This window comes from Balaenoptera musculus, chromosome 6, assembly GCF_009873245.2.
Source record: "Balaenoptera musculus isolate JJ_BM4_2016_0621 chromosome 6, mBalMus1.pri.v3, whole genome shotgun sequence".
In the NCBI taxonomy this organism is placed as follows: domain Eukaryota; kingdom Metazoa; phylum Chordata; class Mammalia; order Artiodactyla; family Balaenopteridae; genus Balaenoptera; species Balaenoptera musculus.
The window spans coordinates 69,942,080-70,230,437 of NC_045790.1; the positions used below are offsets into that span (position 1 = coordinate 69,942,080).

Consider the following 288,358-nt stretch of genomic DNA (forward strand, 5'->3'; position numbering starts at 1 on the left):
TTTGCTCAAATGCTATGTCACTTCAATGAAAATGGAGTTACTTTTCTCACAGTTAGTAAGCAACAATAGAAAGAAGTATAAGTAATCTTAATTCCACACCAGTCTCTCTGCTGTTTCATTTTTCCTACATGATCATTCCAGGAATAGTTATTAATGCCAAATTACTATTCATTTCTATATATGAAAATCATAACAAACACCAAACTTCCAATGTTTATTGAATGTTTATTCTGCTCCAAAAATATCTACCATATTATGATTATACTAATTATTATTGCTGTAAGGCACATCTTTTTCTTATCAAATGCCAGTTATGTAAATTCCATTTATTTAATAATCCCTTCTTCCCCACTAATTTCCAATGTTTCCTCAATTGTACATAAAGTTCTCATTAAACATGGGTTTAGACCTGAGTTTTTAAAAGTTTATTCCCCAGTATTATCAGTACATTGATGAAGAAATTGACAGAAATCATCGAATACTGTTTCCAAGTTCATACAGATTATAAGTAGACCAAGAATGATTAAAAAACACAGTTGGAGCTTAAATTATCCTTAAGTGTCACCATTCAAACATGCATGCACAAAAAAGATACTGTCAGGATAGAGTTGCTACTATCTGGTTGGACATAAGTGAGAGGGCCAGTGTACAATGAAAGTGCAGAATTGTTGTGGAGCAAATTGCTGATGGAAAAACACCTTCATTCCTTTTAAGTCAGAGTGGGTAGTTACAGCTCCTCCATCAACAAAGACTGGGGTTGGGAAGGGTTATAGACTTAGTACAGATCGTTTCTATTTTGTTCATTATAGTGAAGAGAGTAATGAGACAAGTATAGTCAGCTTTGGTCTTAGTCGAGAATACAGACATAGAATTTCTTGTGAAAAAGTTAAATATTTAATGAAAAAGGGACAGAGCATAGGCCATGGGTTAAAGGCTGATAGAGTCTTAAAATCAGCTTTATTTGCTAGGTATGTTTCACAGACCCCCTGTGCTCAGAAAGCTGATTGTCAATGTACAATATGTGCAGCGTATCACATACTGAGCTAATGGTACTGACAGGACGGGAAGTAATTGGCCTCTTATAAATTATAGGACAAACTTATGATTTGTCGTTCCAGAAGGAGAGGCCTGTGAGGATCATGCCAGGTGCACGTCATAGATCAGTGTCAATATTCACGATTTCACCTATGAGTAAACCTGTTTCACTTTTCTGTACATCCAATAAATTGTATATCTAGACAGAAGATTTATCCACCATTAGGTAATGATGGCTGGTACAGAAGTAATTTTTCTCTATATTTTCTTTAGGGAAGCTTGCTACCTTTCCAGTAACAAAGATCAAGAAAAAATGTTGGAAGCATACATTTACCACGTTCGGTATTGCTTTACTCAAATCTCATCACATTTTAGATTAGTAGAAAAAATGAACAATATTATGAGATGGAAAAGCAAATGAAACTTATTCCTGTTTTTCTTTGTCACCTTTAAGGGATTTATGCCCCACTAGTTTGGGATATTTTTCTTTCTATATTTGGAACCATCTGCTGTCACTTTCTCATTTCAGGTTGCTACTTCATCTAATATTTTGAGAGGCAATTAACTCGTTCATCTACTTCTTTCAGCCTTATTTCATCATCCATAGTGTAGAAGAACTATCTTCTAGATTGGTTCAAAGAATTTGGGGGGGCCTAAGATATATTTTCTATTCCCCATGTTTCCATTTTTAAGTCCATATTTACTGTCCAGTGAACCTTATCTCCTTCAACTAGTTATTGTATCTCGAAACAAGTAAGATCTTACTTTACTGTTGTGTATAGCTAAAATGGTACCCATATACAATAATTAAGTGGATGACATTGTTGTCATCATTCACTAGTTCTTCATTTTAAAGCTCCCTAAATAATTTGAGAGAAGGCATGAATTTTGTAAATGCTGCTCAAGGGTGATTCATTATTGTAGGTACACCCATGCATGGGAGCATTTATAATAGGTTATGTAGTGTGAAGTTTGATCATATTTTTTGTTTAAGTCTGATCATTATTTTTTAAATCAATCAAGTGACTTTCTTTTAATGTGAATGCTCTCTCAGGAGTTTGCCCCACAAAAAAAATTCCTATAGCAATTCATTCAAGAGTAAGAAAAAAGGAAAATACTATATTCCTAGAGGGTATAACCAAAATTTTCTTCAGGTCTCCGACATGGACTTGTGTAGATAGAAATCGTCATTGTTGTTGACAATGTTGTGATTTGTAGAGTTTGTCCTGCCTGACTCCTATAGACTGAATGTTTGTGTCCCCCCAAAATTCATATGTTGAAACCTAATCCCCAGTGTGATGATATTTGGAGGGAGAGTTTGGGAGGTGAATAGATCTTGAGGTTGGAGCCTTCATGAATGGAAATAGTGCCCTCATAAAAGAGTCTCCAGTGACTTGTCCCTTCTGCTGTGTGAGGACACAGTGAAAAGACGGCCATCTATGAAGCAGGAAGCAGGCTCACACTGTATGCAGAATCTGCCAGCACCTTGGTCATAAGATTGTTTTCACCCATGAAGAACCAAATTTTGCCGTTTGTGGGGGCAATACTGCTTCCTTTGAGAATGCATGATTTACTCTTTTCACTGAAAGCTGTTATTATTTACAAGTAGAAAATCTTGCATAAATTATGATAGTACAGAGAAGTGATAGGACTGAGGTGTATTCAGAAGAAGGGAGAGAAGGATCAATTGTTTACTGAGCAACCACCAATTTGCCAAACACCATGCTAGGTATTTTGCATATATTATTTAATTAAATCTCCCAAAAAGCCTGCTAAGTAAGCTGCACTATTCAGCTCAAATGATCCATTTTCTCCTATAATTCCTGGCTCTGTTAATACTGACTAAATATGATTTTCCTTTTTAAGATCTCAATATCATCTTGAGCAGTGATTTTCCACATGCTAGTGTACCTTAGGGACAATGCAGGACCTAGAACAAACCCTTCTTCCTTTAAACTACTGACAATTCATGTTTATCTGAAGTGTATCTATGGGGTTTAAGTTATATTTTTTTGTGAAAAAGATGAATTCTCCTTCTTTAGCAAATTTTAAAAGCTGCTGTTATGGTATAATTCTTCTTCACTTGATTTTACAGATGAAAATCTGAATCTCTGAGAGGTTAGATCTCTTGCCTCTGGCTACATATTAATTTAGTTGCACAATGGAAATAGATTCCAACTTCTTATCTAGGAGACAAATTAATTATCTAAAGAAAGAGAGCTTATATTTGCTTTAAGGCATTTTGTTAACTCTATTTAGATCTTATGTTAATTGTTTATTAAATAGATAATGTCTTTGCACTTTGATTACAAAAAATCATTTAACTTATCTTCTATAGTCTTTTAAAAACTAATATTTAGTTCTTACTCCAAACTGAAATATATTACTTGATTCAGTTTGGTGAGGAAAAGTCATCCAGCTAATGACAGTGTTTTGAGTAGCACATAATGTAAATGAACCATCATTTTGATCTCTTTACAACACAGTAGTATTTTTTCAAAATATCATTGCTAAAATTAAGTGATGTTGAGTGAAATTACTTTTATTACATTTCATATAATATATGTCCATTTTGTCATGTATATTTTAGGTATAGGGTCTTAGATTATCATTTTATATTTGCTAGAATCTGGCTTCTATGTGAACTGGTTTCTTTTTGGAAGATCATGTGGAATGAAAGTGTGAATCAGTGAGATTTACATTTTTATTTTGAGACGTCCATAATTAATAATGTGAGGTATACTTTTCTTTTTTTTTAAACTTCATCGTTTTTTTTTTTTTTAATTTATTTATTTTATTTTTATTTTTTTATTTTTGGCTGCGTTGGGTCTTTGTTGCTGCAGGCGGGCTTTCTCTAGTTGCGGCGAGCAGGGGCTACTCTTCATTGCGGTGGCTTCTCTTGTTGCGGAGCACGGGCTCCAGAGCGCAGGCTCAGTAGTTGTGGTGCACGGGCTTAGTTGCTCCGCGGCATGTGGGACCTTCCCGGACCAGGGCTCGAACCTGTGTCCCCTGCACCGGCAGGCGGATTCTTAACCACTGCGCCACCAGGGAAGCCCGAGGTGTACTTTTAAAATAGCATTTCAAATGCAGTGATATACTGTTTTTTGATGACATGAGCTTAATAGCACAAAGAGTAAGAATTAATGAGTTGAATGAATTGTTGGTTTATGAGAAGGGCGAATAAAAATGGATTTCTTCATTCATTTTTGTGTTCCCCTTTACTTCTCTATCTGCCTAAATCCCCCACCTTACAACTCACAAATATAAGTTATCACTCCCTCCTCTGGGTGCTGGGAAGAGCATTTTACTTATTCTCTTTTATGGCACATATATCTTTCTCCCTTGTTCTATAGTTGTCTCTGTACTTGTTTTATCTCCCTTACTAGATTATCAGCCCTCAAAAAATAGAGCCTGCAACTGCTTCATTTTTCTGTTTCCTCTTTCTTTCATGACTATGGCATGTGGCCCAAGATTTGATGAATTAATGGATGTTTGCAGGCTCAGAGAGGTGGTTTCCTTCATTTTTTTGGCCTTCTGTTGCTTTCATAATAGAGAATGGCACCTTCTACTTCCCTCATTTTTCTCCATGTAGTTAGGTTGAGAGAATGAAAGGATTCCATTTTAACCCAATATTCTGCCAATGCTGCTAATTAATTCTAATTGTAGTGGCAGCTTTTAGGATGTTGACTCTTCTTTATTAAGATTATAACCAGCAACTCAATGCACACAGGTAACCATGTAGCTGTCAGATGGCAGCAACTTCCAATCAATATCCATCTGGATTGGATTCAACCTGGTGACCTAGAGGTGAGTATTAATCCCTTGAGTTATCACTTCCTCAAGAAAAGAACGTTTGTTTTCTTCCTAACTCAGGCATTTATGATTGCTTTTAAAACCCCCTTCATGTAAACATGTTTGAGAAGTGAAATTTCATATACAAATGTTTACTTTGATTCCGTAAGTTTATTGATGTGTTTAGAGGCATATAATGTATATTTTTTTTTACAGAGCGTATCTTAGTAGGGAGGAAGAAAAATTATGCATTGTATTATGTGCTGATCTAAATGCAAATATTTTAAGGTGGAATTAAAAGATGTGTCAGTGTCAAAGTACTTTAAAGTGCTAAAGAAATAGAATCAAATATTTTCACAATGAAATACAGTCTCTCTGGGGGTCTCTTTCAGTAATTGTTTTAAATCAGGAAAATATGAGTAGAATACATGGGGTGATGTTGAGCAAAAATGGATAATCTTGGTAACTATTCTGTTTGACTCTTTTGTTGAAAACAGGATGGAACACAAAGTTACAGTTTTAACTGTTAATGAGATTACACTTTATTATAAAAATGCAACTATTTTCTAACTTTGCACAGCACATATAAAGAAAGAAGATTCCTAATATTTGTTGCATACACTCATAAATGTCTTTAAGGGATTTTCCTAAAGCATGCTTTGTCTGTGCAGCAACATATATACCTACCTGGCTACAGGAAATTCAAAGTATAAAAAAGTCTCAGATCCCTCCATTGGAACAACATATGTAATGCTAGCATCCACCTGCCTCTACTAGGACTTGTAAGTTTCATCACTCTAACCAGAGTCTAAATTCCAGCCACAAAAGAGACTGGCAGGATTATGGAGCAGGAAAACCTGGTGTTGAGAAGTCTGAGGCAGATTAATGAGTTCTGAGACAGATATACTCCCTATGGAGACCCAAAACTTTGGGGGTAAATTCACTAGTTTCACAGATACAAACTCAGTGGATCTAGGAAATAGGGATAATGTCTTGATATTAAAAAATAAGAATTTTTTAAAAACAAACGTACTGTTAAGAAGAAATTAGTACTGTATTTACGGTAGATCTTAGCTGTCTTCAAATAACAAGACTTGATTTCATTCACATCCTTCTCAAACCACTGGTTTCCCTTGAAGCTATGGTGCCTTTTTTGGGGATTGCAGTAAATACATCAGATCAATGAGGAAAAAACATTAAGTATCAAGAGTTTAAAGATATTTCTGCATATTAAGTTATTTGATACATTTACTGTAATCACAGTCAGGGCACTACTTGTTGTTCCTATTGTTGTTTGCTTATTTGTTTTTAATATAAAGCTTGATAAAATGACATATTTCATGTAGAAGAATCCACAGAAAATCTTGAGAAAGAACCATGTAAATGAGTAGTTGCCCTTATTAGATATTTAACACAATTTAAAGATATGAGTTAAAAGAATATGATACTGGTATAGAGATAGTAAGATAGATTAAAAGAATAGAAGATAGAGTTAAGAAACCCATAGAGATGACATTTCAAATCAATGAGGAAAAATGAATTATTCAATACATATTATTAATACAAATGTCCCTATAGCCACTAAAGAAAAAAAAAAAAAGCAATTGACTATTGTGGGTAAGATAATTCAGTTCTCTACCTCCCTCTTTATCTTAAAGATTAGGTTAACTCCAAAAATGAAATCATAAAAATGCAAGAGGAGAATATGAATGGATGTGTTCTTAATCCTGAGTCCAGGATGGGATAACGATGGCATGAAATTCAGAATCTAGACTTAAAAAAATTTAACTACATGTAAATTTAAACCTCAGTTGAATAATGAAGAAAGACAAAATTCAAAGAAAAAGCTGGGAAAGATATTCACAAAGTAAAAGACTAGAAAGCAAATATTTTCTATATCAAGAGCTCTAAGCCATCAATAAGAAAAGACCCCAGAGAGTTGGGTAAAAACATCATGAGGAGATTCAGAAAAGAAAAAAAAACAGTCATACAATAGTATGTGTAGTCCCATATAAAATTAGTTAAATCAAATGCTTTCCCACCAATTATTTCAAGGGAAGCAAAATTTTATGTGAAAGTTTCCTAAGTTTAAAATATTGACTCAATTTTTAAAACTTGTGCTGCTCAAACAAATTTGGCCTCTGGGCCGTGAGTCTGAGAGCGTTATTAGGCATGATTGAGAATGGACTATCTCCGTTTTCAGATATCGAAGAAAGTCTGCTACACAGCATTGAACAACCTCTGCAGAACTGGGGAAGGAACACTTCATGAGACTAACAGTTACCTTCTACCAGTTACTTTCTTCAGGCTGATGTTAAGCAGCACTGTATGTATATGTGTGGAATTATTCCACAATTAATGGTAATACAGAATTTTCTGGGAAGCTTGAGATTAGAACCTTTAACATACTGATCAGAGAGGAATATTGGGTAAATACTAAAGGTAATTAATAAATAATCTAAAGTTAATCATTATAAGACCATTAAATAAATCCTGGTATAGTCATACAGCAGCTAAAGAGACATTGATTACCTTTTAACTTATACTGCAACATGTATATTTAAAACATTTTGGGGTAACCACTAAAAAGAGGCAAACAAGTGTGTAACTTGCAAACCAATAGAAGGTAAATGAAAGAGAATTTACAAAAAAATAATAATCCACAAAAAGCAGAAAAAAGAAAAGAATTTGTCAGTTGAAAACAGAATATTTTAAAACTACATCCAAATATATCAGTTATTTTAATAATATTAACAACTAAACTGGAAATGGACAGTGTACAAATATATTTGGATTTTAAGCATATTTTATTTTCAGACTAGTCATAAATTATACAAAAATATGAGAGTAATTGTGTTGGAATAGAAAGAACTGGAATTACTTGAATTAAAGACCAGCTATGCCATTTTCCCTCAAACTATGTGTCCTTAGGCATATTTCCTTACCTTTCAGAGTCTGCTCTTCCCCACATGTATATACCAGATAATATATACTTCACAGGAGTTTTGTGATGATTGTTTACATTGAATGCAGTGTAGCTAGCACAGTGCCCCATCCATACAGGATATTTTAAAAATTATGACTGAAATTTACTCTTGGTGTGTAAAAACCCAAATTAATGGCTTGACTAATAGGGCTGTCCAATTTTTAGATAATGTCCTTAGTTCTTTTTTGGGGCATAGCATGCATTTTCAAATATTGACTTTATTTTTATAATAGGAGAAAAGGTTAAGACTACTTGGGTGAATATGAGATGTATTATCTTTAACAATTAAACTCACAAGATTCTTTGCTATTGATGTCATTTCTTAAAAATAATTAAGGTGATAAAACACCCATTTGGATGTACTAGTAATAAGTTGGGAGGGTTAGATATATAGTTGGGCTGGGGTTAGGGGGTTTTATCTCGTTTCAGGTATATTATAGTACCTAGCATATTTTGATACTGAATGAATATTAATAATGAGAGCAGTAATAATTTCAATTTAGCTTTCTATGTAGAATACAGATGTAGCAGAAATTTCTGCTGAACTTTTTCTCCTAATGCAAATTGTGAGTATTACAATTTATTTCTGCTATTGACTAAACCTACGTTCTCTAGCAAATTATTTAATACATTTGTACCTATGATTCCATCTATAAAATGGGGGTAATAATACAGACCTAGTTAAATATTTAGTTCTTCAGAATGCTGAGATGCTTTAAGTTCAGGCTTTTATTAAACGTACTTATAAGATTTTGTACAATATGACCTACCAATTATACATAGCATTACACTGGACATAGAGGATAAAACATAAAATGAATTCAAAATATCTGAATAGTAGCAGGTTAGCAACAGAGGTGTAAGTTACTTAATATAATAGAGGGATTATTCAAAGCTGCTAGATGTGATCATCTAAATGATCAATTTAAATGTGAAAAAATTATCTCAAGACTATTAGTCTCTCCTTGTTATAGTTTAAGGTTAGCTAAGATAAAAATGAAATGCTTTGTTTTAAAGTTTGTGTGCTTTATATGTATATATAGATAGATAGGTATTTCTAATTTTTCTTTTTTTTTGGAGCAAATAATTTTTATTATCATTTTTTTCTTTTACAAATACACTGAAGAATCATGCAGTGCTGCCAGCATTGGATGCAATCCTGGGCCACAAGTCTGCACATTCCTTTGCAACTGGTCCTGTGATGGCAGAACCTTTCATCTCGCCTTTATTGTTTACTATGACCCCTGCGTTATCTTCAAAATAAAGAAACACACCACCTTTTCTCCGGTATGACTTTCGTTGTCGAATTACCACTGCTGGATGTACCTTCTTTCTGAGCTCTGGTTTGCCTTTCTTGACTGTGGCCATCACCATGTCACCCACACCAGCAGCAGGAAGTCTATTCAGTCGTCCATTGATCCCCTTCACAGAGATGATATACAGATTTTTGGCTCCTGTGTTGTCAGCACAGTTGATCACGGCTCCAACCGGAAGACCCAAGGAAATCCGGAATTTCGCACCAGAGGACCCACCATGTCCTTGCTTCGACATCTTGAACACCGGATGATATTTCTAATTTTAATGCATCAGATTACTTATTAGAATTAATGTCTTAATTTTTTATGATGCATTGAATTTCATATTTATGTTTCACTTAAAAATACTTTATGCAAAATAAAGTGTCTGCCATGGATTAAAAAGCACAGTATAATTAATAAAAATAATAGAGGTTTTTGTTTTTAAAATGAAAATGAAGTAAAATAAAAATTGAATTAATTAGTATCTAATATACATCAGACACTGTTAGGCACTTTAGATATATTATTGATTATCCTTAGAAGAAATGCTATGAAGTAGGAATTAATAATTTAAATAACTAAAGTAATTTGCCCAAATCACATAAACAGTGATGAAATCCACATTTTTCAGTCTTTGTGAATCCAGTCTAGGCTTCTTTTTATAATTCTCTTCAAATAATTAATACCCTTTTACTTCTGTTATTTTATCTAATATATATAGTTACTGATCTAGTTTCTCTCTCTCCGTTTCTCTGTCTTTTTGATAGACATTCTTTTTCTCACAACACAACTTTCACAATATTCCCAGCCTCCTGCAGCCTTTCCACTGATAATTCTTCATAGGCTCTTTTTTTTTTTTTCCTTTGCATGTGTGGTAGATACAGCTAGTTGTGTCCCAACATCCATTCTCCTCTTTTTCTTTAATAATAGAACCTCAAATTTTAGCTGAACACATGGTCACCAAAGACTTCCTTTTCCCATCTTCCTTTGCAGTATTTGTGCTTATGATTACATTCTGACTTACGAATGAAGGCAGAAGAATCATGTGGCATTTTTCTTAAACTTACCAAAAGAGAAAGCATATGTTCTCTTTGCCGTCATCTGTTTTGCCATCATGTGTGCTGTGAAATAGATGCTGCATCTTGGACCAATACAGCAGAGGCCACAAATCATGGAGTAACAGGATAGAAGGAACCTGGGTTCCTGACAAGGAGAGTGCCGTATCACCACTGGCAGGGCCAGCTACATAATTTGTGAGGTCCTGTACAGAATGAAAATGTGGGTTCCATGTTAAAAAAGCAAGAAAAACGTCACTAAAAGTACTAAACTATGTTTTCTCTTTTCTTCCTCAGTCTGCCTTTAGACGTTCCATAATGTTTTTATTTGCTATTCAGTATCACTCCAAGTAAAGAAAAAAAAGTTAAAATAGTAATGTGAATTTTAACATTCATCTTTGTGTTGTTTATAATGCTAGTTTTAAATGAAAATATAAGAGAATTTCACTTGTGTGCATAATTGATGAAATTACACAATTTGTATTGCATATTTTGTATATGCTTACACCAGAAGAGTAGAAATGCTGGACAAAACTAACGCAACTCTTTTTTATTTCGTTTTTTGATAAGCACACATTCTATCAATGCCACTTACCTTTGGCTTACTGATGAGTAAGGAAGGATTGAAAGAAAAAGGAAGTGTGGTTGCTCTACCTTTCCCTTTTCTTCCTTTTCATCCTTATCAGTGTTAAGTGATGGGCAAATATAGGAAGGTATCATGAGTAAGAAAGGATACAGTGGGGTTCCTTGGTAGTTTGTGTTTCTTAGAATGCCACTGCCTTTTTCCCTGCACGTGAAGCAAGTTCTAGTTTGACAAAAAGCACGGGCTCTCATGGGCTGTCAGTGTCTCCCTTAGTCTTAGAGAAGTACACTTGTATTGTGTGGGACCTTGAGTCCCACTAAACTCAAATACGTTGTGGATTCACTTGGATTCTATACTCACTGGGCGTTGCAAAGGTTATATGTGAATGAGACAGAAAGGAAAGACAGCGTTTATCTTCTCTGCTCATATACATGCTACATTTTCCCACTGGACTTCACTTACCAAACATTAGTTAAAAGATAAAATTATTCAGAGTTTCAACATGGCTCCTGAAAAGCATTAAACCTAGGGGGGCCTGAGTGACTGCACAGGTTGCAGGTTCTACCCAGACTCTTCCCTGCTTTCATAGACTCTTACGTTTCAGACTTTTGTCTTTTGTCAGACCCAACTAAAAGTCTTTAGTTAGACAAAGTGCCTACCTTAGAATCTGACATACAATAAAAACTCAATAATAGTTGTAGTTAGTAGTAGTAGTAGTATTAATAATTCTTATTATACAACACTTTTCCTTATGAATATCCTTTGTCTGTAGCTACTCTAGTATCATCAATTAATTATTTCAACTATATACCCAGCTTACATGTCAAAGTTACATATTTATAAAAGTTTATAAATATACTTACTTCTTGAAAATGAGTAGGTTGACTCTGGTGAAATCCAATCCAAGATGATGGCATTCCTTTGTTTGTGATAATTAGCCTAAAACCTTAAGGTAAACATGAAATCACTTGTTCTGAATCCTTGTGACAGGAAAAGCAAATTAGCAACTTTTAACATTTTTACAGTTTTGTGTTTATCAATCTGAACAAATTACCCCAATCAGACCAGGATTAGGAAAGAGGCGTACATATATTTACCAATGACATTAAATTTGGTAGAAAAGTGGTAGTGAATAGCCCATCAGTGTTTTGGTTAAGTATTAGATTAGAGCCTTTATGGATATGCTTAGTTAGAATACTGGCTACAAGACAGGACACTAAGTTTGCCAGAGGCCCTGCTAAGAGGCAGGTGGGGTAAAAGGAGTCACAAGGTCTTAGTCACCCTAAGATATTCAATAAAAATAAAAATAATGAATGTACAACTATAGAATTCAGTCACTGGTACTGAATGCACTAGCAGAAATTCAAAAAGGATAGAAGAGAGTTAGTCCAAACTGTAGAGGTCAATTTCTTAGACTTTATAAAAAATGGTAACAAATTATACCCTCTTCTATTTGTCTGAGTTCTTAAGCAGGAACAGGTCTTATTATTATTGTCCCCCAGTGCTTAGCACTGTGACTTGCACCCAGTTGACCCCCCTTAGATGTTTGTTTTATTCTTTCCACAGCAAAATGCGAGACAAGCTCAGACAAAAACCGAAATGAATTGAGAACATACTAACACCCTCAAATAGCTGTCAAGGATTTAGAGGCCATGTCTTAAATGGTTTGGACATCTGGTGAAGTAACATAAAAATAGAAACCCCAGTAGAATTTTTTCAAAACTGAAGTAGAAAGAAAGAGATCTAGAAGCAACCCTTGAAATCCCTGTAGGAACATAATAAAGAAAAGACTTTAAGTGGAAGCCTTGAACAGAAAGCTTCGTGTACTACAGGGGTTTAAAAAGGTGGAAGGAGTTTGTGTCTCTGAGAATACGATGAAGGTCTTTATTCCATGTAGACATAAGGAATGTTGATGTTACACGATTCACTAGAATACTCACTTGTAAATATGCAGTCAGATCCTGACCGTTTAGAAACAATTTCCTGTCTCCGTGTCAGTATATTTTCATCTGTCTATGGACAGAACTGTTTGCTGAGGTAAAACCTGTAATTTTCAAATCTTTAGACATTTCAGAAATTAAGAATTCATTGGAAAAATACCCACTTAGAATATAAATAATAGACAAGAACGGCTTGTAGAAAGCTCAATACTGTTCAGATCCTTGACAAGCTCGTAGAAGCATACTAAAGCCATCATTAAGCAGTTTTTCATGGGAAGGATGCAAGCAATGGCTAATCTCAAACACTTCTTTTTTTAAATAAATTTATTTATTTATTATTTATTTTTGGCTGTGTTGGGTCTTTGCTGAGGCGAGCAGGGGCTACACTTCATTGTGGTGCGCGGGCTTCTCACTGCGGTGGCTCTTGTTGCAGAGCACGAGCTCTAGGTGCTCGGGCTTCAGTAGTTGTGGCACGTGGGCTCAGTAGTTGTGGCACTCAGGCTCAGTAGTTGTGGCTCACGGGCTCTAGAGTGCAGGCTCAGTAGTTGTGACATACAGGTTTAGTTGCTCTGCGGCATGTGGGATCTTCCCAGACCAGGGCTCGTACATGTGTCCCCTGCATTGGCAGGTGGATTCTTAACCACTGCGCCACCAGGGAAGTCCCTCTAATACTTCTTGAACACTGTCAATATATATGGAAAGAAGTGTCCAGAGAGTCTGTCTTTGTCCCATGTCATCATTCTTAGATACCAAGAAGTCCAAGGAATAGGTATTATGTAGATATAAATTAATTCACAAAAATTATAGTGATATCTGAGCAGAGTTCTCTAACTGATGACTTTGCCTTGAGACAGGAACATAATAGTAAGACTTATTAAGTCTTAGTCCTAATCAACCTCTTTACATAACTTTGGTAGTTTGTAACGATCATAAGTTTGGTAGTTCCTCAAGGTTCTGAAAGACATAGTTGCTATATTTTAAGGTACCAAAGTCATATAGGGTTTAACTGCCATCTCCAGACCACTTAAAATCATCAAAAAAATGATGTGACTTCATGATTAGAATTAGCAAAGTTATTTTGCTTGCTTTCCTTATCTCTGCGCAGATAAATGCAAGTCATAAAAAACAAACAAGGACTTCTCTGGTGGTGCGGTGGTAAGAATCCGCCTGCCAATGCAGGGGACACGGGTTTGAGTCCTGGTCTGGGAAGATCCCACATGCTGTGGAGCAACTAAGCCCGTGAGCCACAAATACTGAACCTGTGCTCTAGAGCCCGTGAGCCACAACTACTGAGTCCACGTGCCGCAACTACTGAAGCCCGTGCGCCCAGAGCCCATGCTCTGCAACAACAGAAGCCACCACAATGAGAAGCCCGCGCTCCTCAACGAAGAGTAGCCCCTGCTCGCTGCAACTAGAGAAAAGCCTGCGAGCAGCAGTGAAGACCCAACGCAGCCTAAATAAATAAAATAAATTTTAAAATATGAATAAAACAAAAAAACTGAATTGCCAACAAATTAAATAAAGGTAGAGAAAGTCTGAAACTTACTGACTCATCCAGAAAACACCTACTAATTCTTCTGTGTTTCTGTTTTAGAGCTGTTTTCTGTTTTGTCACATTTTTGGTATCTTTGAACTTCAAATACCTCCCAGGCAGTGAGATGGGAAATCTTGTGCAGATAATATTTGAACGTGGACCATTGAACTGAAAAGAGACAAGTTTTACTGTTTTTTCCCATGATGACATCTTGTTTCAGTGACATTTATGGTCTGTATACATGAAGTTTTCTTTTCTAGTTTTACTGAGGTATATCTATCTATTTACACATATATATGTATATATCTATGCATTTGGTTTTTTGGATTTTTTTTTTTTTTTTTTTTGGTGAGAACATTTCATTTCTACTCTCTTAGCAAACTTACATTATATAATACAGTGTTATGAACTATAGTCACCATGTTATATTAGATCCTTCAACCTTCCAACCTTATTCATCTCATAGCTGAAAATTTGTACCCTTTTACCATCGTCTCCTATTTCCCCCATGCCCCCCACACCCCTGCCCAGTCCCTGGTGACCACTTTTCTACTCTTTATTTCTATAAATTTGATTTTTTTTTTTTTTCAGATTCAACATATAAGTGATACCATGAGTCTCTGACTTTCTCTGTCTGGCATATTTCATTCACATCAGGTTTTGAGCAATGCACCTTCTGAGGATAAGGGCTTACTGTACTTTATCAGCCATCTAACCAGCCAGGAACATGTACACAGGGAAGCAGAAATGGCTTTAGCGCTTGTGATCCAGCTTCTCAAGGTGGAGAAGGCCTAGAAGAGATTTTTTAAATTTGACATTTATTTATTCATCATCTTAAATTCTGTAAATATTTGTGGGAAATGTGAGGGAAAAGTGATCAGCAACAGAAGACAGAGCATGCACCATTTTCATAAAACAGCTTCTTTTAAGGCCTTGGATATTGGCACTAGAAAGTAATGTATTATCTAATCTTTAGAATAGTACTTTCATTTTTGTTCACAATGATCATGTCCAAGAAAAAAAAAGCCCGTTTACCTTAGTTTTTGGACATTCCTCAAATAATCATTCAACTATTTGAATCTCTAGTTTGGGAAATAAATTAAGGAAAAATGTTTGCCCTTTAATTTTATATTCAACACATACTTATTGGATATTTATTATGTGCAAGGATTTCTGCTGGGTACTCTGGAAAAAAACAGACTGATTAAAGCTTGTTCTCTTAAGGAGTTTGTGATCAACTGGAAGAAGACGGGGCATAAAAATCCAATGTACAAATATTAAAGCTCATAAAAACATGTATGATTAGGGACAGTGCAATTTCAGAGGAAGACAGAACCCTTGGAAATTTTCATTTTACAACTTTAAATTCTTCACTCAAAAGAGAGGTACGGGTTTTTTTTTTTTTTTTTAGAAGTACGGTTTTTATTCAACTGGATGGGTAGATGAGCATGTGTTATGTTCCCAGCGAGGTGAATGGTGAGAGCGAAGATAAGAATTTTGGAAGGGGAAAGATACTTATTGCAACACAATAACCATGTGCACTGATTCAATCAAAAGCCTCTTGTACGAGAAAAGAAATTGTCCTCATTCTAAATATTATGCCTTCGTTGTGTGAAAACCACTGCACTAGAAAATGTTAGCATTACAAATGCGTGCAAGAGTCAGTCCCTGCCCTCAAACAGCATCTTTTATGGCATAACTTTCAGATGGAAATCTTAGGATTTTCTGAGGCTGTAACCAAATTAAAAACAAAAAGAATTATAGAAGGACAGATGGCAAGCTGTATGGAGAAATATGAGTTCAGTCATCCAGAACTTTCTTAAAAAAGTTATGCTGGTTTAGGCTCACCGTCTCAAAGCAAGCAGAGTATAGCAAAGATGCAGCCCTAAGAAACTGCACTATGTTTTTCTTAGAAAAAATTTCCCCCAATTTCTGTATGGAAGGCAGTATGTCACTGTCTCTATTGTCCTGTATCATTAAAGCTCAGACTTTCTATCAAGAATTGGCTGGTGAGGAAATTAGAAACAGAGGTAGAATTAAAGTCATCTCCCTCAGAGATCATTCAGTTGGCATTTACTGAGGATTGCAGGGTAAGTACGAAGTACCTTGTGACAGCATAGCAAAAAACAGCAAAAATGTGTTCCCCTGGGAGAAAAAAAATGACATTTTTTTAAAACAACAAACATATAGTGATTTTCAGTTTCTCCAAATACTTTCCCCTCTGGTAACTGTCCCAATACTATTCTATAAAATTACTTTCACTGTTGAAATTACTAAGATGTGAATAAACAGAAATAAATAGGCATTTAATTTTTTACTAATTCCTTTAGAATAATTATGAATTTATTTATGAAAAGTTCAGCTGTTTTTTTATTATAGAAATTCATCCCTTCAAATATATTGAAATGATTATCTAGAACTGTTCTGTTTTTCACTTAACCTTGATATTTGCTGAATTCAGAAGTAGGTGAGGATTTATTTGCCACAGTTATACAAAATCTGTTCAGTTTCCTCAGCTTCTTAGATGCAAAAAGAGAATAGAAGTTCAAAGCTGCTTAATCAGACTGATTCCCTGACACTCCAACTAGAATCCCTCCTCACACCTGGCAGGAAACACTGCTGTTGCCCTCTTGGACATGAATTAAGACCTGTGAATTCTTGAAATGATTTATTCATTCACCCTCTTCCTTCAATCACTGAAATAAGTGAGAAATTGTACATGAAACCTGGTTAAACTTTTAGATTATACTAATTCTCTCTAGGTTGCCAGTAAATCATTTCCCCTTTCACTAATTAGTGGTAGCAAGAAAAGTATTATGGATGTCAGGAGCCCCAGATAGCATGTCTTTAATAACCAGGGATCCTATCCTAAACCAAGGTCAAAAAGAATTCTAAGCAAAGCCTAAGGAAATGGTGCTGATGGTAGGACTGATGAGATTTGGATCAACCCCATTCTCTTAATGAGCGTATAAGTCAACCACATTTCCTAGTCCTCCCACATCTAGCAGGGGCAATGTGACTAGTTCTCACCAATAGATCAAGAGCAGAAGTGAAGTGTTACTTCTGGGTCTAAAGAGGATCTACCCAAAACATACTGTGTATGACTAACGAGCTAAGATTTTTTTTTTTTTTTTACATTTTTAAAGGGTTGAAAAAAATTATATATGTATATACAAGTGTATATACAGGTGCATTACCTTTGGATAATACCTTAGCAGTGTCTGAACTTTAAAACCTCCCACATGGGCTTCCCTGGTGGCGCAGTGGTTGAGAATCTGCCTGACAATGCAGGGGACACGGGTTCGAGCCCTGGTCTGGGAAGATCCCACGTGCCGCGGAGCAACTAGGCCCGTGAGCCACAACTACTGAGCCTGCGCGTCTGGAGCCTGTGCTCCGCAACAGGAGAGGCCACGACAGTGAGAGGCCCTCGCACCGCGATGAAGAGTGGACCCCGCTCGCCGCAACTAGAGAAAGCCTTCGCACAGAAACGAAGACCCAACACAGCCAAAAATAAATAAATTAATTAATTAATTTAAAAAGCCTTTAAAAAAACTTCAAATGTGGGAATTCTTTAAAAAGAAAAAACAAAAAAACCCAAAAAAAACCGATCACACCTTTTGACCCAGCAATGGTGGATCAAGGTGTTGTATTTTTTAGGTTTACTTGCATGTGTGCTCAAAGACACAAAAATGAGTTTATTGCAGCATAGCAAAGGTCTGGAAATAGAGTCAAGTTTAATAAAATGAACAACTGTAGTTCATGTTTTAGAAAATGGAAGTCACCTTAGGCATTTAGAGATATTGTTCCAACATTCAATGAGTATTATGGTTCTTAGAAATATTTATAAAAGAAATGTAATATCAGAAATCTCTAGTCTTTAAGAATCAAGGGTACCAACAGTTAAGCAATATAAGACAAAGATTTTACACATAAAACTTTGTTTTCGTTTCATTTTGTCTATTAGAGGTGGTGGCATAGTCGTATGCTTAGAGTCTCAAGCTTAAAGAGAATGAAGCAACTTAAGAATGAAAGATTTAGTATGATTAGATATTATTTATCTTAATTTTTTAAAAAGCCTTTACATTATAAAAATAATGTATTCTTATTTTTGTAAATATTAAATACATACCACAATATTAAGAAGAAAACAGAAACAACCACTACTCACATGCTTATAATTTGATGATTTTCCTAGCAGTCATCTTTTTCTATTTTATACACACATGTATTTCCAACTTTACATTGCATTGTCATAAACTTTTTTCAATATCACTAAAAGTTTTACAAAAGAATGATTTTTAAAAGCTGCTTATCATTCCATATGTACTTCAATACCAAGAGGTACTATATTTAGACATTTGTGTCAGACACATGAATTGCTGCTGTCTATGATGGCAAAATGAGCACCTCTGAGTGTAAAGTCATGTCCCCATCTCTGAAAGTTTGGTTACAAACATGTGGTAAATTCATAAAAGTTTGGCTCATAAAGTATGAATAATATTCCTTAAAAGAACTACCAGATTTTCATAAAGGTAGAATTTTCTACTTATAGTCCCACTGAAAAAAAGATCACTGCCCTCAGAGTAGACATTATAGTTGGTAGTGTTGCTTAAGATAATGAGAGGTGGAGAGATGGATGTGGGTTGAAATTTGGTTTAAGCCTGATAGTTTAGGATGGGAAAAGATATTTGGACAGATTTGAGTCATAATCAGACTTCAGTCACTACTTGTGTGATCCAGGACAAGGAAATTAACATCACTCACTCTTACTTTGTTTACCCAAACAAAGATACTAGTAATAATTGCCTAAAAATGTGGTCTGAGAAATAAGTAACAAATATAACATCATTAAGTTTCTGGACCATGCTTTGTATTTAGTAAACAACAACTTTTGTTATTATTATAGGTAAGTAAGCATAAAAATTTATGAGGAGGGCTTTCCTGGTGGCGCAGTGGTTGAGAATCTGCCTGCCAATGCAGGGGACACGGGTTCGAGCCCGGGTCTGGGAAGATCCCACATGCCACGGAGCAACTAGGCCCGTGAGCCACAACTACTGAGCCTGCGCGTCTGGAGCCCGTGCTCTGCAACAAGAGAGGCCGCGATAGTGAGAGGCCCACGCACCGCGATGAAGAGTGGCCCCCACCTGCCGCAACTAGAGAAAGCCCTCGCACAGAAACGAAGACCCAACACAGCCATAAATAAAAATAAATAAATAAATAAATAAATAAATAAATAATTTTAAAAAAATTTATGAGGAGTGAATTTATTACAATGTCATGTATCTATTAACTACATTTTTTTTATTAATACAGTTTATTCATTTATGTACCTGTTACCAAAATTTGCAATTTTAGATTAGGCATATACTATCGTGATCATGGTTCTTCTTACTACTCAGATGTTAGTGGAATATAGCTTCCCACTGAAAAATACCAAGTAAGAACAAATGTGAAATTCCTGGGATAAAGTCAGATTCAATTAATGTGAAATCTGAAAGTGAACATGATCTCTATTAGAAAATTTCACACCTACAGTAGCCCTGCAAGATTCACAAGGGAGTTTATTTTATTTCCGTCACAACATTGAGTGGTAAATGAAAGTTGTGGTAGATGGAGCTACTTTTTCACATTTTACAGATGAGGCAATCAGGTGTCAGTAGATGAGTGATTTACACATGGTCATAAAATGACATTAATAAAATCTAAAGTTCTGGAGTTTCCTTCCACAACACCACACTATATACTATGTGTGCCTCCATTTTTTTTCAGTAATCATGGAATTGAGCTGGATGTCAGTTGGAATGTTCAAAAAATCCAGGTAAGCCTTCTTTTTAATGTATATGTCTAATACAAGTAATATATGAATATGGCAAACAAAACTAAAAAGAGCAGACAGAATTGAAATAAAAGATCTCAACTCACCTATAACTAATGTTCCCTATATCTACTTCCTAAAGGCAACTGAATAGTTTCTTATGTATCTGTTTAAATACTTCTAATTCATATGGCAGACTATATATGTATATAAACACATAATTATTTCTATAATATATGGCATACTATACATTCAACTCTGCTCCTTTGGTTTATTTTAGTTAATATATGTTTTATTAAAAGAAAATGTAGCACATTATGTTTTCATATTGTATAGTATTTTATGTATGAGTCTAACAGTTTATTTACCCAGTCTACTGTGGATGGATATTTAGGTTATTTCCAGGTTTTTTTTCACCAAGTTCTTTTTACTGTGTGCTATCGAATAAAGGAAATTTTATAGAGAAACACTTCTTAATGAAGTATAAAATTATCTATGTATGTAATTTTGGGTATGTGTAAGAGAAAGGGAAAAAAGGAAAGCTAGAATTTTGTAGAAAACACAGGGTTTTAGCCAATATAGTTTTGTTCGTAAACCTATATTTTGATCTTTCAGTACTTGGGCAATACAATAAGCAGAGAAAATTTCCACTACACCGACGCCTGTAATTCTCACAGGTATTTCACTCCATCAATTGTTAGAGGAGGAATTATTTCTAGAGTTGAGAAGAGAAACCTAAAGGCAAGGCTGTTGGCTGTTATAGCAACATCTATGATATCAAAAATAAACCTGGAAATGGAAACTGTGTCAGGAAAAGGAAAGGTCAGGGTGGACATCCTCCCAGAGTTGCTGCTCAGCAATGTTAATATGTACAGATTTGGATGGTTTAGATGGATGCATCTGAAAAAAAATAGTGTTAATATAGAAAACACTGAGACGGGAGTAAAGTGGCAATGCTTGGATCACTGAATGAAGCAAAATAAAGTGTTGTTCAGTGAGAGGAGAAAGGTCTCCTCTAATGCATCCAAGAGCTCCTATTTTTACAGTTCCTTGTGTGGAAGCGAAAGCATTAGAGGACTAAAAACCTTGCCGAGGTTACCTGCAATTTGACGACACCAGGCTGTTTGTGGAGCTGCACTGTGATGGGTTTTTACCTTCCGTGTGAGGTTCACGATGGTTTGTTTAAAAGAATTGTTTTAGCATTAGTTTGTCAGTTCAGGTAACCCAAGGGTCTTCTAGTCAAGGCCAAAAGTCCTAGAAACTCACCACCCCTTTCTGGGCCATCAAATACCCACCCAACAACATTCATGTGCTGAAAAACAGCAAAATTTCCCTTTCCATGTCTTTTTCTTTTTTAAAACGCCATGGCTCTGATTTATGAATATTAGGCATATTTTCTTGCCAGATATCACTCAGGGACTAGGGCTATCACATATCAGCGTTAAAAAAATATTCTAAGCTTTAATGATTCAGATGTTATCAAGAATAACTTGACAAGGAACAGAAAATTCAAAATAAAGCTGTTTTGTATCTTGGCCTGTCACTTTGTACTGTGAACCACTATAACTCATGAGTTTTTTCAAAGAAAAACTATTGTTGATTATTAAATTCTCATTGGGCAACTTTAGGGTGAGTTGTTTTATAAGTTGGAAAATTTTTGTTGTTTTAAATTCCAATGTTTGTTTAAACCAGAAACATTCCCCATTTTGATTTACTTATGTCTACTTAAAAATAGTCTTTCTGTGAATGAAACTTTAAAAATAATAAATAAAATATTTCTCTTATTTTATGTTCATCCTATTAGAAACCTTGCTATGACTGTACTGCCTTTGAAATTCCAAGAGCTGCCTAGTCCGTATTTTAGGACTGGCCATGATCCATTCCCACTCAGCATGTATTATAAAAAGGAAAAGAATATGTCAGAACTGTTTAAAAATACAGAACCCAACAGATTCAGGTGTGATATACCTGTTGCCAAAAACTTTTCTTTAAAATGAAAAAAAAAAAAGTTAAGCCTATTTTAAAATAAAAATCTGTTAAGCAAGGATTTACTACTGTAGGAATTATTTTTCTTATTACTGCTGGTTGTGGTGATGACAAATAGATGGTGTTCTCATGAAGTCAAGATTAAAGCTGTGGTCAAAGTTGAGAAAGAACGAAACCATCTATATATTTCTCCATTTTGGAAACACTAGGAAAAGACAAAAGGGCCCATCCTGAAGGCAGAAGACATGGGTGGGGGAGAAGGGGGGGGCTTTTTGGCAAATGGATTGGTCCAACTTGGCTGATTGCCCAGAGAGGGTAATGGACTTGCGGATAGCATCTGATACTCTTTAGCCCCTTGAGGGACCAGGCTAGGCCTCCTGTCAAAGCACTCCCCTGGAAAGGGCTTGAAACTCTCAAAATTAGTTCTCCTCTGCCTTGCTTCAGGGCCTTGTGCTTCTCCCTGTTTCCTGGGCTCTTCATTGATGATTCTTCCCTGTCTGCGGTGCAGTCTCACCTCCCAAGTGGGTCATTTGTATGGATTGACTGTCCTACTAACTTTTGAACTGTGCCCTTATTTCTTTGCTATTTTTACCCACTCTTGGCAAATAGACAACTGTGGTAGACCACCTAAAAATGGCATTTCTTTCCCAATCCTTGGAATCTCTTACCCTTATACATTGTCCTAGAAGGTATCATTCACCCAGGGGAAGTTAACACTTAACACTTTTTTTCCACTCACTTTTTTCTAGTGTAGCACTTTGAAGGTGGTCAGAAATTGACTTTCAAGACCACGCTTTATTCTGTTAACACATACAGGTTAAAGGCAATTATGTTTTTTCTTTTATCTTTTTAGAAAAATTGTTGGCATGACAATGTGCTACATTAATGTAATTATTTCAACTTACAGTTTATCAAATCAGCAAAAGCAATCTTTAAATCAGTGTCATTTTTAAGCCTTAAAATAAGAAGTTCTCTGAATTTGGACAGCTTATTTCTGGCAGTTTGCAGATGGACAGCCTCATGGCATTGCTGAATGTATGCATTAGAACATAACTAGCTACATACAAAGATAGGTTCAGCTCTTTCTAAATGGGTTAATCAGTTCTCGCTGAATTCAGAAAATATAAGGGAAACTCAGTGCTCAATGTTTTTAGATTAGTTGGCTAAGACTTTAGATAAGCTGGATATAAATAAATATGTACCCCAATGGGAACTACTGCTGTCATGTTCAGCCTTTCTATCAAGTTATCAAAGCATAATAATTACCTAGTCACATTCCAAGAGACTTCTTTGTTCTGGTTTTGATTTGTTTTTATTTACAACAAAGAATGTGTAATAGATGTCTCAGACTTAAAATGCGCCAAACAGAACTCTTGATTACTTCTTACCTCACCCTTCCATGTGGCAATCCACCATTTCCCAGTCTTCTCAATCTCGGCAAAAGACATCACCATCGACCCAGATTTCCAACAGAAGTCCTGGGAGGTATTCTTGATGACTTTCTTTCCTTCAACCCCCAATCCAATCAATTAGAAGTACTACTGACTCTACTTCTTCTAAATATATCAAATCCTTTCAGTTCTCAATCTTCACTGCCACTTTTTAGTATAAACCACCATCATCTCTCTTCTGCCTCACTACAGAAACCTCCTAACTGGTCTACTGCTTTCACCTATGCCCCTCTGCCAAATTTCCTAAATGTAAGTGAGAGCTTCACATGCCTCTTATTTTTTCTTTTAAATGTCATTATTGAAAAATGTCACACATATTCAAAAGTAGAGAGAATAGTACAATGAATCTGGATTTAATAATTAATCCATTATCATCAATTATCACTTGTCTTAACTATATTTTCATTTGATCTGTAGTGTCCCTCACTCTGAATTTTTGTGATTGCATGTCCTCTATAATGGCATCTTTGAACATTTTCCTTTGACTCATATGTTTTCTGAAACCTGGTAGTTAGATTAGGTACTAAAAGGATTTCTGGTTCATATTGTGGCGAGAATAGTTCATGGGTGATATTTGTATTTCCTAGTACAACACATCAAAAGTCACACTCTGATTGTCACTGTTTTTGAGATGTTAAAAGTGATCAGTAGGTTAAGGTTTTGTCAGCCTGGTACATTCATAATAATGGTCTCCACCTATAATTCATTAGTAGTTTTAGCTATTGCTGATGATTGTAAACTAAATCCATTATTTATTAAGGGTTGCAAAATGGTTATATGCTAATTTTACACTATTTTTTCATTTATTTGCTGGGATACATCTATAAAGAATAACTTTCTCTCATTATCTAAGCTGTTAATGTGGAGGTGAATTTGTACAGGAAATACAGGATAACTGGGAAATCTTTTCCCTTATTTACGGATTTTTAGAAGAATGGCTTTGTTTTCTAGCATCCTACAGGTGACTGATACATTTTTTTTTTCTTACTGGGTATTATTATGAAATCATAGATCTTAACATATTTATTTTATTTTAATTATTTATTATTGCTGTTGTTCAAATTGTCTTTTGGCCAGTTGAACCACTTCAGATTGAATCCAGAGTTTTGATGACATGACCTAAATGCTTCCACCCTTTCTGGTATGATATGGTCTTCTATGTTTTCCTTATACATTTCTTGCCCCACACCTGGAAGCATCCAATTTTTCAAAAACTTTGGTTCCTTTAGGAGAAATGATATTTAAAGACCTTAATTTAAGCACTAGTGATGCTCATGGCTACTGTGTTGATCATTGTTTCTAGACTTTCTCATTGGACAGATTTTAGAAAAAGTTGAAGATAAAATACACCATGAACTCATATTCAAATTTCCAACTCCAATATTAATTTGACTTTATTAGTCTTATGTTTGCATATCTTTTCTCTTATAGTGAATGTCTTGGATCCTAACAACAGTAGCACAAGTATTTTTGCTCATCCTAATATGTGTGTTTAAATGATTTGTTTGTCAAATATAGGGAGACACACACAAATAGTTACAGAATAACAATATAATTACTAAAAATGGTTTAAGAACTTTGAGTGTTTTTCTCCTTAGGCTATATCCCACTGGAGACATATAATACAAATTACTGTGTTTTAAAATCACTTGATATAATTGCTTCTCAGACTTTTGGCTAAGATCAGGCTTAAAATTACTTGATATAATGCCCATTTGTGCAGTTTAGCCCCCAATATGCAGTTCTTTTCATTTGTTTTATTTTGCTTTCAATTCTTAAGGATTTCTTTCTGCTTACATTTGTTATGTTCTATTACTATAAAAACATTTACACAATTCCAAAATCAAAACTACAGAATAGAGAGAAGTCTCACTTCCATTCTAATCCATTTCACCCTAGTCTCCTCCTCCCCTTCTATGTAACCGATTTTTTAAAACTAGTTTTGGTTTATCTTCCTTTTTCATTATAGGCATATTTGTGTACATGCCTGTGTATTCATGTTTTCCCCCTTCTTGAAGACGAATGATAGCGTACTGTATATACTTGTCTCCACCTTACTTTTTTTTACTTCATGGTGTATGCTAGATACATAGCCATTAGAGAGATGTTTCTTATTCCTGTTTAGAGGTACATTTTGTGGATATACCATAATTTATTCAACCAGTCATCTATTTGTGGACATTTGGACTACTTCCAGTCTTTTACTTTATAAATATTGCCTTCCTCTCACTTAAAACCCTTTAATGACTTCCTGTTGCTTTTAGATAAAAATCCAAACTACTTTCCATAGCCTACAAGGCCCTGCATATTGGGTATCTATCTTAATTCTCCAACCTCAATTCATGCCATTCTCCCCCTGCCTAGTTATATTCCAACTTCACAGGACTTCTACTCCCACCTAAGAATGCCTTCTTGGTGTGTATCTTCATGGCTGACATGTTGTTTTCTCTTTCATATTAGGGAAGTTCAAATGCTACTGGCCCAGAAATATCTCCCTGAACAGTCCTACCTATGATGACACTATAGTTACTCACCAGCTAATCACTTTGTTTTTTTTCTTCACAACATGTAACACAATCTATAATGGTATGTGATATATCATCTTACGTTATTATTAAACGACATCATAGTGGGTTACATTATTTGTTCACTTGTTGCCTGTTCACCCCACCTTCAGTGGTCTTCTGACCACTGAATCTTTCACATCTTGTATAGTGTCTGACACATAGTATGGTCTCAAAAAAGCATCTGTTGAACGAATAATTGAGGGAATCAATAGCAAACAAAATATGCTACTGTGAAAAAATATCTAAAAGGCTTAGCAGCATAAAAATCCAGCTAAGTACTAACTTGACTCTTTCAGTACATTACCATAACATACCCCAAACTGTATGTCTTTTGCAAATGCCAAATGTCATGAGATTAATGTGCTTTTGACTTCACTTGAGCATTATCTCTCCAGGACGTAGTATCTAATTTTTTATTACTTTATTACTCTAGGAATCAAGGCAGTAACATTTATCTGTGATGTGTAACTGCATTAAACTGTGAGGGCTTTACACTAATTTTGAGATTCTAATTAAAGGTTTTTCCATAATCAGACTTGTGTCCACAAGTGAGAGAAGGTATGAGACATATGGCTGTCCTAACAAGAGAGGTACTATTATTTCCATTTTAGAGATGAGAAGACTGGGCCTCAGAAATATCAAGTGGACTGACAAACAGCACATATTAAGTATCTTTGCTGGAACTCAATATCAGGTTTCCTTAACTCCAATCTCATTCTTTGTGTCTGGATACACTGAATATGGAGACATAACAAAGTAGAGTTTTCATGACTTCTAACCATTTATAAATGTATAGTTTAATAAGAAATGCTAAAAACTTTTATAAAAACTTATATTTGTATAGAAAAAAAATCTGTCTATTTTGGTGTATTTTTATTTACTTCCATCTCCTAAGCTAGGAATTTCCTCAGACTCCATGATTCAAACCTGTGATTTAACCACGTGATAAATTTTTGACAGTCTCTACAGTGTTAAAAGTATTCACAAACACTTATAAGTTTTTGACCTAGTTAAAGTCTCATAACTAAGTTAACTAGTTTTGAAATGCTCTCTTTTTTCTGTTACAAAACAGCCTATTCAGCATTACGCCATTCTTACACTCACTACATCTGTCAGTTTTCTTCCACAGTTTCATGTCAGACTGCCCATTTCACTCTGCAGCCTCTATTAGACTGCCCCCTGCATTGCATAGAAATGGCCTAAAATTCTAAACTGACAGAACCTTTAAATGGCCAGGTATGTATGTTTTTCCTCATTGTAGCCACAGCAAAAATATCTGAAGCATAAAACTTATTTTAACAGAAAACTATGAAATTTATATCAAATTGTTTTTGTCACAATGCTCTGGAATTCTTTGTAAGAACAAATATGTATCTACCATTATTTATTAGTTTCATAACAGCATTTGTTCTTTGCCTGGTTAGGACTTTGGGTAGAAGCAAAATGTTGAAAACTATGGTCCTTATTTTACATTATTTCCCAAACTTCTCTAATTTTCAGAACCACCTGGAACATATAATAAACAAACAGATGCCCAAACTTCATGCTTCGTGCTTGGAGGAGCTGGTTGAACAGGGTTGGACTGCCGCCTAGTAATCTGCATTTTTTAAAAAAGAGCATCTGATTGTGATCCTAGGCCTAATCTGGGATTATCACAGGTCTAAATGCTCTACAATTTACATTCAGAATTACTTGAAGGCAAGAAATATATCTTTGTCAACAAAGAATGTTCTAAAACTTAAATGTGCATATGAATCATCTAGGTGCTAAAATATAGATTTGGTAGATCTTGGTCAGGGCCTGAGATTCTGCATTTCAGAAGAGCTCCCAGATGATGCCAGTGTTGGTGGTTCTTGGAGCACACATCAGGTAGCTCTCAAACCCATGTGATTTTTAGACTCACCTGAGGATTAAAAAAAATACCTATACCTGAGCCTCACCCCAGCTCAATGAAATCAGAATCTCCAAAAAGGAAAGGTAAGGAAATACATGTATTTTAAAAAATCCACAGGTAATTCTAACGTGTAGCCAGGGTTCAAAACCACTGTCTTAGTGGGAAGCAGTAGCATAGCACAGGGAGATCAGCTCGGTGCTTTGTGACCACCTAGAGGGGTGGGAGAGGGAGGGTGGGAGGGAGGTGCAAGAGGGAGGGGATATGGGGATATATGTATACGTATAGCTGATTCACTTTGTGATACAGCAGAAACTAACACAACATTGTAAAGCAATTATACTCCAATAAAGATGTTAAAAAAACCCCCACTATCTTTAATGAAAACGCAAGTGAAAAAGAAAATCAAAATTTCTTTTTGTAATTGTTAAACTCACAGAACTCATGCTACCTTAAACCCTAATGGTGAGCAAAGAAAACATAAGCTGCCTAAATAGATATTCTCTATATCAAGGAAGAATGTCTGCTGGTTCTTCTCTACCTGAAATTCAGATTCCAGTACTAAGGTATCTGTCTTACTATTATTATTTTTAATAACAAACTACAAACATTAAACTATGGTTATTACCACAGTTCCTCTTTTACAAGTTGTTGTTAGGTGAGTAATGGGGTGGACATCTAGGAGGAAGAGACTCAATATTTATTGTCTGTGACTACAATATTCAGGGTGCAGGTGAATTACAAAGACTAGAGTTGCTATTCCATGGTCCTGGTACTTGACTCATTTATTTTTCTCAAATTTAGGTGTTAGAAGTTGTCAAAGTTTTCCTTACCTTATTGCATCTTTTCCCTTCATACCCCTCCCCATCTACATATGAAGTAATAGACGATTATATTGTGGATATTTTTGAAAGCACCAAAAGAGAGGGAGAGAGAGTGTGAGAACAATCAAGGCATCATAAAAGGTTATTTAGAATGAAAACAAAATGGTGCTATCATTTCTCCTAGTCACCAGAACATATCATTCTCTTGAAATTTTAGTGACACAGATAAAGTTGAACATGTCACTATATATTCTATTTTTCATAAGATCATTCATAAAACAATTAGCTGATATCTCTGCAGCTGCTACTATTTGCCATTTGTATCCAAAAAATTGCAATTTTTCCTTTAATTTATTTCTGTTCAAAAATAAGTCTATAAAAATCAATTCTGAATTCTGTTTCTTGCTATGAGAGTAACTGGTCCTGGACATGCCCTCCTATCACAAACAACTAGAAAACTACATAAAATATAGGAAAGATCTGTTTTCAGATACTGGCAACAGGTGGTCTAGGGCTGTTATCCTTGAAAAGAGGAAATGAACAAGACGGGTGCTATGATTTCCCTGGCTTTCTGCCTGGAGGCATATTCTAGATCATGACCCAAGATGGGACTCTCACGTAGAGCACATCGGTCTTGCTGAAATGAGATGACGGAAGTCAGAGCTTAGGGAAGCTAAGGTGGCTGGAATTTGTGGGACAGAGTATGAAAAGAGAAGAGAGATACACAGGGAGTAGCTTCAGCAATCAGCATAGGAGTCAAGTTGATTCTACTGCTGAATATTAATCTGCACAGGCATAGAATAAAATTCCATCAGGCTGGTAAACAATCACCAAATATGCATAAGCTGAACAGTAACCAAAGCCTACACAGGAGTGAGGGATGTATTAATATAAGTTACAACAAGGCAGGTGGGAGACATCTTGCTGAATACTCAGGGCCTTCAAGATAGATTCCTGAAGAGTAATACTTTAGCAGTAGGATGACAGAAGCCCTAGAGTAAAGCTACACCAGGGCAACCACCACAAAGTAAAAAGTAGGCCTCAAAAATATTAGGTCGATCCAAATTACTTAACTGTCTGCCAAATAAATGTCAATATTCTTAGAAAGAAAGCAACACATGCCAGACATGCAATAATATAATATTACAATGTCTGCAATCCAATGAAGTAATAAGGATGCAAAGAGGCAAGAAGAATGTGCCCCATTATCAGCAGAAAAATCAAACAATCAAAACAGACTTATAAATGATGGGGATGATAAAATTAGCAGCAACAATTTTAAACTACCTATTATAAACATGTTCAAGGATTAAATACTATAAATATAATATGGAGAGAAGTGGAAGTTACAAAAAAGAATAAAATGGAAATTCTGGGCTTCCCTGGTGGCGCAGTGGTTGAGAGTCTGCCTGCCAATACAGGGGATACAGGCTCGAGCCCTGGACCGGGAAGATCCCACATGCCACGGAGCAACTAGGCCCGTGAGCCACAATTACTGAGCCTGCGCGTCTGGAGCCTGTGCTCCGCAACAGGAGAGGCCGCGATAGTGAGAGGCCCGCGCACCGCGATGAAGAGTGGCTCCCGCTTGCCGCAACTGGAGAAAGCTCTCGTACAGAAACGAAGACCCAACACAGCCAAAAATTAAAAAAATAAATAAATAAAGAATTATTCTGACTAAAAAAAAAAAAAAAAAGGAAATTCTGAGGCTGAAAATAGAATATCTCTTTTTTTTTTTTTTCAGATTTTTGGCCATTAAATAACGGCTGTAGTTCACATACTTTTTTTCAGTCTCCTCCTTGACCTACCCCTCCTTGGAGACTAATTACATGTACATTAGGCTATTTGAAATTATCCCACAGCTCACGGATACCCTGTTTATTCTTTTTTCCATAATTTTTCTTCTGCTTTTCATTTTGGATAGTTTCCAATGCTATGTAAATTCACTTTTTTCCCCCTGCAGTGTGTAATCTGCTGTTCTTCTCTTCCAGTGTACTTTACATTTCGGACCTTGTAGTTTTAATCTCCTGACATTTTATTTGAGTTTTTCAAAAAAATATTTCTCATGTATCTATCTGACATTTCAGTCTGTCCCTGAGTACTGCTCAGTACTTGTATTGTTTTAATTAAATTAGTTAATACTTCCAAAACACTTAGATCAACAACTTCTACCTGAGTATTTGCTCTTATCACTCTCAGTTTAAAAAATAAGACTTGGCCCAAGGGACTAGAACAGCGATGCATGTGAAAGTCACAGGATAGGAAATTAAAGAGGAAACTAAAAAGGAAGAACAGCGCTAGAGAGAATATAATGTGAGCTTAATAATGATACTATTGCAATAAAAGTAACTTTCAAAGAAATTCCTAAAATTATTTTAAAATGAATGTAACAAATCTGCTTCTATCTGCTTTTTCTTCCTGAAGATTTGTACCAATGTTTTTGAATAATAGAGAGCACTCAATATTTCTCCTCACAATCGCTTCTTCTAGGAGAATTTATGTCCTCAAGTGTGGCATTCTCTATAGGTTCTCCTCTCTGAGCCACTTACCTGGAAATACAACAAACCTGATGTTATCATTGGGTTTCACTGGACAGTTATGAGGTCAGCAGTTTATGATATGGTGAAGAAATACCTACACAATCAAAATCTTTCTCTCTCTCTCTTTCTACAGAGTGGTATATATGGGTAATACTTAAGAAGATTTAGCAATGAAATCATCTCCCACAAAGGAATTTCTTCCAGGTATGAGTGCGCTGCACAAAAGAGAACTATAAAGTCAACTGCAAAGAGAGATAATTCTCTTGTGTAGAGGGACACGGCATTTAAGTTATCTGTAAGCATCCATCAAGGAAGTGAGATTCTGTAGACTGAACGGTGAAACTGATGCTCACTGGGGCCAGTCCATACGTTTTGAAAATCAGCTTTATGATCTGTGCAAGGCAGATTAAAAACAGTCATCTTATAATTGAATCCAATAAATTCTATTCCAGAAATTCAAAGAGGGAATAATCTGAAATGCAGCCAATGAGGAATTATGTATAATAGCAAAATTTTCAAACAAATCTCTAATAAAGGGAGAATGGCTAGGTAAATTATGGATGTTTGATCATAACATTTTTCTAAAATGTCATGTTCCAAGTAATTTGTATGTAATATGATTTCTGTATTATTACTTCATTTATATGGAATTAATTTTTTAAAAAGAAAATAAATGAATTAAAATGATTAAAGCAGATCCTCCTGGAAAAAAGTATGATGGAGAATTTTCAGAATCAAACAATAAAGACAGATAAAAGTTCATAAAAATCATTTGCTTAAGATGACAAAGTATTCAAAAGCAATGAGTTAGCTGAAAGTGTTTTAATTTTTTTTCATCTCATTGATGATTTTGTGAACCATGGAATCATTTTATAACAACTTCAGCACTTGCATGGCATATTTGACTTTTAGAATTTTTTCTTTTACGTTTATTTTCACCTTCAGTCTTTTCTGTTCTGTTTGATTCTAAATTCATGATTACAAATAACTATTCAATTTCCTACTTTCAGTGAAATATTTAAAAGTATATTTTCCAAAAATTAAGTTTCTAAATGCTATTTACTATCTCAGTAAGTTTTATATACATCAGAATAATTTTAACTACAATTTTGCATTGTATCTGCTTTGATTCTTTTTAGAAAATTCTTTTTTGCTTCAATATTTCTTTTTCTTTTCTTTCTGTCTTCTTTCCTTCTACAGAAAGTATGCAAGTACACTGATGATATTCTTATTTTATAGATAAGGAAACAGAGCCAGAAAAGTTATGTAACTTGCCCAAGGTCACACATCACTAACTGGTGGAGCCAGGAATTGAATTCAGACAGTCTGGTTCTAGAATTCATGTTCATTGCTACTGTGCTTTATGATAGTTATTGCAGTTTTTATGTCCTATGTTTCATCACTTTCTGTAGAAAGTTTCTTCAGTTTATTAAAGTATTGATTTTTTTAAAGTTCTGCCATAATTGTTACAAAATAAGATATTAACATTCAACAGCCATCTAGAGGATAAGTAGACAGCCTGGCAGAAATAAAACTGGTGAATTTGGAGGTGGACTGTAGCAGCACTACAACACCTACATAAGCATTAGTTCTATTTTTTTTTTTTTTGGCTTTCTATTTTGTAACAAATGCAGGTGTCGTTGGTGATTGATGTACTCAGCCAAGGAAGAAAAATCTAGATTTTTGGAATCATAGTCAATTTCAAGGAAAGGCATTTTTCCCTCTTTGTTTTTAGTTGAGGTATACCTGACATACAACATTATATTAGCTTCAGGTGTATAACATGTACAACAAAGATTCAATATTTGTATATATTGTTAAATAATCACTACAATAAGTCTAGTCAACATCTGTCACCATACATATAGTTTTTTTCTTGTGATGAGCACTTTTAAGGTCTACTCTCTCAGCAACTTTCAAATATACAACACAGCATTATTACCTATAGTCACCATGCTGTATGTTACATGTTCATGACTTACTTATTTTATAACTAGAAATTTGTACCTTTTTACCCCCTTCACCCATTTGTCCCACCCTCCAACCCACCAACATTTTAAATTTTATCTTGAGATTTTTAAAATTTTCCTTTCTCTTAGGAGCAGTTACTTGTCTAACTTTAAAGCTAACGAGTTTTCTATTCTTTTTATTTTAAGACCCCTATTGTATTACAATTATTATCAATGCTACTACTAAATGAGTGTACTGTCTAATTAACATAACATATTCTCTGTTATGGGGTACATCCAATTTCCTTAAACCCTTGATTTATAGAAGCTGCTTTATATGGGGTTATTTTTTTTTCTTTAAAATGAAAAACTAATCCTGGGTGGCAAGAAGAATCATTTATTTTGTAGAATTTTGAGCATTATCATCCAGTGGCAATAATAATGTATCCTCATTACTTATTGTGTTTGAACTCATAGAATAGATCTTAACACTGCTGCTCTTGAAATTTATGTCAGTTTCCTCTACATTATGTGCTTTATTGTATAGATTTCAGAACACCAAATATACATGTAAGGTTTTCCTCATCTCTATAGTTATTCGTGAAAATGGTCTTTCTTTAATAAAGGTAGTGGTGTACAGAGTGTCTATCAGGCTTTTCATATTGATTTATAAGCATTATTCCATTAATCCTCCAGACTGACCAATAGAGTAGGTGAAATGAACTAGCTCCTTGGGGCAAGTGAGACAGAACCATGTTAAAGGTAGCTGCTTCAGGTTTTGTCAGTGGGTGGCAAGAACCAGTAGAGAGATTTAAGTGCCTTAAAATATTCCGGAAATGACAATATTAGAGTACTTGGAAAATAAAAATTGAAGGTAAGGTGAAGTAATAATAGAGTAATGCTCTTATGACTTGTACCATCCTCTGTCCATTAAATTATTATCTACATGGAGCCTCTCCTACTCTACCCATTTCAGTGAAGATCAAGGCATGGCTGTCATAAAAAACAATTATGCAGAACTTTGGAACAAAGGTCATGGGTCATACCCATTTTTTACTTGATATAATTAAAAATGTACTTTGACATTGGTTATTTTCTGCTTTTATCACTAAGGATCAAACTCAATTATTTAAACTCACGTTTTAGAATTTGGAAGCAAGAGTGGGCATACAGAATATGTGCTAGGGTGTGATGCCCAAAATAACAAATTTGATGCTAATTCTTTTTTATCTGAGTTATACATAATAATGCTAACCTACTTATGGTTAATAAGTATCACTGTATGACTTATTAGAGAATAAATTTAGGTAAAATCAATGTTACTAAGAAATAGAGAATATCTGTGACAGAAGATAAACACAACTTGTACTTATCTCTTACTGGTTGAGATCAATCTTTTACCATATTTATTATTTCAAGATATGTTAATTCAAGATATGCTGTCATATTCTTAATTACTTCCTGACTATTTTGCTAAAGCAACTGGAATATTAATTTGGGGTCAGAGTTACAGAATAGTATTTGAATACTCTATCAGACTCTATATCTTTTCTGCAATAATATATGGAGATTTCTCTTAGAGAGAGTAAGTTAACATTTGTAAAAACAGGGGCTGGCTTTTTTAAAAAGTTACTAAAACCTAACATTCAATCATGAAACTTTATCAAGTCTGTATTACAAGTTATAATTAATCAAAAAATTTTTACTGCCAGCTAGAAGTTGTTGCTAAAGTTTCAGTAGCAAGGGTTTTCATTTATTAAAGGATTTTCATATTTGTTTCTCTGGAATATTTATCTATTTTTAAATGTCCATCTAATAGCAGTTCTACATCCCTCAGCTTCCCCCTTTCACATAAAGTGAATTCCTGTGTGGTTAATAATTATTAAGAGTACAAGGACTTAGGAAGGCCACGGTTGCTTAAAGTTGGAGCTATTCCTGGCTAGCAGAGCTGTACTAACTGAATACGTCCTCCTTCCAGATCTCCAACTGTGTCTTCACAGTTTCTAACCATGCCTTTCTATTCCACCCTTCCTCAATATTTTTTATCTTTCCACTCCCACGCCCTTTCTCATTGGCATCTTATCTATTCCCACAACTCCGACTGCCATCTGTTGATATCTTCCTAATCTGTATCTTCAATATAGACTTCTATTCTGATTTTCAGACTTGTAAATTTAATGCTCACAAGCACCTCAAATTCAATGTTCTGTTCCCAACCTACCACTTACTACTGCAACTCCCTCTTCCGATTCTACCTTTCTTGTTCTTTTGCAAGTAAGTACCATTTACCCACACGGCCTCCCAATACCCATTCTAATATCCATTATAAGACCACTTAATTTCTCTCACTAACAATGTTTAATTAGTCATTGGTTTGATTGCTTATATATCCTAAAAATATTTGTTACTACATTTCACATCTTTGGGTCAGCCTCTTATTATTTCTTGCATGGACTAATATGGACTTTCTCAACCTCGACACTATTGACATTTTGGCCTGAATAATTCTTTGTTGTGGCAGGCTGTCCATGCACTGCAGTATGTTTGGAAGTATCTCCGGCCTCTACCCAATAGATGCTAGCAGCATCCCCCATGGCCAGTTATGTAAACGAAAAATGTCTCTAGATGTTGATAATTGTCCCCAGTGGGGCAAAATCACCCCCCACTGAGAATGACTGGACTAATACAACTGCATCCTAACTTGTTACCATGTTGTTAGCTTTCTCCAATCCATCTTCCACCAAAGTGAATTATCCAAAATTAACTTATGACCCAAACTCCCCTGTTTAAAACCCTTTAGTGACTCCACATTGCCTAAAGAAAAGTAAAAACGTTTTCAAGCCATTTATTGGCTCACTAATCTGTTTCCTTTTGGCCTGTAAGTATTTCTGAAACAGACAAGAGTTAACCCCCAAATCTTTGTATTTAATATTTTCATCATGTAGACAGGTACATTCTAACATTCTCTTTGCTAATATTTAATCACAACTTTTAGGTAGCTTTAAGTAAATTTGGAAAGATATTTAATTATCCCAACTCTTCCTGTCCTTGATTTCTTGTATTATATTTCTATATAGTTGGACCAAACAGAAAACCTTGGTACAGTTAGAAGGCAGCACATTCATTTAAATTGTTGTTAATGAAGAAGCTTACCCAGAAAAAGGAAATCAAAACATAGGCTGCAAGCTGTTAATTGTAATTCCTATTCTTCTTCCCAAATAAATTGAAAAAAAGTAGAGAAACAAAAACAGCTGCCCTACAGAAAGAACAGCATATATTTCAATGCACAATTCAGAAGCACCTGCATTAGTCAGAAATGCCATGGCAATAACCTGACCTATTGTTAGAAATCTAGCAAGTACATTTTTCATTGCTCCCCAGTGGGACTTTATGCCAACCAGTATTGATTGTGAGAGTTCCAAACTTCTATTAGACTTTTCTCGTCTCTTAGATGATAATTATTTTAGCTCAACAATAAGACAATTTGGAACGTGAAAATAAATTGATGTAGGCTGGGTTCAATGGCGCAATACTTGGGCAAACCTTATTTGAGTTATGTTCTTTCTCATTTGATGTCAGAGCATAAAATCTCAATACAGGTGTTTATGTAAGACTTTACATTATTGTACATGTTATTACATATGATTTCTACTTGCTTTTGGAAATCACTGTTTTAGTGTTTTTAGAAGTATCATGTTCAGTGTACCATTAGGACTTAATATGACTCAATACAATTGAATAATATCAAGAGTTCATATGAATGTAGTAGACATACTGTGATGTGAAGCGGGATTCAAGGTAGATGGAAAAGAAGGAGCAAACACTGGCAAAGGTTGTATGGGGAGGAATGAAACTGGGATGTAACTTGGTCTTGATAGTAGGTAGAGTTTTATTTCTTTGAGATAGAGACTAGCATAGACAGTTTTAACTTGTTTCCTCTAATGCAGCATCTGTAAAAAGCTACAGCAAACTAACAGTTCCTCAGTACCTGGAAACTTCACTAAAACTTTGATAAATATAGTGTAGTAGTTTAAAAGTGGACCCTGGAGTCAGACTGTTTAGACTCAAGTTCCAGCTGTACAACTTGCTAGAATGTGGTGTTGGGTAACTCAGTGCCTGAGCTTTCTCATCTGAAAAATGGGCTGGATAATAATGCCACTTATCCCATGAAGCTGTGATATTAAATTTATAACCCAGGTAAAGTACTTAGAAAAATGCCTGCCATCCAGTAGCCATCCAATGAATGTTGCCTATTATAATCCAGCACATAATAAATCTCATAAATCTAAAAGACAAGGACAAAACAGGTAGCATCTTAATAGTCAATCTCACATGGTTGAGGCAAACACTACCTAATACAAGCTGCAATGACTTTCTTCAAAGAAATGTTGTCTTCCCATCTGTTTCATCTTTTTTTAGACCTCTGTTTCATCTTCATGTGAAAAGTTCTAGTACTCAGTTCCTTCCCAGTTTACCTTATGGTTATGGTGTCTTTAATACTTGGCCTAGTTTAGAGCTTTAAATAAGAGGAAATAAAAGCAGTTACATCTTTTAATTCTGAAGGTCTTCTGTGATGGCTTTCACATATGACTAACATGTAACATGTCCTAATTTTTCCAGAAAAGTTTGGCCAAAGGAAGGTGGATTTGTCTGCTATGTTTACTTACTTTCAGCACATAATTTCTCTTTTTGCTATTTCTATTTTGTTTTGTTCTAAATCATCTCTTTCTCCCTTGTTTCCTATCACAAAATAACACGTTATTCTTTTTCACTAATTTGACATTTTGCCATGCTTTTTAGGTAAATGTTATTCATAGAATTTGGAAGCTCTTGCTTGATGTCCTAAAGACTTCAGGAGAAAGGTACTATGGAAAATATTACTGTTGTTATTATTAACAATAGCAATAATAGCAGACTACAGCTGTGAAAGAATTGGGAGAAAATGAATCCAAGTGTTTTTGCAGATATTTTAAGGTTCACACAGCAAAAGCTTAGAAATATGTCTCCTCCTGTATTTAGGGCCAAACCAAACCTGTCTCTCAATCTATGTTAATTGTGTCTGAAAATCCAATCCCCAAGGCCTTGGTCTTTTCATTCTCTCATTTAGAATTCATTCTCTTGCACTGGATAGTAATCACTGGCCAATATCCTGACCACCCAGCTGCATTCCAGCGATGGTACCTAGCTTTTGCATTCCCATCTTCTGCTGAGGTGAGCACTCTTTCCTGCTGCTTAGTGATCGTTAAATCATCTGCAAAGATGCAAATGTTCTTCTCCTTAGTGCAGAAGGAGCTAGCAGTGTAAGTCTTCCTTTTTTTGCAGGATGCAAGTAAACCACATATGAATAGGAAATGAATTAAACTTCTCTGGATCCTTATTTCTCTAGATTGAATTTTAAGGTCCAGATCATATGGCCAGGGAAGGCATCTCTGCTGCTTTCCACAAATTCTTCTACATAATGCTCTGAACAAGTGCTAAATGGCTAAGGGCAGAGATTTCATCTTCCTTAAATAAAATGAATGAGGGATTGAAAAGCCAAATATAAGTCACTTCAAGAATCACTTAATTGTAGAGTCTGACAACCTGTAGAATTGACAACCTCCCTTCACTCCACCATCTGTAACTTATACACAAGCATTAGGTAGAATCATTAATGTTCATTCAGCATGACCTACTGGCAACAGGCATAGTTGTAAGGCTGTGCTAAAAGTGTGCCTTTAAAGGCCTCACGTCTTCATTTAATTTATAATTCTTTTTCATCTTTGAAACTTCTTCAAAGAAAAATTTAGTTCTCAGCTAGCCATAAGATTGGGAATTTAAATGAATGGTTAAGCTCATACAAAGCAAAGTATAAGTGTCTACAAATAAAACTTAGGTATCCACATTTTGAAATTGGTCAGTGAAGCCACTTCTCGTGAAATAACATTTTTGCACACAGTAGATATTGTCATTTTCGATGTATTTATTGATGAGAAATTTTGAGTAGGAAGAACTTTCAATTCTACTCTTCAAAGAAAATCACCAAGGGACGAAGCTACTTCTTAGAGCTAAAGATGTCTCTGTCTTATGACTCTGGAACCTTGAATTTAATATATTAATATTAATTATGGATATCAAAGATGATAGTATAAGAGTGAGAAAGTGAAATATCCATTTATCTAAAGAGTAAAAGTTACATTAAGTGATAATTATTTACTGTTATTTTCCAAGAAATTGTTCAGCTATTTCAACCTATGTAAATCATAGTTTTGATGGGAAAATAATATTTTTTTAGCATCTACCTAAGGTGGGATGAGGTTCCTGGCTCTTTAGAGCTGCATTGTCCAGTATGGTACAAGTTGTCATTTATGGCTGTTGAGCACTTGAAATGTAGCTGGTCCACATTGAGATGTGCTGATAGTATAAAATAGATACTGGATTTCAAAGATTTAGTAAAAAAAAAAATGTAAAATATATCATTAATAATTTTTATATTTTAAATGTTAAAATAATACATTGGATATAATGGATTAAATAAAATGTATTATCAAAATTAATTTCATCTTTTCCTCTTTACATTTTTAGGGAAAATTGAACAGTTTAAAAACAAAAATTTCAAACTACATCTCTCACATTCCACTTCTACTGGATTGTGCTGCTTCAGAGAATTAAGCATCATTAGCAGAGGGGGTGCCAGGAGTATGGAATGAAGAGGACAACATGTGGTCTCTTCCCAAATCTGTCCCCTTTTTCTGGTATCTGAGCAGGACGCAGAGAGAAATATGGATCGGAGCAGAAAGTCAAGCTTTCACAAGGAACTTTGAGGACATACTCATCCCTGCTTGGGAACCACTATAAAGACAAAATAGGAGTGAGGAGGACTTTTTCATTTCACTTTAGAGCACCTGAGATGGCTTCTTTCGGGTGCAGCAGCTGGGGGAGCCCACTGGACGTGGTAATCTATCCAGACGCCTGGAGGAAGATGGCCAATGCCAGTTAGACACAACAAAGTCCAGTGTACAAGCGTCAGAGAAGCAGCAGCACCTGGGGGAAGCTGACTTTCTGTATATACCCAAGAGCCTACTGAAGAACATCAGACTTTGTGGAGGGCTCCATGAGTGATTTGGGAGGACGTTATCAAGAGCCAGATTCTTACTACTATTGCATGTCTCCATTTGTACCTGTGAACTAGTGAAGACTGGGAAAAACACCATTCCCCAGATATATTCTTAGTGACAAAAGTTAAGAGAAATATTCAGCTTTGAATTTTAATCACCACCTATTTATAACTGGTTTTTAAACAATTTTGTTCAATTATTATTGTTTTTCAGAGCTACTAGCTTCTACTTTAAAATTAACCTTTCATTTTAGAATACATGTCAAATTTTTTTAATGATTGAAGGTTTATTTGTGTATAAGTGCTTGGGAAAACCTGTTTCTCTCCATGGATTCATTCTGCTTCATTTCGTTTCCCAGTGCTGGGGCTGGTTTGCAGACTTGCGTTTTTCTTTGTGTTAGAACCAATTTTTATAATAAATTCCCACTCTAGAATACTCCTGGTGGTTCTGTTTCTGTAACTGAACCTGACTGTTGCAAGTAGTTCAATTAAAGCCACTCCATGCAGCTCCTCCAAATGCTGCCTTTCTGAATGGGAGGGAGACAGTAGCTGGAGGTGTTGACTGTCTCTGTGGGTACAATGGGGAAGAGTCATTGAATGGGGATATGGCCATATTTTTGCTAGTCCTCTAAATCTAGAGTTAGGTGATTGATTTTGTTTCTGCAAGAGCACTTACAACCTTCAGCTGTGGCTAAGAATTTGGAAGCCACCAAAGGAGACGATGTTCTCAAGAACAGAAGTAAAGTTTCCACTTAACTTACAAAGAATAAGCCAACAGAATAAATTTACTGAAAAATACAGGTTGTCTACTGTATTTTGCTTGTTTTCGTGTTGTTTATTTAATCACGTTTATTTGAAAATTGACTCCTATATGACAATCCATTCTGTCGAGTTTATTGTTAAAAGAGCAGGAGTGATTAATGACTCCAGTGAAATTATGGATTCCTATTGTTACTAGGCTAATACAGTAAGCCCCAACTAAATCTTATAATGTATGATACATATATATATGGCATTCTTTGGGATATAGATGATTGTGTAAACGCTTATGCTATGAAGTTTGTCTTCTGGACTAAATCAACATCAGCTCACAAAATAAATAAAAAGGTAAATACTTTGAATTTAGTTATGGCCTTTCTCCAAAGGGAAAAAAAAGAATAACACTAAATATTGCTTCTCCATAAAACAACAAGAAATGTTGGCTAATTTGCATAAATTGAGTAGTATTGATACAATCTGACTTAGGGCAAAATTACTACTCTTTTTTAATACATATAACTTTATTACTCTGATTTGTTATCATCTATTGACAAGGAATGACTATTCCACAATCTTCTAAACTTTTAAATAGGTACTTTGTAATAGATATATTTATGTTCTATGTATATGTATATTATTTATATATCATCAATGATAATAACAAATACGAAGTATAAATTCCTTACTGGGTACCTGATATTGGGCTAAGTTTGAACCCGAAGAGATGAGTAATATTATTACCCTGATTTGACAAATGAAGAAACTGAAATACAAAGAAGTTAAATAATTTATCCACAATGACATGGCTAATACAAGAAGGGGCCAGAATTTGAATGCAAACAGGTTAGCTCTTAACTTCTATCCTGTATTGGTAATATATGTAGAACTATTTGAAGATTGGTGGCTCTGGTTGACATTGGTTGTTTTGGATGACCTGTTTCCTGTTCCCAGGAAAATTTGTTCATTTGGTAAGAGTTCTTTGGCAAATGACTCTTCCATTGTATACAGTCAAGGTGGGGCTGTCAATCCAGGTTATTTTCCACCTTCTCTACAACTAAATTATGGTCAAATGCTCTTTTTTTCCGAAAATACAGTTCTTAAGCAGAATGACACAAGGCAGAGAAGTGATTGGATCTGAGCTATGTCCATGGTAATTCCTTGTAGAAAACCCTCCATTACTTCTCAGGACACATACTCCTGAGGGTGTCCCTGGTTCCTCTTTCCTGAGGCCTAATTTTTCAGCTTCTCTTTTAATATTGTTTGCTCTTTCATGTTTTTATTTTATCCTTTTGTTTGTTTTTGCTGTATTTAGTTATAGTTGCTTTCAGCTAATGAAGAATTCTAACAGAGAGATATGAATCCATAACTTTGGATACTCCAGAATAGTTATGTTCTAAACATTCTGCCCTGCTGTGTCCCTAAGCACTTGAAATCTTGATATTCCTATTTTGACAGCTGGATATCCAATTGTATTTCCAGTTATCATGTTGTACTTAAAGAACCAGGGCAATCATTGTACTTGGTTAGACTGACCTCTTTTTGGTTGTTGTTTTGGAAAATGTGGTCACTTTGAGTAGATTGTCCTTGAATCATGAGTAGCCACATTAATTGTATTATATTAATTTATTGGGCTTCATGAGCTTTTGTTTTGGTAAGTTTCCTTTATTGATTCCAGCTCCAAATTCTATTCCTGTAACCTGTTGTGCCTTTCACATCTAAGGGCTCAAAAGCAATAGATTTTTTGGCATTACTTAAAAAATTGAGATACAGTTCACATACCTTTGCATAAAGTTTACCCTTTTAAAGTGTACGATTCAGTGTTTGTTCATTTTTTTTAGTGTATGCATAAGGTTATGCAACCATCATTATTATCTAATTCCAGAATATTTTCCTCACTCCAAAAAGAAACACTGCTCCCATTAGCAGTCACTTCTCAGGCTCCTTTCCCCCTAGCCTCTGGAAATCATTCTTTCACATTCAACTCATCTACACTGTTTAAATATCAAAAAGTATTCCTTTTATAAGATAACTTTTTTTTATTCACTCAATCTATATTAAGTGTTTAGTATTCTCTATTTTTATCCACTGACTTTAAAATAAAAACAAGACAAAATGTACTTGTGTCCTCCTAGCTATCGAGAGAAAATAGCTATAAGACATTTAACCCATATGTTTTTCAGACGTCCTTAATTCTCTATTTTTAGTATTAATTTATTTCTAAGTCTGAGAAATTGAAGTCTTATGCTTACATTTTATCCATATCTGGGCAAGTTAAAAAAGGCAATAGATTGAAAGGATATGCAAGGTCAGATTCCATAATCTTCCACAGAATCATTTGTCCTTTTCCATCCTCCAATCACACTTCCTTATCATAAAATGGATAAGAAAAACCTCATCTTTAATTAAGCAATTAGAAGGAATTTGAAATTCCTTTGAATATATGCTATTTCTCATGGCCTTCCTAATATCATATCTGGAAAAAAGAAAAGTTTTCTTACTATGTGCTTTGTACTAAAGAAGCAGTTAAGAACCACTACATAATGATGTCTATTTACCCAAGAACAGATATTAAATAATAATTAATGTTCTCATCTGTCTTATTCTAGAAAAGATCTTAAGTAGATATATTTTTCAGTTTAGTAATTTTGACTCCAGTGTCCATTGTTCTTAGGCAGTATATCAACTCCTGCTTCTCAAAAGACCTCCAGAGGTCTTGAGAAGTAGAAATCCGACTGGTTAAGAACTCAGGCTCTAGAGTCAGCCTGCCTGGAGTCAAATCCCACCTTTATTCTTACTAGCCATGTGAACATAAGTAAGTCACTTAACCTCTTTGTGTCTGTTTCCTTATGTATAAAATGGGAGTAACACAACCTACCTCAAACATTTTTTTTATCAGTGGATGAGATAATAAAAATAAAGTTCTTAAAAGAGTGAGTGATACATTCCTATGAATCATTTAAAGCTAGCAATTCATATGAACTGGAGCTATCCTTCTTCAGCTCACCAACCCAGTGACTGAGACAGCAACAGTTTAATTAAAATACATCCAAGCAGACGCCCAATGAAAGATTAATGAAAGATTATATCATTGAAATTATAATCATAACAGCTCTAAATTGTTGAACTATTCAGTGCCAACACGTTGATATGTCCTTTTCTTGTTTGTTTTTCTGTTCAATATCTCAGCAACCTGTGAATTAGGTAGTCTTTTCATTTTATACAGGAATAAATCACATTGCAGACTGGCTAAGTAACCTGCTCATGACTTGCACATTCTTTATATTGTTTTTCCAAAAATTTGTCTGTTAAAGTGATACCCAGTGACTTCATGAGAACTCCAAGAGTTCAAATAAATAAATTTTCTGGAGCTTCTTCAATGTTACTTTTAAGGTAATCTATTATTAATATTTGGCCTTGTCATATCTTCTTTTCAGGGACGTTTAATTGAGAAAGCACTGAAGAAACACAAGTAGCAGACATACAAAGAACAGAGAAAAATCATGGGCAGATTTCACTTGAGTAAGCAGAGCTGATGTTTTCAGGAATTTGTTATGGGACCAGTGATAAGGTTAAGATCTGAATGAAAGGTCTCTCCTTCAAAATGTTAACGCTATGTCCATTTCCACAGATGGAGAAGAAAGGCTCCATGAAGGAGAACCAAAACATGTCCTGGGAGTTGCTTCTGCAAACATGAAGGTAGTCTTTGAAGCTCCCATGGGAGAACCTCATCTATTCAGCTTACTTAGGACCATCTGTGGAATCTGACAGCCAGGGGAACAATCTCTTGCAGTCCATATATGTGTGCCAGGGAAATAAACTTCCCAGGATAAGCATCACATATCATCCTAAAGTGGCAATTTTAATAAATATAAACAATCAAGAACACTATTTTGATATATAAAATATATTAAAGTTTTTAAGGTGCACTTTATATTGAACCATATTAGGGAGTCCCAGCAGGAAACAGAAGTCACATTCTAAAGTAATTAAACAATGAACAAAGGGACTATTTGTCAAGATGTAAACAGAACAACAGAGGATACTGAAGCACACATGAACTAGCAACAGTGGGAGGGAAACCATTACCAAATTCAGAGGAATGATTATTTCTCACTCACCTTTAAGACTCTAGTATCTAGCACAGTAACTGTCATATAACCGTCATCATGATCATCATCATTATAGCTATGTTTCATGAAGGCTTCTCATGTGCTGGCCACTGAACTAAACTCTATACACTATTTCATATGTTCTCAGCCATCTTGTGATTTGGAAACTATTGACTATATATTACATAATGAATAGTGAAATTCAGAAGTCAAAAAATGGGTAGAAGATCACACAGGTGATAGGTGTGAAGTAGAATTAAAATCATGCCTGACTGGCTCAAAATACAGTGCTATCCAAGTTATAGTAAGTGAAGGTCCAAGTTAGACATCAAATAAAAGATTTCTACTATGTTTACTATTAAATTTCTACCACTTCAAAAACCAGTCAACCAGTAGTTTTCCATCTAAACGCCAAGGAATAGTCAATGATATAAAACTATGTAATTTATTACTCTTTTGCCAGAAATCTTTTCATGTTTTGTCTCCCAAACAGATCACAAAGTCCTCAAAGGAAGATTCCTTGTGTTAATACAGCTTCATATCTCTCAGAGACTCTGGTGCCTTGCAAATGCCAGTTCTTGCTTATTTATATATGTATTTTCTTCTATGCTTATTTCCGTAGTTCTCCGCCTGGCTACAAGCCTGGCTCTCACAGGGTTTTTATGATAATTAGGTTCTAGAGCAACAGTTTCCGCATCCTGAAGGTATAATGCCACTTATGTTTAGTTTTCAAATCAAAATTAGTTTTGTTTTCCCACTGCCTCTACTTCTTTTGAAAAATTTAAAGATATCCAACATGGGCTTTGCAAAACTACAATCAGAAATTATTTTTATAAAGGGCAAATACTGGACCTGTCTGACTCATAACTCTTTTATAATGGCTGTCATAATCATGGATTCCTAGGAAATGTTTCTGACCTTGGTAGCTAACAGTGAGAGAAGGAATCCTTACTGCCTTGTTGACCAGTCTGACTGACCTTGAAATCAATGAGGTGGAGTTGTTCGGGACAGTCTTGCAAACTGCTTAGCAAAGCACTGAAGCTCTTCTGTGACTTGGACCCAATTTAATGCAAACTTGAATTTTGAATTTTCCAGCCTCTTCTATCACTCTCTCCACCCATGCATCATAGACTCCAGCTGCAGAAAATGTTTAAGGAATATGCTGTGCCCTTATGAGTCTCCCTCCCCATTTTAGATTGCTGATTGCCTCTTCCTGGAATGCTTCGCTTCAATATGGACTCAAATAAACAAGGATGCAGCTACATTTTGCAGTAGAGCCCACTGGTTAATAGTACACGTTCTAGAGACAACCCCATTTTTCTAGTTATAGCTTGTCAACTAGCTATCTGACCTTGAGCTTGGCACATAACCACTCTGAGAATTAGTTTCTACATCTGTGACACGAGAAAAATACCATCCACCTCAACACAGCTGTTGTGAACATTAAAATGAGATTATGAAAGTAAAATGATCAGCAGAATTCCTGATAACACAGTAAATGCTCAACAAGTAGTAGCTACAATAATTTTTATCCAGATCAAATATTTTCTATCTATGAAGCCTTATTCTTCCCCAGCTGAGATTACTCACTTTCTTCTTTGCTCCCTTAGCACATTTCAGCCACCACCATCATGGCACTTTCTTCACTAATAATTTACATGCCTGTATTCCATAATCAGAACATAGGTCTTTAGTTTCTTTATAGCTTTAGCATAGCTGCTTCCTGTGTGCTTATTAGGTACTAGAATGAAATGAATGAATGAATGAATGATGAATGGATGCTAAGATACAAAATACTCCTATATAAAGATGTTGATTATTCTAAAGTAACCAAGTTACTTCAAAGTGAGTAACTTGGGTAATGAGAGACTCTATCTTAGGATATACTTGATAGGACCTAGTCAATAGGAAGGCTTGGCAATATGATCTTTATGACTCATTTAATCAATCACTCATTTTTTTCTGAAATTGAGAAGTGGAGAGCCCTTATCATTATATTTTAATAATCATGAGAAAACAAACCAGTCCCTGGGATCAATACTCAATACCATTAAAGTGGTATACATTTTGCAATTCTTTTATTTTATTATTTTATTTATTTATTATTATTATTTTTTTGGCTGAGTTGGGTCTTCATTGCTGCGTGCGGTTTTTCTCTAGTTGCAGCGAGCGGGGGGCTACTCTTCGTTGCAGTGTGCAGGCTTTCATTGCTGTGGCTTCTCTTGTAGCAGAGCACGGGCTCTAGGCGCGTGGGCTTCAGTAGTTGCGGCACATGGGCCCTACGGCACACAGGCATCAGTAGTTGTGGCACATGGGCTCAGTAGTTGCGGCTCCCGGGCTCTAGAGCGCAGGCTCAGTAGTTGTGGTGCACGGGCTTAGCTGCTCCGCGGCATGTGGGATCTTCCTGGACCAGGGATCGAACCCATGTCCCTGCATTGGCAGGTGGATTCTTAAGCACTGCACCACCAGGGAAGTCCCTGCAATTCTTAATTAATTGGTGGCAAACACGTTGCAGTCTCTATGGCTAGCTTCATCTGCATACAGCAGCATAATGGCTTTTTCCCTTACAGTAAAGATTTTTTATGAGTCATAAGTCTTCTCCAGAGGGTGTGGTTCTCATTTGATAATCACACCCTTGGGAGATTAAAAACACTTATCTTTGGATCATGACTTGCAATGCCCCAGGGGTGTGATTATCTCAGGAAACTCGCACTCTCTGTCATGCCTAATTGCTTAATTATTATAGCGGCGAGTTCATACCACCGTACAGGAGCTAAAGTTGTGTCAGCATTTCCACTCTGAATTCTTTTTCCAGGAGTCTATAACTCAGACATTAAAAAAAAGAAATCTATGTTCTGTAGAAGCACTGCACTAACGGTCTTATTCAGAGAACCATATTTCTTCAACAGATTATTTTTATCTCAAAAATTGGGTCCCTGTCCCCCTAGTGAGTTGACAAAAGAAATGTGCTAATTAAATGTCTTTAAATCATATTATTTTTCTGGGCAGCTGGGAAAATAATACACATTCTAATGACATAAATATGATTTCATCTATCTAAACAGCAAGAATGGCTCATGCAATTTCCAGTTTCCTTGGAAATATACTTATATTTTTTAGAACCATTCATAAAAGAGTTTTCCCTTTGTAAGTAGAACAAGCTAACCCATAGTTGGAAAATGTCATATATAACTAAGTTCCAAGCCTCAGCTAAATATTTTCTTAGGTCATATACTGTTAACTTTCCAAAGAGAATTGAGTAAAGGGCAGATAGGTAAAAAATGGGAAACAAGGAGATGAAGGTAAAACACTGCATAGTTGCTTATAATAAGTCCTCTCAGTCTTATCAGTGTCTCAAAGGTGACAAATTTCTCAAAGCCTGGAAGAGGCTGACTCACATAGATCAAATTCATGAGAGATCAAAGATTATAAGCTACTCTGTTAATGCCTTAATGTACAAGATATATATCAGTTAAATCTAGTGGCTGTAATTCACCTGAAGTAACACCTTTCCAGTAACAGCATTCCTGAAATGCTAATAAAAAATTTCCCTGTAAGTGCAGAATTGGATAAAATAGGAGAGTGTTGAGTGGTGTTTCAGATAGGATGTGGTGAGGGCTAAACATTCTTGTTCCCTGCATTAGAGGATACACTTCCTCTGTTACTGACAGGTACTAAAACTCTGGATGCAGGATCTTTTCTTGAGGCAGTGTTCTAGAATTTGACCTTCAGTTTTCTATGTTCTAGGCCAGTATGCCTCAAAGTATACATTTGGAAAACTTATGTCTTGAACTGTACCTCCCCCACAAAATAGAATCTCTCCATTAAATGTAACAGAGTTGATGAACACCTGACTCTCCAGGGGAAACTATCTTTGCCAGAGCATTATTTCTAATATAAGTCCTGTCTTAAACTAATTGTTCTTTAAAAAACAAAACAAAACAAAAAACCCCCAGTAAATAATGTTCCGTGGAATTTAGAATGAAATATAAATGTCATATTTTCTTTAAAAAATCAAAACAACATCTCCAGATAATGAAAGCGTGTGCCCATTTCCACCTGCACAAAATAAGTGGTTCACCTTATTTGTAATCAGGATATCTCACACTGATAGAAAAGAGATCAATAAATGCAAGTGCATTTCCTGGGTTTTCTTAAAATTTTGAATGTTGAATAATATCTTGCTTAGAATATAAGCAATGTGCTGCAAATGTTTTGTTGTGTTTCTGATAATCAAGAATGTGGGCACTAAGTAATCAATCAGGAAAATAGAAGGAAAAATAGATAAAAATCAAAACAGAAACTAAAAACGTTTATCTTTTTCATTATCTCACATACAAATTTTACTGTAACTCCCACGTGGAAAGTTTATAATCGTTTTACAGACACGTGTGTTAGAATATCTATTACGTAGTTACCAGTAATGAGGTTACAATAGATGAAAATATCTGGTGTTTTGTGAATAGGGAGATCAAGATGGCTGATTAAAAGAAGAAAGAGTAACAGTTGCTAAATAGAATGATATTCAATATAGGAGCAAAAATGCATATTCTATTCTGTTAATGTTTTACTTTACATGTTATTAAAATGAAAAAGAAAAGATAGATACATAGATATTTGAAGATGATTTGGAGATAGACAAACGAGAAAAATGAGGTCCTGAGAGGGAAAATACATTGCAGTATACATTACACAACTAAGTAGTCTGTGAGGCTATTAACAGACCCTTATCTTATACTACTCACAAAAATTAACTCAAAATGAATTAAAGACTTAAACATAAGACCTGAAACGATAAAACTCCTAGAAGAAAACACAGGAAAAATGCTCCTTGGCATTGGTCTTGGCAACAATTTTTTGGATATGACACCAAAAGCAAATGCAACAAAAGCAAAAATCTACAAATAGGACTATACCAAACTAAGATGCTTCTGATCAGCAAAAGAAATAAGAAAAACATAAAAAGGCAACCTATGGAATAGAAGAAAATATTTGCAAATCATGTATCTGATAAGGGGTTAATATCCAAAATATATGAAATCTCATATAACTCAATAGCAACAACAACAACAAAATATCTGATTAAAAAATGAGCAGAGGAACTTTTTTTTCCCCCAAAAAGACATACGGTGGCCAACAGGTAAATAAAAGGTGCTAAACATCACTAATCATCAGGGAAATGCAAATCAAAATCACCGGATATCACCTCACACCTGTTAGAATGGTTATCATCAAAAAGACAATATTACAAGTGTTGGTGAGGATGTGGAGAAAAGGAAACTCTTGTACACTCTTGGTGGGAATGTAAATCATTGTAGCCACCATGGAAAAAAGTATGGATGTTCCTAAAAATTAAAAACAGAACTACCACATGACCCAGCAATCCTATTTCTGGGTATATATCCAATAGAAATGAAATCAGGATCTTGAAGAGATATCTGCACTCCATGTTCACTGCAGCATTATTCACAATAGCCAAGAGGTGGAAACAAACTAAGTGTTCATCAATGAATGAATGAAGAAGATGTAAGTATGTCATGTCATAAATATATAAATATTATTCAGTCATGAAGAAAGAAATGAAATCCTGCCATTTGCAACAATGTGGATGGACCTTGAGGGTATTATGTTAAGTAGAAACAGAGTTGAATGGTGGGGTAGGAGAAATGGGGAGATGTTAGTGAAAGTGTACAAACTTCTAGTTATAAGAAGCAGAAGCTCTGGGTATCTAATGTACAGCATAGTGATTATAGTTAATAATACTGTATTATAAACTTGAAAGTTACTAAGACAGTAGATATTAAATGTTTTCACCACAAAAACTGTAATTATGTAATATGAATGAGGTGTTAGCCAATGGTATGGTAGTAATCATTCCGAAATGTAAGTATCAAGTCAACAAGTTGTATACCTTAAAAATACACAATGTTATATATATATATATCAATTATAGCCCAATAAAACTGGAAAAATAAATTTCCCGATGAATTTTATAATCAGCTTAGGACTTTCTAGAAGAAAAATGCCTGTTCGAATTTTTACTGAAACTTCATTGAATCTATAGATAAATGCAAATAGAATCGACATCTTAATATTATTGAGGGCTTCCCTGGTGGCGCAGTGGTTGAGAATCTGCCTGCCAATGCAGGGGACACGGGTTCGAGCCCTGGTCTGGGAAGATCCCACATGCCACGGAGCAACTGGTCCCGTGAGCCACAATTACTGAGCCTGTGCGTCTGGAGCCTGTGCTCCGCAACAAGAGAGGCCGCGATGGTGAGAGGCCCGCGCACCGCGATGAAGAGTGGTCCCCACTTGCCGCAACTAGAGAAAGCCCTCGCACAGAAACGAAGACTCAACACAGTCATAAATAAATAAATAAATAAATAAAAGAACGTGAATTTCTTTAAAAAATATATATATATTATTGAATCTTCCGATTCACCATTGAAGATGCTCCTCAGTTTTCTTCTTTTTAGAGGTTTTAACTGCTAATTCATCTCCTTATTTGTTATATGTCTGTTCTGATTTATTATTTCATCTTGAGTCAGTTTAGGTAATTTGTGTGTTCCTAGGAAATTGTTCATTTCACCTATGTCATCTAATTTATTGGTGTATAATTATTCATAGCATTCTCTTATACACATTTTATTTCTCTAAAGTCTGTATTAATGTCATCACTTTAATTTCTGATTGTAGTAATTTGACCCTTCTGTTTTCACTTGGTTGGTCTATGTAATAGTTTATGAATTTTGTTGATTGTTTCAAAGAGCCAAACGTTGGTTTTGTTGATTCTCTCTACAGAGATAAAATTGAGAAACACTTAGCTAGACTGAGAAAAGAGGAGAGAGAGGAGATGCAAATAAATAAAATCAGAAGAACAAATAAAATCAGAAAAGAGAGAAATAAAATCAGAACTGATGCTACAGAAACTATTTGTCTGTCTTTCTGCCAGCATTGTTTTGATTACTGTAGTTTTATAATATATTTTGAAATCAGAAAATATTATGCCTCCAGCTTTGTTCTTTCTCAGGATTGATTTGGCCAACCATGGCCTTTTGTGGTTCCATAAAAATTGTAGAATTTTTTTCCTATTTCTGTAAAAAAATGCAATTATGTTGTTGATGGGGATTGCATTAAATTTATAGATCACTTTGGGTACTATGGATATTGTAATAATATTAAGTCTTCGAATCCATGGATAGGGGATATCTTTCTATGTGTTTGTGTCTTCTTTCATTTCTTTTACAATGTTTTGCACTTTTCAGTGTAGAAGTCTTTCACCTAACTAGTTAAGTTTATTCATAAGTACTTTTTTCTTTTTGGTGCTATTGTAAATGGGATTGATGACCTATTTGTTCTTCAGATGGTTCATTGTTAGTGTATAGAAACACAACAGACTTTTACATGTTGATTTTGAATCCTGCACCTTGTTGCTATAATTTTTATTACATTCCAGAGTTCCAAAAAAGTTGATCTTGTCAATTTGTACCTTCTTAATAGTTGCTTCAGTGAGGAAATGCTTCTTGGAGAACTCTACTCCACCATTTCCATGACATCATCCTTCCTAAACCATAAATTTTGGTGTCATACTTTAATTTTTATCCAATTCAAAATATTTTAAAATTTTCCTTATATTTTTTGACCCATGGTTTATTTAGAATTGTGTTACTTACATTTCAAATACTTACTATTTTTCCAGATATTTTTCTATGACTGGTTCTTAGTTTAATACTGTTTTCAGTCAAAGAAAATATTCTATATGAGCCATTTTAAAAACATTTATTGAGACTTGTTTTATGGCCCTGCATATGGTTTATCTCAATGACTGTTTCCTATGCACTTGTGTATTCTTCTGTTGTTGGGCATTGTGTTCAATAAATGCCAATTAGGTCAAGTAGGTTGAATGGATTTTTAGGCTTATTTACTTCCAGTTTTTCTGTTTGTTCCATTAATTATTAGATGAGTGTTGAATGCTCCAAGTATAATTGTGGATTTGTCTAATTCATTTTCATTATGTTTTTGCTTCATGTATTCTGAAGCTCTCTAATCAGATGCATACAACTTTAGGATTTCCATGTTTTCTTTATAAATTGATTCTTTTATCATTATGAATTGTCCTTCTTTCTCTCTGGTAATTATATTTGTTATCTTTATAATGTCAACTACCACTGTATATTAAATTCAGCTTTTTATGATTAGTGTTTGCTTGGTATGGCCTTTTCCATACTTTTACTTTAATATAATCTATACTATCATCTGTATCCTTATATTTAAAGGTTATTTCTCACCAACATATTTGGATCTTTTAAATAGGATGTTAAATAGTTTATTTTTAATGTAATTATTGAAATGTTTGAGTTTAAGCCTACTGTCTTGGTAGTTGTTTTCTATTTTTCCCATCTGCTCCTTCTTTCCTTTTTAACTGCCTATCTTTGGCTTAGTTGAGTAATTTCTAGGTTGCTATTTTATTTCTATCATTGACCATGGCACAGGCAGCAAGATACTCAAAGACAATTTTGACTCTTTCTAAGATTGTTTTTAAACTTGTTCAGGGAAGTTGTAGAGTAACCTTTATTTTATGATAAAATACCATTTTTCAATATTTTAAATAGTTGGATACATTTTTTTCCAATTTTCTACTTATTTATGGCAGGATTGTAAGGTTAGTCCCTTTCAGCCTATCAAGGTTTGTGTTAGTTTTCTAGGGCTGTTATAACAAAATACCACATACCAAGTGGTTTAAATAACAGAAATTTATTGTCTCACAGTTCTGGAGGCTAGAAGACTGAACTCAAGGTATTGACTGGGCCATGCTGCCTTAGAAGGCACTAGAGAAGAATCTGTTCCAGGCCTCTCTCCTAGTCTCTGGTAGTTTCTTGTTTGGGCAGCCTAACTCCAATCATCATATGGCATTCTCTCTCGGCACATTGCTGTATCCAAATTTTCTCTTATTATAAGGGCATCAGTCATATTGGATTAGGGGCCCATCCTACTCAAGTATGACCTTATATTAACTAGTTACATATGCAAAAACCCTATTGGCAAATAAGGTCACATTCTGGGTTACTGGGGTTTAGTACTACAACATATGAACATTGGGGGATGCAACCACAAGGATAGAAGCAGAATCCCCCACATGAGTTATTTATGACGTCAATCAGAAGTTCTGTCATTCATAAGTTAAGAAACATTATATAGACTGCTATTGCATATAACTTCGATTTTGGATTAGCCACTATATAAAAGTTACTGTCACACAGAAAATACTGGGGTGCAATTACTAGGTCTGACAAGGTACGTCCTTAAACATGCAACTGTTTCTAATTACTGTTGAGTGGTTGTAAATTCTTGTTATAGGTTATTTTGATTTTGCATTTTGCTTCATTTCCTTATTGCACTTTTATTATCATATATTCTATTATGATAAAGATGGTCAAGAAACTTATTTAATCTAAGTTTTACACAGGATTTACACAGTGTCCAGGATTAGCTAAATAAATTTGTGGTATTTTTTTTTCCATTTTTGTACATAAATTATTCTTGGTAAGCAGTTCCAAACTTTATATATTTAAAAAATATCAATTAAAATTTCTACTTGAAAAATAATTAGTATAAGTGTGAAGCTCTGTAGACTCTAAAACATTTTCTGCCTTTGAAAGAAACATCTTATCTCTCTGTCATAAGTTTTAAATTTTTTTCTTGATGTGAAGATTTTCTAGAAATAGAAATACATCATTATATACTATTTGACTGCATTTATTTATAAAATGTCTTTATTGATTTTCTTATAATTTTTAATATTTTCTAGTTATGAGTAATATAAAGTGATCAGACTTATAATGACCTTTAATAATAAAGCACTATTACAGATGAGCATTCTTCCATTTTTTATTTTCATCTCTCTGATTGAGTTGAGATGTTTAACAAAGATATGTTAAATTTTTTTCTTGTATGCTTTTATAATTTCATTCATTTTTATAGTATAATTTGAGTATACTCTGTTAGATTCATGGGTCCACCTTTTAAAATGATTATCCATTTTATCCTAATATGATTTTAGCCTTTATTCCTAAAAATTATTTCTTACTAAATTTTGTCTTATATTAGCATTACTTCAATTGATTTCTGGTATGTACTTTTTAATCTTCTCATTTAAAAATGTTCTGTGCCATTTTCCATTAGGTGTGTCTCTTGTAAGCAGTGTACAGTGACATCTTGTTTAGTTCTTCTTTAAGCCTATGGTGTCATGGGTTTTCATAATTGATGAGTTTAATATGTTTATATTAATTTTGATAAACAATATAATTATCCTTGTTTTATGTCATATTTGGATTTTTAAATATTATCCATTTTTTCCTTCCTTTTTCTTCTTGCTTTCTATTGAATTAAATTTTTTTTATGTTTCTTTTATTTTCAAATTCTGATTACTTGTTTATGTATGTGTTTTAAAATATTTTTTATTAGTAACGCATATTTTGTTTGTTCAGGATCTCAGTCTTCCTTTCTCCCCGTACAAGGTTATTAGCATGCTTTCAACGTATAATGAACAATTCTACCTCTACCTCCATGAATCTCCATGAAGGTTATTTTCATCTAGAGTTATTATTCCATCTTTAAAAAATAGTTAACATTTTTTAGAGTTAACATTTTTTTCAGTATTTAATCTGTTTCTGTGCTGATAAAGGTCACTTTCAACCCGCTCCTTCTGAATTCATGTTTCTTTTTGTTAAGGTATATCCTTTAGTGTTTTTAAATAGGATGTATAAAAGTTAAATTATTATTCTTCGTATGTCTCAAAATGTGTTTAATTTATTTTTCAAATTTGAATGTACTTTAGGTGACCAGAAATTTCTAGGTTGATTGTACCTTTATCAGCATTTTAAAGATATAAAAGAAAATTTATTTTTAAAAAAGGATATAAAATAAGAGGGATATCTATGGTGGAACAGATAGAAAAAAATTGCAAAATGATAGATAAAATTGTAATGTTTCAGTAATTTCATAAAATGTAAATGGGTTAAATACTTCAATTAAAAGACTAAATGTGTTAGATTGCATAAATACACACATATACACACACAGTGATATATTGCTTACAAGAGATACATAATATGTTTGTCTATTCAGAAATGGAGTTTTGTAAAATAGAGTATCTAATCTACAAACCTAGAAGTGGCAATTCTAGCCAGTACAAGTCATGAAAGAGAAATAAAAGACAAAACAATTAGACAAAATAGGTAAAATTTGTATAGAAAAATAATCTAAAAGAATGTACAAAATATTAGAATCCATAAGTGAATTAATAAAGGTCATAGGATATGAGTTAAAAATTAAGAAAAAGTCAGTTCGAATTCCAATGAACTTCTAACAGAGATTTTTTTTTTTTTTTTTTTTTTGGCTGCACTGGGTCTTCATTGCTGTGCGCGAGCTTTCTCTTGTTGCGGCGAGTGGGAGTTACTCTTCATTGCAGTGCGCGGCCTTCTCATTGCAGTGGCTTCTCTTTGTTGTGGAGCACGGGCTCTAGGCGCGTGGGCTTCAGTAGTTGTGGCACGTGGGCTCAGTAGTTGTGGCATGTGGACTCTAGAGCGCAGGCTCAGTAGTTGTGGCGCATGGGCTTAGTTGCTCCGAGGCATGTGGGATCTTACCGGACCAGGGCTTGAACCCATGTCCCCTGCATTGGCAGGCAGATTCTTAACTACTGCACCACCAGGAAAGTCCCACAAATAAAGATTTAAAACATTACTTTTTATGATAGCAAACAAAAATTAGGAATTAATCTTTCAAAAGACCTTCAAAGTCTCTACACAGAAAACTATAAAACATTACTGAGAGGAATTTAAGACCTAAATAAATGGAATGTTAATATACCATGTCCATAGATTTGAAAAATCAGTCTTGTATAATTTTTAATTTCCCTTAAATTGATTTATTGATTCAATGCAATTCTAGTTTAAATTCCAGCAATTGTGTGTGTGTGTGTGTGTAAATTTATAGGCCGATTTTTAAATTTATATGGAAATGCAAAGGACCAGGAATAGCCTGGGAAATCTTGAAGAACAAAGTTAGAGAGAGAGAGAGAGAGAGAAAGAGAGAATATACTGGGCCTCGATTTATTACAAAAAGATCATTGCAATGATTAATGAAAACAAGGAAAGGGCAGGTTTAAAGAAATAGTGTTAGGTGAGTTGAATATCCATATGGAACAAAGGGCATAAAAGTCAATTCTAGATTGATATAGACTAACTATGAAAGATATCATAGTACATTTTTAGAAGATAAAATAGGAGAGTATCTTTATGATCTTGGGGAAGAGGGTAAAGATTTCTTGAATAGGACACAAAAATATTGAGCATAAAATAAGAGATTCATAAGTTGTACTCTATTAATTAAAAATAAGAAATTTTTTGCCCACCAAATGGCAAGAATAAAATCATGAAAGTTTGTATCTATATACCACTAAGTAGTTGCATGTAAAAGGTATATGGAACTTCTATGAATCAATAAGAGACAGATAAGTAACTCAAAAACAATTTAAAGATTTGAACAAAAATATCCCAGAGAGAATGACCATTGGCCAATAAGCACATGAAAAGATGCACAACATCATTCATGATCATGGAAGTGCAAATTAAAACATATTGTGATAGCATTACATGAAAATATGCTCAACATCACTAATTATCAGAGAAATGCAGATCAAAACTACAATGAGGGGCTTCCCTGGTGGCGCAGTGGTTGAGAGTCTGCCTGCTAATGCAGGGGACACAGGTTCGAGCCCTGGTCTGGGAGGATCCCACATGCCACAGAGCAACTAGGCCCGTGACCCACAACTACTGAGCCTGCACGTCTGGAGCCTGTGCCCTGCAACAAGAGAGGCCGCGACAGTGAAAGGCCCATGCACCACGATGAAGAGTGGCCCCCGCTTGCCACAATGAGAGAAAGCCCTCGCACAGAAACAAAGACCCAACACAGCCAAAAATAAATAAATAAATAAATAAACAAATAAATAAATAAATAAAAGATTACTATTAAAAAAAACAAACAAAACTACAATGAGGTATCACCTCACACTGGTTAGAATGGCCATCATGAAAAAGTCTACAAACAATAAATGCTAGAGAGGGTGTGGAGAAAAGGGAACCCTCCTACACTGTTGGTGGGAATGTAAATTGGTACAACAATTATGGAGAACAGTAAGGAGGTTCCTTAAAAAACTAAAAATAGAACTATCATATGATCCAGCAATCCCACTCCTGGGCACATACCAGGACAAAACTATAATTCAAAAAGATACATGCGGCCCAATGTTCATAGCAGCACTACGTATTTCCAATAGCCAAGACATGGAAGCAACCTAAATGTCCATTGACAGATGAATGGATAAAGAACATGTGGTACTTATATACAATGGAATATTATGCAGCCATAAAGAAGAATGAAATAATGCCATCTGCAGTAACAAGGATAGACACAGAGATTGTCATACTGAGTGAAGTAAGTCAGACAGAGAAAGACAAATATCATATGATATCTCTTACATGTGTAATCTAAAAAAATGATACAAATGAACTTACAAAACAGAAACAGAGTCACAGATATAGAAAAGAAACTTATGGTTACCAGAGGGAAAAAGCAGGGGAGGGATAAATTGGGAGATTGGGATTGACATATACACACCACTGTATATAAAATAGATAACTAATAAGGACCTACTGTATAGCATGAGGAACTCTACTCAAACTCTGTAATGGCCTATATGGGAAGAGAATCTTAAAAAGAGTGTATATATGTCTATGTATAACTGATTCATTTTGCTGTACAGCAGAAACTAACACAACATTGTAAATCAACTATACTCTAATAGAAATTAAAGAAAAAAGACCATATTGTGATAGCATTAACACCCATAAACTAGACTAAAAAATGAAAATGTTGATTAATAAAATGTATTTAATAGACATTATCACTCAAGCAGATAGCATACACTTTTAATATGTAAATGGTGGTTTATAAAATGTAATAGTATTTCTATATTCTTATCATTTTCCAATGAAATAGAAATAAATAACTACCCTGACTAAAATATTAACTACTTAGAAAGTTAAGAAACACAGCAGGAAAAGCCTTGTATCTAAGATAACAATAATAACAGCAATAATAAATACTTTATGCCTACTAATTCACTTACACTAACCATAACGCCAGAGGTAGATATAATTATTCCCTGGAAACTGAGGCAACAGGTATATTTAGTCACCTGCCCAACGTTTCCTCCTTGTTCTCCAGAATCTGATGGCTGCTCTGGAGTTAACACAGCAGATCAGTTCACCTTGATCTCAGGGCTCTACACTGTCATTCAGATAGGTTCATTCTGATGATGCTAATGGCATCATCAAATGCTGCAGTGTGTAGTCATCTTTTGTATTTACATTGCCTCTATTCTGTTGTCTATTAGTTCTAACCTATTATTTGGCATTTTCTCAAATATTCTATTCCAAGGCTTTTTCCTTTTCTTCTTTATGGAACTGATAAGGTTTTATTGTTGCTGTTTTCCTTGGAGGGGTAGGTATATTTTCTGAAATTCTGGAAGACTTTTGGTGGAAGGTTAGAGATATGAATATGCTCACTCTTTCATCCTGCGTCCTGAGGTGGAAACCCCTAAAAGGACTTTAAGCAGAGATGCATAGGGTACTAATGACCAACAAGACTACTTATGATTTTTTTTTCTTGAAGCCGGAGTCAAAGCAGCCATTTTTAACTATGTAACTGGGAAAATGGTTGTGTGTATAACTTACAGATTTTCTTTTCAATTATAGACTAAGACAAAAAATTCCACATTTTTTTTTTGTGTGTGACTCTCCAGTGTCCACCTCATCAAAGCAGGTTTAAAAACAACTTATCAGACACTTATGTTTATACTTGATAAATGAGATATCCTTTATGAGACCTCAGGTGTGAAAACACCTACATAGGACAAAATAGCCAATAACTAGTTTTTAAGAAAGGCCACTTCAAAGGCTGAAAAACAGCTTATTTCAACTTCTGACTTTTTTTTTTTTTTTTTAGTGTAACATCTATTCCTTTAATCTTATAGATTCATCTTCTTTAGTTCATGGTTCATTCCTCATTTAATTAATAGAATTTTGGTGTCCTCCATACATTCTTGGGATTCTTTAAAATAATAGGCTCATGGCAAAATTAAAGTACCATGGTATGTACTGATCGCTGATATAATATTTAATATAATGTAAAGAAGAGAAACTAAAATTTGGGGGATTAGGTAATAAGGGTTTTGAAGAGAACTAATGTTGATTGAGTGCCTGCTATTAATACTAATTTTTAACCTTTTTCGAGAAATTACGAGTTAGGTACTGTGCTAAGCATGTAACATTTATTAGCTCATTTGCTTTTCTCAATAATCCAAAAGTGAGTTTCCTCAATTCAGAGGTGATGATACCAAGGCTGACAAAATGAGGAGTTGAAGGGCCCAAAAAAGATTTAGTCATTAATCATATGAGAATGAGAGGGCAAATTTTTCACACAGATAGAAATGGCAAAATCAGGCAAAATATCATGTCTCTCCATTTTTTGCTTTTCTCCACAACTTGTTTTTCTTACAATGCCAAAGTCAGAATACTAATTATGTAAGCTTATTCCCCTGGTCTTATCATTTTGATAATAATTCTGGAAAACTGCAAACTGCAGATCAAATATGCAACTTTGTTAAGATACTAGCTAATGTAAAATTGGAATAAGTGATTCCTGATATCAGGGGACTGCCATTTGACCACATATGTTCATGATCCAGTTTTAGAAACTTGGCCAATTCAAATTAAAACTTTCCAGTTTGCTAATCACCCTCCAGAAATGACTGCCCAAGAGATGCGAGAACATATGTTGGTAACTGATTCAGCCTTATCTTGCTTCAGCTGCATTTTATTATAAACAAAATAATTTATATGTGAATTACAATGATCCCACCTACTACTTTCAGAACAGTTTCCCTTCCACTAAATATAAGGAACTTAATCACTTACTTTATCAAAATTACATGTCACTGGAACAGAGCTAATCTCACTTTGTAAACTTACTTGTCAGATAGTTCTCAGGTTTAATGTGTATTGTGCAATCAAATAAACTAATTTAAAATTTAAAATGCACTTTTTGCTTATTTTTAATTTTCTTTATGTTTTAATAATATTGTATTTCCTTATGGCTGATGTCCCACAGGCAGTATAGAAATTACTTGTTTTATGAATATGTAACACAAGAATACCTCTTCTTCAATAATATAGCCTCTTTTTAATACAAGAAGTAAGGAATTAAATTTGTAGAAAACTTTCTTTTGAAATATGTAGACGTTTTAGACAGATGTTTTATACTGATTTTAAGCATCTTAATATTTGAAGGAAGCTTAAGAGAATACTGTTTCTTTTGAGATATGAATCATGATATATTCTCCCATTTTTGAATAGACTTTGCCAAGTATCTAAAAGGTCAGACGAGCAGTCCAAAGTCATACAAGAAGGGTGAGTCACAGAAGGGAGATAAGAATGCAGGTTTTTCTGTTTTCTGGTATATATTTTTGTTATTTAAAAAAAATCTGATAAAGTGTAGTCCTAGTTATCTGCAACTAATATGTTTATTTAAGATTAAATCAAAGGGAGGTGGTAACTCTGGCCATTTCCATATCGTTCTTACCCAGTGGTATATAGTATACCACTATATATATATAATATATATACAACTTTGAGGATGAATTGCTGAACATTGGACGATTGATATAAAGGAATATCAGATTTTCAAATACTGAACATTTGGCAAAACTGAAAAAGACATCATTTCTGCATGCCAGATGAAACTTACTGGCTTCTCATATATATCAAAATATTGTTCTAGGAACAAAAATTATCTTAACCAAAAATTAGAACTATAACTCCATGTGTCTTTAAAGCACATGTAAAGTTTTTATATAACATTCTTCAATAAATTCTATTTTAAATTCTCTATTCTAGGCATTTTCACAGCCATTTGGTCCTTACAACATCTCTTTGAATAGATAGGAAAATATTACCATCATTTTAAAATTTGATTTTATTTATTTAATTTTATTTCACCATTTCCATTTTAATAGTTAAAAGAAAAATCAAGGATAATTATTTTAAATTATTTCCCCAAAGTCACATGCACTGGAAGTGATAGATTTGGAACATCTCCCAGGTCTTAATTCACATTATGGCTATAATCCACCATCTTCTTATGCTAATACTCTTGTTATACAATGTCCTACTTGCAAGTCAGCTGCCCTTGCCTAAAATTTGCTACCTCTGGCAGTGAAATAGATGGAAATTAACTTGCTTCCAAAAGTAGTGAAGCTGGAACTTACTATCAGTGAGTTTTCAAAACTATTGTCACTCCAAATAGTGAACCACTTGACTTCAAGCAGACATAATTTCCAAATAATAGTTGGGAATGGTTTAAACTCAAGCTGTTAATGTTTTAAAAAGAATAAATAAGAATATAATAAGTAATTAGATAAATACATAATAAATTGTGATACGGTAAACTTAATATTATTTAAGAAACAATTGGTAAATACTATTTTAAATTCATAATCTTGGTGAAGAAAATGGTGGTTTTAAAGGCTGTTTGAAAACCTGTGAAGAGTTCCGACTTATGCGGTGTTGCTTGAGATAGCATAGTTATTTGATATAATTTTAGAAGACAGTTATTTCTCTAGGATGTAGTCTTCTCATATTTTATCATGGTAAAAATGTCAATTTGTGTTTAAATAAGAATTTTGAAATTTCATTCATATATAGTGTCACTCCAAAATTCTAAGTAGTTCTTCTAATTGTTTTAAACTTTTGCTTTAGTTTTTTGGAAGTTAAGAGATTATGGAGAGGGTAGAGCAATTTTATTTTAAAAATAAATCATCACTCTGGCATCCAAGTGATTTATACACTGGCTTACATTTTTTCACTGCAATGTTAATAAAGACTCAGTGTTTTTTATTTTTCAGGAAGCTTTATTAAATTAAATTAAAATAATTTAAAATTTATTTAAATTGAAGGAAATGAAAAGTATTACTGTAATCTCACTCAGTGCCTTAGAATCCACTCTTCAAAATGTAAACTGAATGTCTGGATATATAAATGTTTTCATCCTACTTGTTTATTTTCAAAAAGTAAAGAATGATTGTGTGTAATTTTTAAAATGCCATTGAATGAGTGAAGGTAGTCTTTTCATTCACAAAAGGTTAGTTTTTCACAACTTTGGACACTGTATGAACTCTCTTAATTTAATACTAGACTCTGGAAATCTATTATGACTCTATTTTGCCATTTCTGTCCAAAACAGCACAGGTGGCCATTCAACAAGAGGCTGTCACTATCTGTTAGTGACATACAATTCTTATTCCCTATTTTCCAATCCATGTTATTATGAACTGAATTCCCCCAACCCTCAAATTCATATGTTGAAGCCCAAAACCCAATGTGACTATAATCCAAGATAAGGTCTTTTCACAGATGTAGAGAACAAATGTATGGACACCAAGGGGGGAAAAACCACAGTGGGGTGGGGATGGTGGTGTGCTGAATTGGGCGATTGGGATTGACATGTATACACTGATGTGTATGAAATTGATGACTGATTAAAAAAAAAAGATAAGGTCTTTAAGGTTAAATGAGGTCATAAGGTTAAATGAGGTCATATGGAGCTTTAATCCAATAGGACTGGTGTCCCTACAAGAAAAGAAGAGACATGAGTGAACTCACCATCTCTTTCTTTAAACACAGAGGAAAGGCCATGTGAGGACACAGCAAGATGCAAATTGGGAAGAGAGACCTCACCAGAAACCAGTCCTGAAGATGCCTTGATCTTGCACCTGTACTCTCTAGAAATATGAGAAGATATACTTCCGTTGTTTAAGCCACCACCTCTGTGATATTTTGTAATGGCAGCCTGAGCAGACTGTACACATTTATACCCACTTTTTCCTAACTTTTGTAACTTGTACACCAAGTCTTTTATTTTTCTCTTTATGCTATCCTTCTCAGAAGTGCTACTTCTTGCTGCATGGTAATGTCTTTATCATTCTACCTCCCACTGAGAAATAATATCCAAACTAATAAAATTAGAAATGACTCTAATTTCTAGGAAGTATATTGGAAAATAAAGAATAGAATAACTATCCATCAAAAAAATAGACTTATGCAATCTCTATCAAAATACCATGGTATTTTTTTTTGCAGAAATAGAAATATTTATCCCAAAATTCAATGGAATCTCAAGGCACCTCAAATAACTACCAAATCTTGAAAAAAGAAGAACAAAGTTGAAATGCTCACACTTCCTGATTTCAAAACTTATTACAAAGCTATAGTAACCAAACCAGTATGGCACTGGAGTAAAGATACACATACAGATCAATGGAATAGAATAGAGAGCCCAGAAATACATTCTCCTTTATAAGGTCAAATGATCTTTGATAAAAGTGCCAAGACTATTCAATGGGAAATGAAAGTCTTTTCAAGAAATAGTGTTAGGGAAACTGAATATTCCCATACAAAAGAATAAAGTTGGATACTTACCTTACATCATATACAAAAATTAACTCAAAATGGTTCAAAGGCCTAAATTTAAGAGCTAAAATTATAAACTTTTAGAAGAAAACATAGGGGAAAAACTTCATGACGTTGGACATTGAAATGGCTTCTTTGATATGACACCAAAAGCATAGGTAACAAAAGTTAAAATAGATAAATTAGATTACATCAATGTAAAAATTTTTGTGCCTCAAAGGATGCAATCAGTGGAGTGAAAAGGTAACCTACAGAATGAAAGAAAATATTTGCATATCACTTATCTGATAAGGAGTCAATATCTGGAATACAGAAAGAAATCCTACAACTCAACAACAAAACAATCCAATTAAAAAATGGGCAAAGGACTTGATTAGATATTTCTGCAAAGAGGAGATACACATGGCCTACCAGTGCATAAAGAGATGCTCAACATTAGGAAAATGCAAATCAAAACCACAAAGAGATACCACCTCACACCCATTAGGATGTCTACTATTAAAAACCAAATATAACAAGTGTTGTGGAGAAAAGGGAACCCTTGTGCACTGTTGGTGGGAATGAAAAATGGTGCAGCTGCTATGAAAAGTACATGGAGTTTCTTCAAAAAATTAAAAATATAACTACCATATGATCCAGCAATTCCACCTATTATGGACTAAGTTGTGTTTCTCCAAATTCATATGTTGAATTCCTAACCTCCAGGACCTTAGAATGTGATTATATTTGCATATAGGGTCTTTCAAGTGGCAATTAAATTAAAATCAGTTTGACCCTAATCTAGTATGACTGGTGTTTTTAACAAAGAGGAAATTAGGACACCTATCTACTCAGAGGAAAGATCATGTGAAGACACAGGGAGAAGATGGCCATCTACAAGCCAAGGAGAACAGCCTCAGAAAAAAGCAATCACTATGCTTTGAATTTTTGTGTCACTCCAATATCCACCTGTTAGAATCCTAATGCCTAGTGTGATGGTGTTAGGAGCTGGGGCCTTTGGGAGATAAATGGGTTGACAGTAGAATCCTCATGAATGGGATTAATGATCTGATAAAAGAGACCTCACAGAGCTCCCCAGTTTCTTTCATCATGTAAGAACATGATGAAAAGTCTGCAACTTGGAAGAGGGCCCTCGCGTGATCATGCTGGTACCCTGAGCTCAGACTTCCCACCTCCAGAACTGTGAAAAATATATTTTTGTTGTTTTTAGGCTACCAGGTCTATGGTATTTTGTTATAGCAGCCTGAAGGGACTAAGACACCAACCCTATAGCAATGTCCACAATAGCCAAAAAGTGGAAGCAACCCATGTGTCCCTTGACAGATGAATGGATAAGTAAAAATGGAATATTATTCATCCTTTAAAAACTCAGGAAATTCTGACACATAATACAACATGGATGAACCCTGAGAAGACTATGCTATTTGAAATAACCTAGTCACAAAAAGACAAATACTGTACGATTCCACTTATGTGAGGTACCTAAAGTGATCAAATAAAAGACAGAAAGTAGACAGGTGGTTGACAGGGGCTGGATGAAGGCAGGAATGGTGAGTTGCTCAATGGGAAAAGAATTTCAGTTTTGCAAGTTGAGAAGGGTTCTGGAGATTGATTGTACAACAATGTGAAAATACTTAACACTACAGAACTATATACTTAAAAATGGTTAAGATGATAAATTTTATGTTATGTGTGTTTTACCACAATTTAAAAAATAGGTTTCTGTAATGTGATGATCCTGTTTAGATGTTAGTGGTTACTATTGTTTTGAACATCAATATGAGTTTTTTTTAGCTGTAGTATTATTATAGATATATAGAAATTGGAGTTGCCAGATAAAGCATAAGATGCCCAGTTAAATTTGAATTCAAATTAAAAAAAGTGAATACTCATTATTATAAGTGTGTCCCAAATATTGCACAGCACATCCTTATATTAAAAATAATATTTGTTGTTTCTCTGAAATTTAAATTTAATTGGGCACTCTGTATTTTTATTTGCTAAATTTGGCAACTCTAATAAAAATATGCATTTTCATGATACTTTGCCAAAGAAGAGTGCATGCTATTCTGTATAAAATAAATGTAGTATCTTATATTTGAGTACGTGGAATCGTAAAGTGAGAAACTATCTGAGATATCAAATTACCAGGACCAGTGACATTTTGAGAGCTATAGGTGGCCCTGGTAAAGGTGTTCCTTCCATAAATAGCAATACTAACCTCTAGTTTTTACTCTAGTTTCTCACTCTCTTGTGGCATTTGAAATATTTCTACATTTAAACCTATTTGACCTCTTTTTGAAATATAATTTTTTTTTATTAGGGGTAAAATCTTAAAAGTATTTGTTGAGATGTAAAGTAATTGATTTACACTCATGCACACACATTTATTTCTGTGACCAAATAAATCTATTAAATGTTGACTCAAATCAGTTAAATTTTGGAAAATTCTGCATTAATTGATTCTTAATCATTATCATCTTAATTCAGACATATGCTGAATAGTCATATACGAATAAGGGACAGCAGAAAGTACATGTAATTTGTAATCAGAAAGTCTTTGTTTGTATCCTGGCTTTGCTATTTTTTGGTTTGGTGATCTTGGACCAGTCATATAGTCTCTTTTGTAACATTGATATAATAATAATACTTACTTCTCAGGATGATTGTGAAAATTTAAAATGAGTGTAAAATTATATATCAACCTACCTTTTGATACAAAAACATGTAGGAAGCTATTAGGACATGAGGAATTTGAGAGGAGTAAATGAGAATGGCCTTGACCAGAGTCCAAAGTGCTGCCATTGGCTAGTGGGAAGAAGTAGAGACTGGGTACTCAGGAAGCAAAGAAGAGAAATAGACACTGAAAGGTATAAATGCATTAAAGTAGCAATGAAAGCAAATCACGGACCTTCTATGTATTTCTTGATCTTTCTCACTTTGGACAAAACAAGTAAACAGAGAAACAGAATCAACTGTTTAGAGTGAAAGAGTTAAGTAGAAGAGAGATTTGGGGTTATATCCCTCTTCTAATTTTATAGATTACTATACTGAATATACTCTGGAACAAAAGGGAGAAAAAGGAAATACTATATATTGAACAACTAATAGAAGCCAGATATTTTATTAAATTTTTAACACACACTTATTCAATACTTGTTATCTCTTTTTTACAGATGAGAAAATTTAGATGTAATGCAGTTAAGGAGCCAAACCTAAGATCACACAGCTCATTAAGTAGCACAACATAGATCCAAACACAGACTATCTAAATATCTAAATTCAAAGGTTTAATGTATGACACATATAGCCTTCCTAAATGTTCTTTCTTCCTGCTTTACCCATAGAATTAGTAGGTGTACACATTGTATATGAGTCAAAGCATCACAAATCTCATTTGTACCTAGTCTTGGGAGACACAGTATATCAAACACACACACACACACACACAAATATTGGGTTGGCCAAAAAGTTCATTTGGATTTTTCCATAATATGTACAACCCCGAATGAACTTTTTGGCCAATTCAATATACCAAAATGTATATGTTTACATAATATGCACATATGCATAAAGATATATATCCTCATATATGTATATATGTGACAAAAATAATTAAAATGCTTGCAAAAATGAATGATTTTATGGTTGACAAGGGCTGAAATACTGGCATGGTAGAAATATTAAGTTTGTTTACTATACACATCAAATTCAGAAGAATTGTACTCATATGGCAAGGAGATAGAATTTATGAATCCCATCTTCACACTTACCAACTTGCATTAGTACATTAGAGGACAAGCAACCTTAAATAAACAAATACTTTTTGAAAAAACAGCTTTAAACACTGTGTTTTTGGATGCTATATTATATTGAATACCTTTTCAAAATAATGAAGTTAATACAACTGTATAGATGCATTCAATGAGAAAAAGTATGGGTTATTTATTTAATAAGCAGTGCTGAAACAGCAATGTATCAACCTGGAAAAAATTTAAAACAGATCTCTGTCTCACACTATTTACAAAAATTAACACTAGTTGAATATAAACGCCAAATCTTTTCTTACAATACTGCAAGAAAATCTAGATAGTTAACGTATAATATTAGAAACCTAGAGTATCTAGACACTCAGAGTTTTGCTAAATAAAATTTAAGCCATTTGTAGGGCAAAAACAAAATAACATGCAAGATCAATAGACACATGATATATCTGAAAAAAATGGCAATGCAAATAGCAGGCAACGAGTTTGAGCAATACACAAAGAGTTTTTACAAATTGACAAGAAAAAAGACAAAACATACAATATAAAAATGGACAGAAGATATGAATACACAATGTACCAAAAGCAAATCCAAATGACTAATACACTTGGGAAAAAGGAAATTCACTAATTACCAGGGAAATAGAAATCAATATAACAACGATTTAACCCGAGAACATTTTAAAATGTTCTAAAACCTAATGCTGGTATGGATATGTGGTATAAGGTACTGTCTTAGATTGCTCATTGAACTGTAATGTGATTTACCTTTTTAGCCTTCTGTTCCAGAAGTCTCTATATTGATATGTAATATGAAAATCTGATAATATCTACTAAAATTTTTAAAAAGCTATTCCTTTCCTAGAAAGCTATTCTGTAGAGGCAAAAAAACAAGCAAACGAACAAACAAAAAACAATTTGTAAGAGCTTATACATAAAGATATATATGGCAGAATTGCTCAGGGTAATGAAAAACAAAAGTAAAAGCAGTATGAAAAACCCAACTCTGAATATGTGTGTATGAGTATGTATATTAATATATATGATCTATAAAGATTATTAAAATGTGGAGAAAAATACACATGGACATACACTAAGTTGTTAATCAGGATTGTCTAAAGGGAAGGGGTTGGGATGGGCTCCCGCAATTAGGAAAAAGAAAGTGATGGATGAGAGAAACGTGTCCATGCTAAAACATTACAAGAAATAATTCCACTTACAAGGAAGAAAAAAAAAGCATAAATTAAAATATGTCCCTTGTTATAGCAGCAGAAATTAAAAGATGACTGTTGTTTTGTTTTGTTTTGTTTTAACCTATTTTGGATCAAGTAGAAAGATTATATATCAGTATTTAGAGAATTCCTATTTATGACAAGAAAACTAAAAATCAAATTAATAAAACCACATCATAAACGAAGTTTTTAAAAAAATACAGCTGCATGTAGAAGCAATAAACTAGATTTTTAAGCTTATTCAAAATAAGCCCAACTATATTGAATAAAATAAATGAAATAATGATTTTGGAAATTAAGTAAGCCATTCATATTTTCTCATAGTGGAGCTTTTACATTATTTGAAATGGGATGAAAGCCAGGAAACTTGTTTCTAGCCAATAATTAGCTAATTGAAAGTGAACAATCCAGGAATCTGTTCATTTAAATTAGGCTGTGGTAAGTCTTAAAAAAAAACTAGAAATTTTGAGTAAACTGTTGAGTAAAATTTTAAGTTAAACTGTCTTTTTTTTTGGTAGTTTGCTTGACTTCACTTTAAACTGCTAGAAGCTGATCCTTTTTATGTTCATATTTAAGGAAGTGCTGAAGGTCATATCACTCAAAGCCAACCCCATCAGGCATCCTACCAAGATAATCTATGAACAGGTCAGAGGTGGAAATGAAACAGAGAAGAGGCAGATTTTACCAGTCCAGTTCAAGGAATTTCTCACTCTCCTCATAGAGGACCTCTTTTCAATGGAAAGGGAAAGGGCTGCACTGTGAAGACAATGGAATTCCCTCCATTTTATGTAGATTTATTTTTTCATGAGATAAAAGTAACAAAGCGTTTGTATCCTTTATACAGAATATAATGTTTTATTGAAAGTAAATTATTTGGGGTTTACTAGTGCTCAGCTGAACTGTGTCCCCTCCAAATTTCTGTGTTGAAGTCTTAACCCCCAACATGACTGTATTTGGAGACAGGGCATGTGAGGAGGTGATAAAGGTTAAATATCATAAGAGTGAGACCCGATCCAATAGAGATGGGGGACTTGTAAGAAGAGGAAGAGATACTGAAACAGGAGGGAAGGGGCACAACCTTTAAAAGAATAACATAGCCCGAGGACATGACATAAACTGATTAGAACCAAATAGGTCCAAGATGGTGGTTGAGTCAATTTCCATTAGACCTTGAGCCTCAGTATACGCTCATTGTAACACATCAGCTAAATGACACACCCACAGGCGCCATGACAGTTCCAAGGCTGACCATAAAGGTCAAAAAGTGGGCGGTAGCCCAATTCCTGGAAATCCCCACCCCTTCCCCAAAATAGCTGGAATACTCCTCCCACTCATTAGCCTATGAAATTACCCACCCCCAAAAAAACTGACAACCCCATAACCTGGGGCCGCTCTCGCCTTCTGAGATGGCCCACACTCTGTCTGTGGAGTGTGTTTCTCTCTAATAAATGCACTTCTTACCTATCACTTTGTCTTTCACTGAATTCTTTCTGTGATGAGACATCAAGAACCGGAGCTTCATTAAGTTCTGAGACCAGGTATGCGACCTCAGTTAAAAGACCGTGGGTTCAAGTCCCAATCTGCGTTGCACAGTTTCAATACCAGAGCTCTCTCTCTCTACCTTGTAAGGACATGGAGAGAAGGTGGCCGCATGCAAGCCAGGAAGAGAGCTCTCACTGGAAACTGAATGCTGCCAGAACATTGATCTTGGACTTTCCAGCTACCAGAACTGTGAGAAAATAAATTTTGTTTAAGCTATCCAGTCTATGGTAATGACAGCGTGAGCAGACTAAGACAACTAGTAAAACAATGTGTCAGTTTTCTATTTCATTTGTGGTTGCTTTGATTCTTTTGATATCTGAAAAAGTGATGAATATTCATTTGAATCAATAGTTTCATTATAGCAACTGTTTTTCTAATTTAATGAGTAGATTTAATATCAAATTCACCATGTTTGAAAGCTACTATGATTTTATTACTTTTTTAATTATTATTTTAAAATAAATTTATTTTATTTATTTATTTTTGGCTGCATTGGGTCTTCATTGCTGCGTGCGGGCTTTCTCTAGTTGCAGCGAGCGGGGGCTACTCTTCGTTGTGGTGCGCGGGCTTCTCATTGCGGTGGCCTCTCTTGTTGCCGAGCGCGGGCTCTAGGCACACGGGCTTCAGTAGTTGTGGCACATGGGCTCAGTAGTTGTGGCTTGCGCGCTGTAGAGCGCAGGCTCAGTAGTTGTGGCGCATGGGCTTAGTTGCTCCATGGAATGTGGGATCTTCCCGGACCATGGCTTGAACCCGTGTCCCCTGCATTGGCAGGTGGATTCTTAGCCACTGTGCCACCAGGGAAGCCCTACTATGATTTTATATTGCAATTTCTTTTTAAATTTTTAGTGAATATTTGGAAAATAAGAATTTTGCATTTTCTATTTTTTATACTTAAAAATCACATTTATATAATTTTTCCAGTGTGGCATTTGAGATGATGATAGTTAAAGCTGAGTTGACACAAAATTTAGCCTCTCCTTTATGTTTAAGGACAGATGCTTAAAAGTTAGTCTCTAGACGTCAGTATTTCAAACTCCGAAGTATAAGGACTTTGTTGAACATCAGCTCCAAGATTTTTCTTATATAAACCAAAGCACTGATTCAAGGGGATTTAAATGACTTACACTCAGTTATAAATTTTGTCAGTGGTGAGAAAGAGGAAAATTTGCCGGCATAGTGGCTGTGGAAGAATAAATGAGAATTGGAACAGAAACCACATGTTGCAAAGTGTATCCTGAATCACAAAATAAAGGGGGCCAGAGAAAATTATGTTTATCACACACCATCTAAACTCTCATTCTTTTAGCGCTGGTTTATTTAGACCCTTCTAGTTTAGATAGAACCACAGGTAAACTGATAAAAACAATAATTCCACATGGATTTGTAAAGCCTAAAGATAAAGACCTCCAATAGTTCCAGCAACTCCCTAGGTTACACAATCTGACCAGTCTCTCTCAAGGTCACCCTAGGAATCCAGCATCTAAAACTCTACTAACTTCACCCTCCTCCCTTTGAGGTATTGTAAGCAGATAGGGTAGTGGGTCCCCAGAGAAAGAGACCAGGCATGGGCTTTCTTGACATAAGAGAAGCCATTTTTGGCTCAAGGCATTTTGTGATCTAAGCTTGGCCACAGTGCTTGCCCTTGAATGGGTCTCAGTAATTAATGATCTTAAGAGAAGTGAGGGAAGGCAGGAACAAAGGAAAAGCAGTTAAGAAACAATAGTTCAGTGATAAAACATTCTTAGTTCCTCCTCAAGGGATATACATAACAATCTGATACACATCTTTGAGTTCTGCAGGAACTCAAAGACCCCCAACCAGGTGGAAGATGGAATGATGATGATGACCATTTCTGACTTCAGTCAACTGAAGTTTGGACTCTGTCCACCTTTGCCCCAATTCTACGCTGAATTTTTCTCTGCTCAAGCCCGTTCATGAACATGCATACAATGCCCAAGCCCCTTTATAAGTATGCATGTACATTTAGCTTAAAAATTCCAAAATTTTGCAGTTCGGGGAGATGCTGCTTTGGGAAAGATCCCTGGTGTTCTCCTTACTTGCTGCAAGTAATAAATTCTTCCTTTTCCTGCTCTTTGGCTTGGTTGCGTCTTTTGGCTCGACACCCACCAAGAGATGGACCCAGTTTTCAGGTAACATTTTGTAGAGACAAACTTATTTAATATAATAAATCATACCTGACATAATTATATATCATTATATTATAATATAATGCATGAAACATGGTACATTGTACATATTCATGTAATAGTTTGACAGGTCCATTTAAATGGTTATTCTTTTTCTATTTTTCTTTTTATATTCAGTTAAAATTAGAAGTTCTAAAATCAGAGAGCAAAGTAAGTAATACATTTTTAGAAGTTAAAATGTTACATGGTAAAAGTATCTTTTTCATGAAAATAAATACTTTTCGTCATATAACTATCATGTCAGATTAAAAAATGCTTGGCAAGCTATAATGAAAAACACATCTTTACCACGCAGAAATTAAACGATCTTACTAAACTAACTTCATCTCCCTGAGCCTTTGTTTTCTCATTTGTAAGTTTGGGATAGAGAAGAAAAGAGCAGAAAATTGTAATCAGGTGAGGCTACTGGTCTTAGTGACTGAGATGGTAAAACAGTACCTGATCCCTTCTACTCTCTCTTCAATTGTCTGGTGTGAAGTAAAATTCATATTTTATGACAAGGCAAGAAAAATTTAAACATAAAAATTCTTCTCTGCCCTTTGGCCTCCTCTCTCCCCCCACTGTGCATTGTGTATCTGTATTATGCATCGCCCAAGCCTCCCCCAGCAGCAGGAATACCTGCACAACCGTAAAGTGCAACATTCTCCTAGCATCAAGACAGCTTCTTAAAAGATAGCATTCCTTCTTGATCTTGTAAGGGGTCACATGACCTACCACGATGACACTTAGATCTGGATTACGTAAACTGTCAATAATACATCATTTGATGTACAGCCCTCTGTCTCAAAAAACTTACATAACTGTGCTTTGAATTCTAAGGGGTGGAACAATTCTTAGAGCTTTCTGAGATACTCTTCCCGGGTTATAATCCTCAAATTTGGCTCAAATAAACATTTCCATTTCTTTCTTAGATCAACTGATTAATTTTTCATTAACACTAGTTTGTCAATGTTTCCGTATTCTGTTTCTGCACCTCCCCTTTTCTCCCCACGAATCATTCCCCAAGGCTAGAAAACAAAACAAAACAAAAAAAATCAAGTTACTTCCTAGGCCTCTAGGCAAATTCTCATCACTCTTTCAATATAGTTCAGGCTAGGCATACTTACTTTCCTATGACAGGTTCTGCTCTACCTGATAAAGAATTATCATCAGCCTTTCCTTGTTATGCAAACAAATTAAAGGTATAAAAACAGAGAACATAAAAAGACAGTTCAACTTTAAAAAATATTATCTTCCCTGGATTTTTAATATACACCTTCTCACCAAATGTTCTTGTTTATTATTAGGAAGATTACGAAACACTGCAACTATATATTTTCACAATAAACTTGCTATCCATTTTCATTCAAATGAGACGTTTTTACCACTCAATGTAATATTGACTTTTGGAAGCCCACCAAAAGTGATAAACCAGGGTTAGCACAAATTATGTTGTTCCCTTACCTGAGAATCAAATGAGTCCTCTGCATTGTAGTTGACAGAATGAATATCCTTACATTGCCATGTTTTACTCAGAAATCAGGTGCGTTACTATCACACATGACAAAATATCCTTTGCTACTCTTCAATCTTCAGTCTGAAATGATAAATTATAAAAACATTCTTTTTAGGGTTTTAAAAAATCACAGCTAGTATGAATTACTTTTGCATTTTCTTTAACAAACTTTGATAGAAAAGACTTAAAAAATGTCTTTGTAACTTATCTATTGTAATAGATGGGAAAACATACCCAATTAAGTAAAAATTAAAAGCATAAGCACTGAGTTGACAAAGATAAAGCCAGATAATATTTAATTATGTGATAAATTGATTATGTAGGCAATATTGGAAATTATGAGAAAAAAATTCTCAAAATATTTTTCCCCTTTTGGTGACAGAATTTTTAAGCTGTGAATTAATGACACTGTGTTTTTATCTTTCCACTTCTCATTGCCTTATTTTAAATTTCCATAAATCATGTCTAATTTTCTCTAGCCAAAAATGAATGAAATGACAAAAGCTTTTAATGATTTATAAAGCAGTAAAAGAGCCAACCTAAAATTGTATTCAGTCAGCAAAGGCAGAAACTCTGATTTATTTTTTTGATTGATACTCACATTTTTATAATAATTATAAAATAAAACATATGTCTAGTTCAAATGGATTATTTGGCTTCAAGTATTTTATAGAGGCTCTGAGTTTGTGCAGACATGTAGGACTATAGTTCAGATTCGTGTTGGGAAAAATCTTATAATGCCAAATGTTTTGATTGGAATGAGTAGCTGAGTTTAAATAAATGTAGTTTATTTATATTTATATGCTATCACAAATGAAGAGTCCTTTAGAATTCATTTATTCCTTGTTCTCAAATGAAACTCCATAGATATCTGCATAATCATTACTTTTGAATCTTAACAATAGGCTATGTCATATTTGGCTCCAGGCCTACTGGAAGGCAATCAAGAAGTTCTACTGATTTTAAGGAAAACTGTATGAAAGTTTCAGATGTCAATCTCTTAATCCAAATTTTTGTGTCAATGGCTTCCTAATTCTAACTAAACTAAGTTCCAAATTCTCTGCCTGCATTGAAAAATTTCCACTTTGGGGACTGTTATGAACTGAACTGTGTCCTTTTAAATTCATATGTTGAAGCCCTAAGCCCAAAGTGACTGTATTTATAGAGAGGACCTTAAAGGAGGTAATTAAGGTTAAATGATGTCCTAACATTTGGGGCCTAATCCTATAAGACTGGTATCCTTATATGAAAAGAGAGGGACACCAGAGCTGCTCTCTCTCTTCACATGCACACAGAGGAAAGATCATGTAAGGACACAGGAAGAAGGTAGCCATTAACAAGCCAGGGAAAGAGGCTTCACCAGAAACCAAATGTGGTGGCAAACTCTATCTTGCATTTCTAGCCTTCAGAACTGTGAAAAAATAAATTTTTGTTGTTTAAGCCACCCAGTCTGTGGTATTTCGCTATGGCAGTCCAAGATGACTAATACAGAGACCTAGTCTCCCTGTCAGTCTTGTTGCCGCCTTCTATTGTAACTACGTTCATATTAGTATCTTTCACTTATAGTCTTGCTTCTTCTTACTTATCTCCCACATTATTTTTTATTATATAAGTTTCAGGTGTACAGCATCATAATTATACCTCTGTATACACTAGAAAGTGACCACCACCTCCAGTCTAGTTGCCATCCATCAACATATAGTTGATCCTTATTATCCACTTCACCCATTCCCCAAGCCACTTCCCCTCTGGTAAACACTAATTTGTTCTCTGTATCTAAGAGTTTGTTTTTGTTTGCTTTATTTATTTATTTTGCTTTTTAAGATTCCACATATGAGTGAACTCATACAATATTTGTCTTTCTTGACTTATTTCACTAAGCATAATACCTTCAAGTTCCATCCATGTTGTCACAGATGGCAGGATTTCATCTTTTTTATGGCTGAGTAGTATTCCATTGTATAAAGACCACAAGTTTATCCATTGATCCGTTGAGGACACTTAGGTTGCTTCCATATCTTGGTTATTATAAATGAAGCTGCACTGAACATAGAGGAGCATATATCTCTTTGAATTAGTGTTTTTGTGTTTTTCAGATAAATATCTAGAAGTGGAATAGTTGGGGCATATGGTAGTTCTATTCTTTTTTGACAAACTCCATACTGTTTTTCACACTGGCTGCACTATTACAGTCCTAATAACAGTGTATGAGGGTTCCTTTTTCTCCACAAGCTCTCCAACATTTGCTATTTCTTTTCTTCTCAATAGTAGTCATTCATTCTAACAGGTGTGAGGTGATATCTCATTGTGGTTCTGATTTGCATTTTCCTAATAATTTGTGCCATTGAACATCTTTTCACGTACCTGTTGACCATCTGTGTGTCTTCTTTGGAAAATGTCTGTTCAGATCCTTTGCCCATTTTTAAAACCAGTTTGTTTGTTTTTTTCTTGTGAGTTGTATAAGTTCTTTATATATTTTGAATATTGACACCTTATCAAACATATGATTTGCAAATTTCTTCTCCCATTCAGTAGGTTACCTTTTCATTTTGATAATGGTTTCCTTCTCTGTGCAGAAACTTTTTGGTTTGATATAGTCCCATTTGCTTTTGTTTCCTTTGCCTTTGGAGTCAGAGCCACAAAAAAGTCATCAGGTCTGATGTCAACTAAGTTACTGCCTATGATTTCATCTAGGAATTTTGTGGTATCAGGTCTTACATTCAAATCTCTAATCCATTTTGAGTTAATTGTTGTGTATGGTGTAAGATAGGAGTCTAGTTTCTTTTTTTTATCCCTCATGTGGCTATCTAGTTTTCCCAGCACCATTTATTGAAGAGACTATCTTTTATTCATTGTATATTCTTTGCTCATTTGTTTTAATTTAATTGTCCATGTACATGTGAGGTTATTTCTAGGATCTCTAGTCTTTTCCATTGATCTGTGTGCCTGTTTTTGTTCCAGTACCATACTATGTTGATTACTGTAGCTTGGTAGTACAGCATGAAATCAGGGAGCATGATACCTCCAGCTTTGTTCTTTCTCAAGAATGTTTTGGCTATTCAGGATATTTTGTGATTCCACACAAATTTTAGAATCATTTGTTCTAGCTCTGTGAAATATGCCATTGGAATTTTGATAGGATTGCACTGATTCTGTAGATTGCCTTGGGTAGTATGGACATTTTAACAATATTAATTTTTCCAATCCATAAACATGGAATAGGTCTCCATTTATTTGTGTCTTCTTCAGTTTCTTTCATCAATGTCTTATAATTTTCAGTGCACAGGTCTTTCACCTCCTTGATTAAGTTCATTCCTAGGCATATTATTCTTTATAATGCAATTATAAATGGGAATGTTTTCTTAATTCTGGTGGTTTGTTATTAGTGTATAGATATGTCACAGATTTCTGTATATTGATTTTGTATCCAGGAACTTTACTGAATTCATTTATTAGTACTAACAGTTTTGTGGTGGAGTCTTTATGTTTCTTTATATATAGTATCATGCCATCTGTAAATAGTGACAGTTTTACTTCTTTTCCAATTTGGATGCCTTTTGTTTCTTTTCTTGCCTAATTTCTGTTGGTAGGACTTCCAATACTATGTTGAATAAAAGTGGCAATAGTGGTCATCCTTGTCTTGTTCCTGATCTTAGAGTAAAAAATTCCAGCTTTTCACTGTTGAGTATGATGTTAGCTGTGGTTTGTTATTATGTTGAGGTATGTTTCCTCTATACCCACTTTGTTGAGAGTTTTTATCATAAATGGATGTTGAATTTTGTCAAATGCTTTTTCTGCATCTATTAAAATATCATATGATTTTTGTACTTCATTGTGTTAATGTAACATATTGATTGATATGCAGATGTTGACCCATCGTTGCACCCCTGCAATAAATCCCATTTGATTGTCGTGTATAATCCTTTCAGTGTTTTGTTAAATTTGGTTTGCTAATATTTTGTTGAGGATTTTGCATCTATATTCATCAAGGATATTGGTCTGTAATTTGTGTGTGTGTGTGTGTGTGTGGTGTCCTTGTCTACTTTTGTTTTAATCAGGGTAATGTTGGTTTCATAAAATGTGTTTGGAAGGTTTCCTTCTTCAATTTTTTGGAAGAGTTTGAGAAAGATAGGTATTAGCTCTTTTCTGAATGTTTTGGAGAATTCACCAATGAAGCCATTTTATCATTTTAATTATAATATGTCTTAGGGTGTGTCTCTTTGGGTTCATTTTATTTGGAACTTTCTGGTCTTCCTGTACCTAGATGTCTATTTTCTTCCCCAGATTAGGGAAATTTTCAGCTACTATTTCTTCAAACAATTTTTCTGGCCCTTTCTCTCCTTCTTCTCCTTTGGGGACCCCTATAGTGCAAGTCTCATTCTGTGGATGTTGTCCCAAAAGTCCCTTAAGGATCTTCCCCTTTTTAAATTCTTTTTTCATTTTTCTGTTCTGTTTGGGTGAGTTCCATTGTTTTGTCTTCTAGATCACTGATTCATTCTTCTACCTCATCCAGTCTGCTGTTGAACCCCTCCAGCATTTTATTTTTCAGTTCAGTTATAACTTCTGTTTGGTACTTTCTCACATTTTCTGTCTCTTTATTGAAAATCTCACTGTGTTCATCCATTCCTCTCCTGAATTTGGTGAGCATCTTTATGACTGTTACTGCAAACTCTATGTCAGGTAGATTGCTTATCTCCATTTTGTTTAGTTCTTTTTCTGAAGTTTTGTCTTGTTCTTTCAGTTGGAACATATTCCTTTGTCTCCTCATTTTGCCTAATTCTCTGCTTTTGTTTCCATGTATTAAGTATATCACCTATCTCTCCCAGTCTTGAAAAAGTGGCCTTATTTAGGGGACAAACTGTGGGGCTCAGGAGTACAATCTGCCTGGCTACCAGAGCCAGGCACTCAAGAGGTGTCCCCTGTGTGAGTTGCTTGTGCCCTTCTGTTGTGGTGGAGCTGCAGCTGCTGTGAGGCACCTGTGGGGAGGGTTGGGCCCTGGGCTGGCTATAGGACCTGGTGGGGGCTGCCATGGGGTACTGTTGGGCAGGGCTATCACTGGGCCAGCTGGGAGGCCCAGCTAAAGTACAGCAGTGGGGGGTCTCTCAGGAGGGTATGCCCACTGGTGCCAAAAGCAGAGAATTCCAAAATAGTCCCCTCCTATGCCAGTATGAGTAAGGTAGCCTGAGATTGCATAAATAGCACCTGCCAGTGACTCAGTCCCCAAGGAGTGTCTCAATTGTTTTCTGCCTCTCTGGCAGATGCCTCAAGATTAGTAGGCTCCTTTCACCTATCGTCCATGCATTTTTCAATCAGATGTTTCTGTGCTGGTTTTTGGGTTGTGAGAGTCTGCTCATGAGCCCTTTAAGAGTGGGTTTTCTCTTCCCTGCAGTTCTATAGTTTTCCTGGGCATATTCCCCATTGGTTTTTCAAAGTCAGTTGTCTTGGGAGCTCATCTCTCCTGTGCAGGATCTAGGGACTGGGGTGCCTGATGTGGAGTTCAAATCCCTTGCTCCTTAGGGAAAAGATCCATACCTTTGTGATCCCTCCTGACTGTGGATGGCCACAGCAGGGGTGTGGGTTTTTCCTTGGCAAGCCCATATCCTACCCATCTCAGTGCTATTCTTTTATCCTTTGTTTTGGAGGTTCTGTTCATTCAGTCTTCAGGTCCTTTTTGGAGGGAATTCCATATGTTGTTGTAGACTTGTTGTGTCTGTGGGAGGAGGTGCATTCAGGATCTTCCTACACCACCATCTTAAATCCTCCTTCCCCTTATTTCCCACATTTAACTGCTAGCATTGTCCCTAAACTTTAAAGCCTATGTCAAATCCCCCTCGAAAATATTTTTTTTTCCTATTTCCCATATATTCCTCTCACCTGAAAGCATATAATCTCTCCTGCTTGGAGCTCCATTAATACTTCCCATATGTCCAGTATAGATATAATATATTGACTAACATTTTATCTATTTGGACATCTGTCTCATCTTCCCTATTAGATTAATTAAACAATATATAAATTTGTTAACTCTTTTTGCAGGTCTACTATGTGCCAATTTATGATTACCTGTTAGGTGTTTTTCTTTTCAATGACTGTCTACAGAGCATTGAATACAGAAAGTATTAAGTAATATTGAGTTCTATTTACTTGAGTTGGTTTTGTATCAGGCTAGATAACTAGTATAATCCATGTGCAATTATCAGAAAATATCAAGATATGTAACTAAACAAAGGTAAGCAACACAAACTAATTTACTTCTCACTACACTGTATGACTTCCTTTATGTTGAAATCCTTTATGTGGAACTCATGTGAGCTCACTATTGAATTTGTGGGGATAAGAATCAATTCTCTCATTTAGAAAGAAGAAGCTATGTAAAATTTTGCCCCAGATTCTTTACTTAAAATAGTTCCCAGTAGAGAACATTTTCTTTCTAATTTTTCTTCTCACTCCAGCTGCCTAAAAATCCTTTTTTTTCTCTTGCTATCATTTTATGAATTATTCTGTGTCTGGCCTTAATACAAGATTTCATGGAATAATAGGATATATCTGGATATATATCTGTCTCTTATAGATGTACCTATATTCTAATGGAGATTACGGAATGCAAAGTAAACATTAGTAGGCTGAAAATTACGAGCCTGAAGATAGCTTTTATAATATTTATCTTGAAGATTTAAGTTGACACACCATTTTAGGTTAATTACTAGTTTATTTTTTTACCTTTTAAAGCATATGTGAACAATTTCACAACGTATTATAGAGTTATTTTTTGCCTAGATGAGGTTAGCATCTTTAATAGAAAATATTTTTTGACACATTCTACATTTCAGAATGTATACCAAATCAATTTGCCTGCCTCCTATGTAAGTAGTATACTTCTCCAGCCAGTTGGTTTTAGGTTTGGTCATGTGACTTACTTTCCCACTAAAATATGAGCAAAAGGAACAGTGTACCAGTTCTGAGCAGAAGCTTTAATAGTCATTGTGTATGTCTGTCAATTTCTTATTCTCGCCCTTGCCATGAAAGAGTAGCATATACTGAGAGGTTGCTCCTTTAGCCTTGAACCCAGCGTGGAGAAACATGAGGAGCAGATCCACAGTCCCAAATCAGCAAACCTAAGTCTAACACAGTTTAAGTAGAACCAAAGACATGAGAACAATTTTGTAAGAGAGACAGAAGTTTGCTCTTGTAAGCCACTGAGATTTGGGTTTATTGACTAAGAATTTAGATATTATAATGCCCATTATTATATATCTACCAAAGACAATCTTTATTATTTAAAACCTGACAAATAATTGACTGGAGCTCAAGAGACATCCAGGTCTAGCTTATATTCATGTATTTATCTCTGGTTAGAATATTTAAAAATTTAACAAATTATATATTTTAGGCTCATATTCTTTAAATTTTGTACCAGAGACTTCTACTTCTTGGTAAGATAGAGTAGGTATACTTTTAAAATTCTTATCGCAAAGTTCAACTAAAAGTCAGGACATACTACATAAAACAAACATAAGAAGACTCTGAAACATGGAGAGAAGGTGTTAAGTTTTTCAGGGACCTCAGAAACTAAGGAAAAACAGTGGTTAGTACCCTGGGTTTTCTTTTCGTCTCATATATCCCAGACTTGAACCTGAAGAAACAGGCAACAAAGAACACTGACAAAAAATTTACAACAAAAGCTTGCTCTCCTTCATTAAAGGAGCAGCTTAGCAAGACAGAACTTTTAGACAGTAACTGCTTTACTTCAGCTGAACATCACAGAAAAAACTGTGGCCTCATTCCAATGACACCAGGAAAGGCTGACTGAGGAACCTCAACTTCCACACCTGCAAGGTTGCCATGAGGCAACTCAACACCTCCACTGGGATGATGTCAGAATGCCAAATAGAGAATTTCATCTCTGCTAGATGGCATCAAAGTGACCGCCTTGCTCCCTCTCCACTAAAGTAGTGTCAAAAGGAGGCCTAGAGAAGAGTTGGAATGTTTACCATGGCCATTCTCACCATGATGCCACTGGAGCCCAAAGAGGGTCTGAAATTCCCACCCCACCCAGTAGTAATGAAGAACCTTCCCTGCCCTTGAATATCACTTCAAGTACAACAGTACAGACTGGCTGAAAGTAAAATGATGGAAGAAAGATATTCAATGCAAACATTTATCAAAAGAAAGCAAGAATGGCCACATTAATATCAGATAATGTAAACTTCAGAGCAAAGAAAATTACCAGAGACAGAGAGGAACATTATATAATGATGAAAGGGTCAATCCACTCCACCCAGAAAACACAGCCATCATAATTGTGTATGTACCAAACTGTTAATAAGTTGCAAAATATATAAAACAAAAGCTGAGAGAACTGAAAGAAAAAATGAACAAATTCACTATTATAATTGGAAACTTCAACAACCCTTTTAAAATTTCAACTAGAAAGAAAATCAGCAATTATTTAGAAGAGCTAAACAACACTATCAATCAACAGGATCTTATTGACATTTATAGAACATAAAAAGTCCCAATAACAGTAGAAAACACATTCTTTTCACATGCTCATGGAACATATACCAAGACAGACCATATCTTGGGCCATATAATGAACCTCAACAAACTTTAAAACTTGAAATTATACAGAGTGTGCACTCTGACCACAATGGAATCAAACTAGAAATCAATAATAGAAAAATAAAAAGAAAATCTTCAAACACTTGAAAATTAAATCACATACTTTTAAGTAATCCATGAATAAAAAAAGAAGCCTTAGAAGAAATGAAAAATACATTAAACTTAATGAAATATCAAACATTTCATACCATGTTTGGTGAACATATCAAATTTTGTGGATCATAGCTAAAGCAGAGCTGAGAGGAAAATTTTATAGCACTAAATGCATTCATTAGGAAAGAACAAAAGTCTTAATACAACAATCTAAGCATCTACCTCAAAACAGAGAAAAAGAAGAGCAAAATAAACCTGATGAAAACAGAAAAAGGAAATGATAAAAAGAAGTCAATTAAATTAAAAACAGGAACACAGTAGAGAAAATCAATGAAACTATGAGCTGGTTCTTTGTAAAGTCTAATAAAATGGACAAATCTCTAGCAACAATGACAAAGAAAAAATAGAGATGACACACATTAAATATCAGAAATTATATGGGATATTATTACAGATGCTGTGGACTTCAAAAGGACAATAAGGACATGCATCAAAGAATTCTACTTACGTGATGCACATCATTCTACTTACTTACACAAAACAGACCAATTCCTCAAAGAACACAAATAACCACAACCCACCTGATATGAATTAGATAAATTGAATATCCCTATGACTACTAAGGAAATTTAATTTGTAATTTTAAAACTTTTAGAAAAGAAATGTCAGGGTCCAGATGATTTCACCGGAAAATCCTACAAACATTAAAGAAGAATTAACAACAATTCTATAATCTCTTTGTAGAAAACAGAAGAGAAGGGAACACTCCTCTATTCATTTAGGAAGCTTGGTTCCCTGATACCAAAACGAGATAAAGAAAGTACCTTCCCTCCATTGCCCCAACCCAGAAAGAAAGAAAGAAAGAAAGAAAAAGATCAATAGCTCTCCTAAATATAGACACAAAAATCTTTAAAATATTAGCACATAGAAATAAGCAAAATATAAAAGTATTATACACCATGACCAAGTGTCCTGGGATACCAGTCTAGTTCAATATTTTAAAATCAATCAATATAATCCACCATATTAACAGGCTAAAGAAGAATAATTGCATCATCATATTCAATCCAGAAAAAAAAGTTGACAAAGTTTAATACTCATTCATGATAAAAGCTCTCAGAAAAGTAGGAATAGAGGGGAAATCCCTCAATTGATCTAAAAAAAGAACACAGCTATCATTATCCTTAATAGTAAAAGAGTGATTACTTTCTTCCTAAGATTGGGAACTAGGTAAAGATGTCTATTCTCACCACTCTCATTCAACATAGTGCTGGAAGTTCTAACAAGTACTATAAGGCATGAAAATGGAAATAAAAGGCATAAAAACAGAGAAGAAAGAAATAAATCTGACCTTACTTGCAGATGACATAGTTTTCTACATAAAATCGTAAGGACTCTAACAATTACTCCATATTGAATCCTTTATTGTCATCTTATTGGTCTTATTCCAATAGGTTTCATGAGAACATGATATGAGAGTGCTAACAAAAGACATGGCTCTGAAGAGTTTTCAGTTATCTTCATCTGTTTTGTTCCTAGCATATTCAACTTTATTTAGATAGGATATTTAATGTTATAATGATTTGAAGTTAAAAGAATAGATTATTTAGATCCCTCTACTGTTGTTGTTTAAGATAGTTCCAGGGTCAAGCCTTAAGATGAGTTCCTGGGCCTTAAAAAAAAAGGGGTGTGTGGTAGACTAGAGAGAGACTCATGGGGGGGGAAGACAAAGATAGATGAAGCCAAGATAATTTTAAAGACACATTCCAAAGCCAACTTCCTAAGAATTGAAAGGCCATCCAACGAGAGGTGTATGGGAAGGTTAGACTGTCTTTGTGAATTTGAGCATCCTTTGGAATCCAAGCCTGTTTATGATTAGCTGTAAGGCTTACCTGATAATTGATTATTTCTGCATGCCTTTCTAGATGTGGTTGAGAACAATAAAAGGTTATAAAATACAACTTTAAGAAATATTGAAATGGGGATTAAATTTTGCTGCTTCCCATCCTCCAAAGAAATCTTTCATCCCATAGCTTTAAACTCTGACAATCTAACTTAGCTTCCTTTCTTTTGACTGAAGTCATGACATTCTCTTGAGTTGTATGCCTGGAAGTAAGACTGGTATTTTTCCTTTCCGCTAAACATTATTCTGGGCCAAAGGTATACTGTGCAAATAAAACTGTTCTGCCCAAGTCTGGAATATCCATTTTTCTCTTCTTGTACAATTGCTTCCAGACAGCAACTTAGATTCTTGGTGTGATCTGAACATATTTAGAAATCACATTTATAAATCCTCATTGTAATTTGTATGCCTATTGATTGGGTGTAAGTCCAAGCTGGGGAACAAAATTATTTAGTATGCTACATCATTTATCTAAGGCAAATAAGAAAAATATATGTTTGTTTTAGATAATGTTCAATGGAATAGGAAAATCATGACTTGTTAAGTGGTGTCCCCTTGGAGTCTTAAAGAATTCTTTTCATTAAAGAGCTACTTTGGATTATACATACACATATATATGTACATTTATACAAGGTGAGAAAGTGAGATAAAGAGAGAGCAAGCCAACAAACAACTTAAATGTAAAATGATATCATTAAAAGGATTCTGATGAAATCCTGGTGAAGGGTATATGGAAATTCCCTTGTATTATATTTGCAACTTTTCTTTAGGTTTAAATTTTAAGTTTAAAATTATTTACAAATTTTAAGAAGTGATATTTTGGAAATGAAACTTCATGAAAACTCTTCCAAAGTAAGATTTATTCGGGGGCAAAGGTGATAGTTGGTGTCTCCACTGGTGTATAGATATATAAATAGAATAATGCTTATGATATTAATGCTTATTAACATTTAAAGATAGCTCCATGAAGATTAAAATTTCCAACATTTTAAATGGTAGGGACAGTCTTCCATATAAATTACAGAAAACAGTAGAATTACTTAGCAGAGTAGAAATGTCATGCTTTAAGGGTAATATACATATAACAAAGGTAGCATATCATTGGCATTTTATCCTTCCTACCCATCCAAGAACAGCAACTACATAAATCACTTTGACGTAACATCGAATTTTTTTCTCTTCTTGCAATGACTTTCTCATGACCATGTACGTAATACTATTTTTGGAGGGATAAAATGGATACCCCAATAAAAATGGGGTTATAAACTGCATAATATATAACTGACAGGCATATAAAGAAAGAAACCAGGTAATTGTAATATACATTCTGAAAATGGGGAAGCTCATTTCCTAAGCCAATTCAGGAAAATTAAAAGTGAAAATAATGATTAATTCTGTTGGACTTGTCCATTTAAAAATCCAAATAAAATCCAAATAAGGAAAACACAATTAAGGGTTAGGCTTCTTTAGTAGATTCGGTTTTGAAGGAAAATTTATGAACTAGAAAATGAATGAAATTTGATAATGTTTCTCCAACTTGAACATAGGCCACCAATTTCATTTTTGGATCCTGGAGAGAAATGAAGGAAATGTTTCCTATTTATTTTAGTTTGCTTACTTTTTATCACAACTGCCTACTCTATTCAGAAAATTAAGACCATTAAACTCTGAGAAGTTCAAAATATAGAATTAAATGAATTATCAGAATTAAATAAATGCTTTCCACAGAACAGTTACTTCATTATGTAAAGGTTTAGCCTCTGAATGGAACAGATAGAAATGTAAACTGAAATCTGTAAGTACTAATCATTTTAATAATGTTTCAGTCTCTTACATATCAATTGAGTTTTGGGGATATTGGTCTAATTTTTAACAATTTTCTTCTTTTTCTAAAATTTATCTCATCAGCAATTACATCTATCCCTTTTTATCTTTATCAGAAGCCATTTCCATGTTAAACAGATTAAATTTTTTTCATTCCAGACTATAACATGTAGTTTTGTACCTAGCTTAAAAAAAATCCTAACCTAAAACAAACTGGACCACCACTCCAGCCTTGATTTTTGTTTAGAGCTTTAAACAAAAACTTTGCATTTGTTACCCTCGAAGTCTGTAATTAGTAGTTGAACCACACAAAGAATCAACATGATGTCATGTCTAGACAACATGTAAATTAATATGAAAGCAATTGATTTACAAACTCTATACTAATACAAATTAATCTGAATTAAGTTTAATCCTCAGTTATTAACTGATTAAGTGTCGCTGTTGGTAGCTACAGAATGGTGATTTCCATCTGTGAATTTTAGGGACACAACTGAATCATTGACTTTGTATGGAGAAATAGTGAAAGGAAGCATAGACCATACACAATGATGCTCCATCACTGTTCCCTGCACAGAAGAGCTAGAGAAGTAAAACTGAAATACACAATTTAAAAACATACAGGAAGCTTTTCTCAAGTGTCATAATTAACTTTTGGCAAAGGGGATGTTTCAGGCGTGTTGACTCTGGCTGTGACTGGCACACCATCCCTCTTAGAAAGTGCATTCATCTGTTCTGAGGGAGAATTTGCTCTTGCTTTGAGCAAACATGAAATCAAAATTGCCAATATGTTCCTTCTTTTTTAGTAGAATTATTACAATTTACTGTGGACAGGAAAACACATCATTATTAAGTACTGACCTCTGTGAAAGACCCTTGGACTTCGGGGTTACAATACTCCCAAGTCTTCAGAGCAAATCAACAGGTGCATACTCTTAACCCAGAGTAGGTTATTATTCTACCACCTCACACATAGTCAGGGGTGCTAGAAATGTCAGATTTATCTCATTTACTAAGATATATATTTACTTCTTTTTAAATATTATGGGTCCTCCTCAAGTGTTTTTTTTTTTTTAAAGTATTGTTTTTGTTTTGTTTTGCTTTTTTTTTGAGGAATATTTATTCAAGTAAAATTAGCTTTTACTCATTTTAGAGTGCTAAAATCTCAGCATGAATATCATCGTAATATAAGAAAATATATGAAAAATGTTGGTTTTGCTTCCATTAGCTAGTTTCCGTGATTGCATAACATTTTTTCGGATAACTAGAAATCAAGAACAATCCTATCAAATTAAGAAAAATGTTTTACGCTTTTTAATTTGGTGGTCATGTTCATTTAGTTTGTCAGAAAACTCTATAACTTATGTTGGAACAAAATTCAGGAGTGTTCTGTGACTATAATATACATAAGTTTGATAATTAAAAAGCAACTATGTTATTTCAAAACGAGGGTCATTGTATTTATATAGACTCTTTTACAGACATCCTACTCATTGTCATAATAACTGAGGCTGTCATGACCATGGTCTGCGCCTCACAGGAAGCCCTAAACAATTCTGACAGGCTGCAGCTCATTAAGGGACAGTCATTTTGTTGAAATGTCTATCAGCTCGCAGGGATGCACTAAGATGAATAGGCCCAAAACAATAGGCCCATTTGTTAGAGCAGTAGCTTCTCTAATACATGATGAGACAATCAAGCCAAGCTGCCTTCGGCACAAAGACATAATTAATCAAATGGACAAATGGTTCAAAAATTGCTCTAGTATATTCTGTAGTGGACAGAGGTTTCCATGGAAACATTGGCGTTTGCATCACAGTTAATGACCATTCTGTACAATGAAGTCTCCCCCTTCACAGACACTTCTTCACTCCCTCTCCACTACGCCTGCTCTCCCCACTTCTTCAGCCATTAAAAAAATACAACCTGGAGAAAAACAAACAAAATAGGGAGAAGGAGGAAGCTTAAAAGAGAACCCTGAGTGTCTGATTTCCCTATCAGAAAAATCTAATAGTTCTATATCTCTATGAAACTAATTGCAAATTTTTTATTGTGTTCTCAATACTTAAAAAAATACATATGTAGAAAAACAACCTAAAATTGTGACTTTTCACACTATTAAATAATTACAGTGACTTCACTGAAGTATTTACAGATACAAATTAGGTTACTGTGATGATTTAAAATGTATTAAAAAATTAAATTGTAACATTTCTAAAATGTTAAATGAAAATTTAGTAAAGCCTTGTGTAAAGGGAGACTTTAATTTATCTTCGGTCTCTGGAAAAGGATACATAAATATTTCTTCAGTATGACTGCTTTTTACCTTGAGTTGTAAAGCATCACTGATTAATATTTAATCAAGTTAAGGGTTATCCCTACTTTGGCACCTAATAAAACATGCTCCCTATAGGTAACTGCATCTATTCTTTGAAGGTAGTTTCTTGTTTCTTGTGCTTTTGAGTTTGAATCATTGCTCTCCACCCTCCCTCCAAAATGTAGCTTATCAGAGCGTTCTTTCCAGTCACAAGAAAGACAATTGTTCAGAGGTGACCTGACAAATGAAATATGCTCCATCTTGGTAGCTTAAGAACCACAAAAATGGTTAAGTTTTATCCCTATTTGGTGGTCTTCTGTAGTACTTGAAACAAGAGTTTGATCTTTGGTAAAGATACGGCAGGGTAGTTTATTGTAATATTTATTGGGGTTTTTTGTTTCCCTCTAATTGTATTTTTGTCTTTTCACTTTCTCTAAAAATCTTCTTTTATGTCTTTGTATGGGTAGCTGGATTGCCTTGTAGTGTCCCTTGAAGACATGTTTCCTTACTGGTTTTTAAATCTTTACTTTTAAAAGCCTGTGTCAGTGGAATCTTTTGCAGGTGGGAAGCATGAGGAGGAGAGAATCCTGAGGCTTTGGAGTGAGGGTAGGCTGGGGGGACAAATGCAGCAAGGGAGCTGCTAGCATTTTTCAAAATTGGAAAGGAGGGAGACTCCTGCTAGTCCTGAAAAAATGAAGGGCCCAGACCACTACCCTGGGTGTGAGAGAGTTTTATGTGTCAGCTTCACTGAACTAAGCAATGTCTAGTGAGCTGTTAGGACATTATTTGTGAGTGTGCCTGTGAGGGAGTTTCTGGAACAGATTAGCATTTGAATTGGTAGACTGAGTAAAGAAGCTCACCCTCACCAATGCAGGTGGGCATCATCCAATCTGTTGAGTGCCTGAACACAACAAAAAGGCAGAGGAAGAGCAAGTTTGCCCTCTTTGCTTAAGCTGGGAAATCTATCTTCTCCTGCCCTCAGACATTAGCACTTCTGGTTCTCAATCCTTTGGACTTGGACTGAATTACAACCACTGGCTTTCCAGCTTGCAGATAGAAGGTCATAGACCTTTTCATTTCACTCTTTTCTTGCTTGCATTTATTTAAAAAAAATGAGAAGTCTGCTGTAACTCTCTCCTTGTTCCTCTGTATGGAAAGTGTTCTCCAATTCCTGGATTCCATCAATATTTTCTCTTTATCTTTGGTTTTCTGCAGTTTGGCTATGATTTGTCTGTGTAGTGTTTTGAGTTATTACCCTGCTGCTGTTATGTAAACTTCCTGGTTCTGTGGTTTGTTATCCATCATTAATTTCAAAAGCTCTCAGCTATTATTTCTGCAAATATTCCATCTGCTCTGTTCTCTTGTTCTTTTTTTTCTGATACTCCGATTATATGCATGTTGCAGCTTTTGATCTTGCTCCACAGTTCTTAGATATTCTGTTCTATTCTATTCTGTTCTGTTCTGTTCTATCCTGTGCTTTTCATTTTCTTCCTTATTTTCCTCTTTGCATTTCAATTTGAGAAGTTGCTATTTACTTATGTTCAATCTCACTGATTTTTTCCTCAGCCATGTCAATCTACTGACATGCCCATCAAAGGCAGTCTTCATTTCAAATACTGCGTTTTTTATTTCTAGCATTTCCTTTTTATTTCTTTCTTTCTTTTTTTTTTTTTAAGATTTTTAATTAATTAATTAATTTACTTATGGCTGTGTTGGGTCTTCGTTTCTGTGCGAGGGCTTTCTCTAGTTGTGGCAAGTGCGGGCCACTCTTCATCGCGGTGCGCGGACCTCTCACTATCGCGGCCTCTCTTGTTGTGGAGCACAGGCTCCAGACACGCAGGCTCAGTAATTGTGGTTCACGGGCCTAGTTGCTCCGCGGCATGTGGGATCTTCCCAGACCAGGGCTCGAACCCGTGTCGCCTGCATTGGCAGGCAGATTCTCAAGCACTGCGCCACCAGGGAAGCCCTCCTTTTTATTTTTTTAAATTAAGTTTCCATTTTCCAGCTGGCATTCCATCTGGTCTTGCGTGTTGTCTACTTTTTCCTTGAAAGTCTTTATCATATTAGTCATTGTTACTTAAAATTTCCTGTAAGATAATTCCAACATCTTTTTTATATTTGCGTCTGGTTTGATGTTTGCCTTGTCTCTTTAGATGGTATTTATTTTTGCCTTTTGGCATGCCAGATAAATTTTGTTGAGATCAGACATATTGCATAGGGTAATAGCTACTGAGGTAAATAGGCCATCAGTATGAGATTTATGTTAATTTGGGTAAGAGTTGGGGTAACTTTAATGTTTATTTTAGTTATAGACACTAGAGGCTTTGACTTACTCTGGTGATCTTGTTTTTTCTCCCTTCTTGGCTTTCAGTTTCTTTGTGTACTCTTCTTTAGAGATTGTTTGTGCCTTAAAGTTTTTAAGCTTTAATCCACTGTCATTATTTCTGGATGTTTGTTAGTGTTGTGACAGGTGATGGTGGAAAAGAGGGTGTGTTTAACCTCCATATTAAGCCTCAGTCTTTTAATGGTCCTGTGTCTCAGGAGTTTGGCCTATGAAGTATTTCTGCTCCTCCTCCAGGAGTACAGCTTTCGTCTCTCCTGGCCCCCAATTCCCTCTCCAATCTCAGTGTTTCCAGCATATTTCCTTGAAGCCATTTTCAATGTAAACTGTGGCTTTTTTCCCCCCTTAAGTGAGATGGGAAGTCAGGATCAAGCTAGAGTTAAGGTGGATTTCCTTTCTCCAAGCTGAGATAGGTTCTCAGTATTGCCCTCTGGTGATGTCCTTTATCCTGGAGATTAGGTCTTTATTTAGAGAGAAGCGTCTGGGAGGGCTTCACAGTGGCTACTTTTTTCTTCTCCCTGTCACAGAGTCACTTGAGGAGCTTTCTTGGCTCTTCCAACAAAAACCTGTTGGTATTCCTGGAGGAAAAGCTGTGACAGTTGGGGGTCCCCTCTGCAGCCTCTGGCAATTCCTAATTCTTTTTTTTTTTAATTAATTAACTTTTAACTTTTATTTTATTTATTTTTTATACAGCAGGTTCTTATTAGTTATCTATTTTATACATATTAGAGTATATATGTTAATCCCAATCTCCCAATTCACCCTACCACCACCCCCACCACTTTCCCCCCTTGGTGTCCATATGTTTGATCTCTACATCTGTGTCTCTGTTTCTGCTTTGCAAACTGGTTCATCTGTACTATTTTTCTAGATTCTATATATATGTGTTAATATACTATATTTGTTTTTCTCTTTTTGACTTACTTCACTCTGTATGACAGTCTCTAGGTCCATCCATGCCTCTACAAATGACCCAATTTCATTCTTTTTTATGGCTAAGTAATATTCCATTGTATATATGTACCACATCTTCTTTATCCATTCATCTGTTGATGGGCATTTAGGGTGCTACCATGAACTAGCTACTGTAAATAGTGCTGCAATGAACATTGGGGTTCATGTATCTTTTTGAATTATGGTTTTCTCTGGGTATATGCCCAGCAGTGGGATTGCTGGGCCACATGGTAATTCTATTTTTAGTTTTTTAAGGAATCTCCATACTGTTCTCCATAGTGGCTGTATCAGTTTACATTCCCAACAACAGGGCAAGAGGGTTCCCTTTTCTCCACACCCTCTCCAGCATTTGTTGTTTGCAGATTTTCTCATGATGCCCATTCTAACCAGTGTGAGGTGATACCTCGTAGTTTTGATTTCCCTTTCTCTATGAATTAGTGATGTTGAGCAGCTTTTCATGTGCCTCTTGGCCATCTGTATGCCTTCTTTGGTGAAACGTCTATTTAGGTCTTCTGCCCATTTTTGGATTGGGTTGTTCATTTTTTTAATATTGAGCTGCATGAGCTGTTTATATATTTTGAAGATTAATCCTTTGTCCACTGATTCGTTTGCAAATATTTTCTCCATTATGAGGGCTGTCTTTTCATCTTGTTTATAGTTTCCTTTGCTGTGCAAAAGCTTTTAAGTTTCATTAGGTCCCATTTGTTTATTTTTGTTTTTATTTCCATTACTCTAGGAGGTGGGTCAGAAAAGATCTTGCTGTGATTTATATCAAAGAATGTTCTTCCTATGTTTTCCTCTGACAGTTTTATAGTGTCTGGTCTTACATTTAGGTCTTTAATCCATTTTGAGTTTATTTTTGTGTATGGTGTTAGGGAGTGTTCTAATTTCATTCTTTTACATGTAGCTGTCCAGTTTTCCCAGCACCACTTATTGAAGAGACTGTCTTTTCTCCATTGTATATCCTTGGCAATTCCTAATTCTTACTAGATAAGGGATCTTTGACTGACAGTTTCTGCTTCAGGTAAGCAAACATCAGGTACTTTAACTCTTTGGGCTTTAGAAATGCAGTATGTCCTGTGAACTTAGTCCTCTGATGGGTCTGAGAAAGTCACTGATTTTCCATTTCTCTAGCATTTTTTCTTATTGTAAGGGTAAGAGTAATGATCTTCAACCAGCTTACATGTTGGGCTGAAACCTGAAGTCTTCAGATTTATGGATATTTATTTTATTTTTGGGTTAAAATCCAATACTACTATTATTTATTTTTTTGCTCAAATTATTTCAGCCTTGGTTATTGAGAGCTCTTTTTCAATGTGGATTCTGTGTCCTCTTGACATGCACCTCCATTTTCCTCCAACAGTGAGAAATCTGCAATTTATTTATTTGTTCAAGCCTAGTATTCATATAAAGCAGTTTGATAATATGTCCCACAAGTGTGTAAAACAAGTTTCCCAACTAGACTACAATGTTTCTTTACAATCTGTTGTGTCTTAAGCCTTAAATTATTCAGTCAAAACACTGTTTTCCAGAGTTACTTAGGTTGGCTTTTTTTTCCTCACTCACTTCAGTTGTTCATTTCACTCATCTGTAGGTTCCTTAGTCATAGTCTGCATTCCACCTTGGGTGATTTCTGTAGACCTATCTTCAAGTATTCAGATTCTTTCCTTGGCTGTGCCCAGTTTGCTATTAAGCCTGTTGAAGATATTCTTTTCATCTCTGTCACTGTGTCTTGGATTTTTGTTGTTTCTATTTAACTTTTTCTTATAATTTCCATCTCTCTGCTGAATTTGACCACCTATCTTGCATGTTGTCCACTTTTCCCCTTACAGCCTTTTACATATTAATCATATGTATTTTAAATTCCCTCTCAGATACTTCCAACACCTGTGTCATATAAGTGTTCTAATGATTGCTCTGTTTCTTAGGAATGTGCTTTGTTATCCTTGCCTTTTTCTTTGCATCCTAATTTCTTCCTGGAAGATAAATATCTTGTGTAGGTCAGAAGAGATTAAGGTAAATAGTTTTTATGCTTGGAAATAGGCATGATTTTCTTTCTGCTAGGACTTCGGGGGGAAGAAATTTATTTCACCTATTAAAACCTGGTTTTCAGGCTTGTTGTTGCTATGGTTACTCTCAGGGTACCATAGGTCTCATATTCTTCTAATGATATTTATGTTTAGGGTAGGGGCTTGCAGAGGGTTTTTTAGTTCAATGCCTATTCCATGCTAATATTTTGGTCTTCTCTCTACATTGGGCCTCAGTGAAGATCTGCTTTTTGGAAACTGTTACTTGATGTTTCTTTTCCTGGGGTGTGTGCTTTGGGCAGGGCATGGTTGTTCTTGATTAAGTCTTGTTTTAGGCACTGTGTCCCTGGTTCTCAGTCCTGTAACGTGCTTTATAGTTCTGAGTCCAGTACATCTTTATGTCCTTCTTCTAGGGTTTGAAGTTTGTTTTTTTCCTGTTTCCTTCCCCTAGCTGCAATGGGTTATCACTAGAGCCCTAAGAGCTCCAGTGGCTGCTCACCTTCTCCCCTCCCCTGCCTGCCCCAGGCACAGGGTAAGGTTTCTGGTTTTGTAGGGAAGATAGAGAAGAAATACCTCAGTTGAGCTTTGTGATGCTCCCATAGCAGCTGCTGTTTTCCTCCTTCAGTTCTGCACCACAAGGGAGGTTTTCTCTGAAATCTGTCAAAATTTTCTGAGTCCTCAGTTGGCAGACTCCTCCAGTATTTGCAGTTCCGAGGGCCTTCACCCTCTTGCCAGTGCACATTCAATCTCTACTGGTTGGACCACAACCCCAGCTTAACCCTTCTTATCCAGCTGCATCCCATCCTGGTAAGCCACTGCTCATATCATATGTTTTCCTGCAAGCTCCAGAATTTTTCTTAGATTTTTGGGCCAGTTAGCTGGCTTGAAACCTCAGCACTCCAATGGGTTCAAGAAAAGTTGTGAACTTGCTATTGTGTGTATATCTTTTTATATCACTGTGAATTCTGAACCATGCAACTGTATTATATATTCACAAATTGTAAAAAGAAAGAAATGCAAGACAAAGTGGTACCTACTCAAAACTCTCACATGTGAGAAGCAATCTGTTCAAAAAGGTAAAGTAATAGGTCTTCATAGATTATTAATCTATGTGACTTTATGCTTAACTGTATAGGAAAAGCTAATACTAAAATTCCCCATGTCTGAGTTTAAACTCTAAAAACCTCATTTTTGCTAAAAATAAAAACAAATAATCAGAACACATATTCAGATCAAAAATGATACAAGGATACAATTGTTTCCATGTGCTAATGGAATTTTATGATGCTCTCTGCTTTCAAAATTTGAATTAAGCTGTACTTCTGTACTGAAACTTAATTTTTATTTATGGCATAGTTATGTACTAATAGCCTTCCTGCCTTTGGTGGTAATCTTATTCACCTGGCCATATAAATTGTTCTGTTTATTTTTGATTTTCATTACTTTGAAAATTCTTTCATTGAACTTTGTAACTATTTAATTTATAACAAATTTGCTTTCCTTCTAGGAATTTATTCTTTTCTATATATATTCACACACATATGATGCTTTTATTGAAACCAGTTAATAGGTATGTGTATATATAATATTTATATATATGTATAATATATTGCATATTTTTCCTACTTGTGATATAGTTTAGCCACTCTAAAATGATCATATGTATATTTTTTATATATTTATATATCCTTTAATAACATTTATCATGTGCAGAACCTCACTGTAGATGCTGGAAATTTGGCAGATTTCTCTTATTTTACAAATGAAAAATGTAAATAAACAAACTAGACATAAAGGAAGTGTTTTGTGCTTCATTTACTAATGGATTGCTTGAGAGCTAAAATTAGAATACAAACATTTGATAAATAAACTTTTCTGCAGTTTTTCTCTTGTCAGGGATCCAATTGACATGTATTCTGATCACCTTCTGTCTTAGACTAATGTATTTAATTTGGAATAATATACATTTTGTTAGCATTGTGATGTCCAGGATACTGTTTTGTTTCTGAAAAAAAGAAATAAATGCTCAGGCTAGAATAATAAGCAGTACCGGCCTGCCAAGAACTTTCAATCAAGTGGGTCAACCTTAAATAGCAACATCCTGTGAATTAGATCAATTTGTGATTCCTTATGATTTTCTGACTTCTAAAAATCTTTTCAATGGGCTGAAGAAGTACATACTTAGAACTCTTAGATAAGTTAAGAGCTGGTGAAATTTGCATTAGTGTCATTAAGAAAAAGGTGAGCCTGTATATTTCCAGATGCCATGGAATATTCTATGGTCTCCTTCATCCTGGCTCTCAGACATAAAGCACAGACAAGTCACAGAGCTCGTCAGATAATGAGGAAATAGCCATCTAGACCTTTTCACAATGAAGTTCCTTTGCATCCAAGCCAGAAACTGAGTTAAACTTTACTGAGAGAGAGTGTGAAAATAAAATTCAAGAAGTACGAGCACTGTTTTAGTGAATACTTAGATTTTGTGAGGTATAAGAGAAAGCAACAAAACAAAACAGAAAGACGGAATATTCACAGAGGGATAGAAAGAGGACAAAACCAGCTCAGGGATATAAAAAAGAAAAAAGTTTCAATCGGAAAACAATATTCAATATTGGAAACAGAGCAGAACAGTTGGGATAGATGAGAATGAGGGTTAGAAAAGGGTCTTCACATTTTAGTTACATGGTATAGATTCCAATATTTAAATAAGATTATACAGTTCTCTTTCAATTTAATGAAAAGGGGGAAGGTGCAATTTATCTTAGTTTGAGTAGGGTCAACAAAAAAGAAACCACCCCGCTCCACCCCAGGTTATTTAAAGAACAATGAAAAGCAGTAAAAAAAAAAACCAAAACAGTGAAAAGCAGTAAAAAGTGTGAGCTTTGGATCCAGGGTGCCTTAGTTAAATTCCAGTTCTGCTGCTTACAAGCTGTGTGACCTTAGGTTACTTTATTTAACCTCTCTGCTACTCACTTTTCTCATTTGTTAAATAAGAATAATATTAGTATCTACTTCATAGTACTGTTGTGAGGATTATATAATAAAATATATTATTGATAAGTGTTTGCTTTAACAAGTTCTTTACAAACCCTCAGAGTCATCGGTACCATGGAATTCAGAATTTGAAGTAAGAAGGATCATATACTATATGTCACATAAAACCCCTCATGGGTTCTGGGGAAGTCCACATGAATATTTCTGCAGCAAAATTGATCAATTTTAATACTACATGGAATAAAGAATATAAATAGCTTCTTGTGAGTTCATTTTAGGTGTTGATGACAAAAAAAAATTCTGGTTGGGAGAGGATTTGACCACCAATTGCAGTTCCAAAAAAAGTTCAGTTTTCAGAGCTTTTTGGATATAAGATTTGTCTATAAAGGATCATCATCATCATCTAAAACTAGACATGAAGGAATGATATTAGGCGTCAAGTTTACCTCTGACAAGGAGAAAAACCACTTCTTAGATACCTGGATGCACTTTGAGCAGTCACAGTGATGCAGAGCCCCTTGTTTTGGTAAGCGTTGTTTTCTTATCTTATAATGCTAGCCAAGACCTCTGGTCAAAGGTTAATAAGTATTTGTAATAGCAGAATCTTTGTCTCAGTCCAGATCTTAAAGGCAATGTGTCTAAATTTCTTTATTTAATATATTATACAGCAATGTAATTTCCCTGGTTAAAGCACCAGAAAGCTTGATGGAAATTTAGTATGTTGGTTAATTGTTTTATATGACTCACAGAATATTCATTCAAGTAGCTTTCTTCTATTAGTGGCTCCATATAATTTTGACAAACTTACAGATGATTTCTGTGTTTTCTGAATTATTCTATACAAAAAACTAAGTGGACTTCTGGTTTCCAGTTCTGCATATAAGTAGCTCAGAAGTTGCTCCTTACAACAAATAAAAAGCTGAAAGACTGAAAAATCAACAAATCTTCTTGGATCCATAAGAGAGGGGAGGACACAGAGCAAACCCTGCTGTAAAGATTGGAGAGACAGACAGGTAGATACAGGGAGTCACGGATCACTGGAGCAGAGATTCAGAAGTGGAGTAGCCACAGGAACTAGGCCTGTGGTAGGAAAATCTAAACTGTAATTGAGGAATTGCTAGAGGCTCAGCGTGGACAAGTATGAGAGTTTAAATCTCCAGGAGAATAGTTATGGGGGGTCCCCACAATTTTGTGAGATTGACCAGAATTCCATAGCAAATATCAGAGAAGATTCCCCTTGTGTTTTTGGCAGAGTGGGTGGGATGCAGGGAAAGGAACCATTTTGAAATATTCCAGAACACTCTGTTCTTCTTAATAGGTCCTGCCCTCAAGAGAAACCAGCTAACTAAAGCCCAAGCTGCCTGCGTATTAACAGAGCCTAGCTAACCTGGGGATGGGAAATACCCACACACAGCTAACTCTAGCCATCCTCTCCTACTAAGTGGTGAAAAAAACTCTGAGAAACACTTGTGAAGTTCACAGTTCAGAGGCATAGCCTCACTAAAGGATTGGGACCTAATTATAGGACTATAGAGCATTTTCCCTCTCTGCATATCTTACCACCACATTACTAAAGACCTATTCACAGCAGTTCCTTTTAGCTGCTGCATCATGGATAGCTATCAAGAAAAAATTACAAGGGATACCAAAAGGTGAAAACATAATTTGAAGAGACAGAGCAAGTATCAGAACCAGACATGGCAGAGATGTTGGAATTATCAGACTGGGAATTTAAGACAACTATAATTAACATGGTAGGGGCTCTATCCATAGGTAAAAAACATGCAAGAACAGATGGATGGGGACTTCCCTGGTGGCACTAAGTGGCTAAGACTCCATGCTCCCAATGCAGGAGGCCCGGGTTCAATCCCTGGTCAGGGAACTAGATCCCACATACATGCTGCAACTAAGAGTTTGCATGCCATAACTAAGGAGCCCTGGAGCCACAGCTAAGGAGCCCTGGAGCTACAACTAAGACCCAGCACAACCAAATAAATAAATAAATATTTTAGAAAAAGAACAGGTGGACAATGTAAACAGAGAAATGGAAGTTCTAAGAAAAAATCAAAAAGAAATGCTAGAGATAAAAAACAATATGACAGAAAAGAAGAGTGCCTTTGATGAGCTTATCAGAAGAATGAACACAGCTGAGGCAAGAGGATATCTGAGCTTGAGGATATCTCAATAGAAACCTCCAAAACTGAAAAGTGAAGAGAAAAATACTAGAAAACAAGCAAACAAACAGAATATCCATGGACTGTGGAGCAACTACAAGAGGTGTAACATACGAGTAATGGGAATACCAGAAGGAGAAGAAAGAGAGAGAAACTGAAGAAATATTTGAAATGATAATGACTGAGAATTTCCCCCAATTAATGTCAGACACGAAATCACATATCTAAGAAGCTCAAAGAATGTGAAGCAGGACAGATGCCAAAAATTACACCCAGGCATATTCTAGTCAAACTACAAAATATCAAAGATATATTTTAAAAATCCTGAAAGAAGCCAAAGGAAAAAAGACATCTTACCTATAGAAGAGCAAAGAATTACCTTCAACTTCTCAGAAACCATGAAACAAGAGAGCATAGTGAAATATTTAAAGTATTGAGAAAAAAAGTCTACCAACCTATAATTCTGTACCCTACAAAATATCTTTCAAAAGTGAAGAACAAAGATTTTCTCAGATGAACAAAAATTAAAGGAATTTGTTGCCAGCAGACCTGCCTTCACAGTGAGATTTCAATAGACCTCTTTTGTTAAATTTTAGAAATATTAAGTAAAAATCAGTAAGAATATTGAAGACTTGAGCAAAACTGTTAATCAAATTGACACTTTAGAGCATTATACTCAATAACAACAAAATACATATTCTATTTAAGTGGACATAGAATGTTCACTAATTGAGGCCACATTGGGAATAAATTTAAATAGATGAAAATCAGACAATATTACCTGACCACAATGGAATTAAATAGAAATGTACAATATAAAGATATTTGAAAAATCTCCAAGAGTTTGAGAATTAAACACTTCTAAATAACTTAAAAAGAAAAGTTAAGAAGAAATCATAGGGCATATTAGAAAATATTTTTAACTGAATGAATATAAAAACTTGCCATGTCAAAATGTGTGAGATGTAGCTAAAACAATCTTCACAGGGAAGTGTATAGCTTTTAAATATTTACATTACAATAAAAGAAATAATCTAATGTTCTTAGATTTCTCTTTTGGTAATGGTTGATTAGCTCTTATTGGACCAATACTTCCACAAATAACAGCTATAAACTAAAGGGGAACATGTAAAAAGAAATAACTATCTAAGGTCACTGGAGACTGAGAAAATTAGGTAGGCATTTTAGGTGAGTTTCAACACTTGGTAAAAGAGTATTATAATGGGTAAGTTTCCTGGTTTCACCACTTTTAGCCTGAGGGCCAACACCAATAGTGCAACGTGGTGCACCTAAACTATGAAAGGGAGAAGAATTTCTTACTGGATTGATAAGCCAAAGGGCAGTGTTTGGGACAACTACACAGCTGAAAAGTTAAGAGGGGGTGAAGTGGGTTGGGAAGAAGTTCTCTAAAAAGAAAGATAAGGTTGAAACACCATGGTATATCTAAATATCTGGTTGAACTCTAACCAAAATCCATGGATAAGACTGCAAGCAGACATGCTAAGGCTAAAAAGAGAAATGAGATTTCAGCTGTCATGCATCACACAGAAAAAACTAGTGTGAATTCTGTAAGATGACTGCCTGCTTAAAAAATAATCAATATTCTTTGGAGGAATATAACATAATCTAGAATCTGTACAAGTACAATTCACAATATATTTTGTGTAGTTTGGACACAAACCCACACTACTCAAATTTCAAATAAACAGAAAAGTGCCACACTCAAGAAAAAAAAAAATCGATCAATGGAGACAAAACTAGAGATGATGAAGATGTCGGAATTAGCAGAACAGATTTTAAAGCAGATAGTGTAACTATCTTCAAGGATATGGAAATATGTTGATAATGAAAGAAAAGACAGGAAATCTCAGCAAAGGAATAGAAGGTATGAAAGAAGAACAAATAAGAAATTGAAAAGTGGAATATACAAATATCTGAAATAAAAATTTTACCTAATGGGATTAACAACATATTGGGAAGCTCTGAAGATAGAGTGAATAAACTTTAAGATAAATCAATATATTATAAATTACCTATATTGGGTAACAGAGAAGATAAAATGAAAAAAATAATGAAGAGACTCAAGGTGCAAAAATCTAAAATAATCTAACATATGGTAATTGTAGTTCCAGGAGAGAAAAACATGAAGGGACAAAATAAATGTATGAAGAAATATGGCTTAAAACTTCTCTAATTTGCTGAGACACATAAATTTACAGAATCAAAAATATCATTGGAACCCAAGCATGATTAAAAAAAAAAAAAAGGATCAAGGCACAACAAACCGATGAAAACTAATGATAAATAGAACATTTTGAAAGCAGCCAGAGATAAACATGTTCCATATAGAAGGAGAAGAAAATTTACTTGAGTTGAGTCAAGGTAACCCTTATATCTCCCCTATGTAACATAGAGCTTAAGACACTAGGAATTTAGTAAATATTTGCTGAACAAATAAAAGATTTATTGAATGTCCAAATGAAGCAATACTTATTTAGAGTTAACATAGGTAGTGAAATAGCACTAGACTTGCGGTAGAAGATCTTAATTAAAAGTTTAAATTGACCATCAATTACCTGAGTGATTCTGAACAAGATCCTTAGTCTCCATAAGCCTAATCTCATTTTAAAATTGAAATAAGGTTATTGTGAAGATTACATAAGACAACCCATGTGCAAATGCCTGTTTTTGACATATAGAAGATATTTTGTAATATTTAGTTGAAATATTTAATATTTCATATAACTAAATATTTCTTAAAATATTTCATGTTTTAAATGTTTCTCATAAAGATATACTGTTTAATTTCTGCAAAGAAAGGCCATATTTCATGTGTTGTTTTTCTATAAAAATGGTTTATAGACTAAAAAGAGTTGCCCAAAGTAAAGGCAAATAATCCTCTGACATCCACAAAATTACTTAAATCTTGTCCATGTATCCTCTTGATTCTTAGGATGGTGATAGGAATTTTAGTGTAATGCTTCTAGTTACTGATCTTTTACAACTGGCCATCTACCAGAATTTCCTTAAATAGACTTTAAAAAATATTTGTTAAGATTCTAATAAATAAATTAAAATTAAAGAATTTTCTTAAAATTTTTTCCATTGAAATATAGTTGACTTACTATATTAGTCTCATGTGTACAACAGAGTAATTCAATAATTTTAGAGATTGCACTCTCTACAAAGTTACTGTAAAATATTGACTACATTCCCTCTGCTGTGTATTACATCCTTGTAAATTATTTATTTTATATCTAGTAGTTTGTAGCTTTTAGTCTCCTTATTTGTCCCTCCTCTCACCCCTCTCCTCTCTAGTAACCATTAGTTTGTTCTCTGTATCTGTGAGTCGTTTCTGTTTTGTTACATTTGTTTATTTTTTAGATTCCACATGTAAGTGAAAAATGCAGAATTTGTCTTTCTCTGTCTGACTTATTTCACTAAACATAACACCCTCCAGATCCATCTATGTTGTCACAAATGGCAACATTTCATTCTCTTTTATGGCTGAGTAATATTTACTCCATTAGATAAATATACAACATCTTTATCCATTCACCCATTGATAGACACTTAGGTTGCTTCCGTATCTCGGCTATTGTGAATAACGCTGCTATGAACATGGGGGTGCATATATCTTTTCAAATTAGTGTTTTTGGTTTTTTTGGATATATACCCAGAAGTGGAATTGCTGGGTCTTATGGTAGTTCTACTTTTAGTTTCTTGAGAAACCTCCATGTTGTTTTCCACAGTGGCTGTACCAACTTACATTCCCACCAACAGTGTACAAGGGGTTCCCTTTTCTCCATATTCTTGCAAACATTTATTTGTGTTCTTTTTGACAACAGCCATTCTGACACGTGTGAGGTGATATCTCTTGGTTTTGATTTGCATTTCCCTGATGATTAGTGATGTTGGGCATCTTTTAATGTGCTTATTGGCTACCTGCATTTCCTCTTTGGAAAAATGTCTATTCAGTTCTTCTGCCCATTTTAAAATTGTGTTGTTTGTTTTTTTGATGTTGAGTTGTAAATTAAATTTAATTTAAAATTTCCAAATTAATTTAAATATTTTCATTTCATATATATTATGAGTCTTGGCTAAAAATATTATGACATATCTTGTTAATTACCATATTGAAGATCTCTGATTGTAGATAATAACAAATTCTTTGCTCTGTATTACATTGTGAGAGATTATATTAAGCCAAGTTGATGATGTAATCTTTAATACCAAAAATAGAAATAGGATATTTTCTCAGTGCTAAGGTACATTTTCTCTTTCACATTTTAACTTTTTTGAAATCGGGATACAAATTTCTCTGTGTCTCCTTGGAAAAATGCCTATTCAGGTCTTCTACCCATTTTTTAATTGGGTTGTGCTTTTTGATATTGAGTTGCACGAGTTTTGTAAATATTTTGGATATTAATCCCTTATCAGACATATTGTTTGCAAATATCTTCTCCCATTCAGTAGGTTGCCTTTTCATTTTGTTGATGGTTTCCGTCACTATACAAAAGCTTTTCACATTGATTAGGTTCCATTTGTTTGTTTTTGCTTTTGTTTCCCTTGCCTGTGGAGACACATCCAAAAACTATTGCTGAGACAAATGTCAAAGAGCATACTGTCTATATTTTCCTCTAAGAGTTTTATGGTTTCAGGTCTTATATTCAGGACTTTAATCTATTTTGAGTTTATTTCTGTGTATAGTGTGAGAAAATGATCTAGGTTCATGTAGTTGTCCAGTTTTCCCAACACCATTTGTTAAAGAAACTTTCTTTTCCCCATTGTATATTCTTGCTTCCTTTCTTGTAGATAAATTGACTACACGTGTGTGGGTTTATTTCTGCACTCTTTATTCTGTTCCATTGATCTAGGTGTCTGTTAGTGTCTAGTACCTTGCCATCTTAATTACTGTAGCTTTGTATAATAGTCTGAAGTCAGGGAGCACAAAACCTTCATAATACCTTTCTTCTTTTTTCTCAAGATTGCTTGAGTGATTTGGGGTCTTTTTGTGATTCCATATAAATTTTAGGATTATTTGTTCTAGTTCTGTGAAAAATGTTCATTGGTATTTTGATAGGGATTGCATTCAATCTGTAGATTGCTTTGGGTAGTATGGACATTTTAACAACATTAATTTTTCAAATCCATGAACATGGAATCTCTTTTAATTTATTTGTATCATCTTCAATTTCTTTCATCAATGTCTTACACTTTTCAGATGCTCATTCTTTCCACGTCTATTTAATATAGTATTGGAAGTCCTAGCCACAACAACCAGATAAGAAAAAGAAGTGAAAGGCATCCAAATGGGAAGGGAAGAAGTAAAACTGTCACCATTTGCAGATAACCAACTATACATAGAAAACCCTAAAGTCTCCAAAAAACTATTAGAACTAATAAATAAATTCAGTAAAGTTGCAGGATACAAGATTAATGTACAGAAATCTGTTGTATTTCTATACACTAATATTGAACTATCAGAAAGAGAAATCAGGAAAAAAATCCCATTATAATCAAATCAAAAAGAATTAAGTATCTAGGAATAAATTTAACCAAGGAGGTGAAAGACCTGTACTCTTTAAAATTCTTTATGAGAATTTTATTTCATATTTACCATCCCATCTCATGAAATATTACTATCGAATATCTACCTCCAAAGAGCTACTAGTAATTTTAACATTTGTACCACAATTAAGTTTGGTGATTTAATAGTTTTAAAGATAAATTGCAATGCTTAGTTCCACTCATTACATTTGTAATTAGGGTTTACTTAAGGCATATAAAGTACACACAAATGTAAATTCTTTGGTAAAAATAAACTTATCAGAGATAGGGTGACAGCAATAATTTTTAAAAATATTTTAACATAAAAAAACAAAGACATCATATTTTCTGTGATATTAAAGGGAAACATATAGGAATGTGCTTTCCTTTTTCTATGGATTAATATTTCCAAAAGAGATTTCTCATTTGACAATGGTTCTGATACAAACTATGACCTCCTATAAAACTCAGAGGTCAAAGGACAAAATATTACTAAATAATTAACAACACTATGTTTTCCTGGAATCTGGAGATTAAAAAACACGTATGTTGTACCCTAAGCCATGTTAGGTTGGGATTATTAATTTAATACCGTGAAGACAAATATTTTTAAATCACAGATTTTTATGTGTGAAGTCCAAACAGGGAATTATCTTTATAAAAAGAGAGAAAATTGTAACTACTTTTCAAATGTAACCTTGACATTTTGAAAAGTGCAGTAATAGATCTGTCCCCATGGAGACAAATGTTTTACCCTTAATTTCTGCAACCAAAATTCAGCACATTATACCAAGCTCTGATCCAGTTTCTAGTGTACCTTGGGGTTTTATATGATTACAAGGATATGTCCAAGTAAATCATAAAGATTCACAATGAATGTTTTCATTCTCCACTCTTCCAATTGATACTGCATGTTATTTTTTCTGTGTAAACCTTGGGTTTTTCAAAATAAAATCTGTTTTTATTCAATAAAATAAAAAAAAATTGGTTAAAAAGGAAAAGTCTGTAAGAACTTAAAAGCAATCACAAGCTCTGGGAATAAGATTTGGGTCCTATGTCCCTATCCTCCCCGTAGGACACATTTATAGAAACAAAAAATCACTTACAAACAATCAGAGTTTGTCTATATTTTTTCTATGAAGAATAAATGGAAGAAATGTTTACATTCACAAAACTTTACTTGTTAGAGGCCAGACAGCAGAAGCAAGAAGAACTACAATCCTGCATCCTGTGGAACAAAAACCAAATTCACAGAAAGATAGACAAGATGAAAAGGCAGAGGGCTATGTACCAGATGAAGGAACAAGATAACACCCCAGAAAAACAACTAAATGAAGTGGAGATAGGCAACATTCCAGAAAAAGAATGCAGAATAATGATAGTGAAGATGATCCAGGACCTTGGAAAAAGAATGGAGGCAGAGATTGAGAAGATGCAAGAAATGTTTAACAAAGACCTAGAAGAATTAAAGAACAAACAAACAGAGATGAACAATAAAATAACTGAAATGAAAAATACACTAGAAGGAAACAATAGCAGAATAACTGAGGCAAAAGAACGGATAAGTGACCTGGAAGACAGAATGGTGGAATTCACTGCTGCAGAAAAGAATAAAGAAAAAAGAATGAAAAGAAATGAAGACAGCCTAAGAGACATCTGGGACAACATTACACGCAGCAACATTCGCATTATAGGGGTCCCAGAAGAAGAAGGAGAGAGAGAGAAAGGACCTGAGAAAATATTTGAAGAGATTATAGTCGAAAACTTCCCTAACATAGGAAAGGAAATAGCCACCCAAGTCCAGGAATTGCAGAGAGTCCCAGGCAGGGTAAATCCAAGGAGAAACAGGCCAAGACACATAGCAATCAAACTGACAAAAATTAAAGACAAAGAAAAATTATTGAAAGCAACAAGGGAAAAATGACAAATAACATACAAGGGAACTCCCATAAGGTTAACCGCTGATTTCTCAGCAGAAACTCTACAAGCCAGAAGGGGGTGGCAGGATATATTTAAAGTGATGAAAGGGAAGAAACTACAACCAAGATTACTCTACCCAGCAAGGATCTCATTCAGATTCGACGGAGAAATGAAAAGCTTTACAGACAAGCAAAAGCTAAGAGAATTCAGCACCACCAAACCAGCTCTACAACAAATGCTAAAGGAACTTCTCTAGGCAGCAAACACAAGAGAAGAAAAGGACCTACAAAAACAAACCCATAACAATTAAGAAAATAGTAATAGGAACATACATATCGATAATTACCTTAAATGTGAATGGATTAAATGCGCCAACCAAAAGACACAGGTTGGCTGAACGGATACAAAAACAAGACCGATATACATGTTGTCCACAAGAGACCCACTTCAGACCTAGGGACACATACAGACTGAAAGTGAGGGGATGGAAAATGATATTCCATGCAAATGGAAATCAAAAGAAAGCTAGAGTAGCAATACTTGTATCAGATAAAGTAGACTTTAAAATAAAGAATGTTACAAGAGACAAGGAAGGACACTACATCATGATCAAGGGATCAATCCAAGGGGAAGATATAACAATTATAAATATATATGCACCCAACATAGGAGTGCCTCAATACATAAGGAAACTGCTAACAGCTATAAAAAAGGAAATTGACAGCAACACAATAATAGTGGGGGACTTATAACCTCACTTACACCAATGGACAGAGCATTCAAACAGAAAATTAATAAGGAAACACAAGCTTTAAATGACACAATAGACCAGATAGATTTAATTGATATTTATAGGACATTCCATCCAAAAACAGCAGATTACACTTTCTTCTCAAGTGCACATGGAACATTCTCCAGGATAGATCACATCTTGGGTCACAAATCAAGCCTCAGTAAATTTAAGAAAATTGAAATAATATCAAGCATCTTTTCTCACCACAACGCTATGAGATTAGAAGTCAGTTACAGGGAAAAAAACATCAAAAACAAAAACACATGGAGGCTAAATGATACGTTACTAAATAACCAAGAGATCACTGAAGAAATCAAAGTGGAGATCAAAAAATACCTAGAGGCAAATTACAACGAAAACACGATGATCCAAAACCTATGGGATGCAGCAAAAGCAGTTCTAAGAGGGAAGTTTACAGCAATACAAGCCTACCTCAGGAAACGAGAAAAATCTCAAGTAAAAAATCTAAACTTACACCTAAAGGAACTAGAGAAAGAAAAACAAACAAAACCCAAAGTTAGTATAATGAAAGAAATCATAAAGATCAGAGCAGAAATAAATGAAATAGAAACAAAGAAAACAATAGCTAAGATCAATAAAACTAAAAGCTGGTTCTTTGAGAAGATAAACAAAATTGATAAACCTTTAGCCAGACTCATCAAGAAAAAGAGGGAGAGGACTCAAATCAATAAAGTTATATATGAAAAAGGAGAAGGTAAAACAGACACGGCAGAAATACAAAGCATCCTAAGAGACTATTACAAGCAACTCTATGCCAATAAAATGGACCACCTGGAAGAAATGGACCAATTCTTAGAAAGGTATAACCTTCTAAGACTGAACCAGGAAGAAATAGGAAAGAACACTCCCAAATTCATTCTATGAGGCCACCATCACCCTGATACCAAAACCACCCAAAGATACTACAAAAAAAGAAAATTACAGACCAATATCACTGATGAATATAGATGCAAAATTCCTCAACAAAATACAAGCAAACAGAATCCAACAACACATTAGAAGGATCATACACCATGATGAAGTGGGATTTATCCCAGGGATGCAGGATTCTTCAATATACACAAATCAATCAATGTGATATACCATATTAACAAATTGAAGAATAAAAACAATATGATCATCTCAATAGATATAGAAAAAGCTTTTGACAAAATTCAACACTTACTTATGATAAAGGCTCTCCAGAGAGTGGGCACAGAGGGAACCTACCTCAACATAATAAAAGACATATACGACAAACCCACAGCAAACATCATTCTCAATGGTGAAAAACTGAAAGCATTTCCTATCAGATCAGGAACAAGACAAGGATGTCCACTCTCACCACTATTATTCAACATAGTTTTGGAAGTCCTAGCCACAGCAATCAGAGAAGAAAAAGAAATACAAATCATAAAAGAAGACATAAAACTGTCACTGTTTGCAGATGACATGATACTATACATAGAGAATCCTAAAGATGCTACCAGAAAACTACTAGAGCTAATCAATGAATTTGGTAAAGTTGCAGGATACAGAATTAATGCACAGAAATCTCTTGCATTCCTATACACTAATGATGAAAAATCTGAAAGAGAAATTACGGAAACACTCCCATTTACCATTGCAACAAAAGAATAAAATACCTAGGAATAAACCTACCTAGGCAGACAAAAGACCTGTACGCAGAAAACTATAAGACACTGATGAAAGAAATTAAAGACGATACAAACAGATGGAGAGATACACTATGTTCCTGGATTGGAAGAATCAATATTGTGAAAATGACTATAATACCCAAAGCAATCTACAGATTCAATGTAATACCTATCAAATTACCAATGGCAGTTTTTACAGAACTAGAACAAAAAAAAATCTTAAAATTTGTATGGAGACACAAAAGACCCCAAATAGCCAAAGCAATCTTGAGAAAAAAAAACAGAGCTGGAGGAATCAGACTCCCTGACTTCAGTCTATACTACAAAGCTACAGTAATCAAGACAATATGGTACTGGCACAAAGATAGAAATATAGATCCATGGAACAGGATAGAAAGCCCAGAGATAAACCCACACACCTATGGTCAAGTAATCTATGACAAAGGAGGCAAGGATATACAATGGAGAAAAGACAGCCTCTTCAATAAGTGGTGCTGGGAAAACTGGACAGCTAAATGTAAAAGAATGAATTTAGAACACTCCCTAACACCATACACAAAAATAAACTCAAAATGGATTAGAGACCTAAATGTACGACTGGACAGTATAAAACTCTTAGATGAAAACATAGGAAGAACACTCTTTGACATAAATCACAGCAAGATCTTTTTTGATCCACCTCCTAGAGTAATGGAAATAAAAGCAAAAATAAACAAATGGGACCTAATGAAACTTCAAAGCTTTTGCACAGCAAAGGAAACCATAAACAAGACGAAAAGACAACCTTCAGAATGGGTGAAAATATTTGCAAAGGACTCAACGGACAAAGCGTTAATCTCCAAAATATATAAACAGCTCATGCAGCTCAATATTAAAAAAAAAAAAACAACCCAATCCCAAAATGGGCAGAAGACCTAAATAGACATTTCTCCAAAGAAGATATACAGATGGCCAAGAAGCACATGAAAACCTGCTCAACTTCACTAATTATTAGAGAAATGTAAATCAAATCTACAATGAGGTATCACCTCACACCAGTTAGAATGGGCATCATCAGAAAGTCTACAAACAAAAATGCTGGAGAGGGTGTGGAGAAAAGGGAACCCTCTTACACTATTGGTGGGAATGTAAATTGATACAGCCACCAGAGAGAACAGTATGCAAGTTCCTGAAAAAACTAAAAATAGAATTACCATATGACCCAGCAATCCCACTACTGGGCATATACCCAGAGAAAACCGTAATTTAAAAAGACACAGGCACCCCAATGGTCATTGCAGCACTATTTACAATAGCCAGGTCATGGAAGCAACCTAAATGCCCATCAACAGACGAATGGATAAAGAAGTAGTGGTACACATATACAATGGAATATTACTCAGCCATAAAAAGTAATGAAATTGGGTCATTTGTAGAGACGTGGATGGATCTAGAGACTGTCATACAGAGTGAAGCAAGTCAGAAAGAGGAAAACAAATATCTTACATTAACTCATATATGTGGAACCTAGAAAAATGGTACAGATGAACCGGTTTGCAGGGCAGAAATTGAGACACAGATGTAGAGAACAAATGTATGGACACCAAGGGGGGAAAGTTGTGGGGGGTGTGGATGGTTTTGTGATGAGTTGGGAGATTGGGATTGACATATATACAATAATATGTATAAAATGGATAACTAATATGAACCTGCTGTATAAAAAAATAAATAAAATAAAATTCAAAAAAATAAAAATAAATAAAGACAGTGGGGAGTTTGTGATGTCAGAGAATCCTATGAAATATAAAATTCCTGAATGAAAAAAAAATTTACATGTTATGTCACTGATATGTGCCATTGTTTTCCCCTTTTCTCCTAGTTATAATATTAACTGAAATAACATATGCAAATGTGCTTTACCCATGCCTAAAATAAATTAGTAGTCCTAAATGTGTTCAATTGGTTTTTTATTGGTTCATTTGTTTCATTAATTAATTCACTTTTTCCCTTATACTCTGAAAAGATTTAATTTAAAAATTCTAATCAATATGATAAAAAAGTAGATCTCATGTTTATTATTCACAGAATTTTCTATATCTCTAGAACAAAAACAAACCTTTTCAATGAATCTCATCACTGGCCTATTTTCACTGGTAATTTCATACATGTGACTCATCAAAATTCTGCCTCTGTGTGTGTGTGTGTGTGTGTGTGCGTGTGTGTGTGTGTGTGTGTGTGTGTTGAGGGATAGGGGAACTTAGATTTTTGTCATCACCATGCCAATATATTTGACTTAAGCATTATCTCTTTCTCTTAAATTTCAAAATTGTCTTCCTGATTGTCTGAAGATCTGGCCTTTTAAGGCAAAATTACATAGTTAACCCAATCTACTTCAGTAGCTTACTTACTTCAGGGTTTTGTTTTTACTTAATCACTTTACATTTTTATTTTCCACATGGAATTTTGCCTGTGTGCAACTTCATTTCCATAGTAGGCATATTGAACATCATGAACACAGTTCACTTACAAAGGAAAATCTTTATGATAATTCACTTGATGCATTATTGTTTTTAACCTAATTTATTTTTTCTCATGGAATTTCTTTAATAACTAAAATTATATAATGCATTTGCTTGTTTACTTACTTGCTGCCTCTCTCCTACACAAAAATATAAAGTTTATGAGACCAGGAACTGTCTCTTTGCTGCTCTATCCTCACTCAAAACAGTACCTAGCACATATTAGATGCACAATAAATATCCCATATTTCTAGTACAATTTGTTGAAAAGATTATCTTTACCCATTGACTATGTCAAAAGGCAGTTGGCTAGATGTATGTGGTTCTATTTCTGGTCTCTCTATTTTCTTCCATTCACTTATGTCTTACCTTTATGCCAAGGCTCAACTGTCATGATTACTGACCTTTATAATGAATCTTGAATTTAAGTGGTGCAAATCCTCCAAATTTGCTCTTATTTTTCAAAATTATTTGGCTATTCTAAGCTCTTCACGTTTCCACATGTATTTAGAATATACCTTTCAATTTCTATAAAGTGTCTGCTGCGGAGTTGATTAATATTGATTTAAACTATAGATAAATTGGGGAATATTTGTTTTGCTAACCTTACTTTTCTTTTATTCCAATTTCCTTTGGCTACCTTTATATTGTTGAAATGATTTCATTGTATAGGCTACTTCAAATCATTTTTCAGAATCAAGGGGTAGATAAATAATCTGACACAGCCCTGAAATATAAACAGAAGAGAAACTTTGATTATTTTGCTTCCCTCATCCATATAACAGTTAATATTTAGATCCACATGAGATGCTACTATCACTATACTGATCAGTGATTCTCAACTACTCCTTGGGGCATGCTTCCCTATTCTACTAATGTGACTGATGATTATGTACTAAGGACACAAAAGGCAAGGAGGCACGAAACAAAGATGCGAAGCATTGGCATAAAGCGAATTGTTCTTCAAGACTAATGTGAATAGCAAGAAGACATCCGGATTCAGTGTAAAGGAGGTAGAAGTTGACTGGCTACGCTCTTCAGTTCTCTCTAATGATATGCACAGTGGAGTTTAGTATAATTTCTAGTTCAAATTTAGTTTCTAAATGCTATCTTTATTAAAATATCAAACAATTAGGGTAATACAAAAAGTAAAATAATAGTTTAGATACTTAGTTACATTTTAATTTCTATATGTATATATTTCTGCTGCTGAAGGCTCTAGACTATATTTCTTCAGTATATGAAGAGGGAGAGAACAAGAAACATGAGTTGTAACACCAGAATCAGACAGTAGCAGTGCTATTATGTAAAAGTGTACAGGAATAATCTTAATTGAGAATATCTTCTAGACTTCTATCGTCTAGTTGGAGCAGAGGATTCCAAATATCAGCCTAGAGTCTTGTGCTCTTTTAAAAAACACCAGGTACATAATGTCAAATAATTTTGATGATTGTATAATTTTTCTATTTTTTATGTCAATCAGGAAAATACTTCCCTAGCTTATCTGTACATCTTAACACAGATTAAATCTCTGACCTGGAGATGAGGTAAATGATTGACCCAACTGACTCAAGAGAAGTATCAATATTTTTCTTAACAGCCATAGACTGTGTGTGCATATGGAGGGGGAAAGTGTCTGCTTAAATTGTTCTATATTCTTTGTTATGGGTTGAATTGTGTCCTTCTTCCACCCCAAAAAACTTGGAGTCATAATGCCCAGGACCTCAGTATGTGACTCTATTTGGAGGTAGGGTCTTTGCAGAATTAATCAAGTCAAATTGAGGTCATTAGGGTGGGCCTTAATCCAACATAACTGGTGTCCATATAAAAAGGGGAAATTTACACAGAGACCAACACACATAGAGGGAAGATGATTTGGAGAGACACGGGGAGAAGATGACCATCAATAAGCAAAGGAGAGAGGCCTAGAACAGATTCTTTGTTCACAGACCTCAGAAGGAACCAATCCTGCCAACACCTTGATTTCAGACTTCAAGCCAGAACTGTGAGACAGCACATTCTCTTGTTTAAGCCATGCAATCTGTGGTACTTTGTTAAGGCAGCCCTAGAAAACTAATACCCCCTTGTACTGACACAAAATGTGGTTATCAGACAGTACAGGAAGTCCAAAATGAGTCCATCCAGTCTTTCCTATTCCCTTTTGATAGCAGAAACATTTACACTCATGACCCTTGATATGGCAAGTGATGGCTTAGGTTGTGGTAGTAGGCATGATTGATGAAATTTTGTCATATGCATGCTCTCAGCCACTGGGATAGCTTGTCTATATACTACTTAATTATCTAAATACTTCTCAGTGAAGTAGTCTATGTCTGAGTGTAGGTTCCCGGGTGATCTACTTGAGGTAGTTAGGAATTGCAAAGGCAGAAGTCTCAGTATATTCCAGTCAAAGAATTAAGCCACTAGAATGGCCAAGTCTGAGTAGTAAACCCAGGAAAGTAGGTCACTGAGTATTGGAAATTCTCAAAGTCATGCAGATCTCTGTGACAGTGGGGATGAGAGTTGGGTGTCAACCAGGAGCACAGTAACTGATCCATTTTGTCTCCCTGGTTGAGGTTTGATTATTAAATACATTGTTATGTATCAGGTTAAATTTGAAAAGCATAGGAAAGGTTAGACATTCTCTCCCCAGTAAAACACTACAAAGATAATACAAAGATAATATTGAATCTGTTGCAAAGAACATCAATATGAGAATTGAGAATGTTGAGATTACAATTTATATGACTTGGGACTGCCAATTTAAGAGTCATCCAGACCCAAGCCTATAGCCACAGGAATAGCATTCCACCTGTATTATAACCATCACCAAGAAGAGTAGCATTGAGAGATGCTATTAAGTATTATTCAGGCTTAGGACATGTGTTGTATCTTTTTGGCAGGCAATGCCAGCCAGAAAACCCTAGTATGTAAAAGAACGTGGGAAAAACATCTATGTTTTTCATCTATGTGATCATATTCACTCAAAAATATTAAGAAATATAACCTTTGAAACTTGAAGATGCCATAAATGCTCAAGAGACTGTACCAACCTAGTGATCACTAGAACCCACTGACTGAGATCCAGAGAAGTTGCAGTCTTGAGGCTGATGAAAAACTCTCTAGGACCCTCTCAAAGTTTTCACTGAGACAGAGCACCTAATGTCCTGGAAAAAAATCTCACGGCTCATATTCTGGTTAAATTTTGATCCAAGAGGAAAGCATTTATGAACTAGTTTGAAATGTCAAAATATAAAGGTGAAGAAGACAATGTAATGGAGGTCAATGATGTAAATTTTCATCCATTTCTACAGTTTCTTACATAACATCAGAAGCCACTGTGAGCTATCAAAGGACTGTTGCAATAGTACAGCTACAGGACCAGAGGTTGAGTAGCAGACACAAGATTCTGGAATAGAATCAAGACTGTTTGAGAGTAAGAGCAAGCAGAGTGGGTACACAGAAACTGAGGCAAATCCAGGGAATTGTAATCAACCAGAAATATCCACCTTTTACTTTTCTAATATATTGACTATATACACTTTGGGTTTACTTAAAGAATCAGGAAAAGAACAGACAGTTAGATGGGATATGATTTCATATCACATGCAGCTTTTCTTGTATTCCCAGCCACTGTGGTTGTATGAGAAAACAGTTGGAAGGGATGCTTTACTAAAGAGTGGTAAGTTCTGGTGGAGGAGGGTAGTTAATAATTAACACTGTCATCCATATGTATACTCCCAGATTTAAGAACTTAGGAGTTTTGTGAAAGACATCGAAGTATATCACAGGAAGCAGTCTTCCGGGATTGAGTTCATTGATTCAGTCTGGTTACCACTGTGCAGGTGACAGGAAGAGGTTGGATGGAGACACATAAGAAAGATTTTGCAGAGTGTTCTCCAGAATCACGATATGAATTGAGGATGCTTTCAGAGATTTGGTGTAGTGATGGCTAAGAGTTCAGGCTGGAAGCAAGACTGCCTTGTTTGAATCTTAGCTGTGGAACTTACTACAGAAGTAATAACATAACTTATAAGGAAATACAATATTCTCTTGAATGAACATAATGCAGCTTATTTATCTATTCCATGTTGACGCACATGAGTTGTTTCCAGGTTTTACAGTGAGTGATAATATGAACTTTAATATATACATGGACATATGAACACTTTCCTTTCATGTTTAGGAGAGGAATTCTGTAATAGAGGGATGTTTAGTTAATGGACATGACTCCAATGCAGGATGAAAGGATTCCTTTGTTCAGCTATGGCATTGGGTTGCAAAGTCCTATCTCTGTTACTTCTTTGACATAATATCTTCTTTACCTAAATTCTCTGGTTCTTAATCCACAACCATGGACTTGCCTGTCATCCTTTCTTTCCTAATAATTCTCTCTTTTCAACTTTTCAAACATGCGTACTGTAATGACAGAATTGTTGCCTATGCTCCTCTCATCAAGTTCCACTCAACTGTCTAAGTTTCATTTTTTTTAAATGCCAGCCCCTGATGCAGTTTTTATCACAAGTTTCTAGTTCTGACTGTTCCTTAGTATCCATTTTGCTGGGCCCATTTCATATGTGTCTCCTCTTTTTATTGTGGCTAGATGTTTTTTTGGTTGCTGTTGTTGTTGTTTTTAACTTTGCCCTGGCTAGCCTCTGAGACCCTCAAGTCCAGGACCGTAACTCATTCGAATATTTTAGCATGGGTAGGCAGAGTACATAACACTTAGTAGATGACAAATACTACTGAAAAATACATGAATAATTGAACATATACCTTAATTTATATTAACTGAGTCTGTTGTTTAAGCATTGAGTGCCCTCTATTATAATTAAGCAAATGTTTTCCTCCTATCTTTTCTGCTGTATATAGCGTCCACTATTTAATCATTATTTTTTAAAATTAATACTCTGTTGACTAGTTATTGATATGTATGTGTAGAAGGTGAGGTGTTAGTATCAAGGTATATATTTCTTTTAGAGATCCTTTCATGTGATAAAGTGTTTTTTTTTCCAGCTTCATGGTATGCGATTTAGGCTAAACTTTATGACACCTCATAAAATATTGGTTTTTAGTCATTTGGTTTGTTACTACTGTCTAACCCCTTTTTGTTATATATAGTACCAAGGTTTCTATATTTGTGATTTAAATACAATGAAGATATTAACATCATTTTCAATCGAACTCACCCAGGTATTTAATTTAGTTAAGATCTCTAGTGACTGTATGTTATCAGGGATAGATTGAAATTGAAATTGACAGGAGTAAAATAAAGTTCTTCCACCTCTCCAGAATCCCAAATGAGAGCAAAAAATAAAGTCTCAAATTATCTTAAAACGTATAAATAAGTAGTCCATTGTTTCCTTCTGGATAATCAATTAAGAAGAGTTAATGAATAAACAAATAAGTATTGGATGGGCAGAGAGCAATGATTACAGAATTAAGTACATGTGCAGCAAGCTAGAATCTTTGTTTTGTCAATACTTTTAGAATGAATCAACATTATTTGTGGATATTTACCAGTTTATGGTAAAGGAATATGCTAAACTCAGTCTTTCTGTAAAGAATAAATTCACTAACTGAGAAATCATGTGTCGTTAGCATTTGTTTTTGAAAGTGTGAAAATTTGATATAACTTTTGTCCCTAAAAGACCCATTTATGAACTTAATATCATTTTATATTAATTTGAAAGTTGGTAAAAATTAATTTTCTGTGCTTGAAGGTTGTTTTTATTGTTTCAAGTATTATTTTGACAACTATAAATGCCAAAGATTTTGAGAAAAGCACTTTTGCACAATCCATTGGAAAAAAAATGGATTCAGTAACACATGAAGCAAATTCTAAACTTCATGTTTTTAAGTATGCATCTTCATAGACATATGCCTTGATTTTTATTTTCCTCTTCAAAATATTAATAATGATCCCTATCTGCTATCTTCACAAAGTTGTTTAAGACTCAGGTGATATGGTTATGAAAGCAAATTTTAAAATGTATGAGTTTTGAAATTAAGAACTTTCATGCTAGAGAGCACTCTAATAGTCTTTGAAGAGTTTATACAATTAAACCAAGTGCTTAATTTTCTAAGTCATGGCAGTACCCATGTGGAGAATAAGCACAATGGCTAACTTGCAGTGCTGAGTTTCTACGGGGCAACTGGGATAAGAAGTGACAGGTTTGTAGGGTACTCTAAAGGTTTTCATTCCATTCTAACATGTTAAAACAAATCAGTATCTGTATATAATGTTTCACTTGGGTTTTTTTTTTTTTTTTTGATGTTTCCTTGGTTTGGAGAAATTTCTGTCTTGGATGTGACTGGCTATTTGTTTATGTGTAATCTAGGAAATGCCCCTTTATCAACTTCAGGAACAACTTAGGAAACGAAGATGGTTTTTCTGGGTGAAATATAATCTACTTACTAAATAATATCTGCTTTTAAAAATGCTTTTTGGTTAAATCGTATGTACTTGAATATTTACGATCCACTGTTCTAAGAGTCAGAATGTTAGTTCAGGTAATGTTGATTAACATATCAGGCATATAAACATATATCTACATGTACTATGTGAACAGACAGATAAATAGGTACAAATTATATGCATACACGTACATAGACAAGTATGTATATTCATACATACATGTCTGAAAAAAAATTAACCTTGTCTAGTTGAAGTGTGTTCTTAAAATCACACTGATCATGCGCGGTCAATAACGTAAGGCCCAGTGACTTTCTTTTATCAGCTCACAGAGCGGTGGAATATTGTTCTCGTATGGACTTTTCTCATGTAACTGAGTTTTTGTCTGCAAATCTTCTATCCTGTTTTTTGGCATAAATAGTCAAATGTGTATTTCTCATGTCTTTGAAGGTACATTACTGGGCTCTCAGGTGTATATAAATTGTGTCCAACATAAAGACTGCTCTCAGAATGTTAAAGAGAAGCTCTGTGACTGATTGCAAAAATATTCCATATTTTTTCTCTTTTCTGTTGCTTGAGAGTATAAGAGTAACATGGTGCAGTGGAAGGAGCATGAATATATATATACACACACACACACACACATATGTATATGTATATATATATCCAGCTCATTATTTTATCTTTATAAATGTAGATTATCATACTTATCTAGAGATGACAGTAAATCAAATTGATCCAGAATCCGTATTCTCAAAATAGTGTTATTGTGCTATCTTCTGGACAGCAGATGATATTGGCTTGGGGGAGCCTGGATGCAATGACTTATTACTTATCTCTTGGCTAAGTAGGTAAATTCATGACCTTTCAGCTCAAAATATGTGCTGGCCATCTGCTTCTGGATGCCGGAGTCAACGTAGTAGCAAGGCAGAATCACAAGGTTTTAGACCTTTAGATCTTCTCCAACACCTCTCATTCCCTTTAGTTTTAAAAATTCCTATGGAATTTGTCTTTTGAGTCATTCACACTTCAGTGAAAATTCACTCAATTATCATTTAGCGAGTAATTCTTAAATGATACTAGGTGAGACAGATGGTATCTTGGAAATAGATCAAAAAATTCTTCCAAAATTTTTACTTTTTAGGTTGGAGACATCTTAAAAGGAGGAAACAGGATAAAAAGTATTTTTGTACAAATCTTTTAAGCAGTACTGTCTACCTTCCCAGCACTGTGTGGCAGCAGATAAACTTATTTTGTTGACAAATTTCTGAACCATCAAAACAACTACTCTGCAAGTCTTCTGTTCTTTCATGTCCTGTCCACAAACTCTGTTACTATTTTCTCTTTTTAAATTCATCCTTCATCTTTCTAATTTGATCTGCATTGTTGCTACCCATTCATGAAATCAACTTCTTGACTGATTTGCCTCCTTATGGGCAGCGCCTCGCTCAGTCACTTGCAGAAAGCCCCTGCTGGCTTTAACTTTACACTTGGGAATTTACACTTACATGTACTAATCCTCTTTGCCATTTTGAATTCACAAGTAAGATTCACACTGCCAAGAAAAAGCTACAGAACTGAGAGGCTGGAGTTACTGAGTTTCAGATTTTCAGACAAAGAGAATTGGTCTGCCTCACTTTGCCACCATCACAAAGCCATATTATAGAGAAACTCAAGGGTCCTGTCTTGTACCCAGTGTGGAAGGCCAGTAGCATGTATATTTTGTTGTTCAGTTTTGTACTTCCTTTTTGTAACAAATGGTATTAGAACACTCAAGAAAGTATATTTCACATATGGCAGCCATTCCTACTCTGAAATTAAAAAACAAAAATGGGATCTCTTGGTAAGAAAGACAATAGTATGATCATAGCACTACATCCACGATAGGCTAGTTCTAGTGTCAAGTTGTAATAAATTTATATCTTGGAAGAGGCCCATTTTTTAAAAACTTTTATGTAACTTTCTCAAGCCTTAAATGTTACCATCTTATGCTCCATTCCTTAAACTAAGTACTTCTTGATTATCCAAGATCATTTTTGTTTTGTTTCATTTTATCCCAACTGTAACACATTTCTCTAATTTTAAAATATTTTATGAAAATGATTTTTACCTTTGTATAACAACATTAAGAGAAAGAGAAAATATAAATGATTTCCACAAAGTCTTATGTTGGGTCTCAACAGCATAAGAGTATAGATCTTGTGAATAAAACTGCAGCTTTGGGAAGCCAAAGCAAATATTTGCAAAGCAAAGAACACCCTCTGAGCCAGACAACTCCTGGGATATGATTCAAAGCTAGGTCACAACAGAGGAAAATAATGAAATCTTGACTCTCCCCAGAATACCCGACTTCCATTTTTTTCTGGGGGAGCTGAAACACAGAGAGCATCATCCAAGTTTAATTATTCCATGTTAGCCATTTTACAACTTTAAACATACTATCCCAAAACTTTCAACTCTACACTGGATTAATTAAATCATAATTAAGATTGAAAATTGAAAATTAAAATCTGGAAAACTTACTACACTTATCTTTTTATTCATGCTTATGGAGCATGAGTTTGTATATGTGATGGCCACTGAACATCTGTAAAAATAATAAGGTAGATTTGTACACTCTGATGTACAAAAAGTTATCTAAACCACATTATCAATTAGTAAACAAGACATGGGATACTGTTTATGTGTTATAATACCATTATTAAAGATAAAAATTACTTTTATATACACTCTGTATTAGAGTTCTCCAGAGAGACAGAACCAATAGGACATATACAGAGAGAAGAAATTTACTTTAAGGAATTGGCTCATATGATTGTGGGGGATGGCAAGTCTGAAATCTACAGGGCAGGCTAGCAAGCTGAAAGCTCAGTTAGGAGTTGACACTTCAGTCTTCAGACAGAATTTCTTCTTCTCTGGGAATTCTCAGTTCTTTAGCTCAAAACCTTCATCTGATTAGATAAGGCTCACCCACATTTTTGAAGGTAATCTCCTTTATTCAAAGTCAACTGATTATAGATGTTAACCACATCTACAAAATACCCTAACGGCAACACCTAGATTAATGTTTGACTAAATAATGGAGTACCATAGCTTAGGCAAGTTGACACCTAAATCTAACCACCACGGGGAGAGACTCATACAAAGGAGTGAATGCCAGGAGCTGGGGAATCAGTGGTGGCTCCTTGCTGTCTGCAGAAGGTGTATAGTTTTGTGCTTGTTTAAGTAATTTTTCACCAGATAAGAAAGGCGTAGAATCCACTGATGGGCAACATTTTTTCTCAAATAATTTCTACTGAAAAATTAGTATATACTGCTTCTAGATAATACACTGGCAATTCTGAGGATAAACTGGTAATCTATAAGCAGACTCTTTTTTTTCATTTTAACATTCAGATGAATCAAGTTAGAAGTATTCTGCTTTCACACCACCATCTCTCAGGACAAGGTCAAAAGCACAAAAGTAACCAAAGAACATTGTTTCATGCCACACCCATTTCCCAAGGCTTTCATTCATTCTATGCCGAGAATGATTCGGGCATGTTTACGTGTGTGTGTGTGTGTGTGTGTGTGTGTATGTGTGTGTGTGTGTGTGTGTGTAAGTGCTTATGACATTAAGGCAATTTGTGACACAGTAGCAGGTGAAATGATTCACAAAAGTTGTGTCAGCCTGAAGTCAGAGTCAATGAGGGAACCTCAATTCCTTGTTCTTAGTCCAAGGTTAGGCTGTAGTCCAAGGTTACAGCATATGAGCAGGGCTGCAGATCACAGAAAAGTCTTTCCTGAGATTAATGGCAGGGCTGAGCCAAAGATGACTGAAAGGGCACCCTCTGGCATGCTCATTTATCAGGGATTTACTTGTTGGCTAATGATAGCAATAACAGTTTGTATCTGACAAACACAACTGGATATGTGCAGTGAGAAACTATATTTGAAGTTGGATTATACTGGATCCATACAATTTCCCCTTCTATTGCTCGGGCTGTCATCACAGTCTCTGTCAGTGAAGTTTGTGCTTTTTACTTTAATTTTTAGGAAAGGTAATTATTTTTGCAAAAAAAAAAAAAAAAAAAGGTAACACAATTGAAGATCATATTAAATTAACTTTTAATTTTCCTGCATTCTTTAGAAAGATATTTTTCAAATACATATGTAATTTCTAGATTGCTGTAATCATAGCAGAGATAGAATTAAATTTTTTACTTAAATTCTTACTGTTAACACTATTCTGTGGTCTATATTTCCTAAAAGTGTTTTTGTGATTGTTTTTGTTATCACAAAAATACATTCTCATATAAAATGTATAAAATGCTGGTAAACAGAAGAAACTTTGTCACTCTTGATCTTAAAACCGTGCTACAACTACTGTTAGCAATATTTTTCCTATGATCTTTATATTTTAAATTAACATATACACATATGTAAATTCACATATGCATATATACACATATGATTATGCATCCACATGCTGTGAAATTTACTGAGTTTTCCTTTCCTTTTTCTGTTAATGCTGTATTGTGATAAGTTATTTCATTATTTATCCTTTAAAAATATAATTTTAAATGGCTGAACATTATTTCTTTGTGAAATTTTATTTAACTAACCACCTGATATCAGATATTTAAACTTTTTTTTTCAATTTTTCAGCCCATTAAACAGTACTGTGACAATGACTTTATTATTATATATTTGTCCTGATTCCTGGAAATAAATTATGAATAATAAGATGCTGGGTCAAAGAATATGTATATTTGCTATGGCCTGAATCTTTGTGTTCCCCCAAAATTTATGTGTTGAAATTTCGTGCCTGATGTGACAGTATTGGGAGGTGGGGTGGGGCCTTTGGGAGGTGATTAGGTCATGAGGCACAGTCTTCATGGATGGGATTAGTGACCTTCTAAAAGAGACTCAGAGAAAGTTCCCTTGCTCCTTCTGCCATGTGAGGTTACAGCAAAAAGGCAGCCATCCATTTATCAGTTGGGAAGTAGGTTTTCTCCAGACACAGAACCTGACCATGCTGACACTTTAATCTCAGACTTCCAGCCTCCAGAAGTGTGAGAAATAAATTTCTGTTGTTCATAAACTACCTGGTCTGTTGTATTTTGTTACAGCAGCCTGAATGGACTATGACTTAGAAAATTTAATTACATATTGCAAAGGTAATCACTAAAATAGCAGATAGAGAATATATAAATTCCAAATGAAAGAAGGAAAATGGATTTATAACAAATAATCATAAATAAGAATTACTAGAAAAGCAAACTAGAACAGATGTACTAATACACACAAAAAATAGGTAGGCAGGTATGAGTTAAGTGTATTAGAAATTACATTGGATGTAAAAGGCCTAAATTGTTCAGTTAAATGACAAGATTAGCAGATTGGAAATAAAATAAAACTCAGGGCTTCCCTGGTGGCGCAGTGGTTGAGAATCTGCCTGCTAATGCAGGGGACACGGGTTCGAGCCCTGGTCTGGGAAGATCCCACATGCTGAGGAGCAACTAGGCCTGTGAGCCACAACTACTGAGCCTGCGCGTCTGGAGCCTGTGCTCCGCAACAAGAGAGGCCACGATAGTGAGAGGCCCGCGCACCGCGATGAAGAGTGGCCCCCGCTTGCCGCAACTAGAGAAAGCCCTCGCACGAAATGAAGACCCAACACAGCCAAAAATAAATAAATAAATAAATAAATAAATAAATAAATAAATAAATAAATAAACAACTCAAATATATGTTATTTAAGCAAGACATTTAAAACAGAATAGTAGAAATTAAAAGGATAGAAATATATATATCATGTAAACCCTAATTTAATAATTCTAGTGCAGATATAGCAATATCAAACCAAAAAAGTAAAGTAAAAAAATAAAACTACTAGAGATAAGAAGGAATGTTTCCTAATGAGAAAAGATTCTAATTGCCAGGTAGCCATACAATTTTACATCTGTATGACACTTAATTACACTGCCTAGCATATGAAAAGAAAAAAAAAATTACTTCTCTCAGTAACTGACAGAAGAGGCAACAACTACAAAATTAAACAGGACATTGATCTACATAATTAACAAAATTGATCCAATGAAAGACATATCTATTACATATACATTTACATATATACATTCTTTCAATATACACAGATTATTTGAAACCATAGATGATATACTGGTCAAAAAGTAAGTCTCTATCAATTCTAATGAACTGATTTCAATATAAAATATTCTTCTGAGCACAATTCAATTAAGCCAGTAAAAAAACAGATAACTAAAAACATCCCAATATATTTGAGAATTGAGAAATAAATATTTTAATTAAATTTTAAAAATCATCTTGAAGTAAAATGGACTTTTTTGCCCTTGTGTAAAACATTTTCCCCCCTCAGTATATAGTTCTATGCATTTTAACACATGTATAGATTCATGTCAGTACCATCAAAAACATGCACAGAGTAGTTCCATCAGCCCTCAAAAATCTCCCTTGAACTACTGTATCTTTAAAATCACACACTCTTATTTCTCATGATCCCTGGTAATCACTGATCACTTCTGTATCCCTATAGATTTGACTTTTCTAGAATGCTGTAATAATGGAATCACATCTTTTGAAACTGACTTCTTTTACTCAGAATAAAGATTTGAGATATATCCAAAGTCTTGCATATTTCAAAAGTTCATCCTTTTTTCTTATTGAATAGTACTCCATTGTATAGATAAACAAACCATAATTTGTTTTCTATTCATTCCTTGAAGGACATTTGAGTTGCTGATAGTTTTTCTCAATTATCAATAGAGCCACTATGAATATTTGTGTTCAGGTTATTGCATAAACATAAGTGTTTATTTCTCTAGAGTAGATACTCAGGAGTGAGACTACTGGGTCATACACGGTAAATGTATGTTTAACATTCTCAGAAACTGCCAAACCTTTTTGTATTCCCACCAGCAATGTTGTGAGAGTTCCGGTTGCTCTGAATACTAACCAGAACTTTGTTCCCTTGTTTGTTTAAGCTATTCAAATAGTTGTGTAGTGGAATCTAATCATGGTTTCATTATGCATTTCCCTGATGAACATTAATGTTGAATATCTTTGTCATTCTCATATGTTCTTTGGTGAAGTGGCTGTTCCTGCCTTTTGTTTTTTTAAACTGGATTGTGTTTTCTTATTTTCGAACTTTAAGTGTACTTTATTTACTCTGGATACCTGTTCTTCATGGATATGTAATATAAAAATATTTTCTCTCATTTTGTGGCTTGCCATTTCATTCTCTTAGCAATCTCTTTCATAGTGCTTTTTTTCTGGTGAGGTCCAACTTATCATTTTTGTCTTTTATGAATTATGCTTTTGGTATTATGTCTAAGAACTCATCACCAAACCCAAGGTCGCATAGATTTTCTCCCACGTCCCTTCTAAGTTTTATATTTTTATATTTAGATACATGATTCATTTTGAGTTAATTTCTGTATAAGATGTAAAATTTATAACAAGGTTCATTTCCTTAGCCTATGAATCTCTAGTTGTTTCAGTACAACTTGCTGAAAAGATTAGCCTTTATTCATTGAATTGCTCTTGCACCTTTGTTAAAAATCAATTGGTCATATTTATGTGGATCTATTTCTAGATTCTCTGTTCTATTCCTTTATCTATGTGTCTGTTTCATCAATACCATACTGACTTAATTACTGTAGATTTATAGTAAGTCTTAAAATTGGCAGTGTAATTCCTCCAAATTTATTCTTGTCTTTCAGAATTCTTTAAGCTATTCTAGTTCCTTTGCTTTTCCTTATAAATTTTAGAGTTAGCTGGTTTATATCTGAAAAAAAATCTTGCATATATTTTGATAGGAATTGCATTAAAATGTATAGAACAATGTGGAAAAAATTAGCATCTTTAATAAGCGGAGTCAATCAATGAAAATGGTAGGGCTGGTCATTTATTTAGAACTTCATTTATTTCATTCATCACATTTTTTAGTTTTCAACATATAGATCCTACTCTTGGTTTGTTATATTTATAGCTAAGTATTTCAATTTTTGGAGATTATTGTGTTTTTATGGTATTTTATGGATTTTCTTTTTTTAAAAACAGTTTTTATATTCTAAGTTTGCATAGCTAGTGCATAGAAATAAGATTAGTTTTCCATGTGTTGACCTTGTAACCTAGGACCTTGCTAAACCCATTAGTTCTATAATTGCTTATAGATTCTTGGGGGTTTTCTACTTAGATGATCATATTGTCTGTGGATAGGAGCAGTTTTATTTCTTTTTATCCCCCCCCCCCCAGTCTACATGCTTTTTATTTCTCTTTTTGTCTTATTACCCTTGTAAAGGCAAGAAATACATTTTATAAAACACTGTATTTGAACTTTCATTTCCAGGACAAAATAGACTGAGTACACTTTTCCTTGTTTCTCCTACTAGTACAACTAAAATCTATGGACATTGTATATATAAAACAAACATAAGAAAACTCTGAAAGGTAGAGAGAAGGTAAACTAGTTAAGAACCTTGAAACCTGAAGAGTGACCTGGCAGTGGATTTCCTGGGATTTTTTTGTCTAATATATCCAAGACTAGATGCTGGAAAAACTAGAAATCTGGAAACACAAATAGCCACAGACAAACTTCAGGGAAAGCCTGCTCTCCTTAGCCAAAGGGCCAGGAAAAGGGAAAGGCTAACAAGATAGAAAATTTTTAGACAATTGCTCTACTCTTGGAAATACCATGGATTCTACTCCCACCCCCACAGCTAAGGCCAAGTGAGGAACCTAGATTTTTACCCTTGTCCCGCTATAATATGGCATCCCTTTCCTTCCTTCAGAGTGATCATAAAAGGCCCAGTGGGGATGTAAGACTTTCATCCCAGCCTGGATGTAAGATACTACTTCTGCTGCCCCCCAACACAAACATGGTGGTGTCAGTTCTGATCATGTCAGGAACAGTAATGAAGTGCCCTCCCCAGCTAGGGCGGTGTAAGCAGAAGTTTCATGGGGAGCCTGAACTTCCACCTCTGCAACTCTTGCCCCAGCAGACTCAAAGGAGGCTAAGTAAGGAACTTGAATATCCACCCCTCCTGGGATTGGGAAGGTTGCCCCACCTCTTTCTCTCAATATTATAGTATCAGAAGGTGTCTGCTAAAACAAAAGATTGAAATAAGAGCCAGAGTCTCAGAATATAATACCCAAACTGTCTGGAATACAATCTCTTAACAGACTAATGGTTAAACAAACTACGGTACATCCATACCAGGGGATACTATTCAGTAATAAAAAGGAACAAACTATTGATACATGCAACAACTTGGATGGATCGCAGGGCATTATGTTGAGAAAAAAGAATGTTAATCTCAAAAGGCCACATATTGTATGATTCCCTTTATGTAACATTATCAAAAGACAAAATTAGAGATGGAAAACAGATCAGTGGTTGTCAGGGTTACAGATGGTGGGGGACTAGGGGTGGGTATGTCTATAAAGGAGTAGAACTAGGGAGATCTTTTTTGTGAAGGAATATTCCTGTATCTTGACTACAGTGGTAGTTATACAAATAGATGTAGATATAGATATGGATAGACATGGGATAAAAGGAGCATAGAACTAATCACATGTATTGTATCAATGTCAGTTTCCTGGTTTTCGTATGGTACCAAAGTTACATAAGATATGATCATTGAGAGAACTGGGTGAAGGGTACATGGTACCTCTCTACTTTCTTTGCAACTTCCTGTGAATCTATAATTATTTCAAAATAAAAAGTTTTAAAAATCAAACAAGCAAACACTCCAATGTATGTAGGAATGAATGTTAGTGAAAAATAGAAAATATTTTGCAGTTAAAGATAATAAAAACTATTCAAAAGTGTATGATGCAGGCAAAGCAATACATAAGAGAAATCTACAGCCTTAAATGCATATGAAAGAAAAAAAGAATGGTTGAAAATTGATGAGCTGAGAATTTGTTTCAGGAAGTTAGAAAAAGATGAGCAAAATAAATCCAAATAAAAGTTGAGAAAAGGTAACATAATAAATGAAATAAACAAAGAAATATATAGTAAAAAAGGATCAACTGTATATGATCACTTGTATAGGGCTTGTTAAAAAACATTGCTGGATCCCACCCCAAAATTTCTGTTTGAGTAGCTCTGGAGTGCCAAATTATGGTTCTTTTAAACAAATAACACAATTGAGAAAACTCTGGAGAGACTGAGAAAGAAAGAGCAGGAATAATTACAAATCACATCAATAATGAAAAAGGAAACATTAGTACAGATGCTACAGATGCTATAGACATTAAACAGATAATGAGGATATTATTATAAGCAAGTTTTACCAAAATTTTTGAAGGTTTTAAATAAAATGAATAAGTTTTCCCAAACCTGTAATTTACCAAATCTAACTTTAGAAAATTAGAAAACCTGAATAGTTCAAAGTCATTTAAAATTTAATCAGTATTAAATATCTTTCAATAACAATAGATGAAAAAGTATGTATTATAGAAAGCATGATGATATTTTAAAGGTAGGAGGGTGTCCACTGCAAAATTCTTCTATTTTGCTATGTGTTTGATGTTTATTATAATGAAAGTGTTGGGATAAAAACCTTTGAATACACACACACATAAACACACACACACACACACACACACACACATATACACACACACACTAATGTCCCTTTTTTGAGAAATCAACCAAGCATTAAGGAAAATATATTTCTAGTCTTACTAAAGTTTTGCAAAGGATAGAAACCAAAAGTTCCCCAACTTACTTTTTACTGCATCTGCATATCCTTGATACAAAAATCTCACAAATGTTTAAAATAAGAATTGTTGACCAAATTTACTCATTCCTGAACTGAGATGTACTATCATTGATATATTAGTCAATTGAATCTGAACTGTGTATGTGTGCCGATAGATAGAAAGATAGATAAATAGATAGGTAAATGATAGATATATAAATCTGGTTATCAAGCTTGATGTGACATTAAAAATAAACCAGTGTATTTCACTGCCTTAAATAAACTAAAAATAAAAAGTATAATATAAATATTATCATCTTAAGAGCTGCAAAAAAGCACTTGATCAAATTCAACATCAATTCATAGTTTTAAAAAATCGGTAGAAAACCAAAATTGAAATGTACTCCCTCAATCTAAAAAACATACCTACAAAAATCAACCAACCAACCAAAAAGAAAAGTGGAAAAAAAATGGAAAAAAAACACCCCAAAACCTTCTATAAACATCATACTTAATTGTTAAACATAAATATTGTTCTTCTTGAGGAGCAAAACCATAATGTCTGTTATAACCATTTCCACTCAACATATTATTGGATGTGAGAGTCAGTACAATCAAGGGAAAAACTGTATAAGTGATTAAAAGAAAAAAAATGTCTTTATGTCCAGATGATATAGTTGGTATGTTAAAAATATTAAAGAATCTACAGTAAATGAATTAAAATTAATGAGAGTTTAATAAGGTGGTTGGATACAAAATTTATATGTAAATTTATATATATAAATATATATTTATTATAATTATAATTGAATATATTTATATTTATAAAATATCTATATAGCATTTATTTTCCTATATACTAGAAACAAACAGAAAATTAAATTTAAATTTTGATAGCATTTACAATTATTAAGAGTGACCTATCTATCAACTATCTAGGAATAAATATAACAAATGTGTGCAAAATAATTAGGGATTTATTGTTATACATTAAAGATGACCTAAATAAATGAGGCCTTAACTGTATAGGGCAGTCGTTCTCACAGAATTAGCATCAACAGGTAACCTGTTAGAAATGCAAATTCTTGGGCCCCACTCCAGAACTACTGAAACAATTTCTGGGAATGGGGTCTAGCAATCTATTTTAATAAGCCCTATAAAGGTGATTCTGATTCATGCTGGAATTTGAGAACTACTGATTTAGAGGTGTGAAGATTCATATGTACCAAGATACATGATCAGGAAAGTTTATGGCAGCATTGTTTGTTATCCCACACTGAAAACCGTACAGATGCCAGTCAGTAGTATTAAATTGTGGTATACTGTAAAATAGTAGGCTATAAAGTAATAAAAATGAATGAATGACATATACATACAACAATATGGATGAATATAACATACATATTATTAAATGAATAAAGGAAAACAGAAACTAACATGTTCAGTATGTTTCTTTTCATATAAAGTTTTAAAAGAGGCAAACCAAGCTATTGAAGATGCACACACAGGTGACAGCATTAAAAAAAAAAAAAAGGCAAGGACATGAGGTTCTTTTTCAACCCTTTCTATGTACTATTTTTAACAATAAAAATGTCTAAAACTAAGAAATATGGAAGGTAGATAAGGAAATTCTAATGCTTATTTAAGAGACATTCTGAGGTTTTATCTTATTCTTTCATTTGAAACATATTCCTTTGTTTCTCCATTTTGCTTCACTCTCTATGTTGGTTTCTTTGTATTAGATAAAACAATTCCTCCCCTAGTCTTGAAGGAGTGGCCTTGTGTAGAAGATGAAACTTGTCTTTTAACCCTGCCCTAGCTCTTGGTTGTCTCTTAAACCTTTTTGACTATCTAAACAGCCTGTTATGTTTTTAATAGCTCCCAGGAGTTGAGGGAGTGCCAAGACCTGTCAGTGACCCAAAGGGAAGGATCTTCTCAGTCAGCACCTAGATTCAGGCTGATTGGAAGTCAGACTCTCAGGCAGCAGCTTTTAAAGTATGCAAATATATACAGTCCTGTGGACTGAAGGGGGCACCTATTATACCATGAGTGTAAAAGCTCTTTTCTTGGAGATACCAGTGAGCTGTAGTGAGGTAAAGGGAGAGCACAAAGATGGCATCCACTGGCCTAAGTTCCTAGGATTTTAGGCCTATAGGCGTGTGCCAAACCTGAAGCCTCCCCTCAGGCTCCAGGACAAGCAAATAGGTCTCTTTTATAGAAAGACTGGGAGTGTGTTTCAGTCTGCTGTCTGTGCAGTACCCTGGTGGTGGTAGCCTCCCAAGAGCTGTCTCTCAGATTGTTACCATCCCATGGGACCCAGGAATGCAAATCCCCCTGGCCACTAGAGCCAGGTGAACAAGGAGGGTTCCTTGGGCAGCAGCCACAAAAATCTGGGGGACAAAGCATGTGCAAAAACTCTCTTTGGTGAGATACTAATGCCCTGGATCTCAGCAGAGGGAGAGCACAAAGATGGCACCATTTGGCTGTAGCAAGGCTGAGGGGGAGCTTAAAGATGGTGCACACTGGAAAAAGAAAAAAAGATGGTGCCCACTGGTTACAGCAAGCCAGAGGGACAGGGTAAAATGGCCGTCAGTCTCTGTCCCACAGAGTGTTCCACCAAGCTACTGTGTGTGTGTTAAATTAGATGCCTGCCCTTCAGGTCAATGCTTTAATATAAGCAAACAAGCCTCTCTCACTTAAAGTCTGGGTGCAATTGGCCACCTCTGGGTTGGGCCCTGGGGCAGGTGAGTCTAAGCAGATGAGCCCTTTAAGAGCTGTTTCTCAGACTGCTGAAATCTTAGGTGTCACACAGACACAAGCCCTGTTGGTTTTCAAAGATAGATATTTGGGGGCATTCGTCTCTCAGGCGTGGGTCTTAAAAACTGGGGTGCCAGAAGGAATGTGGAGTTCAAACATTTTGCTCCTCAGAGAGAAGCTTGGAGTTTTGAGTTCCCTTCTGAGTATGGATTGCTGTGTAGGGGGTGGGGTTTACGGTAAGATTGTGTCCCATTCTCTTCTACCCTCTTTGATGTGGTTTTTTTTCTCATTTGCCTTATGTGTAGTCATTGCTCAGCCAGCCTTTAGGTTTTTTCAGGGAAAGTGTTCCATATGTAGAATCAATGTGTCCATGGGACAAGGTGAGTTCAGGATCTTCCTATATCACCATCTTGAACCTTAAGAGACATCGTAAAAGGAGAGAAAAAAACAAAGGGAGGAGACAGAAAGATTCAAAGAAATAGTAAAAAATACCACAGTATACCAGAATTAGAGAACAACCTTAGTCCTACTGAAACTAGTCACCCAGAGTGTAACAGGATAAAAAGTCTCACTGATAGAAAAATAATGGCAGTGAAAACTAAGAACAAGAAAAGCAGAAAATCCTAAAAGCTTCCAGAAAGAGAGGGGAAAAAGTAGCTGCAAATGGACAAGAATCAGATTGATCTGCCAGAATTATTACTGACAACTCAGATGCATAACGGCAATAGGCCAATTTTCTCAATGTTCTGAGAAAAATAACTTTGAATCTGGGTATATCAAAAGTATCATTCAAATCTGAGTGAGAAATAAGATAGTGTCAGACATGCATGAACACAGGTGACAGGAAAGATGCCTTAAACAATGATTCAGATTTCCTCTAAAAAATAAGAGGATGAATAAATGAGTGAATGAATGAATGAATAAATAATGCCAAGCGCTTCAGCTTAAACATTTAGCTTCATGCACATCTCAGAAGAAGAGGGTTACAAGTGGTCCAGTTGTTCAGAATGAAGTTTCTAGCAAAATTCTGCAGTGTTTGCTTTTGAGCACCCCTTTTATTGCATATATTGACTATGAGCTTTGTGTTCTTATCTGTGCAATTTACTTCTGCATGTTTTTGGCTATGAATTCTCTGGTCTGATTATTGTCTTTGCTTTATATCTTGTAAGAATTCCTCTAAATTTCACACATGCTGATGTTGCTTTGGATATTTTATATTACTTTTTATGTATACTTACATTTCCATATTTTTTCTGGGATTTTGGGAGGGAGGGGAAGTAAATACATGTGCTTAGCTCATCATCTCGCACTATCCTAACTGCATATAGTACGGTCCCATGAGAGATTTTATTCAAAAAATGGATTCAAGGTCAGCTGCTAATCCAACCTTGTACAGTAACTTCAATGTAAGGTTAAGGAAATTGGAGCCAAGGCAGATAGATGGTTGGCTCTGGTAGATGCAGTAAATTGAGATAGAATCAATATGAAACTTTAGTTCTATAAAGTACTGGTGCCAAAAACTTTCTACTGGCTCATACTGGATATTTGGTTAACTTAATACTGTATATTTAAGTGGTTTATACAAGGTGTTTACAAAATAAAAAGATAACTATGAATATGGAATTAAATATTAGGAAAGCAAATGTGAGATTTCTACAAGTATGAAAACCCTACTGTCTATAATTTTTTCAAGTAGTGCAACTAACTTCTTATATTTTGGCTGCTAAGGCATACAATTTTATATAAAGAAATAACTGAATTATAAAAAAACATGATTTGTCTATTTTGCCAGATCTCTTGAATATAAAACTAAATCCACTACAGCCCATTCTATAATTCACTGCTGTATCTCGAGGCTGATAGTGATTATAATTAGCATTTCCTGGTCACTTAAAAGTTCCAATCCAGACAAAGTTAAGTGCTTAAGAGATATTTGAAAACCATCTTACAGATGAAAAGACTGAGACAACCACACATGAAGAAAAACTGTCCAAGAGCACACCGATATTACTGGCCTAGGGCAGAGCTGGAGGCCTGTGCTGTGAGTCACTGGACTACATTTCATCCATGTTCTGAGTTAATCAGTGGGGTGCTGGTAAATGTTTAGCAACAGGCACCTCTGGGATGGAGAGGGACCAAAAACCCTGCATTGTAGCTTGAGTTAATTTCCGTGCTGAAACTATCCCCACCATGGTTGATTTTAAGGTACCAACTGAGGTCAGTAAAAGAAGTATTGGGAAGAGACGTATAATGGCATGCCCCATGGTATAGTGCTTCCATCATGCAGGTATAATAGACATAAATCACCTCAAGCTGATACTGATGATAGTAAAATGTAGCAAAATAAATAGGAAATTATGAGTTTTGAGTTATTATCTTTGTTTTTAATATATTATTTAATTATAAATTTCAGTTTTTGTTTTTAGTAATGGCTGTATTTAACACCAGCTCCCAAAATTTCTGAGAATGTAACAGTAATCTTTGTAAGCTGGTATGAGTCAGCTCTGGTATACTACAGGAGTTAATCATGAGCGGTTTTGCTCTACCTGTAGTTTTGGGGTGCAAAAAACACTCTTAAATTGGCTTTGCTTATCAAAATACTTGCACATTCTATTTTTTTGGGGGGGGCCAGGGTTGATGTTTAGGTTTTTTTAAAAAAAATTGCTTGGTTTTAGGCATGATGGGTTACCTGGCTAATTCACTAAATACAAGAACCATAGCCCATTGTAGTACACTGCACAGTACAGTGAATTAATGATATTGAAGTGTTATGTATCACCATACATACACATGCACAAACGTATACATGAAACAGGTGTCCCTATCTTTCTACGTGTGTGTTCATATTTAGACATAGAAAACAATACAATTTGGGGAATAAGTTAAAATTAAAAAGTAATAGTTCTATAAAGAGTATTAGTAGAAAATACTTGAAGCCTTTGTATTAATGATACTGTATGTATTAGTATTAGTTAAAGGGTAATATCTGATTCACTCAATGTTAAATTTCACTCCTTACCCATGGAAAGTTTAGCAGTGACAATAGACAAAAGATGGTCTCTGGATGAAGCCTCTGCTAAGAATGCTTCTCTTTCAGACGCAGAATTCAAGACAAGGTCATTGATTGTGATGCATAAACATCTTTTCTATTATGTATGGCTTCTGCATTTTTGCCTTGAGATGTTTTTCATTTACACTAGCACTTATCACTCATCCATCTGTACTTTCTGTAGAATATCTTATTCTACCATTGAACAGTCTAAGATAAATGACTGCTTTACTAGAAGGTAAATAATACTCTTGAATTTTTCTTATATTGAAGAAATTTTTTTTTTGGTCCAAAACTATTAAAGGTATGTGACACTGTAATGTAAGGAAAGAGCCTTAGCTATAGATCCAAATTTCTACTGCTACTATTAACTTCTTGCTAAATTTGATCATATATATATTTTTTCCAGGTTATCATGCAAGACTGATAAAGTACCTAATGCAATTGCCATACTTCACAGTTGAAAAGTTGAAGATCATTTTAATTCCCTTTTTGGGTTTGTGTGTTTCATTGTAAAAGATAGTAAATGCTTTGCCCTTATATCTGATTCTGATGTATTCTACCATTATAGAAGAGTAAATAAATCTACAAATCTAACAGTTGTCATAATTTCACTATCCAATCTACAACTCTGCTTCTGCAAGGAAAGAACTTGCAAGGAAATTGATTTGGGTTAAGTCAGATGAAATGCATGACTCTGAAATAGCATATTCTCCATCACCAGAGGTATTCAAGTATAATTTGGATTAATGTGTATTAATTCTATAATAGAATTATTTAGATAGGGTTAATAGAGGGGATTAAAGCAACTGACAAGGGATGAGAGAGCCAAGTGCTCTAAGTTATCTTTAATATCTCTTAACTGTTCAGTCACTGGAACTGCCTCCTTTTCTCCTGGTTTACATACAATAAAACAGCATAATCATTCAGTAACCCTTTCTCATAACAAAGTAGTGCCATTTTCCCCTCCCCCCCACCACTGGTCTATGTGTTTTCCAATCATACATTTTTTACAACTGCCTTAATTATATTAAATCAGGATCTGAAAGAAAAGAGCTTGAAGTAGAAAACACATAGGACCAGCAGTTGGAATGCCTGAGTTGTCTCAACTACAGCTAGAAACTGTGATGCTGAGAAAGCTATCAGGCGTCAGCGTCCTCGACACCAAGAGAGGACTGGTCTTGTGAAACCTAAGCTTGCTATGAGCTCTAAAGGTATATGATGATAATATCTGCTATCTCAATTATCTCCAAGATATACAACAGGTTATATTTTCTCAACACTACTTTCACCTCTTCCTAATGAGACTCATATAAAGAAAAGTGTTCCCCGGCTTCCCTGCTGGTGCAGTGGATAAGAATCCGCCTGCCAATGCAGGGGACATGGGTTCAAGCCCTGGTCCGGGAAGATCCCACATGCTGCAGAGCAACTAAGCCCGTGTGCCACAACTACTGAGCCTGCGCTCTAGAGCCCGTGAGCCACAACTACTGAGCCCACGTGCCACAACTACTGAAGCCCGTGTGCCTAGAGCCCCTGCTCTGCAACAAGAGAAGCCACTGCAATGAGAAGCCCCTGCACCGCAACGAAGAGTAGCCCCCGCTTGCCACAACTAGAGAAAGCCCGTGCACAGCAACGAAGACCCAATGCAGCCAAAAATAAATAAAATAAAATTTTTTTTTTAAATGAAAAAAAAGAAAAGTGTTCCCAATGTGAACCTCATTTGCTAAATTTTGGGTTGAAGTTAAATATCCTTGTTCATTGATTTGTTACACTAGCTGATTTGAGTACTAGAATCACCCTCCTAGAAAAGATCGCCACGATAAGCTTAAAGCCAAGTGTGTCCTGCTAATGTGTTTTCCAAAGTATTAGAAATGTAGTTGCAGGGATAATGTTTTGTGGATTGTGGTATCCATCCTCTCTATTTTGTTGATGTCACACTAAGGTGTCAATTAAAGATGATATGTGCAAATCATTTAAAGTCCTAAAGAGAAAAAAGAAAAGGTTACAAAATATAAGGTCATGCCCAGGCAATTAAGGAAGCAATAAATGGAATTATAAACGGCTGGCAAACCAAGCCCATAAGAAATGGTATGGGCATTAAATTTCAGAGACTCTTTTTCAGGTAGGCTGCCTGTACCTCAGCCTTTGTACAGAACATGTCATAAGCTGAGCAATGTCTTTTGGAAACACAAGCATCAGATTCTGTGTGAGTTTCCTGCTATATCGTTTGGTGTTGATAACATTTATTAGCCTGGAAGTATCATTTTCAGGAATGTTCTATTACTGAAAAAAAATAAGAGACTTTGCTATTTATAGACTTTTTTTCAATAATCAAGCATATTATATACAGGATATGTAGTAAACACAAATGCATAATTCTTTTACAAGGTATGTACTCATATTTGACACTGTAATTTTCTGAGCTATATTACTGATATCAAAACTCAGTACAAATGTATGTTTAAAGACATAATATCAGAATGTAAATTTACGTTGCTTCAAAGCATAACCTTGTCTACCTTTCCATTCTAAGAATCTCAAGATATCAGATACCTGATATCTACATATGAAAAAGAGACATGGGTGAAAAACATCAGGTATGCTATTTTCAGAGGGCCAGAGGAAAATCAGAATGTAGGTGATCATTCAACCAGTGCTGAGTTTTACATTGTTACCAGTAACTTAATGTAGTATTTGCCAGAGTAAACCAGATGATCCTGTCAACGTCATGATTTTAGTTAGGTGGCTTTCTTGCTAAACTTCTCATCTCTGCCCAAAACACACTGTGACACCTGGAGGGGTTCAGAGCATTAGAGCAGCATAGAGATTGGTATTGCCTGTTAACATGGTGGTGTGCTGGTGGTGATCTGTACATCTTGAAAGGGGAAGCAATTTGCCTTCATTGCCGCTTAACAAGCAAGTCAGAACTTCAAAGCAGGTATCACCTAAGGGAACCAGAGCAGAACTTAATAGTGCAGTGTTGAAGGCTGTATGTTTTGGTGGCGGTTTACGTGTTTCTTCTTCTGCCTGGAACATGCGGCCTCTCATTCCTCACAGGTCATGCTTCTGTTCCCAGCCTTTATGTTACTTTTGATAACTCTTCTGACTCTCTAGTCTAGCTTCTTCAATAGGCTCTCAGAGCACTCAGTTCTTCCCTGCCATATTGCTGGTAACACTCTGTTTTACTGTATGTCTGTTTTTTCATTCCCTGACTAAACTCAAATTTCCAAGAGGGTATGGGTCAGTCCATGCATCTCCTATGCATCTCCTATGCTTGGTAAAATGCCTGGTTTATTACAGGCATGGTACAAATATTTGTCACTACCTCTTCCCTCCCCTCCAGCCTCAAATGAATAGCTGAAAATACATGTTTGTTAGCATATGTGGGGTATCAGATGGTTTCCTATAAATAGTAGGGCTGATATTCTGGAAAAGAAAGAGGATTACAGGCATACCTCGTTCTACTGCACTTCACTTTACTGTGCTTTGAAGATATTGCGGTTTTACAAATTGAAGGTTTGTGACAACCCTGGGTCAAGCAAGTATATTGGTGCCATTTTTCCAACAGAATTTGCTCATTTCATATCCCTGTGTCACATTTTGGTAATTCTCACAGTATTTCAAACTTTTCCACTATTATTATATTTGTTATGATGACCTGTGATCTGTAATTTTTGATGTTACTATTGTAATTGTTTTGGGGTGCCACAAACCACGCCCATATGCGATGGCAAACTTAATTGATAAATGTTGTGTGTGTTCTGACTGTTCCACCAACTGGTTGTTCCCATCTCTCTCCCTGTCTTGACCCTCCCTGTTCCCTGACACACAACCGTATTGAAATTAGGCCAGGTAATAACCTTACAATGGCCTCTAAGTGTTCAATTGAAAGGAAGAGTTGCACGTCTCTCACTTTAAAACAAAAGCTAGAAATAATTAAGCTTAGTGAAGAAGGCATGTCGAAAGCTGAGACAGGTCGAAAGCCAGGCCTCTTGCACCAAACAGCCAAGCTGTGAATAAATGCAAAGGAAAAATTCTTGAAGGAAATGAAAATTGCTACTCCATTAAACACATGAATGATAAGAAAGAGAAACAGACTTATTGCTGATATGGAGAAAGTTTTAGTGGTCTTGGTAGAAGATCACATTTATAAATATCACATTTATAAATGGTGAGACACTCAAACATGTACGTGTCTTGATCAGGGACCATTTGTGGGGAGGAGGGTGAGAAGGAGTAGGCTAGTCTCCTGACTGCTGCCAAGAGTTAAATCTAGCTGGTTCAGGTAACTCCCTTACAAGACAGCTTAAATGTTTACTATGACTCAAGGGTTTAGAAAGACACAAAAGGACTAGATAAGATGAATTAAGTTCACAGTATAGGATAAAATATGTACAGTATAATAAGATTTTAAGTTAAGTATAAATATGTTTACAGCAGCAAAGCTGAATTCTATGATTTGATTGTGGTGTTAACTTCATTTTCGTTTTACTGGAATTTTGGAAAATTTGGGATTATAAAGAGAATCGTTGAGGATCACTGGAGAAGGCAATGATTAATTCAAAGTAATGTGTCTCTAATTTTTTTTTTAATTTGTGAAATACCATGAAAATGTTAAAAATAGTTTTACTTATATAATTGTTTTATTACTTTCAGGGTATGTCGCTGTGGTTGGCTGTTGGTTAGGATCTGGAATGGTGAGTTTTTGACTTTATTACTGACATTCAATTTTATAAACTACTTTGAACCTGAGAGGACACTCAGGAATTAACTTCCATCATATTTTAGAAATGAAATATGCTGAGATTCATGTTGGACTATAATGTAAAATCTATACTAAATGATTTTTCAAATTATTTAAAATGCTTTCGAAGAGAAATTCTTTAAAAAGGAATTTTTTTTTTTTCCTCAGAATATTTCTGCCCGCCAAAGTAACCAGATGTGATCATTCAGTATCCATTGAGGTTATAATGGGCCTTGGCTGAGTGTACTCTTTAAATTTTCTTGCAGAAATTTGAGCCTTTCATCTGGCTATTATACGCAGCTAAAAAGATATCTGATTTTGTTAATGTTGTTTTTTGTTTGTTTTGCTTTTAACCCCACCAGGTGTATGAAGTGGATCAGATGTTTCAGGGTATTTCAGTCACTTCCATAGTTTTAGTGGGATTAAGGAACTCTGAAGGGCCTGATTTAAGCCTCAGGTACATGAAAAGGCAGTGGTGGAGAGTGAGAATCAGGAAAAGTGGGATCAGCCCTGGTTCTGCCACTTCCTACTTGAATGACTTTGGACAAGTCACTTAACCTTTCTGAGCTCCATTTTCTCCCTTTGCAAAATGGGTATAAATTGGCTACTGAATATGCATCAATCAAATGTCATATGTATTAAAGTGCTTTGCATGTTTCAAGTAGGATACACATTTAAGGCTGATTACTGTCATTATTACAATGAAAGCATAGAAAACTGGCATAAGAACAGAAGAAGAGAAAAACATCAATGAAGTGGGAATCAAAGAGCGTGGGAAACATAATAAACATACATTTGGAGAAATGATAGAATGAAAATTTCAAAATATTCAACATGAGTGTTGGCTTCTGAGTGTTCTGAGACAGATAAGTTTCTGTCTCAGAACCATAGTTGCCTGGACCAATGGAATTCATCATAGTAAAATGTGGGGAACAGTGTCTGGTGGATTTGCAGGTTCCTACGGTAACTAGCTGGAGCTCTGAGTCATGGCAGCCCCAATAATATGGTTTAAGAACAGAAAAAACAAAACAAAACAGATGTGCCACTGTTGAATATACCAGAATTCCCTCCCTTGACACAGTTGAAAGTATAAAGATTTTTGAGTCAGATCTGGATGAATAATCTTGAACAAATTATACAATCTTATTGAGTATAAATTTCCTCAATTTTAAAATGACTCTAATATCCACACCTTAAAGAACTGATGGAGGATTAAATGATAAATGTAGGTCCTAGCACATATGAGCATAATAAATATTCTCATATTTGTGTTTCTTCCCTGTCAGAAAGACCCATTGCTATTCTCATGACCTCTCTCTGCTTGTGCCCTTATCTCATCATCCTTCTTCTGTTTCTCTCTCAAAATAGAATTCTGCATATCTCACTCCTGTCCCTCTCTTCCTGGTGAGTCTTCCATTAATAGATTTTTCATGTAGTTCAACTTCCGTAAAACTTAAGTTCCCTATTTATAAGTCAAATGGAGACAGATGTTTAACCTCAGAGAGCCAGCGAAGCTTCCAACCTAATATTTGCAAAATGCCATTTCCCCAGAAATTTAAAAACTCCATTTTAAAGACTCATAAGGAAATCATTAAGGCACCCATGCCCTCTCAGACACAAAATTTAAGTTTTCATTTGTTATTAAATGGTTGTCTTAGTTGTGTGCCTCTTTTTTCAAAGTACTGTCAGACTACAAATGGTTATTTTAGTGGAAGCATTTTCCCAAGCAAGAATGTCCAACTTCTTCCCCAGTAAAATGTTTCACTCTTTTCCAGACAAGTTTTGCAAAGTGAAAAATCAATTGTGTTAACATTTGTATTTAGTCTTTATCTATCAAGACCTTTAATCCTTTAGTCCTGTGTGCTGAAGACAGAGTTATTGAAATAATAATAACCTGTAAACATATACATAATGCTGGAAGACTATGACATAGACACAAAGAAATGATGATCTGTATGTATTAGAGAGACATTTCAGGGTGGAGGGATCAATTTCTTAATATAGCACTCTGGAACTTGTGATTTACAATGGGATGATGGATCATTGATTTATCTAATGTGACTTTCATCACCAGAGAATGGCCAGCACTACTGCTGCAGGGGAAACAAAGCCACGTACCTGAATCTTTCTACTGTGCCCCGTGACCATTAATTGTTAAACTGTATTTTTTATGATGCTTTATGAAACAGGATCACTGCTTTCAACCAACTATCCTTATGTTTTTTGTTTATGTATTTCTTCATTCCCTTGATCACCAACATACTTGTTTGTTCAATAATTACTCATTGAGGTTTCTTTGTGGTAAGTGCTCTGTAAGATAGTGATATCCCTAGACACAGGAAGAAGGGGCCCCTTTGCTAGTACACCAAGGGGCAAGGAATTTGAGGGGCCAAAGAAATGTGCTTCCCCCTTCCAGACCATAAAATCTGGGTACCCAGAAGGCTTAATTCCTTGTCCAAACAATTCTGAGCCCATTCCAGAACCATGTAATCAACTCTGTCCTTCTTAGGGCTGACAGGGAAGCAATGTGCATATCTTTATGCCTGAGGGTGGCCAAGTCATGGCTTTTTGGGAGGGGTAGTTACTGTGAAAAGTCTTGGATGTGCATTTTGGAACCTCTGCAGTCCTCCCATATGCAGACAAGGTCAAAAGAGAAGCGTAACAGACTGCAGGCCAGAAGCCTCCATCTGTATCCTTTCCCCAACTCCTGCCAACAGTAGGAATAGGCCTGGTAAGAGCTGCTGCTAGTACAAAGCTGGATGGAATACATTTTTCTATGTTAATAGGTTATAACATGTGAGAAATCTTACTCTTCACATCTTGATGCTGTTGGAAGACTGTTACATAAGGCAGCCCTGTATTGGCCCTATGTTGTCTATTTCTTCAAAGCAGGGTGAGAGTAATGAACTCAAAAGCCTGCTGAAGCCAAACTCAACTTTTTACACATTCAATTGTTTTAAATACAGCCTCAAAAAGCAGATTTACAGCCATTTGTAACCTGCTGCATACATATCCCAGGAAACTGAACTTAATAGCTGATAGCCACAGATAAAAACCATGGGTCTACTAAAAAAACAAAACCAGAACAAACAAAACAACAAAACAAGACACAACTGCCCTTTGAAGCTCTCTGACCCAGAGATTCCCCACAGTGCAGCTGAGTGACACCACCTAGACAGGTAACTCCCCTCTCCAATCCCCCTCTCCCATAGGAGTTTCCTTGTCCTCCTCCCCTTCTGGGCAGTGGACCCAAGGCCATAGCCTTGGAGGATCTCCTGCTCTGAGGGACTTCCCCTGCCTTCAAACCTGTCAGTGTTACTCAAATAAAGCTTGTACATGCTACTGTCACCTCATGGTAAGATTGTTTCCTTGATCAATTCCCAAATTCTCCAACTCATATCTTACAAGGAAAAAATATTGTTTCTTTTTAGGTATAGAATGATGGTTGGCAAAACTGTCTAATTTTACCTGGGAAAATTTTAGAGAACAGATCTAATTCTACAGAGGATGTTTGTAATGCAAAAGTTTAACTTATTTTGGGTTAATATTAATTAATTATAGGATTCACATTTTAGACCACATTTTGTACATACAGAGTAATATTCAGCCTGTTTAATACCCGTTTACAAAAGTATAGACAGATGACTGGAGAGTGAGTAAGCAAAATGAAAACTTATATATAAAATATGATTAGATTTATTTTAAAAAGCAAACAAACATAAAAAACCTTCTCTAAAGCAAATTTTCAGCTATTCTAAAGCAGAAGTATTACAATCCCCTTGACTTATTGTATCCCTACATGAAAATTTGCTTTTGACTCACCATACTGAAGACCAGAGAAAGCTGTTTACAATATTTCAGAGTGAGGTAGCACTGTTCTATTACCTGGAAAGAGTCATATAGTTCATTCATACATCTTTTCAATATTTTATCTTGTTAATAAGTATTGATGGAGCTCCCATGTGTGCCAAGAACTGGATGGGAATTGAGAATATAAGGAAATGGGAGACCATTATTGTTCTTGAGGGTTTGGCAGTCTTTTTATTTTCCCTCCTTGCTATAGAAGATGTTAGTTAAATTTATTTTATTAGAAGGACTTTCCCTTCCATTCTATATTGGAAGGAAAAGGCTAACAGTGGGTTTGTAACATACTCTCTCCTTCTCTGGACACCTGAGGTCTTGTTGATCTCCACTAGACATCATTGTAAAATGTCATTGGCACTTTCTCATGAGAGTTCTTATGTAGCAATGTTTTATCAGAGTATACCTGGTCTGATTAGGATGTTATTGTAAATTACTGGTAATTTTTAGATTTATTAAATGCAGTTGGCTGGAGAGTTGATGTTAGTAATATAAATTCTCCACCTACATAACAAATAGAATATAAAAATTAAGAAACTTCAAACCTAAAGGGTTTCCTCTGAGATAACATTTAAGTCATACTTTATAAGCATTCTCTGTTACTCCAAACCCAAAGTACATTCTAGCAGGAAAAAGTCCTAGGCATGATCCTCTTATATTTTATTTAATCAGTTCCCCCCCCTTTGGGTGTGTATAAGTTCTTTACATATTTGGGATAGTTATCCTTTTTCAGTTACAAGTGTTTCAATTATCTTCTCCCAATCTGTACTCTAGTATTACTTTCTTTAACATATTTTTGATTAACAGCAGTTCTTTGTTTTAATATAATCAAATTCGTCAAATTAATCTATTTTTTCAGTTATGATTAGCATTTTCCTTTGTGACACTATGATTCTACATTTTCTTCTAAGAGTTTTTTTTTTTTTTAAGGGAATGCTATTTATTTATTTATTTATTTTGGCTGTGTTGGGTCTTCGTTTCTGTGCAAGGGCTTTCTCTAGTTGTGGCGAGCGGGGGCCACTCTTCATCGCGGTGCGCCAGCCTCTCACTATCGCGGCCTCTCTTGTTGCAGAGCACAAGCTCCAGACGCGCAGGCTCAGTAGTTGTGGCTCACGGGCCCAGTTGCTCCGTGGCATGTGGGATCTTCCCAGACCAGGGCTCGAACCTGTGTCCCCTGCATTGGCAGGCAGATTCTCAACCACTGCGCCACCAGGGAAGCCCCTTCTAAGACTTTTTAAAGTTTTATTTTCTCCTCCTCTAACTTTTTATTTTTGAAATATTCATATCTATTAAAAAGTTAAGAGAATAGTACAAGGACCATATCTCCTTAGATGTGTATGTTTGTGTTTGTATGTAAGTACATATGTGAACACACACACACATATATATATTTATGTATATATTTATGCAGATATATCTATTTATTTATTTGTTTATTTATTCATAACTCTATATCTAAGGAGAGCTTTTCCTCCTTCCTCTTGCCCTTCTGACTGTGTAGTTTTACTACAAACTCAAAGAATTTTTAAAAATTCAATATTGTAAAATCTATTAAAACCAGTATTCCTTTTGTCCCAAATTTGGCCAGTGGGAGCTTTTCAAGTTGGTTGGTTTGTTCTTTTGATGTGTCCTAATTAATTTTGTTTTTGTTCTGTTTTTTTCTCAAAAAAAAAAAAGGTGTTTCAGGATCACTTTGTACTTCCCCTGCCTGAGATTTGGAACAAGCAATTTCTCTAACAAGCTCTATTTTCCTTTACTAAGGAGTGGTATTTAGACACATATAATAGGCATCAGAAGTACTCATTGCACTCATGTATAATTGCTTCTAAGCCCTTTTGGTGAGAAGAGCAGCAAGCAGGAAAATATTTCTTAAAAAATTATTTGTGGTGGGTAGACTTTGAGATGACCTCTAGTAATCTCTGCCTACTGACATTCACAACTTTGTTTAATCCCTTCCTCTTGAGTACAAGCCAGATTTAGTGACTGATTTCTAGTAAACAGAATGTGGCAGAAGTGATACAATGTTGCTTCTAGAGTAGATTATAAAAAGGCTGTAGTTTCTGTTTTGAGTGACTTTTCTTGCTCTCTTGCTTGCTCACACAGAGGTAAACCCATTGGCATGATATGAGCCACATCATAGAGAGGCTCACATGACAAGGAGGAAAGAGAGCCTTCAGCCAATAGCCAGTGAGTAACTGAGGCCTTCAGGAAAACAGCCTGTGAGGAACCATGTGTGTGAGATTGGAAACAGATTGTTTCCTGTCAAACCTTCAGATGAGATTGCAGCTCCAATTTGCTGCAAACTCCTGACAGACCTTAAGCCAGAGGTCTTAAGCTGTACCTGTGTTACACAGATACTGTGAGAAAATAGGATAATTCTTTTACAGAGCAATGCAATAAGGAATTTAGAAATGTTTAGGTACCCATAAGATAATCATGGCCTCTAAAGTGTAATCTTTCCATACATTCTAAAAAAAAACCAAAAAAACAAAAACCAGATCAACAAAATGACTAAATAAAACTATTTGTAACCTACGCTTAAAACATAGTTAGGAAACAATGAATACTATGAACATCAAATTTCACCTAAATAGCAAAATGAACATTAATTCCAGTAAAATCAGAATGGCACTGAGAATAGAATGTGATGGTTCAGAAGGGGGTCAGGGAAAGATGGGGTAAGGTTACAAACATTCCAAGAAAGAGGAAGTATGACTCTATTAACAAAATATTCACATGAAAACACTGGCTACTGGTGAACCAGAATGAAAGGGCTTGACAGTGCAAGGGAACAGAGATGGGAGTCCTGGGATGGTACCAGTTCTGAGAGACAAGTGTTTGCCACAGAAAGTGGAGATGCTTCTTGGACACTTACTGGTAAAAAGGGCTGGAAGGGAGCAAAAGGTAGAAATTAAGGATATGGCAGAACTAAAAACTGTCAAAAATCAGAAGATATTGTAATCTTTAATCCATGAGAAACAGCTTGTTGATTAAAGAAATTGCATTGACAGTACAAAGAAAGGTGAGTGCAGAACACATACCCACATGAACAGAAACTACAGGAGATACAAGGAGCAATTAAAAGGAGTACACTGGAAATAGGAGATTCTAACACACCAAGACAGATCCAAATGAGTCCATAGGATAAAAAATAAGTGAGTATATAGAAAAAAATTTAAAGCATATTAAAAAATATAGGGTGGAGATTGGTACAAGATGGCAGAGTAGAAGGACATGCGCTCACTCCCTCTTGCGAGAGTACTGGAATCACAACTAACTGCTGAACAATCAATGACAGGAAGACACTGGAACTCACCGAAAAAGATACCCCACATCCAAAGACAAAGGAGAAGCTGCAATGAGATGGTAGGAGGGGAGCAATAACAATAAAATCAAATCCCATAACTGTTGGGTGGGTGACTCACAAACTGGAGAACATTTATACCACAGAAGTCCACCCACTGGAGTGAAGGTTCTGAGCCCCACGTCAGGCTTCCCAACCTGGGGGTCCGGCAACAGGAGGAGGAATTCCTAGAGAATCAGACTTTGAAGCCTATGGGATTTGATTGTAGAATTTGACAGGACTGTGGGAAACAGAGACTCAACTCTTGGAGGGCACACACAAAGTAGTGTTGGCATCGGGACCCAGGGGAGGGAGCAGTGACCCCATAGGAGACTGAACCACACCTACCTGCTAGTGTTGGAGAGTCTCCTGTAGAGGCGGTGGCGGGGGGGGAGGGGCTGCGGCTCACCGTGGAGGCAAGGACACTGGCAGCAGAAGTTCTGGGAAGTACTCCTTGGCATGAGCCCTCCCAGAGTCTTCCATTAGCCCCACCAAAGAGCCTGTAGCCTCCAGTGCTGGGTCGCCTCAGGCCAAACAACCAACAGGGAGGGAACCCAGCCCCACCCATCATTAGACAAGAGGATTAAAGTTTTACTGAGCTCTTCCCAACAGAGCAACACTCAGCTCTACCCACCACAAGTCCCTCCTATCAGGAAGCTTGCACAAGCCTCTTAGATAGCCTCATCCACCAGAAGGCAGACAGCATAAGCAAGAAGAACTACAATTCTGAAGCCTGTGGAAGGAAAACCACATTCACAGAAAGACAGACAAAGTGAAAAGGCAGAGGACTTTGTACCAGATGAAGGATCAAGATAAAACCCCAGAAAAACAACTAAATGAAGTGGAGATAGGCAACCTGCCAGAAAAAGAATTCAGAATAATGATAGTGAAGATGATCCAGGACCTCAGAAAAAGAATGGAGGCAAAGATTGAGAAGATGCAAGAAATGTTTAACAAAGACCTAGAAGAATTAAAGAACAAACACCTAGAAGAATTAAAGAACAAACACTTAGAAGAATTAAGGAACGAACAAACAGAGATGAACAATACAATAAATGAAATGAAAAGTACACTACAGGAATCAATAACAGAATAACTGAGGCAGAAGAACGGATAAGTGACCTGGAAGACAGAATGGTAGAGTTCACTGCCACAGAACAGAATAAAGAAAAAAGAATGAAAAGAAATGAAGACAGCCTAAGAGACATCTGGGACAACATTAAGCCCACCAACATTCACATTATAGGGGTCCCAGAAGGAGAAGAGAGAGAGAAAGAACCCGAGAAAATATTTGAAGAAATTACAGTCGAAAACTTCCCTAACATGGGAAAGGAAATAGCCACCCAAGTCCAGGAAGCACAGAGACCCCCAGGCAGGATAAATCCAAGGAGAAACACGCCAAGACACATAGGATTCAAACTGACAAAAATTAAAGACACAGAAAAATTATTGAAAGCAACAAGGGAAAAACGACAAATAACATACAAGGGAACTCCCATAAGGTTAACAGCTGATTTCTCAGCAGAAACTCTACAAGCCAGAAGGGAGTGGCATGATATACTTAAAATGATGAAAGGGAAGAACCTACAACCAAGATTACTCGACCCGGCAAGGATCTCATTCAGATTCGACGGAGAAATCAAAAGCTTTACAGACAAGCAAAAGCTAAGAGAATTCAGCACCACCAAACCAGCTCTACAACAAATGCTAAAGGAACTTCTCTAAGTGGGAAACACAAGAGAAGAAAAGGACCTACAAAAAGAAACCTATAACAATTAAGAAAATGGTAATAGGAACATACATATCGATAATTACCTTAAAAGTGAATGGATTAAATGCTACAACCAAAAGACACAGGCTTGCTGAATGGATACAAAAACAAGACCCATCTATATGCTGTCTACAAGAGACCCACATCAGACCTAGGGACACATACAGACTGAAAGTGAGGGGATGGAAAAAGATATTCTATGCAAATGGAAATCAAAAGAAAACTGGAGTAGCAATACTCATATCAGAAAAAATAGAATTTAAAATAAAGAATGCTACAAGAGACAAGGAAGGACACTACATAGTGATCAAGGGATCAATCCAAGGGGAAGATATAACAATTATACATATATATGCACCCAACACAGGAGCACCTCAATACATAAGGCAACTGCTAACAGCTATAAAAGAGGAAATCGACAGTAACACAATAATAGTAAGGGACTTTAACAACTCACTTACACCAATGGACAGATAATCCAGACAGAAAATTAATAAGGAAACACAAGCTTTAAATGACACAATAGACCAGATAGATTTAATTGATATTTATAGGATATTCTATCCAAAAACAGCAGATAACACTTTCTTCTGAAGTGCACATGGAACATTCTCCAGGATAGTACACATCTTGGGTCACAAATCAAGCCTCAGTAAAATTAAGAATATTGAAATCATATCAAGCATCTTTTCCGACCAGAACACTATGAGATCAGAAATCAATTACAGGGAAAACAACATAAAAAACACAAACACTTGGAGAGTGAAATTGCAGAGGAAGGAACACTCCCAAACTCATTCTATGAGGCCACCATCACCCTGATACCAAAACCAGACAAAGATACTACACAAAAAGAAAATTACAGACCAATATCACTGATGAATATAGATGCAAAAATCCTCAACAAAATACTAGTGAACAGAATCCAACAACACATTAAAAGGATCATACACCATGATCAAGTGGGATTTATCCCAGGGATGCAAGGATTCTTCAATATACGCAAATCAATTAATGTGATACACCATATTAACAAATTGAAGAATAAAAACCATATGATCATCTCAATAGATGCAGAAAAAGCTTTTGACAAAATTCAACACCCATTTATGATAAAAACTCTCCAGAAAGTGGGCACAGAGGGAACCTACGTCAACATAATAAGGGCCATATACGACAAACCCACAGCAAACATCATTCTCAATGGTGAAAAACTGAAAGCATTTCCTCTAAGATCAGGAACGAAACAAGGATGTCCACTCTCAGCACTATTATTCAACATAGTTTTGGAAGTCCTAGCCACGGCAATCAGCGAAGAAAAAGAAATAAAAGGAATACAATTTTGAAAAGAAATAAAACTGTCACTGTTTGCAGATGACATGATACTATACATAGAGAATCCTAAAGATGCCATCAGAAAACTACTAGAACTAATCAATGAATTTGGTAAAGTTGCAGGATACAAAATTAATGCACAGAAATCTCTTTCATTCCTATACACTAACAACGAAAGATCAGAAAGAGAAATTAAGGAAACAATCCCATTCACCATTGCAAGAAAAAGAATAAAATACCTAGGAATAAACCTACCTAAGGAGGGAAAAGACCTGTGCTCAGAAACCTGTAAGACACTGATGAAAGAAATCGAAGATGACATCAACAGATGGAGAGATGTACCATGTTCTTGATTTCGAAGAATCAATATTGTGAAAGACTACACTACCCAAAGCAATCTACAGATTCAACACAACCCCTATCAAATTACAGTGGCATTTTTTACAGAACTAGAACAAAAGATCCTAATATTTTTATAGAGACACAAAAGACCCCGAATAGCCAAAGCAGTCTTGAGGGAAAAAGATGGAGCTGGAGGAATCAGACTCCCTGACTTCAGACTATACTACAAAGCTACACTAATCAAGACAATATGGAACTGGCACAAAAAGAGACATAAAGATCAATGGAACAGGATAGAAAGCCCAGAGATAAACTCACGCACCTACGGTCAACTAATCTATGACAAAGGAGGAAAGGATATACAATGGAGAAAAGACAGTGTCTTCAATAAGTGGTGCTGGGAAAACTGGACAGCTATAAGTAAAAGAATGAAATTAGAATACTTCCTAACACCATACACAAAAATAAACTCAAAATGGATTAGAGACCTAAATGTACGACTGGACACTATAAATTTCTTAGATGAAAACATAGGAAGAACACTCTTTGACATAAATCACAGCAAGATCTTTTTTGATCCACCTCCTAGAGTAATGGAAATAAAAATAAACAAATGGGACCTAATGAAACTTAAAAGCTTTTGCACAGCAAAGGAAACTACAAACAAGACAAAAAGACAACCCTCCGAATGGGAGAAAATATTTGCAAAGGAATCAACAGACAAAGGGTTAATCTCCAAAATACATAAACAGCTCATGTAGCTCAATATTAAAAAAACAAAGAGCCCAATCAAAAAATGGGCAGAAGACTTAAATAGACATTTCTCCAAAGAAGACATACAGATGGCCAAGAAGCAAATGAAAACCTCCTCAACATCACTAATTATTAGAGAAGTGCAAATCAAAACTACAATGAGGTATCACCACACACCAGTTAGAATGGACATCATCAGAAAATCTACAAACAACAAATGGTGGAGAGGGTGTGGAGAAAAGGGAACCCTCTTGTACTATTGTTGGGAAACAAATGTGTAATGCAAATAATAATTATCAGGAATTAGGAATATAAGAGAGTTAATCACTACTGATTTTATAAATGTTCAAAAGTTAATAAAAGACTAGCATGGACAACTTTATGCCAGTTAATTTGGCAATTTAGATGAAATATTGAAATTCCTTAAAAACATAAACTACCAAACTTAACTTGGAAGAAATAACCTGAATTTCCCTACAGTTATTGAATGCATTCAATTTATTATTAAAAGCTTTCCCAAAGAGAACTCTATAACTGAGAGTCTACCAAATATTTCAAGAAGAGATAACAGCAAAACATTTCTGAACATAGATGAGGAGGAAACACTTCCCTACTCAATTTATGAGGCCAGCATTGCACTGATAGAGTTTGTGCTGATACAGTTTATTCCATACAAATTATATTTCAATAAAATGTACAAGTAAGGTATAATTATAATATATAAATATATACTTTATACTAATATTTAAATATTTTATATTTAATATACATATATATTAAGTATTTGTCCCTGTTTTATATATATGTGTGTTCTATATATATATGGAGCACAAGGAAAAAAGAGGCCCTTAAACATTCTCTGGATACATACCAATGGAACATAATAGAGAACACAGAAATAAACCTACGCATATACAGTCAACCAATTTTTGACAAGAGCACCAAGAATACACAATCAGGAAAGGATAATCTCTTCAATAAATGGTGGTGGGAAAACTGGATATCCATATTCAAAAAAATGAAGTTTGACCCTTATCTAACACCATGCACAAAAATCAACTCAAAATGGATTAAAGACTTAAACATAAGATCTGAAACTGTAAGACTCCTAGAAGAAAATATAAGGAAAAAGCTTAATATTAGTTCTTCACAATATTTTTGGATATTACACCAAAAGCACAGGCAAAAATAAAAAATAAACAAGTAGGACTACATCAAACTAAAAGGCTTCTGCATAGCAAAAATACAATCAACAAAATGCAAAGCAACCTATGGAAAGGGAAAAGAAATTTGCAAACCATATCTGATAAGGGATTAGTGTATATCTCCAAAAAAGACATACAAATGACCAAAAGGTCCCTGAAAATGTGTTCAACATCATTAACCATCAGAAAATGCAAATGAAAACCACAATGAGATATCACTGCACACAGTTAGAATGACAATTATCAAATATAAGAGATAACAAATGGCAGTGAAGATGTGGAGAAAAGAGAAAATTTGTACATTGTTGGTAGGAATGTAAACTGGTGCAGCCACTATGGAAAACAGTATGGAAGTTCTTCAAACAATTAAAAATAGAACTACCATATGATCCAGTAATTCAATTTATGGGTATATATCCAAAGGAAAGGAAATCATTATCTTTAAGAGATACTTCACTCTCATGTTCACCACAGCATTATTCACAATAGCCAAGACACAGAAACAACCTAAGTGACCATCAACAATTGAATGGACAAAGAAAATGTATTTATGTATATATATACATATATACACACACACACATACATACACACATATATATGTATTCTATTGTATATTTATATACACAATAGAATACTATTCAGTCATAGGAAAAGAGAAGAAAATCTTGACATTTGTGACAACATGCATGGGCCTTAGGGCAAGTGCAATAATTGAAATATCAGACAAGAAAAGACAAATACTACATGATTTCACTTATATGTGGAATCTAAAAAAACCCTGAACTTATAGAGAGTAAAAATGGTGGTTTTCAGGGGCTGGGGTGCCTATAGTTAACAATACTCTTCATAAGTTTAAATTTGCTAAGAGGGTAGATCTTGTGTTAAGTGTGCTCACACACACACAAAATAACAATAATAATAATATGATAGGAAACTTTGGAATGTGATAGATATGTCTACAGCTTTGGTGGTTGGTGAGGGTTTCATGGGTATACACTTATCCCCAAACTCATAGAGTTGTAAACATTAAATTTTCAGCTTTTTATACGTCAATCACACCTTAATAAATTGGTTTTCATCTTTCTTCTCACATCTAAGAGCACAACCCTAACTAGGCTCCTATGTTATTTCATGAGGAATTTAAATTTCTCCAATGAGACATCCAACATGACAAATCCTATATTTGGTGGCAGCCTCTTTGGATTGATTTGAAAATTCTATCTCAGTGTCTGAAGGTTCTGTAAGAAAAGGGATTCTTTCTCACAGAAATGTACTGTGGGTGTAAATATGTTATTTGTTAAGGATGGTACTTTAAAATATTGTCATTCATTATCTGTATGTCATTATGTTAGATTCTTAAGAAATGGAACACAAAATAGGTATGCTTTAATTGTAAATGGTTTAGAAAGTGTTCTTCCTTAGAGTGGGTGTAGAATAGTGTGTCCTTCCTCAGAGATTTCAGATAGTCATTTAGTCACTTGCTACTCAGTGTGTGACCTTAGAACCAGTATTATCAGCATTGGCATCAAAAAAGGGCTAGTACGTAATGCAGAATCTCAGGCTAGGCCTGACCTAATGAGTCAGATTTTGATTTTAACAGAATCTCCAGGTAAGTAATGTGCACAATAATTTTGAAAAGCACTGATTTAACCTACCACGATAGAAAGAGAAATGACAGCAAGAAGGAAACCCAGCTTCCTGGATATTCTCAGTTGCCAACGACTGTTACCTTTAACATCCACCCCCTCCTCTCTATTCCAATTCTGCTTTACAAAATTTAGTTTGTATTCACTCTTACCAGGAATCTTGCAATAACTTTGTAACTATTCACTTCTTTAAAAAATTGCCCCCACTCTTAGATTTGAAATCATCCAATCTTGACTTAGCCTGTCTAGAAATGGGGAATGTGTAAAGGGGATTTGTATCTGACTCACTTTGAAAACTTATAGAGACTTGAGATGTGCTAATTATTGCTAAGGGACAATAGAAATGAATTAATGGATTCAAGAAGAGATTTAATATTTCCAAATGCTGTAAATTAAGTATACCAGCAATGAATATAAATAATGTTATTTCAGGGGTGAAGTGTAGAAATGAAGATAAACTACAGTTGCTGAAGGAAAGATCAATGGAACCCAAACTTAAAAAAATACAAATAATGAGATAAACTTTTTCATGAAATGAATACCTCAGAAAAAAATATAAAAAAGAAAAAGAAATGATATGTTAATAATATCCAAAGGGGTTTTCAAAGAAATAAATAAGGATTTTATATATAAATATATATATATACACACACATACTAATTAATGAGGAGAAAATAATGAAATCCACAAAGACTTTGAAATGACTAGGATATTGACCTGCTTTCTAAAATCGTCTTTAACAAAAGATAGATAGATAGATAGATAAATAAATAAATAAATAAATAAATAAATAAATAAAGCTTAGGTAGGGAGTTGAAGCAATCAGTATGCAGTGAAGATCTTGTTAAACACAGAGAAGACAGGGTCATTTCAGAAATCAACCATTTTGTTTTTCTACTATACAGTCCAGTATGTTGATAAATACATACATACATAAATATATATATATATAAATACATAAATGTGTATATATATATATTTTTTCATGCCACATTTTTAAGACAAAATAGGGAGACATAATCTGTTCAGTGAGCTTGCTTCCCAATGATAAGCACAGCTTTGTTTATTTTCACAGGTAACTTGAGACTATAAAAGAGAAAAGCTATGAGCAAACAAGGCTCTGTTTTCTTAAAAGGAGAGCAGCAGTCACCTCAACTCTTAGTAAAATAAAGAGACAAATCCTAAGATAAATATTGGAAGACATCTAGAGGATAAATGAATTATGAAAAGCAAGCAGTATGATTTCACAAAGAAAAAAATCATGCAGGCAAATTTAATTGCTTTTTTTTCCTTGTGGATCAAGTTATGAGATTAATAGATGAAAGCAGCAATAGATGTGGTATATCTTGATTCCAGCAAAGCAAAAGGATAGCGTATCTTATAAAAATTTTACTCAAAGAATTAGTTTAAATTAGCTTGGATATGAACACTTTTACATAGAGTAAAAATTGGTTGAAGTATCAAATAAAAGGGCTCATAATAAATGGCAGTTTTTCTGGGAGGGAAGAGGTGTCTAGAGGACTGCTACAAGGGTTAGTGGTGAGTCCAGTTCTTTGAAACAGGCTCATTAATGATGGGAACGAGGAAGTAAACATCATGCTAATTAAAGTCACAGACCCTTCTAAGCTGGGAAATATTGCACACATGCCCAAGATTGGAAAAGCAATAATGAGGCCTGAGGAAGTCTGATATACAGTTAAAAGTTCATTTTGATTTATCCAACTTGGAAAATTCATTGGGGAAAAAATCCTAGGCCACATAGTAGACTCAAGAGCAAGATACCCGCAAAAGCTGCAGGGCTAATTGATATCTGTTCAAGAAGCGACCAAATCTCAGAGGCCTTATCATTTGAGTCAAGATATCATAAGTCTAGCTGGTTTGGAAATGTGTTACCTAAATCCCTTATATTCTAATGGTCAAAGCGAGGATTCATATTTATTGTGTGTCGGTCTTTTAGAACACAGAAATTTGTTTTAGGCATCTCATCTCCAGGAAGAGGTTAAGAAGAAATAAAGGTGGTCCAGAACACAATAACAAAAATATTGACAAAGGGTTAGCAATGGAGAAACCTTACTAGGATGGTTTACCTAACATGGTATCTCTGTTGAAAGTTTGCTTCATTTGTTGATAAAACTCCATTCCTTTCAGCTGACAAATTTCATGTATAGTACTATCCTTTAAAAAATGTTAGGGGACTTATGAATAAAAATGTTTGCCAAACTATTACTTATCATAGGAGAAAAATACTGGAGGACTTTCCTGGTGGCACAGTGGTTAAGAATCCGCCTGCCAATGCAGGGGACACAGGTTCGACCCTGGTCCAGGAATATCCCACATGCCACAGAGCAACTAAGCCCGTGCGCCACAACTACTGAGCCTGTGCTCTAGAGCCCGCATGCCCCAACTACTGAGCCTGCGTGCCACAACTACTGAAGCCTGCGCGCCTAGAGTCCGTGCTCCACAACAAAGAGAAGCCACCGCCATGAGAAGCCCGTGCACTACAATGAAGAGTAGCCCCCACTCACCGCAACTAGAGAAAGCTTGCGCACAGCAATGAAGACTCAACGCAGCCAAAAATAAATAAATAATTAAAAAAAAAATACTGGAAATAACCTAATGTCAAAAATAGATAACATTATGACAACATAAAGGATAATTTTGCAGCCATAGGAAATATTTTGAAAGGATTGTTAAAACACTGAAATGAAACAGCAAATGAAAATAAAGATATCAATAAACAAGCTGCAAAATTACACATACAGTGTCTTCCCAATCTTATAGTAGTATACGACCTGAGAAAAAATATTGAAGGAGATTCACCAAAGTAGTAAAAAATGATTATCTCTGGGTGGTTGTTAATGATTACTGGAAATTTTTATTTTATTTTCATATTTCTCTGAATTTTTGAAGGCTATCTGACTGCAATAATTACTAATACAAGAATGCAAATTATAGGACATAGACATGTAAATAAAGAAAAAAAAAGAAAGCAACAAGACTCATACATTAAATTACTAAAGGAAGCCAAAGTCCTAGAGACTACCCTCTCCCATAGTTATTTTTAAGCCAGATTCAAAGAATAGAATGGAAATATGGATGCATTAGGAGTCCATTACATAAGACCATTTTGATGGCATGCAACAACAGCAACTTTATAATACATATATATGCACATAAGAGCTGATAAATTGGAGCTCAAATGTATTTGTTCCATAGTCTCTTTGGAATACCATTAGAAGTCTGAAATTTCTTCCCAATCATAGAACTCTTAAAAATATATATATATATATGTATGTATATATATACATACATATATATATATATGTATATATATATAGCAGTGTGTCCATGCATCATACTTAGAATGGATAAGTATTTCTGAGGTTAAATAGATTTATAAACAAACTTATTGATACATTTGTTCTTAATGTTGTAAGTTACATAGATTGGTTTTTCAAAAAGTAGATTAAAATTTTTTCACCCTGTTCCAATCAAGCATTAGCTTAAAAAACGTCAGTTTCTTTGTTGATCTAAGGAATGCTCACTTGACCTATATTGTTATTTCATACAATTTGATATATCTTTCAAAAGTGAGGTGTTGTCCATGATTCGTACAAAGGCATTGTATTTGAAATGTGAAGAACACATTACATACAGCAAAATTAAGGATCTGACTCTGGAGATCAAAACCTCTCTGTACTTCTTCTATGATCCTTTCTTTATCAAGCTATACAAAATAGTGCTGCTCATCTACTATACAGTGTGGGGACGTTCATCTTGTTTTACCAAAGGGGATCTTGATCCTTTCTCCGGTTTGTCCACATCTCTTATACGAATGTCAGCAGGATCTTTACTGTTTCTAGACTAATGGCAAAGAAAATAGAAATATTACAACTGCTACACTGCGTGTGGTAATCATTTTGAAAAACTGCAGTTTAGATACTCACATTGAGCTTTCATTGCAATCCACAGTGTATCAAACAAGAAGAATATCTTTAGGGTTGTATTAACCCTTAAAAAAAAGTACAGTGAAAATAAAGGAAATGGCTCGATTTATTCTCTTACACTAGGAGGTGTGGTGTATATGGAGTAGATGTTTATTCTCATATTCAACATATTTCTATTTAACAGAATTAGTCCCAACTATCCTGAAGCTGTTTATTCCTTTTCTAGATTTCTCCAGAATTTTTGACACTTTACTATCAGGATCTAGGGCCCACCCACTGGTTTCAATCAATTAACAAGTAACAACATAAAGTTGTTTATGAACAACAATGAACAAAAAACAACTTGTTCAATTTTTTAAATACTGAGATCAGATAGTTTTAGGAAACTTCCAATGTTTTCCTGTCCTAATAGCTCTTCGAAGGACCTAACAGTGTGTGTTTATTAGCTTATTTGATGTGTTATCATCGAACTATCCATCTAGCCTACAAAGCCTTTTCCTTTTATGTTTCTGATTATTCAGTTTATGTACATGGACTTTATAATAAATTGGTTTGGACTCTGGAAATAGTTGATGTTTTCATAAAAACCACACATAATTTCATGATAAGTTAAAACACCTTAATTCCATTTTCACAAATTCTACTCATTTAAATACAAAGTAAGATTAATGTAGCCCTGGAACTCATTTTAATGAAAATTAAAAATGACTTGTTTATTCAAAGATTGTTCATAACTTCGGAAAAGTAAGTTTAGAAAAGGAATAGCACTTACTTAAAAACTAGACTCAACTTCTTTTTTCAAAAAATTAGAACTATAAGTGAATGAAGTAAAGTAAAATGATTCAAGTTTTTTAGCCTAATGATCAATGAAAACACTGAATATAATTGTACTTTAAATATTTGACTAAAGGTTAGGACAGATATTAAATTACTTTTAGCTTCTATTATTGATTAATTATCAATGAACATTTTGAAATATAAATTAAAATGCTGATATTCAATATAATAAATACATATAATTACACAAAGAACGGACATTACTCGAATTCCAAATTGATGCCTGATAACTTATTCCAATGGAACACAAGTTTTCTTTCCTTAAAACAGAGAGCTTTTCTTAGAATGTATTTCCAATGGAATGTCTTCCAAACATGTAATGAAATGCATAAAGAATGATTTACATAGTCTGCTATCCCTAAACTCTTCTCATATTCTTCAGGTAGAGAGTAATGCCATACTTAGAACAAATTTAGCATTCTTATTTAACACTATCTTCTGTTTCTTTAGTGCCAGCTCACTAGCAAAGTATACAATTTTGATACACACCACAATTTTCTGAGTTAAAGCCTTAACCTAATAACATTTATTTTAATAACACAATTTTCTTATTTTGCAGCAAAATTTCTTTAATACAATGCTCTCTGTAAGGTAAATAGAATCAACTCACTACAGATGATAAACATACACCAACTAGCTCAAAGGTCTTAGAATAGTATCATAATATTCATCTATAGCACTGTTATGATCACCATCCTCAATATTTTCATTACAGTTTACTTAATACTTACTATTTTCTAGAAATTGTCATTACTGTTTAAGATTCGTTATTTCATTTATTTCTCGCAATACATAAAGCAAGTACTGTGATTGTCTTCAATTATAATGCTGAAAAAATATGATCAAATAAATGATCACTTATCATCAAAGGTTATTGCCACTTGGAGAATAATTCGTGAGCTAAGACTTTAGAAAAGCCATACTAGGGGCTTCCCTGGTGATGCAGTGGTTAAGAATCCACCTGCAAATGCAGGGGACACGGGTTCGAGCCCTGGTCCGGGAAGATCCCACATGCCGTGGAGCAGCTAAGCCTGTGCACCACAACTACTGAGCCTGAGCTCTAGAGCCCATGAGCCACAACTACTGAAGCCCGTGCGCCTAGAGCCCGTGCTCTGCAACAAGAGGAGCCATCGCAATGACAAGCCCGCGCACCGCAACAAAGAGTAGCCTGCCCTCGCTGCAACTAGAGAAAGCCCATGCGCAGCAACGAAGACCCAATGCAGCCAAAAATAAAATAAATAAAAAATAAATTAATTAATAAAAAAAAGAAAAGCCATACTACTAACTGCTTAGATATCTTGACTTGTAATCAGACCATCTACACCAGTATCTTCAAAAAAAAGGTACTAAATCAAATGATCACTATATACCATTCCATAATAAATGAATAGATATTAGAAGCATAGCCAAGCTCTATTCCATTTGCATCACTACGTACATGATAGTTGTAATCAGAGAAAGGTCGAGAATTTAGCTGTATGAAGGAATTTGTACACACACAATACTTCACTTAGGCACATACCCAAAATTAAAGACCTAAGGGGAAAATTAACAATTAAATAAACAAGTTCTTTAGGTTTAAAATCATAGCAATAATTTAAATTATCTTAAATTTATGATAAAATAGTTATTTCTCTAATAAAATAGTTTCTAGTAATATTCAAATAATATTTACAATAATCCTCCACTATCATTACATTTAAGTACCTATATATTGACAGTCTATGGATAGTATTTTCCCACCTTATAATTTTTACCTTTATTATAAATCTATTTAACACTATACATTAAAAATCTGTTTAATATTATACAAAATCAAAATATCCTTCAGTTAAACTATAATCCCTAAAATAATGTGCTTATAACTATTTAATGATAATTGCTAATGGTCCATGTAATTTATTTCCCCATATTTTAAATAAGACAATGTTTGTTTTGATCTGAATACCATAAGATTCAATTTGATTATTATTTCAGCATACTACAATATTAACTATAGAAATAAAATTTATTTGTGGGCATACAAAATTAACATATTTTTAGCTTTTAAAAAAAATAACGGCTTTATTGAGATATAATTCATACAACATGAAATTCACTTTTAAAGTCTATAATTCAGTGGTTTTAGTATCACTAAACAGAGTTGTGCAACTGTCACCACTAATTCCAGAATATTTTCATCACCACAAAGTGAGACCCTGGTAACTAACCATTAGTAGTCAATCTCCATTGTCCCTTCTCCCTAGCCCTTGAGAGCCACTAATCTACTTTCTATCTCTAAAGATTTTCCTGTTCTGGACATTTTATATAAATAGAATCATGTGGCCTTCTTTTACTAGCTTCTTTCATTCATGTTGTGGCATGCAACAGTACTTCATTCCTTTTTCTGGCCAAATAATATTCCATTCTGTGGATAAACCACACTGTATTCATCAGTAGATAGACATTTGGGTTATTCCCATTTTTTAGCTTTTATGAATATCCATGTACAAGTTTTTGCATGGACATGTGTTTTCAATTTTCTTGGGTGTGTACTTTGGAGTGGAATTGCTAGGTCATATGGTAACTTTATGTTTAACTTTTAAAGAACTGCCAGACTGTTTTCCAAAGTGGTTGTACCATTTTACACTCCCACCAACAATGTATGAGGGTTCCAATTCTTCTAACATTCTCACCAACACTTGTTATAGTCATCCTAGTAGGTGTGAAGTGGTATCTCACTGTGGTTTTAATTTGCACTCTCCTAATGACTAATAATGTTAAGCACCATGTTGTATCTTACTGACCATTTATAGCCAATATTTTATAATAACTATAAATGGAGTATAACCTTTAAAAATTGTGAATCACTATATTGTACACCTGTAACTTATATAATATTGTGCATCAACTATACATCAATAAAAAAAGAAAGTGAAAAATAATCCACAGAATGAAAGAAAATATTTGTAAGTCATATATTTGATAAAGGTCTAGTATTCAGAATATATAAAGAATTCTTGCAACTCAATAATAAAAAGACAACACATTTTAAAATGGGCAAAAGATTTGGATAGCTTTTTCTCCAAATAAAATTAACATATTTTTATTTCGATTCAATTGTGGATATCAAATTAGGCCAGTTTCATATGCATAGATAAATAAAACATGAAATATTGGTATTTTCACATCATAGGTTATGAAGCCAAGGTAATTTATTAATCACAGATATCTGGGGAAGGCATTACTCTAAAAGTCATATACTCAGGGGCTCATTCGTTGGAGAAAATTGGATATGATCAGAAATGAATGTAGATTTGACCCAATAATCAAATGTTTATGAATATCTGACAAACCTAACTTTTAAATCTGCCACACGTTGGCTGATATGGCTAGGCATAGTTAAATTATGAAACTGAATCTTTAAGGGATGTATTTCTAAGAACTGCTTAAAGTCTCACATTGAATAGATTATAGAATTTGAGCTATAATGAGAAAATGCCTTATTATTATTATTATTATAGCATAATAATTATAGCTGACATTATTATGTGTTTACTGCCAGGCACTTTGCTAACAATTTAAAAATATTTCTTCAAGTCCTTCTTTGTACAATGCTACAAGATAAGTACTACTATCATCTTATTTATAAATGAGAAAATAGGGCTTAGATATATTGAGCAATTTGCCCAAAGGCACACAGTTAGTCATACGTGTAGAGTAGGTTATAAATCTAAACCAGTAAGAATAAAAATTCTATAATTTCCTTACTCATTTAAAAAGTTTTTTAAATGAAATTACTTTAAAGTAATCTGAAGTTAATGGGAGAATTTAAAGAATAACGAAGTGCTTACATCCAGGTCAATCAACTTTTTTGCCACATTTACTTTATTTCATTGACTTTATACCCCTAAATACTTTGTGTTTTTCTTAAGAACAAGGGCAAAAATAATTTTTTTACAAAAACACAGTACAATTATCAAATTCAGGACACTTTACATTTATACAATACTATTATTTAATATGCAATAATGTTGAAATTCATTTATTGTCCCATTACTGTCAGTTATAGCTATTATAATTTTCACTGAGCTATGATCCAATATAGTGCCACACACAGCAGTGACATGTTGTGTTTCTTTATTGTTCTTTAATCTGGAAGAGTTTATGATATAAATATTTTTGAAAAGTACAGGCACATTGTTTTGTAGAATGTCTCATTGGGGTTTTCTAATGTTTCTTAATGATTATATTCAGCTTATCTATTTTTGGTAGGAATACTCCCTAAGTGATGCTGTGTCCTCCTCAGTGTATCATTATTAGGGGGATCCAGATGCTAGTTTGATCACTTGGTTAAATTGGTTTTTATCGTGTTTTTTCACTATAAAGTTACCATATTCCCATTTGTAATTAATAAATAATACATAAAATTATTCTGTTCCTTTTTGAAATCTCACCTAATTTTTGATTATCTTTGCACCCTTTGGTGATTCCTACTTCAATAAATTATTACATTTATTTCATAGAATTGTTTCAAAAAAGGTGACCTTGTATTATTCCTTGTACATTTACTAATTGACATTCTTTATGAAAGGAACATTCTCTTTTTCACATATAAATTATCAGTATGGACTCAAGGATTCTTATCTTATTCAATGGTTTAAAATTAATTTTTGTCATTACTTATTTTAAATGCTCAAACTTTCCAATATTTGGCCACTGTGAGTCCCTTCAAGGGACTACAATTTTTGACAGGCCCGCCATTTCAAGAAAATAAGTGCTGTCTTACTTTCTAATATAACAAGATGGTCCAGCTTCACTCTATACTTCCTCAAACCCAGCCTTGGATTCAGCTGTTTCGCCAAGGTGCACTGATTACTTTTATTTGGAAAAGATATTAGAAACGAAGGTGTGGATGCTAGGTATGCTAATTGCTTGCAGGGTATTACAGCCCCAGAGCCCAAACTCTTAACCTAAGATATACAACCAACTCTGGGCAAGATAGAAAAGGAGTGTAAAATACAGTTTGTATGCTTATGCTTATAGTGTATTCACTCAACAAATACTTATAGGCATTGGGCAAAGCATGGGACAGGCGACAGATCATAAAATAGGATTCTAGATCTAACACAATTTCTTATGGCTCCTCATGTCAGAAGCTTGGAAGTCGCCACTCATCCTAAAAACAAGTAAAAAGCTAAACACTATGAAAAATCAACAAATCTTCTTGGATCTATAAGAAAGGGGAGGACATAGGGCAAACCACTGCTGTCAAGATTGGAGAGACAGGTGAATACAGAGTTGAGGTTTACCAAAGCAGAGACTCAGGAGCAGAAACTGCCACAAATATAAAAATATCTTGATATTTTTATTTTGAAAATAGTGTAAACATTTAGTTGTAAGGGAATAAATATCAAATTGGCCTAGAGTAGTTGGTAAATGTATAATAGGGGAGATGGGACTGAATGGTTCTTAAAGAAAAAGTTTTGATTTTCATTATTGGAGTGAAAGAGTGTTATTCTAGGTTGAGAGAAACATGAGCAAAGGCAGATAAAATGGCATGTCTATGGAGGGTAAACTTTATTTTGGAATAAAATTTAATCTGTTTTGTTTAATTAATTTAGGTAGATTGAGTCTAATTTTCAGATCATGAAGTATCCTGAAAACCTAAAGTATATTACTTAGGGCAAGAAGAATCTATTATAAATTCTTTAGCAGAAGAGCAAAATAACGAAACTAAACTATTAGGACATCAGACACATTCATCTTTTGTTGTTGTGTGGTTTTTTTCATAAGCTTCCGTTTTCAAATGTGGAAATTGTCTTGACTTGCTTTTTGTTATTCAGCTGGAAAAAGGTAAGGTTAGAGGAAAACTGACTGCTTGACTGACAAATTCCTACTTTTAACCACTGTGGAGCAGATTGCAACCTCTCCACCAGAATCCCTTCTCACTCCCATCCATGCTGGTTCTGTGACTGACCAGCTGTACTGCATTTCCCAGCCTTCCTTGCAATTAGGACAGACCATGTGACCATGTTCTCACCAATATATTATGAACGGTCTACGTCAGCTGGGGCCTGGACATGAAGGCTTCCATTGTAAAAAGGACCACAAACTACAGGAGATGCAAAGAAAGAACTTAGAGGGAAAGCGGATCCCAGAATGACCCTGTGGAGCATAGCCATTGTGATCTCTTTGTCATTGAAGCCTAGCCTTACTTACTGTGCTATATGAAAATCTTCCCCTTCTTGAAGGGCATCTATCCTTCATCATTTGTTATGATGACAAAAGAGTTGTGCCAGACAGAAGCTACACTGATCTGGGAATCTTTAATTTATACTGCAAAATTTACTCATTTTAAATGTACAATTTAAAGGTTTTTAATACATTTACTGAGTTGTACAATCAACATTTTCTAATGTTAGAACATATCTATTACTCCAAAATATCCACCTACTCCAAACATGGATTTGCTTTCTCTGTTCATAGTGATTCTATCAGAACCATCATCTGAAACTTTCATAATGCCTGATATAGTGGCAACTATAATTTCCTGCTTAACATTGCCTCAAACCAGGGACCCCATTTATGGCAAAGACATGACAATGGGTGCCTAAAAGTGGAATCAACTGGTCTTTATATCTCACTATTTGGAATCATCTAGCCTAAAAGAATGAGAGAAATAAGCTAAGCTAAGGTGCCAGCTTGGGAATAACATCATACAGGCTTGTTGCCCTGTCCTCCAGGATGTAGTATTTGTGTTGAACTAACGGGCAATGTACAGTGTCCTTTCTCTAATAACTAGAACATGGAGCTAGAAACAATGAGGTAGGAATGAGGGTGGCTTCTCTCACCCTCTCACCATCACTTCCAAGGAACCACCTGTATCATATGTCCTCTATAACACTCAACTCTAGAATCTGCTACTAGATATATAGCTTGGTTTTTTTTTGTTGTTTGTTTTGTTTTGGTTGGGGGAGAAAGGAGAGGGAGCAGTGGGCAAGAGGAACACATCTACCAGAGGACACACAATAAAGTTTCCACTGATCTGAAGCTCTAACTACTGTCTAATTGCTTTGACACTTAGTGCCATTGGAACAGGAGGCAAAAATAGGAGTTGCTATACTGACCAGGATGATAAGCTGACTACTATAAAAAGCTATGGATATGTTATATACTACGGGCAAGAAGAAATATATCTGAAACCTAGGTGATTCCCTGGATGATCTGAATATTTTTGTCTAATGGTAATGGTATATGGGTAATATTCCCAAGAAGGGCAAGTTAAACTAGAAGTTCAGACCCCTTATGGATAAAGGTCTAAGCCACATCATTGTTCATGGGCTACGTATCTACCAAAGCACTTGCTGGAGATGAAGAATGCCCATTGTGGCTGGTTGAGAAAGAAAATGAAAAATAGCAATTAAGGTTTTGAATCAATTAAGCTACAGTGGCTGGGACTATAGCTTGTTTTATTACCCTCAAATTGAATATATGTAAAAAGATTCCTGCTTATTACCTTGAAAGGGATTTAGATGAATTGAATTTAATGAAGGGCACATGGGATTTGAGTAGTGCGAGGATTTGAGTTGACTGTATTGGATGCATACTTCTTGAACTTTCGCTCAAATACTCTCTCCCAGTCTTATTACAACTTCTGCTGTGCTGGCCTGTTTATTGTGTCCAGTCAGCTTCACACAATGAAATGTCACAGTGCTTTAGTGTGGACTTGGGCTGTGCACCTCTCATTTCCTGTTCCAGGACTGGGCACTTACATATGTGTAATCCAGAAGTGGAGAGGAGTAAATACCTTACGGGGCATCTCTCAATCAGTAAATGAGGGAGCTGACTGATAATCTTTCTCTAGGCGAGAAACCTCTGAAGATACATTTCAGACAGTCAATAGGATAAAGCATCCAGTTGCCTGTAGAGGTGGCTGATTATTCCATTGGCCAGTGTAACAAGGATTCTTTATAATGGCTCCCTACTTTGCTCCTTCTGTCCCAGGTTCCTACATTCTGGATTGCACTCCTAAATAAAGTACTTGAATTTAACCTTTGGCTCAAGCCCTGCTTTTTAAGAAGAACAAGTTGTCAATTATCACAGGCTCAAGTGGGTACGCAGGTAAATGTGCATGAGAGTTTTCTCACAGAGTGCAGAATAGATTGAAGAAAGCAGCTAAGAGTTCTTGAATTTCCCAAGACAGAGAAAGCTGGTGGCCAAGATTTTTCAGCCTCTCAAGGGATATTGAATTACTAAAAAGGCTAGCAGAAGTGTAAAGATTGGAACGAGAATGGCACATTTTTACGTATCAGACAACTGAAGGCCGTGGCTAAGCTATGAGTATTGATTGTATGCAGCACAAAGCAAGGACCAAGAAAAACAAGTTATTCCTGAACAGTGACCAGAAAGAACAGAGACTATCATACAGATCAGACACCACTCCACCTATGTGTTCCAAATCCACCCCATAAAACTTTAAAAAAATCACTTCCAGGAGAGTATGCAAACTGGATGGGAGAATACTAATTTTTCTCTTTGCATTTTACCAAATACGGAGACTTAAACCAGTAAGTTACTGTGAATTAGTAAGACATAATTCTGTCATCAGTGGAAATGAATGTTCAAGAGCACAATTAATTTCAGATAGATAACTATTGTTTTAAATTCTACACAGGGATTTATACACTGTTTGAAAATATAAATTTCATCTCACTAAGGCTACATACCCAAATAAGATGGCCCATTTTTTTAAATCCCTTTTTTATTTTTATTTTTAAAATTTTTACCTTTCCATCTACTTCATTTTTTTAACTTTTTATTTTATATTAGAGTATAGTTGATTAACAGTGTTCTGTTAGTTTCAGATGTACAACAAAGTGATTCAGTTACACATATGCATGTTATCTATTCTTCTTCAAATTCTTTTCTCAATTAGATTGTTATAGAATATTGAGCAGAGTTCCCTGTGCTATACAGTAGGTCCTTGTAAAATGGTCCATTTTTAGAGCAGATTTTTCTTAGTGTTCTACACAAAGATATGCTACCAAACTAACATTCTATCTGTGAATATAAGCTCTATTTAAGGGGATATAGTATTATATAGCTTGTGTTTTGTTTGTTTTGTCAGGTGAATAAACCATGGAGGTATACAGAAGATTCTTAAGCTTTCTTTTTCTTATTACTTTAATGTACGGTTTTAACAATACAGTTATTTTTGTGTCCATTGGAAAGAAAACCCTTGGGCTGACCAGTGCTAATGTCAACTTAGTTAAAATGGAAACTACATTTTTCAGATTTACCCACCCTTAAGGTTTAGGATTAGAGCTGACCAACAGAGGAACCCATATGAGATGTGAAGGTGGAAGGAAGTGAAGGCCATTACTAGGAGAGGTACAGGGGTTATCTTGAGTGACAAGCAGACACAGAAGTCCCTGGTGGTCCCAGATTGCCCTCATACTTCTCTGCTGTACCTCCAGCTCCTCTTCCTGACTGATAGCCCTGCTGACTACCAGGTCCCCAGGCCCAGCAAGAGATGCTCCCCTGTGGAGTCATGGAGATGGCAGCTGCACATAGAAAATGGCTTCCCAGATATCCTACAATAAATACCCCTTTACAGTACCATTTTGAAGGCTGGATGTGCTTAGCTCCTCAGATTTCCCTGTAAGTTCTGACTTATTCAGTCACGCAAGACTTCAGTAGGAATGATTATTGATTCTTTCCATGATCTTCTGAGTTCCTCCCTTTATACGTTATTTCCCAGCTTCTCGCACATTTTAAAGAATGGCTAATCTATACAATCAATTATCCATTCACATAATACTCCTTGTACCTCTGCTTCCCTGAATGAACCCTGACTCATACAAATCCAAACTAATCTCATTTTCAAAGAAACAGACATTTGCTGGGCACTTTTCTTAACCTAGGCATTGGCTTAAATACTGGTAATTCAAATATCTTCATGATTAGTAGGAATAATTCAATCATCCTTAAATAGTGTCTATACTTTTAAATAAGTGACTTCAATCCAAAATTCATTTCAGAACTTAAAGACATTGATGATCCAAATCTTATCCAATCCTGATAGGCATAATAATGTTTCTGTGTTCCTAGCAGTACCCCTAGCAGTGAGTCTGCTTCCCAAGTCCACTGGGCTATAGCTTTGGGGAGTACAAAGAGTGGTGACCGTAAGTCTGAGCCTGCTTTTACTGGTAGAACAACTCTCACTATTTTATCTGCATCTGTTATGAAGAAAAATATATTACCATGGATCTCTTAAACCCAGACCAGACATTTGAACTGTCATTTTCACCTCTGATTTCCATCAAGGTTCACAAAGCTTTTAAAGGCACTCAGTAATGTATCCTGTATATCAAGATCCACAAAGGCGACGTTTCTGTTCTACAGGGGTGAGAGGCAGAGCGCTGGACTCTTTGTAGTCCACGACCAGGGAGTTCAAAAGCACCAACAAAGGACTTTTATGCAGCCAAGGACTTTTTTCTACGACTTTTATTCTGAGCAAAATGTATTCAGCCAAGAAAGAATGGGAAATAGTGGTCTTAAAATAATTTCTGCAGCAGAAACTGGATTTCAAATGATATAATGAACTAATGTGCAGTAAAGGAATAGAAATAATTAGCTTAGACAAGGCATTTGATAGAGTTGGCAGAAAAATAATTGATCTACATTTTATGTGCTTCTTTTAGAAAAGGACTATATGGATAAATTAATAAAGTCTTTGATAGCTATATTCCAAAATATAGATACATGATAAATACTGGCATATCATTTGTGATACATCATATAGACTTGATTATAATTCAGATATTTGTTCTCTTTATGAGCCCAAGACTATGCTCTTTTTTCATAATGGAAATTTCCATTTTCCATTTAGATGTGCAAATTTTAGTACATACATCTTATTTATATTTTGGTTATTTATAACTTTTACGATTTCATAGAGATGTTGACAAAATTTACAGAATATAGTCACAATGAAGTTGTAGCATGCACAAAACATTGGAACGAGAACTAAATTAGACCAAGACTGGAAAACTTGAAAGAATATGTTTACCTGCTTTGTCAAAAGTTGGAGCTATTCTTTGGACAATCAATTTACACACTCAGGTCATTTATTTAGCTGTAGTATGGAATTGTGCTGATCTATCCATTCTCTGAATTAGGAATAGAGTTATTGGTTATGAATTTTGTATTTCCTCAGCACTAAGGTGAATCGCTTACAGAGGATGGAAGTCAATTGCTTAGGAAACCACATAGTTCACTATTATTGCCTCATCTCAGGCTACTTCCTGAGGGCCCTTTACATCCCGGTGGTACGACCAGTAGCTTTGGGCTACTACTTCTGCTTCAAACGGAATACACTTTTTAACCCAATGACTTCACAGCTTTTAAATGACTGATTTCAGTACTCTAAACACTGGCAGTTTTAAACTGTCTTTTGCCTGGAGCTTTGCCCTAATTTTGGTATCCATTTGATCTAGTGCCCTAAATGTAGCTTCTTTGGGACCTCATGACCTATCTCTCCCAGACTCTATCTGATGTTAGTGTCCAACTCTTATTCTGATGTATGCCCCTGTCCTTAAATGTGACTATCTGCTACCCTTAATCGCAGAGTTACAAAGAATAACCATTCATTCATGTTCATTTTCTTCACAGGAATTTATCCTTTGCTGTCCTCAACTTGTCCTAAATATATTATTTCCAATTTTCCAACCAAGTTATTCTTCTAAGTACTGGTATTACAAAATGTTTATGTAGTTTTAAAAAGGCACTCAGTAATGTATCCTGTATATTAAGATATGTACTATTATTATCCATATTATCATCTTTAATAATAACAGCTATAATTATTATTTCAATTTTTAAGCAGAACTATAAGCCAGGACTGTGATATTAGGGACTGAGTCATGTTGTACAACCCCTGGAGCTGTGTAGTGCGCTCCACACTGCAGCCGTACTATGTGCTAGACACTTATAATTCCTCCTTATTTCATCTCTACAATAGCAATACGAGATGGTTGTTATTACTCTCATTTTATAAAGGTAAAATTTAGTCATATGCTCAAAGTCATACAGCTAATAAGCTGTAATCTGGAGTTTTTATTTCAGGCTTGACTCCCAACCTCATGCTTTTGTCATTACACTGTGACTTTGCTTTAATTTTTAAAAATTATAAACAGTATGCGTGCTTTAGTATATAAAGGATAGAGCTACTGGCTTATGCCAAGTCTTTCTTGTGACTATTTCCTATATTCCACATTTTCCTTCAATCATTATATATTAAAAGGAGGGGTGGTAAGAGAACACAGCAATCTACCAAACTTTATTCAAGGCAGGAAATTTTGGGGGTTTATTTCTAAAGGCAATTTGTTTAGTCCTTAGATTTAGGAAATAGCTGCAGTTATCTCTATTATAATGCCACCATCACTGTTAAGGCAGGAATATTTTCAAGGTTATAGGCATATGGGCTGAACTAATCAGCAATTGATTATACTGGTTGTTCTCAGACACCCTTCTTTAGCCTTCCAGAAATGGTAAAGAACACATTCAATGGCCGTATTTGACACATTCATTCACTGGTTGCTCAAAGAGATGAGGGATATAGTGTCAAAAATATTTTGAGGCTTTTCACTCTTTTTTGGGAGATACTCAGTTTAACAAAAATTGAATCCATTCCTACTTTAAAAATCTTTTGAAGACCAATCTGTTAAATCCAAATAAAATAAATAAAAAAGTAAGACTTATTTTAAAAAGTCTTTTGCAATGTACTATGGCTATGTGAGATGTTATCATTGGGGGAAGTTGGATGATAGGCACAAGGGAACTCTAAAAATTTTTGTAATTCTTATGAGTCTTAAAACTACTAAACAATAAAAGTTATTAAAATGTGAAAAATTGATAAAAATCATTTGTACTCATTGTTTTAATTCATTGTCTTTTTGGAATCAGATACATGGTTCTCTCTAGGTCTTCACTAATTGAAATGCCATTCATTGATCACAATACAATTAATTCTGTAATAGTAGTCACATTTATCCATCTAGAAGCTAATTCTAGGACAGTGGGGGATTAGTGTATAGAGGAGAAATGAAAAAGGAAAACAGAAAGATAAAACAACAGACGGTTTCTAATTGTGAGAGAGGATCGTGAGGAACCATGAACAACATGGAAAAATATAATTTTGATTGTCTGAATTTTTGGTAAATTATGAAATCATTTTTATTCCCCAACAACTGTTTATGGACATCTGTATAGCAACATAAAGAAAAAAGTTTAGGAAGACTTTTTAAGTTTCAGGTGGAATGAAATTATGGGGCTGAAAGGCACTTCTTTGTTTTCTTCTTTATCATCATCATCATCTTCATTCTTGTTACCATTTGTCAAATACTTATTTTTTGTCAGGCACTGTTCTAGATATTTCCAAATTTTATATTAGAAGCCCTTAGATTCTAGCTAGAACTATACATATTTGATAAAAATATTTGTTGTACTTTCCTACAGAATAATAGAAACAATTCAACCATTAATATAGTTAGTACCTGTAGTATTTTAATTTAGAAATGATATCTTTGTAAAATAATGTTATTTTCATACTTATACCATACTATAGAGTGATATGATAACACTAAAGCTTTGACTCATTTGTTTTTGAGTTTCAGTTTGTTCTTGGTATTCTACTAAAATATAGTAGTTACAAAACAGACCCACGGAAGCTTATAGTTTAGTAGAAGGAAAAAGAGTAGTAAAAATATAATTTAAAATAAATAAATGTTAAAGCTATAATAAGAATTATAAATGCAAAAGTACAAAGCTATCTAAATCAAGATATTCGGGTTCTATTCTGAGCTCTGCCATTAACTAGAAGTGAAACATTTGGACCAACAATTTCTTACCTGAAAATCCTATTTTGCAAACATTTTGATTCTATGTATGTTAAAGCCGATTTCTTGTCTATATTTGACTTTAATAGCTATTTTAAGGAAACATTTAAATTATAATTATTTGGAAAAGACCAGGGTTAACATTCATTATTAAATAACTTTCAGTATAGCATAAAAAAGACCATAAGACTTTGGTATGGATGCAATCCTAAAACCATACTGTAAAGAAAAGGTGTTTATCAAAATTTTGTCCCACTACATTACATTTTCACAGCATTTTTAGAGTTAAAATGCAATTTTCTTTTCAGGGGCTGAGATAAATTGTACTATTGATAGATTTTAAAGTATTTATTTATGCTGTTTTGAGGACTGCGCTATATATGCCGAACCATATTTTAGGAAAATTTGCTGAAAATGAGTTTGACATGACTTTTTTTTTCTGCTGGGTTATGAGGTCACAACTAATGTATATTAATCGGTTTGGTGCTGGATACTACGCATTTCTTTTTATACGCCTGTGCTATACGGTGCTTTTTATGAACCCTGACTTGCAGGTGTTAACGTCCCTGCTCAAGATGTCCGTTAGTAAGGGAGAGGGTAAAATCTGAACCCAGGCAATCTGCCTCCAGAGTTTGCACACCCGCCACCAGGCAACTCTGCCTTCCTTAGTAAACAGCTAAGAATGGCCTTGCCTTTTGGATACTAACTAATGTAGACCTTCCCTTCACTAACCTGGTACTAAGTTTGAAAGACACTTTTTTGACAGTTTTAACGTGTTCAGATGTACTGACCTGCCTTCCAGCATTTTCAAATCTTTGTCTTTTTCATTAGTATAAGAACGGGATTATCATGGACTTGTTAAAATGGCAGGGAAACCTATAGGCTTCTTTTAAAGAGCTCTGACCTAGTTTTGTAAGTGTGCGATGTGCTGTTAAGGTTTAAGGTCAAGATAAGGGTTTCTTTGCCTTAAATTTGCAAATCTCTGTTAATGAACCTCAATTATGGCCTCTACTTGGTTGCTTCTCTATATACCAGAGCCTGAATGAGACTCTTAGCCCTGAAAAATTTAGAGTTGGATGAATCTTTAGTCATTTGGTTCAACTCCCTGCTTCATAATAGGAGCATTTAATTGAGTTGAAACCCATCAATCCAAATAACTTGCCAACATAATTACAATATCATGAAAATTAGAGTGAAATGTGTTAATAGAAAACATTGTTCTTTTACAAAAAGTTTTTTGAGTTACCTTGAATACTGTTAAGTTCTAGGCAGTGTATACCGTAAATGCAGCATTTGAAGTTTGCAAAAAGAGGAATTAAGAGACAAACCTCTAAAAAGGAACCCTTTCACTGTATTAAAATCTTATACAAAATATTTTTTATCTTAATGGGATGGTACAAAGGGAGTAATGATGTTTGTAATTTTTCAACATGTTTTTAATAAATTCACTTTAAATGTACCTCAAGTGTTTATAAATTGTATTGCTTTAGGGAAATAGATTTTCTCTTAACATTTTTAGGATCGGGTGCAATAACAGTCAACTTGCTTTCAAATCCTGGCTATACATTAGGGTCACATGGAGGATTTAAAGAAAAAAATAATTAATGCTATGATCTCGTCCTAGGCAAAATAAATCAGAATCTCTTGGGTGAAACTCTGTCAATGCTAATGTTTGAATGCACCTTCCTCCCACCTATGTGACTTTCATGATTCATACTTTCTTCTCTTCCTTATTTACTGACCTCCAACTGTGATGCCTCTCTATGCTTGTGAAAATATTTACAGGGTTCTCCCAAAGGCCTTTTCTTTTCCTTTTTAAAATTTTTATCTTTGTGCATTTAAATACACTTATACTTCAATTATTTGGTAAATTGAATCTTGACATTTTCTTAATAATACCTTGACCCTAGTTAAAATTTTCCTTCATTTGCACTTTCCCAGTCTTTTAAATCTTCCTCTATTTAGCATGCATTTGGTTGTTTATCTTTGTGATTTAATTATAAGCTTTTAGGTTCAATTTCCAATACATTTTATATAACTTTCCAATAGCATAAAGTACTGACAAGATTATCAACAGCTATCTGCTGAACTAAATTGAATTTGGAAATTTGATAATGTTTACAGTAGGAAATAAATGTGGGGAAAAAAAAATACCTCTTCCTTACCAAGGCATTCTTTTGTTTCTGGTTCACTTATATCCTACTCTTATCATCTTTTTGCCGAAATTTCTTAGGGAATAAGTCCAGTTTTGAAATAACTTTTAGAAATATATATATAACATAATATGTATATATATAAATATTTTTTTTTCTCAAGGTTCATCTCAAGTTTAACCTTCTCCATGAACCTTTTCCTAACGCTGTTCTACCTTCCCTCCACTTCCAGAGTTGACTTCCTTTGTGCTCCTACAGTACATTGTACAAATTGGTCACTGTCCTCATTGTTTTTTTTAACAAAATGTCTGCTGCTTGAGGGCAGGGATTGTACTTATTCATCTTTGTATATCGAGAACTTGGAACTCAGTTGTCATGAAAAAAAGTTATTTGATTAAAAGGATGGAAGATTCTGTGGCAAACAGCCTATATGTATTGTTGATCTTGTTCAATTCACAGCTGTATTAGCAGTGAGGACCCAATTTCTCTCTCTCTGCAGAGTCATCAGAATTAGATGACTCTGCAGCAAATAGGCCGTTAACTTGAGGCTCCTGTGTAGGGTTTCTAATTATATTGCCAATTTTCATCTCTTTTATAGATATTTTGTTTTTTTGAAGGATGATTTTGGGGGATAGGAAAATTTATATAGTACGATGCATAGTCCAAACAAGTAATTACTAGAAACCTGGCTTCATAAGGGAAACCAGTGTGCATATGGGATGATTTGTTTCAAAGAGTGATACCCCTCTTGTAATTTTCTTTTTTTTCTTTGCTTTTACCTGATATTTTTTGATGCTAAGTCAAGCCCTAGATTCTATTCTTACATTTCTCTTTCTCAAAAAAAAAAATTGTTCCGTTCTATCTCTGTGCTATGCACAAACTTACATGAATTTTAAGGCATACTTTACTTCAGGAACCTTGTAAAATTTTCTACTTATTAATTATAAATACTATCTACGTTTTTCTACGGTGATTTATTTGTATCAAACTAAAATGCAATGCTTTTGCTTTATATGTGCTATTTGAAAAAGAAACTGCCTATTTAGAGTTAACTCTATAAACTGGTATCAATACAAATAATTAATATCTTAAATATACTTCTTAAAAATTGTCACTCGTTTTAATTTCTTATCTGTTTGTGATGTTCTTCCAAATCATTATGAGAAGAGTCTTAGAAACAAAACTGAACAGCAAACTGTGTCTTTCAAAGCGTCACAAACCCACCTTTTTATTTTGTCTTGTGCTGTTATGTAAAATTTGCCCTAGCATTTTGCTCAGCAAGATGGCAATTATTAACAATATATTTCTCTAAACTGTTGCCGCAAAGCTATTATTCACGCAGGGTTACAACCGAGTTAATTTTGGAAGAGAGCTGTTCAAAGAGGCCCAGAACTGTTGTGCTTATAAACACTGCCTTTTCTCTTATTTCTAATTAGTGTGAAATGGTTCCAAACAGGAGTCAGCCCCGCGGAAGTCTGTGTAGCACAAAGCCAGGCTCGTTAACGGACACAGGGAACAGTTTTGTTTTGCTGAATAAATAACTGCGTCATAAAGCCTTTTCAAAAGGAACACAATCTGATTTACCATGCTCCTTAAATGTTGAACGTTGTTTATGCGCCTCCGAGTCTTTTTTATTAAAATTTAAAAGGCCTATTATTATGACAATGTAGATGATAGGTTTGCAATGTTCCCTGCAGTAGGACTGTACACTTCCCTAGTAATACAATTTCCCTTTCTCTTTTTATTTTATAAATACATTTTTATGTTTTGTTTTGTGTGTTTCAGATGCATGACGACCCTTCTAAATTTCACATTATACCATGAAAATAATTTTGCTAACAATAATTACAATATTGTAAGAAAATCCATTTACCACTTTTTCTACAAAATTTGGTTTATGTTGTATTACAGATTACGATTTTCTTCCAATAAAAATTCCCAACCCAAACTGTTAGTAATTTGTATGTGTAGGTGTTTAAAATGGTGTAAATATAATTCACAACTGGAGACCTTCCGACATTTGCATTAGAGGAGTCAATTGGACAATTACATCTGACTGAGAATATAACTCAGATTTCCCATTTGGTATGCACTATAGAAAAGCCCAGACACCTGACTGTATATTACTAGACAAATCATACAAATTGTGGTCTTATGTTTGCCCTGGATCACTCAGTAATGATGTGCAAAATTTCTGTTTCTTCTTGGGAAACTTAAATATGTCTTACATTTTCTGCATCCTTCCAACATGCCCAGCATATTTCAAGTACACAAAGTGGGTGGGTGCTCAATGAATGTTTTTTGAATAAATTTATGAATGGATATCAGCAATATTGCTCTCCTCACTCAAAATAACATGAAAAGCTAAACTGCTTTAAATGAATGCATTTAAAATATGCTTACATGAAGTAATATGTGTATTATTGTATTATGTTTACTGTCTAACTGTGGAATGTCATTCATTGTTGTACTCTGAGATACAAAGATGTTTCAGATTCAGATCAGAGAATACTTGAGAGATTATAAAGTCATAATCCCTTATTGCCTTGACGTTGAAATTGTGCATTCATATTTAGGCAGGAATCACAAAATTTAATTCTAAATGTGTTTTTCTTTCTGAAATCAGTGGAAAATTTATTTAACCAGTGAAATGCTAACTGCTATGGAAAGTAAGGCTCACTGAAGTGGTGTGGTTAAAAGAAAAGAGTGCCAAGAGAATGTCAGTTTATGTGGTCAGGTGAAAATAAGCATTCAGAAGCCAATGAGCAGGTCTGATACTTTTTCCCCCTCTTCTGATTTAACTTACTAGACCCTAAATTCCAAGATACTTTCTTTTTTTATCTTTGTTAGCATTATCATCATCTTTTCCTTACTGCATATTCACAAAAACCAAAGAGATGTTTTAAGGAGATAAACAGTAGCTATACGTAAAGCTGTAGATGTAGATTATTTTTAAGAAGATATATATATATATGTATACACACACACATATATGCATATGTTATGATTTGGAATATTGTTTAACATTAACTTGTAATTATTTCCCCTGATAGTCTTGGTATATAGTTTATTTTTCCTGTGTTTCAGCTGTATGCTCTGAGGAAAGAGACGAAATATTGCTTAAACAGCAGAGTATCAGCAAAAACATGACCTGAGAATTTTCCACCTTTCACACTGGTATTTCCCACAGCAAAATTTCTCAATTCCTGCAGTGTCTTTTTTTTCTGCCCCTGAAATCTCAGTAGCTTCAGTACTCTACTCAGAGATCTAGAAAAGAGTTTCTTCCTATTAAAATGTCACATTTAAAGATGGGCAAATCAATTTTAAAAAATAGAAAAATCTACATGAATTAATTTCTAATTAAGAATTAGAAAAATCTATGTGAGTTGAAACTACTGAAGACAAACAGTACCTTCTTCCCAGATCTTAAGTTTTCATATATTTGTTTGACACTAGCATCTCTACTTAACATCAGGCAAATAACCCATCTTCTAACCTAACCAACTCTGCTTTCATTGAAACAAGTTGAGTTGAATTTGCAGTTAGTTCTTATATGTTCATATGTGTGTGTGTGTGTGTGTGTGTGTGTGTGTGTGTATATATATATATATATATATATGTTTTGACCAGGCTAGAAGACATCTCATTTTTTGGTTTGTTTTTTGGGTTTTTTTGTTTACTTTCTTGCCCCCTTGTGGAGTTTTATTACTCCTTCATTAATAAAACCAGTATGTGAAGGGGAAAACAAACAAGATCCAGTTTTTATCTAGAATGTCTTTTTGAAACACTAAAAGTAGAACAAATTAAGAATAAGTCAAAGTTGGAGCTAAATAACCACACAGAAAAAACTAGCTATTCTTTTTACCTTCTGATTTCATCTTTCAGTAGTATTTTAGTTAGTTCTCAACACTGCCTGATTAATGTGCTTTTCATGAAGCATACAGAATTTTTGCAAGATATCAATTTACTAAAGCTGAAATTAGGTGTCAATATGCTATGATCTGGTGGTAATTTAGAAAAAAAATAAGAGAACAAGTAATTTGTTACTTCCTTTACGACACTGGGGTATACCTAGTGTTCGCTTTCTAGTAATGTGAAAGTGTTCATTTAAGTCTCACATTAAGAGGGCAATCCTGGGTGAAAGTCAAGCACTACATATCTTTAACACTGTCACAGTGGAGGGCTCATAGATTAAAGAAATGCAGTGAGAATTCACCACCTAATGCTCCTCCCTGTACCATAGGATTCCCTTACCTGTAGTTAGCCTAATTAAACTGGATAGGGGACTGTTCTTAATTGGTTCCCTGCTCTATTAAGTAATGCAGATTTTTTTCCTAGCTGTATAAGGAATCTTCCCTTTTTGGTCATACTCTGTATGACCTGGAAATTATGCGTTTCTGCACTTCCATGCTTTTCTTTATTCCCTTCCTTTGAAATCATGAATATTTTCATTATTTATCACATTAAATAACACTACAGTTGCATAATTTAGATGAAATTTATCTGAGTGAAGAACACTGTTTAGATTATTTAATTTCCAAATTGCTGTATTGTTAAAATTGTCAATGGTACTAATGGAGTTTTAATATTTATTGAGTGCCTGCTTTGAGCTACATATTATGCTGAGCATTTTCTCACTCATTTCCTCAGTTGGTCACCTCTATTTCTGGTGGTGAGTAGTATGATCTCCACTTTAATCCCTGAGATAAGACATATAGTATTAGACATTCAATATTTTAACCTGGAACTACACAACTTCACAAGATCCATTTACACCATGTTGTTTAAATATAACACATTATTAAAATATCTTTCCCACATTGGTCAACCCAGAGATCCATCCTGAATCCATTACAGTTTCTAATGAAAACAACAACAAAAACTTCAAATCAATAATTTTTCACTGTTTTATCACATTAAAAAAAATCATGCACTGTCACTTATTCTTTTCATATATGTTGTTGTTGTCTTGGGTTTTTGTTGTTGTTTACATTAGACACTGGTGGCTGTTTTGTTTTGTTGATTTTATATTTCTTTGTTTTGCTTTTGTTTCTATGTTTACTTTTGGGAGCCCAAAGATTCTTTATGCTCTGGCCTATAACCAAGTATTCTGATAATGTCAATTTTAATATTTTTATTCTGTTCCCCCACCCCCCTTCCCTCCTTCTTCCTTTCTTCTTATTACCAGAAAACCTATGGTGATGACCCAAGCCAATCCCGTTTCAGGTCTTGAGTTTTCATCAGGACTGAGATTAGAACCTGAATCTTCTGATTCTGGGATAACTGCTCAAACTACCTAAACTGTTTTGTTTTGTGTTTTTGTTCACTTTGGTTTGGTTTGGTTGTTAAAAATGTTTGATTGTTGTTTTATTTATTTTTCCTAATACAAAGATCACTTTAAAAAATCAATTTAAATAGCACTGATGGTGTAGATTATAAACTATTCTTTCATATAAATCCAAGTGTTCTAGCCTCTTTGACTTCAAAGAGATTACTGTGTTTTAATATCATTATGTGGCTTGAGAAAATTTTAAGAGGCAACTCTACATGTTATAGGACTCAAAATCTAGCCAATAATGTTCATCAACATTTTTTCTCTTACATTTACAGAATGATGAAGATTTTCTCTCAGTGGTGGGGTGCATTTGTTCTCAAATGCTCTGATATTTTGTCATAATGGAACATTTCCATTTTGGCTACAAAACAAGTGAAAATTTCAAACTGCAGCAATAAACTTCTGTCTGTCAATATTTAAAAGATCAACACCAGATTTGCATGCATCACTGTCCTCCTTGGTAATTATTCTGTAGGATCAAAATTCATAACTGGTGTGATGTACAGTACTGTTGCCTGTGATGCTGGTGTGAAAGTATTGCAGGAGAAAAATGTAAATTCAGGACTCAGGTCACTTTCCATATTTTTCACTAGCTTAAAAAAATTAAAAAAAGATAACTTCTGAGGATTTTTCCAATATATTGATAGTGCGGTAAACACTATATTATTACAAATGGCTACCACTATAAATAGAAAAGCAATACATTGGTATTTGAGCAAAAGAATAGCATCCAATCTTACCATATTGTAATATTAATAATTAAAATTTTGGAAAGGTTGGTAAACAAAACTAATTTGCCTGTGTTCTATTTTATTTTAAAAAATCATATTTTTAAAAGTCTATTCTATGGTTTCAAAATTGAAGCCATCAGCCAAATATGTTATCATTTACAACAGATGTGCAAAACACCTCAATATAGCTGTTGCTTAGCAAGGCCTACTGGTTTGTGATATGTGATAAATATGTGATATTCTGGATAAACTGAATATTCACAAAAGCTCCTTTTCAATGAGTTGTTAGTAATGAACTGAAATTTTTTATTGTCTATAATTATAAAACAAAACTCCATTGACATAATTGTTGTTATCTTTCAAAGTATTATTTTTTAAAGTATAGAACTTTCTTTTCCCTAAAAAGAGTCACACAAATAATTAGAAGTGAAGCTAGGATTCTAATCCCTGAAGCCTGACCCATTAGCTAATGTACACGTTGCTTATTCAAGCTGATTATTTGGTAAACTGACTGCCTGTTATACCCACTTGCTATTTCCTTTGGCTTCCTATGTGGTAACAAATACTTTGGATATGAGTTTCCATCACAAACAAGAAACTGTTTACCTTGAAAATACTATTCATCTTAAAGATTTAGATGCCAAAAACAGAAACACAAGTGAATTGTTTTAGGCCATTGGGTTGATTATGGTTAGGAAACTACTTTCTTGTGTTTCCCGGGTTAGACTGAGAATAACATTTCATTTTCAATTGACAAAAGAAGGAAATAAGACCAAACTTCCAAAAATCAATTAATGAGCAAATATTAAGAATAACTGGAGCATTACTTAGCAATGTGATATAAAAATACTATAATAATTGCAATCAGTATTTGAGTACTTAAAATGTACCAAACATTCTATGGAGTGCTTTATCAATTTTCCATATTGACTTCTTAACAACTCTATGAAATAAGTACATTACTATACAGTTTCCATATGAAGAAATTGTGGTTTGGGTTGAAGATAGTGTTATGGTCTGAATGTTTATGTCTCCTCAAAATTCATATGTTGATACCCTAATGCCCAATGTAATGGTATTAGAAGATGGGGCCTTTGGGGGTGTTTAGGTTATGAGGGTGGAGTCCACATGAAGGGATTAATGCTCTTATACAAGAGACCCCACAGAGCTCCCTAGCCCCATTCACCATGTGAGGACACAGAAATAAGGCGCTGACTATGAACCAGGAAGAGAGCCCTCACCCAGAATACAACTATACTAGTGCCTTGATCTTGGACTTCCCAGACCCCAGAAATGTGAGAAATACATTTCTGTTGTTTATAAGCCTCGCAGTCTGTCATATTTTGTTGGAGCGGCCCAAACAGACTAAGACATGTAGCTCTCCCAATAATCATTATGTACTAAGTTACTGAGATGGAAAGTGAATGAGTCAATAGGGTTTCAGAGCTTATCTGATTAACCACCATGCTCTCCTCTTACAAAGCGATAGAACTATCTTTTACTGTACTAGAATATACATGTGTATGTGTATTTAATGAGTTATTTACTACTATTACTATTACTTTTAACACTATTTTATAGATGAGAAAACTGATGCATGAAAAGATTAAATAACTTGCTCAATCTAATCTACACAGCTCTAAAAAGAGAAAGAAAACTGGAAATTATGCTCCTTACCAGTCCATGAGCCCTCCCTCCTCTATTAAAATCTAAGTTCTTCAAACATTAATTTAGTACTTATTATATGTCAAGAACTGTGTTGAACCAATCCTTTAAAATCATTTAGTCAAAGGGGTTTTTTTATCGTTACATGTCACATGTTTTTTTATGTCACATGTTAGAATACACTGGATATGACTAATTGCTTATGGCACAGGAAAAGTTATTTCAAGAGATTTGGAAGAAAGAGAAATAGATTATTGTTACACATCTCGCTCAGTGGCAAGCACACATATAATTTTTTATTTAAAAAATGTCAAAGTAAAATTTGCCAAAACATATTTACAAAAAATGGCATATTTTCAGAAGATTTTTTTTTTACAATAATGTAGCACATTAAATTACTTTATGTGCTTGGTATCCAGTGTCTCTTTCACCTTTCCCTCTCTTGAGAACTCTTTTTTCTTCTTTGTCCCCTGCACTTCTTTGATTTACAATATTGCTGTGTGTGCAGTCCTCTAGAAATGTGAAACGGAGCAAGAGGTTGTAACAGGGGAGGGAAGAAATCTAACAGCTAAACAGGTGCACACAGGAAATAAATAAAAACTCAGAAATCAGGCCCTATGGGTGTTATTAAAGGAGCACTGGGTGAAAAACTAATTTTGTAGCCCTTGTGCCCTGTGAATTATTGTTGTGATTTACTCAATCACACTGTCTAACAAACTCAAATGGCTTAACACTCTAATTATTCTGTGTGCAACATGCAAGAGAGCAATTTTTACTGGCCAATTATTAAAGAAAAGAAGTGATTCTGGTTTTCTTTGCTTTGTTTATTTATTTGTCTGTTTATTTTGTTTTTGTTTCCCACTATAATGGAGGACATATTCACACTTAAAGAACACCTGACTCATGTTGTATTTTTTTAATGGTCCACATAATTACATGCAATATGGCAATTGCTTAAATGTTAACTTGTTATTTTTGTATAATAATAATCAGCATAGTATTCTTCTCCTTATTCATTTACTAAAGATTTATTGAACATCTACTATGTAAATACCTACATACAATGACTGTGCCAATTCATATTGGGACTCCAGACATTTGGAAATTTTTATAATATTTTAGACTAGTCATTCTACATAATATATTTTCCCAATAATATCTTATTTTTTGTTCTAGCATTCTATTCCATCATTTTACAATTTACTTGCTAAACTCAAGAACTTTGTACAGTTAAAGCAAGTTAAATTTAACAACATGTAGTTTTGTTTCATGGTTACTGGCTGTCAAGTTTTGTGCTAAGTGCATTCTATCTTTTAATCATCATAAAAACTGCAATAATTATCTACTATTATTATCCCCACTTTAGAGACGATGGAATGGAAATTCAAATAAGTAACTTGCCTAAGGTCACACCTTTAGCGTATACATTCAAACTCAGATAGCCATACTTCAGAGAACAATCTGTTAATGATTATTCTTTGTATTATCTGGATGCCAAGTTCATGAAAGTTGTTTGATATATAAACAAAATATAGAATTTACACAGAATGCTTTTTTATTTTGTATTTTATCTAATATCTGGCTGCCTGTTTTTTGTCTTTTAATTTTCAAGAGGAAAGGGGTAGAATTAAATAATTTTATAAAATGTTTCCTTTAAATATGACATTGATACTTTTCTGTGGATTTTCTAAGAAAATCATTGCAATAGATGACAAATTCAAAACCAAATGAGTTACATATCAAATGCATTTCAGGGTATTTAGTTGTCTATCTAATTCTACTGACCTATGTTTATTTGTTTTTCTTTAGCTAATTCAGCCTCACCTCTTCACCACATTTTTTTTTTTCTTTTTACCTGTTTTTTTACTTTTCCTCCCCATTCATGTCAGGGCTTTTCCTCCACTTTCCTTTTATCCTACTCATCTGGCAAAACTTTAACTCAGAATGAACCCCACTGTCCACTTTCCCAGAACTCACATAGAACACCTTAGTGGGAGTCTCAAAACAGCCTTATTAATTCCACCATAAATTCCTAATCACCAATCTCAAATGATGCTCAAAGTACCATTAATTCTATTACTGTTTTACTGGTCAACTCACATTCACACCTTCACCAACAATTTCAAATCCCCTCTATTGTCTTAAAACTTCTGGCTGCTCACTTTCCTCATTAATGCTTACTCTGCGCCAAACACTATGATATGTCATTTATTTTTCATAGCCACTTCAGATCGTTTACTCTCAAATGTTTCAAAGGCATATAACCCTTAAAATCCTGAAATCCAAACTCACCATCAGCCACTCTTTGGGAGTTCCTTATTTCAGTGATTGGTGCCATCATGGATCCAACTGATAAAACTAGAACGTTTGATGGCATCCTTAACAATCCTTCTTCACACTATATACCCAATATATATCAAGTACTAATGATTCTGTTTCCTAAATTTCTCTCAAATATGTCTAATTCTCTCTGATACCATTATCTTAGGCCAATGTACCATTATCTTTCACCTGGTCTCTTGAAGAATTGATGCATTAGTTTTCCATGATGTTTAACCAATTACCACAAAAGTAGCAGCTTAAAACAGGGCCCTTTGCTCAAGGTCTCACAAGGTTCAAGTTAAGGTGTTAGCCAGGCTGTGTTCTCATCTGGAGCTTGGGGTCTTATTTCAACCTTAATTCAGGTTTCTAGCAGAATTCAGTTCCCTGTGACTATAGGAATGAGGACTCCATTATCTCACTAGCTGTTGGCCAGGGAATGCTCTCAGGTTCTTGCCGCGTGACTATCTCCATAGGCAGTTCACAATATGGATGTTTGCTTCTTCAAGGTCATCAGGATATTCTTTCCTGCTTTGAAACTCTCTTCCAGGAAAAGACTGAACCCTTTTTAAAGGGCTTTTTAAGAGGACTCGCATGATTAGGTCAGGGCCAGGATGATCTCTCTTTTGTTGATCTCAAAGTCTTACTGCTTAATTAAAACTGCAGAATCCTTTCACCTTCGTCATATAACATAACCCAATCAAGGGAGTTAAGTTCCATCATATTCATCAATCTTACTCAAATTCAAGGAGAGAGTATTATACAGGATATATATAATACATAATGGAGTGAGGACCTTGGGTGCCTTCTTAGAATTCTGCAAACCACAATTGCCAAGTTGTACCAAAATTAATTCTGACCCATCTCCACCTCCATTCTTTAATGCTGGAGGAATCTTCTCAAACACAACTTGATCATTTTGTTTCCTAAATTAAACTCTACTTTCACTGCCTATTGTTGTTGATATGAATTCAGTAAATGAATTTTTACAGGGACTACGAAAACTAGCATGGTCTGTCTCTATCCACCTCTCTGGCTATATCTTCTACCCTATTCTCTTCACTCTGAATTTCAATCAAAATGATTTTCTCTTGGTCCCTTTATTTACCATGTTCCTTTTCACACACCCTCATGTCTCTGCCTGGACCTTTCTTTCCTCCCTTTTCATCTAGTTATTCTAACTCATTCTTCAGATCTCAAAGTATCACTTCCTCAGGTTAACTCTCCTTTTATAGGCACTCTTTGCAGTATATACCTTTTTCACAGCACTTTTCAAAGCTGAATTTTCTCTGTGTTGTGAAGTGAATATTCCTGTCTCCTCTACTAAGCTTCTTAGGGCAGGGGCCAATGAGAGGTTTTATACCCTTGGGTACCTCCTGTATTTGGAATAGTATCTAGCACAAACTCAATCAGTACACATTAACTGACCAACTAAATGAATAAAAGTTTCTTATATAACATCTACATTTGGTTTTGAAAAGAAATATAATGTTCTTCCTAAAGGCATTAATCATATTTACGCATGTTTATTCATAACTTATATTTTTGAAGCACAATTAATGTTCACCCTTTAATGGAGTATATAAGTGAGTATTGTGAAGGTTATGTTATTTGGAAATTGTCCTTTCCATGAAAAACATGATTCAGATTCTGAACAATTCAAAACAAATTATTTAATCTTTTACAGTCATGGGGGGCAAATAATTAGAAGGCACGTGAAAATATTTGCAGAGAAGATGTTTTAATTGCAGGTTTTAAAAAAAGAACTATACTCTGACATGCTGTGAAGATTTGAGAGGCATTTCAGTATTAAAAGTTGGAGATGTAATAAAATCTAGTTGAACAGAATAGCAAAAAGTAAAGCAGCAGAAACTGACGTAGACCACTAGAAATCTGTTTTAGTTAAAAAAGGTAATTAATCGGGTTGATTTTACTTTCAATCTGATTAACTCTTCTTTATGAAACTATATAAGTAATATCCCAAGTTAAAATTAGGATATTAATTTGAATAGAACAAGGAATATGTAGGGGAAAGAAATCTTGCTAAACCTAATGCCTACCAGAGATTTGTTTTGTTGAGTAAGACTAATCCTCTAATTCACCATATTTTCAGTTTGAATTTTCTTAATTCTGCCTAAGTTTTTAGATTCAGCATTCTAAGAAGTCTAAATTCAAGACTCACCTCTGCACCCAAGCATTCTGAAAGATATGACCCTGAATACTTTCTGCTCTCAAAGTTGTCAAACTGCCAAAGCACTAGAGGAGGAAGTACGCTCAGTAGTTACTCATATTATTTCTGATTTTAGAAATATATTTCACCAGTTATAGACTAAGATATTTACTTATGTTAGTGGATATGTTGAACGATATGATTATTTTGAGGGCTTATTGCCCTGTTTATTACAATATTTCTGAAGTGACGAACTATCTACCAAACATGTTGAATTCAAATTCAAGCCTATTATTAAACATATTAAGGATTATTATAGAATAATCCTGGTAGACTGGTACCATTATACTATTATCCCTGTTTTTTTACTTTTATAAAATCAAAATCACTTGAGTTTTATAGACAGTTGCTTATATTAATATTCATAATTTATACTAATTCATTTTAAATTTAGAGTCAACAACAAATATCCATTAAGAGGTGGATGTGAATCAGGTTTCACTCTGTGACAGAGAATTACGGAAAAGTATACAGAGGATCAAAGATACAAGAATTAGAAGAACACGTGGTGTCACTGATCATTCATTACACACACGTGAGTTTTTGTTGCATCATATATTTTTATATAAATCATAATTTAGACAAATGTATTAAAAGTTTGACAAAGGCTGTATACTATTGGAAAGCAGGTGCAAAGCTATATAAATACTAAAATAAATCACAAAGATGGAAGTTATTATATATATGTATATCTATCTGTGCATATGGTATATAATCACAAAAGATACTTCTATGAGACTGTTAGCATAGGCACACCCTTAACGTTGGAGGATGTCAGCACATATATAACACCTGATTGCAAGTGTTTTAATAAAAAATATTTGTTAGTCTTATGAAATGAAGTATGACTCATTCTTTAAGACTTCAAATTCGGGCTTCCCTGGTGGCGCAGTGGTTGAGAATCTGCCTGCCAATACAGGGAACACGGGTTCGAGCCCTGGTCTGGGGGGATTCCATATGCCGCGGAGCAACTGGGCCCGTGAGCCACAACTACTGAGCCTGCGTGTCTGGAGCCTGTGCCCGGCAACAGGAAAGGCCGCGATGGTGAGGGGCCCATGCACCGCGATGAAGAGTGGCCCCCGCTTGCCGCAGCTGGAGAAAGCCCTTGCGCAGAAATGAAGACCCAACACAGCCCAAAATAAATAAATAAATAAATAAAAATTAAAAAAAAAAAAAGACTTCAAAGTTAATGTTTAAAGAAAAAAAAACTCTATTCCCAATAAATTTTCCACTCTGCAGTCAGTGCCAATTACTCACTATTCTATACTTTACATTGTAGATTTATTGCTGTCATGATAATATGTGGTTTTTTCTGCTTTTTATTCTTTGTTTTTTTTTTTTTTCCTAAGATTCTTGTATTTTATTTATTTATTTATTTATTTATTTTTTGGCTGTGTTGGGTCTTCGTTTCTGTGCGAGGGCTTTCTTCAGTTGCGGCAAGCGGGGGCCACTCTTCATCGCGGTGCGCGTGCCTCTCACTATCGCGGCCTCTCCTGTTGCGGAGCACAGGCTCCAGGCGCGCAGGCTCAGTAATTGTGGCTCACGGGCCCAGTTGCTCCGCGGCATGTGGGATCTTCCTATACCAGGGCTCGAACCCGTGTCCCCTGCATCAGCAGGCAGATTCTCAACCACTGCGCCACCAGGGAAGCCCGATATTCTTTGTTTTTTAAATTGCTATCTGCTTCGAAAAACAAAAGCACTATATCAATAAAAATTATTTATGTCTTTTGAAAAAATTTTTTTAATTTGTTAAAATCCAGCATAAAATCCTAGTTTCTATCTTAGGCTGACAATGCCTAGGATTTTTATCTGAATTCATCAAAAATCTACAAAAACAGATGGCAAGATGAATTATAAAATATTCCTCCAGATTTAGGATAATTCAAAAGTTTGCATGGCTGTAAATGCAAAATATCCATAAGTACTTTTACATACAGACCTAACAAAATATAAATGTTTATAATTAAGGCTAAGTCAAGTCCAGGAGCCAAACGTACTTAATCATATTGTGATCCAAGTATTGTGAGAATTTAGGACTAAAATAATGCAATTTGTTCATTCTCATCCATCTGTAGTGTGACTGTTAAAAGTCACATTGTATTTTCTTTTAAAGTAACTTAGTTTCCTCATTTGGACAAAGAAGTGTTAAATATATATGCACACTAAAAGGCTCTTGATCTGACCTAATAACCTCCAAAACCAGCACTCGTGAATAAAAGTTATGGCACAATTTTAGGTGTTTTCACATTATTTTATGAGAATGGGGAGTATAGAAGTGCTGCAGATACAAATATTTGCTATATATGAATACATACCCTCCTAATGACTGCGAGGAAAGTTTTAATTCCCACCACATAATGGTCCATTTGCCTCGAGTGTTTCAGATGGTTCAATAATCACTAGCCATGTGTGTAGTTTGTTGAATTATTTAAGCTTATTTCCAGGGGGAAAAAAAGACAGGGAGGAAGGCAACTGACTCAATGCAAATGAAAAGCTTTTGAAGCTCCCTATGGTGAAGATGTGATTACAGTCAGACAGTTAATAACCTAGACTTAGAAAAATCTGAAGGTTTTAAAACTGTCTGGCCAGTCAGTAAATGAGGTTTTTCCACACTATCGACCAACTGCCATGCGTTGTAATGGTTTCAGATCTGCTTGGAGTTGGAGTGGACCCACAAATGAAGTAAGAATACCACCCCCTGTACTTTTGATGATTAAGAAAAGTAGTTTGTAAACCTCAACGGTTTTCCTTTGGATTTGGGACTGAGTCTTCAGTGCATACAGTTCCTAACTTCAATTGTTGATTTGTAAAAGTACCTATATGTTGCGGTAGGGACTCCCTCTCAAAATGACCACTACCCCTCCACCCATGGACATTCAATGCATGTTGCATAACTGCAGAAAACTGATGCCAGAAGAATTTGTGGGCAGCAGTATTCCTTCTGGTCTATTAGATCAAATTGAAACAGAAATTTGAAGACCTAAGATTTTATTTTAGCTGCTACTCAAAACGCATTTGACACATCTGTAGAAAATATATTTTTACTTTGTAAATGTTCTTTTAATTATGTGGGGTACAAAATTCTTTTTGTCTACAAATCTCTTTGCAGAGACGATAGAGAGATACTTTTGTGAGTTTCATGAAGACGCTTTAATAATTAGACAAGTGCTATATGTTTGAACTCAGATGAGTCTTTGCATCATTTATACAATGGTCACGGAGAAGTCTGAACTTGCTTTGAAGAAATTAAAATAATGTCAAGTGTTTTACTGAGTTGAGTAAATATGACTACAAAATTTGTCCTGAACCCTGTGGATGAAATCTTCTCCCTAGACTCAAAATCTAGTTTAATTGATCTACTTTCCTAGAAGTGTATGTGTCGGTTATCTTGTTGTTTATGAGGATGAGAGAAGAAACCATTTAAAAATATTTTACCTTATAAGAGATTTTGATTTTCTTCTGTAATAATTTCCTTCTTAGAATTGTCTTATTAAAAGTGAGGGTTTTACCCTCAGGGCCAAAGGCAGCCTATTAAAATGCAGTTGCAGTAACCCTATTTTGGAATGTGTGTGTAGTTTTTTCTTTCAGTAAAAAAGCCAAAAAGGATATTAACATTTCCAGTCATCTAAGGGAAACTTCTTACTTCAGACTCAGCACTAAACTTGCTTCTGCATTAGCAAAGGTATAAGATTTAAGTAGTTATATATTCATTCTCACAGATAATTTTCATTATTCACTTCTCTTTTAAACATGTAAAATCCCATAAATCATGCAAAAAAAAAAAATCCTCAGAGTGGAAGAAGATCAGTTGTATAGCAAATGCAGTATCATTAAATATTCTATCTCATGCTCACCAACCAGATTAATTAACATTAAGAAACTTATCTTGGAAAAATGTTTTGTTATAGCTCAATTACTGATGGAGTTTATATATTGAATTTAATCAGCAGTTTTTGCTCTCTGCTTCACTACAGCATAAAGTCTCCCAGTTCCTCACTGTGAATGACAATTTTTTTGTCCAGTGAGACTTGAAGACAGTTACTTTTCTTATAATCATGTTTTTGCTTTCCCTCCCACAAACACTTGTAAAGAAAAGAAGAAGAACCGTTTATGTATTATGATTGGGACCTATATGAAACTTAATTGATTTTATATTCAAAACATTGGAATTAATTTTTAGTTTTTTCATCTTCTCTTGAGAAAAAACACAAGAAAAGATATTTGTGTGTGCCTTCTTGAGTAAATTTACACACAGCAATATTAATTATAAAGAGAGAAAGTATTCTTTCATTTTACTGCACAGTTAAAAATAAAATTTTACTTTCACAATATGTGGTGAATTCTACTCACAATTTTTAGCATGTGGTTTTAAACTATTAAATTTTACATCAGGAGTCGAAATGTTCAATTTGACATAGCTACTATTTCTTTTTGAAAAATACCACATAAATAGCCTTTCCTTCTCCAAAATTATCAATATATGATTTATATCAACACACATAAACTGAAAAGAAATGGGTCATTTATAAAATTATACACTCACACTTTGTTCTAAAGTAATAAAATATTCCAAAGCAAACAAGCAATAGCACCGACACCCGCGACTGAAAAATTAACCCTCTCTATACTGTCTATGTTAATGACAGTCATTGGATAAAAATATATTTTACGTGACTGTAAAGATCAACATTAGAATCTGTGTAAAAGACTAGGGATTTAGCTCTGGAAAAACCCTGAATGCAAACTTTTAACATAAAATTGTATTGTCATTTGTAGAGTATCCATTTCTCTTTTATATATACTTAGATAAATTATTTGATGTGATTATTTCTCAGGAAAACAAAACTGTAAAGTAAAAAAGTATCAGAATCTAGCATCATTATACGAACTTTCTTCTGACAATATCCAAATCAGCAAATTGGCTACCTTTAAAAGGAAATCACAATTTTCAAAGTTTTACCAGGCTACATATAAATACAGTAGAATGAAAAAAGGATGCTTAAAATTAATATAAGCTAAAAGTCATTGAACTACAAACATGGACTACATAATATAAAGTGTTTTCTTCAGTGTTTGTGTGGTTTTGGCACAAACACAAAGTGTTTCCTCAAAGTTAATATGTTAATATGTGGTCTTTTGTCAAATATTGGTTAAAGAATTTGCATGAATGATATAAGCTACTATGTCATAGGTAGGACAAGAATGGTACTTTGGCAAAATTGGAAAAGGCAAATATAAGCAGTAGCAAAAAGACAGAAAACATAAGAAACTTCACCAATAAAATTCTTACAAACTATATATTAAAGGGAAAAACTATACAATATTATTATGTATTTAATATGTGAACAGAAGCCTTCTACTACTTAAATCGACTCAATATTTTTTCAACAACCATGCAACTTTATTAAAGTTTATTTACTATGTAAATAGAATTTAATCCAAAACATTGTATGACTTTTTGCTTGTACTACTTTCCCGATAAAATAAATGAAGAGAAAGGACTTGATTACAAAAGTTTCCTGTAATTTGACAATGAACAACAGATTTGCATTACTACTTCCTCTCAGATTTTGAAGTTGAAGTTCCCTTGGAAGACAACAAATTCTGTGTAGAAGGTGGATTGCTGACAAACACCAGCTTCAGCATATCCAGAAATTGCATGTGGTTAAAAAACAAAATAAAAACTATGTCTCCTTAACTCAGCATCCTATTGGTGTGAGAACTGAAGGGGGGAGGGAGAGAAGAGGATTTTAATTGATTCTTAGAATCCAGAGAGTTGAAAAGGTCAATATGCAGAGTAATCAAAATGTGCAACCAAATCCTAAACCAGTGAAAGAAATAAACCTGGATAACACTAGGGCAGTTTTCTGTTTTTGTTTTTGTTTTAAACAGGGTGAAAGAGCAGTTTCTATATGTAAGAAAATAAACCACTTAGAAGCATCCATGCTTAGAGTATTAAAGTGGATTATTTGCCTTGTTTGTTTGGGAAAGTCCCTATCAATAACAGGTGAGACTTAAATGCATTGCATTAAAAGACGAGATTGTTCATTAATAAAAAAAGGAAGAAGCTTGAACTATAAATCAACAGGGACTCCTAGGGAGTTTTATATTAGGCAGTAATTAAATAATAGTTCATGTTGCTTTCTTTCACTGGGAATTACATCCTTTTCACCTCTTCTCTGCTAAAGCAGAGACATCCATTACGACGAGAGGCTACAACACTTGTCAGATGCAATCAGCTCCAAACAGCTGAAGGCCAACTGACGTGTACTCTCTTAAAGCAGGGTTTCTTCTCCCCACCAAGCCCACTGTCCTTTCACGTGCATGCAACAGTCAAAAGGGATCACATCACCTAATGAAGAAAAACAGAAGCATATGGTAGGAAGGGGCCTCAGCAGGAGATGGCTGAAATGGCAAGGCTTGCACATAAACAAAATATATGCAAAAATGTGTGTTCATAGAAGCTGTCAGGCACAGCTTCAGGAAATAATAAGCCTGCAAAGGAAGATAGAGTTTTGTGTGACCACAGTTACCTAGGAGTCTGTATTTTTAGTTTAATTTTTTTACTACTCTGTATAGTGGTGCACCAGAGCAGGCTAGTCCCAGATAGTTAATTATGCATAAGCAGTTGTAAAGTTTGAATTTGCTGTATAATATTGAGCCACATATTCTTCACAGTATATTTTGCTTATACCTATTGCAGACTTCCACATGACAGCTGAATTGCAAACTGTAAGTGACTTCATCGCTGCCTTCCTTTTTGCACCCATCAGTATCCAAGGGTGAATGTTGAACTCAGTCCATGAATTCACCCTGTCTTCGTAACCGAAACGTAAGCACTCATCTTTTCGGAGGTGTATTAATTAATATTTTAGATGTGCATTGGGCCCATCCTCCCGTATTGTTTCTTTCAGATTTGCTTCTGTGCAAAGTTAACGGTCTTCATCAAAATCCTTTCTTCCCATAATGGCTCTGATCTCGGGACTGCAGCTGCCCTGCTGCACTGAATGTTTATCATTTGCCAGGGAAAATGCACATTATCTCCCCTTTTGACTTGTCAGTTTTTATGTTGGGACAACCCTAGTGTTATCACTTTGTATAATCAGTTTGACTGGAACCTTCAAACTTGTGTGTCCCTTTACTGTGAACATTTTAATATTCTATGATGAGATTGTTAGAACTGGAGGATTTGTAAGGACAGAACTCAAAGACAGAACTCTGTGTGATTTCTAAACTATGACTACAAGCATTTTATGTACCAGTGTTGACAACAGATAAAACAAGCTATTGTTCTAAAAATCCAGAAGTGATATGTGCTCTCCTGCAGACCATTGCAGTTATGAAAAAATATACTACCTTCAACTTGAGTAAAAATGCTTTAAGTTTGAATTCCATAAATAATACACCTTGCTCCATTTAAATATTTTGTATTTTACATGAAGGATGATCACATTTCTAACATTATATTTAAAATTCATTTTCTTAACCCTTAACTATCTGTTCTCAATGGCACCTAAGAAAGAAAATACACATTTATTTATTGATTTATTTATTTTGAGGATAACATTAAAACAGGCTATATGCTTTTAATTCTTAAAAAGAATCCTTTATTGAAAAGGTGCCTGAAATCTGCAATTTAGCATCTGTCTAAAACTAAAAACTTAAAAGGGATGCAATTGGTTATGTGACAAAAAATCTGTGTATAAAGTTTGGTTTCCCCAATCCTCCAAATGTTTAATATCCATTTATTGATCCATTTGTTTCACTGTAGGAATGTAAATGAGTAAACGGTACTTGTGAGCAATTTTCTTTCCTTTGGAAGTGATATGAAGACACTTTGCCAGGCATTGACATAATCGGAATATCAGGCCTTCTGTATTAATCTTTACTTTGAGCTAGACAAGCATCTGACAGAATACCTTCCTGTCAGAGAGCCCTACTGTTGGTAGTAACATGTGGGTAAATGTCTCGGATTACTTTTAAAAGGTTTGTTCCTCTTTTTCTCTCTCTGCATTTTATCCTAAAACTTCCACTTTGAGTAAATGAGGAAATCAGAAAAGACACAACTTGGGAATATGCATCCTTATGAAACTCACTCTTACACTAGCACTGACTGGATCAAAATGAAGGCAGAGTTCAAACAGGTGGTAATTTACTGCAGACTATTCAGGACCAACTGATTGAACCTCGAATTCTACTCCCAGTAAGGTGAACCATGCCTTACCATACATTTTCTTCTCTGTGGACAAATATCGAGAATTGGATTAAGATACTTTTCAAAATCATTCTTTCTTTTGGCAATGATTCTTCAGGTGGATCTAAGACAGCTCTGTTTGGCGCAGGATTGTCCCAAATGTCCTTTTAGCTATTTCATTACAGGCAAGGGGAGAGCCAGAGAGAGCAACTTCAGGCAAAATGTTGACTCCTCATGGCATGCCTTTGATTTCAGCGTGAAAGGTGTCCTCAGCATTCTGTTACGCCCATGATTCATCTCCTAATGCTCGATGTGTTAGCAAAGCTTGGCCCTGAAGTGCTTTTTTTTTTCTTGAAGTACAGTCTTTCAGACACTTCTGGCAGTTTGGTTTTAAAATGTGGAGTAAAGAGAATAGGTCGGTAGTGCCAGGGGAACAGCTGCACTACCCAATTACTAGAATAATTCAAAATAGAAATTTGCCTGAATACTGTGGTCATTATGTAGGTTTAAAAGAGCTTATTGGGCAAATATTTTGCAAGAGGGAATAAACATTTCTGAGCAGTTCACTAGGATAGTTTTGAATGCTTACTAATTTTTCTCCCGTACCCTTCAAAAAGTCTCCAGGAGTAAAACAAGGTAGACATCTAATAATATCTTAACACAATCAAAAACAAGCAAACAGGACCATTGCTTACCGTGTTCACAAATATATTCAATTTCCTAAAACTTTTATTATTAAATAGCTCTTGGATAAAGCATTTAGATTATTCTCATTTACTATGATCATGTGCAATTGGTAACAGATAATTTAATTTATTCTTTGCTGAACAAATAATTGGAGAAATTGACAAATATCTCATAAAGAAAAAATCTGTATGGCAGCAAGAATTTTGAATTCATATTGAATAGTTGAAGATTGTTTTATAAACATGAAATTCTTCCTTTTAAATTATAATTGAAGTTATTCAGAGAAATATGTGTTGGTGTTATCAAATATTTTAAATTTTAAATGTATGTTGAGAACAAAGGCATGATTTTTAAGAAGTGATTTGAATATAAACTTATATTTTTAACCTCATCAGAGGTAGTGTGAATACAAATTAAACCCATCTTTTTTCTTATATTACTAGGATTGTACTATATCTTATGGAATTTGAAAACACTGAGTATTTTCATATCTTATTTGATCTCGTGAAAATGAAAAGACCACTAATACCCGACTAGAGGCAAGTGGAAGAATCCAGCTGAACATATTTCACAAATTCCACAAAATTAAGGACTTTGTTATTGGCTAAGAAGTGATGTCTCCTATTCAGCTCTAGGCAGAAACAATTTCTCTTCTCAAAACGATATTCTACCAAAGGCAGTTGTTAGTGTGGTGTTTCAACGCAGACACACACTTTAGAATATACCTAGACACAGCAGATCTGTGAATGGAACCTTGTTCAGATGCAACCCTTGGAACCCTCTTGTACTGTTGGTGGGAATGTAAATTGATACAGCCACTATGGAGAACAGTATGGAGGTTCCTTAAAAAACTAAAAATAGAACTACCATACGACCCAGCAATCCCACTACTGGGCATATACCCTGAGAAAACCATAATTCAAAAAGACACATGCAGCCCAATGTTCATTGCAGCACTATTTACAATAGCCAGGACATGGAAGCAACCTAAGTGTCCATCGACAGATGAATGGATAAAGAAGATGTGGCACATATATACAATGGAATATTACTCAGCCATAAAAATCAATGAAATTGATTCATTTGTAGTGAGGTGGATGGACCTAGAGTCTGTCATACAGAGTAAAGTAAGTCAGAAGGAGAAAAACAAATACCATATGCTAACACATATGTATGGAATCTAAAAAAAAAAAAAAAATTGGTTCTGAAGAACCTAGGGGCAGGACAGCAATAAAGGCGCAGACGTAGAGAATGAACTTGAGGACACGGGGAGGGGGAAGGGTAAGCTGGGACGAAGAGAGAGAGTGGCATGGACATACATACACTACCAAATGTAAAACAGATAGCTAGTGGGAAGCAGCCACATAGCACAGGGAGATCAGCTCAGTGCTTTGTGACCACCTAGAGGGGTGGGTTAGGGAGGGTGGGAGGGAGATGCAAGAGGGAAGAGATATAGGGATATATGTATATGTATAGCTGATTCACTTTGTTATAAAGCAGAAACTAACACACCATTGTAAAGCAATTATACTCCAATAAAAATGTTAAAAAAAATGCAACCCTTGGCATTTTTTTACTTTTGTTTGCTTTACTTTTATTTTCAGTTATAAATGAAATAGAAAAAAAAAAGCAAGTCATATGTAAGTAGAAAATATGAGACAGTGCAACTGTGGGAAATCAGGAAAACTGAGTAAATAAGAAATTGAACAAGTACATTGATGATTCTTGGTATTGCTGGATTGTTGAAGCACCTCAGATAATACTGATTTGACTTTGGGACCATTTAGTCCTTTCTTTGTTTGAATTCTTTTCAAACAGGACAAAAAAATAGACACTAAAAGCCCTCTCTTGCCTTCCTTGGTCCCTTTGCATTTCTAGGTGTTTACCAAGCTTGCTGTTATATATCCTGTTTTACTTACATTCAGTGCACCCTGCTGATACGTAATGATTTATTTATTTTATTGTTGAAAGCTTGTGTGAAGAGTTTAATGTCTAAAATATCAAAATATAAAATGCAAACTAACCTCTGGATCAGTTTCCAGTAAGCAATAGGAATAAACGTAGTAATATATATCCCTCGAGAAAACGTCTGAATACAAAAGAAAAATAAAAACACTACTTCTGATTGGTAGAGTCATTCAATACATTTTCACATGGAGGTGCCAAAGCTGGATGTATTAAATGTATTTAAGTATAAAAGCACAAAGATCATGTGGTATCAGAAACAATATGAGATGTGATATTTTACCTTGCATTTTAGCGGTAGTGTCAAAACATTTGGGGCTTCGTTTATTTTTAAACTTAAGTGCTTTAGCAGTGATACATTTGTAAAGCTCTAAATATTAGCTCCCAGAGGTTATGCTTTTTATATTCTCTAACAGCATATATTATTTGACTAGCTGACAGATATTTCAATTAGGAGAGCCTTAAGTTAAAGATTGTTTTGATAGAGTAGCTCCAGAGATTGACAGTTTGGCACTACCTTTCAACAGGCTTGGCATGTTGCTTTCAAAACAGGCAAACAAAATCATCCCCCATAATTAATAATAATAATAATACATGGGTATAGTATAATTAATTTTCTATATGGATTGTGGTTTTATACCCTCTACTCTTTTCCTTTGACAGGTAAATGGTTGAAGACAGAAGACTTATAGATTTTATATCTAGCCCATGAGGATTTTGACTGATTCCATTGAGCAGGCTCAGGTCAGCTAAGTCCTTCCCTTCAAAGCATCATGGGTGTCTCCGAGCATCATTGCAAGCTTGTCCTGGCAGTAAGCCAGGCTTCAAAAGCCGTTCACTGCAGTCACTGACTCACTAATGGGCAACTGCAGGCTTTCTGATTTTCCTTTCGTTTCATGTGTTCATTTGACATAAATTTAATTAAACCAAATCTGGTGTTAGAGCAAGACGAGATAAAAGTGATATGTCTCAAATTAAAGAACTGTGAAAGATACAGGAAACAGAACTATGCTTTTTTAAAAAAAAATCTGTTTCTGTAAAATATTGTCAGTTTTCATAAGCTCACTACTTAAAGTCGACCAAAAAAAAAAAAAAAAAAAGATACTGGTATGCATTATTAAGAATAATGTGTATCCAGGGTTAGATGAAGGTCTTGGCCCCATATTCTCTGTAGTAAAACCTTTCATAGAATTCTTATGTTTTCTTTCATTCTCACACTTCAGGTAGTCACCTCTTCACAGGATATAAGACAAGTCTGCCCTTCTTCTGGCTACATAGCTCTAGTTGTTAGACAGCTCAAAAGCATACAACAGCAGAAACATGAAAAGATCACATATTAAATGTAAAAAAAATCATCAGTTTTCAAAGGTCTCTTTTGGTTTTTACTTAAGGCTAAAGAGGAGATAGAGTGAAAAAGATCATGTTGCTTAAAAAGCTCCATTTAATTGCTTTGAATGTTGCTTTAGGAACCATCCAACTTTCTCCTTTTAAAAATTGCTTTTTCCCCATTAAAAGAAATCCCAGACTAGAAATACACTATGTGAACTAAAAGCAGTCTTGCAATCTTCCTCAAGAATGCTCAGACTGATCCTCTTCCTTCCTGCAGCTGAAAGGCTGTTACTTCCTAGGACCACACTATAAGTCGCTGGATGTAAAATGATTACTCTGAGCAAATACACACAAACTAGCAAGTGATTGCAGTGTCCTGTGGATAAGAATCAGGAAAACCAGAAGAATTGAGCTGACAAATTGTGTGATAGAAGGTAGATTTCCTTGGGGCAGAAAACAGTGTGTGGCGTGTGGACCCTCCGCCTTTCTTGCATTCCAACTTTTGATGGCCGACTTCTTTCATTACAAACAACTCAGATGCCTCCTGCGTACTCCCCAGACTTGATTTCTTTCTGTAGAATTCACTGGGATTTAGACTCAAGGTATAGGATTATCAAATCCCTCTGTAACTTCTTTCATTTAAAAGATGAAAAATTAAGGGCCAACAAGATTAAGTGACTTGTTCAGGGTCACACAGCCAGTTGTTAGCACAGCTGAGACAAAAGCCACATCAACTGACTCCCAGATGAATGTTTTTGTTTTTGTTTCCAGCACTTTGAGTACTTCATTAAAATGGATCTTTTGGATTCTTTAAAGTAAACTCTTTGTATTTCCAGGTGTTTGTCATGTCTCTGACCTAAGAGAAAATATTCCTAATGGAATAGGTAGAATTAAATCTATTTAAGATTTTCAAGCGCCTCATATAGATTTCTTCTTTTAGTACTCAATAAATGTTACTCATTGGTCAAACCTTTGTTTTTGCAGAATTACCAATGGGACCATTTTTAGACTATGATTTACGTGGAGCAGACATTACTCATGAAAGCTATTCACGTCTTTAATATAACCACAGAACAGAGACTACATTTCATCCACAACCAAGCAGAGTGATGACCCTCAATACAATAGACAGTCATTTAGTCCTTAAGATATTTCATTTTAAATTTTACTCTGAATTCAAATGATCATTGAAATAGAAAAGACAGATTGTTATATTCCCCCTTAGAGAGAAAGCTTTAAAAAAAAAAAAAAACCCTTCTGATCCTTTTAGTCATGGACCTAAGATTACTTACAGAGATATTATAAACTTTCTATATCTATATCTATTTATCTTTCTATCAATAGACACATTTTTAACATAGACTCTAGTCTTTAGTAAAACTAAGACTTGAAGACTCTAGGCTTAAGTTTTAAAATGCTTAATGAGACTTTGACAAGGTCCACAATGATAGCATGTGTTAACATAATTTTATCAGTTTGTTCAATTTACTGAGTTCATTTATTTAACAAATATTCATTAAATAAGTACTATATGCAATTCACTGCATACACACAGCAAAAAGGGTGAATCAGCTGAGCACTTGGTAATCACTCTACCCAACAAAGATGCTGTATTTTTCTTATGATATATACATATTATATACTCAAGTAATTTTACAATATTAAACTGGACACATTATTCAAATTACTGTAACTTCACAATCCTGGAGTTTAAGTATTTTGTTTTCATAAAGGCTGACCTCCTAGTGATAGACTTTAAAGGTAGAAGTTCTATAGGATGCCATATTAACTAGTTGAGTTGATTAATCAAAATGTAATTGACAGTGTTTATAAATCTCGCTATGCTGAACAACTGATGGTTTAAAAAAAAAACAAATTAAAAAAGCACAAATAGGGCTTCCCTGGTAGCGCAGTGGTTAAGAATCCTGCCAATTCAGGGGACACGGGTTCAAGCCCTGATCCGGGAAGATCCCACATGCCTCGGAGCAACTAAGCCCATGCGCCACAACTACTGAGCCTGTACTCAAGAGCTCACAAGCCACAACTACTGAAGCCCACGTGCCTAGAGCCCATGCTCTGCAACAAGAGAAGCCACCGCAATGAGAAGCCCGAGCACCACAATGAAGAGCAGTCCCCGCTCGCTCGCCACAACTAGGGAAAGCCCGCGCACAGCAACGAAGACCCAATGCAGCCAAAAATAAAGAAATAAAATAAATTTATATATATTAAAAAAAAAAAAGCACAAATAAATTTCAAATCACCAGTCTTAACCATAAGGGCAGGAAAAGAGTATTGTTATCATCTAATGCTTTAATGACTGTACAACAGTCTTCAAAAATGTCCCTTCCTTAATTGTTGCAAACCTGTCTAATCAAATATCTTTGTGATGTCTCTCCAAATATTTGGGAGTTTAATTTTTAAACTTTATGTATCAATTAATAACAAAATTAAAACTTCAGATGTTCTTATCACAATATTTAGAAAAGCAGGTAAAATGCAACTTTGCACAGGTAATAAACACCTGTATCCTTGTTACAGGACATAATCTTTGAAAAGCAGAGTGACTCCTAAGGTGCAGGAAATCCTGAGTGTGTCCCCTTAAAGCATTTTTTCCAAGATTCTCAACAGTAATAAATGACTTCTGACAAATTAGCATCAAAGATTCTTTGAATAAGTATAAAAAACTATCTGTTCATCACTTCTTAAGAGTGTTTAGAAGCAAACTGCTTATTAAAACTGACATGTGAAAAAAATCAGAGTTCAGAAAAACAAGTAAGAATTTCAAAAATAATCTGTACAAATCACGTTTTAAAAATTCCCTCTGATATTCAGTGTATTGGCATTTCATCTCCAATACTTAGAATCTGGTTTAATGTCTTAGCAACCATTATTAGGCAAATAGCTCTTGAAAATGATTGAAAAATGTAGACTGACCCTTGGGAGAGTCTATTTTTCTCCTGTTAAGAATTTAGATAATATCTAAGGCTTGGTGCCTGACATCTTAAACTTCCTCACAATGAAATTATGGTGCAGGATAACCCAGTACCAAACATGAAATGACAAGTAATTTTTTTTTAAACAATGTTTGGTAACATCTGGAAGAATGGTTGTCTTTTTAAATCTATGTTCTCCCCATCCTTGCATCTTATTTGGCATCATATTAGACAGAGTCAGTCTTGTACACGGAATTTCATCTAGGTCTCAGGACACAATTTCATCTAGGTCTCCTTTTCCTCTCCCCCCTCTCCCTCCCCTTCTCTTCCTCCTTGTCTTCCCCCTCTTCATCCTCCTCCACTACCTCCCCCTCCTGTTTATTTTTTAAAAAACCATAGTAAGGATGAGAAGAGTTCATGCCTGCCATATTATTAATCAAATATATTTCATTTGGTTTATTTCCTCTCTTCTGATTGACAAAGAGAGGTGGCAAGGAACATCTTTCTCACAAAATTTTATTGATCTGTGTTTTATACTAAAGAAGCAATTCTTGGTAGAAATATAAATGCAACACTAGGGCCTAAATGATATTGAGCAGATTTTGGCATTTATCTTTCTTATTGCGTTTCTGAGTACCTCTTTAAATTCTGTGCCCAAAGTGAGCGCCTACTTGCCTTAACCTTGTTCTGGCCCTGTGTAGCTCGAAAGCAGCCCTAGACAATACATAAATAAATCAGCATGGCTGTATTCCAACAAATTTTTATCTGTTGACACTGAAACTTGAATTTCATGTTATTTTCACACCATGAAATATTATTTCTTCTTTTGATTTTCAACCATTTAAAATCATAAAAACCATCCTTAACTTGTGTGTACAAAAACAGGCAGCTGACCCACCAAATCTGTAACTTCGGTCATAGTTTGCCAACCACACCTTTTGAAATTCAGGCATGTCCTGTTTTTTAAGAGCAACTACTCTGTAAAAGTTACATTAATATTAAGAAGGCTATAAAACAATAATAGTTTTCTTAGGAGAATGAAATTATGGGTAACTGCTTCCTCTACAATGTGGTTATGTTGCTTTCATAATTAAAACTACTTAAAATATTGATAGCTTATTTTTATAACTTGAATAATGTCTCTCTTTTGGAATGCATCAGAATCTCAGAACTGTGCGAGTTCACTTTTGATTGATTCTCAACGAGAAGTTATTCTTAACATGAAATTTCAAATCAACCAATGCTTAGCCCTTAGGTCAAGTTATTTATGATTTATGGACAAGAGTGGGCATACCACAGGCACTCGGGCTCTTAATTCATTGTCATTAAATGCTAATTTATAAACACATATTTGTATATGTATTTATGGTAGACACGTGTAGTATTTAAACAATCAAATCACTGGATTTTTTAAAATGACTATAACCATCACTCAAACATCCACTACCCCTCTCCCAAACAGAAGAAGTATATTGAAGAAAGGTGGCAAGATATAATGGAAAAGCAAACAAATAAAAACCATGGGTTTGGAAGACGATCTATACCCCAGACCTGTTTCTTGAGCAGGTGATCAACAACTAGAATTTCTTTTCTGTTATTAGATCCTGGGAAAGAGAGAGGATATATTCACCAATAACTTAGGTGCAGGGGGGAGATAGGCTTATCAAATTACAGAGTCAAATTTGAAACAAATTTGCTCATAAAAAGTCACAAAAAGTGGTTAAGACCTCTAGCGTTACTAGTTCTACGCAGCAATCAGATAGCTTATTGGGGCTGATTGCTTAATTAACCATGCAATCCCCAACAACTTTCCCTATACAAAAATATATTTCATATTGTAAACTGCTTACTTCTCAGCATAAGTTTGCTTCACAAATTGTCTGTGAGTTTAGCGTTATAAGTGCATATAAAGTTATGCATGGCTTAAGCGATGCTGTAAATAAATAAAACATAAAAATACTGCCTATCTGGCTGCAGAAGTGAGCTACTACCAGATTTCAGCCCAGTTGGCACAAAGATAATGCTTTGGAGCAATTCAAGTCTGAAACAGCTTCAGTGATACCATTTAAGCTTGAGGTATATTGGCAGAACAAGGATATGACTAAACTAAATTTGGCTTAAGCCACCTATTACTCATACCCTCTTTCTACTGCATTCACACTCCAATTAACAAACTGTACATGATACACACACATATATTTATAGTTTATGTTTTTCCTGTGTTGGCAATGAAACTTTTTAAATTACTTTCCGTAAGCTGTGAGAATCTTCTATTCAGATCTATTTGATAAGATAAACTTGGCTCCGGAAGTGGTGCGGTGCATGGGTTTTTCCTGTTCATCTTAGAGAAGAGTTCCATTTGTACCCATTACCTCTATCCCATTACCACTTCCCACTCCTCTCGCTATGTGGGATAACGATCATCTGTACCCGTTTCAGAGTAACCAACACCCACAAGGCTGTTCTGTGCCAAACGCTTTGTATGCGCTACTATCATTTCCAATATAAGGAGAGGTACACCAATATTTCAAAGTTAAGAAACTCGTCTACGGTTACAAAGTCATTATCTTCCGTACCAAGATAACAACCTAGTTCTTTCTAAATCAAAACCTGTGTTTTTTAAAAGGTCGGGTTTTTTTAGGTATAATTTAGGTACATTAAAAGACACAATGAGTTTTGACAAACAACCTGAAGTTTGTACCACAACCACAATCAACATACAAAATATTTTCACCACCGTAAAACACTCCCTCATCACTGTTTATAATCAATCTGCTTTCCCCACCCACAGATCCTGGCTTCTACTGATCTGACTTCTGTCCCTATAAGTTTGAGTCTGTTAGAATGTGATAAGTATGGAATCATACAAAATACAGCCTTTTGTGTGGACTCTCTCACTTAGCATAAAACTTTAAGATTTGTCTTCATTTTTGCATGTTAATTCCTTTTTATTGAGGGATAAACTGATCAGCAGTATTCCATTGTACAGAAGCACTTCAATTTGTTTATTCACTCACATGTAATGGCACATGGGTTGTGTCCAGTTTATAACAATAATAATTAAGTCTTTATAACCATTCATATAAGGTATTTATGTGGACATGGATTTTTGTTTCTCTTGCATAAATACCTAGGAGTAAGATTGTTGAGTCATAAATATATTTGTTGTGTATGTCTCATTTTGTCAGAAACTGCCAGACTGTTTTCCAAAGAGAATGTAATATTTTACACTCCCACAGGCAATGAATGCGAGTTCCAGTTGCTTCGCATCCTCATCAGCCATTTTAACAGGTGTGTAGTGGAATCTCATTGTTGTAATTTTTATTTCCCTAATGAGTAATGACATTGATCACCTTTTCATGCGCTTGTTTTGTCATTTGGCTCTTTTCTTTTGTGAAATATCTTTTCAAATCTTTTGGCTCTTTTAAAAATTGGGTTGTTTTATTATTGAATTCTGTGATTTTTAATATATATTCTGGATACAAGTAATATATCAAATATATGTTTTGCAAATATTTTCTCCCCATCCATGTGTTTTTTTTTAAGACTTAGTTTTTTTAGAACAGTTTTAGGTTCACAGCAAAATTAAGAGGAAGGTACAGAGATTTCCCCTATAACCCCTGCATACGCATAGCTTCCCCCATTGTCAGCATCCCTCACCAGAGGGTACATTTTTTACAAATGATGAACTTACATTGAAATATCATAATCACCCCAAACCCGTAGTTTACCTTACAGTTCACTCTTGGTGTTGTACATTCTATGAGTTTGGACAAATGCATAACAACACGTACCCATCAATATAGTATCTATCATACAGAATATTTTTAGTGCTCTAAAAATTCTCTGTGCTCCATCTATTCATCCTTCTCCCCCAAACCTCTGGCAACCACTGATCTTTTTACTGTCTCCATAGTTTTGCCTAATATAAAGATATTTGTAGAAATATGATCAATGAAGTATTACTTGAAATAGTAAAAATTGATAACTTATTAAATTTGCTACAGTGTCATAGTAGACTATTACATAGCCAAGAAATAATAATATATATAGTATGTATCTTTACTATATTACTAAAATAAAAATATGCCAAAAACATATTATTGAATAAAAAGTTATAAAACAGTATTACGGTCTGATTAAAACAAATATATTTAGTAAAAAATTAAAATTATCTTTAAAAAAACAGCTGCCATTTAAACCAGCTATTCCAGGATATAGCAAAAAATAATTATCCCAGAAAGATAACCATTCCTTTGTATGTAAAACATTTTTTGAATAAGTCAGATTGACATGAAATAAAATGGTTTTAAATAAAATATAAAAGAGTGACTGCTTGCTTTTACAATGTCATTTGTGGTGCCTCTAATGGAAGAGAGAGCAGAGATGGAAGAATGGGCAGCAACTACATGATGGGACACCAAACAGAATGATGGCCACTATGTAGGGGAAATATATATCATCCAAACCAAGATATGTTTGAGGGTGAAAATGGTCTCTGTTTATAATTATACCCAGTGGACTGGAATATAGTCAGCTATGGTAAACCAGAAATGTGTCATCTGCTTACCTTTCAGTAATCCCTGATAAGGATCATCCATTCATTTTAGGTACCATCATATTTGGAGATGTCATTCTCTTCTATTATCCCAAAAGCTTTCATGGTGATTATCATGGAAAACAGCCCTGTGCTGGTGGAAATATAGAGATATGAAGGTAAAGAAGGCTGAGTAATACATTATGTGCGATTGGACAGATTGCAGAAGGGGTTATTTGGACAATTTAAATAGCCTTGGAAATCCACAGGAGGCTATGATCTAACTTAAATATTAAAGGTAGGCACAATTTCACTTTGTATTCACATATATAGCAATATGTATGAAGTGCAGAAGGAGCCTAATAAATAAACATTTGTTAAATGTATAAAAGAAAAATACCTATACAGGAGTCTTAACATTCCTGGGGGCATTTTGTTTGTATTTAAAAATAATAATGGCTTAACCTTACTATATGCCAGATACTGTTTTAAATGATTTATATACATTAACCAATTTGCTACTTATAGCAGTCCCATGCCCTGCAAAGGCCAAGAAAAACATACCTGATATTGAAAAAAAATTGATATTATTAACTTGTTTCAATAAATAAAACTGCACAACATTGAAAACCATGGTCCATCCCAGCAAGAAGGTATTAGAAGTGATTTAGAAAGTTTGGTCTTGGTTGGGTAATTTTAGACAGAATTCATGTAAGTAAGAGTTTGCTCTGAATTGAGTATTATCAGGAAGGAGGGAGGATTCTATGATTGTATATATTAATTTGTATGAAGAACATGTTAAAAATAAAATGGGGCTAAGGTATAATGGATAAAGAAGCAGGCATTTCTCGTGTTATCTGTGAGAGGGGGATTTAGTAATTTTTGTGGTTTACTCAGTGATCATATTTTTGTTTTTGATCAGACATGATTATGAGTGATGTTGGTCACAGAATGACCATCTGATGGTGGTGATGTCTGGCATTGTTTTGTTCAGTGGGAGAACACCCAGCCTAGCTGTGAGTGCAGGCCTAGCAACAAGCTAGCTACCAACTGGCAGAAGCTACTTTTCTCTTTTCTCAGTAATATTTTATTCCTATTTTGTAGTCAAGGAAATTGAAGTACAAACAAGTTGAGTAACTTGAACAAAGGCATAGAGTTAGTAACTGGTAGAGGTAGGAAACTGGGGTTTCTGGTTCTAGAGCACCTGTGAATTACTATGCTAGGAATGGTTTTCTATAACATTCAGAATTTTTCTTGGAATTGTTATGAAGAAAAGGTGGTTTTTTTTCTTGTTGAACAAGAAGTTTTGTTTTAATTTTTTTCATCTCTTAAAAATGAAGAAATTGCTGGTTTCTTTCATATAACTGATTCTGTGTGGAGACTCAGTGAATTCCTTTTACTATATTGATATTTATATATTTTCCAACAATATTTGATACACACATGTTCCTTTTTTGTGTCTGAATGACCTTGACTCTATATTCCTCAAGAGCAGGAAATCTCCAATTTAAGAACTTCTGACTTCAGACTTATGTACGGTAAGGGACACAGAAGTTGGCTAATGTATGTGTTGAGCCTGAAGAGAATATTGGTTTCAATTCCACATCTCAATACAGGGCATCCAGGCAGAATGTCAGTATGATTAAAGGAACACAAGCCTCCTGTAATTCTGATTATATACTGGTCATTGTCCTAGAAGATGACTTTATTCTAAATAAATCCTGTTGAAGGGGAAGGGAAGGAAGAGCATGGAAAAAGTAATTACAATGCCTCCTGCCTGTTCAGGGTTTTTTTGAGGACTGAAATAAGCCTGGAAAGTGTTGGCGGTGGGAAATAGAAGCTCAGGAAGAATGGAGGCAAAGAAAATCAGTCTGTGCTTGACACTCCTCTGTCAATTATAGACTCCATATTTTACCAGTTCTCTTCAGTAGGGAACCTATATTCTCTTCTTTTACCTACTGACAATCACAGTTACTACATAGATCTACTTGCCTGATAATAAACATTATTTCTAATTTGTGATGGTTAATTTTATGTGTCAACTTGGCTAGGCCACAGTACCCAGATATTTGGTCAAATACCAAATTGAGTATCTCTGTGAAGGTATTTTTTAGATGAGATTAATATGTAAATCAGTAAACTTTGAGTAAAGCAAAGTTTTATTCTATATTATGCGTGGACTTTATCCAGTCAAATAAAGGCCTTAAGAGAAAACAGATAGAGGTCTCTTGAGGGAGAGGAAACTTTGTCTCCAGACTATCTCTGGACTTGAACTTCACCAACTTCTCCCTGAATCTCCAGCCTGCTGGCCTACACTGAAACTTTTGTACTTGCCAGCCTCCACAATCATGTGAGCCAATTTCTTAAAATCTATCTATCTATCTATCTATCTATCTATCTATCTATCTATCTATCTATCTACCTATCTACCTACCTACCATTTATCTATCTGTCCATCCATTCTATTGGCTCTGTTTCTCTGGAGACCTCTGACTGATGAGATTTCAACCCTTCCTAATTTCATACTGGAGATTCCCATCAACTTCTTCCTTCATTATTCTTATCCCAACTAGGGCTGAAGACTTGGGATTCCCATACTTATTCCTCCAAGTCTTAAAATAAAAATCTCTAGAATTCATTTTTTTCACATCACCACTGCTACTGACCTAATTCGTACCATCAACAACTCTCTCCTGAATTAATGCAACTTCCTAACTAGTCTACTTTCCCCTTTCTTCCCTTCTTCCACTACATTTTCCACACTGCTACAAAACTAACTTTATAAAATATAGATCTAACGTTGCCACTCTCAGCCTTGAATATTTTGGTGATTTCCCATGAATTTCGGGAAAATACATTTAACAAAATTTTTTTGGTGAAAAATGCATGATTATATCCATTAAAGGCACAGGAGACTTCATGAAAAATAGAACCACACTTCGGCTTATGTAAAAGTAAAATATACTTAAAATATTCTAATGAATTTTAGAAATTAAAATAGGAATATATCAATGCACAGTATTTCCTTTCATATTCTTTAATCAAGATCGTCTAGTCTAAGATTGCTTCACTGTGATTTAAAAAAAAGTTTAGTCTTTAATAGTAAGCTACTATAGATTACTTTTGTCCATAATTAGGATCAAGGTTTTTATGGCTAAACAGAGGCACCAAATAACTCTATCCTCTCTCAAAGGCCTACTGTAGTTTTTAAAACATAGATTTACAAAATTTTTCTGGAGAATAAAGTAGTTCCGAAGTCAAAACTGTATTTGTTTGATAAATTTACAAGAACATATATACATATTATTTCAGGACAGCAGCTAGAATCCTTAAGAAATAATAAAGATTTTCTAAGCTAACTAATGTGATGTGAAGCCAGCCTTCCTTTAAGATCCTCATGTAAAATCTATATAGATTTATGTTACCTTTTCCTGAGAACACACAATATACTGTGCTTATGTCATGAAGATTATCATTCTAAGGATTTCACATTTTAATTTGAATGTTTTAAAATTTGCTCTTTTTTTGGATAAAATATGGCTTAATAAAGGCAGAAAAATATAATGGAAAAATACAATGAAATGATCAAATTTTGTTATCAGTTCACATTCAGTATAATTCTAGAACTGCTACTTAGATATGCTGATATTTTATTTTCTATTACAGTCTTGTTTGTTTCATTTTATTATAATGCTAATTGCCACCATTTAAATGACTTAATGACTCTAATTTGTCTAGATGTATAGCTTAAGTAGCTATACCTTAAAATACTTTTTCTGTTGGCTTTTTGGAGAGAGTTATGGTAAGTTTTCTCACACATATAATTGGTTAAAGTTCAAGAACTAAAAATTCGAATTAAGAATATTAGAAAATAAACATTTTCTTGCTCTCTCAAGTTAAGATTTGTAATAAGCATTATTATCATTTTAAGTGTCCAAGTATAAACAGTAAGTTGCAAAATCAGTTTATTTTTAAATCTTACCTCTTCTGACTTGAAGCCCACTTTTACATTCAGTACACTACGGGTATCTCTTCTCTATTAGTAACAGTCCACAGTTTTCCCAATTCTAGTCCCAGATGACTCCATATTTTCTGCCCTGCTCTCCAGACGCATCACTGAAATACAAGTGTAAAATTCCACAAATAAATACAATCATAACGGTGAAGAGAGCCAGGGGGTGTAATTGGATAAGAGTAAAAAATTAAATATTTCAATACATTTCTACATGACAGAAAGTAGCTAGGAACACTTTGAAGAATGAAATGAGTTCAGAAAGCCTCAGCCCAGAAAGTTTCAGGGGACTGGGGAGACCTGGGAATCAGTCTGCTGGTTAGCACCCTAGTGAGGCCCTGGTCTCAGGAGTTAGCAGGTACAATGAGGGCCAAGGGTGAGTAATAGACTAAAGGGAAGGAAATGACTAAAGATTTGACCAAGTGCCTTAATTAGTACCAATCCCTTCCCAACCCCCACCTGCAGAGAGATATTTTAGCCTTTAATCCCAGGCCAAAATGAATTGCTCTTCTCTAAAAGTATTGAACAACCTGTTTGCACAAATCACAATAGCCTATGTATAGTATTGTGATTAACGCTGTAATGAACATGGGAGTGCAGATATTTCTATGAGATACTGATTTCATTTCCCTCTGATATATACTCACAAGTTGGATTGCTGGATCATATGATAGTTCTATTTTTAATTTTTGAGAACCCTCCATACTGTTTTCCACAACGGCTGTACCAATTTACTTTCCTATCATCAGTGTACAAGGGTTCATTTATTCCACTTCCTCACCGACACAAACTGTGATTCCTAAACATGAGTGTACATCAGAATTCTCTGGAGGACTTTCAAAAACACAGATTTCTGGGTCCTAGCCCCAGAATTTTTGATTTAATAAGTCTGAGTTGGGGCCCGAGAACTGCGTTTCTAACAAGTTTTCAGGTAATGCTGATGTTGCATGTTCAAGAACCACACTTTGAGATCCACTACGTTACACAATTGAGATTTCAGTTTTGTTTTTTTTTTGAGACAGCAAGACATGAATTCAAACTCCAGCATACTCCCTTTCAAGTAAAATGACTGTGGTAAGATGAACTAAATTGGAAATGTTTCTGTTTATTTTTCTGTAAAATAGGGATACTATTGTAAAAGAGTATTTCAAATCTTAAATAATATAATGACAGAGCCCAGCACATGCTAAACAGTCAATAAATGTTACTACAATTTTTAAAATGCAAAATGATAATATTTTGATATCATCAGGCATTTTAGGTTCTCAATGTCTGTTTTCCTAGCAATTTATGCCTGTAGGCAACAGTGGTAGACTCTAAAATATGAATAGGGAACTCAAAAGTCTCTTACATTTACATCATGACTTCATCTGAGTCTTCCTTGATTTTGCTGACAAATCTGTGCATTGGGATTAGTGCTTTCACATGATGAAACCATTTAAAGGGAAAATATTTCATAACTCTTCTGATTTGGAATTTTATATTTCTAATTTGGTCAGATATAAATAATTGTTCTTGCCGTAACATCCATTGTGAATTGCTCTCTTGCAGTGGCTTGCCCCTTCTTCAATTTGATAGGGAGTCACGGTCTGCCTTTCAGCTGGGGATAGCCACATAAAACGTATCTGGGGCAGTTTTTTAATTAAGAACATCATAACAAAGAGAAGCTAATTAAAAATGATTATGCCCATATGTAGTGAGAATTCTATACATATATTTGTATTAAAAGATACTCACACCTACACATTTGTGACAGGGACGTACTTATGTCAATTTCCAGTTCATGCTTGCTAAGAAAGTGAAAATAGTACAAGTCCCTCTCTGTTATGGTCTCATCAGGTCTGTATTCCTCTTCTCTAAGGTCCTAAGACCTCTTCCTTGAGCCACAAATCTCTAAGCTAGTAGGTCTCTTTTTCAGTTACAGGCCAGTTTATAAGCTTTGAACTTGTGCGTAATGAAAGCAGGATGACCAAGCTCTTTAACTGGTTAAAACAAAGCTTCCACTCAACAAGTTGCAAAATGAAAAGTGAATGAGATTAATTGGCTGAAGAAACAAAATTCTGCATTGAATTAAAAGTTAACTTCTCAAGCCCATTTCCAAACTTCACCTGTCTTTTGAATATTTTCCGCACATTTACTTTTTTTACCCAGAAGGGTGTTTGTGGGGAAAAAGCGTCAATGACTCAGTTCAGTTTTGCAAAGTACTAACAGTTCTAGAAAGGAAACCTGCTATATTGAGTAAGTGCAAAGTATGATTATTAATATTAATATTTTTAAACAGCTGACAGATGGTGAAAACAATGAAATATTTTGATAACTCCTTGCTATATTTTCAGAGACTAGAAGGCTTATTGAAAATATGAGGTTCTAAATATTTGAATACGTGGATGCTTTTTCAGATCAGTGTGACCAAATCTTTTTTTGCAAATACTGTGTTATAGTTTAAAAATTAAGGTGGTGCTAAAAGAAAAGGGGATAAAAATACATACAAATGAAAAATTCCTGCAAGAATTCTAGTGCGATATCAGGCATTGCACCTCCAGGGCAATCTATGCATCTTTCAAACAGAAACTCCCCCAGATGAGCTTGTCTAGCATCACTAAAAGAACTTGGGCCAAGTATGTCAGCATTAAAAATACCGAATTGGCTGGAAATACTGTTGTGTGTCAACCTTTATTTGTCCTTTAAACCAAGAAAAAAAGAATAAAAGTATGCCTGTAGGCAAAATAAAGGTCCCCTCTTTCCTTCCCCTCCCTTTCATTCCTCTTACTCTCTTCAACTTATATGAGATTTGTAAAATGAATTGTAATAGAAAGTTCATATGACAAAAATTACAGTGGTGTGGCCAAGAAAACACCCAGGGGGCTTTTAGCTTCCGTTGTGCCAGGAATGAACTATCAGATCAGCCTTCTGGACTCAAATGCGACACTGTCAATAAGGATACATCATCTTTTTTGTGGTGTAGAAGAGCTGTCGGTTGTAATTCCCATTATTCTAAAGCCAGGATTTTCCATTAGTATAGCCACCTGCTGGGTTTCTCTACTCAGGTTTAATGGAGTCTGGATTAGAATTTATCACCATCTGTGGGAAGACAGGAAATGAGAGAGCATCACTAATTCCTTTCTTCATTTGCAAAGTGTATGTATAATTTTTATAAGGAAGTAGCAAAAGCAGCCGAGGTTGGAAATGGATGGAAGAATATTTTAGCTCACGTTGACATCAGAGCTCCAGACCAAGGGGGACACATGCTGTTTGTTCTAAAGCCAACTCCAGCAACAAAAAGAATGTTTTAATTTCCTATGTAATGTAGTATTGAAATCATGCAGATTCAGGATGCTATTTCTCTTCAGCTTCCAAAAAGATCTCAGAAGATTTAATCAGATCTCTAGTGAAGATGAAAGACTTGGATACATATCAACTTCACAAAAATGAGTTCAAGATTCCTAATTACTACATTAGCTTATAAACAGAACAGTATAGAATATAGGTGTCTATTATATGTAGTTCCTTCTTTTCCTCCAGAGATTAAAAAAAAAAACAAAAAAAAAACTTTGTAGAACTCAAGAAGAAAGACCAGAGAACATCAAAACATTCAGGATGATCTCTAGAATCAGTGTAATGCCTTAAATTCACATAACTGTATCTCAGGGGTTCTGACTTACACAGAGTCACCAATAGTGCATTATTATCATATTTAATTTTAAAAAAACAGATGGGTTTATAGGAAAGGTGAGCAATTTGCAATTAAATTCTGGCATTGGCTAGTGGATAAAAAGTTTGCAAATCTGATCTGCCCAATTTTTTACACTGCTCCATCAGGGTAGGGTGTTGCCTTCTGGAATCTGCTGTCCAAATACATAGAGAAAAACGAAACCATTCCCGACATACCAGCTGTGATAGATATTGCTTACCACTCCAGCTAAGAACAAGCAGAGGATAATGGCAGTTCAAAACATGAGGGGAAAAAATCCTCTCAGGAAAGAGGAAGGATTTAAAGTCAAAACAGACACACACAGACACACACAGACACACACACAGAGCCTCTGAAAAAACACTGCATGCCATTGTCTTTCTTCAGGAACCATGAGTTCATCCCTTTCTCATGAATCTCCCTCCATGTTTATAATCTCGGATTAATGACTCTAAACAGTGAGCCTGTTCTAAAGTCATGGGGGTCAGCTCTGTGGACTTGAGGAGCTTGGATAATTGGAAGGAATGTTACTTATTACAGTGAAGCAACAATTCCAGGGGAGGAGAGGAAGAAGCACCACAAATAACTGCACTGTTGTTCTTTAAGACTACCAAGAGAGTTCGCGCTCCTATCAGGGAGGCTGTGAAGACTGTATTGTGACAAAGCAAAATGCCTCCTGGGTGCCTGCTTCTAGTGGAAAGCTTTTGATGTTTGATCTGTAATGAGATGGAAGAGGAAAACAGTCCCTTGGTTAACTAATATATACTGGATATGAACAGATTCAAAGATTTAAGTTTCCGTTCTGGGACAATATCCCCCATGCCACTCATTTATTATTTAGGAAATTCTGTAAGTTCTTTTCTTTTTTGTACAGAATGTGTGATGGGTTTAACATACTTCTGCTTTCATATCTGGCTTGGATAATAACCCTAATAATTAGTATGCCGTGTTTCGCTTTTACTAGTTTAGCTCTTTCTCAGTGTGGATATGATGTGGCTTTATGTAATTTCCTTTTGGCATATATGAGCAATCAGAACTTAGGGGTTCTTATTGGGCCTAAGCACTTTGTACTGGAAAGCGGAGGGGCAGTAACCTAACACAAGTGCAAAGGGTTGCAATATAACACAGAGCTCAAGATAAAGATAGAATGAAAAAACTGAAAGCAAAAGCAATAAATAAATAAGCAGTTAATTTTACTCCACACGGCATGCTATGGATGATGTCACACATACGGTGATTCACACCAGGAGCCGCAACTTTAGAGACGAAGTCAAACCCTAGAAAATCTGTCAGTTTGGGTTAACAGAACATTGTTATTACCTCAAGTCAAGCAGATGGAGGGCAAACTTCTCTGCTGGATTCTGCTGCTCTTTAATTAATGTCCACATTTATTATGTCAATATAATGCATCACATTTGGTCTAAAGGTTGTTTTACTTTTTTTTTTTTAAAGCAAGAATGATTATTTCATTTAATTTCAACATTTGAACAGTTGCACAGGATTTCAGAGCCATATGTAGATACCCAAATAATAATGTTTATATCAGTGTATAAAAGAAAAAGAAGAGAAGGAACCAAGCTGGTTTTATATATTTCATTCTTGATGTAGAGATGGATTTGTTACTTCTTTTATGAGCATTTCCAAATGAGGGATTTTGAGTACATGCATGTGAACATAGAAGAAAAATAGGAATCTCAGACGATAAAGCTATGCAGATCTTATTACAGTGTTATTCCTTCATAAAGAAATTAATAGCTGCAATTCCTCTAGTGCTCTGTTTAGTCTTGTCAGTGAAGAATAGCAAGTAGGAAGATAACACTGTAGAGACATCTCATCTCGGAAACTTTGATTTTCTTATGTGTGTTCAAAAGGAACAAGGAATCCCTGGCATCTGATATTGTGCATGAGAAACTGTGGTGTTAAATCTTTAGCACAATTCAAAGAATAAGCCTATTATGTAACAATGAAAGAGGACATGTGCCATAACTACAAACATGCTTTCTTAAATAGATGGCAGGCTTGCATTGTTCATTTTGGGAAAATATATTTTCAGTGTCGGTTCTAGCTTTTAATTATTTAAGTTAGTCAAATCCAGAATCGTTAAAATGTGCAAATATTACCTGGAATCACTCCAAGAATAGGGAATCGAGGAATAGATTATAAGATTCTACCATGAGCTTCACATTTTTAAAAAAAATTATCGATAGTTTAGACCAGTAGTTCTCAAACAGGGGCAATTTTGTCCCCCAGGGTACATACAAGTCTGGGGAGGGAAGTGGTCCTACTGAAATCTAGTGGGTAGAGGCCAGGAATGCTGCTAAATATGCCCAAATACACAAGATAGACACCAAAACACAGAATTATCTGGCCCAAAATGTTAATACTGCTGAGATTTAGAAACCCTGGTCTCTGTCAATAAAACCACTTTGTCATCTCTAAATATATGAAAAATCTTCAGATGAGTAGGAGAAAAGCATTTTCCAATTCAATTGATTTGTTTCCATCATAGGTACTATAACTAAGGAACACAATACTAACCTTGGTTGTGTTACCTGTCAGTGAATTATATTATTATATACGACAGGAACATATATAGTAATGAAATACGAAATAAGTGAAAAGTTTCATATTTTATAGGTTCTTTTCCATCCACTTCTCTTTCTCTCTGTCTCTCGTATTTTTACATCATTTTCCTCAATCTGTCTTTATATTTCTCGGAGGAAAAAAAAAAATCTCAAAAATGTACTGAATTGGCATGTTAGCATTTCTGTGTCTGGAATCCTTTTTAATTTTCAGTCCTTCAAAATCTGATGCAAAACACCTCTAGCAGGAGACTTTTCCTGTTCCTTTTTACCAATGGTTTATTATTTAATTCTGCATGCTTTAACATTCAATTATTTGGTGTTCTTCCAAATATGAATTTTATTTCACAGTATATAGACAAGGCTATATTCAAAGAAATAATTTGTAAATGATGGGTTAAACAAAATTAAATTGTGTTTACTGCAAGACTTTTCAGAATCTTGAATATGCTAATATGTATTGTAAATATCAAGAAAAGGATTTAGTAACTATTACTTTTCCAAATCTACTACATTATAGAACATTTCTTTACATGAACTTTCTATTACATCTGACGAAATTTGTGGTCTAAAAAACATGTCATGGTTCGCTCATGAATTGTCTAGAATGTCCTATTCCCATTGCTGGGTATCTATCATCCATAATTCCATCTTCTCACCTTAAATATTCCAAAGCCACTAGGAATCTAAGGATCTGGTATCTGCTAGAGAACAGGCACATCCACAGGGCAGAACATAATACAACTCCCTTGCTAAACCTCTGGTGCTCGTAGACCACTCCTGGTCCAAAGGAAACAGTAATACATGCTTTAATCAAAAAAAATCTGAAAATGCAGGTCAAGCTGGGTGCAACCGCCTCCTCTGACTTGCATGTTGGTCATTAGCCAACCTGTCTCTGGCCATTTAGACATCTCTGCATGAGACAAGCATTGCTTGCTTCTGTCCCTCATACTGCAGAGGATGCGGATTAAATTCTTTGAGGAATCTCACTGAAGACCCTTTACTGAACAGGTAGCCCATTCCAAGTGCTAGGGACTCACAGCACAGCCTCCCCTAATAAAGCCTTTTATCAGATTTTCTAATTTCCACCCTAGAGTCCATTATAGCTTCAATACAATACTTCACTGAAGTATCATACTATGCTTTCATTTATTTTTCATCTATTTTTTTTCCAGTCCTATAGGCTGGCCAGTCTCATAATTCACCCTGCTATCTCATCTGCTCTACCTGTTGCTTCAGTTTAAAGTTCTAACAAACTGATAGATATATCTACAGGGTTGTGCATACAGAATCATGTACACTGTCCTGTACTTTATGGATAATTTAGAGAATTTTCAAAGATAATTTCACCTGTGCTTGGTTTTCACCAAATATGCTAACATTGGAACCAGACTCCAATTGTAATATTTGACTATTCTCTGTAGAAAAGACCAGATAACTGAGTTAGAAACCTTACCTTTTAGTTCTAAACTTTTGACCAACTTTCTAAGTGAGCTAATTGACTCACTCTACCTCTTTGTTCTGTTTTTCACCTGAGCAATATAGATATTTTCCTATATTACTTTTTAGTAAAAACTTAAAGCACAATGATATATGATGACTAAAACATGGTCTCAAATGTAAGATTCTTCAATATACTCATGTTTATATTAAAGTCAGTTAAATGTGCCTCTGAATTTTGAAGTTTTGGATCATGTTCTATTTTATATATATATATATACACATATATATATGTATGTATATATATATATATATATATATATATACACACACACACACACACATACATAGTAGAAGACATAGCTTTGTTTGTGGAGAGAAAGTCTAAAAACTGTAAGGGAATAACATATGTTAAAATTTCAGTAATATGATAAATAAAATATTGAAATGTTGTTTGGTACAACAAGAAAATTGATGTTTCCAAAATTCATAGATGTTCCATGTGACTTTAATCATGAGAAAAGGGAGGATAAAGAGAGAGCAGAGGAAAATGGCTGTTACCTAGATGGATAAGTTAGGATTTTATTTTACTTTAATTTGATCAAAAGGGTCAAAATAGGGGAATAGATTATCTTTGTAAATAAATACAAGATAAGATATAGGAATGTATTCACATCAAGATATTCTTATAATATGGAACCAAAATACTGGATATCTATACCAATCCCCAAAAGAATTTGAGTAATGGATTTATAATGTTGCCAAAAATTCAAGTCTAGAAGTAAAAATAATCATGTAAGAATGAGAAAGCTAACATAACATTTCTGACAGTACAAGAATTAATAAAATTACAAATAATGTTTTATGGTGTTTAACTGCTTCAAAATTATTATATAATGAAAGTAATAATAGTAGATAACATTTACTAGATTTCATTCTTTCTAATGGCTTTATAGACTGTTAATTCATTCACTCCTTATAACTGTAACAGAGCAGAACCCTAGGGGGCCTTCCTGGGACAGACCCTTCCCTCACATTCTCTGCTTTAGCTCCTCTCTAAAGATGATAGATTCCGATACACATTCCCCTAGTTGTTTTGCAGATGCTGGGATCCCCACTAGCTGGAAGAAATTAACACATCCCCTCCCAAAACCAGGAAATACTTGCAACAACTTCTCACCTTTTTACTTTACCTTACCATCAACCAATCTGAGACTTGTATAGGAGCTGATCACATACCCTGGGACTCCCCTCCTTTGCCTTGCCTTTGAAAATGCTTTGCTGAAACCCATCGGGGAGTTGGAGCTTTTTGAGCATTAGCTGGCCTGGACTCCTTCTATGGCACCTTACAATAAACGGTGCACTTTCCTTCAGCACAGACTGGTGTCAGATGTCAGTCACATTGTGCTTGGGTCAACGGACCCATGTTTTGGTTCTGTAACATAACAACCCCTTGAGATAAGTTTGTTGGGGAGGAAGAAATTTTCTTCTACCCTTCTAAGTTCTAGCTGGTCTAAGAATTAAATTGACATAATACAGATTAACAGGATAAAATCAAAGAAAAGTTTAGTAACATGTGTACATGGGAGAGACCCAGGAAAACTGAGTAACTCACCAAAATGGCTGAAGCCTCACCCTAAATACCATCTTTAGCTAAAGACAAGAATGTTGGGGGTAATGGGTTGGAATTTCAACAGAAAGGAAGGCAATTCACTTGAAGATTGAAAAGCAAATGTCCGGTAAATAAATGTTTGCTAGGCCATTCAGGGACAACAGGACACAGAGTGGACTTTAATCTCTAGGCCCTACAGAGTTTCCCCCACCACATCTAGCCCATATTCTCTCCAGATATCTCTGGCGATAGCTCTACTCTGGGAAAAGGCCCTTTACCTGAATTTTTAGGTAGCTAACTGAGGGTAAAAAGAAAGACTTCTTGAGTTTTCTGTTTCTTAAAAATAATCAGCCTAAATTATTCCTCATGCCAAAGAGACACAATTTGCAGAACAAATTTTGAGCCCCTACAAATTCTATCATTATCCCATTATATAAGTGAAAAAGTAAAGCACAGAGTGCCTAAGTAATTTTTCCAAAGTCAAACATCTAGTGGTAGAGCCAGGGCAAAGAACTCAAGCAGTTTGGCTCCAAAGTCCTCATTGTTAATCACTCTGCTGAACAGCCTAAGAGAAGCATACTGCCAGTAAAATACAATGAGAAAAGGAAACTCAAAGTCACAGCAGATATTTCATTAAAGTTAGGTTTTGTATTTGAAGGATCTGGGACTATATTAGCTTATACTTGTTTTCACAAGTATATTAACTGTTTTTTACTGATAAAACACTCTACAAAGACACTGATGAGGTATGAATATTAGCTATTCCTATCATCATCATTATTGCTTACTATTACTAACTTTCTGGTTGTTAAGTTTGTCAGCTAAAATAAGGTGTCCACTAAGCTTTCAGATACCATACACTATATATTTTCTAGGAAAACCTGGATTTTAGTAATCATGCTTCATGAACAAATTATGTCATGAATATATATATATATATATATATATTTTTTTTTTTTTTTTTTCAAAACAATGAGACTTGGGACTATGCTTTTATTTTCTATATTTTCAATGCTTACCTAATACTTGCCACTTGATAGACTAATAAATAATGTTTCTTAATGTTTTAATTATTAAATGTTTTAATGATTACTCAAAAGTAATAAATAAAAGTAATAAATAAACGCTACCTGAACAAATCAGTCAACTATATAATAATCCTATTGGTTAGCAGCTTCCTTTAAAGGAAGGAATTAAGGCTCCTTTAGGATATGACCTCAGCCCATTACTCCCTAGTTGCTCAAATCTCTTCTGTTTGGTTCTGTGCTACTGTGATTATTCAGAATGGCTAAATAATCTTGGAAATTACTGAACCTGATGATAACTTTAATTTCAAGACTTTGAAGTACTCTCCTTGATGCCTTACTACCTTTATGGTTGTCTTCAAAGTTCACACTGTCTCATTTACAAAAATCTCTATGTAGATCTACTGAAAATTTTATATAATGTTTCTTGTGCTCATCATACCCTCATCAACATATTCTGAGGTTATTAATAGCATGATAATTTTGAAGTGTTATGTAAAAGAAGAAGTCTTTTATGTAAAGGAGATCACATTAATCCAAACTGAAGTTTATGCAGTATAAGCTTGAGGGAAAAGAAATTTGAATGCAAATCAAATTGGATTTTTCTGGAAATATCTCTTTAAGTCTGTGAGGAAACCACTATAGCAGTGATTAAAATTTGTTCTCTTATATTTGATTAGAAAAAAAGTTCCTGTTCTTTTGGAAAAGTGTTTGTTAAAAAGGAACTTCATAACACTTCCTGTCCCATTTAATTATTCATTCAATAGGCACTGACTTTCACCAGGGCAATGTGAGCACAACTGGGAGTGGAACAAACACATAGCAATAGTGTTTCTATAGGATCAAATGAGAGGAGATCAGAGACAATAAGGTAAGACTGCTTGCTCTTTTTAGAAGATTTCTTATAAAGAAAAGGGAAATTGGTCATATTAAAGGAATACCCAAATCATGGGCCTAAAAATCCCTGGCAGCCTCGGAGATGTCCTTAATGAAGCATAAAAGCAAGGAATGGGGCCTCCTTTACCCTTTTGATAAAAATAGTGTTGGATTTTTACTTTATTTTTGCAAAAGAGCTATTCTTTTATTTTCCTCATGATCTCCTGTTTTGCCTTAAATCTTATTCAAAAACCATGGTTTTTGGCATTTGAAAAATGAAGCAGGATAAGGGGGTGGGGAAGGAGAGGAGGAATGCATTTTAGATGGCAGTCAGGGCAGGAAGGTTTTTGTGATGGGTGATATTTCAGTAGTAACCACAGTGAAATGAGGGAGCAAGACAAGTAGATGATTAGGTAAGAGAGCTCCAGACCAATAGAAAAACAAAGGCAAAGATGTTAGCTAAGTATGTTTATGGGAAGTTTGAAAAACAGTAAAGAAGTTAGTGAGGAAAGGAATGGTAAGATCATGTTGTAGAGAGAACCAGGGTCAAGACGACAAGAAAATCTAAGGCCATAATAAGAACTTTGGATTTTATCTAAGTGTAATGGGAAACAGTCTGAGTACTTTGAGAGAGAATGTGTCATGATAAGAACTACATGTTGAAAGGATTATTCTGGCCACTGGGTGGTGAATAGACTTTAGTATGTGTCATATTATGTAGGGCCTAACAGACCATTTGAAATTTAATATAAATGTGATTGGAAACCATTGGAGTTATAAAAACAGCATATGAAATAATCTTATTTATGATTTAAAAGGGTCATTTAGTTGCTGTATGGGTAATAATTTTTAGGAAAAACAGGGAGATCAATTAGGAGACCATTTTAGTGGCCCAAGTAGTAAGAGAAAGTAGTGGCTTGGACTAGATGGAAGGCGATGCAGTAAGAAGTGGTTGCTTTTGGATATTGTGAAGGTTGAGATAAAGAAAATTGATGGCAGATTGAATATGTGACTTACAAGAAAGAGAAGGGTCAAAAATAACTCCAAGGTCTGGGGCCTGAGTAAACAGGTAAATGATGGTAAATGATTTGCTGAGATAGGGAAGCTTGGAGCAGGAGTGCTTATAGGCCTATGGAATCAATCGCTCTTCTTAGGACATGTCAAATTTGAGATGCTCTTAAGCCTTCAAATTAGAATATGGATTTAGCAGTTGGATACATGAGTACTGTGTTCAGTGAAGGGTTTACCGAACGCTTATTCTATTTACTGAGTCATCAGGAAGAAAGAGATGATATGGTATCAGATACTTCCAGGCCTCTGCTTTCCAGGCATATTGTAAAATTGCATTTCTTAGATCCCTTATGGTTAGTTGAGGCCTTGAAAATAGCTTTGAGAGGAAGCTATTCTAGGCTTGACCATTTGACTTCAGTATGAGGGCCTCAAGAACTCTTTTTTCCGCCATCGTCTACTGACGGTTTTACAGATGGTGACTGCTCCATCTGTCTGGGTCCCAAAACGAAGACAACGTGTAACATAACTCCCAACTGACTCCCAATGACAAAGCATGAGTGATATATCAACTTTCCTGTTATAGTCTCCCAAAATACAGGTGTTATTTGTTATTGTAGCATAGCCTACCTCATCCTGAATAATACAGAAATAATTAAAGCCATAGGATTGAATGAGATCATATGAGGAGTAAGTACAGAAAGAAGACAGAACAGGTCTAAGGATTGAGCCACGGGGCATTCCAACATTTACCAAGTGGAAAGAGAAAGAGGATGAGGATGAGGCAGAGGAAAAGCCTTTGGGTTATTTATTTATTTTTTAAAATACCATTATTCCTATTATTATAGTTGCTTCAAAATTGTCAGAAATTTAATAAAAGCATTTCCCACCCTGGGGGTGGGGAAACACCTCTTTAAATACTAATTATAATCAACTATAGCACACTTTTGGCTGTATAATTATAAAACATTATTTCTCTATTAGAATAAGTGTGAGTCTAAGGCCTCTTTACCATCTGTTTATACAGATTCTTCTGAAAAATTTTAACTACTGGGTCTGGCATAGTCATACGATAACCCACTGCTCACAGTCTTTGCTTAACTTCATTTCTTCGGTATCTTTAGGATTGTGGTAAAACTTTATGACATATTTTAGTATGTGGCATAGTCTAGTGTATCAGATCTTGTAAAATTTAATAGCACATGCCAGGGTTTTGACCACATTTCCTATTTTGTTAATTCCAGAGTTATTTTGTTTTCCTTAATTGAATAATATATCCCCGAACTTCAGTTTTACATGAATATTGGATCATTTGGAGTGATAGGTATTTGGTGCCTGAAAGACAGTCATTAGAAAGACTTGAGTAAGCCCCCCTCCCACACACACAAACCTATGTGCACTCAATAATATTCACTGAGCAATGTGTAAACTTTTCTATCTTAATTTTATTACTCGATATATGGTAGGCAAAAATGCTGGTTTCATGTGTTTTGATAACAAAATGAAACAAAGCTACATCTGTAGCCACCTTCCCTTGATAGGTCTGAAAAGCTTGCAACAAATGTGAATGTGTCCTCTTTCCATCAGTGACAGATACTAGCTTCATTCATAAATGTATATTTTGAAACTCCATTCTACTGCTCTTCTTTTGATACAGAAAGTTCATTTCAAGCCTGTCATAATTTAACATATTTGAAGACAATTTAAACTTATGAATCCTGTTAAAAAATTAACTGCTTGTGATATTACTAACGTAAATAGCACTACTGAGGTGGTTACTGGATGAACAGATACATTTCTAATATGGCTAAGCACACACAGACAGGCACTGACAACTGTGTCACAGCATACTCCTCTCCCTGTCAAGGGACAAGTTTCCTTTTGAAGTTAATTTTAAAATGAGCCACGAATTCAGAAACATTGACAAATTTTGAAAGCTTATAAATTTTTATTGTTTGAGTATTGCCCAATCATTTCTCTCCTCTCATTGCTAAAAAGGATTTCAATTTCCTTTTCCCTGACCCCCTCCATTATAGATAGGCCAGCCATTGCCAGCTTGATTTTACTTTATTTTTATCATGCTAAATCACAAAGAGGGAGGGATAGAAGAACAAGAGGGAAGGGTGGAAGGACAAGCAGTAGGCTAGGGACAGGAATTTTGTGTTTGGTGGGGAACTGGTAACAGAAGGATTGGGAAGCAGGTGTGATTGAGAATTGGGAGTGAGGAAAAAAGGGTGAAGTACTGCCAAATGTCAGAAATTGAATCTCCTTTATAGGCTTCTAGACATGCAATTGAAAAGTGGAGTTCATTTTGACCTATTTGAACTCTGCTTCTTTAAAGACTACTCCTGGGCTGAACCAGGCTGTTCATTCATTCAGTCATTCATTATCTTAACAATTATTTATTGTTATTTAATATTATTTAATATTATTATTAATATTTAATATGTTATTTAATTATTATTTATCCTACTATCTGCCATCATTTCTCTAGGTATACGAAATACAGTAGTAAATAAAATAGCCCCAAATCCCAGTCTTCAAGGAATTTATGTATAGCGAGATATTAATTAAACAAACAAAACAAACCAATAATGACAAAGGAGATTAAATTAGTAAGCAAAAATACCTCAACAAAGAAAATTTTAGAGCCAGATGGTTTCACTGGTAAGTTCTACCAAACATTTAAATAATTTTACCAATCATTCTCAAACTCTTCCAAAAAAATTGAAGAGGAGGACACACTCCCAAACTCATTTTATAAAGCCAGCATTACCCCAACACCTAAGGACACTACAAGAAAACTACAGGCCAACATACCTGATGAATATAAATGCAAAAATTCTTAGCAAGATTCTAGCAAACTGAATTCAACAGAACACTAAAAAGATCTTATATCATGATCAAGTGGGATCTATTCCAGGCATGTAGGAATGGTTCCCATATGCAAATCAATAAACACGATACATCATGTTTATAGAATGAAGGATAAAAATCATATGATCATCTCAACAGATGCAGAAAGAGCATAATATTGATAAAATTCAATATCCCTTCATGAAAAAACTCTTGATAAAGTGGGTATAGAAGGAATGTACCTCAACAGAATAAAGGCCATATATGACAAACTGGCAGCTAACATCATACTTAACAGTGAAAGGTTGAAAGCTTTTGCTCAAAGATCAGGAACAACACAAGGGTGCCCACTGTCAATACTTCTATCCAACATAGTACTGGATGTCCTAGCCAGAGCAATTAGGCAAGAAAAAGAAATAACAAGCATCCATACTGGAAAGTAAGAAGTAAAATTTTCTCTGTTTGCAGATGATATGATCATATATAGAGAAAACCCTATAAACACCACCAAAAAACTGTTAAAACTCATTAACAAATTTAGTACGGTTGCAGGATACAAAATTAACCATAAAATTTACTTGCATTTCTATACACTAAAAACAAGCTATCTGAAAAAGAAATAAAGAAAACAATCTCATTTACAATTGTGTTAAAAAGAATAAAATACCTAGAAATAAATTTAATTAAGGAGGTGAAAGATCTGTACACTAAAAATTATTAACACATTAATGAAAGAAATTGAAGAAGACACACATAAATGGAAGGATATTCCTTGTTCACGGATCTGAAGAATTAACATTGTTAAAATGTCCATACTACCTAAAACCACCTATAGATTCAATGCAATCCCTATCAGAGTTCCAATGGCGGGGGTGGGATGAACTGGGAGATGGGGATTGACATATATACACTATTGATACTATGTATAAAGTAGATAACTAATGAGAACCTACTGTATAGCACAGGGAACTCTACTCAATGCTCTGTGGTGACCTAAATGGGAAGGAAATCTGAAAAAGAAGGAAACCAACTATATTGCAATAAAAATTTAAAAAAATAAAAACAAACACACTGGAGAACAGTTGTGAAGGTATAAGGGGGGAAAAAAAAGGAAAAGTGACACAGACGGAATATTTCATACGTAATGAAACTGAAATTGAATACAGAAGACAATATATATATACAATTGAATATTATTGCTAATAAAATTAAAAGAATGGACAAAAATGACAAGAATATAACTAAAAAAATAAAACTAAGCCTTGGGGAAAAAATGTTCCAATGGCATTTTTCACAGAAATAGAACAAACAATCTTGATATCTGTATGGAAACAGAAAACACCCCAGATTGTTAAATCAATTCTGAGAAAGAAGAAAAAAGCTGGAGGCATCACACTTTCTGATTTCAAACTATATTAAAAAGCTATAGTAAGCAAAACAGTATGGTACTGGCATAAAAACAGACATATAGACAATGTGTTCAATGAAACAAAATTGAGAGCCCCAAAATAAACCCACACATATATGGTCAACTAATATATGACAAGGAGCCAAGAATACTCAGCAGGGAAAAGATAGTCTCTACAATACATAATGCTGGGAAAAACTGGATAACAACATGCGAAAAGAATAAAACTGGATGCCTACCTTATGCCACTCACAAAAATTAACTCAAAATGTATTAAAGACTTAAATGTAAGACCTGCAACCATAAAACTCCTGCAAAAAAAACATAGGAAAAAATCTCTTGACATTGGTTTTGGCAATAATTTTTTGGATATGATACCAAAAGCACAAGCAACAAAAGCAAAACAGGTAAGTGGGGCTATATCAAATTAAAAAGCTTCGGGACTTCCCTGGTGGCACAGTGGTTGAGAATCCGCCTGCCAATGGAGCGGACACGGGTTTGAGTCCTGGGCCGGGAAGATCCCACATGCTGCGGAGCAACTAAGCCCTTGCGCCACATCTACTGAGCCTGCGCTCTACAGCCCGCGAGCCACAACTACTGAAGCCTATAATAAATAAATAAATAGCTTCTGCACAGCAAAGGAAACCATCAACAAAATTAAAAGGCAACCTATGGAATGAGAGAAAGTATTTGTAATTCACGTATTTTATAAGGGCTTAATATCCAAAATATATGAGGAACTCATACAACTCAATAGCAAATAAGTAAATAATCTAATTCAAAATTGGGCAGAGGACCTGAATAGACATTTTCCAAAGACATACAAATGGCCAACAAGTATATGAAAATGTGCTCAACAATCATCTGGGAATTGCAAATCAAAACTACAATGAGGTATCACCTCACACCTGTTAGAATGGCTGTGATCAAAAAGAAGAGATAACAAGAGTTGTCGAGAATGTGGAATAAAGGGAATCCTCATGCAATGATGGTGGGAAAGTAAATTGGCACAGCCATTATGGAAAGCAGTATGGAGGTTCTTTGAGAAATTAAAAATAGAACTACCATATGATCTAGCAATCCCACTTCTGGGTATATAGCCAAAGGAAATGAAATCACTATTTAAGAGATATATACATTCCATGTTCACTGTAGCATTATTCCCAACAGCCAAGAAATGAAAACAGCCTAAGTGACCTAAACAACCCATTTTACTATATTACAATGTATAGTGTAATATTACTCAGCCATACACTAGAAGAGAATCCTGCTTTTTGTGACATGGATGTACCCTGAGAGCATTATGCTAAGTGAAATAAATCAGACAGAAAAAGATAAATACTGTATGATCTCAATTATATGTGGAATCAAAAAAAGCTAAACTCATAGAAGCAGGTACTAGATTGGTGGTTGCCAGAGGCTAGGGGGAAGGTGGTGGAAAGGGGGAGTTGTTGGTCAAAGAGTATAAACTTCCAGTTAGCAGATGAATAAGTTCTGGGATGTAAGGTGCAGCATAGTGACTATATTTGACAATACTGGATTGTGTACTTGAAAGTTGCCAAATGTTTTCACTGCAAAAAGAAAAAATGAAAAAGGAAAAAAAAAAAGATAACTATGTGAGGTGATGTGTGTGTTAACTAACTTTATTGTTGTAATCATTTCACAATACATATGTATACTAAACCATCACGTTGTACATTTTAAACTTACACCATGTTATATGTCAATTGTATCTCAATAAAGCTGGGAAAAAATTAAATAAAGTAGTAAAATATATGGCAGAGAATGATAAATTGGCTAAAATGAAACACAAATCAGAAAAGACTGGTATGAAGTGTGGGATTGGGGGAGGCATTATAAATTGGAATATCAAAAAAAGGCCTCACTGAGAAGGTGACATATCTGCAAAGTTTTGACATTAAGGGAGACATCCAGGAAGACAGGTGGAAGAAGCAGCCTCCAAGGAGAATTCAGAGCAAGGGAAAGGCCTTGAGTTATTGGAATCCTTGTCTGTTCCAGAATGAGCAGAGAGGCCTGTGTGGCTAGAGTTGGGGAAGCTGGAGCGAGTTAGGAGGACAGATCAGAGAGGAAACAGAAGCAGGCCTTGGATGTTGTCTGGGGCCAGTTTGAGAACTAGCTTTTACTCAAAATGAGTTAGGCCTTTGGAAAGTTTGGAGGTTTACACATGAAAGAATCAAAGAAACATGGTTTTATTTACATCAAGGTACTATATATTCTTCTGTGTTGGGTCACCAAATTAAGTGTTAGGGTTCAAAACAATTGTTTTCAATTTCAGGCATAAATTCAAATGTGGTGGATAGAACTATTTACATTAAAAATATAGTTATGATGTTGTTTCTGTGAAATTACCTTTGGAAACTATAATGTTCTCTTTCAACATTGGTTAAGTAAAAATAAAAGCCGTCTTGTAAAGAGCCTTATTCCTATCAGGTACTAAATAAAAGAGGGCTATTATTATTGCTATTATCCGAGTTTCTCCCTCTTCATGTGAGAGCCATCCTGTGGGACTAAGACATCAATTACACAAAAAATATAGGGTAAATAATGTTTTACGTGAGAATAATATCCTTTATAAAACATTTTTTCTTGGTTAGTTTTAAAGGAAGTATTTGCATTGTCATAATATTTCCCCTTCAACACAAATTGTTCTCTAGTTGACATAAGTTATGTTGGAGGAAAAAAGGGAGAATTAAATGATGACTATTAAAAGTAATGTCTGAGACAAACTGATACAGACTTTATCTTCCATTAAGCCCAGGCTTGTGGTGAGGGGGTGAAAGACTGTACTCTGAATTCAATATTAAATGTGTATAGAGAAAACCAAAGTACAACCCCAAAAAGCAAGGGACGGGGGAAAGTTCTAAATTTTAACAATTTGAAGGGCTATAAATGCAATTCACAAGTTGGTTTATTTTTTTTTGGTTTGGAACTTTGATTCAGACCTGCCCTCTCCCAGTGCCCACTATAGGAGGTAACAGACAGAAACTCTACCTTGGGGTAACTGAATCAAAGTGTCAGTATGGCAAAATGGCTACAGATAATGGAAATTAAATGAGGACACTACTGAACAATGTTCTCTGGAGGCCAATAGGTCTAGTCAATATAAGGCACCAGGATATTGGGCAGAAGGCTTTCAGACTATTTACAGTCTCTGCTGACTTGTAGGGAAGATTCTCCAAATATAGTACCAAGTCTCTGCTTAGTAGGCATTTCAAGGCAGATAGGAAGGAAACATCTATCATATCTAAATACTCTCCAATTCTTCCAGAAACCTAGGCCAGAGTTGGGAGAAAGCTGTTGAAAAGCAGGCGACTTCCCACAACACAGCTATGTATTACTGACTCCAGTGGTAAATAAGTAGTAGAAAGACATTGATTTCAGGGTCTTAGATTTGAATCCCAGTGTAGTCACTTATTAGAAGTCTGGCCTTGAGCCATCTTTCTACCTGCTCTACTACATCAGTTAAAGAATATAACACTTACATTTTAGGATTAAATAAAATAATGTGCAGTGCATGATATATAGCAGGTATGCAATGTAGTATAAAGAGTATTAGCTAGTTTCAGTGAGTTGGGATCAATGTATAATGGATATTAGGGACAACTTAATGTTTACAATTATTATCCTTTAATTGAAATATTGTGTTATGGTCAACAGCAAATAAATCTATCAATTTTACTCTCCCCACCCCACTATATGAACAAAGTAAAACCATCTTTTAAGTAACAAGCCATTTGGGTGACAACCCTTATTTTCAATAATTCTCTCTACCTTTGGGGGAAGGTGAAAGAAAGAAAATATAAAGAGCACTTACAAAGGTTATTATATCCCTTACTCTAACTTTTACTTCCCTCCTCTTGAAAATTATTATTTCTATACTTATATTATGCATCAAACAGAGAGCCAGTTTAACTCTCTCTTTCTCTCTGTCTCTCTCACTTTCTCTTTCAGCATACAAGGTCATTAATTGCTATTGGGACCTTCATAAACCCTAGTCTGCCGATGGGGTGAGAACTCTATTGTTAAATGTATTATGGCAGGACTGTCTTTGGAGATTGCCTGCTTGATTGCTTTGTAGAGGCCCAATGGCACACAGCAATTAAAATCCATAGACCTCTATAACCCTTCTGATGTTTTATGGGCCTTTTTGTGTCCTTCGGTAGAGTTTACCATTTGTGTATTTCCCACTGGGTCTCTCTTTCAAAACTCTAAGTGGGATTTTTTTTTATCTACTGTGATAAAGCTAGTTATACATCATGTGAAAGGTTAATGAACATTTTTAAAAGGAGCATATGTTTTAAGTCAGAAGGTGAAACTTGTAGTAAAGAATGGTTATATAAAAACTAATAGTATTTTCCCAATCTCATCAGAGTTAATTTTTAAAAACCTCAACAATACCTGTGATTCCTAAAGTAAAGCATAGCTTGTAAGATTGAAATGACCTCAAAATTTAAGGAAGTGACTTGAGTTTACATGAAAAGCCCACTTTTGAGCTACTGCACAAAAAGTGCACTATTCATCTGTCAGGTTTATACCGTATGCAGAATAGATACATCTATTTATTTTCTATTTCACTGGAACTAGAAGTTTCACCTTAATAGAGGGCTTTGCAAACAAAGATTCCTAGCTTGTGTCCAGATGTGAGAAATTTGATATTGTAATAACTGGGGAGAAGACAGAGAAAAGACCACCAGAGTGGTGTTAAGGAAAACAGCACAGCTAAGTATAAGCTACGGGTCTGAAAAGTCTCACGGTACCAGGTATCCTTGTACTTTCAGCACCACTATCAAAGCTCCCATAACCCCCAAAATGAAGTCATTAGGCAATTCATAATGCTTTCAGTCATTTGTACCTGTAATTGTTTTCTTTCTCTACCTTCTTTCCATTCCCCCGCATATTCTCACTCTTCTTTATTCTCTGTGCTCCCACTCTCACATACTCAAAGGGCATTTAGAAATCTTCATTGGAAAAGTGATTTCTACACTCTGAAAGCAAATTGTTCAGTGCCTGGAGCTCTTTGAAGGAAAAGCATTTTTGGACTTCAGAAAGTGAATACTGAGCTTCAGACTGTACTCTGCATGAAGCTCACATATTCTACAACTTCACAAGCTCTTATTTTAGGTGTAAATGGTAGACATGAGAAGAGGGCAAGTCCCTTCTTAGGAATTTTCTAAACCATGTTCTGAAGAGCATTTTGTGTACCGTAGCTATGAGAAAAGTGATTACCCCATCAGGTGTAGGTGGTATAGGAGGAAAGGAGGATGAATGTAATGATAATGCATTATTATTTACAGAGAGAGGACTAGTTCTTAATCCCCATTACCAGATGGTCACACATCAACAGGAATAATTCAGTAACTCTTCGTCCAGCTCCATGGGGTCCTTATCTACTTAAGAACACATACCGCAATAAGCTTTTTAAATATTATGCTTTTAAAATTTCTAGATGCTATTGCTTTTAAAATTGTCATGTGTCAACTGCTTGAACTGTAAACAATTCACTCTAGTTAACAATGTTTTTCTACGGCTGTATTTTCTAAAGTATAGTCCATGTTCTTTATGCATCTAGATCACCTATTATGCTAGTTTAAGAGATTTCTGGGCTATTCACTTGAATTGGTTTATTTGGGAATATTCATTGAAGGTGATCTCCTCACATGGTCCTTAAGCACACAAAAGTGTGAAAAAACTTGTTCTAGAGTTTAAATGCTCAGTGTCTTTTATGCAACAAGGAGTTGGTCCTGAATATAAACACACATTCCAGGTACTATGTAGATGCTTTACACATAATCACACATTTAATATTCTCAATATTCTTGCACAGTAAGTCCCATTACATCTAATAGATAACACTTAGTGTTTTTCATTTATTCATCAAAACTATTTTTTGAATACATAATGCCTTCTAGGTATTGAAAAAAAATGATGAATTAGACAAAACCTATTCTTGAGTAGTTTTCAGTTTACAAGTAATCTGAAGAGAAGTAGGGAGGGATTAAATCTCGTAATCTCTCACTTTGGCATTTAAAAGGTAAAGTCTTTTATATATGGCTCAGGTATTCTTTTAAATGAGGTATATCTCACTATACAGATCATATGATTCATAACTTATGCAAACTGTGTTAAAAATAGAAAAAGTAGGGAAAACTACTGTGTTTGTTTTATGAAGCTAGTACAGTATCAATGCCAAAATAGGTAAGAACAATAAAATAAAATAAAAATTATAAACCAATCTCATTATTGTATAAAATGGTTAACATCTAAATGGAATAAAAACAGATCTTCCTCTAGTAATGCATATAAAATGCATTATAATAAATGCAACAAATTCACCAAAAAAAAAAAAAAAGCTTATCCCAAGAATGCAACGGTATTTTAACACAAGTACACTTATTAATATACTTTACCCAAACAACAAAGTATATGAGAAAAACAGACTTAGGACAGGTAGAAACAACATAGAATTCAACAACTATTTATGATTTTAAACATAACTTAGCAAACTACAGATAGGATGGAACTCCCTTATAGGTAAAAGGTATGTCTTAGGTAAACAACAACAAAAAAAACCTACAAAAAATGTTAATGTATGAAGCTTTTGAAATATTCCCACTGAAATCACTGAAACACAAGGCTGCCTGCTATTACTTAAGTAGTGGAAGCCCTAGCCAATTCGGTAATGCCAAAAATAAATAAAATTAAAATATAATAAAATAAAATAAGAGGCATAAGATGGAAAAAAGGCATAGAAGTTGTTGGGGTTTTTTTGATGTGTGTATGTGTGTGTGTGCATGCACAGAGGACAAGACTGTACATATATAGACAAAGAAGAGAACTCAGCATGACTGCTGGACACATACATGCACGTACACGCATGCAATCTATATCTATGTTTGTATGTCTATTTCTATGTCTATATTTGCACACATAAAGTAAAATCTTATTCAAAATAGCAACAATATGTATGTTATCTGAGATTAAATCTACAAAAGTAGCACAAGAAATTTAATGGACAAAAATACAAAACTTTTTTGAAGCGCATGAAAAAATGCATGAATAGATGCACTATGTTTATAAATAGAAGTGACAGTACTATATAGTATTATAAAACTATTAGTTTTACTCCAATCTGTACATCCAATTCAATTTCAATGAAAATCTCAAAGGATTTTTCAAGGATCTTTACAAAATTTCTATAAGATTTAACTCTTCTTAACAGAAAAAAATGTAAGGAGTAAATATAAATATATATAAATATGTATATGCACACATATACATATATATATAAAAAAGAAAGCCAAGGAGATTTCAAAGATTAAGGCGAAGGGATTTTTATAAAGATTTAAATCAATTTTTTTCTATATTGGGTCACAGAAACACAAATGAATTCTAGATAGACTAAATCATAAATGTGACTAGAAAACTTTAAAACTTATAGAAGAAAATATTTTTAAATATAGAAACATATCTTAATGGGTAATTTCAAAACAAATGTTGAGTGAAACAAGAAGTCATAGAATTGTAAGTATTACATTATTTATATAAAACATTTAAAACATAGGAAACAGTACTACATATTGACTACCAACATACCTATGTTATTTCAAAAATGAACTATGTTAAGAGACTTCAATATAGGATATGGAGACACAGAAGTTAAAAGGACCAGGAGGTTCAAAAGACTTCAGCTATATCTGTAATGTTTTATTTTTAAAAAATACTTGAAGCAAATATAACCATTTGTTAATTCTTGGTGGTGGATATATGGGAGATTTTATATATTTTCTGTGTGTTTCTATATGTTTGATGTCAAGCTTCTGGTCACTGAACCACATGCTGAGTAGCAAGGACCTTGATGATTTTCTGTTTTAAGGAAATGGTAACTCTGTATTTATTTGCAACAAATCCTGCTAATCTCTTAACTGGGAAAATGAGCAGAGTAAAAGTCTAGTAATTTATCCTGGCTGCCTATTATATGGTATTTGGTAATTTAATATAACCTTTAATGAAAACTAAAATAAGTTACTTGGCTTTGCTAAATGCGTGGGTGATGGTGGTAGCAAAAAAAAAAAGCACATTAATGAGGAAGCAAGCAATCCCACTTTAGAAATACAAACTATATCAGTCAATAAATTAATATCTATATCAATTTACTATCTATCTATCTGTCATCACTTGAATCACTTCCTTTCATTTTACTCTAAATTTTATAGTATCATTTGCCAAGAATTCATTGTGATCTAGATGTATCGATACAAGGCATGAAAGTTTATAAAACAGGATTTATTTTTTAAAAAGCTACTAAATTTAAAGTGAGACAGATTTATTTTTATTTGTTTTTTGTCATCAACATGATTTCCCATTTTTATAAAAAAAGTTTAAAAAATTATTTTAAGTGGATTAAAAGAATGATTAGACATCAAATGACTCTTACAAAATAGCAGTTAATGATTTAAGTCTCAATGATTACAAACATGTGGAATAAATAACAAAAAATAAAACATAATCCACCAAATTGAAACCCAGAATAAAACATGTTTTAAATTGTACTGTACTTTAAAAAATAAAATAGATCTTACACCAAGCTATAGAATAAATGAACAGAATAAAGTATAATAATGAAAAACAAGTACCAATTTTTCTCATAGGCAAAACTAATTCCACTGGCCACACGGAATTTTGAAAACATAGAACAACAAAAACAAAACAAAATGGTCTTTTTGAACAGAGAAGTAAATCTTGTGCATAAATCAGATGGGGGTATTTATACCTCATTCTAAAAAGAAAAGGTCCTTTTGGACAGTGATGTCTGACAGTTCCTTAAGCAGGGTGATCAGAGGCCAGGCTCCCTATTGAATTTCAAAGTTCTAGAAATGTGCAATGAGAAAAGCAGAGAGATTCAGACAGAAATGAATAAGTAGGAAACTATAAATGGAATAGTCATGTAAGTGTTTTCTTGTTCATGCTAAAATACTAGAAGAAAAAAGGATATAAATTTTACTCTTGATATTACTGACAAACAGCTCTATGAACTTCTTTGTGACACCTCGCTGGGCTTCAGTTTACCCATGTCTAAGAAAGGAGTGGTAAACTAGTAATTTCTAAAGCGTCACCTAGTTCTAAATTTTATTATTCATTGACTGTAAGATTATGGAATTCATTGCTACCACCTGATAACAGCGTAAGTAAAATAAACTTGCATAGGTCTAAGCTTACTATTAGTCCTGTTTAATAATTTCTGACACACACTCTTTCAATTTTATACTAAGGAAAAATAAATAAACATGAAACATATCCAACCAAGGAAAAAGGAAATAACTTATTTTACTGTTGGACATTTTGACCACAAGACAATCAGTCAACTTATTGCAAAAACCTGGAGGCATTGCCACTCTGGCTTATGTATGCCTAAGACATAATCCAGCACAAAGAATAAACATTAAGGAAGAAAAATGTCTAAAAGACAATAGAACAGAAATTATGAAGTTTTGAAGGAAAAATTTTATATAGCCAAGGATTTTAAAATTAAAATATTGTAATTCATGTGGAAAAGGAATTTATGGGCATTCTGAAGTTTAAAAAAGAAATCAGAAAACCTGTCATCTATGTATTTTCTTAGAAAATACAAAAAAAAGTTATTTAAAAACAAACATTTTCTGGCCAACTAAAACATATGCTGAAATTAATAATTTTGTGGAGAAGACATTTAACAATGATTGATAGGAAGGACAAAAACTTCTTAAATAGAGAGTTAAGTTCAAGTTAAGAAAGTTAAGTTCGTGTAGGGGCTGACTGTAATCCTCCCCATAGACCAGAGTAGCCAGCAGACACCACCTTTGCCTTCTCACTCCCCTGCTCCAAATCACCAATGTCTCCCTGGAAGGGGCTTGTATACATGTGTGGTGCCCCAGCTTTTGTGACTGCTACCCAAAGGATGGATTCCTGGATCTCCTGGCTTGAGAGCCAGTGGGTCTTGCATTTATGAGTCCCACAGGACTGTAGCAAACACAGAAGCAGTTATTAATAGGACCAAAATCACACCTCCCCTCCAACCCCCAGCTATATACTTGGGCTCAGCACAGAGGGAGCAGGCAAAAAAGCTTATTTCCCAGTTTATCCCTGGAAAGGGAGACTACGTACATTTCCATCTGCTGCCTGATGACCTGGCTTCCAGTCAGCCTGCATCTAGGTGCTCACTGTGATTTCTCCCCCTTGGGACCGTGGAAAATCTTGGCAAAACCTCAACTACTGGGAGCTACTAAGAACAATGAAGGCAGCTTGGACAAACACAAAGATTTGAGAGGCAACCAAAAGCTCAGGCTAAGCTTATTGATAAGTTTCATATCCTACACAAGACCACTCCACTCAAGATTGGGAGAGATGGTTGTTTTATCTAATGTGCAGAAACCAACACAAAAAGTAAAGAAAAATGAAGAAACAGGAATATGTTCCAAACGAAAGAACAAGATAAAACCCCAGAAACAGAGCTTAATGAAATGGAGGTAAGTAATTTACACGATAAAAAGTTCAAAATAATGATCATAAAGTTGCTCATGGAGGTCAGAAGAAAAAATGCAGGAAGAAAGTGAGAAATTCAACAGAGACAGAATACGTAAGAAAGTACCAAAGAGAAATCACAGAGCTGACAAATACAATAAATGAACTGAAAAATTCAATAGAGGGGTTCAAGAGCTGACTGGATGAAGTAGAATAAAGCATCTGTGAACTGCAAGACAGGACAGTGGAATTTATCCAATCAGAGGGGCAAAAAGAAACAAGAATCAATATAGCATAAGGAATTTATGGGACACCACCAAGTGGACCAATATACAGCTTCTAGAGGAACCCAGAAGGAGAGGAGAGAGAGAAAAGGGTATAAAACTTATTCATAGAAATAATGGCTGAATATGTCTGTAACATGGGGAAAGAAACAGACACCCAGATCCAGGAAGCCCAGAGAATTCAAAATAAGATCAACCCAAAGTATCCATACCAAACCATGTTATAATTAAAATGTCAAAAGTTAAAGACAAGGGGAGAAGTTTAAAGCAAAAGAAAGGCAACCTGTTACAAGCAAAGGAACCTCTCATAAAACTATCATCATATTTTTCAGCAGAAATTTTCCAGGCCAGAAGGGAGTTGCATGAAATATTCAGTGCTAAAAGAAGAAACTGCCAACCAAGAGTACTACATCTGGCAAAGCTGTCCTTTATAATTGAAGGAGAGAAAGAAGTTTCCAGGGAAGCAAAGGTGAAGGAATTCATCACCACTAAACAGGTCTTAAAGAAATGTTAATGGGACTTTATTCAAGCTGAAACAAGAGGACACTAATTCATTACAGGTAAACATATGAAAATATAAATCTCACTGGTAAAGGTAAACATATAGTTAAATTCAGAATACTCTAATATTGCAATGGTGGTGGGTAAATCACTTACAACTCTGGTATGAAGGTTAAAAGACAAAAGTATTAAAAATAGCTATGACTACAATAATTTGTTAATGGATAAACAAGGTAAAAAGATGCAAACTGTGACATCAAAAACATAAAATGTTGGGAGGAGAGAAGAATGTAGACCTTTATTATGTGTTCAAAGTTAAGTTGTTGTCAGCTTAACAAAGGCTGTTATAAACATAACGAAGTTTTATGTATGCCTCACAGTAACCACAAAGCAAAAACATAATAGATACACAAAAGATAAAGAGAAAGGAATCTAAGCAAATCACTACAGAAAATCATCAAATCACAAAGAAAGAGAGAAAGAGAAGAAGAAAGAAATAAAGGAATTACAAAAAAAGCCATAAAACAATTAACAAAATGGCAATAAGTACATAACTATCAATAATTAATTTAAATGAAAATGGGCTAAATTCTCCAATCAAAAGACACAGAGTGACTGAAGGGATACAAAAACAAAACCCAACTATATGCTGCCCACAAGAGACTCACTTCAACTATAAGGACACACACATGAAAGAAACTGAAGAAGACACAAGTAAATAGAAAGAAATTTCATGCTCATGGATTAGAATTGATATTGTTAAAATGTCCATACTACACAAAACGATCTATAGATTCAATGCAATCCCTGTCAAGATATCAATGGCTTTTTTCAGAGAGATAGAAAAAAGAAGGCTAAAGTTTATACAGAACTAAAAAAAGATTCTTAACAGCGAAAGCAATCTTTACAAAGAACAAATCTGGAGGCATCACTTTTCCTGATTTCAAACTCTACTACAAACTATAGTAATCAAAAAAAGTGTGGTATCGGCATAAAAACAGACACACAGATTAATGGAACAAAATAGAGAACCCAGAAATGAATCTATGCATATTTTGTCAATTAATTTATGACAAATGAGTCAATAATATACATTGGGGAAAGACAGTCTCTTTGATAAATGGTTCTAAGAAAATTGGGTAACCACATGTAAAAGAATAAAACTGGAGTTCCCTGGTGGCCTAGTGGTTAGGATTTCAAGCTTTCACTGCTGTGGCCCAGGTTTGATCCCTGGTAGGGGGAAATGAGATCCTGCAAGCTGCACAGTGCCGCCAAGAGTAAATAAATAAATAGTAAAAAATAAAACTGGACATCTACCTTACACCACTCACAAAAACTAATTAAAGACATAAATGTAACATCTGAAGTCATAAAACTTTTGTAAGAAAACACAGTGAAAAACCTCCCTGACATTGGCTTTAGCAATGAGTTTTTGGATATGACACCAAAAGCACAAGCAACAAAAAAGCAAAATAGGTAAGCGGGATTATATCACACTAAAAAGCTCCTACATAACAAAATAAACCATCAACAAAATGAAAAGGTAACCTAGAGAATGGGAGAAAGTATTTGCAAACCACACATCTGATTAGGGGTTAATATCCAAAATATATAAGGAACTCATACAGCTCAATAGCAATAGTCATCATCATCATCATCATCATCATCCAATTAAAAATGGGCAGAGAACCTGAATAGACATTTTCATACAAGAAATACATAGCCCGTATGTATATGAGAAAGTGCTCACCATCGCTAATCGTCAGGGAATTGCAAATCAAAACTACAGTGGGATATATCACCTCATACCTGTTAGAAGGACTGTGATCAAAAAGCAGAGATAAGTTTTGACGAGAATGTGGAGAAAAGAGAATCTTCATGCGCCATTGGTGAGAATGTAAATTGGTACAGCCACTAGGGAAACAGTATGGAGGTTCTTCGAGAAATTAAAAATAGAACTACCATATGATCCAGCCATCCTAATTCTGGGTATATAGCTCCAAATCACTATATCAGGGAGATATCTGCACTCCATGTTCATTGCAGCATTATTTACAACAGCCAAGATAAAGAATCAATCTAAATGTTCATTAACAGATGAATAAATAAGATGTGATATATATATGCAATGGAATATTCTTCAACCATAAGAAAGAAGGAAATCCTCCTCATGCCACAACGTAGATGGATCTTGAGGGCAGTATGCTAAGAAATAAGGCAGACAGAGAAGACAAATACTGCATGGTATCAGTTCTACATGGAATATAAAAAAAAAATGTGAAACTTATAGAAACAGCAGAAAAGTGGTTGCCAGGAGCTGGGGGTGGGGGAAATAGGGAGAGGTTGGTAAAAAGGTAGAAACTTTCAGGTACAAGATGAATAAGGTCTGAGTATTGTATTAATATGATAACTATAGTTGATAACTCTATATAGTATAATTGAAATTTGCTAAGAGAATAGAACTTAAATGTTCTCACACACACAAAAAAGATAAACATGTGAGGTGATAGATGTTAAGTAGATGGGACTAATCTTTTTACAGTGTATATGTGTATCAAATCATCATGAAGTATACTTTACATATCTTACAATTTTATTTGTCAATTATACCTCAATAAATCTAAAAAAGAAAATAAAAATAAAAATAATAGTGTAATTATAATGATTAGAGTTATACACACAGATATTAGGGAGTAAATATATGGTATGTTTGCTGACACTAGTTTGTGGCAAATATCACCAGCTGGTACTGGCATAGTTTCTCGATTACTCTGATAGGTTTCCTGTTAAAATCCTTCTTAAAAGAACACTACAGAAAGCTACTATTATTCTATTAGATTTGTCATGTGATACATTTTTATCAAAACAATGATATATCATGGATCTAACTCTGTTTTAGGAGCACAGAATGAGATTATTTTTAGCAAAAGAAGATGGTAATCATATGGGGAAGCCATTTGCCATTTTACAATTTCCACTATCCCAGAAAGGCCATGGGCCAAATGGCATGAAAGACATCTGGGGAAAAGTAAAAACATTCTAAATACAAGGTGAACTCAAAAGATACTACATTACAAAACAGACTGCTCCAAATTGCTCCTGGGTATTAGGATTTCAATATGCAGTATTTTAATTCTGAATTTCAATTCAGAATTTTACTAAAGCACTGTGTCTATTGACTCACCTAACTCTTCACCCAGGACGAGAGAACACTGTTTTAAAACTGGAATTGAATGTAAAGTAGTGGTTCTTTTGGTGTACAACAGCCTGCTCCAACGCTTACCCCCAAGTAGAAGTGCTTGATCTGGACTTACTAAGGGATCAAGAAGGGGAAAAATCCTAAAAACCCAAAACGCATACTCAGTAGCATTGCCATTCAATCTTTAACGCTTGGTGTTTTAGATCAAAACATCTGTGAATTTATAAAAAGAAATTAAGCAAAAATAACCACTTAGTGCCTCAAAGTAGAGGGTAAAATAATGATAATTCATTTGCTTGTCCCGTGTTTTAAAACTGATTAAACATGTTACTTAATTTCTTATTGAAAAATTTAAAAAAATACATATGTTAGAAAAATAAGTGGTCATATACTCCTATGATTCTGTCTCATTAATTACCTAGGACATCATACTAAATTTCTTGTTTAAGTACTTAATATTACCAAGGGGAAAAGATATTTTAAAATAGTTTTAAACAGATAAAAAGAAAAATCAGTATTTTAAAGCTAACCCACATTTACCATATTATCATTATTCTTGAACATGTAAGTTAAGCCAATAAAATATTATAAAAAGCATAGTCATTAATAACAATAGGCATTTGAATTTGGATGAACTATTTATGTAAAGAATTGGGTTCCTAATAAATATGGTATAAATAAAATATTTATAAAATGTGTAATTTTTCATTTACATAGAAGTTTCCTATCTTAATATTTCCCATTTAATTATATCATACTTGTAAAATACAAACTTTTTAGAGTTGAAAGAAAATAATTTTAATACATGTATTAATTTAAAACTAGACATATTTATATATTGCATTTCAAATGACATCCTCTGAGTATAATATAAAATTGGATAGAGATAGGTCAGTATAGATTTCTTCTTTGATAAGTCCACTTGTTCTTTCAGATGACCTATTTATTTTCACCAAGGATCAGCAGACGGCAGTCAGCAGTCCAAATTTAGACTGCTGCCTGCTTTGTTTTGTTTTTTGTTTAAATTTTCTGGGCCTACTAATACTTTAACCATCTCTATCTCCTTTGTCTTTTTTTTTTTTTTTTTTTGCCTTTCCCCACCTGCTTTGGGGAAAGTTTCATTGATATATGACCATTGTTTACATAGTATTTATGGCTGCATTCACACTGCAGCAGCAGAGTGAGGTAGTTGCAATAGAGACTGCATGGTCGGTGAAGCCTAAAATATTTACTATTTACTATCTGGTCCTTTGCAGGAAAAATTTTGTTGATTCCTGCTATGAACAATAAAGTTTGACCTGTTGTAATAAGTTCAATATATATGAATTTTATTTTATTTTACTTTAGGTATACCCTGAAGGTTGTTTAATTGTGGAGCATTTTTAATTACACTTTCTTTCCATTTTTTATTTTACTATGCTCTTTCACTTTTATTTGCTCTCTTTTTTTACCCTCCATTTTTCTTTGCTTCTCTCTACACCTTACTCATACATCTAACTGCATTTTATGAGTACAATATGAAAGGAGAAGATTTTAGCAAAGGAAAATGATAATCATTTGGCAAAGTCATACTGGAAGTACACAGTTTTAACTACTCCGAAAAAGGCCGTGGCCAGCACAAAAGGTTATAAGTAAGAAGGAGCCAGAAAAAGCATAGATGCCACCAGCAATTCTACCTTAAGTTTCCTCAACAATCCCCTCTTTTCATGTTACATGGTACAGTATCTCTTCACTGTTGAGAAGCTAGTTAAGAAAAAAGATTACAGAAATTCAGTAGAAAGATGTTCATTTTCTGTATCTACGGGTTTTATTTCTAACTACTCTTCCACATTTGAAGAATACTGAGTTAGAAGTTACTGTTTTTATCTTCATTTACCCAGGTCTTTGAACATGTACATTTTATATTATACAAAATGACCATATGTAGGCTCACATTTCCTAGGTTTGAATACCGTACTACCACTTGTTAACTGTTTGCATATTGAACAAATTATATAACTTCCTGGGCCTCAGTTTTCTTACACATAAAAGAGGTCTGTTGTGAGGATTAAAAGATACAACATATAAATGAGGCATACAGCTGTATCTAAATACTTAGAACAGCGCTGGGCACATACAAAACATTTATTACTTGTTTACTATTTTTAAATAGGCAAACAAAGCCACTGCATTTATTGAATCTTCCTTGTCTAGAATTATCTGAGGACTTACTAGGAATCTACCACAGCAATAACCCTTCCCTCCCCTTTTAGTCAATAATAAAACATTATACCCTGCATTTATAAAATTTGATGATGTAACTCTGAACCCATTTCAAGGTTTCAGATATTCTTAGTATCCTAAATGTGAGAAAGTGTCTTAGACTTGGATCTCCCATTGTTCCTGTCTCTCAGACAATAGAACCATTAGCAATGAAGACCTAACTGCTGATTGCATATCTTCTATTAGAAAAATCTTTGTAGAGACAGCATTTCATAGAGAAGCTTGACAATTGCTTGAACTGGTAGGAAATGCAGAAGAAATAAGTGATTCAAAGGAATATAATGCTGAGTGTGTCCTGTGGTCAGGCAGTAGAGATAAAAGGATCTCCTTTGACCCCATGACAATAGTTATTGATTATCTTGTGATGAAAATGAACAACTGTAATTCCTAGATGTCATCTTTGGCTTTCACAGTGTCTGTGTATGTACCTATCAATTTTAATAAGTCCAATAGAACCAGAGAAATTAATATCCTGATTTTTCATGTTTTATTGTGAATTGATAATGAGTAAGTTTATAAAACATTAGTAAACAGTGTTTTGTTTTAGCTTCCTGGAAACATCTTTATTACAATCTTGTTAAAAACCTTACTGCCTTCATTGCAGAATAGGTATCACTCCATTCACTGAAAGAACACTGTGCAGAATACAGCTTGCAAAGAGTTTGTAAAGAAACTATTTTTATAACTGGCTGATCTTTCACTTGGGTTATATTCAATACATTCTAAAATGGCTGTTCTTTGGCTGTATTCATAATTTTAGTCAAGTAAACCAACAGTTAGTCTCTCTATGCTCCTTCATGCCCGTAGGATTAGGTGACAATGTCTGATAGTTCTGAAAATAGATTACATAGCCTTCAGTGTGTATAAATGACCCTCAAATCTTCTAGTTCAAAGAACCCTCTACCTTGGCTTAATAGGAGAATCTTGATTCTGGAACAGAGTGAATATACGTCTAAGAAAAGGCCCTGTTTTGATGTCATGGTTGCAAACCAGATGATAGCGCAGATGATACATCAGGCATTTTGATGAAATGTTTCTGGAGATCAATAAATCTTGAATTTGTGAACCTTAGTTTGCTAGGTACAAAATATTACCTATAATCGGCAGGATAAAAAAAGTGGTACCCTTCCTAAAACTCAGAAACAACAGATACCACCAACATAACCCTGCCGCTTACAAACCATGTTCTATTTATATGGGCTGATGATGAGGCTATGTAGTTATTTGTAAGTTAGGAACTGTAGGAATTAATTGTGTATGTTACTATTGAATTAATCATTAGATGGAGTTCAACACAAATGTACTACGAATCATATATGTATATACATGCATATGTATGAATGTAAGTATACATATACATGGTTGCACACACACGTGCACACACACACACACACACAAACAACCTAAGTGCTAAAGTTGTCCTACAGGAGCACCAATTACATTGTATAATATAGACCTGTATAAAATGGCAGCCCTGTGCCAGATGCTTTATATACATTGGTAAATCAAAATGTATGGTGTCAATCCTCAATAATCTATGTTTTAGAGGGATAGGAAAGTTAACAAATAAGGAAATAAACATAAAATTGCTATGTGTGATGTAGCTTGAAGATAATAATATGAGAAAGAATGGTCAAGGGAAAGCCTTATTAAGGCAGTAAGGCCTGAAATTTGAGAAAGAACCAGTCAAACAAAGAGCCTGGAGACTGAGCATTAAAGGCAGAAGCAAATACACGTGTTCAGAGAACACTGAAGCAGGAAAGAATTTAACAATATTGAAATTATCAAAGACCAGCACAGCTGGAGAAGAGAAAGGGGAAAAAAAGACCTCAAATTGAGATTGGTGCTATGTCTAATGGCTGGATCATACAGGTCCTTGTAAGTTATATTTAATGGTTTGGATTTTATTCTTAATGCAATATGGAGCGACTGCCAGCCTTTAAGTATAAGAGTGGTAGCTTAAATAATTGACTCTAGATATTGCGTAATGAGAGCCTGAGGCAGGGTGAGCAGAGAGTAAAAGTGGGAATAATAGTTAAGAAACTAAGTAATCCATCCAGGTGAGGGATGATAGTGGCTTCACTGTGATAATGGCAATGGAAATAGAAATAGATATATTCAAATAATATTTGAGGACAAAAAATGTCAAGATGGGTGTGGTAAATAATTGTTTGACATAATAATAAAGAATAGCTGTGTCTTAAAAAAGTATTTCATAAAAAGAAATTACTGGTCAGATTAAAAAATGAATGTGTTAAAAGCTAAAGAAACCACATTTAATTCAAGAGTCTAAAACAGAGGTGTCCAGTCTGGGATAATAATGGGGATCCGATTAGTAATTTTTATTTTTAGTATTTAAAACATATTCAGGACTCATTTTTTTTTTTTATGAGGAAATTTTAAATATCTTTGTTTCTGAGTGGACTTTTAGGGCTTGGTATGTAAGGACTTGTTTGGCTTTTGATAATGGTATGTATTTATTATCTATATGTGATTTGTAATGAGAAAATGAATTGCCTTTTAAAATAATATTTAGTGTGTGTGTACATGTGTGCATATATATATGGATTAGTAAAGTAATGCACGCTTATTATTAAAAGTGAAACATATAGAAAGGAAGAAGGATAACATAAAAATATTTAAATTTCTACCATCTAGAGATATCCATTATTAATATAATGGTATGTTACTTCCAAGTGTTTTTCCATGCATACAAAAACATACATTTAAAGCAGAATGGCTGTGTGAAAAATAACATGGGCTTTAAAGTCAAGAAGGGAACATCAATATCAGAATTAAGAGCATCTACAAAAAAAAATTACAACTTCATCATTCTCAAATGAAAAACTCAATACATTTTTACCAAAAGATTAGGAAAAAGGTAAAGATATCTGCTCTTATTACTTCTGTTTAATATTGTTCTGGAGATACTTTAAAGTACTATAAGTCAGGAAAAAAAGTTTTACAGATTGGAATAGAAGAAGTTAAACTTCCAATATTTGCAGACAATGTGATAATGTATGTAGAAAACCCTAAGGAATTTACCAAAAATCCATTAGACTAATAATTGAATTTAGCAATGTTGCAAGACACAAAGGTGTTATACAAAAAATTAAATGCATTTCTATATATGAGCAATGAACATTTCCCATATAAAAAATTTTTTAACGTTTTTATTGGAGTATAATTGTTTTACAATGGTGTGTTAGCTTCTGCTTTATAACAAAGTGAGTCAGTTATAAATATACATATATCTCCATACTTCTTTCTTCTTGCATCTCTCTCCCTCCCACCCTCCTTGACCCACCCTTCTAGCTGGTCACAAAGCACCAAGATGATCTCCCTGTGCTATGTGACTGCTTCCCACTAGCTATCTATTTTACATTTGGTAGTGTTTATATGCCCATATATACACTACCACTCTCTCACTTTGTCCCAGCTTACCCTTCCCCCTCCCCGTGTCCTCAAGTCCGTTCTCTAGTAGGTCTGCGTCTTTATTCCCATCTTGCCCCTAGGTTCTTCATGACCTTTTTTTTTTTTTAGATTCCATATATATGTGTTAGCCTATGGTATTTGTTTTTCTCCTCTGACTTACCTCACTCTGTATGACAGACTCTAGGTCCATCCACCTCACTACAAATAACTCAATTTCGTTTCTTTTTATGGCTGAGTAATATTCCATTGTATATATGTGTCACATCTTCTTTATCCATTCATCTGCTGATGGACACCTAGGTTGCTTCCATGTCCTTGTTATTGTAAATAGAGCTGCAATGAACATTGTGGTACATGACTCTTTTTGAATTATGGTTTTCTCAGTAGTGGGATTGCTGGGTCGTATGGTAGTTCTATTTTTAGTTTTCTAAGGAACATCCATACTGTTCTCCATAGAGGCTGTATCAATTTACATTCCCACCAACAGTGCAAGAGGGTTCCCTTTTCTCCACACCCTCTCCAGCATTTATTGTTTGTAGATTTTTTGATGGTGGCCATTCTGACTGGTGTGAGATGATATCACATTGTACTTTTGATTTGCATTTCTCTAATGATTAATGATGTTGAGCATTCTTTCATGTGTTTTTTGGCAATCTGTATATCTTCTTTGGAGAAATGTCTATTTAGGTCTTCTGCCCAGTTTTGGATTGGGTTGTTTGTTTTTTTGATATTGAGCTGCATGAGCTGCTTGTAAATCTTGGAGATTAATCCTTTGTCAGTTGCTTCATTTGCAAATATTTTCTCCCATTCTGAGGGTTGTCTTTTCGTCTTGTTTATGGTTTCCTTTGCTGTACAAAAGCTTTTAAGTTTCATTAGGTCCCATTTGTTCATTTTTGTTTTTATTTCCATTTCTCTAGGAGGTGGGTCAAAAAGGATCTTGCTGTGATTTATGTCATAGAGTATTCTGCCTATATTTTCCTCTAAGAGTTTGATAGTGTCTGGCCTTACATTTAGGTCTTTAATCCATTTTGAGTTTATTTTTGTGTATGGTGTTACGGAGTGTTCTAACTTTCTTCTTTTACATGTAGCTGTCCAGTTTTCCCAGCACCACTTAATGAAGAGGCTGTCTTTTCTCCATTGTATATTCTTGTCTCCTTTATCAAAGATAAGGTGACCATATGTGCGTGGGTTTTTCTCTGGGCTTTCTATCCTGTTCCATTGATCTATATTTCTGTTTTTTTGCCAGTACCATATTGTCTTGATTACTGTAGCTTTGTAGTATAGTCTGAAGTCAGGGAGCCTGATTCCTCCAGCTCCGTTTTTCTTTCTCAAGATTGCTTTGGCTATTCGGGGTCTTTTGTGTTTCCATACAAATGGTGAAATTTTTTGTTCTAGTTCTCTGAAAAATGCCATTGGTAGTTTGATAGGGATTGCACTGAATCTGTAGATTGCTGGGTAGTATAGTCATTTTCAGAATGTTGATTCTTCCAATCCAAGAACATGGTATATCTCTCCATCTATTTGTATCATCTTTAATTTCTTTCATCTGTGTCTTATAATTTTCTGCATACAGGTCTTTTGTCTCCTTAGGTAGGTTTATTCCTAGGTATTTTATTCTTTTTGTTGCAATGGTAAATGGGAGTGTTTTCTTAATTTCACTTTCAGATTTTTCATCGTTAGTGTATAAGAATGCAAGAGATTTCTGTGCATTAATTTTGTATCCTGCAACTTTTCCAAATTCATTGATTAGCTCTAGTACTTTTCTGGTAGCATCTTTAGGATTCTCTATGTATAGTATCATCCCATATAAAATTTTAAAAACTAGAATATTTATAATAGTATAAAAATACTTAGGAATAAATGTGACAAAAGCTTTCTAAGCTTTGTATGCTTAAAAATAGAAAACATTACAAAAGGAAATTAAAGAAGACCTAAATAAATTGACAAGGTCTGGTTTGGAGACTCAATATTTTTAAAATGACAATACTACACAAATTAATCTATATATCCAATGCACTCACAATCAAAATATTAACAGGTATTTTTGACAGAGCTGACAAGTCAATTTTAAAATTTTTATGGAAAGACAAAGGATGTAGAATAGCCAAAATAATTTTGAATATTAAAAAAAATTAGAGAATGTAAAATATCTGATCTTAAAACTTACTGTAAAGGTAAAATCATTGCTGCACAGTATTAATGTAAGGATGAATATTAATCAATGTAATAGAATAGAGAGCCCAAGTAGAACCACATTTGTATGGCCAATTGATTTTCAACAGAATTGCTAAGGTAATTCAATGAGAAACAAGTAGGTTTTTCAACATATGGTGCTAGAACAATTGGATATGGGTACAGAAAATAAAAAAATGAAGCTTGACCTTTATTTCACGGATACATACAAATTAACTCAAAATGGATCGTAGACCTAAATATGAGATAAAATTATTAAACTTACGGAAGAGGCATAGAAGAAATGTTTATGATATTGAGTTAAGTAAAATGTTTTGTTTAAACATGGCACAAAAATGGAAAGTATAACGAAAAACATTTGATAAAATGGAGTTATCAAGATTACAAACTTTTGTTTTTCAAAAGATGTAGTTTAAAAAGGTAAATTATAGGCAAGGAGAAGATTTTTGTAAAACCATATCCAACTAAGGGCTTGTATCCAGAATACATAAAGAGGTCTTAAAACTCAATAACAAGAAAAAAAAAAGGACAAAATATTTGAACAGACACTTCATAAAGCAAATATAAAAATAGCTATCAAGCTCAGAGAAAGATGCTCAACATCATAATCATAAGAGAATACAAATTGAAATCACAGAGTTATCACTGTGTTCGCAATAGAAGAGCTAAGTTTTAAAAGACTAACAAAAACAACAACAAAAAAAAGACTGATGATACCAAGTGTTGGTGAAGATGTGGGAGATTAAAGATCTCGTACATTGCTGATAGGAATGTAAAATGGCACTGCTATTTTGTAATACAGCATGGTGATATCCTATAAATTTAAATGTACATTTACTATATTACCCAGTAATTTCACTTTTAGGTATTGATCAAGAGAAACGAAAACATAAATTGATGAAAAGATATATATGTGAATGGCCATAAGACCAATATTCATAATAATAAAAAACTCTAAGCTACCAAAATATCCAAATATAAGCTACAAAACTCTAATGTATCTAGGAAACAAGTTGTTCAAGATATTTTTTGAGAAAATTAAATGGATAATGGTACTTGAAGACCTAAAAATTTTTTAAACAAATAGTAAAGGTGTGACATCTTACTTGATATAAAGCTATACATAAAAAATATAAGTTTAATGTACCGTTGATGCAAGAACATATCAAAATATCAGTCAAATAGAATAAAGAGTGACCTAAGAATAGCAGATTTAATCTGTTTCATGCAAGAAGTGAGACCAAGAGCTCTTGAAGATCATGGTTGTATGAAAGAATAGTGAGAAATCTATCCCACCATTCTACTCTACTTGCTTCTGATTTCAGGAAATCTTCTAATGATTTAGAGTTGGTTATGTTATGTAATGAAAATAAATTGAACAAGTTACTAACTCATTAAACACATGTAAATCATGGAGCCAAACATAAAAAAAAAAATGTAGACCCAGTGCCAAGCTATTCATGGAATTTTGCCATTTAATTTTATTCAAGTATGTGTTTGAAATTGACCAATGATCAAGGCAATAATTGTAGTTTAATATATTTGAAGAAAGGAAACATCAACACATACTTTCTTTGCTATCATAGATGTGATTAAGGAGAACTTTAAAAAGCTTTGAACTTTTTAAAGTAGAGATTTTTAAATGAGAAAATCTACTTTCTACAGTAGTTTCTAATAACTAAATTATTAAACTCTAAGATAAAAATCTTAGCAATACACAATTATTCTGGACAGTGTGGAATTTCTTAGATGCTACAATTAATGTTCCATAATAGAAAACAATTTTGAAAATAAGTTCATTTGTACCATATTTTTAGATTCCACATATAAGTGATACCATATATTTGTCTTTCTCTGTCTGACTTACTTCACTCAGTATGACAATCTCAGAAATAGAGTCACAAATGTAGAAAACAAACTTATGGTTACCAGGGGGAAAAGAGGGGGACAGGGATAAATTGGGAGATTGGGATTGACATATACACACTATTATATATAAAACAGATAATAAGGACATACTGTAAAGCACAGGGAATTCTACTTAATACTCTGTAATGACCTATATGGAAATGAATCTAAACAAAAAAGACTGGATATATGTGTATGTATAACTGATTCACTTTGCTGTACACCTGAAACTAACACAACATTGTAAATCAACTGTACTCCAATAAAAACAAAAACAAACAAAACAACAACAAATTCAATGAATACAAAAACCAAAAAATAAAAAGAAACAAAAAAGGAAATAAAACTCCAAGAACAATGGAAACATGTGTACCCTTACTCCTCGTGAGAAAAGTGACTTCTAATCCATTCCCAGGAGAAAGTGCCCTCTTTCCACCCTCTTCATTTGCTCCTCCACGTCTGGCCACATTTAAGGGTTTTTGGTTGTATGTGGCCCTGCCTCTTCTCTCTCAGACCAGCAGGCCCTTAAGCAGGGCGTAGTCTATAGTTGTTCTCCTGCTTCCACCTCGTTAGCACAGCTGAGGCAAAGAAGTCTACCTCTCTCTGGTGCTCTGTCTCCCAGGCTCAATGGGCTCTCTCTCCCTCTATATATATATACATTTATTTCTTTATCCATCTATCTACATTGTTAATTGAAAAGTACCACAAGCTGTAAGGAGACAAAAAGTCAGTTTATTTGGGGTCTTAGGATTGTAATTCAGGGATTATAGATTCCAGAGGAATCCAGAATAGTGTAATTTTCCTTTTTGAGAAAAGGAAATATTAGCTTGTAATTTTTCCAGGAAATCTTGGCCCCAAATGTGTACAGGAGCAGAAGAAACAAGAAGAAACTGGTGAGTTCCCTGACAAGAGCCTATCTCAAAAGGCAAGGTGGCGGTTTGCTTACTTTCATAGCTGTGTTGGAAACTTCTACCATTTGTACCTTTTCTGTACTTTGAGGAAGGGCGTCCTTGAGGCTGGTGGGGTTCAAGATAGACAAAGTTGCTCCTGCGCCAAAGAGCATTAATAGCCTTGGCTCCTATAAAAAGGTCCAGTTCTCCCAATGGTGTTAGTGGAAATACTTGGAAAACCCTAATACTTTCCCTGGAGCATCCCTATTCTTGAGTGTCTGAAAGGAAGACGTTTCTCAAATTTCTTATAAAGTTCATGAGAAGGGTCAGAGTGAGGAGCTTTGGGCTGCTGATGGGGTCTTCTTTTTAACTTTGGGCAATTCTTCCAGTGGCCAGGCTACTTACAATAGTGGCAGGGACCTGGTTCCTGGAAGGGGTCCTTATGGGGATTTTGGTCTTTGCGCTGAAGTGGCTGCTGAAATTGCTGCAGCTACAAATTCATGATTTTAGTGGTTTTGCATTTTTCTATGCTTTTGATTGCTTCAGACAAATGATTAGCCAATTGACCAGATCAGGAGTGGTCACTGTTTCCCAATGTAATTGTGCCCATTTTACCAGCAGTCCAAACTCCTCATCTAATCCCCCAACAAAGATTGAATTAAAGAGGGTTTGAATACTGTTTGCCCCAGCAAGTAGCCCAGAGTTTTGCTGGAATGCTTGCTGTAGGTATGAGTAATAATCATGAACAGTTTCATTAGGTCTTTGTGTAGTAGAATGAATATTTCCCCAGTCAACAGATGTGGGAAATCCCAAGGAATTGATTCATGAGGGGCTTGAGCTACCTGAGTAGCTGGTACAGCCACCCTGATGTCCTTTCTGTGGATATCATCTAAAGGCTGAAGCCAGACAGTGGTAGTTTGCCTGTATCTGGCTTGGCTTTCTCTGACTAAGATGTGAGTTAGTTGATACAAATCAGAGAAGCCTGGATCATAAGTTTGTATCACGAGGTTAAATTCTTCTGCAAAGTGGAGGGGTACCTAGTGACCTTGGGAAATTCCTTAGCTATGGCCCATAATTCTGCAGGGGACCAAGGCCCATAGTTTACCGGATAGTGAGTGCCATCAGGGTCCAAATTAGTGGCAAAAGGAAAGATTTTTTTACAAGGGGGCTAGTAGGTGGGGGTAAGGATTTTGGAGGAGAAATAGGAGAATCAGAACAGAATGACAGCTCAGCAAGTTCTGGGTAAGCAGGAGCTAAAGCAGAAGAAAGAGAGGAAGAGGCTTCTTGAGCCCTTTCTGGAGTATTTAGATGACAGCATAAATTCTTATTTGCAGCAGTGAGCTTCGAAACAGTATCCTGAAGTGAAGAAATTTTATATTTGCAAAACTTCTGGGTTTCATGAGCTCAGTGGGAGGCTTCAGTGTACCAGCTGAAATATGCTTCTCACTCTATTTGCATTGTTTTAGACCCTTTAGCTTCTAATTGTGTGAGCAAAAGGATCTATTTTGGAATTTCAAAAGTTCCTCATTGTGGCCAGGTCAATTTTATGTCATCTCTGGTACACCACTGCCATTTACCTAGGTAAGCACAAGAGACAGCCCCATACTTCTTGTGCATGTATCTAGCAGGAGTCCCTGACAGGGTAGAATCCTCCCTCACAACAGCCTTAGACTGTGAATGTCCTATTATAATGCCCTTACCAAAAGGGAGCAAGCACTTAAGCGATCAATCGAACAAAAGACATCCAGAATAAAGGTCTGAACCTCACACAAGGAGGAAGTTTTGGGACCAAGAGGACTTACCTCCCAGACTCGGAGCCACTAGGGAGGTGACAAAGCACATGGAGTTTACATAGGTATCTTGTTTGAATCCACTGTGGTTTCAGACATGGGTAGAAGCCAGCTTTGGATTCCACTTCTGACACCAAAAATGTTAACTGAAAAGGGCCGCAAATGGTAAAGAGGCAAAAAAGCAGTTTATTTGGGGTCTTAGAATTGCAATTTAGGGACCACAGATTCTGAAGGAACTCAGAATACTGTCCAACTGGTGGAAAATGGGCAGTGGACTTTACAGGAAAAAGGGAAAGTTAATGCAAGCTTATACAAGTTGTTTACCAAGAATTTGGATTGGAGGGTAGAATTGTTTTATGCATACAATTGGATTATGGCAAGCATCACATTCGTTACTAGGAAAAAGTATGTTTTCTTTAGTCCAGAAAAATCCAGTTCTCAACATTATCCTTTCCTATTAGCAACTCAGTAACTATTTAGCAGTTTTAATTTAGAATGTTCAGCAAAAATCCAGCAAGGGCAGCAAACATGGAGATTCTCAGGTAACATCTCAGCCATTCTTGACACAGTTCTTTTCACAATATCAATACATAACATCCATCTACCTTACCTATCATATCTATCTATCATCTATCTATCTATCTATCTATCTATCTATCTATCTATCTATCTATCTATCTATCTATCTATCTATCTATCGTCTATTGAGGGAGAGACAGAAAGAGAGATTGAGAGAGAGAGACAGAGAAGAGGATTTACTATAAGGAATTGGTTCATGCAATTATGGAGGCTGAAAAGTCCCAAGACCTGCAGTTGGCAAGCAGGAGACCCAAGAGAGTCCATGGTATAATTCTAGTTCAAATCTGAAGACCTGAGAACCAGGAAAGCTGATGGTGAAATTCCATTGTGAGTCAGAATCTGAAGACAAGATAGGACTGATGTCCAAGCTCAGATAGACAGAGAGAAAGAATTCTTTCTTACTCAGGCTTTTATTCTATTCAGGCCTTCAACGGATTGGATAAGGATTACCCACATTGAGGAGGACAATCTACTTTAATCAGTCTACCAATTAAAAGGATAATCTCACCCAGAAACACCCTAACTCCATCCAGAATAATGTTTTATCAAATATCTGGATACCTTGTGGCCCAGTAAACTGACACATAAAATTAACCATCACTAATACTTCAGCATATTACAAAGGGAAACTATAAATTAAGTGTTCTTAGTCAGACAACAAAGGTGCTTCTATAAGAAATGTAGAAATACACAAGAAATCCTAGAAATATAGTTTAATATTCTCCTTTTACCAATTAACAACCTGATGTATAGGGAGTATGGTTGACTTTCCCATGGTGACAAACATTAGCAAGAGCTAAAATATAGACTTTCTTAAACTAAGTATGTGAACTAAGTTAATCTATAAACACTAACTACACCTTCCAGAATTCACACTAAATGCAATCATAAAACATTTCTTAGAGTAAAAACAATACAAAACAAAACCTTGAAATGGAAAGAGATTATTTATAAAGAAGTGTTTTAAGTAAAAATTGAGTGGCATGGGAGAATTACGCATAAAATATCTAGGGTCAGTCTTAGTTCAAATTCCAACTATACATATTACTTTTACTTTTATTTGTTTTCATTTATTGAGGTATAATTTACACACACACAGTAAAATACACCCTTTTAGGAGTACAATTCTATGATTTTTGGCAAACTTATTCAGTCATGTGATCTCTACCACAACCAAGATATAACAAAAAGGTGGTTGCCAGAGGGGAAGGGGGTAAAGAGATGAGAGATATAGGTGAGGAAGATTAAGAGGTAGAAATTTCCAGTTACAAAATAAATGAGTCACCGGTAAGAAATGTACAGTGTGGGGAATATAGTCGAGAATAATATAGTACTTTTGTGTGGTGACAGATGGTAACTAGACTTATTGTGGTGAACTTTTTGAAAGGTATAGAAATATTGAATCATTATTTGTACACCAGGAACTCATATAGTGTTGGAGGTCAATTACATTTCAAAAACAAACAGACAAACAAAACAAACTCATAGAAAAAGAGATCAGATTTGGGGTACCGGGGGGGGGCATTGGATAAAGGCAGTCAAAAGTATAAACACTTCTAGTTATAAAATAAATAATTACTAGGGATGTTATGCACGACATGATAAATATAATTAACACTGCTGTAGGTTATATATGAAAGTTATTAAGAGAGTAAATTCTGAGTTCCATCACAAGAAAAATATTTTTTCTTTTTTCTTTTATTTTGTATCTATATGACATAATAGATGTTTATCAAACTTATTGTGGTAATCATTTCCCAATATAAGTCGAATCATTATGCTGTATACCTTAAACTTATACAATGCTGTATGTCAATTGTATCTCAATAAATTTAAAAGGAAAAATAGATACACCAACCCTAGCCCCCAGCTATCATTTATGTTTTTTGTTCTCATAATTTCACCTTTTCCAAAAATGTCATCTAAATGGAAAACATACAATATATAGCCTATTAAATCTAGTTTACTTCACATAGCATAATCTTCTGAGATTAATGCATATTGTAAAATGTTTCAGTAGTCCATTCCCTTTACTGAATAGTGTTCCTTTATATGGCTATATTACAGTGTGCTCACCCACTCACCGGCTGATGGGCATTTGGGTTGCCATGTACATGCTTTGGAATGGACAGATGTTTTCACTTCTTCTGGGTAAATATCTCCAATTTGCTTTGCTGTGTCATTACCCTTGATGTTGGTAATACATAAACACCCCGTAATTTGTTAGAAACTCATGAAAATTTCCCTGGTTAGCAGGAAAATTGAAGCTAGTAAAGGCACAATAGAATGGATAAGATTAGCCAGATGCTGGGTTAACATAAACGAAGAGATATCTGATGAAGGAAGAGCAGAGGCCATTGGAAAAGCCGATCTGATTTAAGATAATACTCTGCTACTTACTTTTTTGGAACTGAATTTACTAAACAATAAAATGGAGGAAAAAATAATACCCACTTTAAAGATCTACTATAAGGATCCAAGAATTTAATATAAGAAAGGGTTATTTAAAATGTAAAATTTATTTTTGTTATTAAAGATAAGCTGGTTAAAAACATGATGCTAATAGGATTATGTTATTTCCAACATCTCAATCAAGATATATGGGTCAGTTTTGTCTTGAAAAATTGCAATTTAATGTAATTATTCATGTAAAAACTCTAACCTAGTGTGTTATTTCATTTATTCAACAAATATTTACTGAGTACCTATTATGTGCCAAGCACTAGAGACACATTAAATAAAATATACAAAACCCCTTGCCCCCTTAGAGCTTTTAGTCATTAAATACCCAAACTAAATAAACAAATTACTATGCTAGAATATAATAAGTGTTATTGAGAAAAGGAAAGAAGAGAGGGAGAATTCGGAGTGTTAAGAAGCAGCAGTGGATTATGATTGTTTTACCCGTGATAGGTTATGGCTCACTTAGGGTGGTCAGAAAATTTCTCTTTGTGATTGTGATACAACTGGAAATAATTGAGGGTATGAACCATATAGGCAGCTGGAATAAGATCTGTTTAGATAGAAGAATAGACAGGACTGAAGTGCGCCTGGCATATGAGAGGAAAATGAAGAGGGCAGTTGTTCTGGAGAAGAGAAAGCAAGGGGAGAAGAATTGTAAAGAGGTAAGAGATATGAGGGAGGGAGCAGGCATGCCCATCTAGGTCCTTTAAGCCACCATAAAGAGGGTTTTCACTTTTACCTTGGATTAGATGGAAAGCCACTGGAGCATTATTGAACAGAGAACTCACTTCTTTTCCTGTGTGTTACTTTCCTATCGTTGCTGTAATAAGTTACCAAAAACTTAGTGACATAAAATAACACAAATTTATTTTCTTACAGCTCTGGAAGTCAGAAGTCTGAAATAGATCCCACTGGTTAAACTCGATGCAGGGCTGTGTTCCTTCTGGAGGCTCAAGGGAGACTCTGTTAACTTGTCTTTTCAAGCTTTTAGAGACTGCCTGCATTTTTTTGCTCATGGCCCCTTCCCTCATTTTCAGAGCCAGCAGTGTAGCTTTTTTTTTTTTTTTCATTAAGTCCCTGAGTCTGTTTATGTTTTCTCAATTATTTCAATCATGTTTATTTTTAGATTCCACCTAAAAGTGATATCATATAATATTGGCCTTTGTGTTTCTGATTACTTTACTTCATATGGTTATCTTCAGGCTTCTCTATGTGCCTGCAAATGGCATTATTTCATTATTTTACATGGTGGAGTCGTATACCATTGTGTACATGTATCACTAAAGGACCCTTTGATTACACTGACCCCACCCAGATACTCCAGGATAATCTCCCCATCTCAAGGTCCTTAGTTCAATCACATTTACAAAGTCCCGTTAGTCATGTAAGATAACATATTCACAGGTCCTGGGGATTGAGATGTGGACATCTTTAGGAGGCAATTATTCTGCCTACCATAGTCTGTCAAGAGGTAGTGATGTTTTTGATGCTAGTAAATGACAGCAGGGGACTGGAACATTGAATAGAAAAACTGTGGCAATATTTATCCAACATTTAATGCTATGCAGGAAAAAGAGTATGTTCTGCTCTGGACATGATACATTCACATTTGTGTTATAAGAATCCTCTTCAGGGGCTTCCCTGGTGGCGCAGTGGTTGAGAATCTGCCTGCCAATGCAGGGGACACAGGTTCGAGCCCTGGTCTGGGATAGATCCCACATGCCGCGGAGCAACTAAGCCCGTGAGCCACAGCTACTGAGCCTGCGCGTCTGGAGCCTGTGCTCCGCAATAAGAGAGGCCGCGACAGTGAGAGGCCCGCGCACCGCGATGATGAAGAGTGGCCCCCGCTCGCCGCAACTGGAGAGAGCCCTCGCACAGAAACGAAGACCCAACACAGCCAAAATAAATAAATAAATAAGTAAATAAATTAAAAAAAAAAAAAAAGAATCCTCTTCAATGCAAAGAATGAAGGGAATCAATTTATCTAGATGTTCCAGCTTAATAGAACTGGGATTTTTAAAAAGCCCAAATTCTAAATGACCCATCTTTGTGTTAACTAGGATGTTTTCTGATCCATGTGTTGATCTTACAGGCCATGTTATCCATAAGACGTGAGTGCCCACAGGAAACAACTGATGCCAGTGATCCTTCGACTTGCCTACCATTTAAAGTAATTAGAGATTCTTTTATTTAAATCAGCGCTTTGTGAAGTTTGGTTAATTGATTCTGGCTTCTAGAATTTAAATCTTATTTTAGAAACCAAAACCAAACCAAACCAAACAAAAACAAACTGAAATTGAGAGCTATAAGCTGAGAACCAAATCCTGGGCCATGGTGACCCAATGAATTTAGGGATGAACTATAAGACTCTATCAGGGAGCAAATCATCTGATTTCCATATATCTGATAATTCAGTCAATTTTAGTGTCTCTCACTTAACAGCAAACACAGCAACAATAATAATAGCTATTATGTACTAAGCACTTAAGTGCCACCACAGTATTAAATGCTGTTCATGTATTATACTTCATTGCAATCCTTTGATATAGGTACTCATAATAGCCTCATTTTACACATGAAAAATCTGAGACAGACTCTAAAAAACCTCACTAAGTTTACAGAGTTTAATATTAAATGTATTAAAATGATAGAAAAATAAATCATGCCCTTGAGAAGAAGAAATTTTCATATATGGAAATACCCAGCACACCAAAATATTCTCTATGTTTTAATATCAAAGATTAGATAATATAAATATAATTTACACAATTAAATTATGACTAGTGTTAATATTGGAGGTATATATCTACATCTATATATAATTAAACTTGAGTATGAAAACACACATGCAGTATAATAACCAAATTAATGATGAATACTCAACATTTGAGACTAAAGAGTTTCCCATTTTCATCTATTTTGTATTGAAATTGATTGGATTTAAGTTCAAAAATAACTTTATTTTCCATTTATCCCCAGTTGAAAGGAACAGAATAACACTTGGCAGCTATATACTTTTTTCTCTTTCAATGCTTATAGAAAAAAAAAAAAAGACTAGTGTTTTTTTGTTTGTTTGTTTGTCATTACCACCAAAAAATGCTCCATGCTGATATCCTAATAGTGGTCATTTATAATATGTTTGTAGAGCTAATTAGAAGAGAAGGAATGCTAAAGACTTGGTTTCTATAAAAATAATACAACTATAAAAAACCTTCGGGAGACTTTCAAGATGGCAGAGGAGTAAGACATGGAGATCACCTTCCTCCCCACAAATACATCAGAAATACATCTACATACAAATACAATTCCTACAGAACACCTTCTGAAAGCTGGCAGAAGACCTCAGAAGTCCCAAAAGATATATACATATTTTTTCTTTTTCTCTTTTTGTGATTGTGTATGTGAACGCTTCTTTGTGTGATTTTCTCTGAATAGCTTTGCTTTCACCATTTGTCCTAGGGCTCTGGCTGTCCATTTCCTTAGTATAGTTTTTAGTGCTTGTTATCATTGGTTGCTCTGTTTATTGGTTTGGTTGCTCTCTTCTTTCTTTCTTTTTATGACTTTTTAAATTTTTTATTGTTAATAATTTTTATTTTATTACTATTTTTTTTCTTTCTTTCTTTTTTCTCCCTTTTCTTCTGAACTGTGGCTGACAGGGTCTTGGTGCTCCAGCCAGGTGTCAGGCCTGTGCTTCTGAGGTGGTAGAGCTGAGTTCAGGACATTGGTCCACCAGAGACTTTCCAGCTCCAACGTAGTATCAAATGGTGAAAGCTCTCCCAGAGATCTCCATTTCAATGCTAAGACCCATCTCCACTCAACAACCAGCAAGCTACAGTGCTGGACACCCTATGCCAAACAACTAGCAAGACAGGAACACCCCACCCATTAGCAGAGAGGCTGACTAAAATCATAATAAGGTCACAGACACCACAAAACACACCACCGGACGCGGTCCTGCCCACCAGAAAGACAAGATCCAGCCTCATCCACCAGGACACAGGCACTAGTCGCCTCCATCAGGAAGCCTACACAACCCACTGAACCAAACTTAGACACTGGGGGCAGAAACCAAAACAAAATGGGAACTATGAACCTGCAGTCTGTGAAAAGGAGACCCCCCAAACACAGTAAGTTAAGCAAAATGAGAAGACAGAGAAACACACAGCAGATGAAGGAGCAAGGCAAAAACCCACCAGACCAAACAACTGAGGAGGAAATAGGCAGTCTACCTGAAAAAGAATTCAGAGTAATGATAGTAAAGATAATCCAAAATCTTTGGAAATACAATGGAGAAAATACAAGAAACGTTTAACAAGGAACTAGAAGAACTAAAGAGCAAACAAACAATGATGAACAACACAATAAATGAAATTAAAAATTCTCTAGAAGGAATCAATAGCAGAATAACTGAGGCAGAAGAACAGATAAGTGACCTGGAAGATAAAATAGTGGAAATAACTACCACAGAGCAGAACAAAGAAAAAAGGATGAAAAGATTGAGAACAGTCTCAGAGACCTCTGGGACAACTATAACGCACCAACATTTGAATTATACGGGTCCCAGAAGAAGAGTAAAAGACAGGGACTGAGAAAATATTTTAAGAGATTATAGTTGAAAACTTCCCTAACATGGGAAAGGAAATAGTCAATCAAGTCCAGGAAGTGCAGAGAGTCCCATACAGGATAAATCCAAGGAGAAACCCGCCAAGACACATATTAATCAAACTATCAAAAATTAAATGCAAAGAAAAAATAATAAAAGCAGCAAGGGAAAAAAACCCAAACATACATACAAGGGAATCCCCATAAGGTTAACAGCTGATCTTTCAGCAGAAACCCTGCAAGCCAGAAGGGAGTGGCAGGACATATTTAAAGTGATGAAAGGGAAAAAACCTACAACCAAGATTACTCTACCCAGCAAGGATCTCATTCAGATTCGACAGAGAAATTAAAAGCTTTACAGACAAACAAAATTTAAGGGAATTCAGCACCACAAAACCAGCTTTACAACAAATGCTAAAGGAACTTCTCTAGGCAGGAAACACAAGAGAAGGAAAAGACCTACAATAATAAATCCAAAACAATTAAGAAAATGGTAATAGGAACATACATATTGATAACTACCTTAAATGTAAAAGGATTAAATGCTCCAACCATAAGACACAGACTGGCTGAATGGATACAAAAACAACACATGTATGTATGCTGTCTACAAGAGACACATTTCAGACCAAGGGACACATACAGACTGAAAGTGAGGGGATAGAAAAAGATATGCCATGCAAATGGAAATCAGAAGAGAGCTGGAGTAGCAATTCTCATATCATATTAGACAAAAGAGACTTTAAAATAAAGACTATTACAAGAGACAAAGAAGGACACTACATAATGATCAAGGGGTCAACCTAAGAACAAAATATAACAAATGTAAATATTTATGCACCCAACATAGGCACATCTCAATACATAAGGCAAACGTTAACAGCCACAAAAGGAGAAATCGACAGTAACACAATCATAGTAGGGGACTTTAACACCCTACTGTCACCAATGGATAGATCACCCAAAATGAAAATAAATAAGGAAACACAAGCTTTAAATGATACATTAAACAAGATGGACTTAATTGATACTTATAGGACATTCCACCCAAAAACAACAAAATAAATTTTCTTCTCAAGTGCTTATGGAACATTCTCCAGGATAGATCATATCTTGGGTCACAAATCAAGCCTTGGTAAATTTAAGAAAATTGAAATCGTATCAAGTACCTTTTCCTACCACAACGCTATGAGACTAGATATTAATTACAGGAAAAATCTGTAAAAAATACAAACACACGGAGGCTAAACAATACACTACTAAATAACCAAGAGATCACTGATGAAATCAAAGAGGAAATCAAAAACTACCTAGAAACAAATGACAATGAAAACACGACAACCCAAAACCTATGGGATGCACCAAAAGCAGTTCTAAGAGGTAAGTTTACAGCAATACAATCTTACCTCAAGAAACAAGAAAAATCTCAAATAAACAACCTAACCTTACACCTAAAACATTAGAGAAAGAAGAACAAAAAAACCCAAAGTTAGCAGAAGGAAATAAATCATAAAGATCAGATCAGAAATAAATGAAAAAGAAATGAAGGAAACAATAGCAAAGATCAATAAAACTAAAAGCTGGTTCTTTGAGAAGATAAAAATATTTGATAAGCCGTTAGCCAGACTCATCAAGAAAAAAAGGGAGAAGACTCAAATCTTCTTAGAAATGAAGAAGGAGAAGTAACAACTGACACTGCAGAAATACAAAGGATCATGAGAGATTACTGCAAGGAACTATATGCCAATAAAATGGACAACCTGGAAGAAATGGAAAATTCTTAGAAAAGCACAACCTTCTGAGACTGAACCAGGAAGAAATAGAAAATATAAACAGACCAGTCACAAGCACTGAAATTGAGACTGTGATGAAAAATCTTCCAAAAAACAAAAGCCCAGGACCAGATACCTTCACAGGCGAATTCTATCAAACATTTAGAGAAGAGCTAACACCTATCCTTCTCAAACTCTTCCAAAATACAGCAGAGGGACGAACAGTCCCAAACTCATTTTACGAGGCCACCATCACCATGATACCAAAACCAGACAAAGATGTCACAAAGAAAGAAAACTATAGGCCAATATCAATGATGAACACAGATGCAAAAATCCTGAACAAATTACTAGCAAACAGAATCCAACAGCACATTAGAAGGATCATACACCATGATCAAGTGGGGTTTATCCCAGTAATGCAAGGATTCTTCAATACACGCAAATCAATCAATGTGATAAACCATATTAACAAACTGAAGGAGAAAAACCATATGATAATTTCAATACATGCAGAAAAAGCTTTCGACAAAATTCAACACCCATTTATGGTAAAAACCTTCCAGAAAGTAGGCATAGAGGGAACTTACCTCAACATAATAAAGGCCATATATGACAAACCCACAGCCAACATCATTCTCAATGGTGAAAAACTGAAACCATTTCCCCTAAGATCAGGAACAAGACAAGGTTGCCCACTCTCACCAGTATTATTCAACATAGTTTTGGAAGTTTTACCCACAGCAATCAGAGAAGAAAAAGAAATAAAAGGAATCCAAATTGGAAAAGAAAAGTAAAGCTGTCACTGTTTGCAGATGACATGATACTATACATAGAGAATCCTAAAGATGCCACCAGAAAACTACTAGAGCTAATCAATGAATTTGGTAAAGTTGCAGGATACAAAATTAATGCACAGAAATCTCTTGCATTCCTATACACTAATGATGAAAAATCTGAAAGAGAAATTACGGAAACACTCCCATTTACCATTGCAACAAAAAGAATAAAATACCTAGGAATAAACCTATCTAAGGAGACAAAAGATCTGTATGCAGAAAACTATAAGACGCTGATGAAACAAATTAAAGACGATACAAACAGATGGACAGCTATACTGTGTTCTTGGATTGGAAGAATCAACATTGTAAAAATGACTACACTACCCAAAGCAATCTACAGATTCAATGCAATCCCTATCAAACTACCACTGGCATTTTTCACGGAACTAGAACAAAAAATTTCACAATTTGTATGGAAACACAAAAGACCCCGAATAGCCAAAGCAATCTTGAGAAAGAAAAATAGAGCCTGAGGAATGATACTCCCAGACTTCAGACTATACTACAAAGCTACAGTAATCAAGACAGTTTGGTACTGGCAAAAAAGCAGAAATATAGATCAATAGAACAGGATAGAAAGCAAAGAGGTAAACCCACGCACATATGGTCACCTTATCTTTGATAAGGAAGGCAAGAATATACAATGGAGAAAAGACAGCTTCTTCAATAAGTGGTGCTGGGAAAACTGGACAGCTACATGTAAAAGAATGAAACTAGAACACTCCCTAACACCATATACAAAAATAAACTCAAAACGGATTAAAGACCTAAATGTAAGACCAGACACTATCAAACTCTTAGAGGAAAACATAGGCAGAACACTCTATGACATAAATCACAGCAAGATCCTTTTTGGCCCACCTCCTAGAGAAATGGAAATAAAACCAAAAATAAACAAATGGGACCTAATGAAACTTAAAAGCTTTTGTACAGCAAAGGAAACTATAAACAGACGAAAAGACAACACTTAGAATGGGAGAAAATATTTGCAAATGAAGCAACTGACAAAGAATTAACCTCCAAAATTTACAATCAACTCATGCAGCTCAATATCAAAAAAACAAACAACCCAATCCAAAAATGGGCAGAAGACCTAAATAGACATTTCTCCAAAGAAGAGATACAGATTGCCAAAAAACACATGAAAGAATGCTCAACATCACTAATCATTAGAGAAATGCAAGTCAAAGCTACAATGAGGTATCACCTCACACCAGTCAGAATGGCCATCATCAAAAAATCTACAAACAATAAATGTTGGAGAGGGTGTGGAGAAAAGGGAACCCTCTTGCACTGTTGGTGGGAATGTAAATTGATACAGCCACTATGGAGAACAGTATGGAGGTTCCTTAATAAACTAAAATTAGAACTACCATATGACCCAGCAATCCCACTACTGGGCATATACCCTGAGAAAACCATAATTCTAAAAGAGTCATGTACAACAATATTCATTGCAGCTCTATTTACAATAGCCAGGACATGGAACCAACCTAAGTGTCCATCGACAGATGAATGGATAAAGAAGATGCGGCACATATATACAATGGAATATTACTCAGCCATAAAGAGAAACGAAATTGAGTTATTTGTAGTGAGGTGGAGGGACATGGAGTCTGTCATATAGAGTGAAGTAAGTCAGAAAAAGAAAAACAAATACCGTATGCTAAGACAGATATATGGAATCTAGAAAAAAAAAAAAAAGGTTCTGAAGAACCTAGGGGCAGGACAGGAATAAAGACGCAGATGTAGAGAATGGACTTGAGGACATGGGGAGTGGGAAGGGTAAGCTGGGATGAAGTGAGCGAGTGGTGTGGACATATATACACTACCAAATGTAAAACAGATAGCTAGTGGGAAGCAGCCGCATAGCACAGGGAGATCAGCTCGGTGCTTTGTGAGCAGCTAGAAGGGTGGGAGAAGGAGGATGGTAGGGAGATGCAAGAGGGAGGAGATATGGGAATATATGTATATGTATAGCTGATTCACTTTATTATAAAGCAGAAACTAACACACCACTGTAAAGCAATTATACTCCAGTAAAGATGTTAAAAAAATAAATGAAAGAATACAGGAATTTTTAAAAAAATTAAAAGTAAAGTAAATATTCTTAGTCAAAAAAAAAAACCCCTCAATTTCTTCTTTTCTTCCTTTCAGTTATTACCATTTAAGAAAATGAGTTTCTTACCCTTAAAACCAGTTGGTGAGGAGACTAGATTAGCTCTTTTCAACATCTTAATTCTTTAAGCCAATTTTTTCACAATGTGCAAAGCATTCACTGATTATAGTAAATAATAAGGCAGACCATAATATCAGTTTGGAAGCAGTAATACTGAACTTAGGGTGTCAGAGCTCAGTATTTCTCTGACATTTTAGAGACACAAACATGTTAAGTGAGGCGAGGCAAGCTTACCATTGCTGTAGGTGATGAAAGTCATGGCAATGCAGGACCAGGGGATTTAGCTGGTTATACACCAAGAACAAAACAAGCCCTAGTCATCCCAAGGGAAAACATTAATTCCTTATATCAAATTGTTATCCACAGTGATTTAGTTTGTGACCTTGCATATGGGAGGCTTACTTATGAGTAAATGGTGGACTCTGTAATATGGTGTGTTCGCCAATCTACCATGACTTATGAGCCATATTTTATAATGTCTGCTTTTGGAGCATGTTTCAAGTTGTGTAAATAATATGTACCTCATCAGAAGTTAAAGAAAAGCAGCATTACATTCAGTGACAGCATTGTAGAACCTTGATCTTTTCACATTTATCATGTGTCTCTGATGCCTCTCTAATGGATATCTTGACATTTTCATTTGAAACGATTGTTGTGTTCTCTGACATTTTTGTCTCTGTCATTGAAATCATAGGGGTTAGCAGCAATTGTTTGCAATTATTGGGCATACACATCATTAGCAGGTAAAAGAAGCTTTTATAAAAGTATTTTTAACACAAAATGTCCCAGATTTTGCATTTGTCTTTGTAAGTGATCAGCTGGTTTACCCAATGTGAGAAGCTTGCAACTGTAAATGTTAAAAATGCACATAGCATACTACATTCTCTTAAGAGTCTAAATATTTTTTCAAATAAAAATCGAGTTGAATGCTCATATTCCCAATGAACTTTTTTGTGAAGATTTAAGTAAATTCATTTTATACTTTCTATTTTGAGTTTTAATATAACAAAGAAGGCAAACATGAATTTCAATTACCTGTATGAATGTATGTATTTCTTTATAGCTTGTTTTTTAATCTAAGATTCGAAGTTGTTAGTAAAATACGTTTAAATAAAGAAGAGAACAAATATTGAGAAAATTGGGATTAAGAGTATGTGAGAAAATTAATAAAGGTAAGATTATAACTTGGAAAGCTATATTATGTTACAATATATAAATAATAAATGTGGATTCCAAATTTGATAGTGAGGATTGTGTTTTCATCAAAACACAAAGGAAAAGTGAAGAGTTACGAGGTTCACAGCATCCAGCAAACAAGTTGTTTAAGGGAAACACAACTTTTCCTCAAAATGAGACCTATGTCAATTCCTCCCATGCGTTTTTATGAAGAGAATGATGTCTTTGATATCCCAGTTTTTGTCTTTCTTTCCCCATAACACATGCTCTGCATAGTTAAGAGAGAATGTATGAAATCATGTTATTTAGGACTGAATCCTGGCTTTAGACCTACTGAGTTACTTAACCAACTAAGAGTTCATTGCTTCATTTGTAAAGTGGGGGAAAGTGGTACAGATTTTACAAGGCTCTTTGGAGGAAAAAACGGGTTAGTTTACTGTAGTACTGAGCTCAGTGCCTGACATTTTTAGCGAATGAATATTAACTTTTAGCGATTCCAAAATCCTTTGGAGAGTAAGTTATAAGGATACTGATGTGTAATTGAGTAAAAGTATATTTGATGACCTTCAAATTAATGGGGTCCAGGAATGTCATTCTGATTTTGTCTAAAGGAATAATTTAGAACATCTAGAACTCCTTCCAGAGTGTAATATACAGAACACTAGTATTATAGCATGGGTCACACAAATTGGTTTGTGACACTTAGACTTTTATATCCTTTTTTCAGGCTGCAGAGTCCACATTAGCATATTTGGGGATTTGAAATACCCTTCTTTGAGCAACCTGTTTAACTGTGTTTAATGTAACATTTTATTAGTTTTTTGTTTGTTTGTTTCACTGTTGACTAGGATCCTAAGCATGAGATTCAGTTGATGCCCAGTAGTGAAAAATAATGAGCTTGAATAAAGCACATGAATGAAGGGATAATCATTGCTGTCCTAAATGTATATGGGCCAAGAAAGAACCAATTAGCTGGGCCAAAATCTTACTTAAGAAATCAATTCTTGCCTACCTCAACATGGTCATACAACTGAAGCTTAATGAAAACCAGCCTATGAAGTTTAGTGCACAACATTTCCAGACCAGTTCTCTACCACAAACTTACATCTCACAGTCAAATATTTGAAGATGAATTAGCTCTCAATTTTACTACTTAAGGAACTGAATGATTTTATCTCTTCTTGAAACACATGTGATACATGTTTCCCTCTATGGAATTTTAATACCTGCCCCAAATCTTTTTTTTTCAGTAATCATTCTTAAACCATTTATCCTGGCAATAATTAAATAGAAGAACTACTGATTTGTTGAGATTACTCTTAGTACTTGCTAACAAAAACATTCTATCACAGAAAAGTACTCACATTTGACTTTAAAATTATATATGGCTCATTCAAAAGTAGTAGAAAATCATTGTCACAAATTAAATATAAGGGAGGGGGGGATCAAAACATATCCCTACTTTGTACTACTTGAAATTGTTATCGTTCTGCTTGGAAACTACTCCTACAAACTTTCTAGTAGTGGTATTAAATAATAAATAAAGATTTTTATGCTGAATAAAGGGATAAGCCTTGATCGACTTGTCTTTATATATCCACTGTGTAGTGAAATGCCAGGCGCATGGTAGACACTTAAAAATATTTGGATGAAATAATGGATTCATGAATACTAGCTGAGAACTTCAAAAGCAGAATGATTATAAGGCTATAATAGCTGTTTATGGAGAGACGTAAATGAAATGTCCTCATTTTCACACCATACTTCTAAAATTGGTATGTATGCTTACAAGTTATCTCTTCATATTTCTAACCAAAAATTGAAAAATGAGTTATAGATAAGTTTTACAGCATTTTAATTAAGAATGAAAGCAGCTCAACTAGAGTTAAATTATCCTTAGAGACAAATATAAATAACCTGAAAGAGATCAACAACTGTTACCCAAATAAGTGAAGAAGATTTGAGAACAGTCTATCAATTGAATATAATTTTTAGAATGTTTGTAGTTTGGGCATGGGATCAGTTTAAAATATTCTAACACTAATTGCTTTAAGAATAACATAGTCTCCTAATTACAGGAATTATTATATAATATGGTTCCACTTTAATAAATCAAGAATGCTTACTCACATATGTTCTCAGAAAAAATTTAAAAATAAAAAGAAAACAAGGAGCTTAAAGACTCAAATCAACTGAGGGTAAATTGCCAAAGTGGAATTCCCTTAGGTTTTTTTTCCTCCCATCTTTGTTTTAAAGTAAATAAAAGATATCAATTTTTTTATCATGTATTGACTTTTCCCAGTAAATCTCACTATGATAGTTAAAAAAGAACTTACAGCTATATAAGTAAACTTTAGTGTATAAGCATTCAAGGTGAGATGATGCCAGCTGCTTGAGTAAAGCACAAATGTTTCATGTTAATAATCCAAATAATTCAACCCTGCCTGTTCTCATCTACTTGTGTCTTCTTTCCCTTGCCCTCCCCGCTCTCTGGCTCAGTGGGAGTCCTGAAGACAGCAGCCATATTTCCAGTATGAGAACCTGGTCCTTGGTTCTGGTGGGACAGAGATGACCTTATTCATCAAGTATTGTGTATATCTGTTCTAAACTTAGGGCAACCTGAAGGACTGATACAAGGCACTCATCTCTGTTTTGTCTAATGACAACCCAACTAAGAATGGAAAAGTGACAGGAATCACTTGAAAACATTATAAAGCTAACAACCTGTAGCCCCCTGGGGCAAATGATTACTACTGAGGTATACATAAACTATCTAAAGCCTCAGAGGAAAAGCTAGGGAGAGATTCTTCGGTAAATTAGGACAATCAAAAGCTCCCATGTATACTAGGGAGTTTATAAAGCCACATGCATACCCAGAGAAGATGAGTGCTCAGAAAAGACCCAAGAGATCCTAAGCCTAAGATCCTCTGGCTCTTCTATAGACTTAGTGCAAGGCTGACTAAGTGTTGTTTCAAACTGAACCAGTCTGGAAAGAATAGGAGACATTTTCCCTTTGTTTTATTTATTGTTTCCCTGTTCTTGGCATTTAAGGAAGTTACTATAAAAATATTAGCTGAATATAAGCTAAAGGAAGAGACTTAGTGACAATACACAGTAAGAAGTACAGTCCTTTCTGGATGTGTAAATTAACCAGTGGGAGGGATTCCTTTCACAACAAATATGTATATCAAATCAACATGATGTAACTTTAAATATCTTATAATTTTATATATTATTTATACCTCAATAAAGCTAAAATTTAAAAATAAAATTTAAAAATATGCTTTTTTCAAAAATAGTTTGGAAAAGTCACCAAAGAAAAAAACAACTAAAGCTTTTAGCAATCAAAAAATAGTAAACCACTGGACAGCTACATGTAAAAGAATGAAATTAGAACTCTCCCTAACACCATACACAAAAATAAACTCAAAATGGATTAAAGACCTAAATGTAAGACCAGACACTATAAAACTCTTAGAGGAAAACATAGGCAGAACACTCTATGACATACATCACAGCAAGATACTTTTTGGCCCACCTCCTAGAGAAACGGAAATAACAACAAAAATAAACAAATGGGACCTAATGAAACTCAAAAGCTTTTGCACAGCAAAGGAAACCATAAACAAGACCAAAAGACAACCCTCAGAATGGGAGAAAATATTTGCAAATGAAGCAAATGACAAAGGACTAATCTCCAAAATATACAAGCAGCTCATGCAGCTCAATATCAAAAAAACAAACAACCCAATCCAAAAATGGGCAGAAGACCTAAATAGACATTTCTCCAAAGAAGAGATACAGATTGCCAAAAAACACATGAAAGAATGCTCAACATCACTAATCATTAGAGAAATGCAAGTCAAAGCTACAATGAGGTATCACCTCACACCAGTCAGAATGGCCATCATCAAAAAATCTACAAACAATAAATGTTGGAGAGGGTGTGGAGAAAAGGGAACCCTCATACACTGTTGGTGGGAATGTAAATTGATACAGCTACTATGGAGAACAGTACGGAAGTTCCTTAAAAAACTAAAATTAGAACTACCATATGACCCAGCAATCCCACTACTGGGCATATACCCTGAGAAAACCATAATTCTAAAAGAGTCATGTACAACAATATTCATTGCAGCTCTATTTACAATAGCCAGGACATGGAACCAACCTAAGTGTCCATCGACAGATGAATGGATAAAGAAGATGCGGCACATATATACAATGGAATATTACTCAGCCATAAAGAGAAACGAAATTGAGTTATTTGTAGTGAGGTGGACGGACATGGAGTCTGTCATATAGAGTGAAGTAAGTCAGAAAGAGAAAAACAAATACCGTATGCTATGACAGATATATGGAATCTAAAAAAAAATAAAATAAAAGTCATGAAGAACCTAGGGGCAGGATGGGAATAAAGACGCAGACCTACTAGAGAATGGACCTGAGGACACGGGGAGGGGGAAGGGTAAGCTGGGACAAAGTGAGCGAGTGGCATGGACATATATACACTACCAAATGTAAAATAGATAGCTAGTGGGAAGCAGCCGCATAGCACAGGGAGATCAGCTCGGTGCTTTGTGACCACCTAGAGGGGTGGGATAGGGAGGATGGGAGGGAGATGCAAGAGGGAGGAGATATGGGGATATATGTATATGTATAGCTGATTCACTTTGTTATAAAGCAGAAACTAGCACACCACTGTAAAGCAATTATACTCCAATAAAGATGTTAAAAAATAAAAAGCACGTTTGTCACAAATTCTAAAAAAAAAAAAAAAAATAGTAACCCATGAGTATAGGGGGAAATCTGATTTCTAGAGTTACCAGATGGTAATTATCAAATTTCCAGGTTTTTTACCTTTGTTTTAATGTGGTTAATTATGAATTTCTATAATTTAATTGTTAATAGTGGCTTTTATAACTAGCTGTTCCTGTACTCCAATGGATAGGCATCAATCTGTGCCTCCTCTATTCATGTTAGAATGTAGAGATAACTTTATTTTTAAGATTTTATGTTTTAAGAGTAGTTTTAGATTCACAGCAAAATTAGGAGGAAGGTATAGAGATTTCCCATATATCCCCTGCCCCTACACATGTATAACCTCCCCCATTATCAACATCCTTCACCAGGAAGTACATTTGTCACAGCTGATAAACCTACACTGACACATCATAATCACCCAAAGTCCACAGTTTACTTCAGGGTTCACTTTTGGTGTTGTACATTCTATGGGTTTGGACCAATGTAAAAAAGGCATGTATCCATCATTATGATATCATACAGAGTATTTCCACTGCTCAAAAATCTTCTGCCTTCCACCTATTCATCTCTCCCCACAAATCCAAATCTTGGCAACACATATTTTTCACTGTCTCCATAGTTTTGCTTTTCCAGAATATCATATAGTTAGAATCCTGCAGTATGTAGCCTTTTCAGATTCGCTTCTTTCACTTTGTAACATGCATTTAAGTTTCCGCCATGTTTTTAAATGGCTTGATAGCTCATTTCTTTTTAGCACTGAATAATAGTCCATTCTCTGGAAGTTCCACAATTAATTTATCAAATGAAGGACAACTTGGTTGCTGCCAATTTTTGGCAATTATGAATAAAGCTGCTATAAGAATCTGTGTTGCAGGTTTTTGGGTGGACCTAAGTTTTCAATTCCTTTGACTAAATACCAAGAAGAACGACTGCTAGCTTGTATTATAAGAATATTTTTGGTCTTGTAAGGAACTACCAAATTGTCTTCCAAAGTGATTGTACTATTTTGCATTCCTACCTGCAAAGAATGAGAGTTCCTGTTGTTCCACATCCTCATCTGTGTTTGGTGTTATCAGTGTTCCAGATTTTGTCCATTCTAACAGGGTGTAGTAGCATCTCACTGTTGCTTTAATTTGTATTTTCTTGAGACATAACTTGGAGCAACTTTTCATATGCTTATTTGCCATCTGTATATCTTCTTTGATGAGGTATCAAAGTCTTTGGCCAGTTTTTAAATTGTGTTATTTGGTTTTTTCTTATTAAATTTTAAGAGTCCTTTGTATATTTTGCGTAACAGTCCTTTATCAGATGTGGCTTTTGCAAATATTTCCTCCCAGTCTGTGGCTTGTCTTCTCATTCTCCTGACATTAACTTTTGCAGATTAAAAATTTTAATCTCAGTGAAATCTAGCTTATCAATTATTTGCCTTTGGTGTTGTATCTAAAAAGTCATCTCCATACCCAAGGTCACCTAGGGCTTCTCATTTGTTATCTTCTAAGAAACTGCAGTCTTCCATTTTACATTTAGGTCTGTGGTCCATTTTGAGTTACTTTTTGTGCAGGGGTAAGGTCTGTGTTTAGACAATATTTGCTCCATTGTATTATATATGCTCGTTTGCCAAATATCAGTTGACTATATTTATAGAGGGTCTATTCTGAGCTCTCTATTCTGTTCCATTGATCTATTTGTCTATTCTTTTATCTATACTACACTGTCTTGCTTACTGTAACTTTATAGTAAGTCTTGAAGTCAGGAAGTGTCAATATTCCTGATTTGTTCTTTAATATTTATTGGCTTTTCTGGGTCCTTTGCTTCTCCATATAAACTTTAGAATAACTTTGTAAATATCCCCAAAATAGCTTGCTGGGAATTTGATTGGGATTGCATTGAAATACAGATCAAGTTATTTCAGTTCTTAGAAAATTACCATCATCTTTTTATAACATCTTTTTTCAAGGCTACAGGTATTTTTGTAATATTAGTGCCTTAAAAACCAATGAGGGACCTTCAAGATGGCGGAGGAGTAAGACATGGATAGCACCTTCCTCCCCACAAATACATCAAAAATACATCTACATGTGGAACAACTCCTACAGAACACCTACTGAAAACTGGCAGAAGACCTCAGACTTCCCAAAAGGCAAGAAAATCCCCATGTACCTGGGTAGGGCAAAAGAAAAAGAAAAAACAGAGACAAAAGAATAGGGATGAGACCTGCACCTCTGGGAGGGAGCTGTGAAGGAGGAAAAGTTTCCACACACTAGGGAGCGCCTTCACTGGCGGAGATGGGGGTGGTGTGGGGGAAGCTTCAGAGCCACGGAGGAGAGCACAGCAACAGGGGTGCAGAGGGCAAAGCGGAGAGATTCCCGCACAGAGGATCGGTGCCGACCAGCACTCACTGGCCTGAGAGGCTTGTCTGCTCACCCACCAGGGTGGGTGAGGGCTGGGAGCTGAGACTCGGGTGTCGGAGGTCAGATCCCAGGGAGAGAACTGGGGTTGGCTGTGTGAACACAGCCTGAAGGGGGCTAGTGCGCCACAGCTAGCTGGGAGGGAGTCCAGGAAAAAGTCTGGACCTGCCTAAGAGGCAAGAGACCATTGTTTCGGAGTGCACGAGGACAGGGGATTCCTTCCCTGTCTGCCCACAGGAGGCAGAGCACTGCCTAAATGAACTCCAGAGATGGGCGCGAGCCATGGCTATCAGCTCGGATCCCAGAGAAAGGCATGAAATGCTAAATGCTGCTCCTCCTGCAGCCACCAAGAAACCTGTGTGCAAGCACAGGTCACTATCCACAAACCCCTGGGAGTCTGTGCAGCCCGCCACTGGCAGGGTACTGTGATCCAGGAACAATTTCCCTGGGAGAACACATGGTGCGCCTCAGGCTGTTGCAACATCATGCCAGCCTCTGCCGCTACTGTCTAGCCCCGCATTCCAATTATAACTACTGTACCCCTCCCTCCCCCCTCCCCACGCCTGAATGAGCAAGAGCGCCCTAATCAGCTGCTGCTTTAACCCTATCCTGTCTGGGTGGGAACAGATGCCTGAGGGCGACCTACACGCAGAGGTGGGGCCAAAACCAAAGCTGAACTCCAGGAGCTCTGCAAACAAAGAAGAGAAAGGGAAATTTCTCTGTGCAGCCTCAGGAGCATCGGATTAAATCCCCAAAATCAACTTGAGGTACCATGCATGTGGAGAATACCTGAATAGACAACAAATGATCCCAAAATTGAGGTGGTGGATTTTGGGAGCACTGTAGACTTGGAGTTTGCAGTCTGTGACTGATTTGTTTCTGATTTTTATGCTTATCTTGGTATAGTTTTTAGCACTTGTTATCATCGGTGGATTTGTTAATTGGTTTGGTTGCTGTCTTTTTAAAATTATTATTATTTTTAAATTATTTTTATTTTAATAATTATTTATTTATTTATTAAAACAATTTTTTTCTTTCTCTTTTTCTCCTTTTCTTCTGAGCCATGTGGCTGACAGGGTCTTGGTGCTCCGGCCTGGTGTCAGGCCTGAGCCTCTTAGGTGGCAGAGCCGAGTTCAGGAGACTGCTCAACCAGAGACCTCCCATCTCCACATAATATCAAACAACGAAAGATCTCCCAGAGATCTCCATCTCAACACAAAGACCCAGCCCCACCCAATGGCCAGCAAGCTCCAGTGCTGGATGCCTCATTCCAAACAAATAGTAAGACAGGAACACAACACCATCCATTAGCAGAGAGGCTACCTAAAATCATACTAAGTTCACAGATACCCCAAAACACACCACCAGCCACGGTCCTGTCCACCAGAAAGACAAGATCCAGTCCCACTCACCAGGACACAGGCACCAGTTCCCTCGACCAGGAAGAATACACAACCCACTGAACCAACCACACCCACTGGGAGCAGACAACAAAAACAAAGGGAACTACGAACCTGCAGTCTGCAAAAGTTTGGAGACTTTGGAGACCCCAAACTCAGTAAGTTAAACAAAATGAGAAGACAGAGAAATATGCAGCACATGAAGCAGCAAGGTAAAAACCCACCAGACCAAACAAATGAAGAGGAAATAGGCAGTCTACCTGAAAAAGAATTCACAGTAATGATAGTAAACATGATCCAAAATCTTGGAAATAGAATGAAGAAAATACAAGAAATGTTTAACAAGGCCCTAGAAGAACTAAAGAGCAAACAAACAATGATAAACAACACAATAAGTGAAAATAAAGATTCTCTAGAAGGAAACAATAGCAAAATGACTGAGACAGAAGAACGGATAAGTGACCTGGAAGATAAAATAGTGGAAATAACTACCACAGAGCAGAATAAAGAAAAAAGAATGAAAAGAATTGAGGACGGTCTCAGAGACCTCTGGGACAACATTAAATGCACCAACATTCCAACTATAGTGGACCTAGAAGAAGAAGACAAAAGGAAAGGGTGTGAGAAAATCTTTGAAGAGATCATAGTTGAAGATTTCCCTAACATGGGAAAGGAAATAGTCAATCAAGTCCAGGAAGTGCAGAGAGTCCCATACAGGATAAATCCAAGGAGAAACCCGCCAAGACACATATTAATCAAACTATCAAAAATTAAATGCAAAGAAAAAATATTAAAAGCAGCAAGGGAAAAAAAACCAAACATACATACAAGGGAATCCCCATAAGGTTAACAGCTGATCTTTCAGCAGAAACTCTGCAAGCCAGAAGGGAGTGGCAGGACATATTAAAGTGATGAAAGGGAAAAACCTACAAGCAAGATTACTCTACTCAGCAAGGATCTCATTCAGATTCTACGGAGAAATTAAAAGCTTTACAGACAACCAAAATTTAAGGGGATTCAGCACCACAAAACCAGCTTTACAACAAATGCTAAAGGAACTTCTCTAGGCAGGAAACACAAGAGAAGGAAAAGACCTACAAAAATAAATCCAAAACAATTAAGAAAATGGGAATAGGAACACAAATATTGATAATTACCTTAAATGTAAATGGATTGAATGCTCCAAACATAAGACATGGACTGGCTGAATGGATACAAAAACAACACGCGTATATATGCTGTCTACAAGAGACCCACTTCAGATGTAGGGACACATACAGACTGAAAGTGATGGATGGAAAAAGATATTCCATGCAAACGGAAAGAAAAAGAAAGCTGGACTAGCAATTCTCATATCAGACAAAAGAGACTTTAAAATAAAGACTATTACAAGAGACAAAGAAGGAAACTACATAATGATCAAGGGATCAATCCAAGAACAAGATATAACTATCGTAAATATTTATGCACCCAACATAGGAGCATCTCAATACATAAGGCAAATGCTAACAGCCATAAAAAGGGAAATCGACAGTAACACAATCATTGTAGGGGACTTTAACACCCTACTGTCACCAATGGACAGATCATCCAAACTGAAAATAAATAAGGAAACACAAGCTTTAAATGATACATTAAACAAGATGGACTTAATTGATATTTATAGGACATTCCATCCAAAAAGAACAGAATACACTTTCTTCTCAAGTGCTCATGGAACATTCTCCAGGATAGATCATATCTTGGGTCACAAATCAAGCCTTGGTAAATTTAAGAAAATTGAAATCGGATCAAGTACCTTTTCTGATCACAATGCTATGAGACTAGATATCAATTACAAGAAAAAAATCTGTAAAAAATACAAACACATGGAGGCTAAACAATACACTACTAAATAACCAAGAGATCACTGAAGAAATCAAAGAGGAAATAAAAAAATACCTAGAAACAAATGACAATGAAAACACGATGACCCAAAACCTATCAGATGCAGCAAAAGTAGTTCTAAGTGGTGAGTTTATAGCAATACAATCCTACCTCAAGAAACAAGAAAAATCTCAAACAACCTAACCTTACACCTAAAACAGTTAGAGAAAGAAGAACAAAAAAACCCAAAGTTAGCAGAAGGAAAGAAATCATAAAGATCAAATCAGAAATAAATGAAAAAGAAATGAAGGAAACAATAGCAAAGATCAATAAAACTAAAAGCTGGTTCTTTGAGATGATAAAAATATTTGATAAACCGTTAGCCAGACTCATCAAGAAAAAAAGGGAGAAGACTCAAATCAATAGAATTAGAAATGAAAAAGGAGAAGTAACAACTGACACTGCAGAAATACAAAGGATCATGAGAGATTACTGCAAGGAACTATATGCCAATAAACGGACAACCTGGAAGAAATGGACAGATTCTTAGAAAAGCACAAACTTACGAGACTGAACCAGGAAGAAACAGAAAATATAAAAAGACCAATCACAAGCACTGAAATTGAGACTGTGACGAAAAATCTTCCAAAAAACAAAAGCCCAGGACCAGATGGCTTCATAGGCAAATTCTATCAAACATTTAGAGAAGAGCTAACACCTATCCTTCTCAAACTCTTCCAAAATATAGCAGAGGGACGAATAGTCCCAAACTCATTCTACGAGGCCACCATCACCCTGATACCAAAACCAGACAAAGATGTCACAAAGAAAGAAAACTATAGGCCAATATCAATGATGAACATAGATGCAAAAATCCTCAACAAAATACTCGCAAACAGAATACAATAGCACATTAAAAGGATCATACACCATGATCAAGTGGGGTTTATCCCAGGAACACAAGGATTCTTCAATGTACGCAAATCAATCAATGTGATAAACCATATTAACAAACTGAAGGAGAAAAACCATATGATAATTTCAATAAATGCAGATAAAGCTTTTGACAAAATTCAACACCCATTTATGATAAAAACTCTCCAGAAAGTAGCCACAGAGGAAACCTACCTCAACATAATAAAGGCCATATATGACAAACCCACAGACAACATCATTCTCAATAGTGAAAAACTGAAAGCATTTCCTCTAAGATCATGAACAAGACAAGGTTGCCCACTCTTACTGCTATAATTCAACATAGTTGTGGAAGTTTTAGCCACAGCAATCAGAGAAAAAAAGAAATAAAAGGAATCCAAATCAGAAAAGAAGTAAAACTGTCACTGTTTGAAGATGACATGCTACTATACATAGAGAATCCTAAAGATGCTACCAGAAAACTACTACAGGTACTCAATGAACTTGGTAATTAGCAGGATACAAAATTAATGCACAGAAATCTTTTGCATTCCTATACACTAATGATGAAAAATCTCTAAGAGAAATTAAGGAGGGAAAGCGGCGGGGGGTGGTGGTGGTGGTGTGATGAATTGGGAGATTGGGACTGACATGTATACACTGATGTGTATAAAATGGATGACTAATAAGAACTTGCTGTATAAAAAAAATTTTAAAATTAATAAATAAATTTAAAAAAAAGAAATTAAGGAAACACTTCCATTTACCACTGCAGCAAAAAGAGTAAAATATCTTGGAATAAACCTGCCTAAGGACACAAAAGACCTGTATGCAGGAAACTATAAGACACTGATGAAAGAAATTAAAGACTATACAAACAGATGGAGAGATATACCATGTTCTTGGATTGGAAGAATCAACATTGGAAAAATGACTCTACTACCCAAAGCAATCTATAGATTCAATGCAATCCCTATCAAACTACCAATGGCATTTTTCACAGAACTAGAACAAAAAATTTCACAATTTGTATGGAAACACAAAAGACCCTGAATAGCCAAAGCAATCTTGAGAAAGAAAAATGGAGCCTGAGGAATGAGACTCCCAGATTTCAGACTCCACTACAAAGCTACAGTAATCAAGACAGTATGGTACTGGCAAAAAAAGAAATATAGATCAATGGAACAGGATAGAAAGCCTAGAGATAAACCCATGCACATACGGTCACCTTATCTTTGATAAAGCAGGCAAAGATATACAATGGAGAAAAGGCAATCTCTTCAATAAGTGGTGCTGGGAAAACTGGACAGCTACATGTAAAAGAATGAAATTAGAACACTCCCTAACACCATACACAAAAATAAACTCAAAACGGATTAAAGACCTAAATGTAAGGTCAGACACCATGAAACTCTTAGAGGAAAACATAGGCAGAACACTCTATGACATAAATCACAGCAAGATCCTTTTTGACTCACCTTCTAGAGAAATGGAAATAAAAACACAAATAAACAAATGGGACCTAATGAGACTTAAAAGCTTTTGCACAGCAATGGAAACCATAAACAAGACGAAAAGACAACCCTCAGAATGGGAGAAAATATTTGCAAATGAAGCAACTGACAAAGGACTAATCTCTAAAATATACAAGCAGCTCATGCAGCTCAATATCAAAAAAACAAACAACCCAAACCCAAAATGGGCAGGAGACCTAAACAGACATTTCTCCTAAGAAGATGTACAGATTGCCAACAAACACATGAAAGGATGCTCAACATCACTAATCATTAGAGAAATGCAAATCAAAACTACAATGAGGTATCATCTCACACCGGTCAGAATGGCCATCATCAAAAAATCGAGAAACAATAAATGCTGGAGAGGGTGTGGAGGAAAGGGAACACTCTTGCACTGGTGGTGGGAATGTAAATTGATACAGCCACTATGGAGAACAGTATGGAGCTTCGTTAAAAATCTAATAACAGAACTACCATATGACACAGCAATCCTACTACTGGGCATATACCCTGAGGAAATCATATTTCAGAAAGAGTCATGTACCACAATGTTCATTGCAGCACTATTTACAATAGCCAGGACATGGAAGCAACCTAAGTGTCCACTGACAGATGAATGAATAAAGAAGATGTGGCACATATTTACACTGGAATATTACTCAGCCATAAATAAATGAAATTCAGTTATTTGTAGTGAGGTGGATGGACCTAGAGACTGTCATACAGAGTGAAGGAAGTCTGAAAGGGAAAAACAAGTACCGTATGCTAACACATATATATGGAATCTTGCAAAAACCAAAAAGGTTCTGAAGAACCTAGGGGCAGGACAGGAATAAAGACGCAGACGTAGAGAATGGATTTGAGGACCTGGGGAGGGTGAAGGTTAAGCTGGGACGAAGTGAGAGAGTAACATTGACATATATACACTATCAAATATAAAATAGATAGCTAGTGGGAAGCAGCTGCATCACACAGGGAGATTAGCTCGGTGCTTTGTGACCACCTAGAGGGGTTGGATAGGGAGGGTGGGAGGGAGATGCATGAGGGAGGGGATATGGGAATATATGTATACATATAGCTGATTCACTTTGTTATACAGCAGAAACTAACACACCATTGTAAAGCAATTATACTCCAATAATGATGTTAAAAAAAAAAAACCAATGAAAACATGTCACTTGAAGTTGTGGTTTTGGTTTCATAAACAGTGTACTTTCACAAAACACAGATACTGTACTATAGATGAAATAATTTTCTAAATATTCAGTAAATGAATAAGTGAAAAACAACTCCAAATAGGTGGAGAGGTTTTGGAGTGTTTTTTACTTTTCTCCTGAATGGCCTGATTTAAGTACCAATGGTCAAGAGCAAAGAGAATCTGACATATAATCGCAAAGTTAGGGATGAAATTTAGAGAACATGAGCATTTAACACAGAATAGTTAGAAAACTAAATGCTTTTTATATTTTCAGGATTCTGGATTAAGCTCAAAACATAATGCCAGTATAGTTTGTCAGTGTTAGGTAGTTTCAGGCAAGCCTGCTCCATCAAACTGCAAGGGATAGATAGGGTCTTTGTAACAAAAGTGCCTTCAGAAACAGATTGATGTGAAAGTCTGAAGTAACTGATCTGATGCAAACAAAATGAAAACAATCCACATGTTTTGCTTGGGCATTTTGCAAGTCATTATCAAATTTAAATTAAACAATATAGCAAAATAGCAAACTGGACTAAGAAGCCTGTGTTTTTTAGAGTGTATTTATAAGATGCTGATTGATTTTCTTTTTCAAGTTGCATTTCCACACTGTTTGTTGCCTTTGCCTCTTTTCTTCACTGTCTTTGTCCCTTCAAAAGAGTGTGTCATGTTCATACTTTTGAAGGATAATTAAGAGATTTCCTTTAAAATATTTTATGTGATAGACTGATTCTTTCTTTTCCATGACCAAGCAAAGAAGCCAAGAATGTAGAAGGGAAGGTTTACTCCCAGGAAGTTGGCTGAGGAAGCCAGAAGAGAAGAAATCACTGAATGCAACCACAGAGGCCATTATTTTACACACTAAAAAGTCAGGAGGCAAATGAAATAGGAGGAGAAAGAAGAACTTGGCTATATTTTGTTTTCAGATAGCTGCATTTCTATGTCAAAAGTTAGGTCACAAATGAGAGCTATCTCACAATATGACCAGCTTAATAACATGAAAAGTCAAAAGAAAGTTGGATATATCAAAAAACTCAGATTTCAGAGAGAAGTATATTTCCTATAATGCCAAACTGGAAATAAACGGAACAATTAAAATTGATACTTATTTTTATTTAACTAGTCATAATGTATAGTGGTACAAATTAAAAATGCTAGCTATACGGTTAAATTGAGTATTGACTTGAAAATCACTAAGATGCAGTTTGACATTTAATTTTATGATCACACGTATTATATACAAAGATAAATTTCAATATTGTCTATATTTTGATTTTTGAAAAATGGAACAGAATATTGGAAATTTCTGTACCACCTACACACACAGAGATGTTCTCTAGAGTTCCTCTTTAAAAGCCTTTTCCCAAAATAATATACAAATGCTTTTGCTCTTTATAATATATTCTTAGCTCAGCAAGTCACAAATGAGAAACAGAGACAGTTAAATTTATTAAACTACGGAGTAAGTTTTCTTTCAAAAACAAGATTTATTTGGAAATGTTAATGTAGTTTAAAAAGATTTCAATGTATCTACTCATGTTTTAAAAATAGGCCACAAACTATTTTCTAATACATCTTCAATAATTATTTTTAATCATTTTAGTTCTTTATTTTTAATCATTTTAGTTCTTCATTTTTAAAATCAAGTATGAATGCATGTAAAAAATGTTTTAGAAATATTAATATTTTTACATATTTTAAGACTATGAGAATGTGGGCAATATATAATGATTCTATAGACATGTCTGTTATTTTAAATTAGAATTCCACATTGGTGTAAATAGCGATACAAATTTAGGGTTTCGATGGTAGTTTTTTCAAAAATTATTTAACTTCTAAGGACTTCTATTCCCTTATTCATATATTAAGTTAGAGTTGATGACATTTTAAGTCCTTTCCTGATATTTAGTTATGCAATAGATGTAATTTTTAAAATGTTTAATAATTATCTTTGTATTCAATTCAGAAGTCAGAAATATTCTGAAACATTATTCCTGAAAACAAAGTTTCAATTTAAGAGTAAAATTTTAAAAATGTGATGAAGAGTTTCTGTTTTGTTTTTGTTCTGTTTTCTCATTTCACCTCTCAGGGATACTTGACAGTAGTTTTGAGTGCAATCTAAAAAGCAAGGTCCATGGAAGGTTACTTTGTCTTCAAGGATCATCTGGATGTAGTTTGAGAAAAAGCCATCAAAATGGAAATAGTAATAAACAATCTATTATACCATTCAAATAATGTAAATGTAGACCAGAAGAAAAGCAGAATTTCATAGAAAAATACATTTTGTAAAAGATATAACCATATAATTATATAATTATTTCTAAGACAGACAAAGAAATGTTATTCAGAGCAAATACTGAAAAAAGATCAAGAACTTCCACGGCTAAATATGAGGGTGTAGCTTGAAGCAGAAGTAGATCCCTGATAAGAACAAACATAAAACTTCTAAAAAAAATTTTTTTTTAGTTTTTATTAGAGTTTAGTTGATTTTCAATGTTGTGTTAGTTTCTGTTGTACAGCAAAGTGAATCAGTTATACATATACATATATCCACTCTTTTTTTTAGATTCTTTTCCCATATAGGTCATTACAGAGTATTGAGTTGAGTTCCCTGTGCTATACAGTAGGTCCATATTAGTTAAAAACTTCTAAAATTTTTAAAAAATCAGTTTGATGCATTAAAATAGAACCAACATTAAAAGGACTTGAGAGACCCAAATACTTGAGTCACTGGAAAAGCAATAAGGAAATTCTGATGTTTCACCATATTTTCCCTCAAGGGATTTGCTAATTGTCAAATTGGTTCAGATTCCAGAGGGTGAGAAACTGAACGTGTAAGACAGACCAATAGTGAGAAGCAAAGTAGAGCTGTCATGAGTTTTACAATGTTGAGGAGGTAGTAAGACGTAATTCAGGAATTGTCAAAGAGAAGGGGCTCTGATAAACATCCTAGATTTTCACTTAGAAGCCCTGAAGAGCTATAATGTAGGAGTAAAGCAGAAACAAAAATAACCCGTTTCTTACAAAGACTGAAACAAAGCTTTTAATTAACTCAATCCTTTTTTGGATAGAGGTAGTTTGTCTATATCCTGATTGCCTGTCTAAAGCAAAACTAAGTTCTCAACTAAAACATATTTACTAAACATTCCAAGAGACAGGGTTAAGACTGCATCAAATTGTCTTATAAAAAAGAGAACTGCAGGTTGCTGGGATATAGATGTGGGTTTTAAACATACCATCCGGACTTTAACTAAGCTACTCCATGGTATTGCTGCTTAAGCATCCATTTTGTTTGCCAAGCAGACTGTGGAGAGCCTGAGACTGTTGCATGCCCTAGAAAAGAGCCCACAGAGCCGCAAGCAGATGTAAGTTCCTAATACGTCTTCTCTAACAGCCTTTGTGATCGACAGCTTCCCTAGCTTCCTAGGGCTTCTCCTTGTGTGCCTCTTAGATAAGACCTTCATGGTTCTTACCAAAATCCTGCTAAAATTTTTGTACTGAATTGACCAATCGGTTTAGCCTAGGAACACAAAACACCTCACCACCAGGACTCTAATAAAAGCATGTGCCCCAGGTCCTGCCTCTGACTCTGCCTGTACCCTGCCTTAACCTCCCTGTGTGGAACCTTGAGGCACACCAGGTACTTCCCTCCAGGACCTGTGAGTAATAAACTTCTCTATATCAATTTCTCTTGTGGTCTTTTGTTGAACCAAATCTTACCATCCAGTACCCTATGACTCCGCTTAACAAATGTTAATCTAACAAAGTCATAACTCATACTGTGATTAATACATGCAAAAAATCAAGAGAAAAGTAGATAATTTCAATGGAGAAGAAAATCTTTAAAAAAAGGAATTTAGAATTCAAGAACTGAAAAATATATTAACTGAAATTATTAATCAAATTGATGAGTTTAACAGTAAATCAGATACTTAGAAGAGAATTAGTAAATAGAAATATAAATCAACAGAAAATATTCAGGTAAAAGCATACAGAAAGAATAAAAGAGGAGAACATGAAGAGAATGAGAGACATATTGTACATGATGAAAAGATCTAGTAATCATGCAGTGGCAACTCCAAAAGGCAGGTGAAATGAAAATATTTTCAGGCAAACAAGAAACAGAAAAATCAACCCTGAGAATCCTAAATAAAAGGAATTCTTAAGGCAGTAGAATAATGATCCTAGAAACATGCATGGAAATGCAAAGGAATGAAGCAAAATGAAATGGTAAATATACATGTATACTGACAGTATAAAAAGAATTTAAAATGTCTGGGAGCCTAAAATATATGTAGAAGTAAAATGCATGAAAACATTAACAAAAGGTGAAAATGGGAAAAAGTAATTAAAGGTAAATGAAGTTAACAGGGGTAACTGCATCTTTCAGGAAGTGTTGAAAGCATTAATTTAGACCCCAAATATACTTTCTCTTCTTGTACTGCAAAGACTTCCAAGAGCTACATCTCTACAGATTTCTTTCTCTTTGTTCCACGTAGGTTGCTCTATAGTGAGCAACTGATTTCTCTGTGAATTAACTGTTTTTAAGCAAATTCTTAAGTAGACTGTTCATACCTAAAACATGTGTCAAGATGCCAAAATCTGTTTCCCTGCATCTTTTCTGTGTATCATTGTCTAAAAATAGTTCATTCTGTAAGGAAAGCAAATTTCCTTCTGATCATTATGTCACATGTTCATCTTGGTCTTAAACAGTAACCATAAAAAACCCTTTGGCTACTCATTGAATAGGAACTAGAAGGTGTCTCATCTTTTTACTGTTACCATTTATATACATTTTCCTTAACTTCTCAGAGCTACATTCATTAATCTAACTTATAAAACAGGAGCTCTGTGAGGGAATCCTCACCTTCTGTGAAACTAAACTGTCACTGACATCTATTTTTTCAACTCAGTTTTACTTAAAACGTAACATATTACACTGCTTCTCAGACAGATCAATAATATTGTTTCCTCCATACCTTCTTACTCAATTTCCAAAGGATGATCTTGCTTAGATAAAATAGTTTTGGGGAGTTGTTGAGAACTATAATCATAATAATTTGTTTTTATTTGCCAAATACTTCATGTACTTAGAGAAAAGTTTTCTTAAGGACATATGACTAGTAATGGCTTCTAAAAATGTAAGTAATCTTTATGTTCATGATAACACCTATCCTATTGCCTTTTCTTGTTATTTTCTGCAATAATTTGGAGAGTATTACAATGAGAATTTCAAACATACTTCTTTTTTCTGAGATAAAATCTACATAATTTTACATTTTGACAGATACTAGTTCACAAAAGAACGCTTCGAAATAAAATTCAAAGACATTCTCAATTTTTCTCCTTTTGAAAACTTAGCCAGACAGGTTGTTTCACCTGATACTACTTAACTTACAATGCATGTATTAGTGTCACTTTTATTAGCTTACTCTTTATAGTGTGTTAAATAAATTCACACACATGATTTCATTTGGTTTTAGAGCTTTGTGAAACTCAGGCAGTTGTTCTGTTTCTTCATTTATACCTATGCCTTTTCGAATGTTAGAGATAATTTATTAGAAAACTGAAAGTTAAATGAATTGCCCAAAGTAAAAGCCTACTGATAGGTAGCAAAAACCAGACTTCCTTATTCAATATTTCTTGGCTGTTCTTACATGAAACACACTATAGCATAAGTCAAAGATAATCTTTAAACCATTCAAGGTATTGGGTTAGCCAAAAAGTGCCTTCAGTTTTTAAGTAAAAATAAAAGACGTATTTTTCATTTTCACCAAGAACATTTTTGAACAATGT

At 34.8% G+C, this 288,358-nt stretch overlaps 1 protein-coding gene and 1 long non-coding RNA gene across 2 annotated transcripts; both read right to left on the minus strand.

The window, feature by feature from the left end:
* Positions 1-8,889: 8,889 nt before the first annotated feature.
* On the minus strand, positions 8,890-10,208 carry LOC118896335 (60S ribosomal protein L23-like). The gene is made up of 2 exons (XM_036854129.1): positions 10,179-10,208; positions 8,890-9,385 (listed from the first exon to the last, which is right to left on the minus strand). Exons 1-2 carry the CDS (start codon positions 10,191-10,193, stop codon positions 8,942-8,944), a joined length of 459 nt encoding a protein of 152 aa, XP_036710024.1. The 5' UTR covers positions 10,194-10,208; the 3' UTR covers positions 8,890-8,941.
* A 3,994-nt stretch (positions 10,209-14,202) lies between these two features.
* Positions 14,203-220,425, minus strand: LOC118896336. Its single transcript, XR_005020176.1, has 6 exons — positions 220,300-220,425; positions 211,377-211,510; positions 207,428-207,548; positions 74,982-75,114; positions 14,835-15,014; positions 14,203-14,391 (listed from the first exon to the last, which is right to left on the minus strand). It is a non-coding gene; the product is annotated as an uncharacterized LOC118896336 (long non-coding RNA).
* Between the last annotated feature and the right edge of the window lie 67,933 nt (positions 220,426-288,358).